Source organism: Thermobia domestica, chromosome 11 (genome assembly GCF_964235325.1).
Source record: "Thermobia domestica chromosome 11, izTheDome1.hap1.1, whole genome shotgun sequence".
NCBI lineage: Eukaryota > Metazoa > Arthropoda > Insecta > Zygentoma > Lepismatidae > Thermobia > Thermobia domestica.
Window position 1 is genome coordinate 22,662,377 of NC_137464.1, and position 288,358 is coordinate 22,950,734.

At 36.1% G+C, this 288,358-nt stretch overlaps 1 protein-coding gene across 3 annotated transcripts; it reads right to left on the reverse strand.

The window, feature by feature from the left end:
* Positions 1–6,015: 6,015 nt before the first annotated feature.
* Positions 6,016–140,413, reverse strand: LOC145663978 (AMP deaminase-like). Of its 3 annotated transcripts, none has more exons than XM_081730235.1 (14): positions 137,916–140,413; positions 123,089–123,230; positions 111,699–111,903; positions 92,582–92,708; positions 90,705–90,899; positions 90,113–90,244; positions 81,674–81,837; positions 65,974–66,100; positions 52,210–52,370; positions 39,280–39,400; positions 33,536–33,709; positions 21,929–22,039; positions 11,228–11,328; positions 6,016–6,147 (listed from the first exon to the last, which is right to left on the reverse strand). In XM_081730235.1, exons 2-13 carry the CDS (start codon positions 123,150–123,152, stop codon positions 11,230–11,232), a joined length of 1,680 nt encoding a protein of 559 aa, XP_081586361.1. In that variant the 5' UTR covers positions 123,153–123,230; positions 137,916–140,413; the 3' UTR covers positions 6,016–6,147; positions 11,228–11,229. The 3 variants fall into 3 exon arrangements, with proteins under 3 accessions (XP_081586361.1, XP_081586362.1, XP_081586363.1); XM_081730236.1 differs by lacking the exon at positions 137,916–140,413 and adding an exon at positions 134,940–135,088; XM_081730237.1 differs by lacking the exons at positions 111,699–111,903; positions 137,916–140,413 and having other exon boundaries at positions 123,089–123,225.
* Between the last annotated feature and the right edge of the window lie 147,945 nt (positions 140,414–288,358).

The following is a 288,358-nucleotide window of genomic DNA, read 5'->3' on the forward strand; positions in this document are numbered from 1 at the left end:
ATTGAATGAATGATTACAAAAGGGACTCAGATATAGAGTATTGCAGCGTACAGAGCACAACCGTGGACAATACAAAAACACGACAAATGTTGTATCTGAGTTCTCGGAAAGTTGTATGTATATGTTGAGGAAAATAAATAAAACAGCTGACTGGACGGATACAACAATAAAGGACATTTAGGATAATAGAAGTAAAATAATATAATATGAAATAGCTAAAAAGAAGTTAGGACATGGTTGGAGAAAAAAACTGTACTCTGAGTGACGTGTTAGAAGCATGATTTAAAGAAAAACAACAAAGGTAGGAAAACAGGTATAGGTAGGTATAGTTGCTAAATTAAGACGAAGTTTCGCAAGGATTATGGTACATAGAAACCGAAAACATGTAGCAAATGATCTACCAGTGATGGAAGAAATTTGTGATTAATTGTACTGGCAGAGGTAGAAACTGGATCCCACACACGTACTTTGTTCTAGTCGTCTGTCTCAATTTTCACTTGACAGAGATCCCTATGCTCATGATACCTTTTTGTATGAACAATCAACGACGTAAGCTGAGTGAATGCACGACCACACCATTTACAAACATGAGGCTTTTCTCCTGTGTGCACCCGAATATGATTTTCCAAAGTATTTCGTTGTCGAAATTTTTTTTTCACAGTACGTACAGCCATACGGCCGAGCACCACTATGAACATTCTTATGCTTAATAAGACCAGATAAGTTGAGAAATGTTTTTTCACAAGACGGGCATTTGTACAGTTTTATATTTAAATGACTCTTTAGATGAGTGATCAATGTTCTTTTGGCAATGAAAATTTCTCCACACATGTAACACGCAAATTTTTCATCTGCGTGACTTTCATGACATTTCAAATCGTCTTTGCTTTCAAAAGTTGCCTCGCAAAATTTACACTTGAAAGGAAGAGCTTTCTCGTATAGAATGATATGAAATTCACTGTTTTTGTGCATCTCAAACAATCTCAAGCATTTGATTAGAGTAAAATGTTTTCCCACATTCATGACAAAGAGGTCGTCTGTCTCAATTTTTACTTGACAGAGATCCCTATGCTCCTGATACCTTTTAGTATGAACAATCAACGACGTAAGCTGAGTGAATGCACGACCACACCATTTACAAACATGAGGCTTTTCTCCTGTGTGCACCCGAATATGATTTTCCAAAGTATTTCGTTTTTGAAATTTTTTTTCACAGTACGTACAGCCATACGACCGAGCACCACTATGAACATTCTTAAGCTTAATAAGACCAGATAAGTTGAGAAATGTTTTTTCACAAGACGGGCATTTGTACAGTTTTATATTTAAATGACTCTTTAGATGAGTGATCAATGTTCTTTTGGCAATGAAAATTTCTCCACACATGTAACACGCAAATTTTTTCTCATCTGCGTGACTTTCATGAAATTTCAAATCGTCTTTGCTTTCAAAAGTTGCCTCGCAAAATTTACACTTGAAAGGAAGAGCTTTCTCGTATAGAATGATATGAAATTCACTGTTTTAGTGCATCTCAAACAATCTCAAGCATTTGATTAGAGTAAAATGTTTTCCCACATTCATGACAAAGAGGTCGTCTGTCTCAATTTTTACTTGACAGAGATCCCTATGCTCATGATACCTTTTAGTATGAACAATCAACGACGTAAGCTGAGTGAATGCACGACCACACCATTTACAAACATGAGGCTTTTCTCCTGTGTGCACCCGAATATGATTTTCCAAAGTATTTCGTTTTTGAAATTTTTTTTCACAGTACGAACAGCCATACGGCCGAGCACCACTATGAACATTCTTATGCTTAATAAGACCAGATAAGTTGAGAAATGTTTTTTCACAAGACGGGCATTTGTACAGTTTTATATTTAAATGACTCTTTAGATGAGTGATCAATGTTCTTTTGGCAATGAATATTTCTCCACACATGTAACACGCAAATTTTTTCTCATCTGCGTGACTTTCATGACATTTCAAATCGTCTTTGCTTTCAAAAGTTGCCTCGCAAAATTTACACTTGAAAGGAAGAGCTTTCTCGTATAGAATGATATGAAATTCACTGTTTTTGTGCATCTCAAACAATCTCAAGCATTTGATTAGAGTAAAATGTTTTCCCACATTCATGACAAAGAGGTCGTCTGTATCAATTTTTACTTGACAGAGATCCCTATACTCATGATACCTTTTAGTATGAACAATCAACGACATAAGCTGAGTGAATGCACGACCACACCATTTACAAACATGAGGCTTTTCTCCTGTGTGCACCCGAATATGATTTTCCAAAGTATTTCGGTGTCGAAATTTTTTTTCACAGTACATACAGCCATACGGCCGAGCACCACTATGAACATTCTTATGCTTAATAAGACCAGATAAGTTGAGAAATGTTTTTTCACAAGACGGGCATTTGTACAGTTTTATATTTAAATGACTCTTTAGATGAGTGATCAATGTTCTTTTGGCAATGAAAATTTCTCCACACATGTAACACGCAAATTTTTTCTCATCTGCGTGACTTTCATGAAATTTCAAATCGTCTTTACTTTCAAAAGCTGCCTCGCAAAATTTACACTTGAAAGGAAGAGCTTTCTCGTATAGAATGATATGAAATTCACTGTTTTTGTGCATCTCAAACAATCTCAAGCATTTGATTAGAGTAAAATGTTTTCCCACATTCATGACAAAGAGGTCGTCTGTCTCAATTTTTACTTGACAGAGATCCCTATGCTCCTGATACCTTTTAGTATGAACAATCAACGACGTAAGCTGAGTGAATGCACGACCACACCATTTACAAACATGAGGCTTTTCTCCTGTGTGCACCCGAATATGATTTTCCAAAGTATTTCGTTTTCGAAATTTTTTTTCACAGTACGTACAGCCATACGACCGAGCACCACTATGAACATTCTTATGCTTAATAAGACCAGATAAGTTGAGAAATGTTTTTTCACAAGACGGGCATTTGTATAGTTTTATATTTAAATGACTCTTTAGATGAGTGATCAATGTTCTTTTGGCAATGAAAATTTCTCCACACATGTAACACGCAAATTTTTTCTCATCTGCGTGACTTTCATGAAATTTCAAATCGTCTTTGCTTTCAAAAGTTGCCTCGCAAAATTTACACTTGAAAGGAAGAGCTTTCTCGTATAGAATGATATGAAATTCACTGTTTTAGTGCATCTCAAACAATCTCAAGCATTTGATTAGAGTAAAATGTTTTCCCACATTCATGACAAAGAGGTCGTCTGTCTCAATTTTTACTTGACAGAGATCCCTATGCTCATGATACCTTTTAGTATGAACAATCAACGACGTAAGCTGAGTGAATGCACGACCACACCATTTACAAACATGAGGCTTTTCTCCTGTGTGCACCCGAATATGATTTTCCAAAGTATTTCGTTTTTGAAATTTTTTTTCACAGTACGAACAGCCATACGGCCGAGCACCACTATGAACATTCTTATGCTTAATAAGACCAGATAAGTTGAGAAATGTTTTTTCACAAGACGGGCATTTGTACAGTTTTATATTTAAATGACTCTTTAGATGAGTGATCAATGTTCTTTTGGCAATGAATATTTCTCCACACATGTAACACGCAAATTTTTTCTCATCTGCGTGACTTTCATGACATTTCAAATCGTCTTTGCTTTCAAAAGTTGCCTCGCAAAATTTACACTTGAAAGGAAGAGCTTTCTCGTATAGAATGATATGAAATTCACTGTTTTTGTGCATCTCAAACAATCTCAAGCATTTGATTAGAGTAAAATGTTTTCCCACATTCATGACAAAGAGGTCGTCTGTATCAATTTTTACTTGACAGAGATCCCTATGCTCATGATACCTTTTAGTATGAACAATCAACGACGTAAGCTGAGTGAATGCACGACCACACCATTTACAAACATGAGGCTTTTCTCCTGTGTGCACCCGAATATGATTTTCCAAAGTATTTCGTTGTCGAAATTTTTTTTCACAGTACGTACAGCCATACGACCGAGCACCACTATGAACATTCTTATGCTTAATAAGACCAGATAAGTTGAGAAATGTTTTTTCACAAGACGGGCATTTGTACAGTTTTATATTTAAATGACTCTTTAGATGAGTGATCAATGTTCTTTTGGCAATGAAAATTTCTCCACACATGTAACACGCAAATTTTTTCTCATCTGCGTGACTTTCATGAAATTTCAAATCGTCTTTGCTTTCAAAAGTTGCCTCGCAAAATTTACACTTGAAAGGAAGAGCTTTCTCGTATAGAATGATATGAAATTCACTGTTTTTGTGCATCTCAAACAATCTCAAGCATTTGATTAGAGTAAAATGTTTTCCCACATTCATGACAAAGAGGTCGTCTGTCTCAATTTTTACTTGACAGAGATCCCTATGCTCCTGATACCTTTTAGTATGAACAATCAACGACGTAAGCTGAGTGAATGCACGACCACACCATTTACAAACATGAGGCTTTTCTCCTGTGTGCACCCGAATATGATTTTCCAAAGTATTTCGTTGTCGAAATTTTTTTTCACAGTACGTACAGCCATACGGCCGAGCACCACTATGAACATTCTTATGCTTAATAAGACCAGATAAGTTGAGAAATGTTTTTTCACAAGACGGGCATTTGTATAGTTTTATAATTAAATGACTCTTTAGATGAGTGATCAATGTTCTTTTGGCAATGAAAATTTCTCCACACATGTAACACGCAAATTTTTTCTCATCTGCGTGACTTTCATGAAATTTCAAATCGTCTTTGCTTTCAAAAGTTGCCTCGCAAGATTTACACTTGAAAGGAAGAGCTTTCTCGTATAGAATGATATGAAATTCACTGTTTTTGTGCATCTCAAACAATCTCAAGCATTTGATTAGAGTAAAATGTTTTCCCACATTCATGACAAAGAGGTCGTCTGTCTCAATTTTTACTTGACAGAGATCCCTATACTCATGATACCTTTTAGTATGATCAACGACGTAAGCTGAGTGAATGCACGACCACACCATTTACAAACATGAGGCTTTTCTCCTGTGTGCACCCGAATATGATTTTCCAAAGTATTTCGGTGTCGAAATTTTTTTTCACAGTACGTACAGCCATACGACCGAGCACCACTATGAACATTCTTATGCTTAATAAGACCAGATAAGTTGAGAAATGTTTTTTCACAAGACGGGCATTTGTACAGTTTTATATTTAAATGACTCTTTAGATGAGTGATCAATGTTCTTTTGGCAATGAAAATTTCTCCACACATGTAACACGCAAATTTTTTCTCATCTGCGTGACTTTCATGAAATTTCAAATCGTCTTTGCTTTCAAAAGTTGCCTCGCAAAATTTACACTTGAAAGGAAGAGCTTTCTCGTATAGAATGATATGAAATTCACTGTTTTTGTGCATCTCAAACAATCTCAAGCATTTGATTAGAGTAAAATGTTTTCCCACATTCATGACAAAGAGGTCGTCTGTCTCAATTTTTACTTGACAGAGATCCCTATGCTCATGATACCTTTTAGTATGAACAATCAACGACGTAAGCTGAGTGAATGCACGACCACACCATTTACAAACATGAGGCTTTTCTCCTGTGTGCACCCGAATATGATTTTCCAAAGTATTTCGGTGTCGAAATTTTTTTTCACAGTACGTACAGCCATACGGCCGAGCACCACTATGAACATTCTTATGCTTAATAAGACCAGATAAGTTGAGAAATGTTTTTTCACAAGACGGGCATTTGTATAGTTTTATAATTAAATGACTCTTTAGATGAGTGATCAATGTTCTTTTGGCAATGAAAATTTCTCCACACATGTAACACGCAAATTCACCACATTCATGACAGAGAGGTCTGTTTCTCCCGTAACCATCCTCGTGAGATTTCTGGTATCGTTTTAAGTTCAAAAAATTTTGATAGCCTTTCCCGCAAACATCACATGTATTACGTCCACCAGTTACGTGGACGTAACTGTTCTTTCATGTATCCTATTTTTACACAAATGGAAAAACTGAGCACTTTTGGACTAAATGAGATCAACTTTTTTTTCCTTCACAACCAACTCATTACTTCGCTCGTTTATGATTTCCTTGCTTTCGCCAGTCTTCAAGTGATTTGCTGAAAAGAAACAAATACTTTCACTGGCTATGATTACATTCACAACAACAATTATTATTATTATTGAGAGTTCATGTTTAATTTTTATTTTACTGATTTTGAACCTTTTGTTCAACTTTCACCAGACATCCAGTTACTATTTTCTTTGTATACTACTGGTCCTAATTACACACTATACAGGGTGTTCCAAAACAACATCGACAACGTTTGGGAGGTGTAAAAGTCTGACCAAGAAAAGTCGAAAGGAATAGACCAACCTGGGTGCACAAACGCTTCCTTTCGAAGTTATAGGCTGCCGGAAACACGAAAATATGAACTTTAAAGGTCCATAGCCCAATACTATGGGATCTACCGTAGTCGGGTCAAGACTTCTCTTAGGTACTAATATGTGCGCTATCCAAAAATACATGTTTCAGAATCACATGTTTAAGGTAGTCACGCAACTATTTGTATAGAGGGAGTTTGGCTACGGGTATATAATTTGAAGTACTCACCAATTATCTCTATAAAAATGTTGCGGAAGCACCGCAGGATTGTGAAACTTGGATATTTGGATAGGGCACATATTAGTTCCTAAGTGAAGTTGATTTGTTTTTACGATTCCAAAGGTATTATACTTCGGGAATTCGTTAAACAGGATCAAACTGTTAATGGTGAACATTTCGGGGTGTTATGGAGCGTTTGTGGAAGCAAATCGTTCGCGTAAGGCCCGAGTATCGAGCGCTGGGCAGTCGATCGTTATTGCACGAGAATGCACCATGTCACAGGAGTATGCTCGTGCAATGACCCGTGACGAGGGTCATTGAGGCAATTCCGGAAAAGGACATTCAAAATTCTATGCTAGCATTGGTTGAACGTGCACAGCTGTATATTGATGCGGAAGGGATGTATTTTGATTTTTTTTTTGTAAAAAAAGAAAACTACAATTGTAAAATCTCTTATTTTTTTAATTTACAAAGTTCCGTTATTTTTCCGACATACTGTGTATATAGATTTTCTCAAGAGTAAGACCTTCGTTGTTCATGTTCTCTTGTTTCTTACTTGCTAGTTATTTTAAAACGTATGTGAAGAGTAGTATATCTTTACAAAGGATTTGTTAATTTACTTTGAACGTTTCTGAGAACTCGTTTATTTTTCTCACTCGTATATGACGCCCAATATCACTTACATTAATGCTTTTAGTTCAAACCTCGGGTAAAAGTATTCCTATTTTATTTAACGATTTGTTTTCTTTTGGTAGTTTAATTTCTTCTTCTAAGTATTATCTCAATTTGAATGAATAAAACACATTTTGTTTATTGTCACTTCCTTAGCTAAGTTCGAATTCGAGAGAAATGTAGTATAATTTACTTTCTTTATCCTTCATATATTGTAATAATAGCATAATTAATTAAGTTTTACTTTTGAGTCCAGTCGATTAGTGAAAACTTAGATGCTACCGAATATTATCCTGATGATTCTTGACACAATGACAAGCGTAATATACATTTTAGTTATTCTTTATCCTCCACAATATATTGCTTTCTATCGGTTAAAAATAAAGCAACAATGAGTTTGCTAAGAAGACCGTTTTTCTGTATAGAACAAAATAAGGTGCAGCAATTCACGTACTAAAATATACGTAATATTTCGAATTCATAACTTCCTATTATTACACTTTTCAATTTTGGTTGGGAAGAAATAGTTAAAATGAAAGTGCGAAGATTTACCATAAACTATTTAATATTTACCGTCATTGTAATTGTGTACATTTTATGTCTGCAAAAGTACTATGAATCAAGAATATTTTTTAGTAGATAACATGTTCTTATTTTTCGATTCGAACTTGAAAGTTACAACTTCGGTAGAGTGAATAGAAGAGTGAGGAGATTGATGCGGGTTGTAAAACCTCCCATTGAGTTTTTTACATACTATTGAAATGAAAAGTATTTTGCTTTTCTTAAATATTGGGAAAGCACCAATCTCTATGTGTGGAGAACGGTTAATTTATACTACGGTTTATCACTTCCAAATGTGTAGAAGATATGAATGGGAAGAGTATATATTTATCCAGGAAGAGCAAGAAAACGAAGGGACTTCATAAACCCTGCAACCTCCCTTCCTTCCCCGTTGGGCATACTTCCTTTTTGTAGTAGTGAATTCTCAAATCTTCATTTTCATTTTCATTATTATTATTATTATGGTTAAATTATAAAGTTCAAGACGAACCAATTCCGTGTTTATGTAAATTAAATAATAATTTATCTGCGAATATGCACTCGTCTAACATACGTACATTTGCGAGAGTTTGATTTTGGATATGAATTGTACACAGCATTGAATAGTAAAAATTTTAGTATAAAAATATATTAGTAAAAATATTGATTAATCAATTAGAGTTAAAGAAGCCTTTCCAGTCAATTTTATATAGAGGACTTACTTTAAAATACAATCAGAAAAAATATTCACGTTTTAAGTGACCGGAAATCGGTAACTTACATTATAATATTTACGTACTTAGTATTATAATTCATTATGGCTTTATTGTAATTCTCTGTAAGTTATGATTTTGCCATTTTAAAATATAGAACGAAATGTTAAGAAAACCTTTTAAACAGTGCTAATTTCGGGGGAAGACCGGAGGGGAATTTGAGATCCTTTCTAGCTATGAAATTTTTCCCTTCGGGGCCATATCTTCGATTACGCACAATGTGGACTCACAGTGTTTTTTGTAGTACTCCCTCCGCCGCATACTGACAATCCTGCCAGAGAAAAATCTTCTGAAATAAACACTGCTTATAGTTTTTCGCTACAAATAAGACGTTAGTAATGGAATAGTGAACATACTTAATATTTTGTTTTTTGGCTATGTATTTCAGATTTGCAATTCCTATAATGTTTTTATTCAAATCGAACTTAAAAGAAAAGAAATTCCCAAAGAGTTTTTCAAAGAAATATTCTCAGAAAATAGGATGAAAATAAGTTGAAAATAGGAACACACATTTAAAAAATACTTCCTACAGGTTTTGAAGAAATAAACATTTGATTGGTACATTATTGACCCAAACTCCTCGACCTCGTACGCAATCTCAAATCTTCTTTTGACTTTTGTATACAGTAGTTTTCTGCTCCACACTCGTTTTTGTTTAGTCCTATACGATTATGAGTTTGCGGTGCATATTTGGAAGTTAAAGCTCTTGCAATGTATAAAAGTATTTTCCGAATAACTTACATTCGATTTTACGTCCTAGTAACTTATATAAATGAGAGCGAGTCCGTGAAATGATTGTGGTGTCGAGTGATCGTGAGTGTTTTTAGAGTTAGGAGTCTGAATGTGCAAACCCTCTTAACGTGGGGAGTTATTTTCTTTGGATACGGTACATTATAGCGAAACAAAGAATCTATTGAATATATATCTGCTATCTATTTCATAACACTTGGTAGTTTCAAATTTACTTAGATTTGCTTTTCTTTTTAATAACCCATAACATACAATCAAAACTTTGGTAAGTATAAAAAGCGTGAAAAATTGTCCGAAAATTTTACGACTGGTGAAGATTTGTCGCTTCCTGGTACCGCGAGTTTATACTTTTGCTTCTAATACACAGGTCGTTCATGCCTATTTAAAAAATGTAATAACTGCATTATCTCGAGGAAGAAGGTAAGTTACTGGAACTGAAAACCCTCTGCAATAAGAATAAATTTACATATTTAATATAAAGTACGAGGACCATGTCGAAAGTTTTTAGCTCTGACCACAAGAAGCATCGAACTGGAACAAAACATTTACAGTTTTTCAAAGTACTCTCCACGGACACGAATACACTTTTGCATCCTTTCAAACAGCTTAGAAAACTGTTCATTCCACACACTTTCTTCTATATTGTCCACAGACTCCAAATAAGCACCAATCGCATCTTCACCCGATGAAAAATGACGTCCCTGCAAGTGTTTCTTCACTCTGGGAAACACAAAAAAATCGCACAGGGCCAAGTCTAGCGAATAGGGTGGATGTGACAGGATTCTGACTCCTTCTTGGTTCAAAAAGTCTACAGTTCTTGCAGCACTGTGGGCACTTGCATCGTCATGATGCAACAGAAGATGGCCGAGTTTTGATCATGGATATTGGGCCTTCCATTTCTTGAACACAGAGGGAAGACAAACTGTTGAGTACCACTCAGCATTCACCGTACGCTGATTGTCAAGTACAACAGTCGCAACATGTCCCTCCCGTGAGAAAAAAGACGCAACCATTTTTTTTCAACACTCCGAGGTCTCTTCACTTCGGTTGGGGGATCTTCATTCTCAAAGCACCACACTTGCGACTGCTGCTTGGTAAGCGGATCACAATGATAAATCCACGTTTCGTCACCCGTGACGATGTTGTAAACATTACGACTTGCCCCTTGGTTCAATTTATTCAACATAAATTCACACCATTCCACCCTACCCTCTTTTTCCCTTTCCGTGAGTAAATGGGGGACCCAACGAGAACACCTTTTCCTGAGACCCAAGTGTTCACGCATAATTGTCTGCGCTGCTGTTGTCCCAATATTGAGAGTAGCTTCGAACTCCAGGAAAGATACATGGGGGTCATCTTTCACCATTTGCTTCACAGCTTCGATGTTTTCGGGAGTCACTGCAGTGTTTGGCCGTTCGGAACGAGGTTCATCTTCAAGTGACGTACGTCCCTTTTAAATTCCCGAAACCAATTTCCAACACTGGTTCGCGAAGGAGCAGGTTCCCCAAAAGTATTCACCAAGGTTTCAAGGCACTGCTCCGCGGCTAAGCCCTTCTTGTAATCGTAGAAAATCAGCGTGAAAAAGTCACGTCTTGACAGCTCCATGGCTAACTAGACAATGGGTCACGCGCGCTACCTTATCTCTCTTATCTCTGACCATGCTATCACACTCATTATTGCTATTGATGGCTGAAAGTCACAAAATATCAGAGTGTCGAATGCAATAAACAAAATGTTGCTGTGATGTTAGATTATTGCGCTGCTAAGAACTTTCGGCATGGCCCTCGTATCTCGCACGTTTACAAACAGAAACCATATACAAAAGATGCATGTACTAACATAGATGCTATTGAAGATTACCTTTATTGTTGGTTGTGAAGGTCTACAATAAATTTTATCTCATCTGAGTGCACAGTCTTTCGGAAGTCTCTCCGTATTTTTGGCACATCACTTTCATCCGCCTGAAATGAAACATTGTTTCCCATTATTTGTATAATTGTGTAAATATAGGGTTCTTGTGATCAATGTAGGCATTTTTTCAGTCTTGAAACTGTAATTGTGTGTACTGTACCATTACAGCTGGTGTAATAGGATTTTTTGGGGGGACTGTACCTAGCGAATTTTTTTAAATTTTTATTTCCAATCTAATTACATTGTGTATTTATTCTTTTGTACTCAAAATTAACGTAATGAGTTGAAATATCCCATTAGGAATTATATTTTCAGGGAATAACATCTTTATTTATATTTCAATTAATTATAAATTCCATTTTTGCATATGTAAGTTGAATAGTTACAAGGTTTACCGCTCTGACGTCATACTAAAACACAGTTCCACCATTGGATATCAATTTTCAGAATTTCAGACCAATGTAAAATTTGGCAAGGTATTTCAAACCCAGCTCACCCCCTCTCTAGAGTCCATATCCACCTACAGATCCGGTTATATCTAGATTTTACTACTTTTTATTCATTTTTGGAATCCCGCGGCTGAAATGCTTTGATCCGATTGGAGGAGGCTACCTTCGTTGTCTGTTTGGGCGCAATCAGTTGTTGTTCTAGAAGCCAAGACGAAGTTTACACCACAGCAGTTTGTGTGCTCCTAAAATATTCGGATTTTCTGCAGTAATTAGCACCAGTTACCAGGTAACATAGATATAATTCAGTTACTAAATTTCTTTGGAGCCAAAAGAAGCCTCAAATCGTAAACTTGGCCGAAGAAATAGACTAAAATTAGTTAAAATAGGGAGGTCCATCCAGCGACTCCATGTTGGTGCATATAAACAGTGATGAACAGGATGCATGATAGTGGGTGATATTCCAAGTATAGATTCAGTGATTTAAACATTCAGATTATCCTGCTCACCCTTCCAAATTTTTCTGTAAATGTTAGGGTTGTTAGGACCTGTACGTATATAGATTTGTGTGTAGGTAGTAAGTGTTTATATGGCAGTATCCAGTTTTATTGTAGTTAGGATAGCTATCAACATGCACGCGTAGATTAACCAACAGGGCTCCTATTTTCTCCCGAACTGAAATATTATTCAGCAAATATGGGTAAATACATTTTAGCTGGGATCTTTCTCCCCTTCAGGGGGAAGGCCCTATAATAATAATAGTTATTAACGTGCCCCCGGGCATCGAACGTTCATAAATATGTGTTGATTATTTTTCGCCAGGGTCAGTTGGACCCGTTTCCCCTTTTTTTCTCTCCCCTCATAGTGTTACCGAGCCGGAAAAATTTGTGAAGTTTTAACATACTTTGAGTGATGTGCATGTTATCTTACTGATGCTTGTTTAGTTTTAGTATTTTAGTATATGTGTGGTGTTAAGTAGTATCTAGATAATGAGTGATTTTGCGTGAATGCGTGATTCCTCGATGTGTGGACAGTGTATTCCTTGTTCGTGAATTTATTATCACCCTATTTAGTACATAAAATTAACTGAAATTCATAGTAGTGTCGTCAACCATAGTGTAAAGGTTATATTTCAGTACACGGATAAACTGAGTTGACATCAGCGCCGTTGCGTTCATTTTCCGTATTAGCCACTTGTTTACATTACGTCACCATGCGAAATAGTGATTTAGTTTGTGTAATTTTGACTTTTTTTTTTTTTTTCAAATTATATCCAGTAGGTATAGTTTACAGTCCAAAGGAATAGACATTCATGTGAAATGACATGAGATAGTCCTTTTCTGAAAACTACAACTTTCTAGTCCATTTAGGAACCGAAATATCCAAATAAATAAAGAACGCGTTGAATTTTAACAGAAGTAAGCCTTCATGATGCTACTTCTCCCTCTCAAATTGCAACATTAAATTTTCTTTCCCGTGGTGTAAATTCCATTGTTGTTGTTGCAACATTATCAAATCGAAATCATATAGTTGTGGATAACCTAACTTTAGGTGAACATATTTATGATTTTTTTTTTTTTTTAACTGGGAAGTAAATGTAAGATGGTGTGCGTGATAAAAAGTCTTGGGTTCGAGGATTGTTTCGTGTGGTGGTCTAAGTGTAAAAAATATTGTAATGTTTATAGATTTTATAGTGTGTGACGCAAGGTGTGTATGTTTCTGGGCGTGAATATAAGTAATAGGGTGTTCACAAAATATTGCGTCGTGTAAGAAAATGAGTAAATATATAAATATAGGTAATAACATTGTGATTATACGAATATAATATGAAATGAAGGTGCTGATGGGACACCCATAAGTATGCGCATCGACCCAGTGTGTTTTAGTTGTATGTTGATAATGCGTGATTATGCTCAAAGACAAATCTTTTACGTTTCGACCCCTACACCAAGACATTTCCTCAACCAGGTTTGCTAGGATAGCAATGTGCAGTTTGAAGGTATATTCTACTTCGCAGTTAAGCATCTCATAACAATAGTAATGGTTCATAAGAATCTCATTAGATAGTGGGGAGTAGCATCATATAGAAATCAATACTAAAGGCTTACTGATAGGATTAGGAAATACAATAACTGCTAGAAAGTTGAGACCGTTGAAGATTACACTTTTGTTTAGTCGTAGCTATGATATCCATCGACTCCTCGAGATTTTTTTTTCTTTCTCTCACGTCACTTACGTTGATTACCATACGGTGTTCATCGAGTCAATGGATCGGATGGGGCCAATCAAATCAAATTAACTGTTATTGAAATAAAATCTAAGTGCTTATAGTACGGCCGCTGTATCTCTGGCTCTGACAGCCATGCGAAAAAGAAAGCGAGGGTTGAAACTACATTGACACACCCCCATAAGGCCTAATGAGTGGCCGAGCTGTCACCGCGCTGGCATGGAAACCAGACGTTGTTGCCGTTTCGTGTTCTTCCTTTTGTTTGTGCATAGTTGAGTGAAAACTGCATTGAGATTGTGTTTGGTTATTGCAACTTTTTTCTCTTCTTTTTGTGTGTTTGGGTGTGCTGTTTAGAAGTATTGTTATTAATTGGTGACAATGGCTAGTTCTTCAAAACCGAAGGCAAAGAAAATAATGTATAAAGGGCAAATTGGCAACATTGTTTTGTCCACGTGCAGAACTGTCAGAGCCAGAGACATAGCGGCCGTACTATAGCGTACCCAGATGTCGAACGTCCCTTGTCTTTCATTAAGTATTTTTTTTTCGTTTTCCTTCTTAGTCTAATTAAATATATATAAATTAATCGACATCCCAAGCCGTGGCTTGCTTGCGCATGGGGAGCTATCGGTGATGTTTGGCAATTGAAATCACCGATCCAAAATTCAGTTTATTTACATTTTTTTTTTAAATTTCAGTAACTCACTAGTTAGGGATATCTTAGCTATTACTCTTACTCTAGTTTCTTTGCTGTACTTGAACCTTCTTAGTTCTTCTGAGGGGCCGATTTTTTTTTTTTTTTTTTTTTTTTTTACTTAGAGATTTTAAAATTGGGAACGCAGTCACTGGTCCTTTTCCCCTCTCCTTTTCTCCTGCTGGTCTGGGCCGGATACGGGGCTCAGATTTCAATCTTACAAGCAAACTCTTGTGGGATTGGGATCTGATGGCACAGACTTGCATCCTTGGCAGCAGGACGCCCCCTAGGCTACGTATTTGAGTGAGCCAACCCCTTTTCGGCATATAGGAATATTTTGGCTATGAGTTGTTACATATTAAAATTCGATCACTCGTCTGTGTAGTGAATAGTACCTTAATCTTTCTCCTTTGGCGCCACTATTCTCTATCTATTCCATTTCTTGTTTCTTATCTTAAAATTTTATTTTATTGTCAACCTCCCCCCCCCCCAGTTTAAGATTCATGAATATACCATATATGCATAATACATATTTCGACTGAATTTACCAACTGAACATCAAGAATTTAGAACATCGAGAAAACTACGGGTAACTGAAGCGATGATTAAGATGATGAAAGAATGCAGAAAGGCGATACGAAAAAATACAAAAGCCTGAATAATGAACTAAGAAGAGACGGACAAAGGTAAAGAAAAGTGCATGGAGCAGATACGTTAAGAAATAACGGAACTTCAACCAATAGGCGCGGCAAATAGGATCTGATGTATCAGAAAGCACAAAAAATGGGAAGAAGAGCAAACAAAAGTATACCCACGTTCGGAATCAAAGATAAACAGGGTAATGTAGCCACTGGCCATTACAGAATCTTAACGGGATGATCTACCTTTTCTCGGCACAAAAATTTTTATATTGGACCTTATGGGGAGAACATGGCTACCGAATTTCCTCAGTTTCTAAGGAACTAGGTATCTCTAATGGGAAAGAAAAATTTTGCAGCATTCTACAGAAGTTTATTAACGGGTTGAAATACTTAAATTGTATATTTGTCTGCTAGTTTAGCAGAAATAAATTATTAAAAAATAAATAAATTAGTTTCTTTTTATACAAATTATAATATGTCTAACTTTGGAACCAATTATGGTAGAAAGATCAACTTTTTTTTTGTTTTATTCCTTGAGAAGAAACGACTCTAATAGTTTTAATCACAACCATATCTGATACGCCAATTAAAAAATAGTATTTTAATATAAGTATTAAAGTCCACCTGTCACGAAGTTTGACGAGGGTAAGGCCCGCGCCCACCGTTTTCTTCTGTTTTTGTCCCGAGAGATATGAGGGGACCGTTTTCACAGCAGGTGTCAATGCGAATGTAAACATCCTGTCCTCACGTTCAATAGCCCAAGTTCGGTCACTTTCTCTCTCTCTTCCGAAAAGGTGTTTCTACCCTGTAAGAAAATTATAGATATGTAGAGAAAATGGTGATCAATTATTTCTGATAGCCAGATGATAGACAAGCATTCTAAAATGCCTTCGAATTCCAAAAATGTATCGACCATAACTATACCATCTGGTTATTTTCAGGAGGCAAAAGTTATATTATTATTATTTGGAGTTAGAGTGCAAAGCCACGAAGATACAAATGGCTCCATAAGCTAAACATACACATAGCTGCCCCCATTCCTAACATCCTTTTGTGCGTTAGAAAACATGTTATAACAATGCGCCCCTCGCAAAAATCTAATTCAACTCTTATTGACCTCAGTAGCGCTTACTAATAACGTAAATGCTATAAATCAGGCATTTGCAAGTAGGAACAGGGATTGGCCGAATCACAGAAATCTTACTGTCGTCACGGGCTGTAAAAGGTAATATATGACATTTTCACAAGAAATAATTATCGGATAATTTAATAACGGACAATTTCGCGGGCTGTATAAAAGAACTCGGCGTGTCAGATCCGGCCCGCGAACCGACAATGTGGTATCGTGGATGAATAGTTACGCTCATCTCTTATAATCAAGGAGTCCCTTGTTTGATTCCCGATGAAGACACAAGTGGTTCGGATCCTACGTTAAGCTGTAGGTCCCACCCATAGGACGTCATCATTCTGAAAGTATGTTCTTTTCTGCGTATCCTGCTTCTTGTTTCAACTCTTTAGGATAAAGCGAGACTAACTGACAGTGCGTAGTCTTAGCGGGGTAAGCGCGGAAAACGAAAAAGTCAAAGAAAACAGGGCTTTGCTCCCTTGTCCCCACATAACAATGCACAGTATGGACACCGTTCCAAATGGGTCTTATAGGAGCTTCATGGCAACATTTTTGTAGAAGACAATTGGTGTGTGTCGTCTGCATGGTTGTCTGGGGACAAAAAAAAGGGCAAACATGTTTTTCAATAAATAAATAAATAAATAAATAAATAAAAGAAAACGTGCATTTTTCAATTCCCGTATCCTCGTCCTAAGAAGGCGCTTAGCGCAACGAGCCTAAACTTTGCTTTGAAAGTTTGTTATTTTTTGCGTATCCTGCTTCTTGTTTCAACTCCCTAGGACTGTGATGATTTCAGGGGTGATTCTCCCAAGAGCTACGAAATTCACCCTTGGGTGCTTGAGATCTTCGCAGAAATTTCTGTGGAGCACGCAATTTTTAGTCGCTTTCCCCCCTGTGCGTGGTGCCTCCGGAGGAAATGATCCGAAATTAACACTGCTATAGGATAATTGGAGACTGGCTTACAGTGGTTAGTCTTAGCGAAGTAAGCACGAGAAACCAGAAATATCACAAAAAACAGGGCTTTTGCTCCGTTGTTCCCCCGTGAAAATGCACGGTTTACACACAATACAGGTTGGATCTAACAGGGCTATTTAGAGAACGTCTTATAGAGCATTTGGTGTGCAGTGTTGTCTGCGGACAAGGAGGCAAAACCGTGTTTTTCATTAAAAAATGGAGTATTTTAAATTTCCCTCGCCCCCTCAGGAGACGCTTCTTCAATGAGACCGTATCCTGCTCTTTCTGCCATTCTCTAGGCTCTAGGCCAATTAGGACTGACAGGCATTTGAATACGTCCATTACTTGGTTGCCTAGTAATTAGCCATCATATTAGCTGCCATATTGGATATAGACAAATGTTCTCTCATTTTACCATGTAAAATATGTCTTGTCGTGATGAAAGCTACCAGAAAAAGTAGGTTTCGTTTAGTCCTAAGGAAGTACGCTACATCCTAGAGTAATGCATGCATATACGCATTTGTAACTTTGTACAGTTAATCGTTAGACAACAGTGTTGCCAGGTTGTAAGGTTTCTAAGTGGCAATAAACAATGCCATATTTAAATTCATCGGCCTCAGAAACCTATAGTTTGACACCAAAATTATCTTTCTAAGTGCCTTGGTTCACGATCTCTCTCTCTCTCTCTCTCTCTCTCTCTCTCTCTCTCTCTATATATATATATATATATATATATATATATATATATAGAGAGAGAGAGAGAGAGAGAGAGAGATTTACGTACGGCGGCGGCCATATTGGAAAATGACGGCTACCAGGAAAACACCTCAAATTTGAAATATATTCCCAAGACATTATTTTAAAAAGAACTTAGGGGACATTTTTTTACGGACACCTATATATGGGGCACCATTGTCGAAATCTTGTGGGGGCACCCCTCTGCCCCCCTTTCCTTCGCCACTACTGTATGCTATAATATTTGTCCGGAAGGGAAAAAAATTCCCAAAATAACAGCGTTTTCTGATATATACTGTTCTTCCCGCGCACTCTAGAATGCATCTTGATGAACTTCCAGAGGTAACGGGGAAAAGAGGATACTTCACACCACATCATCCAGTCTCTTAGTATGGAACCATTGAGGGAGACAAACTCTATAAAGCTAACGGTATTTGGCAGCTGACAGGTAATCCCAGAAACTGGTCGAGAACCTGTTTCATTCAGATATCCACTCCCTTCCCCCTCCATTTCACCAACCCCCGCCCTTTCCGCGGCCATGCTTAGAGTGGGGCGTGACTTACCCTCGTCAAACTTTGACAGGTGGGCTTTAATACTTATATTAAAATACTATTTTTTAATTGGCGTATCAGGTATGGTTGTGATTAAAACTATTAGAGTCGTTTCTTCTTAAGGAATAAAACAAAAAAAAGTTGATCTTTCTACCATAATTGGTTCCAAAGTTAGACATATAATTTGTATAAAAAGAAACTAATTTATTTATTTTTTAATAATTTATTTCTGCTAAACTAGCAGACAAATATACAATTTAAGTATTTCAACCCGTTAATAAACTTCTGTAGAATGCTGCAAAATTTTTCTTTCCCATTAGAGATACCTAGTTCCTTAGAAACTGAGGAAATTCGGTAGCCATGTTCTCCCCATAAGGTCCAATATAAAAATTTTTGTGCCGAGAAAAGGTAGATCATCCCGTTAAGAATCTGAGAGGAATACATAAATGATCTGTTTGACCAGATCTGTCGTTCCAAATATTGCCTTCTGAGTAAAGGAAGAGGTGGCTGATGAAGAAAAATGACCCAGTATTTTAAAAAGTGAGTACTACAAACCATTAAAAATATGCGAAGGAAGAAAAGCCATTGGAGACAACGATATACCAGCAAAGTTGCTCAAGGGTATAGGGAACAATGCTATGAAAGTATTCACTTCACTTATTAACAAGATCTACCTGAATGGAGAATGGCCAAAGGGTTTTCTTGATGTAACAGTGGTTGCATTACCTAAGGAAAAGCTTGCAAAGAAATCCAATGATTACAAAACAGTTTTATTTCCCACATTAAAATTTATGACCGACCTTTGTGGGTTTATTGCGAATAGGGCGACTTATTTTGGATTGTTGACAGACGACATTTTTTTTAACCACTTGCTTTAAACTTTGGCTTTGTGGCTTTTAGCACCTACAAAAGGTTATTATAAACCATACAAGCAGTCTTCGTCTCCACCAACCGCTGGAAAGATATCGGGGAAGAGAAGAGTGCTTGCCGTAAAGATTAATGAATAAAATAAGTTAAAACAAATAATTTATAAACCGTTATAATACCTTGTAAAGCTACGAGCGATTACGCCTAAGAATTAAATGTGAGATTATAATTGCGACTACTATATATCGTGATTAAGCAAACAATATATAATAAACAAATTATATATTTAATAACCTGAGCGCTTAAAAACAATTATTTTATTTTTAATTTTAATTTTTTAAACCTACTTACTTTAATTAGATGGTTTTTTTTGATTTATAAGAATATCTTTTTAAATTTTTACTTACAGTTTGCGCTAGCGGCAAGGAATGAGAGTAAGGGATAATTGTATAACATTTGCGTTTTGCGAAAACACTGCATTGCACAAGGAGGGTGAGGATTACGTTAGCCGCAGTTTTTTGGGGCTTTTTTTTAAATTTGGTTTTTAATTTTAATTTAGTACTTTATTTGCTATATGAAAGAAGAAAATGCATTTAACTGCTATACTGCTTACAACAGGGTTATCGTTTGGGTGTGCCTAAAACGTTGCTTATGCTGAAATTTATTAACAACTGAATAGTTTTAAAATTGAATTACTATCTTTTTTTTGGGGGGGGGCGCTACAACACGTTTAATTACGAGCGAATAAATTTAATTGCAAGGCCCGTTTTGTAATTGTAATTGTAAGTGTAAATCTTTTAGAAACGATATTTTGAAAACTAAACTTGTGTCGACGGGCTGGGTGTAAGCCCTCGTAAAAGCTACTTTACGTGCAGGACGCACGACAGGTGCGAGGCGCACCCCTGCCTAACCGAGTTTTTTTTTATATACTTTTTTTTTTTTGCTAACTTTTTATGTTGCTTTTCCAAAGGAAAATCTCGGTTTTGACTTGAAACGCAACCAACTGATGCAATGGCTAAACTTAGCGACGAGACTTTTTCCTGGAATGCTTTGTTAACCTGCTGGAAAGTAAGGTAGAAAAGATGTCGGAGGAAGATAAATTTGGATTCAGGAAAGGAAAAGGCACCACAGATGCTGTATTATCTGCATCGGGTTGCTTTATCGAATAGGGTATATTGGATTGACGAGAATAAATTCAGAACGAGTATTTGACGTAAAGGAAGAGCTGTGTTTGTGCTTCAACTAGCAAAAAGCTTTCGACCGGGTCAATTGGACCAAACTTTTGAAACTACTTAAAAATAAATCGGAGTCAACTGTAGACTCATTCAAAACCTGCACATAGAACAACGAGTGAAGTTAAGCTTGAACCAAGGAGAAACCAGTAGTGCGGATATTAGAAGAGGAGTCAGACAATGATGTAGTATGTCACCCCCATTATTCAACATTTACAGTGTATACTTAATGAAGGAAGCTAACAAGATCAGGTATGAGGATGACACAGTTATTATAGCTACACTGAGAAAAATCCGTTATCCGGACAGCAGTATATTGTACAAATATATGGAATCCTCTTGCTTACTACAGAAATCAGTACGGACCATACATTATCCATATGCTACATACGCACTGCTCTTAGATGGTGCACATGCTGTTGCAGGATGTCTGACATCTAACAGTCTTTCGTATATTACATACTTATACGTACGTTACATTCGTCAGCTACATGTTATATACGTCCATTTGTATGTGAGATCCTGACCGCCTATATTGTTTCATACGGAAAGTACGTATAGATGGAACACTTATACGGCAAGTATTATAAAACATGAGTTTTCAGTTATACGCCTGCTGTACGTTAAGTCCAAAAACTATAGGAATTACGCGTGTAATCTACCTTTTTAAGTACACCACGTACATATTTTTCTCATGTAGGACTGGACAAAATAGTTGACAGTGGGAAACCATTATGCAATGGAAATCGATATCGGAAAGTAGAAAGTCATGACAATATCCCGTGGGAACACGCCCTTACGGGGTACGTGTAGAACAAAGAAACTTGAGGACGTTGATCATTTCAAATATCTTATAAATGTTTCGACAAGAGACACTGCACCAAAGAGATCAGGTCAATAATTACCCCAGCCAAAGGAGGTATTTAACATGAATTGTTCACTCTTAAGTAGCAAACTTAATATCGGCCTCAGGAAGAAGGTGGTAAAATGCTATATACGAAGTATTGAACTGTAGGCTCGGAGACTTGGACATTACGTAAGTTAGAGAAGAAATATTTAGAAAGTTTCAAAATGTAGCCTATTGGAGGAAGATGAAGATAAAACAGACGGAGAAAACATATTTAGAGATTTTCCTCGTATTAACTACATGCTGTTACTTTCTAGTTTTTTTAGAACTTACCTCACTTCTAAAGGAGCTCATTACTAGGCTGTTATAAGCCAACTCCATTAAATCCACTAATGGCAAATTATAAATTCCTCTTACGCGCTCATATTCCTCATTCAGCGGATCCTAGAAAAAAATTGGAAAATCTATTTTCAATATAAAATATACGCTATACATTTCATTATATATGGAAGATCGATTCATTATATATCATTATTCGATATATAATGAATATGGATCATCGATGTATTATGTATATCGGAAACAAAGTGCCCAAGGTGACAGTGGCGTACAAAACTCGCGGCAATAAGTGGACGGAAACCAAGCTCAGATAAGAGGGATCAGCGAATATTGAAGAGAACAGTCACGAAAAAACCGTAGAACCAATGAGGCATAACTAACTGTAGAATTCATACATCTGAAATGATCTATACCCACAACCGCGATCGGATTGCGATTTCGAAACTTTTGACCATTGCTGCCAAATTTATAGCGCGAAAAAGATAATGTCCATAACATAAAATGTAAATCACCAATGATTAGAAAATACGTAATAAGATCCAACAGTCATTTTTCTCCTTGTTTTCCATAATAGACCAGGCTTCTATGCGGCGGATATCAAAAGAGGTGTATGCTCCTCACTGCATATTCTACCGCTAAACTTGGCGACGACTCTGTTGTGATGTGGGTCACAAATTCATGTATTTCGCAGACAGTATTATTACTCCGGGGAGCCATAAAATATTACAGTGAAACCTGTCAACTTGGCCACCTCTCTAAGTTGGCCACCTGCTTATCTTGGCCTAGTTCGTCTTGAACCTGCATTTTCCCATAAGACATTCGTTACTTACTACTCTGTAAGTTGGCTACCTGTCTATCTTGGAAGTTGGCCACACTGAAGCAATGTTTATCCTATGATGATAATGATAAATTAACCTGCGTATCTTGGCCACGCAAAATACCGTTTTGTTATTTTTCTTAACTTTTTCGTATTCCCATATGAGAGGCAGATGTTCTGTATTTGTTACTGAAGAAAAGAAGCAAGGATTCGCGCGATTTGCTCTTGGAGGTCAATGACCAGAAGACTACTCTGATAAAGGGGTAGTGAAGGAAGATGTGAATAAGAAAAAGCACTTACAGGAATTCAGGAAATGGTTGTACGTATTTGTTTACCCTTTCTCTTTTGCTTAAACCATTAGCTATATCAGCTCCTCTCATCAGTGGGGAGCTCTAGTAATGCCGGAAAATTCTCAAGGTTAAAACTAACCATCTCAATTGTCAACTATTGGCATCTGTCGGCTTGTCAAAAGATAGCGGAGTTTTTGAGATAAGAATTCCCTCAAGATTTTCTCAAAACATCTTTTGCTCCGAGGGAAACACTTCTAGCTTATTAACAAGAGGTAGTTAACTACAATATTAGAATGTGCATATCTGCCAAAAAGAATAAAGCAAATATGTCTAGAATGAACCACCATTCAGTAACAACTGAAAAGAAGTCATATAAATTGCATATGAATTTCTCAATTTATAACAGTTTTTCATGTTTTCAATTTGAATAACTCAGTGTGCTATAATATCAATTTCAATAAACTGCGTTACATACGCTTCTATTTCATGGTTGTGTGTGTTATTGTTTTCAATCCGAATAATCCAATGTACTAGACTAGTTTTCACGAAGAGAAAGGTATGCACATATATTAAACATACTATAGTAATATTTTCTAGTACTGTATATTTTTATGATTACTCTATATGCATTATTTATAAGTATCTGTAGTGCCACTGCTTATTAAAATTTTACAATCAAGTAATACTAGAAATCCTATTCTAAAAATACACAAATCGCACTTGTTTTCTGTAAGTTGACCACCTGTGTAAATTGGCCACTTTTCGATGGAACCGATGGTGGCCAACATAGACAGGTTTCACTGTACTATTGTTATTCGAATCGGTGGACTTTGATTTTCCTGTAAAGTATGTTATTTGCAATATAATAAACAGTATATGCTTTTTCCTCCTAATGAGGCTGCGCGCTAAGCCAATGCAACTTTATTATTAATAAGGAAATAATTATTTTACAAATTACTTGGTAAACTTTTGTTAATACAACACTACTAGTTTTTACAACCTTTTATTAATCTTGTTTTAGGATTGCAATAAGGAACAAGAAATAAAGCATATGATGATGATGACTGTTTATTTACATAAGCTATACACATAACAAAAGGGAATTTATTGGTTACTATTACTACTTATTTTTATATTTAGTAGTTATGCTAGACCAGGGTTAAGCATTTAATGTTAAATGAATGTCAATACCAGCGAATCTGTTTTACTTTTATAACACTTTTATGTGTGTTATAAAAGTTAATTTAACAGACTTTAATTAAACAATAAAGATTTTTGTTTGACTAACAAATAATATTACTATATTAGCAAAGTGGCTTGAAATAATACGCCAGGCATACGATAAGCCTTCGGCTATTTCGCTTTAGAACTATCTTAAGCAGCCACGGATCCAGGATATGATCAAGGGAGGGGCTAAACCATGTTTTGCCGCTTTATCCAGTGTAAAGGAAGTAGATTAAAGCCCATTTTATCCTGTGTATACCTGAACGTCATGGGAGGGGGGGATATCGCTCCTATAGCCGTTCCCTTGGATCCGTGCCTAATCTTAAGAGTGAATTTAATATGTTATGCACTAAATTCCATATACTGGGCTACTTACATGTTATGGCCTCTTCTGGTTACTTCACTAGTAATTTAGCATCCCACGCACTAATTAAATATACCGTAAGCACTGGATATATTATGTGTTCTTTTTTCAAACATTGGCTTTTGTGATAGGGAGAGTAGCGATTAGGTTACGGCCCACAGCAAACCTCTTTGCGTGGCTATGGAAGTGGGATGGAACTAAGGACCTCTGAGGATAGCATCAGTGCTGGCCCACAGCAAAGCTTCTTGCATGGCTATGGGACGGGATTGAACTCAGGACCACTGAGGAAGGCAACAATTACAGCCCAAAGCAAACCTCTTTGCGTGGCTCTATCGACTGTCTCGGACACAGGACCTCTCTTTTCCAAAATTTCGAGGCCTCGAATGAAGAATCGATTTGCGGTGCCTGTTAGGCGAGGACTCGTCGGAGAACCTGCAGCATCTTTGCTTGACCATCTAAGAACGACCCTCGTGACCTCAAAACCCGAAGTTTAAATACTGGTGATTATTAGGTCACGAGCTACTTTTTATGACTAAATTATACTTGAAAGTTTGTTTTTTAGCTTACGTTTCGCGTCTTGATACAGCCACGGAAACTTTTTCAACAGTCTATTGTTTCCCTATAGGAAAACACAGGTTTATTTTGTTGGGTAATCATTACACATTTTAGATGACCAGGTGCTCAGTTGTGCCAATGTTGTTGTTCACCAACTCTATTTTATTATTATTATTATTATAAATTTGACTCTATAAGAAATATCTATACCTTACTCCTTTCCTCCGATCCCGCGCTATAGCAGAGAGAGAGAGAGAGAGAGAGAGAGAGAGCTTTACCTGAACGACACTTGGCTTATACAGGGTGTTTCAAAGCAACACCGACAACGTTTGGGAGGTGATTCCTGACACCAAGATAAGACGAAGAGTATAGACCAACCTGGGTGCACAAATGCTTCTTTTCGGAGTTGGCTGCCGAAAACATGAAAAATTGAACTTTAAAGGTGCATAGCTCCAAAACTATGGAACCACCGCAGTCGGGTCAAGACTTCACTTAAGAAATAACATGTGTCCTATCCAAAAATCCATGGTTCAGAATCCTAAGGTACTCACGCAACAATTTTTATAGAGAGAGTTTCGCTACGGGCATATAATTTGAAGTACTCACCAATTACCTCTATAAAAATTAATGCGGAAATACCGCAGGATTTTGAAACATGGATATTTGGATAGAACACATACTAGTTCCTACGCAAAGTTCTGAACCGACTACGGTAGGTCCCATAGGTTTCGACCTATGGACCTTCAAAGTCCAACTTTTCATGTTTTCGGTAGCCTATAACTCCAAAAGGAAGCATTTGTGCACCCACGTTGTTCTATACTTTTCGTCTTATCTTGGTGTCAGGAATCACTTTCGAAACGTTGTTGTTGTTGTTTTGAAACACCCTGTATTTGTTTTAGAACAACGAGTCAGGTAAAGATTTCTTCTTTCAAAGTTGCTGATAAACTGTTTGCTTCAAAGGGTAAAGAATGATTTACTATTCCTTTGAAGCACAAATAATATGTCTGAAGATTGCGAGGAATAATAGCTATATTACAGACTAGAAGCGCTCAAACACACATTATTCAGGCAAATTGAATTTGCTAATGTGTTTCATTATTTTCAGATTTTACGAAGATTAGATTGTGAAGTGTTGACCACGATCTCGCAAACAGCTACATTAGTGAGATTTTCGAAAATAGCCTAGTCAAATTTTATGAACAATGGTATCATGAGAGCAATTCATGAATCATCGGCAAAATTATAGATGATGATACAAGACTGGTTATGGGGTGAATGTTGTATTCAACAAACGGTAAGGTTTACAAGCACGATATGCGATTCAATCGTTTATAAATTTTCTTCAATCTACGGTTAGCTTTACATGATTAGATGAACACTCAAATCGCTAGAAATGATATAGACTTTCTTCTTGCCGTCCCTGAGTAAATATACAGGGTGCGCTCACTAGTTTAACATTCGGTATTTCAATGAGCCCAGTAGTTCAACATTTTTTAGTATTTCCCTGGCGCGCAGGGCCCGCTCTATAGTTCAACAGTTTTGCACCTACCATGTTCGATAGTTCAACATTTGGCAAAATGGTCAGCAGATTGCTCTGTACTTCGACGGTTTTAAGGTTTGGCTGCCCAGTAGTTCAACGCGCTATTGACAAACAGACCTGACCGAAGGCGCTACCACATTGTACTGTAAATGTAAACAAACCCCCTCTGTTTCACGGCCAAGTCGGACGACGCGACGCAAGCGAGCAATTTAAGGCGTGCATTGTTGAATTTCTTTGTTTCAACTGTATACAGATTTTTTTCTAAGGAAGTGTGTCTTCGCATACAGCAAGTGAAGTGCATTAAATACCTAGCTTGTATACAGTACAGTTTAAAGATGAAGCTACAGTAATTGTTTAAAAGTGTAGTACGTACTGTACATGTACTGTATGTACAGTATGTGATTTTGATTGAAATATGTGACTCTAAATTTGATTTAAATTTTTACCAGTAAATTTGTTTTTCAGTACAGCACATACAGTAACATACAGCAGTGTCGTTTTATTATATATTTACATTCAACCTAACCGTCCCCACGATTTTATTTCAAATACATCCAGTAGTTCAACATTTCCGGAGTTCAACACCTTGCAGGTCCCATAAGTGTTGAACTACCGAGCGCGCCCTGTATATTCTAATTTCTAAACATTTCGAAATGAAGTATCGTCATACGTATAAATAAACCCTCCTACACACAGAAAGATTGTTGCAATTTCAAGATTTAAGGAAGCTGAAATCCCATTTTAACAGTATATGAAAGACTCAATAGGAAAGATTAGAACCCCCACCAATCCCCTTCGATACGTCAATGCTGCACTTAGCCACTAGGAACGTCATGTATAGGAATCTTCGAAGAACAGTGTCCGAATTTTCAGCATCTTTCATGGCCCTCTAACTCTTGGGTGAAGTTAGATTTAAATCGAAGTTGCACCACCCAAGCGTGACGTAATATCATGTGGTATTATCATGGGGGCAAAGCTGGAATAAAACGAGCCCTGCGGGGCTTCTAACCCCCTTCGCTCGCCGACGCTCGTTCAGCTATGTTTCGTAAGTAAGTGAATCACTTTTTTTTTTTTATCAATACGTGTAAAGTGGACTAATTACCACGTGACTAGTGATGAGCAAATTCCCGGAAAAATGTTTTTCGGGAATATTCCCCAAAATGGGCATATTCCGAGAATTTATGTATAAATACAAAGAAAATTACATTCTATTAATATATTATGATTTCAAAATAAAAATCTTTTTTTTTATCACAGTATATTTATTACTGTTGTCTCCAGAGGATTCTTTAAAATGTATATTCTAAACGGTATTATATTATTTATTATATTTAGAGACTACTCATAAATGTATATTTACTTACAGTATGTTTTATGCGAGTAAATATGTAGGAGAAACATTTGGTATAGAAAGTCCACATACTTCTACATCACTAAACAGTTTAAATTTATACCGTATGTACGTGAATTTTCTAAACTTGACTCTATTACTCATATTATAAACATATTAAAGTTTTAAATGTTATAAACAAATTAGGTTGGTAACTGAAAACATACGTAATCTGTCGAAGAATTCATTAGGTTGCCAGTGTATGGGATGGCATATATACGTACGTACAAAATGTTGATTTGAGGTACGCTGTGCTTTGTTACGTGTTCTTATTGTGTACTATTAAATCTCTAATTTAAGAAGATAAGTTATTTTGAACGATATACACGGTGTTACAAAAATTCGCCAACAGCGCTTGGTACATAAATACACAACTAAAACAAGCAAAAAAATCCTAACACAGGTCCGGAAACACCGGTACTAATGAAACATTCTGAGAAGCAATGCTTATTTTGATATGTAAACATTTCATTTTAAAAGTATATGCATTTACAACTGCAGATATTTCTTTATTCAATATCTGATTCTGTCTCAGAGAGCAAAATTCGAGTCAGAGACAGCAGACAGACCGACATCTATTACTAACAGTGGTACGGGGTATATTCATAGCACTTCACCTCTACATTATTTCTAAATTATTTTACAAACTGGTTCCTTTTCATCATTTATAAATTAGTACTTTGCTACTTTTTAGCGCAATTGTAAATGGAAATTAAAAGATCATATTACTAATTAGATATATAAAGTACAGCCAACGAATTTCAATTTTTTAAGCTCCAAATTATATAAAACCTAGAAGTAAATGGTAATAAATGTAAATAAAGTAATAGTCATATGGTTCTTATAATTTGATAAATAAACTAAAGAAATGGAAAAAAATCCTTTCCGGGAATTTATATGCCAGGGGAAAAACTGGAATATTTCCATTTTTATTTTCCTTCTCACAGGGGAATATTCCCACTGCCCATCATTACAGGTGGCATCACGTCACGACCAGATGGTGCAACTTCAATGTAAATTTTACTCCCCCTAACTCTCCTGAATCTTAACTCTGCTGAGGAACTATAGGGAGCCGCAAGACTTCACATGTCAAGATATTTTTCCACACATTTATCTCGGCATTGAAGGCCACATTACATGCCCCGTATTAGGTCATACTAGAGGACAGTTAGCAATCCGTATCCCATTACATCCTAACTAACTAACTAACTCTATGGCCTATGGAACCCGGAAGTTCAATGTCGCGTTCACAAAAGCTCTCCACTGACTACTATCCTTAGCTAACTGCATCCAGTTTCTACTTTGTATTCCAATCACTGCGAGATCCATCTTAATATTGTCCTCCCATCTGCGCCTAGGTTTTCCTAATGGTCGTTTTCCGATTGGTCTTCCAGTCAAGACTTTGAAAGCGTTTCTACTTTCTTCCATTCTAGCTACATGGAAGACCCTAACAATGTTGGGTAAACCGTATAAATTATGTAGTTCCTCGTTATGAAGTTTCCGCCATTCCCCATTCCCATTCCCATTCCTCTTGGATCCGAATATTCGTCTCAGGATCTTGTTCTCAAATACTTTCAGTCTATATTCTTCCCTCAGAGTAAGCGACCATGTTTCGCAACCATACAGAACAACAGGGATGATGATAGTTTTGTATATTTTAAGCTTCAAATTCCTCGACATAATTCGCGAAGACAAGAGATTATGAACCGAATAGTAACACGAATTCCCTGCTTTCAGTCGACATTTAATTTCTTCGTGAATATGATTTTCGTATGTTAACATTGATCCTAGATATTTGAAATTATCCACTTTATCAAAAGTATTCTTTAATATTTTAACGCATCCATAATTTGCCGTATTACGGTCCCGAGGCACTTCCACGTATTTAGTTTTCTCTGCATTTACTTCTAAACCCATGTCCCTGCAAGCGTTTAATAAGATCTCTGCATTTCTTTCTATTGTTTTCCTATCATCCCCTATTAAATTTACATCATCAGCATATGCCATTACCTGGTGAATACCGTTCAACTCTAGGCCCTGGTTGCTATCTTTAATTTTTCTTATAGCGTATTCAAGAACAAAGTTAAATAATAATGGCGACAACGCATCTCCTTGTTTCAGGCCATTTTCGACGTGAAAGCTCGTGGACAAAAATTTTCCTACCCGGACTTTACAAACATATCTTAATTAATCTAATTAGCTTTCTCGGTATTCCAAGTTCTGTAAGAACGTTGTATAATGTTTCTCTTCCAACCGAGTCGTACGCCTTTCTAAAATCAATAAATAGTTGATGTACCGGGGTATTGTATTTCCACTTTTTTTTTTCGAGTATTTGGCGATGGTAAATATTTGGTCGATAGTTGATCGATTTCGTCTAAATCCGCACTGATAATCTCCAATAATATCATCTGCGTATGGGGTCAATCTTGCTAATAGAATATTTGAAAGTATTTTATAGGATGTTGACACAAGAGAAATGCCTCGATAATTATTACAGTCAGTTTTGTCGTCTTTTTTGTGAATTGGAACAATGATTGATTCTTTCCACTCTTGTGGCAATTCTTCCTTGTTCCAGATAAGGAGAATGAGTTTGTGTATCTTGTTCCACAATTTTTCGCCTCCAGCTAAAATACTCTCAGCCGGTATTTCATCTATACCCAGAGATTTGTGTTTCTTTAATTTCTTTATAGCGGTTTCTACTTCTGTTCGGTTGGGTTCTGGAATATACGGTTCTGCGATGTGTATCTCCTTTTCTCCACGCACACTAGTTTTTGGTTGCGTGTTAAGCAAATCGTCAAAGAAATCTTTCCATCTATTTAAGATGCTATCCGTGTCAGTGAGAACTGTACCGTCAGATTTCTTTAATATATAAGCACGAGGTTGATAGCCTTTCTTAAGTTCACTGATCCCCTTATACATGTCCCGGATGTTTTTATTTTTACTATTATCTTCAAGTTCCTTAATTTTAGCTTTCAAAAAATCGCGTTTCTTTGTTCTAAAAGTTTTGGAAGTTTCCCGCGCGTGTCCCAACTTTTCTTTTGCTGAAATTTTAATGCTATCTCTAATTTCAATCCAGGTATTCTCAACACTAGTGCACTCCAATTCTTCTAAAGCCGAGAATCTATTCGAAACTTCAATCTGGTATTCCTCTCTTAGCTGGCTTTCTTCTAATTTCTTTAAATTGAATCTCTCTGTTTTCGGACATTGAATATTACCTTTACTCAACGATAATATATCTCGTATTATCGCTGCTACCAGGAAGTGATCAGTGTCACAATCAGCCCTTCTAAACGACTGGACATCAATTATGCTAGATTGCCTTCTTCTATCTACTAAAACGTGATCAATTTGATTATGTGTTTCATCGTCTGGTGATGTCCAAGTGTATTTATGAACGTCGCGATGTGCGAATTTTGTACTCTTCACGATTAGGTTTTTGGATGTTGCAAAATTTACGAGTCTAACACCGTTGTCATTACTTTCCATATGTAGACTTTCGTTCCCTATAATCGGTTTAAAAATACTCCCGTCCTACCTTCGCATTGAAATCCCCTAATAGAATTTCCATATGGTATCGCAGGAGTTGGTGAAATATCCGTTCCACTTCTTCGTAAAAACTGTCTTTTATATCATCATCCTTATCTTCAGTTGGGGCATGTACATTTAAAGCAATAATATCACACCACCGTCCCTTAAGAGTAATAAAAGGAAGTCTGTCAGTAACAAATTCAACCCGTTTAATTGCTGGTAGTAATCATTTGTGAACGAAAAACCCTGTTCCTAACTGGTGATTTTTATTTCCTTCCCCGTAAAACAACATAAAATTTCCGGAATTCACAGATCCATTTCCTTCCCACCTAACTTCCTGAACTCCTACTAGGTCCATCCTGTATTTCTCCAGCTCACTCGTTACGGATTTTAACGCGCCTTCCCTATAAAGACTTCTAATATTCCATGTTCCAAATCTCATGTCCATTTTCTTTTGCCGAGGTCGTGCCAAGTTATCAGTCCTTGTCCGAGGCTTTTGTGAATATTTCTGAACAAGTGCTTTTTTTTTTTTTTTTTTTTTAACAGGATGAGGTTGTTAACCTTACCCAAACCTCCATGCTGAAGGACCACTCCTAGTCGGCTGTCCGTGACTGCTTATTCAGTATATTCGCAGCTAACCTCTATATCTAGAGGCCTTCTCCTCGAACGCAACCTGAGGACGCGCCATGCCGTGGTGACAGGAACCCACGTTACACGGTCCCATTACATCCATGTTACGTAAAATATTTAAGGAAAGGTAACTCCTTAATTAGATACAATGATATTCTTAGATTGCACTTAACATATGAGAGCCCAATGATGCAATAAACGAACTATTGCTTCAGGCCCAATTTTGGGAAGCTCAGAAATTGATAGAAGTAATCCTTAGGTCAACTTTTGGATGGGTATACGTTTAGTAATATTTGGGAAGAAATACTGGTCCTTTTGAATTGGGAAATGGGACATGTCTTGGGTGGAGACCGTGGACCATTCCTTGTTAGGAGAGGGCCACTACAGTATATTGGTGACTTATTTGGTATGTATTTATGAAGTAAAATCTTGTTATCGATGTCATAAAAACCTTATCTTTCAACTTAATCTCGAAGTTAACAGAGGTACGATGAACACCCTTAATCCCTGTTTTGGGTAACATTCGACGGGTGGTACTTAAACATAGATAATAATCTTACCTATATGGAAAGAACCTCTCAATTACCCACTACATTTTTTGCCTAGCGGTACATAGACGCCCTCCTTCGTTCTGGGAGTTTAAGGTTAATTTTTAAGGCTTACTTTTCTTTAAGGGTATTTCTTTAATTTTAGCAGGATATGATTAGCTGACTTGACCCAAAGTGAACGCCTTGAATCAGGGAACTAAGATATGCGTCTCACTCTTCTACCAAATTAGATGTGTTTTGCCTAATGACAATTTTGTATTGAGTTGCAGAAGAAGACCTGAAAGGAGACTTTTTACCTTACTTTTAGTCACCTTATTTATCTATCTATCTAAATATTATATATATATATATATATATATATATGGATGAATACCTGAACTAACGCTTTTGAAATATAAATATAATTGGGAATTGGATGTTTAAACCTTTACTTCTCGCCTTAACTGAGGAGACAAAAACTTATATCTTTGGAGTTGAAAGCTTAAAGTGTCTAGCTATATATATATATATATAAGGGCGGATCCAAGGGGGGGCTAAGGGGCTATAGCCCCCCCCCCCCTTGACAGTTTACACGGGATAAAATGGGCTTCAATTCTGCTTTACACTGGATAAAACGGCAAATTATGGTTTAGCCCCTCCCTTGATCATATCCTGGATCCGCCACTGTATATATATATAAAGTGTGAAATTATCTATATAATCTAAATATAAATACCTTCTGGCTGTGAAATACAGCGGGATCGTCAGTTGTTATGCTTATACGCAAACCAATTTTCTGATATGTGACTATTGGATGTTTTGAAAATGGAACATAAAGAGCATTGTTGCTGGAAGGGGCCAATGCAATCCCGATCTGATGAAGGAAAAACAGATACATCAGTGGCGGACTCTGTAAAAAGAAGAAAAAGAATATAATCTGTAGAATTGGTACCCAAAGAGGGGGGTTGCGATCTAAATCGAAAAAAAAAAAAAAATACTTACCGTAAAACCGAAAAAAGACTGAGTCCTGTATACTGGAGTTACCAAAACAAAAACTATTTAACATTTGTATTTACAGAACCCCGAATAGCAATATTAAGGCACTAGCATACAATTTAGATGAGATACTGTAAAAATTAACTACTCCAAGTAATAAGGTAGTGGTAATAGGTGACCTAAAAATTAATTTTTTGTCAAACGAAATCGATAATAAAGTACAGGTTTTTATTGATTCATACAACTTAACGCCAGCAGTTAGGGAACCCACCAGAATAGCACGGACAACAAAGAGCGCAATACAGCACTTTACCAAAAAGGTCCAAAATATACAGGAATATAAATTTATAATAGCTTACCCATCGACATAAGAAACTCAAAATCTGATCACGTTTTTAAACAAAGACTAACAAAGTACCTACAAGAACACTGCTTTTATACTGTGTATCATATCCTGCTTTTATATTGTTTTTATGAACATGCTCAAGCTAGAAACTTATAGTTGTATGAATTAATAGGAAGGTATTTATTTTATTACCACATGAGTAGTTATTCTTATTTATATATTATTATATCAAATATCTTCAATACATGTTTACTAAATACTACGGTTCATTCAACGAACCTTCTGATCCTGATGTAAACATTGCAGAACTGTATTACTCCGCCAGTCATCGGATGATTGGCTATCGGTCAGCGCTTCTTTCGAGAAGCACGTGCTTGTACCCTGTCGATGTTTTACTTATTCCCCGCACGTGACCATATTGTTAACTGATTCGTGCTAAAGTTGGGTCAAAACCCCTTTCAGTGCATGCGTATTCTCTTTTATTGCATTAATTCAATTTAGTTCTTAGATAAAGTGTTGTTTCTGTTGTCTAATTCTAGGGAATTCTGGTAATGAGCCTTATAAGCAAGGACTATTTTCTTCTGCCGCATGGGTGTTCTAAGGCTCTCTAACCAATAAAATCAAACAATCACCACGTGTATTTGTTTACATGAGGTACTGAATGTTCCTTGAATAAACATTAAATGAAGATAGCATAATGTCTACAAAGAAAACTAAATTCTCACACTATGAATAAAACCAGGTAGATTAATAGATAAGGTGTGGTATATCTATGTATAAATATGTATCGTATTGTAAGACTAATATGATGTATAAGAGACTATTGCAGTAGTTTATTATATAGAGCTTAATATGATTTGACATGTTCTACACCGCATGCACAAATATACAACACTGTGGTCTCTTGAACGCAAAATAAATAAATAAGATTGACCTTTTAATTCTTAAAAAAAAGAAAGAAAAAAACGAAAGAACCATTATTTTAAGTGAGGTCATAATACATGTCAGATTAGCTTAATGAAATTTCATTATTAAGTTACCAGTTTGATCTTGTATGCTGTATGTGCTATTCTCATACACCCAAATAAAGTTTCACCTTTTTGTTTCTGAACACTTTTGCCTTTGGATTTACCTAAGTACTTTAAATATGTTGACTGATTATTCTTGACTTTGAAAAAGAATAGAAGAAGTTATTTTCTTTAATTTATAATTAACTAGCGTCAATTACCGGCTTCACTGGGTTAAAAATAAGAAAATAGTAATATGTTCCGTTAGTCAGTCACTTTTTACTATCACTAAAGCGCTTTCTGATATAGATCATTTTTATATATATATATATATATTTCCCCCATCCTCCTCCTCCAAGTTTCGGTGCTGAATTTGGATTTAAACGGCATTGGAAGTGTCATTGTTCATCTCAGCTACCCCGAAAACTATGGATTCGACACTAATATCGGTCATTATCGATATATATATATATATATATATATATATATATCCAGTGGTGCCCCCCCCTCATGTCCATGATGCACCCCCCTCAATTGCCTATCCGTAGGTATCCTTCCATGAAAAAAAAAATCTTTTCGATTAATTTTTACACCCTCTCAAACATACTTATATAGATTTTTACCCCCCCCCCATATTTTAATGACGCAGTTTGCGTCATAGCCCCCCTTGTGGGCACCCCTGATATATATATATATATACAGGGTGTAAAGAAAAGTTGTTTACAACGCTTGGGAGGTGATTCTAGAGATGAAAACAAGTAAAAATGTCTATGTAACACAAAGTCCATCTCGGCCTCCTAACCGAGTTACGGACGTCCAAAAGGGTGGGAAAATGAACTTTGAAGGCTAATTCTGGCAAAACGACAAGAGATAGAAGGGCGGTGTTAGGCGGCCCACACAGACTCTCAACATGGACTATCCAAAGATACTAAGATTAGATGTGTACAAGGCGAGCGCGGCGATAGGTGTCATCTAAATTTGTACAATTATACGAGCTCAAGATTTTTCACTTCATGATGTAGGAGCAGGGGTTACTCTTGACGCCCGTAGCTCTCTTTAGGAACAATTTCTCAGGAAAAAGAATGATGATAATAATTAATAAAGAATAATATAATAATAACCGCATGCACATGACTGGCATGGTCTCTTCGCAATTCTCCGCGACGAATCGAAGGAGCAAAATGAAATCCTCGCTGCTACGAGGTAGTAACTTCAACACCCCGACTTTAGATATCTGTTGCAACTCGACGAAACCTTGCCATTAATGGCACATAGTGGCAATCCTTCGACGCGTCGCTACATCGACGATCGACATTTACCGGCAAGTGGGCCATTAGGTATTGGCGACGTTTACGGTATGGGGTACAGAGTTCCAGGTAAGCTAAGTGGTTGTGGTTACGTTCTCTCAGTGCTCCAGGCACGAAAAAAGAGTGATTAAAGTCACAGAGCCCCAGGCAAGCTAAGTGGGCATGGAATCTCAGAGCTCCAAGCAAAGAAAGAGGGTAGTTAACAGTCCAAACTGATACCGTTGGAGGTCCTGCGGTGAATTTATACCCTCTTTGTGAGTAGTGGTAAGTGTTCCCCTTCCGTCACGTGTCTTACTTTTAATGATTATAGCTGTAGTCTACTTGATTGTAGTAGTAGTTGTAAAGAAGCATGAGGTCTTGTTTACAAATATATAGCACTCGGTATTCTTTACAAATATGAAACACATGTAAGATATAACGATATCATCCTTACAAGATACATTTGGTACAAGAGACACATGGGTATGACAGACAGAACAGAATTCTCTAAATGGTTCCAGAAGACACGAATACTGCATCCCACTTTATAGGATAATATTCTATTCAGCAATTAGGCTGCTTTCCATCTTAATGGTACAGTCAACAGACAACGCTGTATATTGGTCTATTGATAACCCCCAATTAGTTGTGGGAGCTCACTATCACTATCAAACTGATCCTCGAGTGAATGTGATGTGGGATACCGTCGAATGTTTTATAAGGCATCTTTTTCTGCCTGACAGATTAACATCAGATTAATACCTACATCATCTGGAAACCGCATTAGATTCGTATCTGTATGACATGCCCTTGTCATCGAGGTGTTTATTCCCAGCACGAAGGAGCACCTCCACATTACGACCATACAGTATGACAGTGGCTAAAGAGGTGATTCTTTTTCAATGGATTGGTCACAGGGGTCATATGGAAAGGCCACCTGACCTAACGCCACTAGATTTTTCCAAATGTCCTATTAGCAGAAGGGAAACCAATTTGGGCACCTGTCGCAGTAGTGCTCAGGAAAATTGCGCTACAAGCATGTATACCGTACGTGCATAATATATGAATGTATTCTCAGTAACATGTATAGTCTGTCCAGTAAACTTTGTAAGCAACTATATCACGTAGTTTAACTGCATTATGTATTTCACATCTTAAACGATTTTCACAACCAACTTTCAACTCGTTATGAATTTCATTACCCCTACTCTGGCCCGCCCTTGCACCTACAATGCTTATGACTGCAACCGAGATTTGTAGTATTTTTCTGTCTTTCGTTTGCTTCCCTTTCGTTCAGTTATTACGTGAACTAATGCTTCTATTGTAATACTATGACTGACAACATTGCTTTTTCAGTTATCATCAGAGCGACTCAGTGTAGAGCCAAAATTCCAGGTCCGATTTAAAAAAAAAAATCCAAAACTTCAGATTGAAAACTTACCATTTCCAGCAACTTTGCTCTCTTTACACTTTTTTCCGTGTCTGCATTGATATTAAAGTTTGTGTATGGCAAGAGGTTTTTTATTATGTCCTGTATGTTATTCGCTAGTAGTGATTTAAAAATATTTGAGTTCTTTCTAGCCTAGAAGCTGGAGCTCGCGGTTTAGATGAAGTATCACAAGTTCGATTCTCGTTAGGAAAGCATCGGACACACAACAGTGGTACAGATCCTACTTTATACTACAGGTATCTACATATTAAAATGCTACAATAGCAATAAAAATGCCCGAGTTCCAACCTTTAACTTCTGATTTCAAAGCTTTCATTTACGGTTATTTGTGATTTCCGTTTAACAAAGACAAATATTTAAAGTATTTGTACTTTAAATAAACTATTTAAATAGATCTTGTTCATAATATATCCTTTACTTTCAAAATTATCGTTCAAAGTCTCTATTTTAATAAGCCTTCTACAAAATCAATGCAAATGAATTGTGCTGCCATCTTTGGAGTTCTTTTAAAGTAAATGTTTCTGGAAGTTTATATGTTTGTGGCCAATCTTTTCGACAATGAGATCTCGGAAATTACAGGCTCTAGAAAGATGTCGTTTTCACTAGTCGATTGCAATTTTTGCGTAAATTCTCCAGTTCTAATTGAATATTTAAAAAACATGGCCACTATTTCTTTATTACATTTTTACGGGTACACTGGAAATGTTGAAATTTAAAAAAACATATCCTACGCATTATACATTCCAATATCACATTATTGTATATAGGGGTTGTATATGCATCAGACGTTTGTTTCATGGCCAAATAACAATGAAAAAGGAAGGATAATCATTTCTCCAGTCTCAGATGAATCTTTATTTTTGGAGTGTTTTGCCCAATGAACACCATATATAACTGACATTATAATTAATGTGCATGTAATGTATTTGCATATAAAATACTGCATGTAAGAAAGAAAACACTGATCATACATGAATTAGAAACTCCAACCGGAGGTAGGCTCAAATCTTGCAAACGATGCGAGATATTGAGAAAAAATAATCGAAAAATCTCCCCTCTATGATACCTCTTGTCGATTTTTTTTTTTTTAAATCAAGATGTCTTTCACTTTTGTCTGTAAAGGGACATGTATAGATGTTGTGAGGAATGACAAGGAGATTTATGCTCGTATGTGAATGATGCGCTGTGTAGAGAGCGCAGGTTCAGTTAATATTCTTATATAATCTCTCTACTGAGGCCGCGGTGGCTCAGTGGTAGTGTGTTCATCTATTGTGCATGGGGTTCCTGGTTCGACTGTTTTTCGTTGTACGTGTTTTGACTGATTAGCAAGAATAACCGAGAAATTGTAATTTGTTTAAAATTATTTACAAATAAGTACTAGTAATATTTACTTACTGATTCAAGAAGTAGCCCGTGGTTGATATTCTCACTTAACAAATAAGCGGCGTATAAGTGACTAATGCGCCCTGCCTCGCCAGCATGTGGCCTTAGAGCCCACGTTGATAAACCTACTTCTCTGAAAAGAAGGGATTTATATTATTCAATACATTAGGTGGACATAGGTAATAATAAACATAATTAATACACAAAATTTAATTACAATTTTATCTACGATTTTTTTTTTTTTTTTTTTTTTTTTTTACAAAATGCTCTTATCATTGTTACCTTTTGTACGCACACTCATGTTCTCATTACACGAACCAAGAATAGCCAGCATAGAGTACCCCCTCCTAACAATGCCCCAAGTATCTTTCTTCAACTACACGAATTGTTTGATGAAATCTTTCACCGTGTTCATCTGATACTGCACCTAAGTTCTCGGGAAAGAAGTCCAAGTAGCTGTGGAGGAAATGAAGTTTCAAAGACATGTTGCAACCTATTTCTTGAAAACTCAGTGTCAATTCTTTAACAATTAGGCATACTGTTCGGATTTTTTGTTTCCCAAAAAAGAACTTACCACATTCTTCAGCACAACCAACGCTCTCTTTTCGCTCAGGCTTTCGTTGAATTGTGGATCTTGAATCATTTTTCTTATTTCTGGTCCAGCAAATATTCCTTCCTTAAGTTTTGCATCTCTGATGCGGGGAAATAGTGTCAGGTAACGGAAGCCACCACCCTCTTTTATCTAGAGCCTTGACGAAAACCTTTATTAATCCTAACTTTATGTATAATGGTGTTAAGTACACATTCTGCGGTTCAACAAGACTTTCGTAACTAACACTTTTCTATCCGGGAGTCAACAACAACCCTTGCAGGCCGCTGTTTTACGTTGCAGTGTTGGTCTCTTTCCCTGCTGTACGATTCGCACAAAAACAACAGTATTTCGTATACACCGATTCCATCCCCAAAAGCAGACCAACAACTTTAAGATCACCACAAATGTGCCATGATTGTTCCGCGTACCCAAGTTTTTCAAGTAAAAGCTTCACATTTCGTATGCTTCTTTCATGCCTACAGTATAAGCAACCTGAATAGCAGGGTGGCTATTTCCATTGTGTAATAACACGGCTTTTAGACTGAATTTGGAAGAATCAATGAATAACTGCCAATTGTTCATACCATAATCAATATTCAATGCAGACATGAATCCGCAAACTGTACGAATACCAAATATCCGCGAGAGTCGAAAAACTTAACTACATCACATACCCGTAAGTGAAACATAGTTACTTTTGTGTTCTTTAGGAGGTTCCATTCTTGTAGTTTCAAAGCTAGTAGTTCAGCCTGGGACTTGGACAAGTGCAAATTCCTAACAAGATCATTTAATTTACTTTAAAATATTAATTGGGGCTCCGACGATTTTTCAGTATAGTCAGGATCTTCCTCTTCTTCAATTTCGGAATCACGATCTACGGAAGTAGAACATTCATCAGAATCATCAAACGACCATTTTCTCGGTGGAATAGGCACAGGTAACTGTTTGCTATGTGGAACAGGTCGAACAGCAGAAGAGAAAATTAGGGAATATTATTGACTTACAGTGGCAGTGACTAATGTTAGTGTTGCAGCGTTGCGCAACGACCAAAGATTTTCAAGAAAAAATTATTAGCTGGAAAGAAGTGAAGAATTTTACATTCTATTACTCTTTTACATACCTTAAATAACATATTTTTTTACTTCTAAAACTGTAAAATCCATTAATCCGTTTTAAAAGCAGAAAACAATCCGTCAAGAGAATCTCTAATTTATGTTGCGTTGCACCGAGCATACAACGACCAGATTTCTACAACATGAACATTGGAGCGAATGCTAAGTCGCTTTTTTCCTCAGGAGTTAAAGAACCTGATCGTTGCAGTGCTCGTGCAACGTGGGACGGTTTTCAGTGAACGAGAAGACTTTTCACGCTAAATAAGATTTTTGAATATTATTTCACTACCAATTAACAAGTGGCATTAATTTTTATTGATTTATGATTATATTTAAATTATGGAATTGTGCTGAAACCAATATAATACAAATTATTATTGAAGCAAACCAATATAATACAAATTATTATTTAAAAAAAAGTGATCGCAGAATTACAAAATAAGAAAGAAAATATGTAGTAGTGCAGAAAACAAATTAAAGAAAACACGCATTTACAATTTAATTATTAGTTTATATAGATAATGAAGACTTCTTGTACAGTAATTTGTGAGCCAAATAATAATAATAATAATAAGTCAATATAGTATCATATTTCAAGAATTATTAATATGAATCTTTCATTTCTGAAGACAGCAAAATTCGTTGAACAACAACCTGGGTGCTTTTGCTTCTGACAAGAATTGCAGAAATTCTAGTAATCCTTAGAACCTGAGTTGGTGTAATGAAAAATCACATTTCTGCTTTCCAAAATATTATCGAAACAGACGTTTATGCTAAAAATTGTACAGCATCTCCCTTTCTGTAGATAGTATTTTAGTATATACGTATATCTTCTATAAAATAAATGTATCATATACTTTTGATAGCTTTCCATATGGGAGCATGGTGGCTCAGTGGTAGTGCTGAACATTGTGCGTGTGATCCCTAGTTCGATGCCTGACCAAGTGTTTATAGTGGACAACATCGTGTCCGTGAGTTTTCTCAGGATACTCCCGTTTCCTGCCACATTCTCATTCCATCAAATATTTCTTCATCATTAACTTACCTAAATCATCTCACGTCTCCCTTAGCGTAACGCGCAAAATCGTGTGACGTTGAACTGAAAGATTTAACTTTCCATATAAAACTGTGTAATGTATTGGCCACAATGCATTTGAGACTACTTAGCAATGTTGTTTGTTTTGACGTTCTTTGACTTTTGGGTCCTATTACATGCTGAACCTACATTTGGCGGGTTCCACAGTTTGCTTTCCAGAACGTATGACATCGATAAGCGTATGTTACTGCCGTCTGAACAGAAGCCGAAGTTTGACAAAAATCTGAAAAACCGGGTTTCTATTCGAATAGGATTTCTATTTGAAACTCAAGTTATATTAAATAGCCGCTATAAGCGCATTTAATAATGAATCGTTACTCGCGTGACGGCGATTTGACCTGATTTGACATAAATTATAACTAACAAATTATTTACACCAGTAAGACTGAATTTTGTGTATAGTATGCTTTTGACCTTCAGTCTATAACTACTAAGGTAGTAGCTTACAGATATAAGTACAGTGAAACGTGCCTATGTTGGCCACCATCGGTTTCATTCAAAAGTGGCCAACTTAGGTGGCTAACAAAAAATAAATGTGATTGGTGTATTTTTAGAATAGGATTTCTGGTATTACCTGAATGTAAAATTTTAATAAGCAATGGTACGACCATTGCTACTTTTAAAAACTGTATATAATCATAACAATATACGTAGTTAGCTACCTCTTATTCATAAGCTATAAGTATCTCCCTCGGAGCAAATAATATTTCGAGAAAATCTTAAGCGAATTCACATCTCAAAACCTCTGTTACCTTTCGACAAGCCGTCAGGTGCCATAGTTGACAATTGAGACAATTAACTTTAACCTTGGAAATTTTTCGGCGATACTAATGCTCTCCACTGATGAAAGAAGCCGATATAGCTAATGGTTCTACCAAAACAGACAGGGTAAACAAATACGTACAACCATTTCCTGAATTCCTGTACGTGCTTTTTCTTATTCACCACCTTATTCTCTTCCTTCGCCACCCGTTTATCAGGGTAGTGTTCGGGCCATTGACCTCCAACAACAAATAGTGGGAATCCATGGGAATACAGAACATCTGCCTCTCATATGGGAATACGAGAGAGTTAAAAAGAATTAAAAAACGGTATTTTGCATAGCCAAGATACGCAGGTAAATTTATCATTATCGTCATAGGGTAAACATTGCTTCAATGCGGCCAACTTCCAAGATAGATACGTGGCCAACTTACAGAGTACTACGTAACGAATGTCTTATAGAAAAATGCAGGTTCAAAAGGCCAAGATGAGAAGGTGGCCAACTTAGAGGAGGCCAAATTGATAGGTTTTACTGTATATACTTGCTAAAATGCTCGTTCATGGCACGGAGAGAATGGATTTATGGGAAATATTTCAAATGTCTTCCTCCTTAAAATATTTATTTCAGTGCAAGTATAATCAGGGTGTCTACTAAAATTCCAAAATGAAATTTCCTGACTTTTTCGTGACTTTTTTTTTTTTTTTTAACCAAATCATAAAATTTCCTAATATGTTCAATGCGAATTACGCCGAATTTGCATCCATGCGATAGAAACGTACTTTGCTTGCGATTTGGTAGCGTCTAAAGCCGACGATAGATATTTTTGGTATTGAACTTTGACGTTTTATAGAACAAAATTTTTCAATCTGTACTTACATTTGTACAGTTAAAAAAAAAAAAAAAAAAAAAAAAAAGTGACTCCAAAAGCTAAATTTCGTGACTTTCATGACCGTTTTCTGATTTCGTGACTTTTTCGTGACATTCGTGACCGATAGACACCCTGAGTAATGATAAAAACACAGTGCCTCCACCAAAAACGCTTTTAATCAAATCGATATGATTTAAAAGCCCAGCTTGAAGCGAGTATTAACTATCTTCCAAAAGTTATTTCAAACGAGTACGCCGTTTACCCGACCACGAAAACTATGTACGCGACACAAATAACGGTAATTTTCAATTATTTTTACATGTCACAATTCCACCAAGGTGCTAATGGGGGCTGAATTAGAACCTTAAAGGTCATTTGGAGCGCCACTCTTTATCCAAGTAACGTCGAAAACTACGGATTCGATACTAATATCGGCCGTTTTCGATATTTTCATACGTAATCATTTCCTCCCTGACTGCTAATGAGGGTTTAGATTGGACATAAACGGTATCGGTAGTGTCATTATGTATCTAGTAAGAGACAGAAAATGAAGCTGACCTTGGACGATAAGGGCACCAGCTACCATCAATTAACTAAGGGACTTCGAAAAATGTGGATTCGACACTAATATCATCCATTTTAAATTATTTTTACGTCACCAGGAGTGGGGCTGTTTCGACTTAAATGACATCGGAAGTGTCAGTGTGTATCTCAGTGTCCCGGAAAGAGTTAATGGCATTTACAGTATCACTCTTTATCTAAGCGACCCTCTATCTGAACGCCCTGTAGTGTCACTCTTTATTCTTGAAAAACCTACCGATTTCAGGAATCAGTGATACTTCTACTAATATTTTGTCACAAATTCAATAGATTGTGCAAGAAATCCACTCTGTCATTCCAACGCTCTTCCACAACTGCACGAACATTTGGTTCGAGCCTGCCAGAATGTCGAACGTTTCTTCTGGTGCCATTCAGAATTCGACAATAATATTAGTCGTTTCTTATATTATCTCTGATACTTCTACTCCCTCTAGGAGTGCTCAGCGGTCTTGCCTTTACTAGAGACTGAACTACCGATTCAGTAACTAGTGATTTCTTAAATGTTATCAGGACTACCACCAATTAACTTAGCGACGCGTAATAATTCCCTCTCTGGGTGTTAATGGGGATTAGATTGGACACAAACGACATCTGGAATGTCACTGTTAATCTAAGCGTCATCGAATGGAGCTGACTTTGGACTTAGTGGGGACAAATTAAGTCAGAGACCGAAAATATTATGGATTCGATATTTATATCAGCCATTTTAAATATTTTTACGTTATTGCCCCCTTCCCCCGAGCTACTAATGGGACTGATTTGGATTTAAATGGCATCGGAAGTCTTATTATGTATTTCAGCAACCCCGAAAACTACAGATTTGACACTAAAATCAGTCGTTTTCTTTAATTTCTGTCAGCCCCTATCACTTACTCCGTAGGTGTGGTAAGGACATCTTACACCCCTAACTGCACAATTACATAGCAGGCATAGGGTAACCAGACGTCCTCTTTTCCCCCGGACACGTCCTCTTTCTCAGACTCTGAGAAGACGTCCGCGGGGATTTTGTAGAAAATATTTAAATGTCCTCTTTTCTCGAGTTCTTTTATGAACCATAAAATTCATACAAATTAACATGTGAAAGAAATATTTTTTTACCTGATTTTTTGACAATAGTAACAAAAATTCTAATCTTTTCTTATAAAAATAAGTTTAAGAAATTTATTCTGCCCGTTGTCATGAAAGGCCAAGCTAACCTACAGTATTTAGTAATGTAGGGAAAACGTAATATAGGTAATTTAGCAGATGGTGAATAAGCATCTAGCAATATTTTGGTTAAATACTTTTCTGAATCAAAAAATGAAGAACGTTTCTCAGTTACTGAAAATTGTTGATTTTTTTTTTTTTTTTTATTGGTTAGTCATAATGCTAGCATTCAAAGAGTGTTTTCTCTTATTAGACAAAGGAAAGGAGTAGATTATCCATAGAATCAATTAAAAGTATTGCATGTGTGCAGGATAATTTTAAGGAATATTCATTTTGCGAATTTTATGTTTTCCTTTTGAAAAATAAACAAATGTTAGTGGAGATAGGTGCATCAAAGAAATATGACACAGCTGAAAATGAAAGCAAATCTAAATAAACATGAGTAATTTGTATGAGAAAATATATCATTGGTGAATCACTGTGGCCTTTTAAGTTTATTACAGCAGTAACATAGTATACCATATTTTCTACTTAAAGTTTTGTACGCACTCTTATCGTTCAAATCATGATTTTTGTTCATAATGCCAGGTTTAAGAAAGGAATATAAAATTCATTTCTTAAAGCTCTCAGAATATGTCTACATTATATATAAATTCTTAACCCTTTCACGGCATTATATGTGATATTGCTTATTAATCTTACAATCACCTCATCAACATAAAATGATCATATGCAACGCCCAAAGTCGTCCACAATAGAGCTATTTTTAGTATACGGTAATTATTATAGGTATGCATTATTTCGGTCAACGCTATTTGAGACAAACGTCCTCTTTTTTCGAGTCTGTAATCTGGTCACTCTAAGCAAGCATATGTTTATCATGTTCCCTCAGGTGCATGTAAATGTGTACAGTATTTGTTTATGTATGTACCTCTGAGAAAGAAATCACATGGATGGCAAGTGATAGTCACAGTCTATGTTCGCCCCTAGGCACATGCCTAACATGTACCTGGGAAACATGCCTAGTATGTTCTAGGTATGTTCCCTATGCCGTAAGCGTCAATGAAACACAAAATTACTCCTCCAAAATATGTTAAATAGCATATATGTGTAGTATGTTTACATTAAGGTGAGACTAAACGCTTTAAACAAGTATATATATATATTAAAAAAACACCCTGGGGCGCGAACCACCAACCTTTGGATTACTAGCCGCCTACTCTTCCGACTTGGCCACAGAGGTGATGAAGAAAACGTCGCTTGTAGAGGGATAAATTGTTGAGGTCTTTTGCATTCGGCTAATCAGAGTGCTCTTTTAACAGCGTATATTCGACGATAATCGTTTGGGACCAGATAATATCTGCTCGCCATGTAATTTTATAACAAAATGACGAGTGTCTATTTACTTTATTTCATGGTCCTTCCATATTCACTTTTAAATGATCGGCGACAGTTGCCATCTAATAAAGTTGATGCGTTTGTTGCTTCTAGTACACAATCGCTTAGAAACAGAAGCAACAAATGCATCAAATGTGGGAGATGAATTTAGAACAACTAAATGGCGCATGCCTAGCACATCTTGTGCTGTTAGGGTATCTGAAACAGTATGTACGTAGAACATGACAGATATATATATATATATGTCCCAAGTCTTTTTAATATGGAGGTGCAGTGACTTTTAAGATACATCATTTGTTACCACACATAGTACTGAAGACTGTTTGGTGCTCTTTGAATTCAATATGAAATTGAAAAATTTACCGTTTTAGAGCTATATTATTCGTCAATATTGTATTCAGACGATTTTAATACAATTATTGTAAAAATAACTGAAGTGAAGTAAACCATTTGTTTCTTTTAAATAAGTGAAGTTATTAAGTTCGTTATGATTCAGGAGAACAGGCACTTGATGGTCTAATGATACAGGAAGACTGAGGTATTGCATTGAATAAATATTGTTATGGATACGTATTCTTATGTTTAATGTGGCGAACCTTAGAGTTAATGATTTGCTTAATTCCACAGCTACTTGTATTCATGCGATTGAGATTCAGAAATTGGTATGAATCCAACAACTCAAAATATAACAGAAATCTTGTTACATCAGTTCGTATATAATATATATATATATGAAATTTAAAACTTGAAACATTGTTAAGATTAAACAACATAGTTACAGTACTTCTTGTATTAAAGACAATTTGTTATACTATATTTGGAATACATACTATTGCTGAGGTTTACATTCAGTTTACTTCACTAAAATGTAATATTTTCTCTAGTATATAAGTTAATTGCCTTGATGTCCTTGCAAATCATGTAAATCTATTTCATTGTGTATGCCTGATAATATTTTCAACATAAATTTTTAATTCAACAGCTGCAAAAGCATAAAAATCAACACCACGTTTGATGCCGTATGCCAATTTGAACTTACTTCCCTTTGGAGCAGCCATCTTGTTCGCCATCTTTGATTTCTGGTGAGTCTAAGAAATAGACGGGTGCAAACACGATTTTCTGTTAAAACCAGTTTTAAGAATCATAAAAACAATGATTGCCATTTGTAGCAAAGAAAAGCCCTACGGGTTGCAACTTTTCATTTATTCATTCCCCTACTAGTTAAATATTATTGTAAAAAGGTGCCTACACACGTCATCATACCACACCATACACACAGGGGCGTCATTTAGGGAGGGCAGGAGGGGGCAATTGCCCCCCCCCCCAAGAGTTTGAGGAATACATGTACTTTAATCGACTGTCTACTAATATACTAGTACAAAACGTAAAAGTCTTATGTCGGTGGTGCTCTTGCCCCCCCTCAAGCGAAGTGTGAAAAGACGCCCCTGCATACACACGTTAGGAATTTCGATTTTATCGTAAAAAACGGTATCAGGCAACTCTTCCGAAACCAATATACTCATATTTTGCATCATTATTTAGTATTTAAGTATTTTATATGTTTACGTCTGTTTGTGCGTAATATTTATTTTGTTTACTGTGTTTTTACTATTATATCTGTATAAGTTTATACAACATGTTCAACGAAAAAGGTTGAGAAACCTATCGAAACGTGTATCTATGGTGAAAAACCAATATTTGAAAAAAAAAAAAAAAAAAAAAAAAACCTGCACTGGATGTATAAACATGAACACAATGATAACAGAAAACTTTATTAATGGTGGCTTAAAGGTGGCTTTACAAAATAATGGTGGCTTCAATGTCATACAAGATGAATAGCCTTACGTTTAACGCAACAATGAATGCAACGTGTTTCACTATATACAGTGTTGTCTCAATATGCCGTTAACCCATAGTGAATTTCCAGTGATTCGAATCCGTAAACACAGTGTTCCAGAATACAACGACCTTTCTAGTGATGTGCAAGTGAAGTCCATCAACTAGTCGACGGCCAGGATTCTAATCGAAAATTGAATCAATTTACTAGGAGTCATGTGGGCGCCATAAGGTTATCATCAATTTTGGAGCTCATTGATTGTTTTAATGAAAGAAGAAGGACAGACTGTGCAGTGTGAACTTCAAACTTATTAAACAAACCTCGTATAAAAGAAAATTCTTGGAACCTTCTCTCTCGCAAGCAAATGCATGGATGTTTGCCTATGTGGAATGTGTGCGTGAACGCAAATCGCCCAGAGCTCCTTATATGGCGAAAAAGAAAGGAAATCTCTTCGCATTGCATTTCTCAGGACAGTGTCAGTGCTAAGTTTAACCATTGTTTCGGTCCCGATGATATAGTGAAATCGGGAAATTTTCCTTCAGAACACAGCACAAAGGAATTGGCGGAGAAGACAATTCACTCGGGCGATAGAGTTCGAACGTGGTAGGAGTGCTACACGCACCCGCGCTCATCCACCCGGAAATTTGGTGGATTGTATACTAAATTAGCTAACTGTGTTCTAGTTCGGCGTGTGTCTAGGTACTTTTCTATGTGTGTTATTAGTAAAAGTGGTACTTTGTCAGTTAATGTACTACAGAAAGAAAGTTCCAAAGACATTGACTGGAAACGCTTGATAAGCGTGGAAAGCTGAAGTTGGAGAAATCCAGGACTTCAACCTATGGGGGATCAACCACGGACCCCCTCAACTCTGTATCATTGGATAATACAAACAGCAGTGGATCTTAAACTGGACATATTGGACAGACATTGTTGTGAGTATAACTATTACGTAAACGCAAAAGCCACCTAATAAATACATTATAGGTAATTTGCAAAAGTGTCGAGTTCGAAAGGTGATACATTATTAATTCTCTTGTAAACTGATAAATAGTGAATTGCAATTATTTGTGTTGTTCGTGTAGTCTGTCCGTGGTCTTAATCTACAGTTACAATTATATTTATCATACTTTACATAGTTGAATTTCACTTACTTGTTAGATTAATCTTTTAGTACGCAATTTGCGTTGAGTTAATTAAACATTTGTTTAACACCCATCAACGATGCTCATATTGCAAGCTATCGTCCCCAGTTAGGCCGGTTAGGCTAAAGGAGACGCTGATTATGACAAATGAATGAAATAGTGGAATGAAGAAAGTGGGAGGAAACGGGAGAACCCCGAGAAAACCCACGAGCACGTGTTTGTCCACCACAAAGTCCACACGGCGCGAACTGAAATCGAACTAGGGACCCCAAGCACCGGAGGTGAACGCTCTACCACTGAGCCACCGCGCCCCCGAGAGAGAGAGAGAGAGAGGAAACGAAGCAAGACAAATGGTGAGGAAAAGAAAGTAAGGGAATAATATAATTACTTTACGGTGCTTAAAACGTAAGTTGTGTTTCACTCACTGCTGTTGTGTTGTTTAACGAAAATTAAAACTTTTCAAGTGAGTATAATTAAAACTTTTTAAGTTATATTTTTTAAAAGTATAAAATATGAAAAAAGCAATAGCAACATTTTTTGAAACACGTCAGAGGTTTACATCAGCTCTGTAATAGAGCACAAACAACTTCTAGTGAAAGAGAGTATTTTGCCAAAACAGTATATAAAGCCTCGCTCTCGATAACAAGTCATGAATTGGATAAGCTGAATTTTGCATTGGCTTTTCTACATCGAAAACTTCTACAATAGCAGCACACTCTCCTTGCCAGTAAGTTATCCTTCCTCTCTCCTTTTGATTTGTTATGATGACTATTGTTATCTTAGATTGTTGGTTAGGTTTTCAATAGATAGGCGTTCATAATTGGATACATCATTATCATTACCGAGTAGTTAGTTTAGTTAATTAGCTTGATTTAGTTAGTTTAGTCAGATTAGTTTCATTTGTTTAGATCATTTCTAGATTATTTTGGATTCATCTATTGTAAAGGCTCCCATGAAAAGTAAAGACAAAACTTTATTTTGTGTTTGTTGATAAATGCGTGTATAGATTTCTGTATAAGCTAATAGCACTGATCTTACTGACAGGAATGAATATTCCCTTATTTTGTGCTTTAAAATAGCTGTACACAGAATCTGTTAACTGTGTTATTGTTTTAATGTCAAGCAATAAATTTGTTAGTTAACAATCCAATAACCCTTTTCATTACAAATCAATATGAAAAATTCTCATAGTAATATTTTAACTATATATAAAACTACATGAGCTAACATAAATTATTGAGCACTTCCTATACGGCTACAATGATTAAATTTAGCATGATTGTAGCATTCCGGAACTAACCCACAGCAAAATTGCCAAAAGCGAATATTTTTAATTTTTAAGGAGTCTAAAGGGGAGATGAAGAATTTCCCCAAGTTATTTAAATGGGCCTATAATCTCACGTTTTAGGTACTTAGAATTGGAATAAAAACTTGGAATTCGGTATGCTTGCACGTTTTCGTTAGCACTACCTAAGTAAATCAGTAAAAATAAAAATTCCAACTTTAGAGTGGTTTTATAGGGAACTGAAAAATCTTTCCCATGTTATTTATATGGAACGCCTTTTACATCCTCAAATTATTGAGCCCTTCCGGTAGGGTTACAATGATTAAATTTGACATGATTGTGGCTTTTCGGGACAAACCCACAGGAAAATTGCTAAAAGTGAATATTTTTATTTTTTAAGGGGTCTAAAGAGGGGGTGAAGAATTTCCCGATGTTATTTAAATGGGCCTTTTTTGGACCTATAATCTTATGTTTTAGGTACTTAGAATTGAAATAAAAACTTGAAATTCAGTATGCTTGTACGTTTTCGTTAGCTTTACCTAAGTGAATCACCAGAATTAAAAATTTCCAACCGTAGAGTAGTTTTATGGGGAACTGAAAAATATTTCCCATGTTGTTTATATGGGACGTCTTCTACACCCCAAAATGTTTAGGCGCTTCCGGCAGGATTAGATTGATGAAATTTGGCATGATTGTAGCCTTCCAGAACTAACCGACAGAGAAATTGCCAAAAGTAAATATATATATATATATTGTCTAAAGGGGGATGAAGAAATTCCCATGCTATTTAAATGGGCGTTTTTAGATAGTTGAAATAAGAAAAGCTCCCGGATGGGTAAATTCAGGAGATATGAAGAGCAAGTTCACGAAATTCACTGTTGATGCAAAGGCCGATAGATAAGAAATGCGGGTCTAAAGAGCGAGGAAACTCCGCCCCCAGCTAGCCAAAGGCTACTTCATATCTATATTCATATTTATAGTCATATTCTTAAATTTCAAATTATGTCTAATAAAGGTCAAACTTTTTTAAAAGGGACGAAACACTGTTAACAAAAATAAGCCACAACAAAAACGCTTAAAAGTTATCTTAAAATTTTACTTACTTCCTGAATTTATTGAAGATGACAAGATTCGAAAATAAATAGAAGATCCAATATTCGTAAGGCGGTTCATTCACGCTAATCCACTCTCTTGGATTTGGCAGGCTACTATGTAGTGGTTCTTCATAGATTCCCTCATTGTCCACTGAATCGATGGCTACTACCTGTAGTCAATAAGTCATATTCAAATATATAGTAAAACAGTGTTCATCACTAATCCCTGGAGTTAAAAATATCCACTTTTTATTAAGAAAATGTTAAATCTAAGAATTTTGAGTTGGAAGTATGAAAACAGTGTTTGAAGTCAACTAAAAATAGATAAATAAATTTCACTGTTTATGAAAATTTCACTCCCAAGGCTTAGTTAGGGGCATTTTATATTCTTTACTTTTTATTCAGAAAATAAATAACTTAAAGGAGCATTTGCACTCTTAACTGAAAGTAATTGAGCACGTTAGTAAATTTAACAAGGATTTACATCTGTATATTGAAAAAGCCCAGACTCGACTTTTTCGCAGGGTTGTCCCAACACATTACGAGAAATCAATATAACAGATTCCGAAGTTGACCGTATTCGATATAAATTCACTAACGTGTTGCTTTCTAAATGCGGAACTTAAAAGCAAGCGTCAGTCAAACAATACTAACATGTAAATGCATGCACAGCAGAAACAGGAAGACCCATTTTCTGACGTTTCTGATAGTCACAATGCAAATTTCTGTCAAAATGCCTCACTCGAAAGCAATGGTTCCCAATTGGGAGGAGCGCAGTCTCCTCCTGGGGAGGCGTTAAGAGCGAGTAAAGGGAGCAAGTTGCTGGCAGAAGTAAACTGTAAAATAAACAAAGTACCACTTGTAATGTCCCCTTACAATTTAGATTAATATTTTTCTAATGATGATTTACAAAAATAATACTGCACTAGGAGGCTGCGCAGACGTCTTGCCAGAAGTAAATATAAATTGGTAAAATTATTATTATTATTATTATTGAAGATTTGAGTATCCACTGCTGTATTTGAAATCGCAGAAGGGGTAAGACAAAAAGGAAGTATGAGCCATGAACGGGAAGGTAGTACTAAGTTTCTTCGTTTACTTGCCCTTCCTGATGAATATATACTATACCCATTCCATCTTCTACACTTTGGAAGTGATAAATCAAAGTATAAATTAACCATTCTCCACACACAGATTGTTGCTTATCTAAGATTTATGAAAACTGAAATACTTTTCATTTCAATAGTATATAAAACCAGGGCCGTACCCAAGGGGGCCATGCCCCCCCCCCCTCATCAGCTAATGATGTATTTTAAACGAGTAAAAAATCAAACGAAAGAACGATAAATGAAATAAGTTCTTTATTGATACTTTATTCGGTGGAAGTTTATAATAAAAACAGAAATGAAGGTCCGGTTTATTTTTTTCTCTTTCTTATTTTTCTTGACGAATTCGCTTTACACAAGTTAGATAAAAACATTGTGTTGCTAACAGTTTTTTTTTTTTTTTAAACATTTGGATTTAACCAAACATTCTGGTCAGTGTTCCAATATTCGTGCTACCTTTGCTTTTTTTTTTTTTTTAAAAAAATGGTATTTTATATGAAAGCAAACAAAAAATGGTATTAACGCTGAATGTTCTAATTATAAACCAAATACTAGTTGTTTGCCCTCTTTTTCTTGCAATATATTCGCCACAGAGCTACACCGATGAATAGCATAAGAAATTAACACATTCTATTTTTCTCTCTAACTGTCTTAGGCTAATAGAAGGCATTCCTAATTTCCCGAGAGTCTTTTCTTTTGAAATTTTAATTCTTTTATATTTTATTTTATAGGTATTTATGGACATTACCGGCATCTACGGCCTTAAGCCTGCAGGCCAGTCAGGATTATTTCATTGGGAGGGTACAGCTTTTTAATGGGAAGGCCTACTAGAACCTTATATATATTAAAACATGTTAAACAATTTATGTTGATTTGTCACTTGGGGTGCCCGGCCCCCGTGGGAGCCCCGTTGCTACGGACCTGTACGCATGAGGGATGACATCCCTCGTCATGCCCACTATTATTGGAAGGGGGAAGGATGAAGGTAATGGCGAAGGAAAGAAGCGGCCTGGGATCCAACCATGACATTTGTTTGGGGTGAGTGAGGAAAAAATAGAAAAAAATCTCAATTGGAATTTCTGGCCAGAAAAAGTTGTTACACCTTTTCGACCGAGTGGATCCCTCGGAAATGGTACCTAGGACCGCTCGCACCAAACGCGAGAGCTTATGACAGCAGGCTGACAAAATATAATTGAAATTTAAAAGCGTCCCGACTGTTTGTTAGAACAATTGTCATATTTTTTGTACTCTTTCTTCGCTAAAAAATCAATTCTGATGTATATATGTACTACACGTTATTATACATTAGTCTGTTAATGTAAACATTTGTGATTATAGAATAATAATAATTATTATTATTATTGAACATTAAAAATCACGACACTTAAGTAGCAGATCTACTGTTAAACACACACACACACACACACAAAACAAAAAAAAAAAAAAAAAAAAAAAAAATAGGAGCCCGGAAACGTCATTCATTTCTTGATTTCTGAAAATTAAATATCAACAATGGACTTTAATGTATAAATCTATGTTCTGTGGAGTAACGTTTGAAAATTAGGAAATTCTGTGATTCTGACATCTAAATACCTAGATTTCGCGCTCGGAGAATTTAATAACTTTTATTTAGTTTTATTTATTTTTAACAGACTGGTACGGGAAGTGTGGTGGTGTTTTTGAGCTTCGTACTTCGGTATTGGAGTGGCTTTTGAACTGCACAATAGAGCGGAACGTCTGTCGGTGGCTCAATATATGCGACAAAACTAGCTTGGGAGGTAGCAGCAATACATTAAGGAACAAACATGGTGCAGTCTTAAGGTCACTGACCCTGTCATTTTTCGCGCTCCGAGGGTGTCTTTCCTTCATCTCTTTTGTGAGAATGAGAAAAAAGAACTGTCCCTATCAGTGCTATGTTGGAAAGCTAGCGGAGTGCGTGTGTATCTGTGTATGTGTTCGTGTCTTTCAGTGCTGAATGCGCGTGTCCATCCCTTTCAGGGAGAAGAGTGGTATTTTTTTTTTTTTTAAACTAGTGAAGTGTTCTCTGAATTTGTTTTCGGGTTAGTGAAATGAAGCGGAAAGAGGATATACGCAACTTTTTTGTCAAAAAAGTAAAGAAGTCCCTGAAAATACAACGGTTCCTCAACATAAAATAGCAGAGTCCTCTGTTCATCGCGTGAATACAACTTTTGAAGAAACCAGCAGTGCATCGACAAACTTTTCCTCTCCGCCTTCATCTGATTCAAATGATATTGGGAACTTCGTTGGCATAAAATTGGATAATTTAGAAAAGGTGAACTTGTTAAAAAATCTTTGGAAACCACATAAACTATATAATTTTTCCTGTGAAGAAGCACAAGGCCGTAAGCGTTTTTTCCAGAGAAGATTGCTGGAAGACTTTAATTGGTTGGCCTACTCCCACAAGGAAAGAGGTCTGTTCTGTGCGATTTGTGTTCTGTTTACGGAAAAGAAGGAGGCAGGTCACCAGAGTCTAAGTGCATTCGTGACGAAACCTTTTTATAATTTAAGGAAAGCAATAGAATCCTTCAAACAGCATGAAAGTAACAAATACCATAGATATGCAGCAGCGAATAGGGTGACAGTATGTAATTTAATTGAGGGGAAAATAGTCAGCATCGATCAACAAATTGACAACCAGAAAAAAATAGAAGTACAAGAAAATAGGAAAAAGCTCGTACCTATCGTGGAAACTATTCGTTTGTGTGGTCAACAGAACCTACCCCTGCGAGGAACACAGGACTGGGGTCGGATTGAGTTGTCAACTCCAAAACATAATGATGGCAACTTCAGGAGTCTTCTGCGATACCGCGTCAAATCTGGAGACACAGTTCTTGAACAACATTTGAAAAATAGTCCGAAAAACGGTATGTACACTAGTGCTAAAGTGCAAAATGCTTTAATAGATTCGTTTAGACATTTAATACAATCTAAAATCATGGACAAAGTAAAACAAAGCAAATATTTCAGTATTCTCGCTGATGAAACAACGGATGTTTCTCAAACAGAACAATTCTCTCTGTGTGTGCGATATGTGGATTTCGATGAGTGTGTGCTTAAAGAACCTGTGTTTTGTGTCCGTATATGATGTGACCGGAAAGGGCTTATCAACAGTGATAGAAGACAATGTAAATAGTCTCGGCTTGGACATGAACAATTTAAGAGGACAAGGCTACGACGGCGCCGGAGCCATGAGTGGGGAGTTTAGAGGAGTTCAGGCACTAATCAAGAAACGTTATCCTAAGGCCTTCTACACACATTGTATGTCCCATTGCCTTAATCTGTGCCTTTCTGATGCTTCGAAGGTGCAAAATATTCGTAATGCAATGGGGGTTATATCTGAATGCTGCACATTTATTCGTGCAAGTGCGAAACGAACAAGAATTCTGGAAGATAAAATTAAAGAGCTTCTGCCGAACTGTGACAAAAGTAGGCTACAAAAAGTTTGTGAAACTCGATGGTGCGAGAGGCATGAAGCTGTGCTACTCTTTAAAGAAATGTTAAAGCCTATTATTGCTGCTCTTGAAGAAATGAAAAGTAGCCCAGGGGTAGGAGAAGCATCATTGAAGGCTTCATTACTTTTGCACAGCATCTATAGCACACCATTTTTAGTGTCTTTGCTTGTGTTGTGTAAGTTACTGAGTGTAACATTCACACTCTCAAAACGGCTGCAGAAGAATGACATTGATCTAGTGAATGCTTTCGCTGAGATCAATCTTATCAAAAAATCTTTGCAAGCTATAAGAGAAAAGTCCACATCAGAATTTCAAAATATATTTGAAAATCTTACAGACCTTGCATCCGAACTAGAACTTGAAATATCTATGCCACGAGCGAACAAATTTAAAAAAAAACCGGCCGAACATTTCCACGTCGAACCCAGAAACTTACTACCGCGCTTCAATTTTTATTCCGTTCGTTGACGATCTAATTTCTTCACTGGAAAAGCGATTCCTACATCATGGGGAAACCATTTCGTCACTGCAGTTTTTCATCCCTCGGTTCTGTGATGTTCCATTTGAAAAAGTCAGAGACTGTATTGACGTTTACAAAGATTATCTTGATAATCCACTTGAAGATTTAATGAAGGCGGAGTGGGATTTATGGAGATTGAAGTGGAGAGAGAGTGCAGACCGCCCAGCAACAGCCATTGCCGGATTAGCAGCTTGTTCTCCATCACAATTTCCAAACATTTTTACAATGCTTCACATTTTAGCTGTCTTACCAGTGAGCACAGCTACAGTGGAGAGGAGCTTCTCTACTTTGAGACTCCTGAAAACGTATTTAAGAAATACAACAAGCGAGGACAGACTCACTGGTTTAGCGCTCCTGTATATACACCGCCACGTAAACGTAACAAACGATGAAGTAATCACCTTCTTTGCTCAGTCACATTCTCGGCGTCTTCAGCTGACTTTATAGGTGAGTAGGACCTTCGTTTATTTTATTACATTTCTGCATGTTTTTATATGTTATTTCAGCCTTGTGTTTGTGTTGTATAAAGTTGAACCTAGATTTGGGATCCGAACATTTTTCGTTTAATTTACTCATGTTCATACCCCACCTCCAAATGTCACTAACGGGATAGTATTTATGGGTACACACAAACTAATGTCCCAATGACACGCTTAGTTTAATCTATTTAGCTTATTGCATAAAGTGTAGGTATGTTTTTTAAAGTATTCTGAGTGTGGTGCTGGCCCCCCCTCAAAAAAATCCTGGGTACGGCCCTGTATAAAACACTCCATGAGAAGGGTTACAACCCTATCGACCTCTTCACCCTTCGATACGCCACTGCCTAAGATGTAACTTTTAAGTTCGAATCGAAAAATAGAAACATGTTACCTACTTAAAATATTCTTGGTTCATTGTGCTTTTTCAGAAATATAATATATACGCAATTTCAGAGAAGTAAATATTAAGTAATTTATTGTAAATCTTTGTACTTTCATCTTATCTTTCTTTCCAACTGAGACTGGTAAATGTAGAGGTTAAGAATTCGAAATATTAAGTATATTTTACCACATGTATTGCAGGGTTCCTACAAGAAAGTGAACATCGATTTCCCTGACTTTCACGGACACAAATTCTTGTTTTCCCTGACATAAATTCTTGAATAAATGGGAAGATATGGGGCAAATTCTATCATACACTGTTTTAACGGCCTCCTCCACCCCCATACCTATCCAACACACTCCTTTAATTACCATTTACACGTTTATTATGTTCAATATGAGTAATTGTTATTTATACAAAATTTATGATGTAAGTATATAATAATATATGTATGATACATGTAAGGTAAAAAAAAAATTTAAAAATATATATGTTTAATATCAGTTTTCTATATCTATATATGAAATTGTAAATTTAATCGAGATTACCACTCAAACAAGCGAGTCTGCCATTTTTATCTTACAAAAAAAGAAATAAACTCAAGAAAATAAATCGTCCGCTCGCTGTCGTCTAGGTAACAGGTTCTAAATACGATTGAGTTTAATGAAAATTCAAGGAATTTATGGTGGATAAATAGTTTAATATAACTAAAATTCCTCTAATTTAGATAAAGTGAGTGCTAGTAATTTTTTAGATTCAAAGGACGTTACTTTGCCCTTGTAAAAGAACTTTAATATCTTGCTTGGCTTCCCAAAGAACTCAACGAAAGAGTTTAAGGAGCACAGACTCTAATTTCAATATCTCTAAACTTAAACAATAAAACTTCTCTAAGATTTCTTTGGGAACTGCGGTAATATGGAAACTAGTACTCTCTCTACTCTAGGTTCATATTCCTTGCTTTCAAAGACTGTGAAACTTCATTACAGTAACAGTCTGGCCTACACCTGATTTGGACTCTCAACACGCAGAGAAATCCAGATAGGAAACTTAACTAAAATCTTAAAGCATTGGTAAACTTAGGGAATTAGGAGTAGCAGCCGCCACTCATGGCCCAGCTATTATATTACGTCTATCATTTAAGACTTTAGGTTAGAAAGGTAAACCGCACATTCTAATACTTTCGTACACGAAAGTCGCAGTGTGAAAATCGAAACACCATTCAGGCTTCATTACCGCCTGACTATACGGAAATCGCGACCTGGACTCAAAAATTTCTCGGAAAAAACCTCCAGCACCTGGAGATTTCAAAAACCTAAGTGTCCTGGATTCACTCGGTTGGATTCTAGGATCACCCCAAGAGCAAATTACTTTTCACTCTTTCTAACCATTAAACTCGAGCTCATTTAAGCCATTATTCTGAGGTAGAGCTCAAAAAATCCTACTTAATTCTTTAATTCCTACTCCTATCTCGGGAATTCACCCAAGTTATGGCCAGAGACCACTTTCTCTAGAGAGACTGGAAGCCAAGGACTAACATATCCACTGGACATCCAGTAACTAAACTAAAAGGCAACTCCCTGAAAAAAAGCTTACTTGCTAATTTCCTTCGGACTGAACAGCCACTAGTATAGCCCTCTACTCTACAGGCCTCCCTAGCTGAGACAGCGAAAACCATAAAAATATCCGCCTTTTTATGTGTTTTGCCAGGGACAGAAAAAAATGAAGAAAAAATTAACTCAGCAGCGGTTCAGAAAACTTCTACAGCAATGGAAAATTACTCGAAGAGGCAAGCAACAAAGAGAAATCTTCAAAAAACTATTCTCTCTACCAGATCTATAATCAAGTGGGCGCGAGAGTAATATTCGATCTAACTAACTAAAACTTAATAAAAAAATTAATATATACATAAATATCTCTAATTGGGATAATTCTCTAATTGATATTTACATACATTTACATATTATAAATAGTAAATTTATATATTACACTACACATAGATTAAATAAATAGTGTCAGGCCTGACTTACTAATTAATATACACAACTTAATCATATATATATATATATATATATATAAAATATTAAAAAAATACCATGTATAACCAAGCAAGGTAACGAAGTGCCCCTTGCATACAGTACCGCATGGCTTGACATTGCCAATTAGACTTTTTTTTTTTTTTTTTGCTTGAAAAAACAATAAAAGGCAATATAACATGCTGTCAAGAATATATTGCCAACTCTCCCTGAGACCTAATATTATCAGTCTTAAAATGAAATGAAATGAAACGAAATTTTTAAATTTCACGTTCCACGGTTATGCCGCCTTAGCTAAAGGAAACGATAAGCATGAGAAATGAATGAAATGGTAGAATGAAGAAATTGGGGAACCCCAAGAAAACCAGTGTTGGGAAAGCTACCTGTAAAAATGTAACGCGTTACAAGTTACTTTACTTTCCCTTAAAATGTAACGCGTTACAAGTTACTTTACTTTCTCTTAAAATGTAACGCGTTAGTAACGCGTTACTTGCCCTAAAAACTGTTACTTTACTTCGAAAGTAACGCGTTACTAACGCTTTACTTTTAGGTCCGAAACTTTAAATATGTGGAAAAATTATAACTTCAATTTTCCGTACTACTATTACTACTGCTATAATAATAATAATAATAATAATAATAATAATAATAATAATAATAATAATAATAATAATAATAATAATAATAATAGGCGGTTTGTATTTGAATACTAAAAAACTAGTTGATTGCCAACCTCGGTAGTCGTGAAGTTTAGGAGTCAAGGGCATTGTTAACGAGCTTTTGAATTTAGCTTGAGGGTCTAGGTTGAGTATCCGGGCTCGAGCCAAACACTGTTAAAAGTTATAGGGCACTGGTCAAATATCTTCAAAACTGCTCTGCCCGGGTTTAGAATTGTCAACGACTCGAGCAGCTCGGCTCACAGCTCATTCACTATCGACCCGAACCGAGAAATGAGCCGAGCCAACAGCTCACCCCTACCAAGCCAGCTCGAGGCGATGTTTCACCCCAATCGAGCCATCTTCTCAGTTGAGCCGAGCCGAGCTGAGATTGTTATAAAAAATCTCTTGTGGTCTCGCTATCGAGACGAGATGAGATGCGAGCAGTGTCCCCTCTCGTGAGCAACACTAAAAGTATTCCATATTACTGTTTAGCTTACATTTCTCATGGCCTTCGCTTTCCAATGTAATCAGGCCATGATTTCAAGACGAGTTAAAACGAACGAGTCATTTATGAAACTCGACTGGACTTGAAACTCGACGCGAAAAACTGAATCAGCTTGGAACACGACTCGAGAGTATTACCTTTGACTTGACTCGAAACTCGACTTGAATTCGAGTCGAGTCGAGTTTTATCTTGACTCGTGCTCATCGCTATGCGTTAGAAAAAATGGTTGCTTATTATTATTCTGCTAAACTAATTATATAATAATAACAATGTTGTTATGTAAAATTAAAAATACAGAATATAGACAAACATTACACTACAACTAATAAAATGAGAGCACATGAACTGGGAGTGAATCAAAACTTGCCAGTAACTCTAAAATCGATTCGCTAACCATGCCATCTGGAAAAGTAATGTCATCAAAAGAGCATACAATGCAGGCAAGGAATATGTGAGCAAGAGGGAAAAGATAGTGCGTTGTAAAGAAGTGAAAACTTAAAAAAAGTCAGGCTAGTTGTACGGGAATGTAGCAAGAGAAACGGTGCTGATGAAAAATTTGACATTCACGTTTCATTCTATAATTTAAGAGATACAACAGAAAAGAGACACTTGAAAAAAAAAAAAAGAACTATAACAAAGTGACTTAAAAGAATGTGTGTTCAGGATAATGAAGAGTAATCAAGCAAAAATGGAGTCGAGACTGAAAATTCAAAAACAAAGAAACCCAAATATTGTAGGAAGTATTCTTTTCACCACCTTTTCAATGTTAATGGAGAGAAGAAGATAAAGGTGTACAAAACATTTTATTTGTAGACTCTCGACATATCCCAAAAACCTGTGTATACATAAACCTGTGACTATGAATACAAACACACCTACTGTAGATCAAAGAGAAAAAACAAGTAATAGTCGTCGGAAGCCAGAAGGTGAAGCAGATTTTGCAAGAAAACATAAAATCTTTCCCAACAGTGGAATCCCATTAGTGGCGAGCTGATACCAGTAGATTGTACCTAGGAAGTCATCTGAAATTTTTAAAACTGTATGATCTTTATACTGAAAATGCCAGAATGAGAACAAAACATCACTTAAGAAATCAATGTACTATCGAATATTTGAAACGGAGTTTATAACTTAGGTTTTCGTTTGCCAAAAAGTAACAGATACGATGTAGATGAGGCATATATGGTGGCGAAAGAGACTGAAACCTTAAGTGGTGAGCAAAAGGATAATTATGAAACTCATATTTTGCGCAAGGCCCAAATGAGAGAACACAGAAAAAGTGAAAAAGAAAACAAAGATCTTCCAGTCCTCGTCTTCGATTTGTAAAACGTTATAGCATGTCCCCACGCAGATATTGGTAGATGATTTTATAAAAGAAAATTAAATGTTTACAACTTGACCACAACAAAATACTGTATTGTGCTACCTGGAACGAAACAATGACAGAATGTGCAGGGAATGACATTGTGAGTGCTTTCAGGAGAATGTTGGACACAGAGCTCGAAGAAAATGAGACCATGGAACTGTTTCCTTGGCCCAATTCCTGTGTACCACAAAACAGTAATTCCCATATATCATATGCAGTTTTGGCAATTCTGTTTCAGTGAAATACTATCAATGAGTTTCCTGTGTTCAGGAAGTAGATCGCGTACACAGTGCAATTGAAAAATCAATTAACAAGACGTACTAGACGTACTTTTACTCTCCTTTGGATCTCGTAAGAAGTAACTTCAAAGATTTTGGGACAACAGCAAAGCTTCTACACTACAAAACCATTCCATTCACTCAAGTAGCTGACTTGATGTTTACTCATGTTTACTCAAGAATTCCTACCGTATTGTTCAAATCAAGCCATAGCAGTTACGAATCTGTTAATGCAACAAACATCAAATTTCTAGAAACCCCAAGACGACTGGCTAAAATGTCATGTTTCAGTAGAAGTTTGAGTGTTATTGGCATCAAACCAAATCAACAAAAGCATTGTGTGAGGTTTTTTTAGAATTAAAGAAAAAAGACATTAAAGAGTTCCTTCTATTCATGATCTTGGAAGATAGTGAGTATTGTACTGCACTGTTAAACTTGTAACTAGTATTGGACACATATTTCCTGTAATTAAAATATGTATACTTAATCTACTTAATTGCTGTTATACCTTATCGTCCTAAGTCTTACCTTTTTTTCGTCATTTTGGTTTGACTAGGTTCTAAGTGCAGTTAGAAACTTGTGCCTCTGAAAGTGATGTTTCAGTAATACAAGGTTCTAACTGCATTTTACTGAGTGTCCAAAACAAAAAAAAAGTAAAGCCCATTTCTAACATCAATTAGTTAAATGTAAACATTATAGGCAGTTAATCATTGTGTAAAAACATCATAATGATTAGTTTATAAGTAAAACAACTATAGCCTAATAAAACTTTAAACGTGCTTTCTCAAAATATAGTCACGTGCAGTTAGAACCTTGTCAAACTAAAGAAAGATATTATTATTATTATTATTATTATTAAACTATAAAGTTAAAAACTAGCCTACCCAGTTATTTGGGTGCACCGTAAATATGCACTCGCTGAATATACACTTGCCAGATTTTGATTTTGGAAACGAAGTGCATAAAATGTTGAATAGTAAAAATGCTACATAAAAATATATTAGGAAAATATTGATTAATTTATTGGTTAGTAATAATGCTGAATAACTGGCTTGGCATCTAGTTATTTGGCTGGTTTGCAATGGATGTGTAAATTATTTTGCCGTTTACAGCACTTCGATATCTCAAACAGTTCTGAATATATGATAAACATTGCTGAAGTTTGCAACACTGCTTAAATCATGGGAGATCTTGAAATTACAGGTACTGTAATCCTATAAAAGAGAAGAACAACAACAACCATTTTAAATATTTTCCACAAATACGCCATTTTCAGTAAGTGTTAAGAACTTTATCAATATTTAACATATCTCCGGAACGGTTTGAGTTACCTAAATGCTGTAAACAGCAAAATAATTAGTACATACATTGAAAACCATACAAGTAACTAGATATGATACTTATCTAAGCATTTTTTTTTTTCGAAATAAAGCATTTCTAAAAAATTCAAATTTTCAAGCGCTGGTAACTTAGTTCCTATTCAAAAAAAAATGAAATGAAATCTTTGAGTTTTGCGTCCCATGGTTATGTTGGTTAGGCTAAAGGAGACGGTAATGATGAGTAGTGAATGAAATGGTGGAATGAAGAAAGTGGGAGGAAACGGGAGAACCCCGAGGAAACCCATGCACACGGTGTTTGTCCACCACAAAGTTCACTTGGCGGAGGCTGGGATTGAACACGAGACCCCAAGCACCAGAGGTGAACGCTCTACCACTGAGTCACCGCGGCCCCTAGTTCCTATTCATTCGAAACAAGTCATACCATGGTGATGGTATCCAACACTAAGGCACTTTCAATGTGCATTATCCTGTCCATCTCCGTTGTGCTGTTTATGTGATACAGGGTCCTAAACTTTGGATGTCTGTGATACTATAACATTCTTAGGTTGCAACACTGAATAATAAATGTGGTATTTTATGTCTTTATTTGACACGTTGATTTGAAATATGTAATAATCTGACCTAGTGTCATTTGGAAAAATTTTAACTTTATACTGAGCCAGCAACACTGTTCATTGGATGGCGTTGCTTAATACGTAAAAAAATGTCCCCCCTACTTATAGTTGCTTCATGGAAAATTTCGCTTTTCTCCCACTTTTGGTTTCCCCGTTATTACGGATGATCAAAATAAATTGTCCACCCTATATATATATATATATATATATATATTGTTCCATAATTCGTGTAATTTTTCTACAACGGTGGAAGAAGATGAAGTTTTCACACTATTAATGTGAAATTTGGCATTCTTATTAAAAAATGTTTGAATTTTTTAAATTTCAAAAAATTAATAAGAAAAAATCACTGTTTAGCCCCTCTTTTTGGGGCGTAAACACAAGTTCGTTTTCCTTACGGAAGATTCAATGTTAAATTTTGGAAGTAGTTTTTTCCAATAATTATTGCTAAGGATTTTGGGGTAAATGAGTATTATTTGTTACAAAATGCAATGACACTAATCTTTAATTGTAGTGCAGTCATCTCAAATATAATTTTGGGTAAGGCTCCCCATTTTGGGGGGTAAGGGGCGTAAAGAAGTAGTGGGTGGAGTGTTACTAAAATCCCAAATCTTATTTTGGGAACGCCAGTGAGCATCAGATTAATCAAATATAACACAGAATTCATATTCCGGTGCTCCTTGTATGCACCAGTGACTAATATGGGGCTACAGCCCCTTTCAAAAATCATATTAAGAATTTAACATAAATATCCTTAGCAGGAAACACTAGAAGAAGCTATTCTTTTGGATGAATTAATGTTTGTTGTTATTGTGGTAAACACGTATGTGCTTTTTAATATGCGATGTTTGGTAACGCACAGCCTTTGTGGAGCACAGGGGGCGAAGCAAAAGATGATGGACAAGTGATAGATATGGAGTTACAGCCCCAAACCCGTCCAAAATATCACAAAAAATTCAACATAAATATCTTAATAAATGTATTAAAGCTTATGAATGAATAAGAAATAAAAACTTACATAATCCAATACATGGTAGAGATCTGGATCAGTATCTGGCTTTATCATGACTTGTAGAATGGGTGTAAATAAATTATCTAGAATGTCAGCAAATCTCTGAATATCCCCTGCTCTTTTCAAGTGGCGGCTAAAAGAAAACAAATGTATAACTATCAAAGCAAATTTGTAACTAAAAGGAATATTTACTCTTTCAGTGTATACATTCATATATTCATACATACATACGAGTATATATATATATATATATATATATATATATATATATATATATATATATCGGGTAGACAATTTATCTGGAACATTCGAAATAACGGAGAAACCAAAAGAAAGAGAAAAGCGAAACTTTGCATAAAGCAACTATAAGGAGGGAAACATCGTTTTACGTATTAAACGACACCATCCAGTGAACAGTGTTGCCATCCCAGTATAAGGTTATATTTTTCAAATGGCACTACGTCAGATTAGTACATATTTCAAATCAACATCTTAAACGAAAACTTAAAATACCACATTTATTATTCAGTGTTGCAAACTAAGGATGTTATAGTATCACAAACATCCAAAATTTGGAAGCCTCTATCACACATACAGCATAACAGAGATGGACAAGACAATGAACATCGGAAGTACCTTAGCGTTGGATAGTATGGTCATAGTATGACTTCTTTTGAATGAACAGCAACGAAGTTACAAGGGCTTGAAAATTTGAATGTTTTGAATAGCTTTATTTCGAAAACATATTTAGGTAAATATATCTAATTACTTGTGTGGTTTGCAATTGGCAAACAAATCATTTTGCCGTTTACAGCACTTTGAAATCTTAAACCGTTCCGGAGATATGATAAACATTGATAAAGTTCGCAACACTGCTGAAAATGGCGTATTTCTGGACAATATTTAAACTGATTGTTATTTTCCTTCTCTTTTATAACATTGCAGGAATAACTTTTAGTAGGTGTAATTACAAGTCCTCGCAATTACATGATTTAAGCAGTGTTGGAAACTTTAGAAATGTTTATCATATCTCCGGAATGGTTTGATATATCGAAGTGCTATAAACGGCAAAATAACTTACACGTCCACTGCAAACCACACAAATAACTACATATGATACTTATCTCAGTATGTTTTCGAAATAAAGCCTTTCGAAAAAAAAGCAAATTTTCAAGCCCTTGAAACTTCGTTGCTATTCATTCAAAACAAGTCATACTATGACCATACTATCCAACGCTAAGGTACTTCCGATGTGCATTGTCCTGTCGATCTCCGTTGTGCTGTATGTGTGATAGAGGCTTCCAAACTTTGGATGTTTGTGATATTATAACATCTTTAGTTGCAAGACTGAATAATAAATGTGGTATTTTAAGTTTTCGTTTAACATGTTGATTTGAAATATATAATAATCTGACGTAGTGCCATTTGGAAAAATATAACTTTATATTGGGATGGACAAACTGTTCACTGGGTGGTGTTATTTAATACGTAAAACGATATTCCCCTCTTTATGGTTCATTCATGCAAAGCTTCGCTTTTCTCCCTCTTCGAGTTTCTCCGTTACCATGTTTGTTCCAGATAAATTGTCCACCCTATATATATAACGGAGGTGATTCCTGACACAACGTTTCGGAGGTGATTCCTGACACCAAGATAAGGCAAAAAAGTATAGACCAACCTGGGTGCATAAATGCTTCCTTTCGGAGTTATAGGCTGCCGAAAACATGAACTTTAAACGTCCATAGCTCCAAAACTATGGGGCCTATCGTAATCTGGTCTAAACTTTAGTTAGGAACTAGCATGTACCCTATCCTAATATCCATGTTTCAGAATCCTGCGGCACTTCCGCAACAATTTTTACAGAGGTAGTTGGTGAGTACTTCAAATTATATGCCCGTAGCCAAACTCCCTCCATAAAAATTGTTGCGTGAGTATCTTAGGATTCTGAAACACAAATTTTTGGATAGGGAACATATTAGTTCCTAGGCGAAGTCTTGATCCGACTACGGTAGGTCCCATAGTTTAGGAGCTATGGACCATGAAATTTCAATTTTTTTTATGTTTTCGGCAGCCTATAACTGCGAAATGAAGCATTTGTGCACCCAGGTTGATCTATACTTTGTCTTATCTTATCAGGAATCAACTCCCAAACGTTGTCCAATCCGTCCAAATTTCAAAGTGCACTGCCGTACTACCGCCACCATCGTGCTCTGTTTAGCCCTACCTTTAGGTACTATCGCCCTACATCACAACAAACTACAATAGAGCCATTTTTCCCTGCAAGCTTTCCGGAGCTCAGTAGCGGAAATGGGTTATAACGTTGTAGACGTCATTTTAATGGGCCAACGAATAGAAATTCAGTAAGCTGGCGTCAGGTTTTTGAATGTCATGAAAACGAACAAGGATTCGTATTCCTTGTCATATATCGATTACCAATGGGGACACTCGGTCGAAAAGCTGTAACAGCTTTTTCAGACCAGCCATCTTGAGTGAGGTTTTCCTGAGTTTCCCTCATTCGCACAGGCGAATTCCGGGATGGGACCTAGTTTAACGGTCCCAGGCCGTTTCCTTCCTTCTCTTTCATCGGATCGTCGAGGGACGTCATCCCTCATATACATGACGGGCTAAATGGCCATAGATACCGAAAGCCCAGAAATCTAATTCCTAATCCTAATCCCTGTTATATATCTATGTATATCATAAAAATGAAAATGTTACTCTTTCTAATAGAATCACAGAAAAAAAGCTCAACCATTTGAAATAAATCTTTGAATATATTTATCGACAACTTCAGCAGGGTTTCTATCATGTTACTTTGATTAAAATACGTATCCTAAGGGAGAACTGTGGTCAAAATTTATGCGAAAAATTGAATATTTCAAGATCCTGTAAAGTTAGAAAGATGAAACTTGGTATATGGGCCATTCCACGCGAAAGTGAGCCTGAACCCAAATTTTCAAAAACTGTCAAAACCAATGCAATTTTACGTATATATGGAGTAAATAGAACGAAATTTACTTTTTCACAAAGAAAAACTTATTTATACTTAGAATTCATGTAAAATTTTAAGTCTGAGTTGTGAATTTTTAACGTGTCAGCTGCGAGGAATTTTTTTATTCTTGTTATCGGCAACATTTTACGTATATTGTGCATGTTTGGCTGAAGTAACTTCGAGCTATTCAAGATGCTTCTTTTTGCTACAAGCTGCAGTTGAAAAAGTGTTTGCAGGATAAAAATTGTTTATAATATCATTAAAGATATAAACGTCAACTTGAGTGTCCTGCCCGTGACAGCAAACTACCAAAAGTTATTGTACTGAATTACTAAATTTGTGAATGTGGTTCGTACTTAGTAGAAGTAACAATTTGCACGTGTACTTCACATTTATCAAATTTTAGACTAATGCTAACAATATATTTCGATTTATTTCAATTTGAAAACTTGTCCTGCCCGTGACAGTGGGCATGCCATTGGTGGGAAAGTTTGTGTACATGAGTATTGTTCAATTCCCCTTGAAACCATTGTTTTAGTTTAGCGTACCTTTAGCTTAACGTAGTATTCAAGCAACCATCCGGGATTGAACCATGGCCTTCCACGTTAGAGACATGCGCGAACCGCTTAGTCGCAATGAAAAAAGAATGCATGAATATTTGGTTAAAAGTTTTACGCTATTCATATTTTCTTTTGACAATTACATATGCGTAACGTTAATGTTTGATGAATCTTTTAAACTTGCAAACGCATCATTTTAAAGTTGGGGGGAAAATGCTTACGCGTACTTTGTCACATCTCAGCACTGTTGAAAGATTCATTCATTTCATGCATTCTTTTTATCATTACAGAATTGTAGGTCAGTTACATACCGATGTAATGGTCTCGAATTTGATTTCCAGTATGACAGCAATAAAATACTCATTTCAGCAACATAATTATTTAAGACATGGTGTCCGAAAAAAAAATTTGATTTCTAGTACGTGTGCTTTAATAATGGGGCAGTGAGCGCCCGCCGAGAATCAAACTCATGACCTTCACATGAATTTCTTTGTTAAGAATTTCACAAACTTTATGATTTCCTGTTTATGAGGTGATTTCTTTCTCCTTTCTTTTGTAGTAAATTAACGCTGCTCAATTCCTTTTTTTACCTTTACATATTTCTTTTTATCGTAATTGTACCTGTTTGTTTGGTTTTTCCTTTTTAACCATGGCCGAATCGGGTTCCATCGTTTGTAACGAAATCACACGTCATTATAGACGATTTAATATTGAGGGCAGAATGATGGAAATTCAATTTAACGCACCACCCGCAGGAACCGATATTATCCAATACGTACATAATAGTTTTCAAGCGATGCTGGATCGTTCATTAACCAATGTCGACGATGAGGCGATGGTTGGTTTATCGGTAATATCGCCACGCAACACCAATAAGCCATATTGGGTAAGCTTTCTCCAAGCACGAAACCTGATACTGGAGACGATGTGGGCCTCGTTCGAAAGAGTCTTCCAAAGCAACAATCCGTTTCTTCTTCACGATCCATTTACCGTTTATTTTCATCGTGTGGATATTCCAAGAGGATACGGATATGGAGATCGTTTAGCCCAAGGAATACTTCAAAATGAAGAATTGTTACGTAGCAAGCGAGGGATTGTACGCGTAAAAAATCAAGATTCAAGGTGTCTGGCGTACGCCCTTGTTATTGCAATTGGTTTGAAAAAAAAATACAAAAATGTATATGTGAAACGATATAAGCAATATCAATATCAATCAAAATGTATTGTGGACCAAGAAGTGGATGCGTTATATACAAATGCAGGTGTGAATTTGGACCATGGTGCTAGTGTAAATGAAATTCGACAATTCCAGTCTTATCTGAAAGAATATAAAATTACTGTTTATACTAGTTTCTCAGGTCGTGACATCATGTACGAGGGGCCTAACGATGAAAATCGCAGCCCCATAAATTTAATTTGTTTGGCTGGTCATTTTGATATTATCCAATCTTTAACTGCTTGTTTTGCTTCCAAGTTCTACTGTGAAGCGTGTCATAAAAAGTATAGTAAACGTAATGAACATGTGAAAAATTGTCCTGTAACGTGTTCAAAATGCTTACAAAGACCTGCATGTGACAAGAACCAAACACCGATATTGTGCAACGACTGCAATCATCAATTTTATGGTGAAGAATGTTTAATAATCATAGCAATGCTCCATATCATTAAGGAGAACCTGTAGGTAAATGGTGAAGCAATGTTCTAAATGTTACAGAGTATATTCTTTTGTGCATACTGGACAACGCACTCACGACTGCAATGAGATATTTTGTAATGTATGTAAGAAGATTGTTCCAGGATCGCATCAATGTTTCATGCTTCCTGATCGACAATGCTTGAACCTGGTGTTCCTTCACTCATGCATGGAAAGAAACCCTTATTGATTTTCTACGATATTGAATTCATGCAGAACAAGAACATTGGCGGTAACCTGTTTGTACACGTTCCGAATTTATTGGTTGCACAAGTATGTTATGCATGTATTGAAAATATTTAGCAGTCTTGCAGCATGTGTGGTCAGCGCCAGCATATTTTTCAAGGAGAGGATCCAATTTATAATTTTCTCCAGTACTTGCGGGAACGTCGTCCCAACATAAATAGAATTTTCTGCCTCATACACAACTCGAAGGGTTACGATGGACATGTTATTCTAAAGACTATGGTAGAGCAATGTCAGTGGAGACCTGACGTCATAATAAATGGGACCAAGATACTGAGTTTAACATTAAATAATCTAACGTTCATTGACTCTTTGAATTTCCTACCTATGGCATTAAGCAAATTGTCGAAAGCGTTCAATTTACCTGCAACCAAAGGCTACTTCCCTCATTTCTTCAACACCAAGGAAAATCAATCGTATATTGGACCACTTCCAGAAATGAAGTATTATGGTGCAAATGAAATGTCCGTCGAAGACAGGAACAAGTTCATACAGTGGTACAACGACCATCGTAATGACACGTTCCATTTCCAGAAGGAAATTATCAACTATTGCATTCAAGATGTCAATGTACTGCGACAAGCATGTTTCGTTTATGACGTCATTTGAAGCAGAAACTAAAGTGAATCCCTTCTTGGAGACGATAACGATTGCAAGTGCTTCCAATTTTAGTATTCCGCCGGAATTTCCTCAAGCCTAATACCATTGGAATTCTACCGGCACATGGTTATCGATGGAGAAGTACGCAATCGGTCGCTGCAATGAAATGGCTGGCCTACATTGAAAAAAACGAAGGAAAACAAATTTTACATGCGGCTCGACAGAAAGAAGTGTTTATTACGGGATTCCATGTTGATGGCTATTACCAAGATCCTGAAACATTAGAAGAGCACGTCTATGAGCATGCCGGCTGTTTTTTTTTTTTCCATGGCTGTAAAGTGTGTATTACTACAGGCCGTAATCAGCCCATTTACGGCAATCCAGAAGACACCATGGAATTTCATTATGAACGAACGCAACGAAAAAATGCAAGACTGCGTGAATTGGGGTACATTGTACATGAAATGTAGGAGTGCGAATTTAACAACATAGTTCTTGAAACAAAATCCAGCAATGGCGACATATCTAAAAAATCAACCGTACATGAATCGCAGGCCCTTAAATCTGAGATAGCTTTTTTGGAGGCAGAACCAATTGTGTGAAATTGTACCATCAAGTTGACGAGAAAGCAGGAGAAAAAATAAAATATCTTGATATTGTTTCATTGTATCCATTCATCAATAAATGCGCTAAATACCCTGTAGGACATCCTAGAATTTATCTACAGGGAGATGAACATATACAATCAATAAATAGTCAATGGTCTGATCAAAATGACGATATTGCCAAGTCGCCACCTTTATCATGGTCTCCTCCCATATCAATGCAACAAGAAACTGCTGTTTCCACTGTGCGCTGCTTGTGCCGAAGAAATGAACCCAGACCCTACAGCAACGTATACGCACAACGATCAGGAGCGATGCCTCACTGAAACATGGGTATCATACGAAATACAAAAGGCAATAGAATTAGGATATCAAACGGTGGAAATCTTTGAAATTTGGGATTATGACATTGAACAATATGACCCCATCACGAAAACAGGTGGCTATCAACATGTTTTTAAAATCGAAAATGGAAGCTTCTGGATGGCCAAGTTCATGTGTCACCGAAGAAGACAAAACAAAATTTATACAAACCGTCCTGGAGCGTGAAGGTTCGCTTTGGATCCGACCAAAATTGAAAATAATCCTGCACGAAGAAGTTTATGTAAACTTTATCTTCTCTCTCTATGGGCAAAGCTCTCGCAACGTACAAACTTTAGCCAGACCACGATTATTGATCGGCCGGAAGATTTTTTATGAAAAACTCACTTCCCCGACATTGAACTCCATCAAATTGTACCCATCAATACCATGCTGTATGCGTTCTGGGAGTACAATGAAAATGTGCCTGTTCAAAAGCGAAACACCAATGTCGTTTTAGGAGCATTTACATGTCAGGCACGTCTGGAACTGTACAAGTACCTAGAAATGTTGCAGGAACGTGTTTTATATTTCGACACTGATTCTGTGATATTTACAGAAAAACCGGGGGAGCCAACCATTGAACCTTCCAAGTATTTGGGATGTTTATCAGATGAGATGGATTCTTATGGACAACGAGCCTACATCAAGGCATTTGTTAGTGGAGGACCGAAAATTTACGGTTTAGAAATATATAATCTAGACACCAATGTCACCAGCTACATATGTAAAATTAGAGGATTTACCTTAAACTACGATGCAGGACAGCAATTAAATTTCAACACCCAAAAGAAATGATTACGAATCAATGCCGTGGACAAGTCACCATTTCCATCCCTCATAAAATATGCAGGACCAAAGACCACGCCATCGATACTCGCCAAGAAAAAAATTACAGCATCCAGTACACAAAACGTCGATTCAGAGAATTCAATTCCTATGATACGGTTCGGTTCGGGTACGTTAAAAAACGGAAGCTGGAACAAGAAAAAGAAGATGAGGAAAAACTATAAATACCCGATAAGGCCATTGTAACATAGTCTTTCTCCTTTTCCTTTTTCCCCATGATTATAAAGCAGCAACACTAAGAAAAAATGCAGTCATCTCGTACCTACAAGAGTTCATAAAGCAGTAACACCATCAGTGGAAGAAATGCAGTCATCTTGCACCCCGAGGAGAAAGAGGGAACTAAACAGAGAGTGCTACACCTCCATCTCTTACGAGTAAGTTTTATTTCTCTCTTATCAATATTTACTCCTTTTTATTTTTCAAGAAAAAAGAAATTCATAAAGTAATCTATTGCTTCTTTTTCTTTACAGAATACGTCTGCAAGATTCGAGGATGATGACACGTTTAATGTATTCATTGACCTAGATTCTACATCTTATCATGTTAATAAAAATGTATGAGAAGAGCACATACCTTTTGTTAAAATACAAGCTGAAGAAAATGTTTTATTATTTCTTGAAACCCCGAACACTCGTTTTCAAATAATGGTAATCTTAAAAAATTGGTTTGAGATTTAAGGTGGGAAATTTTTCCAAGATTTGGTTTAAATGATTAGTTTGAAAATATTTCGTTCGAAAAATTAACTTAGGATTTTTTAGTTTCAAAATTTGATTTTTAATTTTTAGTTCGAAAATTTTAGTTTAGTTCGAAACTTGTTTCTAAAAATTGATTTAGTTCGAAAAATTTTGGTTTAAAAGTTCAGTTCGAAAAAACTGTTTCAATTTTTTAGTTCGAAAAATTTTCGTTTGAAATTTTTTGTTTCAATTTTTTGGTTTCAAAATTTTTGGTTTGAAAATTTTGTTTAAAAATTTTTAGTTCGAAAATTTTTTTTAATTTTTTTAATTTGAAAATTTTTTGTTTCAAATTTTTTAGTTCGAAAAATTTTTAGTTTCTCAAAATTCTTGCACTCTGAGGAACCATTTCAAAAAGAATCGGAACAGTTTAGCGAAGAAAAATCTGACAACACTGTTTCCATCAATGAAGCGCTTACTGAGCAACAAAACGCTGAGCGTTTAAAAAATCGTTCAAACTAAAAACAATGTTTTATAAGAGTTCTACAAACGACAAGAATGGCCCCCTCTTTCACCATTGTTAGAAAATAAATGCATCCTTTCAAAGAGAGACTAATTCAAGGACAAGATTTTGTACTCAATCTCCACACCAAAACATATATAAGGTGGGCAATTTCTCCATCAAGGTAAGAAAGCTGGTAACAAGGGCGCCCATTTTGTGGTTTCCGAGGGGGGCAAGTATAAGCGACGTTTAAAATATAGTTTCAAATTTTGCTGTAACTATTGTAAAAATTCTATTGGGTTTTCCTCTTACGGCGGGCGAGCGGCCCACCTTGCCTCCCTTAATGGGCGCCCTTGGCTGGTAATCATCTTATCTATAGAAGAGAACGATAATATTTAAAGTTTGGGTCCGAGCCCGACAAGTGAACTTCACGATACCAAAAGGGGTAACCATAAAAGGAAACGGAATTCTAAAAACACGGTCAAAGGTAGATCGCCTGATCTCATGATGTCACATCACGTAACCTAAAAAATTTGAATTTTCCGCAGAATTTGAATTTACCGAATATAATCAGACAAATGACTGTATGATTGAATGATGAGCGTGTGACAAGAGTACTATTACTGTATGATCCCAAGTGACACTTGTTTTTGAGAAAGACAGGATGACAACGTAGCCAAAAAGAAATGCACTGCTGTAAGATGAAGATGAAATGAAATTGAAATCTTTTAGTTTCACGTCCCATGGATATACCGTGTAGGCTAAAGATGCCTACGATGAGAAATGAATGAAAGCGTGGAATGAAGAAAGTGGAAGGAAACAACAGAACTCCGAAAAATCAACACACATGGTATTTGCCCATCACAAAACCCGCTTGGCGCTAGCTGGTATCGACCCAGGGACCCCAGGCACCAGAGATGAACGATCTACCACTGAGCCACAGCGGCTTCAAGTATAAGACGAAGAAATTCGCAGAGGAAAAACTAAAGTGTTTTACGTCCCACGAGTTTGCCGGCTAGGCTAAAGGAAACTGTGATGATGAGAAATTAAGGAAAAGGTGGAATGAAGAAAGTGGGAGGAAACGGGAGAACCCCGAGAAAACCCACATACAAGGAGTTTGTCCAGCACAAAGCTCACTTGGCGCGAGCAGGGATCGAACTAAGAACCCCTTGCACCAGAGGAAGGCTCTACAACTGAGCCACCGCGGCCCTTACTCTTTTCATTGAATAAATGCTATTTGCAGCATTACTCGATGTTAATGTAAATTTTATCTGCGTAGAACAATATACGAGGGTTGAAACTTTAATAATGGCAACATTGCTTTAGAGACGATCCGCAACGGAATTAAATAATCTCCCTCGTACCAGATGTTGGTTACCTATATACTTCACCTCAGCGCAAATGGACTGATCCTTCCGACGTCACACGCGAGGGCAGTAGGCGAAAAGAACAGAATCTCATATACCTGGCGTTCTATGTTACACACATATACGTACGCGGACGGTGTAAAGCAAATTCATTGTTGCCATTATGTTTTCGAAACAAGAACAGCAGTTTTGAATAAAAATTTAATGTACTAGAAGCCGTACGGCACGACACTGTCAAGATTTTCAAAAGATTTGCGAGGTACCTGCAATTTCTTCCAGAACTGTGGCAAGGTGGGTACAAGCCTTCACGGAGGAACTCAAAAATGAGGAAAACATGCAAGATCTGGTATTCCCCGTGTCAGTGAAGAAGACGTGAATGCTGTTACTGCTTACAAGACACTAAGTAATCGACGACACTCTATTCGTGAGCTGGTCCAAGAGACTGGAGTTCCGCATAAAACTGTTCTGCATATTCTGAAGAGAGGCTTAGGCATAAGGAAAATTGCATCACAATAGGTTCTGCATGAGTTGACGAAAAAGCAAAAATTGCTACGATACGACTCTGCTCGTATCCACTTGGAACACTACGAGCAGGAAAAAGAAACATTCATACGCTAGATGAAACATGGCCAAATCGACGAGCCACGACTGAAACGCCAATCAAACGAATAGCTTCATTATGGGTCACAGGAAAATTCAAACTTCGCTGATTGTACACAGTTGCATTCATGCAAGACCAGCTGGAAGCAGTTCCCGATGCACGATGTTGCGAGGAGTCTACCAAACACACATGAGGACCTTCTTCTGGTGCAGTGCTGGTTTCGGCTATTTTGGAACCGGTTCATGGGATGCTAACCAATGATGACGGCGCGTGGAGCTTCGTACGGAACCCACTTCTCATTACATGTCAACACCCTGTCCAGGAACGGCTCCTTCCTCAGACGAGACAGTAAAGAAACATAGGTGTCTGCTTGCGTTGCCTTCTGGCCCGGAGTCAAATCATGTGGGACCCATCGACCCAACTTGTAGTGCTTCCCAAGTTGATGGAGGTGCTGCCGAATGGTTTCTTCACATTAAATTGTAGTCCCAGTTCCTCACATGTCTGGGCACATGTCTAGGCACTGGGCACTCAATTGCTGCCTGAAGATCTTCATTTTGTACATGTGTTGGTCTTCCGGCACATGGTGCGTATTCGAGTGTTTCGTCACCGTCCTTAAACTTGTTAAACCATCGCTGCACTGTCTGCATAGTCACGATATCCTCACCGAAGGCCTAGAAAATTTTCCGCCCTGCCGCAGTCACATTTGACCCCAGTTTGAACTCGTACAGCATACACGCCCTTATGACGCTCTATGGAGGTCCCATGTTACTCTGTCCTTACGCAAGTTCACGGTGTAACTGAACTGCTTTAGGCAGGTAGTATGTTGATATACCCACCCCAACAACTGACCGCCTTTTCCCGATTCGCATTCAACTCAGTGTGTGAGGGCCAATTGAACACAGAACTCCACAAAAAGCGACATAATTTTCTTAGTTACCTTTATAAATAGGGATGATCGCGGGGTGTTACTTTGACTTCGTATCAATACTGTGCTCAATTGACTCGCTTGTACCTATGAAACAATTATGCAAACGAAAAAAAAAAAAAAAATCCTCGATCGCATGCGTGTTTGAATTAGGAGCGTTAAAATTTTAAAAGAACAGATTTTGCAAAAAGTTTGAAGTAACTATTTTTTGAGATACATGCTTCAGGTTTGGTATTGGGGGTTTTCTTGAGTGTCAATAACAGTGGTGAGTTCAAAATGTCGTTTCGCAAAATAAGTCCACTTATGGAGGAGGTGAAGGGTAATGTAAGTGCACCTAGTCCAACTCAGCGAAAATCAAATAGAATAAGAAAGGTTCCTACAAAGTATGATGATAATAGTTTTTTAATGCAAGTCCCAATAATAATTCCAAGCACTTAGCCAATAGAGGTAACAGTGACTACAATGTAATAAATGTATATTACCAGAACGTGCAAGGTAAACCTCAACATAATGCTATACAAGGGTGCACGAAAAACAACAGAAAAATGTTTACAGAGGCATACAATGGCACAGCAAAAGAAATTGAGCAAATAGATAATAATGAAGTTGATCGAATTAAACAATCTAGCTTAACTAGACTTCTTAATGTTAGAAACATATATGATATAATTTTAGCACAAAGTAACTCTGGTCTGTTTTCAAACAAGAAAGGTGTTATAAATTGTGACTTTGAAAATATCTTGCTGTTCCACATTAACGTACAATCAATAAGAAACAAATTAATTGAAATTGAAATTTTTCTTGACTCATTTCCGTGCCATATTCTTTGCGTTAATGAACACTGGCTTAGAAATGAAGAAATACTTCTATACGTACCTAAAAATTATATCATGGCAGCAAGCTATTATAGAAGTAGAATTACCCATGGCGGAGTAGCAATTTATTTAAGAGATGGCTTCACCATTGACTATATTGTTATTAACGTAGATAATTTCTGCTATGAGGGGGAATTTGAAGTAGTTGCAATTTCATTTCCTAGCGCGAAAACAATTGTGGTATCAATTTATCGAACACCAGATACGGATGTCAATGTCTTTCTTGCACGCTGGGAAGACCTTACTAACTACTTAAGTAAGCATGATAAATATAAAATATTATATCTGGGGGATGTAAATATCAATGTTTTAGTTGATACTCCTACCAAGAATTATTTTTCTGATATACTTAGATCATATAACTTTTATTTTCTAAATGATCAGCCAACAAGAAAGGAAGCTTGTTTAGATAACATTATTACAAATGTATATAGAAATGATTTATCGTGTGGTGTAGTACAGTGCTCATTGTCAGATCACGATGGCCTATGGGTGTTATACCCCTTTTCAAACACAATAATACTAGGGTGGTGACCAAGAGTTTTCGAGTACTTAGTTTAGATAATATCTGTAGTTTAAGACATAAATTAAAAGAAATTGACTGGCAGCAAATATTCTTCAGATGTAAAAATGTAGTAGAAGCGTGTGAATTTTTTATGTATAATTTAACACGATGCCTAAACGAATGTTGTCCAAGAAAATTTAAATGCTATAACTTATCTACAAATAAATTACAGCAAAATGTTAGTAACTGGTACACTCCGCAACTAGCAGAGCTTCGTAAGGTTGTCATTGCTTGGTATAATAGGGCTAAATCGGGCTAACCTGTGGGAAAAGAAAAATACATCAGAGCTAAAAGACACTACAGAAAGGAAATATGTGCGGCAAAAATTAAGGCAAACGACAATTTTATTGTAAACCATACAAATAAATTTAAAGTAGGGTGGACAATTATAAACAGGAAAATAGGGGTACGAAAAGAAAATGATTCAATATCAATATCCCCTGACACTTTTAATGAATTCTTTGTAAGTAGTGCTAAGTATGTAAATGGTAATACAAGCAATATCTCTAAGTCCGCAGAAAACGGTGTTATAGACTTTAAAAGTATTCTAAGTTCATGTAGAAATCAAACTAGTAACTTGACATTTAAATGGACAAACGTAACACCTGAAGCAATTTTGTCAGTGGTTCGTAAGTTTAAGCCATTTAGTAGAGAGGATTATTATGGGTTTACTAATAGTACAATTAAAAACATTATAGACGTAATAGTGGAACCCCTTACACACTTAATTAATTGGATACTAGTAGAAGGAGTGTTCCCAGATTGTCTTCAGATTGCGGTTACTATTCCCATACATAAAAAAAGGGGACAAAAACTGTCCCAGCAACTATAGACCAATATCTCTCGTACCAATTGTATCAAAAATTATTGAACATCGCATGAAAGAACAACTAACTCTGTACTTTGAAAATAACAATCTCATTAACTGTGCACAATATAGGTTTCGGAAAGGTACGTCCACAATTAAAGCTGTTGAAAAAGTTGTATCTGAGATAATTGATGCCTTTGAAAACAGTTCATTCGCTTGCGCGACATTATTAGATTTAAGTAAGGCTTTTGATACTGTTTCACATGAAATATTGATTCAGAAATTACAGTATTATGGGATCAGAGGAACTGAGCTCTTATTGATCAGATGTTATCTAGAAAGTAGAAAACAAGTTGTGTGTGTACAAAATAAACAGTCAAACGTACTTGAAATATTAACAGGAGTGCCACAGGGAAGTGTCATGGGACCTTTTCTATTTCTGGTATATATTAACGATTTACCTGACTACGTATTAGAAACCACTGTTGTGCATGCCGATGACACTACATTTATAATGAAAGATAATAATATCAACGGAAGACACACGAAAAATAATAAAGCAATAGATAAATCTACTGTTTGCTGTTCCACAATAAATTACATTTGAATCATAATAAAACAGAGAAGTTATACTTTCATCTCAGCAGCTCCACAACTGATACAAAAGAATGCTCCTCAGTTAATCTATTAGGGATATACTTAGATACGAAATTAAACTGGAATGTGCATACTATGCAACTTTGTAAAAAATTATCAAGGGCAGTATATGTGTTACGTAAATTAAAAATATCTGTAAGTAAAAGTTTATTAATCACTGCATATTATGCTTTCTTTCACTCTCATCTGTCGTATGGCATACTATTATGGGGTAATTCTTCCCGGGCACAAACAGTATTTAAGTGGCAAAAAAGAGCGATAAGAAGGATAACAGGAATAGAGAGAGAATCTTGTAGACATTTTTTCAAAGATTTTGAAATAATGACCATCCTGTCCTTGTACATATTATCGTGCCTTATGTATATCAAAGAAAACCGTACAAATTATGTTACTCGAAGTAGTGTTCACTCACACAATACAAGGCGCAAAAATGAAATAAATATTCCCCATGTGCGGCTGGGTAAAACTCAAAATAGTTATAAATATATAGGGATGAAATTGTATAATCTATTGCCACTTAGAGTGAGAGAAATGAGATTAAAAATTTTAAATGTTTTTGTAAAAAGTGACTCTTAGAAAAGTGTATATATAGTATTTCAGAATTTCAGGAAGAAATTTCAGGATTAGAATAGAAAAGTAGTACTAGGTAAAATATAAAATATTGTATTGATTAATTAAAATTGTAAATATTACATGTACGCGAACTTAAATTTTGACGTTGTCTATTACAACATCATGTTGTTTAACGACAATAAATTATTCTTATTCTTATTATTCTTATTATAATGGCGTCTTACAACTTGCATGAATAGATAAATTTGAATACTTACTATGTTCTTGGCACCTGAACTACTATGCGGCACTGACGTGTTACAAGGTCGTTTTTGCGTAGAAAGTCTGCCAATTTATGCCACTCATTTTGGTTTCTTCCAGCAACAGTGTATCGAATTTCCCATCTTTCTTCAGGCATATCTTCTAACTTATTTAATGTTTCCTATTAAATGAAAAATTAGAGAAAGTAAAAGGAAAAGAGATATTATAAGTATACTTATCAGCAGTGTGCGAATTAGGTAATTTATATTGGAGGGTAGGGGGAGAAAATTAGGCCAACGGGACGTAGAATCTGAATACAATATTGCCTTACCCCACACACACAAATATGATATGACATCTGTAATAAATAAGTGATTTATTAATTCAATAAATCACGACAATAACTATGTATACGCATCTTTTTTGACATGCACACATCACACCTAATCTTTCTGAATGTGTACTCACTTTTCTACCCGTAGCTCTCTAAGGTTTGTTTACTTAATAATTCGGCAGATTGATAGCCCTGGTCATAAGCATGTTAATTTTTCCGCTCATATTGAAATCTTCCACTTTGCGTTATTACACACAGCCTTGCGAAAGAAAACCTACAGAGTGAGGCATAAGTCGGTTAACACCTCTGTAGCACACCAACGGCTTGGTGTTCACCTTGGTTCATGGTATATGTTGTTCGGGTGGGTAATGGACCATATTGCACATGGTTGCCATGGCGGACATCTTGGAAGCCGCCATCGTGGATCCAACTTAGGATTTTTAAATGTGAAGGAGGCATGTAGGGAATTATATGACACGAGCTCGATTTCAGGCAGCTATGTACTGTCCAATGTACCAATGTCCAATGACTTGTAATGACCAATTCTTATGATTTTGGTCTACTCCTCGACTTTATTTACCATTGAATATGTGTTCGTGTTTTTTTCTATGATCTACACAATAAATGTACTCAAAAACGAGGTAGAATAATTCTTTTTTTTTTTTCAATAAAAACATCGTCCTGTGTGTAACTGTGTGTGCATGTAGATGGATGGATTTTTTTATTTTTAAGTATTAGTGTTTTTTGTGATATTAAGCGCAGTAACTATATATATGTGAATGTTTATAAAATGCACAATAGTCATAGTCAATGTGATAATGTAAATTCTAGTTTGATATGGCTCTGAAAGGCATGCCAACATCGAAGAATAAGCTAAAGCCAGGTGAAACATTCTGTTTAAATTTTTTTTATTTTATATATTTTTTATTATTTAATTTGAGCAACTCAAAATACTACCAGAATTTAAGTAAATATACCGGTTTACATATAGTTTAAAGATAAACAATCGCCACTTCTTATGAACTGGGCTGGGTTTGGGCAACTTTAAATTGCATAGTTACCTGGATCCACGTCAGAGTGGTATGAGCGGTATGCAATACAAGAAGGATATGGAAAAGAAAATCCTCTAATATTTCTACCTTTCCTCCTTTTCTCTTTATCTTTTCCTCTCTCTCCCATCTTTTTCCTCTTCTTCTTCCGTTCTTACTTCCTTCTAATTTCATTATCTTCATCTTCATTCTGAAAAGGAAAAAGATGGGAGAAAGAGAGGAAAAGATAAGAGGAAAGGTAGAAATATTAGAGGATTTTCTTTTCCATATCCTTCTTGTATTGCATACCGCTCATACCACTCTGACGTGGATCCAGGTAACTATGCAATTTAAAGTTACCCAAACCCAGCCCAGTTCATAAGAAGTGGCGATTGTTTATCTTTAAACTATATGTAAACCGGTATATTTACTTAAATTCTGGTAGTATTTTGAGTTGCTCAAATTAAATAATAAAAAATATATAAAATAAAAAAAATTTAAACAGAATGTTTCACCTGGCTTTAGCTTATTCTTCGATGTTGGCATGCCTTTCAGAGCCATATCAAACTAGAATTTACATTATCACATTGACTATGACTATTGTGCATTTTATAAACATTCACATATATATAGTTACTGCGCTTAATATCACAAAAAACACTAATACTTAAAAATAAAAAAAATCCATCCATCTACATGCACACACAGTTACACACAGGACGATGTTTTTATTTAAAGAAAAAAAGAATTATTCTACCTCGTTTTTTAGTACATTTATTGTGTAGATCATAGAAAAAACAGGAACATATATTCAATGGTAAATAAAGTCGAGGAGTAGACCAAAATCATAAGAATTGGTCATTACAAAATTATAGGTTACAATATATTTGGATAAATTTTCAAACAAAATAAGGTAGAATAAAAGAATTATATATATATATGTCTGATGAAACGAAATAAAACAATAAAAAAAAGAAAAAAAGGTAAATTTGCTTGGAATGAGTTCATCTCTCATATTATCATTAACTTCACTTCTTAAAGCGCACGTTCACTGTACCATGTTAGGTGTCCTGGCACTAAAGTGCACCGACTCCTTGCACTACAAGAGTTGCGAGTATTAATTAAAAGGACAACTTATGTTCATGTAGTGTCTCTATTACACCTTTCCAAAACTTTTCTAGTGGATATTTTTATACATTATCCAGTTTTCCACTACTTAGTCCAAATCGGTTTAATTTTCTCTAAAGTTAAATCCAACAGTCACAAATTGAAATATACTATGAAGTTTATTAATTATCATAACGTTAAAATCGTTCACCGGAGTTACAGGAACATCGGAGGGAAGTAAGTTTCAAATAATTAATAGAAAACTTAAATTGGTTTTATCAATTGAAGAGATTATGATTATTTATTTATTTTTTTTTTTTCAAATTCAGTTGTTTAGTCTTGCACCTTTAGATCTTAATTTCCGTCGCCATGATTTCACTAAGGCCAAAGAGATTTGGTAGTTTCATACTGGTAAGATTCTCAAGTATGGAGGCTATGAAATTCCATTGAACATTCATCACTACTATAAACTGCCCTTTATCATGCTTCATGCTGTTACATACATATAGGGTTTAGTTAGTGACACAGGGTTTATATTTCCCAACACCAAGGATTCACATGTAATATGGCATAGTGCTACACATTCTACAACATACAAAGATTATCTAACTACGCGGAACATATTTATGAAAATTATGGCAAACACACACCGGCGGTGTAGGTAAAGACCCTTTAACACATTCACATATATTATCAATATTTACTAATATAATCATTATATTTATTCTGCTTATATTTACTCTCTTTATTTCACGTCAATTACCCCGTTTAAATAAATTTCAAGCTTCATTACTCATTGCCACACATTAAATACAGCTACGTAGTTAAAAATCACAATAAACATACAAAAAAAAAAAATAATATATTAACGAATCCTTAATCACCCTTTAAATAAAATTACCCAAAATTTACGGCAGGTATTACAGAGATTTCTAGATTCCCATGGTACTCGTGGAAACAAAAATGAAATTATGAACAGAAAAAAAAGACGAAATTTTCAATAAACAATTGATAGGCCTGTACTATGTAGGGGAAGAAGAGGAAAAAGGTATCATACCGTGCGATCGATCTCAAACACAACTGGCCAAAACTAGTAGCATAAAGCTTCGTTGGTATTCGATAAGAGCAAATAACCTTACAAGTTCTGTCTGTCAATGTCTCAATTGAATGTTCCAAGTTAACTCTGCATATGAACGATTTCAGAGTCAAATATAAGAATGTAAAATCAAAAAAAAGAATAAAATAAAATAAAAACGGGGAGGGTTGAAAAAAATAACACGTAAATAGAAAAGTGCAGGAAAAGGAAGAGAAGAAAACGAAAGAGAGAAGGGTCGTTAAGTGATAAACGAACCACAAAAAAATGTACGACAAGTGTCGATTTTAGGCCGATTTTTTTTATTTTATTTTTCGAAACGGGGCGGGCCTAAGTAACGCCACGCTGGGGTGTCTTCTGATCGGAAAGTTTCGCAAGTCCGTGCCCAGATCAATACATTTATAGGGAGTGAATAGTCCCCATAAATGTATTAATACTCACCGTATCTGGCCCAACCAATCAGAATTACGAACGGTCTAGCCGTAAGGTCGGTTAGGTCTATGTTTTTGGAAATTTCTAAAACAAAAAACTGTTCGATATCCCAACGACAAAAGTATGAGTCGAGGTAAAAGAGATTTTAAAGAGACTATATTCAGACGGGGATAGCCAGAACAGAAAAAAAAAAAAATAAACTTTGTACTAACAAGTTGTTTGCCAAATTCTTGTTAGTGGCTACCAGTACACAAGGGTGCCAATATCTAATATTAAATTAAGAAAAATTGAAGGGTATAAGGGGGGAGGGGAGAACGACACTCTGGTACGGAATTACAGATCGTACTAAAAATAGGATTTCTTCACAATATTATTCACTCTTGTCCCATCCTTTACTTCTGAATCTCAGTAAATTTTAAATTCGACAAACGACTGAGAAAGAAAGAAAAGAAATTTAAAAAAAAAAATCCTAGGGGACTAACTCACATTAATTCAGGTTTTCTAGATTAATTAGACATACTTCGGTCGTATTACTTTCATGAATTAGCTACTTTAATCCGTAGCTAAATATAAGCTATTCAAAATTATCGGTATTTGAAATTAATTTCGCTGCGAAAACCATTTCGTCGCCACCTTGAACCTTTCACAGATATTTCTATCTAGTCACGCTTCGATTTCTTAGTCTAAGTATCACTCATAAATAGAACTCGAGTCAACAAATATTATGAATTAATTAGAACAAGGCAAACTCAATAGCCTAACTTAACACAACACTTGTTTCATGTGAGTTTGCAATGTGAGAGCCAGTGGTCAAGTGTTTTCTATCTAAAGATAAATATTTAATAGGAGGTCATGTAGCACAAGTATATCTCTAGTGGCGAAAATCTCTTGGCACAAGTATGCTTTGGGGTGGCCATTTACATAAATAACAATGACTCATTTTAAAATTATATTTACTTATTATCGCGACGACTCACATTTAAAGCACACTCAATCATTAATATAGCCATTTACACCATTATCATTCAATATATTAACTACTTCTAACCTACATTCACACTACTCTTTAATAAATCCTCTACTCAAGTAAGATTCTAAAGTACGGAGGCTAGGAAGTTCTGTTAAAGTCGAACGCGAGGTTGAAATTTTACGATTACACAATTATTTCGAATTGGAAGAGGTAAAAAATGCCAATACCGATTCGTCTAAATACAACCTACTAACCTAAAACTTTAGTTATTCCGTTTCTTTTTCTTTCTTTTTCTTTTTTCTTTTTTCTTTCTTTTTTTTTTTTTTTTTTTTGTAAATATAACAAAATATCCTCTTTACCAATACCTGCCTCGTTAACGCGACGACAACAATTGACTAACGCTTGCGCGGACGCTCTTTCCCTACTAGAGGGCGCTGTGATTGCAAAATCTAACCTTGTACTGATAAAACTTAAACATCTGATCACTGAATTTCGTACTGAAGCAAGAATAAATTATTTTTTGTGGTTAAGGTTTCTGTCCAAAATGTAAGAAAACAAATAATTAATTGCATAAATATAACACTAAATCGTCCTAAATAATCCACTCACTCCCAACTATTCAACTACTGCATCAGAATGACATCAATTACATAAGGCTCACTAAATCATTGCTAGGTTCAAGAGGACCTATCAAATTGTCCTGAAGAAGATCCCCCCCTGAAGGGAGAGGAATCTTAGCGCAATTAACCTACATTGTGGAAATATCCTACATTATGGGAGCGACAAATCAAGATGGATGGAAACCCGGTTCGAATTTTAAACTCACATAATGTTGACCAACTTAGCACGCCTCAAATTACAATGCATCATGTTGGAAAAAAAATCTCTTGAACAAACTGTACAAGCTGGAGATAGGGACAGGTTATTCCTAGTCCAAAAAACAGAAAATTTTGATAAAATTAAAAAAAAAAAAAAAAAAAATGATGACAAACTCCAAAACCTCCCAATCTTGTCTGTGATAACTAACACTTTTACTCACTGCTTGCAGACTGAAGGTTGAAATATCCAAGTTTAGTCCAAATCAATTCCACTCATCCGTTATGGTGGCTGAATTCCTTCAAAATCATTATTTTCTTTGAAAATAAAATTTTGGATTCTAAATATTGTTCACTGATTACTGAAATATGTTATCTTGAACTAGTAACGTCTAGGATCACAACTGTTTCTGAACTACAAAGTATATTACCGAAGTAGGCAGACCAAATTTATAGTCACTGCGTCGGAAATCAGAAGATGTTGATCTTTCAATGGTTGATGATAGAAGACACGATCCTACCTCTCGACCAAGATGAGATGAAATTTCTCAACTAATCACAGCCACGGAAAACACCCTCGTGACTAACGCTATGATGCTGCTAACATCTGGCAAAATTTCTGATTTTTGGGAATCTCAGAAGGGCGAGGGGATTCTAATTTATTTTATTAATTTTATGATTGGAGGATTCTTTAAGAAACACTTGTGTGTCTGTTCTGACAGATGGTTTGGAAGAAAAAAAATATAAACCAGATTTTTACCCATTGTTGTTGTCTAAATAAGGAAATAGACATAGATAAAATTTAATTACTATTTAAGAACAGAGAGAAATATTACCAAAAATATAAAATTGTCTATTTCTCTTAGTTATCATTGAATTATATGAAGAAAAAGTTAATTTTTAACGTAAAATGAATAAATGTAATAAATAAATCGAAACTTTTACTAATAAGAACCATTATTATATAGGGTGTTCCATTTCTAATTTCGCCATAAAAAGGAAGTATTATACCTAACTGTAATAGGTATATTACAATGTGGTCCAATGAATCAACCTTCGCCTTGTTTCCAACAACCGGTCGTGTTTACGTATGGAGAACACCGTCGCAGGCCTATGATACAGACTGTCTAATCCCAACTGTAAAGCACGAGGGTGGTTCTGTTACAGTATAGGTAGTGATATCGTGGTTTTCTGCAGGTCCCATCATAGTCCTGCATGGAATGAGAATGCAAAGGCGTATGAGGCCATTTTGGGGGACCTGGTTCTACCCATGGCCCAAATATTGTCCCCTGATGGTGATGGCATCTACCAAGATGATTTGGCACCCTGTCACGCTGCAAAAACTGTGAAATCATGGTTTGAGGAGCATGACCAGGAGCTATCACACCTCCGCTGGGTCCCACAATCACAAGATCTGAACATCATTGAGCCATTGTGGTTTAGTTAGAAAGGCGTGTTCGGTCTCACTACCCTCCACCAGCATCCATTAAGGAACTGGAGCATGTTTTGGAGCAACAAAGGTACAAAATTCCACACACCACGATTCAGGAGCTGTATACGTCCCATGTCGGATCCAAGCTGTTTTGGACGCAAAAGGAGGCCCCACACCATACTAGGTATGATTTTCACACTTTTGCAAACGTTTTAGATGTTTTTGCCCAACCCCTATATAACCAGAGAGAGAGAGAGAGAGAGAGCAGGAGAGGGAGAAACTTTAGAACTGAGGGTAGTTCTCGCGTCAGAGCGTGATGATCGGCAAAAGTACATAGATATTTTTACGGCATGTCTGACATGATAATCTGCAATAGGTACATTTCTGAAGAAATTTTCCTATCGTAGAGACTCACATGTGCGAAATTCGGGAAAATTTACATTTTTTCCGATCACCGCCCTCTGATACATACCCCTGATTAAATATACCTGCTGCCTCGTTTTCATTGTTTCACTTCTCTAATAAATTTCACCGGAATTTTTAACACGTTTTCATTTAACATATTAAACGGGTAATACGCTCTTTTTTACCACCTCTCATGTGCTGTATGCATTATTAAAAAATAAAAAAGAAGTATATTCCTTAAAGTAGATTCGAACTGACGTCCTTCGGATTTGTAATCTAGCGCCCTAACCACTACACCAAGCTTAGTAAGCGCTTAGTTCTTGATATATTTGTTCGCATTTGTATTTTGTGTTCCCACTTCGACAATTTCTACTCTATTTTATCCGTTTACCTTGTTTCTGGATTTCTCTTTCAGTGTCGTCCTTTATATACACCATGCACTATTCGTATTCACAGCTTGTGCCCCTCTTCAATGTCTTATTCAGATTGGGCTTTTCTTCTTACCCTTCATTGCACTTTTGATTGATTTAATTCTCATATTCTCCACGGTTAGAGCGCAGGAATGTCAGACTCAAAAAAAGAGATGTACATTTACTTTCCTGACAGACGGTACTTGATTAAGATTGATTTTCAATAAATATTTTTTTTGTTCAAAAATGTACCAAAAAACCACGGCAACTTTTTATATGATCCTTTATTTCCTTTAGAGTATATTTTGCATATAATTGTGTATATCTTACTTGTTTTTAGTACATAGTTGCATGCATATTTTCCACATTTTAGTGCATATTGATCCGTATTCTACTAGTAACACAGAAAGGTAAAACGTTCAATACTCACCTTTAACAAAGCACCAAAGTACTCCCCATCAATCATATTATTTCTTGAAAGAAATACTTTTTCTAATCTAGCGCTTTTAAACGGTCGGAATTTCAGATTGAAGCGGTCGAAGCGACCGAAGGTGCTTTCATCCTGTAAGAAAAAAAAATCATCTAAATATTCGCTATATTTATTGTCCTTTATAAACACTTAACTAAGGACTATGGTATGATTGCCCCTCAGTTTGAGAGATGCTTCACTCAGAAAGGCTTAAAAAAAAAAAAAAAAAAAAAAATACAAATCACTAGACTTTTGAGGTTCTTGCACCTTATACGCATGGAAATGATTAACATTGAATGGAAATGTTTAACATTAGATTTTAAAAAAGAAATCCACAATTTGGGTGGACCTGTAAGCACCAAATCCAGTACCTATTACATTTGTGATGATATTCTAGGACTTAAAGAGCAACGAAGGCAAATATGTTGAGGAGATTTTTTTTCCTGAGTTGTTATTGTTATTGACATTAAAGGACAATCTATTTTACACCATTAAGATAGAAAAACACCAAGTGAAAGCACACTCGTAGGAAAAAATTTTCTGACGTACTTACGCAACGCATACTGATATTTTCATCGTTTGCTTTGTTCATATCAATGCCTTCCATCGCATAAATCTCTCTCAACTTAATGGTCTGGTTTTGCTCTGTCAGAACTTCTTTGTTGCCATCAACTTCCAATTTCTTCTTCATAAAGTTTATTAACATCATGCGATTTATAGAACCCCCCCCATGCAAGTGATTATCAACCTATCAAAAGAAACAATAAATGCATTTACTAAAGAGATACAAAGTGTGAACCAAAAATAAGAATACATGAAAATCAAATGAAAAAAGAAAAAGTTTAATAAAAACACTTTCAAAAGAGCTGACCCAGATATGTACCTATATTTGAAAAGATGTTAAGCGTAATTTTACAAAATTATTTCAATAATATAGCTTATGATTAAGGATTAGTGTTGAAAACGTCAAACTCAGACCGAAAACAAGCCATCTAGTGCAATGAAGAGTGGGAGGAAACGGGAGAACCCCAAGAAAATCCACGTGCATCATGTTTGTCCACCGCAAAGCTTACTTGGCGCGAGGTAGGACCGAACCAAGCACCCCATGCACCAAAGGTAAACGCTCTACCACTTTCTTTTTTTAAAAAGTTAACTGATTCACTGAACGTGCCTCATTAACTTTCTTATTACTAGTTTACACTTAATTTTACTCGCTTTTTATCATACTTGTTTTAACTCGCTTTTACCAGAAACCTAGAATGACAGGAACAGGAACACAGAAACATCGAGGACAGTTAAAATTTCAAAGGCTCTCCCGCTGGGAATCAAACCCGGGACCCCGTACACCAAAGGCGCACGTGATAGGCACTAAAGCAGCAGGCACCGCGGCCTTGTATGCTCAGATGTATACGTGGTTTCGAAATATTGTATAATTAAGTTTGCCAATAAACGTTACTTCTTCCTAAACTTAATACCATTTCAACTTATTACATTCAAGTTTTAAAAAAAAATCACATTTCATATCATTTGCGTAGGTTGGCTTGGGAGCAGGAACCTGACACCTTTGGTTTACTATTTTCAGATTCCCGAAGTTGGACTTAGAACATTTTTTTAACTCAAAACAGCCATACTAAATGTGCTAGTTCTATCTAGAATAAGGTGTACATAATCTTTCTTCTAGTCAGAGACGACACTAGGATTCAGCGAGCGGGTCTGTGACCCACTCTAAAATCTCGTTCACCAGAACTCGGTGGGAGATATCTCGGTGAGTTTCAAATTTACAAGTGTTTCCAAACTTCAGTGAGAGGCGTTGAAAAGAATGTAATTAATAGGTCAGGAGAAAACCTCGTCACGAAAGATCACTCAACTTATAAGATTTTAAGTTTGTAATTTGCCTTATCACTTCAGAAATAAAATTTATAATGCTTGTAATATCATCTATAACGTCAATGTTATCTTCCTTGACAACCTGAGGTGTGGATGAAGCTCCGCAGAAGCTCAAAGGTCACACTCTTCATTTCCTTGCACCTCGCTAACCACGGCCCTCTATATACAATGTATGACTAAAAATACGTTTACAATATCATAATAATTATAATGATTCAATATAACACAATCTATGCAGAAACTATTAGCATAGCACTACTTGACGAAAGTTACTTTGCTAATTTAATCGAGAATTAAAACAATTTACGATTGCCCTTTTGTTTTTACCATTATACTTGTGAAGGATGAAGAATGAACGTCGAAGGATGTGAAAATTTGTGTCATTCCCTTTTGTTTGTGGTGACAATATTAAATTACTGATTTTTATTTTTGCCTATCGAAATAGAGTAGCGATCTTAATTAAGTAGTCCATTATTTCAGGAATCAACTGGAGTCTTCTCGCACTCTGAAAAGTACGGCACGTATTTTAGATGTTAAACTTACCTTTTTTACTTGGTATATGTCCTTGCCAATGTCTTCAGCTTCAATTTGCACGGAGTTGGCATTCATTAGTCGTTGATAGTCATACAAGCCTTCAATAACTCCTAACCGATTTTTCGCAAACTCTCGGCTGAAAAGAGAAATAAAAGTGAAGTGCATCTTGTATATATTCATAAAATTATAGTTCATTACCTATATTCAGAGTAGCATCTTGAAATTTCAGCCCTCGGGGCGAAGTAGAATTCGGTGTCCCCCTACACTCACCTTACCAACCCCTTTTTTAAAATAAGGGAAGAAGCTTGGTTTATATATATATATATATATATATATATATATATATATATATATATATATTATACCCTATCTGGCCACCCCTCCGAGGAAGTGGATCAGGCCGGTGACGTCAAGTGGCGCGTGACTGAAAGCGAGCATCGGGAGTAGTGTGGGTGGTCAAAGTGATGCGATCGCGCTACAATGAGTAAGTCTACGGAGCTCAGTGACTTTGATCGTAGTGTGATAGTGGTATGCCACCGTAGTAAAAAATCTGTTCGTCAAATTACGGACATGCTACAGAGGCCGAAATCCACTGTGGAGGATGTAATTATGAAGTGGAAACGTCGAGGGAGGCCGAAAATACTGAACGCAGCCAAAGAACGCTTAAACGTGTAGTGAAACAAAATCGCAAGTCCTCATTGGTAGAAATCACACAGGAGTGTCAAAGTGCATCGGGCGTTAGTACTAGCAGTAGGACTGTTCGTCGCTAGTTAAAAGAACCTGGGATTCCATGATCATACAGCCGTGCACAAGCCGAACATCAGTTTCCAAAATGCGAAGCATCGATTGCAATGGTGTAAAGCTCACCGACATTGGACGTTGGACATGTGAAAATGTGGAGTGCGAATCCCCGTATACAATCTGGCAGTCTGATGGACGGATGTGGCGGATGCCCGGCAAGTGCTTCTGCAATGACTGCATTTTGCCGACTGTGATGTTTGGTGGTGGCAGCGTCATGGTCCGGGGTGTTTTTCATGGTTTGGTCTGGATCCCTTAGTTCGTGTTGCGGGAAACATGGACTCTAAGAAGTATCTGGACATTCTGGACAATGCTGCTCTCTCAACTTTATGACAATATTTCGGGAGGGCCCATTTCTCTTCCAGCAGGATAACTGCCTCAGTCACACACCGAGACTTACACAGCCACGGTTTTACGAAATTGGCAAAAACTGGACTGGCTCTCTCAGAGCCAAGATCTCAATCCCATTGAGGCCCTTTGGGACGAATTGGAACGCAAATTACGTAGCCAGACTTCCAAGACGACCATCTTCCCTGCAAGCACTCACTTCAGCTCTGATAGACGTCTGAACATCCATTCCTATTGCCACATATCAAAAACTGGTGGAAAGCCTCTCTAGCCGTGTGCAGGCTGTCATAGATGCAAAAGGGGGACCAATACCCTATCGGTATATGCTTCAGGACTCTCCGACTTCGTATCACTGGGTGTCCGGATACTTTTGGCCAGATAGGGTGAATATATACATATATATATATATATATATATATATATATATATATATTAGGGATGGCCAAAATTTTCCGGAATCCGGATTCCGGAAAATTTACTTTCCGGAATTCGGAAAAATTCCGGATTTCGGAAAAATTCCGGATTTCGGAAAAATTCCGGAATTCAGAAAAATTCCGGATTTCGGAAAAATTCCGGATTTCGGAAAAATTCCGGAATTAGGAAAAATTCCGGAATTCGGAAAAAATCCGGATTTCGGAAAAATTCCGGAATTAAGAAAAATTCCGGAATTCAGAAAAAATCCGGAATTCGGAAAAATTCCGGATTTCGGAAAAATTCCGACATTCGGAAAAAATCCGGAATTTAGAAAAAATCGGAATTTTTCCGAGATCCGGAATTTTTCCGATTTTACTTTCCGGATTCCGGAAAGTAAAAATTCTGGAATTGGCCATCCTTAGCTAGTAGCTGTTAAAAGAGAAACACAATAATGAATAGGCTATATATACTGTATTAATTTCTTGTAGTTGGATATGTCTTTATCATTTACGTAGACAATTGCTACTGCAGTTATTTACTACTTTATGAGAAAGGTCTTATTTTCACACACAAAAAAGTCGCCGGTATGTCTCAAACATTATCGCGTTCCCACCTGCAGCTGCTCCAAAGCACTGCAAACTACTTTTTAATCAGGCGAAAGGCAGTGAAGGAAAATAAATCTCAACAAATATTCTAATAACATTCGCTTATTGTCAACATACCTACAGTGAGCGCAGAAAGTGTTCGTACACCGTGCATACTTTATATTGAAAACAGCTAGCATGAGAACGGGAGGTGGAAAATATATATATAACCAGAATTAAGACTACACGTTCATACATTTTATTTCTATATACAAGAGAAAGGCCAGACAAAGACAGTCACTGTTTTGTTCAGAAGAAAAGAGAGAATTCCTTTTTTGTAAACGCAAAAAGTCACCGTACACTTATCATTGAATTAATGCTTATAAAGTATATTACGTTATTTAATATTTTGTGGGATTACCCAGTGCGTTAATGATTGTCTGTAGTCTTCGTGGCATTGATTTCACCTGTAGTAGTTCGTAGTTCTGTAGCTTCGGGACTGATTATGTCCCATTCTTCTTGAATAGCTTTTCTTAGGCCTTCTTTAGTAGACAAGCTGTGCCTTCTGATTCTTGTCTCCAGAACAGATCATAGATGTTCTATGGGGTTCATGTCTGGGGATTGGGGAGGTGTGCGAAGCTGTTTCAAGGTATTATAGAGTCAGGGGCGGATCCAGAGGGGGGCGATCGGGGCGATCGCCCCCCCACAAGAGGAAACTCTTATTTTATATATAAATAAACCCATCCATAACAAGTTTGGAGCTCTTAAAAGTAGCAGTATTACCGCCGACCGCCCCCCCCCAGAAGTCCGTCCTGGATCCGCCCCTGGCAAACCTTGCAGACAGGCCTCGTTCAACAGTACAAACAATAATTGCGATGTATAATGTTTCTATCACTGTGCGAAACCATAAAAAAATAATAAAAAAATAATAATAAAAAAAAAAAGAACTGGAAGACCAAGAGTGTTGAGTGAACAAGTTAAACGTTACATTATTAGGGAAAGAAAAAAGGTTCCAAAAAGTAGTGCTGTGCAATTGGCAACGGGTCTGGAAACACGCGGTGTTAAAGTATCAGCCAGTACAGTGCGGAATATTTACAGGGTATCATGGTCGGATAACCAGGAAAATGTTCTGGGTGAACAAGACAAATCGTATAAAGAGACTAAAGTTTGAAAAAGAGTATAAAGATAAGGGATCAGGCTTCTTTCTGGAATAGGGTCATATTTTCGGACGAAAGTAAATTTAATTTTATCGAGTCCAATGGGAGGCGTATGGTATGGCGCAAGGTGAATACAGAGATGAATCCTCAAAATCTCGTCCCTAAAGTAAGACACGGAGGAGGGTCCGTGCTCGTCTGGGGTTGTATGAGTGCCTCAGGAGTGGGTCGTCTCCACCTTATCGATGGAGTGATGATCCACAAAGTGTATATTAACATATTAAAGGAATATCTCCATACTAGTGCGCAGAAGATGGTTCTTGAAAACAATTTATTGTTCAGCAAGACAACGACTCCAAACATACAGCGGAAAATACTCGATTGTGGCTACTCTATACAGGGGCGGATCCAGGACGGACTTCTGGGGAAGGGGCGGTCGGCAGTAATACTGCTACTTTTAAGAGCTTCAAACTTGTTATGGATGGGTTTATTTATATATAAAATAAGAAAGTTTCCTCTTGTGGGGGGGGCGATGGCCCCGATCGCCCCCCTCTGGATCTGCCCCTGAGGTTTGCTATCTTTCTCAAAGACTTACCCTTCTTATGCACTTTAATAATTACTTTTCTTGTCTCCTCATTTGTTTCTGTTCGGTTGCTTCCCATTTCGACAGCCCACCGTGCAGTTTTTTCACTCTTATTCACAACTAAACTCATTCTGTTACTCGTCATGCTATACAGAGGTGTATACTCAGGTGAATACTAGTGAACCCCAGTTGTGGTATCTTTGTTTCGTATTCGTACGTCAGGTGTACGATCACTTTTTGCGTCCACTCTATACACTTTCTACGGAATTTATTTACTTTCTGACCATTAAACTTGTCTTTGTGGTTCTTTATTGATATATTCATAAAGCTTAGTTTTCATTATTCATATTGTGTGTGTTATTACACTTCTTAAATTTTCTGTTTCTTTTTCGCAGGCATTCTCGTTTCAATAGCATAGGTGTACGAACACTTTCTGCGCTCACTGTATGTACAGTAAATACAAAGTTATAATTTTTGACTTTACGAAGTATACAATGTAATTGTTCAATAATTAACATAAGCAGGCATTCATTAATTTATATTAATATAATAGTTAACAAAACTAATAAGCGGGTGATTGATGACTCAGTGGTAGAGTTTTTATCTATGGTATTCTAACCCAGGACATGTGGGTTTTCGATGGCTAATTTTGTGTTCGAAAATTTTCCCGGTGGTACTCTTGGTTCCCTTTCTTATATTTGTTCCATCATCACTCATTAACGAATTTATTTTATCAAAACTCTATACATATATTCATTCTGTCCGTCAGTGAAACAAACAGTCTCAAGAACTATCTGATGGATTACCAATCAATTTTGGCCATGATGTACAGAGTCAATAGTTAAGAATCGAGTTCCCTGATGAATGTAATATTCAAACCGGAAGCGGTACAAATCAACCATTTCCGGTTTTAACGTTAATCATTATATAGTAAATATGGTAATAGATAGCGAGAAGCGGTTTCCAGTAATCGACATATATAACATTCATGTAGATAGAATGTTACCCAGTTTGTGCATCTGCTGAAAATAATGAGCTTAGGTATTTAGAGAGCATTTTCCGCTTTAGAAAATGTGTGCTTGGTAAAGAATGTAGAGAATTAGCTGAGTCAGGCACGTAGCTAGAATATGGTAATAGGAAGGGAGGGGGTCTGTCACGAAATACTGTGGTTATTTACCAGGGGCTCAATCATTCTAAACTATTTTATTGGCAACATATATTGGTTCGTTTAGCCAAGATTTCTAATGGGGGCATGATATGAAATACTGTGGTTACACACCAGAGGCTCGATCAATCTAAATATTTTACTGACAACATACCCATATTGATTGGTTAGGACAATAAAATGAGATATTAGTAAGTATTTTAATAAGAAGCTATGAAGAAATCTCGAGTAAAAGAATATAAAAAAAGTATTGAAAAAGATATCGTCTTCCGAGGTCATTCGAACGGTGTCGAGAATTTTGCGTCTCGAAAATTTGCGCCCTACCTCAAGAACAGGGAAAATTGCGCCTGCGATGTACCTCCACCGGGAAGTTTGAGCCCTGCGAAAGAAAAGAACCTATTGGAGCTTACGCATTTCCTCGGAGGGGCTGATATTACAGCATAAACAATCCTCCCCCCACAACCATGCCATTTGTGATTTATTTTCATTGTGGCTATATAAGGGGAGAATAAACTTCAATATAAGCCAAAAGAACACAACGGATCAACGCAATCACTGCTTCTTCCAGAGATGATTTTGGGGGAACACTGGCCTCCCCAGAGCTCTCAGAGTGCCCCCTCGGAGGAGACCAAAATAATACGTCTATAATATAATAATAAATAGAATAGTACCAGCAGTGACTCCCCTCCGGAATACTAAATGTGCCCCCGGAACATTTTTTCTGAAAGAACGACTGAACGCAATGGTGTGTTTGAAGTGTAATTCCAGCAAGTAAACACACTGTACATAGTTTTCTTGATAATATTACTGAACTGATTTTACATTCACTTTACATTTTCTTTTCTATATTTTGAGTCCTGAAAAGCCAAACAACTCGCAAGGATTGTGAACAGAGATATCTGGGTAGAGCCAAACAGCCTTTTGTAGATTAAATTATACTCTTTGATTATATTAATAAATAATTATATATCAGTCATTTATACGTTTATTGTAAATTTTGTAGTATAATGAAAAATTGTATTTGTATGGATTGCCCTTTAGTGAACTAAAATTGTATTTTTTTCATTTGTTCGGAATATTATAACGGATGGAGTAACTCACTGAGACGATGAGAGGCAAGCCTAGTTCAAGTGCGAGTGGAAGTTACTTTACACAATACAATAATAAGTTGAATTGTAGGGCGCTAACATCCCAGTGCAAATATATAGCCGGCGCATTTTCCCCTCTTTTTGGGGTAGGGCGCAAACATCCCAGTGCAAATATATTACGAGCGCATTTTTTCCTATTTTTGTGGTAGGGCGCAAATTTCCCGGGCGCAAAATTCTCGCATTCAAGGAAAATATAATGTCCGTGAAGTTGACAAGCCACTTATGTCAGACTCCAATTTCGACTTTAAACGTCGCTAGTGCTACGTTAGTGTTCGATAGTGACGCAAATCGTTAGTACTCCAACTGCATGCCAACACGCCCACTTCTAAGAATCATCTCAAAAATGAGGTTAACCGTTAGAGCAAGTAAGTGCTCATTAGTGCCATTAACATTAACGTTAAAGCCTCCATCGTACGGCCCTTTGAGTAATAATAACACCACGTTTTTTGCTAGTCTTCTATGCGTCCCTATATTCTCGCGAACATTCTGACGTGCCCAAGTTAGTTACTTTTTTTTAAGACTATTGTTAATCTGTTATTGTTTATTGTTTATTGCTAGTCTGCAGAGTAGTCCTTACATTAATATGCCATTGTCCTTGATAATCATTGCGTATTTACAAGCAATTTGTTATTACTGTTAGAAGATATCAAAAAACAACAGATAAAATCTACTACTTAACGGTTCATATTTTTCTTTTACAGTACATAAAAGATTAATAATAATAATAATAATCAGGGTGCGAATTACCGGGGGGGATGAGGGGGATTTTCCCCCTCAATCACATTTTGTTCCCCCCCCCAAAGAAGTCAGCTGAAGTATCCCCACCGGGGATGCTCGCTTTCCCCCTCAAACTATGCTTAGTATAACTCCAAATTTCACTGATTTTTGTTATTTCTTGTAAATTTAATCTTCTAGCTGTATTTCGAAATGATCGATGTAAACTTTTCAGTTTTGGTCATTTCTACTTACCACCTAATTACCCACTATTTTCAACGTTGTTTAGTAGAACTATATTATTATGACTACGGTTGTTACTTGCAACTGTACTTTCGTACCCTTCAGTTCGTCATCGTTTGTGAATTTGAATGTACTAATTGCGTATAACAAAGCCACATATAGATTTATAAATGTTCTTAGCGGTTGGCCAAGAAGAAGTAAACAAATAGCTTCTTCTACCATACTTGGCGAAGTTTGGATATGTCATATTCATCCTCTATATTTGTATTGATTATCATCTTATTTTAATTTTTGTTATAACATGTTATTTCATTTTCCAGTGTACTCTTTGTTAGCACATGGTCTTCATTCCCTAGTAGGTTGTGTGTATGCAACTCAAAAGTTGCATTTAATTTGTGATAATTAGCATAGTAATCACTGCCTTTTACAGTTTACGGAAATGAACTTTTGAAACTGTACTCAAAATCTGAGATATAGGTATTCTCTCGTGAGTATATGCTAACGTACACGCTGGGGGATACGCTCCTAGTGAGCAGACATGTTAATGAAGGTGATTTTTAGGTGAATAAGCGAATAATTTAAGATTTGTTTCAGCATTTGTTAATACGACTGGTTCTCCGTGTCATTGTCCGTGTCTGTATAAGCATTTCAACTGGAGTGGTTTTTTTTTTTTTTTTTTTTTTTTTTTTAAGTTAACCCTTCATTTTTCCATCTTTTCGCTGTACAGTTTGCTGTCCACGCAATTAATGTTGTCTGAAAAACTTCAGTGTAATGTTTTACTTTATTTGAATAACGTAGCCCATAGTGAATCAATTCATCTTCAACCTAACAGTAAAGTAATTTTTAAGTGTTGACTTTCCGTGCCCATCACGGAATCGATATTTGGAGAAAAAAAGTCGTGATGAACACAGCTTTAGCGGGAAGTAGAAGCACAAGCTCGAAATTTGAATTGAGAGATTTTAAATATTTGGCCTTCGATTTGACCTTGATGTGAGAAATCGGGACCAGCAACAATCCATTTCTTATTTGATAGGCTAATATCTAGATTTTCTTAAGAAAAAAAAATGTCCGGCTTAACTGATAATTTTAGTGGTTTTCACAAGACTGAAGTAGGTTTCTTTTCGCAACCTGTATGTATTAATGCAAAGTGGAAGCTTTCAATATGAGTGGAAAAATTAACATATGCTTGTGATCATGGCTATCGCTCGAGCCAAATTATTAACTAAATAAACCTTAGAGAGCTACGGGGACAAGAGTGAGTACAACATTAAAACACGTTCAGAAAGGTTTAGTGGGGTGTGTGTATGTTAGACAATATATATGTGCATAGTTATTGTCGGTAGATTTATTAAATTAATAAATCTCTTCTTTTATTACAGATGTCACACACACACACACACACATACACACACACACACACACACACACATATATATATATATATATATATATATATATATATATGGGCTGTAAGGCATTTATTGTCTCATTTTGAAATTTGAACCTTCAGACTATGTCCTTTGGCCTAATTTTATCCCCCCCAATATAGATTATCTAATTCGCACACTGATAATAATAATAATAATAATAATAATAATAATAATAATAATAATAATAATAATAATAATAATAAGACTATTCCAGCATAAAAGTTATCAATTGCATCACACTGGCAACAAGCGACGCATATTTTAACTTCATAAAAAATCGTTTCTCACGATTTTCTGGAAAACTACGTATGATAACATCTTCATTATGTCAAGTTCTTTATCTCAGTGTGATATATGTATTACCTCTGGACAATATCACAGTAAAACAAAAATTAAATATTAGGAGTACATCGTACTTTTGGACTACATCTCATTAACCATGGGAAGATTGAGTAGTGTATACTTTAGGATGGAAGTTTCAGCTTAACTTGCATCATACATTCTTAGGATTACAAAAAGGAAATTTGTTCGTTTGCATTTGAACAAAATTCTTAGGATTACAAAAAGAAAAAATAATTTTTCGAATTCCGGAATTTTTCTGAATTCCGGAGTTTTTCCGAAATCCGGAATTTTTCCGAATTCCGGATTTTTTCCGAATTCCGGAATTTTTCCGAAATCCGGAATTTTTCCGAATTCCGGATTTTTCTGAATTCCGGAATTTTTCCGAATTCCGGAATTTTTCCGAAATCCGGAATTTTTCCGAATTCCGGATTTTTTCCGAAATCCGGAATTTTTCCGAATTCCGGAATTTTTCTGAATTCCGGATTTTTTACGAAATCCGGAATTTTTCCGAATTCCGGAATTTTTCTGAATTCCGGATTTTTTTCCGAAATCCGGAATTTTTCCGAATTCCGGAATTTTTCTGAATTCCGGATTTTTTCCGAAATCCGGAATTTTTCCGAATTCCGGAATTTTCCGATTTTACTTTCCGGATTCCGGAAAGTAAAAATTCCGGAATTGGCCATCCCTAATATATATATATATATATATATATATATAGTGAAATGTAACAGAAGTTCAGAAGAAGCCTTCTTTGTGAATTTCTTATTATTGATAGATGGAGGTGAAGAGTATGTTTAATGTTTGTACTTAAAATCTAAAATACAGGGTGTCCCAAAAGTAATGACGAAAAGTAAAACCACAGATTCCTGGCACCAAAACAAGAGAAAAAGTTTATATGACATATAGTCCGGAAGTGGACAGGAACGGAGCTAGACAGCTTCGAATGTGGGGGAAAGGTACTTCACACCTGCCAGCGGAATAAAGATAGGAGCTAGGAAGGGGGTTCATAAATAAATAAAAATCATATCGACTTGACATGTTAAACTCATGTTACATAACTGCGCCAGAGATTCTTCATACGTTATTTAGGGATTCACCGAATGTCTGTACGGCAGGGGTAATGAAACGATACAGTAAATATGAAAACCATACCAACCAACCAAAAAAAAAGTTGTTATCCGTGACACGATTACACGCACATGTTCAATGGGAGTCAAAGCAAAGACCACTTAGCATGGTTGCGTAATCACAGGGTGCAATGGAAGGTGGTATACCAGATAGAAACTTGGAGAGAGAGGGTAGAAATAAGTCTAACTAGTCGTGTAATGTAATGAAATAACAGGCAAAATACACAAAAACGTACTGTATTTGTAACGGAGTATCTTACACAGAGTAGCAATACAAACAACTAGTTCATACGTGCTAACAATAAACGTACCTACAGAAGACGTTCAAAGCGCTATCTTTCCACATCTATGCAACGTGCTAATCGTGAGTTTCGAATGCATTCCACCACTCCCGGTGTGTTGCGTAATTGTTCACATGCATCTTGAATGCAGTGTTGTAATTCGGCAAGTTCCATTCCCTAAGTGTGAAGTTCGTTTCTCCCATACCCGAAGCTGTCTAGCTCCGTCCCTGTCCACTTCCGGACTATGTCATATAAACTTTTTTCCTTGTTTTGATGCCAAGAATCAGTGGTTTCATTTTTATCATTACTTTTGGGACATCCTATATTTTTGATTTTAAGTACAAACATTAAACATACTCTTCAACTCCATCTATCAATATTAAGAAATTCACAAAGAAGGCTTCTTCTGAACTTCTGTTACATTTTACAATATATATACTACATGAATTTGAAATTATAGTAGAGGTCTAATTACCTAATTCCTTAATGAATGAAAATTCTGAATTTAAGGTTACTTAATTAACATAATTCACCCACTCACTCACACACACACACACACATATATATATATATATATAGGGTGGTAGGAAACTCCACCGACAAAATCCGGGAGGTAATTCCCGACACCGAATCAAGAAAAAAAAGTCCTTTTGAACTTTTCTCTAGGGCACATAGTTTCGGAGCTACATGATGCCGAAAACGGAGCAAAATACACTTTAGAGCGCTATATCTCCTGTTTTCGAAAGATAGAGGCAAGACGGCATGGTCACCTCAAAGGAACGAAACCTGCTCTATTCAAAGATGGGTATGTCGCAACCGTGAAATCAGTGCACAAGGTACTCCCCAAAGGAGCGTAGGGATTCCCGGATAAACTGTCAGGTAAAGATACGTCAAAATAGGTGTGAATGGATAGGTTTCCCACCTGGTAACCATAATTAGTTGTAACCATGTCGAGATCTCAAACAGAGAAGAATTGATGGACGTGTCATATTAGGTATGTGTGGTTGCATAAGGGTCTTCACCACAGCGAAAATTAAACTACCGCTAATTTTATAGTTTTTCTGTAATATGTTCAAAATAAATACAAATATTGGGAAAGCAAAAACAGTGCGCTAGATATTATGATTCTGCATATGATACCGTCATCACAACTCACTTATCTGCTTTCCATTTGCAACTGCCGAAAGATTGAGCATTTTTTGCGGGTTTTGTAAATAGCGGTACACTCAAAAAAGATAGGTGAGTTGTGATAACGGTATCACATGCAGAATATTATCTAGTGCACTATGCTTTTGTTTTTCCAATAATGTTATTTGTTTTCAAGATACTATAAAAAAGTTTAAAATTAGCGGTAGTTTCATTTCACTGTGGTGAAGATCCATAACCACCAGATACTGATGGTAACCAACAATGCAGTGGTCCAGGGATACTATGTTATTTTCATGATATAAGCCGGGGATAAGCTTTTACGTGAGAGTGATTTCCCCTGCACCCCCTCGTTTATTCGAACACTGCTGACAGCAAAACATTGACTATTTTAGGGAACATTGCACGGTCTCAAACAGAGGGCCATAGCTACCATACGGCTAAACCACACTACATACGCACTTCGTTGATTTGCCTCGAAAGGACCCCTAAGTTGCCAGTCCAGGACATTCCGATGCACAAGGAGTTAGCACTGAAGAAATCCTGAGTGCACAACCAATAAACAAGACATCACCATTGAGCAGACCTACCTTGTCTGTCAAAATCACCCGTGAAGTTGAAGTGGGCAACTACTACGTTGTGTATTGTGAATCACGTTCATAATGTAGTGTGTTGTGACAATGGCCCGTTACACCAATCAGGAACAGGCCGAGATTATTTTTGTGTATGGAAAAGCACATGGAAATGGTAGGCAGGCAGCCCGATTATACAACGATCAATATCCCAGTAGACGCCAACCGCATCATACAACATTTGCAACGCTGTTTCGTCGTTTGTGTGAGACCGGAACGTTTCACCTTGCCATGTATGACACGGGAAGACCACGTGAGGAACGCACTGTGCATGCCGAAGAACGTATTTTATGACATGTGCTCGATGACCCGAGTGTAAGTTCCAGGGAGCTTGCCCGTCAGCATAATGTCAGTCATGAGAGGGTGTTGTCGATCCATTTTGAGCATCTTCTTTAGTGTTGCCACTGTAAGACTTCTGAAACCTTTAGTGTCATTCTTTGTGATACTTATTCATCAGGGAACACCAGTACGACCTGTAGTGTATCATCCTTGAAAATACAGTCCATGTTTGCCTGTACGCACACTTACTTTTGTCCATGTCTTCCATGTCTCAGTTGCCTACTCGGTAGGGCCTACAGCGATTCTCGGCACTGCAATGTCTGCGTACTCTGCTTGTTGCGGAACCGCTGTACCAACATCCATGTCCGGCTGTGTTCCCTTGAATTGGTCCCCGACGCTGCAATGGGGAATCCCCACTTTTCCAGCTCTCACCCCACAATTCGTACGTAAGCCATACGTAACACGTGATAGTACATACGTCTGTTTCACTTTTCACTGCCCCTACCATGTCTGCTTTGCGGAATCTCCTTCTTCCTGTATGGACTCCCATTGCGCAGTTCCACCTGCTCCACTTAGTTTGCACCATCAGTTCCCTTGAGTATGATTTTCTTTCTCATTTTGTGGACCGATGTCACTATCTCAATTCGTTCGGGAGATATTCTACTTTACCCACGGTGTGTGGGCGATCTTTTGCTCGCTTCCTGCTGGAACACGCCGCCTCTTTCGACTTCTGTTCATGACTTGTTTTCTTGTTTCCAGTTGTGGAGTCACCTCCCGAAGTGTATTCGCCCACACTTCATATCCACAACTTCATTGTTGGTCACCACCAGTATCTGGTAGTTATGCAACCACACATACCTAATATGACGCGTCCATCAATTCTTCTCTGTTTGAGATCTTGACATGGTTACAACTAATTATGGTTACCAGGTGGGAAACCTATCCATTCACACCTATTTTGACGTATCTTTACCTGACAGTTTATCCGGGAGTCCCTATGCTCCTTTGGAAAATCCCTTGTGCACTGATTTCACGATTGCGACATACCCATCTTTGAATAGAGCAGGTTTCGTTCCTTTGAGGTGACCATGCCGCCTTGCCTCTATCATTCGAAATAGAGAAGATATAGCGCTCTAAATTGTATTTTGCCCCATTTTCGGCATCATGTAGCTCCAAAACTGTGTGTCCTAGAGAAAAGTACTAAAGGACTTTTTTTTCTTGTTTCGGTGTCGAGAATCACCTCCCAAATTTTGTCGGGAGAGAGAGAGAGAGAGAGAATGTGTGTATTAGATAGTAAATAAAAATAATATGTATGCACAAAAAATCCTGGAGATACATGTAGTTGATGGAGAAGATATCCAAATAAATTCCTTCAAATTGGAAGCATTTCATGTCAATGGAATAAAAAAAAAAAAAAAAAAAAAAAAAAAACCACTGGTAGTGATCAGTCTTTGAAAAAGACGAAATTAGTTAAAGTTCTGACCCCTTAAGCCCCTATTCTACAACTGCTTCACGTTCGAATATGTTATTATTCCCCTTCATTTTTAACACCCCCGGGCAAACAGAAGCTCATAATACCCCCGGGCAAACTCATAAGAACATACCTCAGGAGCACCCAACAGAGACTGACCGCTCTCGCCCTTCTCTCCATCGAAAACGACGTGGCTTCTTTTTTAGACTATTATGCTTTGATAGAAGAATTCAAGTTAACTGAAAAGTCGCAAAGCTGTTTTTTAAAGTAAGCATTCTAGTTTCCTGTGTTTTATTTTAGAGCAGTATGTGCTTCAATTCATCTTACAACAACAATTTGTTTTATGCAAAACCTTAGACAGTATAATTGCACGAGTGTCCCCAATCCAAATAGTACGTACGGCCCCACGGCGCTAACTCGCCCAGGGCCCCACAAGAACAAAGGCTGCCTCTGAAACCAATATATGGAATCACTAGAAAAAGTACAGAAAATTACACTTTTAAAGGGGCTGTATTTTGGAATGGCATAAAGTGGGGTTTTCATAACTTTTATGCTGAATACTATTGCATGTAAAGAGTCTTCAGACATATCTACACTTATGATACTACTGGCACCGTAGATTTATTGAGGTCCGAAAGTTGAAGTTTGTGATTTTGATGCCATTTTTGGGGCGTAATATCTCAAGAGGGTAAAGTGCTAAAATTGCTTAGGCCACAAAGCAATTCTGTATGTGAATAAACTATTGCAAAAGAGTGATATTACACGGGGGAGAAAAGTAAGGACATGGTAAAAGCGCGAAGAAAGCACACGTGTGACGATGGTCATAGCCCGGAAAAATTTAAATGTTTTGATATGTTTCATGCTAGATCTCTAAAACTACGCATGGTCCAGCAATTAGGTCCGCTTTTGTTTGTTCAGTTGTGCAAAAACTTACGAGTGGCGTTTGTTCCATCTTTCTAGGTCCAAGATCATTGGCCAGAAGGAGAGGGTGAGCCATTGCTGCATCAAGGAACTCGAGAAGAGACGGACCGCAAAACCAACACGGAGATCATGTAGGCCTATATTAATCTGTTAAGGGAGCCCGTTGTTATATGGAAGTTCTTTTTCTCCTATCCTGTTTCAAGCTTCAACTGTTACATCTTCAAAATATCTCGCAAATAGGAGTAAATACTCTCATATGTTAGAACCCCTTTTACGACACTATCTTCAAGGATAATACAACAGTCAGGAGATATCACAGTCAAAAGGCTGTTTGCATTTTGAACGCAAGTTAGCAAACAACAATAATAATAATAATAATAATAATAATAATAATAATAATAATAATAATAAATAAATAAATAAAAAATAAAATAAAATAAAAAAATAAGTCCTGAAAAACAGTGTATATTTTTAAACCTTAAATAAATTATTTAATAATAGGTGAGCCATTCCATATGAAATCAACAAATCAAGGTGGCTCGTGTGTTTTAGATTTTCTTCAAATTTTGTACAACTGTTGTGGTATCCAAACATAGCACACCTGTCAAATTTTACAGCTCTACCTCAAAGGGGACTGCTGTAGGAGCCATTCGAAATTTGGGGATTTTGTGCAAAAGCACCTAAGTCCGCCTTCGACTTAAAATACTGAAACCGCTAGATCTCTGGAGATATTGAAGCTATTTGAAAATGGTTTTCACTAAAATATTCTTAGAGTTTGTAGCATTTAAAACATTGTACAAATAAACTTCTCAAGTGGGGTTAAGCAAATGAATTTTGCCATCAAAGAGAAAAAAAGAAGAAAAAATAATGTCAAAATTTGGCAATTATTTCTAAAAAAAAAAAAGGCCCACCTAACACCAACCTCAAATTTTCAAAATAAGTAGCTCTGGTGTTCCTCTTTAACATATAAAAAAATTAGGAGCGTGTTTTGTGGTGTGTTCAAGAAAAACAATTATGACACAATGTAAGTTGAGGGTGGACTTAAGCAGTTTTTGCGCAAAACCTCCAAAATTCCAATTACTGTTTCCAAATTTCCGTTTTCAAAATGTTTATAATTGTCAAGACTGAGGTAATTGAATAAATGAATTGTACCAGAAATTTGAAACTTCAAGTACCATTGCTAAAGGGACTCAGATTCTTTCATTAGTTCCAAAATTATGGACGACTAAGAAAATAATTGAACCATTTCAAACAACTGAGTATCTCGTTAGTGCATTAAAAGAAATGACTCACTCAGAAGATATAAGTACAAACAATGGTTTCAAACTGATAGAATCCAAATAGAGACAATTATTTAAAAAACAGACGACTACATTGAGATTTTTGTAGGAAAAAAATGACAAATTAGCGCAGCATCACCTCATAGCCAAATCCCAGAGCGACTCAAATACACACAGTAGAGACTTTGGATGACAAATCATGTTTAATTATTGTTGATTTTGCTGAAAACTACTCCTGTATTATTCAAGATGACGTTCAAGAGTAGCACTGAACCAACATTCTACTCAACTGTGCAACATTCTAATCTTTTTAAATACAACATCCTAAGAGATCCTGTAACTTCAATTATCAAATGTTTCATTATGTTGTGTCAGTGATATGTTAAAGCACGACACAGTTGCATTTTATGCTTTCCAAGTTATTGTTTTGACGTATGTTAACTAGGTTTTTCCTCAGAATAAACGCGTTATCTACTTTGGAGATGGGTCAGAAACCCGATATAAAGACTGTAAAAAAAACTTCATAAACTTGTGCCTGCATGAGTGATTTTGGACTCACTTGTGAGTGGAACTATTTTGCCACAAGTCACGGCAAAAGTGCTTGCGATGACATAGTTGAAACGCTGAGATGTCTAGCCAGACATGTTAGTTCACAGAGTCCACTGGATGACCTAATTATTACTGTGGCCGATTTCTTCGAATTTTGTCAAACTACAACCAATGTCAAACTAAAACCAACTATAACCAAAAGCTTTTTAATGCTGAATATGTTGGAAACCTTCGTCCAATACTTCAAACGAGATTGTAAAAGCCTAACGTTTCAAGAGATTCTTGAAATTCACCATTATGAACACATCAGCCTGTTGAAACTTGAAGTCAATCGTGTATCTTCTTCAAAGTCGTGTATCTCATTCACTTTAAATACTTGATCATAATCGAAAGACATGATTCTTTTCATGTGAGAAATTTATTGCGTGCATTTCTGAAGAGAAATGATGGATTGGAAAAATTGTTGAGAAATCACAAGAACATCGTGACTAATGTGAATTTCCTTCATCCCTATTGACCCACGAAAATGTTTTTCTGGCCAAAAACACCTGACACAAGCTAGATTACATACGAAAACTGTATCATTAATATTGAAATACCCAGTATTTCAACTAGTACTCGTAAAAATTACAGTATTTCTGAAAAAGAAATATAAGCTACTGAGAAGACCTTCTCTGAAATTGGTGAAAAGAGATCTTAGGCTCAATGTTTCAAATTGCTTACAATCAACCAAACATGTAAATGTTACAGTAGGACGTCGATAATCCGGACGTCAAAAATCCGAACGCGGTCCCTAGAAGCTAGTGACAGTACACTAATTGAGTTTTCTTTGTGTGAAGTCAATGTTTTTACAAAAGCTCGTTCATATATAATTATTTGTCAAACATATTTTTATTTTCCCTTAGGCCTACAAAAGTTAAGTTTTAAGCGTGAGTTACAAGAGCAGCGTAATTTAATGTACGAGCAGGTTCTTCAGAAACATTAAATGTAAATAGTTTTACGTACGATATTGTAATTACTGTATGTACTGTATAACCACTGTATCGATAAAAGAGCATGCCGTACAGTATATTTAAGCCTAAATGGCATTTTCCTGGTCGTTTTCGAAAATCCGAACTACCTGTGGTCCTAATTAGTTCGGATTTTTGACGCCCTACTGTATTTGTGTATTATATAGCGATAGTTCACTATTGTTGAGAGCTTCTTTTGTTAAATCAAACAGCACTATATAGGTTGCGTAATAGGCACATATTGCTTTAAAATAACTTTACAAATTACATTTAAGGAAGGGTTTCTACTTTTTTTTTTTTTTTTTTTTTTTTTTTTCATAAGAGCCATCAACTATTGTAAAGGAACATACTTAGCCATGCAAGTCGTATTACTAGAAAATTAAATAATATGAGACTTGAATTTTTTTCCTTCAACATATCAAAAAACACTCTCCTAGTTTTTTAATATGATAAACAAGAATACCAGAGCTACTTATTTTGAAAATTCGAGGTTGATGTTAGGTGGGCCTTTTTCAGAAATAATTAAAAATTTTGACATTATTTTTTTGTTGTTTTCTCTTTGATGCTGAAATTTATATGCTTACTAACACTGACACTGAATCCAGCATTTCAGGGCACTTTATCACTGTGACTAAATTAAAGCTGTTTGCAAGAATATTACGTCCCTTTTTAGAACCAGGTTTGGCTAAAATACCATGCTTCTTACAGATCTTCTGAGCTTTACGAACGTGATACTCGGTTGTTTGAAATGGTTCAACATTTTTCATAGTCGTCCATGATTTTAAAACTTATGACAATCTGAGTCCTTTCACCAATGGTACTTGAAGTTTCAGATTTCTAGCACAATTCATTTATTCAGTTACCTCAGTCTTGACAATTATAAACATTTTCAACACGAAAAATTGGAAAAAAGTCATTGGAAATTTGGGGGGGTTGTGCAAAAAGTGCTTAAGTCCGCCCTCAACTTACATTGTGTCATAATTTGTTTTTCTTGAACATACCAAAAAACACCCTCCTAATTTTTTTTTTATATATGTTAAAGAGGAACACCAGAGCTACTTATTTTGAAAATTTGAGGTTGGGCTTAGGTGGGCCTTTTTCAGAAATAATTACCAAATTTTGACATTATTTTTTCTTCTTTTTTTCTCTTTGATGGTGAAATACATATACTTTTAACCCCACTTGAGAAGTTTATTTGTAGAATGTTTTAAATGCTACAAATTCTAAGAATATTTTAGTGAAAACCATTTTCAAATAGCTTCAATATCTCCAGAGATCTACAAGTTTCAGTACTTTAAGTCGAAGGCTTTTTGCACAAAATCCCCAAATTTCGAATGGCTTCTACAGCAGTCCCCTTTGAGGTAGAGCTGTAAAATATGATAGGTGTGCTATGTTGGAACACCACAACATATGTACAAAATTTGAAGAAAATTTATAACATATGAGCCACATTTTGGTTTCAAGTTTGGTGATTTCATATGGAATGACCCAGGCACTATTTACTTACAATTCTTCATTCTGCATATGTTTGGATAAGCTGATGAAAGTACTTATATACAAATCCCAATCTGGGCACTGAAATACTTTCTGTCCCGAATCGTCTTCAAGGAATAGTATCCCATCCTTAGGGTTAATGTGATACGGTGACTGATTTTGTGGAACTGCGTCTTCCCAATTTATCCTTTTACTAACATCCGTGTACACCGGACTAGCTGCGAATGAAAATTTAAACGGTGGTGAGCTTTATCAGAAGATAAGCCTTTCAAAAAACGCTATCAACTAATACTACCGTAAGACTAACTTTGCACCAGATTTACGGAATTTTCAAGAAAATCGCATGTAACTTACAAACCTAATGATTTAAAACACTGTATCTTAAACATATAGGGCCTTATGCAGAGTCGTTCCGACGCGTGATTAGTGCCATGCTAAAGAGTTAGACAAACGCATGTTTCCTGCAGTAGTCAAGCCTTTAGTATGACGCTAATCATACATCAAAAAGACTCTGCATAACGTGGATCATAGTTAAATATATAAGGAAAGTGCATTAGTAAACATTCACTATGACCGTAGTTATTGAAATATAAACTTTAGGGTGTTGGAATGTTTTGCATAACATACAAAAACGTATGTTCAACATATGAACATAATGTTTCTCTGCAATGTTTTTCCTTCAGTATTTATACATTTCATTTCCTACACAAAACTGCATGCAGCCTACAAATATTGGTACCGGTATCAGTATGCATTTTCTGCTTTCGGTACAAAAACACATTCTGATAGTTTAGCATATGACCCACAAAAATGCTCACTCAGGAACAGCAAAAAAGAATGAAAGAAAGAAAGAAAAAGAAAAATCCTCCTGATCCGATTTACCTTGGTTGCTATTTATGTCCAAGAATATCATCCCAAACATAATCAGTGGAATACTTACGGGATTTAGGGCTTACAGGCTGAAGCCCGCCCAAGTTGCATGATTTCTTTTATTTAAAAAAAAAAAAATAAAATCCAGTGTTAAGTCATTTCTATGCATATAAGCCTCAATCCTTCCCCTCACCACCACCACCACCAAAAGTCTAGTGATTTCTAAAAAAAGACTAAGCTTTTGTGAGTGAAGCCCCTCTCAAACTATTTTTCTGGATCCGCCACTGTTCGTAATTTGTTTTCCAACAAGAAATCTATTCCGACATCTACCTAAATAGGAAATTTACCTAAAATTAGAAGGTAGGAGGTACCAGCAGTAGTAATTTTCCATTTAAGGGGTTACTTTGGACTGGTGCAAAGTGTCCCCGATTAGAAGCTGAAACCGCCTTTTCCCAGTTTTATTTTATTTTATTTTTTCATTACTTTAAAACGTTTCACACTTCAATTTCAACTATTGCTTCGAAGTCCCATTATACACAGTAGTATTCTACGAAACTAACTTAACTTTCAAGGAAATTCTTTTAGGTGATATCTTTCAAATTTTATCGGCCTTTACAATGACTGCTTTCCGTATCTCCACAACAAATCCTCCGGGTAACTAGAACTGATGTTAACTGCCAACATTATAGCCAAAATATAGTTAGATGTTCTATCTTACGGTCGTAGTTGAAACTTCCTCTTTACAGTTTATGATTTTACTGACAGAGGACTATGCAACTCTTTTCATATTTTGTGCGAAGTTACCCCTGAAGTGCAAAGTAACCCCGTCTTAAGGTACCACTACTAACGTTATTATTACTATTATTATTATTAATAACTCGTCTGCGACCAGCAGGGGGCTTCTCCCCAAGACCTCTGTCAAAAAAAAAAAAAAAAGAAAGAAAAAAAAGGAGGGAGCTAGAGGTATAACAAATCGTTTTTATTCATTGTCTTAACGCTAAAGTAAATAGAATCCTGGCTGAGATAAGCACTTATAACAACACCTTTTTCCGGACATTGAAAAAAAAATTTAATGGGTACAGTCACTTATAACAAACCTATAGTCTGCATAATTACTCAAAATCAATGTATGGGTAAAAAAAAAAAAAAAAAATCAGGTTAGCTTTAGAAAAGAAAAAAAATGAAATTATTATCTATTATCAGAAGATTTTCAAATTCTTGTTGCCAACCAAGAATGAAAGAAGAATCAACATTGTTCAACTTAAATGGTACTTTACAAAAAAACGAAGAGTTAGAACTGTATAAGTTTAAGTTTATAGATTGTATTCGAAATCATAGAGTCAAATTTTCATGACTATTTTATTCGTGCCATTTGTTAACAATTACATTATAACAGATCCAACAAAAGAAGTGTCATTAAACATTTGCCTCCATCGCGGTATCTCAAAGACACTTTATCGACATTTTATGACATTATGTTATTGCAGTGGTTTAACATATCTAAATTCTCACACATATTTCGTTAAAACATATAGAAACTCATTACCACTCAAAGAATTGGCGATCCATCCTCTCTACTTATGTATTTACAAAAGAATTTTTAATTGGGCGTTCATTGCTCATAATATCCCTGTCATTCATCAAATAAAATGCGAATATAGGCCGTATCATCGCTACTACATTTTCATTTTCAATTTAAAAGTAAATAAGTAGCATCATATATTACTTCACTTTAGCCTATACATCGTTCGCATAATACGTGTAATATGACAAGCACTACTATTAATGGAAAATGATGTATTTACAAATGTCAAGCGAGAAAAAAAAAAACTACATCTACTCGACAGGGTCCAAATATTAGAACGCCTTTTTAAGAACTACTATCACTTTAACTTATTATTATTTTGTTCACAACTAATTAAACTTGAAGAGGGATGGATACGCATAAGGAATCATTCTACTTGAGAGTAGCAAGTTGAGAAATATTCCAACGTTATCGGTTTCCGATGAGGCAAATATAATATATGTTTAATAAGTAGGCACAAACACTTAATTTCGCACCGTAATCATGGCACGTTCAAAACAAACATCTACCTAAACAAACAAACAAACAAACAAACAAAAAAAAAAAAAACATAGCATGAAGTGGTATTTTAGAAATAATAATATCGAAATCCGGAGGTATGTCCAGAGTAAAGTTCTCCCGAATCGGCACAGACCGATTATTCGCACTTATATCATGATACGATATCAACATCGAAGGACACGTTATTTTCGATTTTTCCTAACCTACAAGACTAAATATATGGTGCAAAGCAATATGAAAAGACACACGGAAGAAAATTTCAAATTACTAATATATATTACGAGACACTATGAAAGGGCACATGACAAAATATTAAAAGGCACGTTCAAAGTACAATTTTACCGACTTTACACGTATTGAGCATATAGAGATGTATCACAAAATAGTATCAAAGAGCACACGACAAAATATGGAAAGCACGTATACAGAAATATATCACAAAATAATATCAAAGGGACACATGACAAAATATGGAAAAATACGTTCAAAGTACAATTTTTACCGGCTCTACACGTACGAAATGGAACTTTTCCCTAACCTACACGAATGTATTACAAATATGACCTTAAAAGGACACATTGATATATAAAGGCACTCTCAAAGAAATTTCATCATAACGTTTACAAGCGACATACATTACGGAGCAATATTAAATCAAATGAAATGGGTTACAAAGCACTTAAAATTCTAACCTAGCCATCAAACTATCTTCTGCCATAATACGCCGAATGCACAATAGAGGTCCGCTTCGAATAATATTTACCGTATCATTTAGATATGGAATATTCATAGGTGCGTTCACAGTAAAGGTTTTCCTAACAAAACAACATATATCACACTACAATATAAAAAAAGGCACGTATTAGATTTAGAAGCACGGATAAAATCAAATTTCCTAACCTAACTGACATAAATATTATGGGACACACATTTAAAATTTAGATCTAACCTAACCTACAACAAATATTTCACAAAACAAGACACCGTTATGGGACATAATTTAGCAATGTGTTTAAAATAACCCTACCTAACCTAAACATTCAAAAAATCTCAGAGTACAGTACTATTGAGAAGTGCGTTCAAAGTAAAGTTTCACCATAATATCAACATACAAATTTTCAAGTTCACGTATCAAACACATAAGATTTAATAATTCAATCATACATGCTTATGGCATGCCGTATATGTATATGAGTGGATAACGGTGATGAGTATGGAGACGCGTAACGCCCTTCGGTTTAGTTACACATACGGATTCTTAAGAATTCCATTTAGCAAACTGTTATATTGTTTATGAAAAATAAGAAATGGATGTTACCAGTTTCTTCGAAGTTCCCACAGAATTGTTCCACGGGTTCAGCTAGGCTATCCAACCTGTCTGTGTGAAGAGTCGACACCAATATCCCCGGATAGTTAGATCCACATAATACCATAGCAGGATGTCGCTCTACAAACCGACGAGATTAATTTCAACCATTTATACCTCCTGGCCCATCACTTTAGGTTCCTAATGATGGCGGAGGTAGCACTCGATGGCCTTTGTCCAAAAGAAAGGTTAATAATAAATTTTCTCTTCAGTCAGACTCCTCCGTGTCTCTTTGTTCCAAATAGTAGTTTAGGTTTATTCCAATTATCAATTTAGACTAGGTTGACTTCCGGATCTTCACTTTTGGTTACGAAATTTCTACATTTAGAGGAGCGACCTAGGCCATCGTCTTATACGTATCGAATATGGCGATTCATTGCGTCATCTTACACTCGTAACCAGGCCTTGATAAACGCGGTTTTAATATTACATAGTCGACTACGAACAAAAACAAATTTATATCCCTTCTGTTACAATACAAAACCCTAGTCAAATAAGTAGTTGTTTTATCTATTAAATGACATCTTCTGATTATTAGAAATAATCATACAATGAAATTTTTAAAACTCACCTAGTCACTTCTCGGAACTGTTGACTATTGCTATAGTAACCACCGTTCCCGCTGTGTGGCAAAAACGCCATTTGCAATTTAGCTGCACGTATAGCGAGTCAAACGCCCTCTTGCAGTAATAGCCAGAATGATTAACAAATGAACGCCAGAATGATTAACAAATGAACGACGTGTAGCAACACAACTGAATAACAACAGCAATTGTATGTTAAATCATACATTCCGAAGCTGAGGGAAAATACTTCTATCAGGTAAAGTAAAAGTATAAATTAAAATTTAAATGTATATTAAGCTCAGGGTTTCTTAAGGCCAACATACAACAGGAGTGAAATTATTACGGTAACGCGAAACAGTTGTAAATAAACACTTATCAATTATCGAAGTAAGATTATTGGTATGTTTTGCATATCTCATAAAATTAATCACATTTGTGCCATTTATTTTATTGGCAACGGAAACAAATTAACATTAGAACGAATCTCTAAAAGCACTAGGGTGCAGTATCACAATACGAGAACCAACTTTAACGCTGCATAAACAACCGGTAAACATGAAAATACGGGAGCCAACTTTAAACAGAATGTAAGCAACCGATAAACGGTCGGTTACATTTTTCCCGGCGGCTTTAAGAAAAAAAATTTTTTTTAACTACTTAAAACATTAACATTTTTTAATGACTATTTAAAGTCTTTTAATAATTCTTCTCTCTTTTCTGGAGAGCAATTGAACAATTTCACATTTGATAAACTTTGAGTCGGCACTTCTCTCCCCTCCAAATCTTTTAAAGAAACGGAGTTGTGATGTACTTTCGTCACAACAAAAGGCCCTGTGAATACAGGCATGTACTTATGTGTGACCTTCTTAAATGCGTCAGACTGAAAATGGGTTTTTACCATAACCAAATCCATTTCCTTAATTTCAATCACATTATTTTGCGACTTTCGTTTCCGTTTGGATAATAAACGGGGTTCCACTTGAATATGCCGTTTTGAATTTTCTATTGCTTTCAATTCAGAAGGCCATGGAAATTTTTCTCTAAATCTATCAGCAGCCGAGAAAGAAATGAACACCTCAGCAGGCGTACATCCAATGGTACTATTATAGGAATAGTTTAGTAGATCTTGTGCCACCTTTAGCACTGTTTTCCACTTAGTGTGGTTATGGCTGCACAATAATCGAATAATTCGATTGAGTTCTCGATGCGAACGTTCCACTATGCCATTTCCAGAAGGGTTGTACGGCGAGACCAAAATATGTTGAATTTGGTGATCATTACAGTAAGTCTTCCACGTGTTCGAAAGGAACTGTGGGCCCTGGTCGGATATGATAAAATTCCGATAAGGGAAGAGGTAAAAATATTCCTTTTCTAGCGTCCGAACAATCTCAGCAGCTGTGGCAGTCCTTAACGGTAAATAGCACAAAAATTGCGAATAGACGTCGACAATTGAAAGGATGTAGTAGAATCCATAGCTACATGGCAATTTCCCCACGAGATCGATGCATAATTTGGAATGTGGCTTATCTGCCTCAATATGCAGACCCTCACGAGCGATGATTCTATTTGAGAACTTCGTCCGGGTACACAATTCACAATTATTGATGAAATTTTGGAACGTACGTTTTTGTCCTTTCCAGAAAAACAATTCTTGAACTAATTTCAAACATTTGCTAACACCAAAATGCCCCGTTTCATGAACTTTCTTAATCGTTCTCTCAATTAATAATTCCGGGATTACTAGCAACCAATGTTTCGTTTTTAAATTTTGAATATAGATCAAATTATTCACTAGACGAATTCGAGATTCAACATTGTCTGACATTTTCGCCTTTAATTCGTTACAGTACTTATCACCCGCTTGCATTTGCATCAACTCATTTACAGTGAACCACGTACTCTCATCATAACAAATAAAATTAACATGATACTCTTCAGGTTCGGCAGGGAGTTCCGGAGTATTGCGACTCAATATGTCGGCTATTTTATTGTCCACTCCCTTAATGTGCTCGAACCGAAGATCGAACCTTTGCAACTTTAACAAAATTTTTGTGGTTCGGGGATCTAAGTTCTGCAAGGTAAAAGCGTATGTCACTGCGCTGTTGTCACAATGGACCGTAACTTTTCTACCTAAAATATAATACGAGAAATGCTCGCATAGAAACAGTACCGCTAGCAACTCCAATTGAAAAATCGAGTAAGAAACTTCATACAGTTTTAATTTTCTGCTCGCATACCCGATAACCAGAAGTTCTCCAGTATCATCATACTGAGCCAGATAGCCAGCTAGATTTTCTAATGACGCGTCTGAGAATAAGTGAAACGGTTGGTCGAAATTAGGTTGACTGAGCGCTGGAGGCTCACTCAACAATTCTCTCAATTGTTGAAATCTATTCAACAATTCCTCAGTTAGACAATATTTCTTGTCTTTCTTTAACAAATCGAAAAATGGCGCTGTTAGAGCGGCGAACTGAGGAATGAATTTTCTTCTCCAAGAAAGAATTCCTAAGAAGGACCGAAGTTTCTTCTTAGTTTTCGGTATCGGAAAGTACTTTATCGCTTCGTTTTGCTTGGGATTCGGCTTTAATTCCTTCCCATTCACAATGTGTCCCAAAAATAAAATTTCAGACTTGACGAATTGACATTTCTTAAAATTTAGTGCTAAATTTCCAAAGGTTAGAATTTCAGAGAGTTTTCCAAATGTTCAACATATTCGTCGAAATTGGGTTTGCACTAAAACATAACAGATCATAAAGAGAAGTGAACCTAAAATAGTCGGACCTTCATATTTTTAGCTATAAATACCGGTACACTGGAGGAAAACTATCTTTTCCCGCAACCGCATTTTAAATATACACTGGGCACAGGTCGATCTTAACCGAACGAAAAGAAATTTTGAACAGGTTTGCCAAATATTATAATTTAGATGGATTCTGTTCAGCTCCTGTGTTCAGGATACATTTTATTTATATTAACTCCAAAATATTGTTTTGAGGAGAGAAGTTCAGTCGAGCAACCATCGCTTTCCTTTAATGACGACTGCTCAATTTGTTTTCCCGAATTAAGACCAAAATGGCTAACAAAATGGGAAACCTTATTGTTATTATTGTTCTTGCTATCAACCGACTCCGCTGCAACAGAAGAATATGGTGGATTCAACTAAGATATGACCGTAGTCACTATCGGTACGTTTGAAGAAAACGAAAATGTGATCACTGAATTCGAAAGGAATTAACTAACAGGTAGGTTTATACCGTTAAATTATACATTTCCGGTACCACATACTATACTGGTACGTAGAAAGAGAAAACAAAATTCTGAATATTCAAAGTTAATTCTAACAATCCTTTTACTAAAAAAAAATATCCTTTTTCGCCAAACAGAAAGTTTTTTTTTTTTAAGTTGAAATTATTATGCCCACTGATCAGAGAAACTTTAGTCAACTTGCCACTCCTTTACAAAATTTCAGTTCTTAAGTTAGATAAGGCAACTAAAAGAGAAGTTTACGAATCAGGAGTCTAAGTCCCCATTTTGTTAGTGCATGTCTATTTAGAATATTTTACCTCCTACGTTATTTATAAAACATCATGAACATAACTTTAACTAATAAAAGCACAACGAAAGAAAGAGAAAACAAAATTCAGGGTTACAATTTCAATTGTAGGAGGAGCTAATACAGGCGGTGAGATCTTTGCCTGTCTTATCCTATGGAGTGCTTCTAGCCACTTCCAACAATATTTTCCAATTAACATACGTCTCCGCCCCTGGCTAGAGCAATTTCCGACTAACCACATAAACATTTTAGATCTATTTACTTTAACATCCATAAGCAATATCAAGTTAGGTTTTCCTATCTCCTTTCTCCCTTTTCGAGATCTACCTACTCTTTTGTCATCAATGCAGAAAGAAATATCAACGTCATCACGTATATAAAACTTTATAGTCTTCGCTCGACTACCATTCGCTACCCTATCATATGAATTATTTTTATAATCTGCATACATCCAAGAGCTATGCTTTACGTTATCATGCATTATCTAGGGTTCGCATAACAAATATTTATTGACACATATACTATACCTACTACTAAACACTAAATCTAAACCTACATCTACATCTACCTCATCATTAGAACAATCATCAGTCTCATCATTTAAATTATCATTATTAACATTTAAATGAGACATAAGTTCTGGCGCTCCTAATGCAGCCGTATCATCTTGCGAATTATTATCTATCTAAGACATCACAAAAATTATTTTTTGCTGATTGTAAATCTGTGCCTTCAACATTATCAGTTTCACATAACCCCATAGCTCTGATTTCTAGTTCGTGATTAGCGATTATAGTTTCAACTTCTTTTCCAGGAGTCAACGTTGATGACATTTTATACGATCCTTTATGTTCCAATTCTAGTTTGACAGTGGATAAATCTTCCTGTACATTTAAAAGGGACTCTTTAATTGTAACAATGTCTACCTTTAAGTCATTCTTGTTAGCATCCATTTTATTATTCATAACAGACATTTCAGTTCTCAAGTCCTTAATGATCCCAATCAAAGTTTTAAGTAATGATCCCCCACCAATTTCAATTTCGGGTACACCTTTCCTTTTTGGATTTCTCATCACGGGTTGCTCAATTTCTGTGACTAAAGTATTGTCTAGTTTGCAATCAAAACAAACCCATTTATTGTTAGTGGTACATAGCACTTCCTGTTCCTCATCAGGAATGTTCAAACAACGGATGTGGAACCATTGTTCACACGTTTCACAGCATATGGATACACTGTCACTAGAACTGTACTTGTTTTCGCAACACTTAAAATGTTCGGTAGAACCATCTACACTAAGAGTTTCCTCACTCATTTTTCATTAATTGGGTCACGCGTCTAATAACTCATCATCGTTATATCCACTCATTACTTTACATTTCATCTCAGTTTTGCACACAAAACAATATTTATAAAATATGTTAATACATATCCTTAGCTAAGGGTCGCCACTTATAACAAATCGTTTTTATTCATTATGTCTTAACGCTAAAGTAAATAGAATCCTGGCTGGGTCGCCACTTATAACAAATCGTTTTTATTCATTATGTCTTAACGCTAAAGTAAAAAGAATCCTGGCTGAGATAAGCCACTTATAACAACACCTTTTTCCGGGCATTGAAAAAAAAATTTAATGGGTACAGTCACTTATAACAAACCTATAGTCTGCATAATTACTCAAAATCAATGTATGGGTAAAAAAAATCAGGTTAGCTTTAGAAAAGAAAAAAAATGAAATTATTATCTATTATCAGAAGATTTCCAAATTCTTGTTTTGTGGCCAACCAAGAATGAAAGAAGAATCAACATTGTTCAACTTAAATGGTACTTTACAAAAAAACGAACAGTTAGAACTGTATAAGTTTAAGTTTATAGATTGTATTCGATTCTTAAGGCCAACATACAACAGGAGTGAAATTATTACGGTAACGCGAAACAGTTGTAAATAAACACTTTGAAATTTTCGAAGTAAGATTATTGGTATGCTTTGCATATCTCATATAAAATTAATCACATTTGTGCCATTTATTTTATTGGCAACGGAAACAAATTAACATTAGAACGAATCTCTAAAAGCACTAGGGTGCAGTATCACAATACGAGAACCAACTTTAACGCTGCATAAACAACCGGTAAACATGAAAATACGGGAGCCAACTTTAAACAGAATGTAAGCAACCGATAAACGGTCGGTTACAGAGGCTCAGGAAACTTCATGGCTCAATGAGGAGTTGAATGGAATGGAATGAAAAATACATCTGATATTGGCATCATACTAATTTTCCTATTCCAGTTTTTCTTCAAGTCGTCAAGCATGATTTCATAATTACATAATTTAATTTTTAGTACAAGACAATACACCCCACTAACTACTATTTGATTGCAAAATAAACTAAGAATAGCATGCTTGTCATATTCTTATAGTTTATCATAACTGCAAATCAATCTTTTTCTAATTATATCGGGATGTGCATATGTATACTATGAATCAACAGTTTGTTGCTTTAGAATAGAATATGTAATTGTGACAAACAGTCAAGCTGTTGTCTCGAGTATTATACTCGGAAATTTCGCAAATCTCTTAAATCGATGTAAGTTAAATTAAAACACAAATGGTGGAATTAAAATTTAACTTTGCGAGCTCTTTCAGGTTTTTACAATATCTTTAAATGATAGCTTTGAAGCTAACTTATGCTTTATGGATATGATCCTAAGATTGTTGAGTCGTTGTCCTGTTAAGTTTCTAAAGTAATTTTTTATGATCTTTTGTTTGCTAAAACTCCTTGCTTGCCTTATAGGGAAAACAAATATTTGCCAGTTTTGAGCCTCCCAAATCCGGCACCCGGGCCACAAGCCCCGTTTACCCCCTCCCCTTAGTTACGTCACTGGAGTAATTTTATGCATTGTATAAATTAGAGGAAAAAAATTACTTTTCTTGTACAAGAGTGCACGCATTATACTTACTTGCTTCTCCTTCTAAACCTTTTGTAAGGTCTTGAAAAACACTTCTGTCTATCGTGTGCGACATTTCTTGTGCAAACACTGCTCTGAACGAGCAGCACTCAATAATGATGTCCCGAATCCTTGAGGCTTCTTCCGAATCTAACTGCAATACAAATAATAATTATTGTATAATGTAAACATATTATTATTATTATTATTATTATTATTATTATTATTTGGCCCATCATCTCATAATATCTATATTCCAAATTATTCCACATGTCACTAAATACAGGAGGGTACGCAGAATTTATGATAAATAAATATAAATTGATACATAAATTGATTACCATTTAGCGCGGAATTATATTTCTACTCCAAACATCATTTCCATTATGATTAGAGATTAGTTAAAGAAACAAATATAAATTACAGTTTAATAAAATTGACTCTAATCCTTTATTATTTATTGAAATAGAACACAACAGATAACACGTCATTTTAGTAACTCTTTGTTTGAGTTATTTCTGTTAACCTAGCTCCTGGTAACACGGAAAATAAAGAAGTAAAAGGTAGGATTGGCAAAGACCAGGTTTTCTCAAAAAAAAAAAAAATTAAACCTTTATATATATATAATTTGCTCTAAGTATATTACATATGGACAGAAATACGTTTGATTCGCCTTGGTGTTATTATCCGACAGCGGGGTTATGCTGGAAGGAGTCACATAAACTTAAAGCGGAATCCAAACTGCTTCTCGGTTTACATTTGAGAGAAATTGTCCTCCATTTGGACTCGACACCGGGACTAATTGGCGACAAATACATTGAGTCTGCCGACTCACTCACGAAGCACTCCTGATAAAAATACGTTGTACTGATCTTCACATACAATAATATAATTTGTAATATCATCGTCAACAGTCATTTCAGAAGAACAAAAAGATAAACAGTTGCACAAGTGAAACCATTATATATAAACCGGGAAACTCCCGCCTTAGCCATTGGGGAAAAAAATAAGGTAAACGTATCATAATCAGTACGTTAAAACTAAGGTATTAAATTACAAATTTAGTATGTAGATATCATTCAATAAAATTAAAACTGAAAGTTCCATCCAAGCTATTGTTGGAAGCTACAGAGGAAGTCGATAAATTTTGCCAATTTCTATCAATATATTTAAATAACCTTGGTTTCTTTATAAAACAACAGGCATTCAGGCAAGAAGAAATATGCAATTTGGTGTCGTTTCGTATGTTTAGGCTTAACATCCTTATGTAATACAGAGGTTATCAAGGAGAAGATTTTCGCTTAAAGTGACACCCGAACCGCTACTTGGTATAAACTTGAAAGGAAGGTTATGGTTCCACTGAGAATTAACAATGGGACGCCTTGATTACAAGGTGAAAACGAGCTAAAACTAATGCAGATGGTTTGATATGTGGAAACGTCACCATGAAGTTCACAAGATTTAAAGCATTTTTCGTTTTTCTAACCGTTTTCTTTAACAGCTGGTTTAAACCACCTTGGTTTAAACCAGCCAACCCTGGTAAAAGCCGAGATGTTAATTTTAGCGACAAGTCGCTAAATCCAGCAAATTTGAAGAAGCGAAAGATTACAAGATTTTTACAAAAACGACTAACAACTTCTTTAGCGACTTTCGAAGTGTCTTGGCGAAAAAACTGGCGAATTCATTTAGTGCTGTTGTTCCAAGTTTTAAAAATATGATATTATTTACTGAGCAATACCCACGAGATTGGTGAATAATACGAACGCAAATCATTATGTAAGTTGCACTTAGACAATAATTCGGGAAGAACGTGTGGTTCATGACGTCGCCACGTCAATGAATAACAATAAGTAACACCATTTATCATAAATAACAAAATGAATTTGAAAAACTGGCTGAATTAATAGGTTTGAAACTGTATGTTAACGTTGCGTAGAGTTCATGAGCAAACTTTTTGCAAAATTAAAACAGTTCCCAGCCATTTCCGAGTTCTACAAAAAAGCTACATCTCTGTAAATAATTGTTTGAAGGTCGGCGAAAGTCCAATCATTGATTTAGCATAAGAGAGGGCTTATTCCCAATTTCAGATAGATAAGATAGATTAATGGCGCAAAGTGTGATAAAGTGGAAAAATAATGTGACAACAATGGAGTGTTGGGTGGAGATTTATGAGTATTAGGATTCAGTGGGGGTTAATTCATAAATAGTCAGTTCATTTCGCTATGAGAGTGCTCTCTCTCTCTCTCTCTCTCTTTATGTGGAAATTGTGTCAGCTATACCCTAAGTACGAAATTCGCTTAGAATTCTCGGAAAAAATCGTCATTCATATGAAATACCAGACTCTTTGTTATTAAAATAATTAGAATCAAAGCAGCGTTTTCACAGCAGAAGAGGTTATGGGAGAGACAGTGCTTCTTACTTTTTTTTTAAGTAAGATTTTTGCTTTTGTTGATTATATTTACGTATACATGTCTACGTTGTTTCATAAAAACTAAGAAGTAAAAAGAAAAAGTAGTTTTCAGCGTTAAATCAACAAATACCTCTTTTAGCGACTTTCGAAGTTGAATTTAGCGAGATTTTGTTAATAAGAGCAAGTGTGGTGAAAGGCTTTGATCGTGCCGTGCAAGGCCGGGGTTCTGGACTTCTTGTGGCGTTATGTTTTCATGTATAGTCAAAACAGTAGTGTAACTATATTTGTCTTAATTACAGTCCACATTTTATACATAATGACTTGTGTCATTAATAATACCAATACATGATTTCCCCTCATACGTATTCTGTCTAGCAATACAAAATTTGGTACACACATTTCTTATCCCCTATAATATTTTTCGAGATACATTTGGGTTGTATACTTTTACCCGAGGATACTCCAGAGGGGTCCAAAGTTGATAGAAGGGCTTTCTGGAGGGAATTTTCCCAACATTCTCCCAATTTTCCCTGCTCATGTACGTTATCAGCCCCAATACATAGCACCTCTGGCAAGCTTGTTTCATGCTGAAGAGAATGAGAGAACCATGACTTTCCAATGAACAGTGTTGATGCAATACCTATTTCACTGCGAGTGTACGATTTTCTTTATACTAGCAGAGTCAATGGGCCCCAGGGACTTATTCCGTTGTCCATGGCACCTAATTTTTTGAGCATGAACATATCTTTGTTATGTTTATCGAATGGACTAGGTTTGATTAGAAAGTTCCATTGACAGGTTCATGTCCTTTTCTTGTGAAAATCGACTACAACAAAATGAAATCAACTTCTATGCTCCAATAACAGAAAGTGTGAATGAAAAGTTTGATACAACCGTTAAGAATATAAAACTTACGAGATGCCTAGGTTATCGATTGTAAAGCGCTCCACGATTACAATACATTGTCAACAGGATGTAACACTTATTTTCCTCTGACTAGGGATGACTTCAAAGTTTAACCTTGAATCTGGGGATAACCTATATATTTTCTGAAACGGTATGTCGAGCAGGTTCCAAAACAGGTTTCAATTTCTTGCCAGGAAGTGACATCACCCCTTCAAGGTTGGAAATATATAGAACAACTTGACCTAAGAATATAATAAGCACTACCCAATTATATGCTATATTAAGGTAATAAACGCAAAAAAACAAAATAATTATTTCATTATAAATATTCTACATTAGTGAACCTCACTATCACGCCGTAATCATGAGAAAGTGTGAATTACGTGGCCCTGACACCTTAAAATTCCTAGCAGCACCATCTTGCCAGGACTGTGACATGTGAGTTACATGACTAAAGCCAAGCTCCAGCATACAACATTCCCTGTCATTACCCGGGACTTGCGGTGGCTAGAGGGCTTAAACCCTGAAGGGTGACCAATCGGGTTTATATAGCTACAAAGAAAGAGCTGTTCGGATCGAGTAAATGAGCTTAAATTGCCATGACTAGTTTTTTCTAATTAGTAACTTAATCTGTTGAACGTTTTTTGTACCGTGTGATCTACCAAACAACTCATCTAGATGAGCAGTTGACGAATATATAAAGAAAGTACAGAAATGTATATAGGTAAAATCGTGGAAAATACAGAAATTGAAATACGTACACAGAATGTGTCACATTTAGCCATAACAATGAATCACATTAGTTGTGATACCAAATTACTTACTGTTGACTAGATATTATGGATATGTTTTCCTCAAATTTATAAGTCCACTAATATAGGATATTTATAGTGAAATAATCATTTTCTGGTTTTATTACCTTGATATAGGATATACTCGGGTAGTGCATATTATATTCTTAATCTACTAGTCATGCGGAGTACTTTGATATATAGAACATATAGGTCAAGTTGTTTTATATATTTTCAACCCTGAAGGGATGGGGTTACTTCCGGGCAAGAAATGGAAACCTGTTTTGGAACTTGCTCGGTAAACCCTTTCAGGAAATGTATAGATTATCCCCAGATTCAAGGTTTAACTTTGGATCATTCCTGGTGAGAGGAACTTTTGGGGCTACCCTAGCTCAGTCGGTAACACGGCTAACATAAACGCAAGAGAAACGACTTCAAACCCGGGTCCAAGGTTAAGTTACTGTAATGAATATTCTCAACATGTGTAGTTAAAACATTAAGTGTGTACTTTAAACAATTTACATGATGCAAATGATTGCAAGAGGCAATGCTATTATCAGCACATTACAAAAAGAAAATACCACATTCATATAAACTAATGCGAAAAAATCTTCATAAAAGCAAATCATTTTAATGGTATTGCAGAAAAAACTTGCAAGGATTTTATTGTGATTGCCTTTGCACAAACACATTTGAAACAAATTATTATGTTTTAGAGGTTAGAAATTTTAACTTCCATCTTAATATTTTAGTTATTATTTTTTAATAATGGCAAGTGAGAAATATTTATTGTATTTTATCAAACTAAGAATCTTGTGGGTGCGGCGCAATCACAAGAATATTTGTGTGGGTGATGTAGCCCCGGAGCACCCACGTACTCGGCGTGCATGAACGAGATTGAAACTGAGACTGCTATTTGTCGATCGAAAGGAGACTTTAATGTATGCAGTCTCCTCTCGTAGTTTCGGTACCATTTCTACTTCCGGGCTTGTTCTCTCGTAACTGGTTGCATAATGCACTTACATAAGTAGTCGTATATTTAAATATGAGAACTTACCTAATTCCACATGACTGATCATTTTAACTAAAATTACCAACCGGTTCCTCTCCTTATGACAGTTATTTTCTTGCAACAGAGGATGAAAAATATAACAACTATAATATTAATTGCACATATGCTTGCGCAAATAAAAGCAAGTAGAGTGTCGGACTCCAACGTGATTTTTTCTGTCGCCATGAGTTGGTTAATGCGTTGATGTCGTTCCCTTTCCGGGCATTATGGATCCATGGTCATGTGCCCCCTTCCACAATTGATGCATTTGGAGTCTTGTGTACATGAGTTAGCGTCATGCGGTGCTCCACATCGATAACAGTTTTTGTTTCGCGCGGCACACCCTCTGGAGGTGACCTAGGCAGTAACATCCCTCCCTGCACTGTTTAACAGCGGGTACATATGTATATATAATGTGTCCTGCACGGTAAAGTGAGCAGAATTCCGGGAGACGCTGTGTGTCAAAGGTTATTACTACTGAGTGTGTAGGGCGGATGGAGGAATCTACCCATTTTTTAATACGTCGAATGTGAAGCACTTGAGTGCGACACTAGATTTTCTTGTATTTCTTCCTCGGTAAAGTCCAGATACACACCATGAATAATTCCTACTGATCGGGTTGTATAATAGGGTACAATCCGCGGCAAAAAACCTGCAACATGAGGATGTAAGTTTATTGTGAAACTACGCCTTACAGCACAGGGAATGAACATAACGTCTCAGTGGAACGAATCACGGCAGGATAAACTTCGGCCTCCTCCAGTGCACACTTATATTGGAGCAAAAGACTTCGTCCTTTCACAAAAAACTTATATGCTCATGTTGCAGGTTTTTTGCCGCGGATTGTACAAAAGCCGACCAACCATGTGTTTTAAGCAGTTCATGTTGAAGAAACTCGTTAGCCTGTCGTCCGGTATGAAATTCAATTTTGATTAGGTTCTTTCCCGTGAGGTGAAACCATTTCATGCCAGCCACTTTGGTTTGGAAGAGAATTTTAACTAGTACGTGCGAATGTTTTCACACCGTTGTTACGTTATCCGTGGTAGAAACCGGTACCATGTGTACCACATATGGTGGGGCATGGTGGGGTAAATATAAATTTGGGGCAGGGTTTGAAAAAAAACGGGTATTTTTGAAAAAACCCAACCCACCTGGGCCCATATGTGTTTTTCGGGTATTTTCGTTTTTTTTTTTTTTTTCGAAATATTTCAATGTCTTTGGGGTAAAAGTGTTAAAATGTGATTTATATTTCAAGATTGTCATTGTCACAACTTGCAACAATATTCTGTACACTACTGCTTTGAAAAAATGGCTGCCATTTTGAAATTTTACATTGGATCACCGAGAAAATCTATACAGCAAATTTAGAACGTCTCTTGCTTATTCCCTCAAAATTTAAACTTAAAAGTCCGAAAATTGCACCCTGTAGCGTGGATACCCGCTAGTTGAAAAATGGCCGCCACTTTGAAATTTTACGTTGGATCGCCGCCAAAAAATATATATACATAGCTAATTTAGAGTGTCTCGTGCTTCTACTCTGAAAATTTCTACTCAAGACCCGAAATTGAGCTTTGTAGCATGGATACCCGCTATTTTGAAAAAAAAAAAAAAGCCACCATTTGAAATTCTACGTTGGTATGCCAAAATCTATGCAGGAAATTTAGTGTGTCTCGTGCTTGTACCCTGAAAATTTAAACTTAAGACCGAAAGTTGTACCCTGCAATGTGTGTGTGGTACAGATAGACAAACGAACTAATGACCGAGTCATCCCAGGAGTCTTAGTAACGTTCGCTAAATATGAATACCAAATATATTAATTTAGAACTAAGATATCATTCATGTATTATGAAATAAATGTTCCAAAATATCTTATATGGCATGTTTTACCAGCGTAAAATGAATGGTTTTATTGTTGAAATCCACTTGCGATACTTTATGCGTTCAATTACGGGAATTTCCCTAGCACTAGCAAGATAGTTTTCCCGAAAATGTATTTAAAACAATTAACAAAGAGATAATTCATATTTTATTAAGTAAGTGTTTCAAAATGTCTTAAATGAAATTAAATATCTTTCAGGTTAAAATGAATAGTTTTATTGTTGAAGTATTCACTTCCGATGCTTTGTGCGTTCAATTGCGTGAATTTCCCGAGCACTTCTTTCACGACGGGTTTTCACCGATAATGCAGCTTTGTTTACTGTACATCGACCACTTCCACTAGTACGGAAGCTTAAATTCAGCACTTGAAACAGTAGCGTTACATAGTCTTCGGAACTCCGAGTATTAAGATTCTTAAATTTGACAAGAATTTTTACGCTACTGCTGATGACGATTCTACAGAATGCTTATTTGAAGAGTATCAACTAATGACGGAACTACACTACTGTTGTTGGAAAAGCAAGTTTTACTGAAGAATACTTGTGTTACCATCAAATTTATGAAATAATAATTATGTATTTACATATTTACTGGTGGTACAGGCGCCTATAGCATTAAACTCGTCAAATGTATAAGGGATAAGGTCCCCGGCGTCGCCGAGGCGAGCACACTATTCACGGAAAGAATTTTAAAAATATAGTGAAACCTCTCTAAAGCGGACAGCCGTGGGGAATCAAAAATTGTCCGCTATAGAGGAATATTTTCTTACGTAAATTAATAAACAAGGTAATATGCAATTAGAAAAAATATTTTTGCATGAATCACGTATTTATGAATATTACCAAAATGTTACTGTTCTTGCATTATTTTGCGTCATCCAATTCCTTATGTTCGAGGCACAACATGGGAATAAGATGTTAATAGTTCTCTGCATTTTACATTTATCGCTACTTACTACGTTTTTGGTGTGTTGCTTTAATTTGTGAGTCAATTGCAGTCTATTATTTTTTTTTTTTAAAGACAATATGCGTACCCATGGTCAAAAATACCAAACTTGTCTTCTGCTTCGTTAGAGATTCCAGCGGGACAGTAGAAAGATGCCATCCCAAACAGTGGGCAACTGTCAATCACTTTTGTTTCTGAAACAGGTTGGATGGGAGTGGAATGCAAGCAGAGGACATAAGGGTGCTGTGAAACAGGGTACCTTCCTCTGGGTTGCTGAACAGACAGTTCAGGAGACAAAATGTTGTCACACCTTCATGTTCTTCCTTGGTGATATACGTATGAATGACTAAAAGTGTATTTTTACTGTAATTTTTCAACTTGTTTCTAGAGAAAGTGTCCGTAATACGGAGGTAAATAATACCTATAAAAGACAAGAAAGACTGTCCGTGTCCGTACTAGAGTGTGTCCGCTTTAGAGAGGTTTCTCAATATTTTTTTTTCCTATTACGGTGTCTGGGGATTACAAAATATGTCCGTTATGGGAGGTGACCGCTTTATAGAGGTGTCCGTTAGTAGAAGTTTCACTGTATAAAACTGCATATTTTACTTCAAATAGGCTATAAACACAATCCATACATTAATTTATTCTATAATTATCTGAAGCTAAGGTAAGCTTTTTTGTTCGTTCAGTGCATTCAGAACTTTATATAGATCCAACGTTGAATATTGTATACTTCAACATGAAAGCATCTAATTCGCTCAAGGAAAGTCCAAGGTCTGATAAAAGTCACTTTCAATGTGATCACCTTAGTTGTACCAATAATATACTAACAAAAAGTTCAAAAACGCAGGTGGGTTTTAAAGTTTATTTTTTTTTTTTTTTCAGGTGGGTCCAACCCTGGTCAGGGGCCAATGTGTAATTGACTGTTACTTCTGTAGCAACCAGGGTTTGCCCAAGTGGGCCCAGCCCGAAAAAAACCACCGGGATTTTTCGGGTTGGAACCACCTGAAAAAAAAAAAACACTTTATAACCCACCTGGGTTTTTGAGCTTTTTGTTAGTAAAACTAAGGTGATTACATTGAAAGTGATTTTGGACATTCCTTGGGCGAATTAGATGCTTTCACGTTAAAGTATACAACAAAATTAAACATAAGACCTTTATGAAGTTCTTAATGCACTGAATGAATAATAATAATAATAATAAAAAAAAACTTACCTTAGCTTGAGATAATTATAGAACAAATTAATGTATGGATTATGCTTATAGCCTATTTGAAGTAAATATTCAATATCATATTTTATGAAAATACTTTCCGTGAATAGTGTGCTCGCCAACTCGGAAACGCCGAGGGACGCTATCCCTCATACGTTTGACAGATTTAAGGCCATAGGTGCCGGTATTACAGTTGCGGATCCAGGACGGACTTCTGGGGGGGGGGGGGAGCGGTGGGTTGTAATACTGCTACTTTTAAGAGCTCAAAACTCTGGGATGTTTTATTTATAAATAAAATAAGAAAGTTTCCTCTTCTGGGGGGCAATTGCCTCGATCGCCGCCCCCCCTCCCTGGATCCGCCACTGCGATATTACCAGTAAATATGTAGTGTATTAATAAAACTGTTAGTATTACTTATTATTACCTTTGATGGTTAACACAATTATTCGTCAATAAAATTTGGTTTTTCAACAACAACAGTTTAGCTCAGTTCTCTTCAAATGAGCACTCTGTACAATCAACACTAGCAAAGGCGTAAAAATTCTTGTCAAATTTAAGAAGCTTAATGCTCGGAGCTCCGAAAACGATGTAACGCTTACTATTTCAAGTGCTGAATTCAAACTTCCGTACTAGTGGAAGTTTCGATGTACAGTAAAGGAAGCTGCATTTTCGAAAAAAACTAAAAAAAGTCGCGAAAGAGGTGCTCGGGAAATTCCCGCAATTGAACGCACACAGCATCGGAACTGAATACTTCACAATAAAACTATTTATTTTATGTTGGAAGATATTTAATTTCATTTAAGACATTTTGAAACATTTACTTCATAAAATGTGAATTATATCTTTGTTAATTGTTTTAAATTAATTTCTGGAAAGAACCGTCTTGCAACAAGTGCTCAAGAAATTCCCGTAATTGAACGCACAGTGTCGAAAATGAACGTCATCAATAAAACCATTTATTTTACGTTGGAAAATATTTATGTCGTATAATACATTTTGAAATATTTATTTTATAAGACATGAATTATATCTTTGTTTTAAATTAACCCTAGGAACACCAAGGTATTTTGCTTACATTAAAAACTAATGTTTGTGGGCCTAAGAGCCCCCCCCCCCCTCCTTGGTGATCCTAGGGTTTAATATATTTGGTGTTCATATTTGACTAACGTCACTGAGGTTCCAGGGATGATTCGATCTACATTTGTTCGTTCATCAGCCTTACTACAGGGTACCACTTTCGATCTTTTAAGTTTAAATTTTCAGGGAACAAGCACGACACACACTAAATTTCTTGTATATATTATGGGGGCATAGGGCATACCGACGTAAAATTTCAAAATGGCGGCCACTTTTTCAAAATAGTGGGTATCCATGCTACAAGGTGCAATTTTCGGTCTTTTAAATTGAAATTTTCAGAGTAGAAGCACGAGATACACTAAATTAGCCGTATATATTTTGGCGGCAATCAAACGTAAAATTTCAAAATGGTGGTCATTTATTTCAAAACAGCAGTCAACAGAAAATTGTTGCAATAATGATAATCTTGAAATATAAATCTATTTTTAACAGTTTTACTCCAAAGACATTGAAATACTTCGAAAAAAAAAAAAAAAAAACAATTAAACCTGAAAAAACCCATATGGGCCCAGGTGGGTTGGGCTGTTTCAAAAAACCCGGGTTATTTCAAACCCTGGTAGCAACAGAAATGCTATTGTCCATATGCACTTCATTTCCACTAGCAGGGTGTCGGAACTGTGGGGGGCAAGAAACTCGGTTTGCCCCCTCACTTTCAGAATGTAAAAACGTCACACAACAGTGATTATATGAATTATTTTTTTTTTTTTTTATGGCAATGTGAAAAAGTTATTTCAGATTCATCTTCCTCTTTGAGACATGGGACAGAGCTCTTTTTCTGACCCCATGTTAGACAGAAAGATTTAGGAAAAAGATTTGAAGATTCTCTTTATTTCTATTGGTGTAAATTCTTGAAGAATTGTTGAGGTCTAAATAATGAAACGAGTCGTCGAGAGAGATTTTCAAGTTTAAAAAAGATAAGTTTAAACGTGCAACGGGACATTTAAATATATTTTGTATAAATTTAAATTAGTGTTCATACAAACAATATGCAAAGTGCAGTAAGTTTCGTAGTGAAAAGGAAAAATATATTCCTTATTGAATGTGGTACGGGAAAATCTCGAATCAGATTCCAATCCAACTACAAAGGAATTCAAATTACGTTGGAAAATATCATCAGTAATAGATGTGGCATTGGTCTAAATGACGATTGAAAAGTAGCACAGAAAAGGTATTTGAAAAGAATGAACAAATTCGAAATGATGTTTTCTCTGATAGTCAGTATACATGCTTTTGTACCTTGTGAACAACTGAAGAAAGTGCTTCAAAATTCTGAAGCTTCTGCTTCTGGAGCTAAAAGAGCAACAGCGATTCTAAAGGATACTCTGAGAAACCTATTAACAAGCAGTGCATTTGAAAACATCTATAAGAAAGCAAAGGAAAATACAGACAGAGTACACTTAAAATTGCCCACTTTATCAAGAATAAAGAGAACACCAATTAGGTTGGAACAGACTGATAATTCTTCTAAAGCAGCTTCCTAGAACCTGCATCAGTTCTTCGAATAAAGTACTTTGAAACCATTGACTACTTACTGAATGAAGTGCAGCGTCGTTTCATTCAGCCAGGCCTCCAACAATTCATAAAACACGAGAAGATAATTTGTGAAGGAGCTGCATATGATGATGAGTTTTCCTCAAGAGGTTATTTGAAGCAGGAATTGGAAGTTCATGCGTCGGATTTTAACCTGGTTAAATTATGCCCTCAGCTACCTTGATGACCACCAGCATATTAAAAATTATTAGTGCTGAAACCCCAACTGTTCGCAGCCTTCTCGACCAATACAAGTCGTTCGTCTAGGGACTCTCGTTCTCACTGTGCGAGTTTCTTTAGCATCTTACAACAGATCATTCAGCTCTTTGCGTAGTGTAAAGATATACTTGAGGACGTCCATGATGCAGACAACAATATCTTATCTGCTGTTGTTTTATGTGCATGACGACAGGCTTCAAAGTTAGATTTAAACATCATTGTAAGAGAATTTATATCAAAGATAAAGCGAAAGGAATGCCACTTTTGGTCAATTTTGAAAAGAAATAAATCTAGAATCGAGTAAGTGAAAATGTTAAGCGTTACATAACCAATTCTTTATATTACAAAATAGCACTTAAAATTCAATATAGATTTGAATTATTCCTTATCAATTGTGTCGTACTTTATTAGTGTGAAGTGAATATAATGAAATTAGGAAGAGAGGTGAATGTAATAATAAATTGGATGTACTGAAGTTAGTGTAGTAGCCAATTAGGCTAGAGTGCACTTTATGCAACAAGTGATTTTGTCACAGGTTGTGGCATTGGAAGAATGGAATCACTGTTATTTGTAACAGGTACGGAATCGGTGTTTTAGCGGTTGGTGGCACTGATGCTGCCTCCTGTGGTGTGGTTGGTTGGTTGTGTTGAAGTCGCTGATTGGTTGTTATGTAATCGTGGCTGATGTTCGAATGTTGTACGGTTGAACATAGAATAGAATAGAATAGAATAGAATAGAATATTTTATTGTCATTGAGCTTTACAAGCAATACACAACGTCCGAATGAAATATATATATATATATATATATATATATATATATATAATAATCATTACCTACAGACAATCAGTTATTGGTTAATATTATTATGAACAACCTAATAATATTTGAAATAAAGTGATACTGCAAACTAGGACACAATGTCTTGACATTCACTAAACTCTTGAATCGAGTAAAATGGATTCGTTATTAACCAATCATATAACTTTTTCTTATAAATCTTAAATGGCAGCTGTTGTATGGAGGATGTTAGTTTATTAAATAGCTTTGGTCCTATAACTAAATAACTATTTTTGATCTTCGATAACCTAGTGAAGGGTATATCCATTTTCTTACACAATCTATGTTTGTTGCATTGGTGAAGTGTGATGTTAAGTCAGTTTGGATGTCGTTTTGTTGTTCTGATATTCTCAAGTGAGTTTCGGATATTATTATTTTGTTGAAATATGTTTCTGATACTGAAGTGAATTCTTATCGTTTGAGAATAATTTTGAGAACAATGAGAATATTTAAATATATATATATATATATCCATTTCATTATCAACGAGTGTTCTGGAACTTCCTCGAAACTTAGTAGGCACACTGTTTCGGATTAGTTGTGTTTCTGTAGAGAGGTGTGTCTTGAAACAATCGTTAGAAATTCTAGTGACCTTATCGGAGATCCTGGAATAACAGTTGAGGTAGACAAGAGTTTGTTCGGTAGACGCAAATTTAATGTGGGTCGAATGCGCCGTAGTCAGACATGGGTAGTTGCTGACTGGCTGGTGAAATGTATTTAATTTTTTTTTTTTTTCATGCTGGATTGATTTATTTATAATTAGTGGTAAGTGTTACTTGGCAGTTGTTTTTTCCTTATTACCTTAGATTTATAGTAGTGGTTTTATTATTTATTGTTGTTTGGGTGTTACCTTTTGGTCCTTGAGAGGGGTTTGGGGAGCGGCAGCCCCCCATTTAGATCTCAAAATCGATTGTTACCGTTTCACCTGAATTGATTTCTCGGAATAGTTTAGGGCTAGTTATCAAGGACATCATTATTCGTAGCAATTGAAGAGTAAATTTTTGGTGAGTGTGGTAGATTATTGGTTAGCACTCGTAATCTATTGTCGTTGTTATGATATATCTTGGTTTGCTGGTGCGAAGTTAGATTACGATTGCTTATTAGGTGGTCTACACAACTTGTCCAGGATTTATTTTTCGATTGCTTCGAGTGACGGGATCATTTTTGGGAACTGATCTCCGAGCTGTTCCGAGGAATCGGTTCCAATGAATGTTCGGCATAAAGTGCACTCTTACCGCCAATTAAAAGTACAAGTAACTCTGCATAGGTGTGATTAGTGTAATTGAATTTTCTACATAAATTTTATGAAGTCCTTAGTGAAAATTCTATCTTTCCATTTCTGGCTCGAAGTCAAGTAGAAAAATAAATTTTCTTATTTTTTACTTGATTATGTACTTGTTTTATAATCTTTACGTTGCTTTTTACTACAAAGTTTGTAGTTCTAATAGTAATTCATATTACAGTGTACTGCAACATTAGAACTGGATTTTATCTTCTTATTTTCCTCGTTTCCAAGTGATTTAAGTAGCTTCAAGATTCTTGAATAGTGTCCGTATGGCCATTTCCAACACAGTTAAAAATATGTATATAAAATGTTACAAAAGTTGTACTTACAAACAGCCATTGTAAGTTCTACAATTTTTACTTTTTCATACGTTTTTAACTGTGATTTAAATGGCTGAAAATTTCTGCACCATACCAAAACACAGCATAAAACTGGCACTGGATTAATTAATCTTAATGATGTACACCTAGAAGCTTTTCGTAGATGGAAATTTTACCCTTACGAAGTTATTCCCAGTTGCATTATTATTATTATTATTATTATTATTATTATTATTATTATTATTATTATTATTACATTGTTCAACCAAATCCCATTATTGTTACATTAGGAAGATATATTTGTATTATCTTACCTACGTTATTTTCCGGCGTCTATTTCCAAGACAGCAACTGCCCCCCTCCCCCCAGCTGAAAAACACTTTTGACGCCACTGTCCACTAGTAATAATTAGCACTGTTACTTTCGGTGGTGGTGGAGATGGACCTCCTGACAGCTCCGCCATGAGGCGGGGTAACTGATCACATATTACACTAGCTTAATGTAGGTCAATCTGCACTCCACTAGTTGATCACTCACGATTTTTTTATTTTCAACCGTGACAAACATCTTGGCATTTGAAGGCGGCGCTCCAAGTTCCCTCTACAGTCTATTACAAAATAACTGAACCACCTGCTAAAATGTCAATGTTTTATTTTCCTTTAGAAAACTATTAATTAATTTTATCACTAAATGGGCTTAACGTATTATACAATTTTTAGCCATTGCATTTTGATATATTTTTGTTTATTACTGCTTATGGATTTTGTGTGCTTTTTGCTCAACAAGTGGCAGTGCACTTACTATGCAAATGGCTGCCTTACTATGTTGAAGTGAATGGTGATCTGCTGATCGTTGTTAATGAAAATTTGTTCCATACGTAACCTTTGGTACTTGTGAGTTGTTATTTATGATCTGTATATGATATTTAGTGCTTTGTGATTGTTCCTCAATAGTTAGTGTGATTACGTGCAAAAATGGTAAACTACTGAACGACACATTCCCTCGTAAACAACTGGTGTTGTACCATCGTGGCATTTCGCAACGTTAAATTGCCAAACAATTTGAATTGCATTATACAACGGTTGGTAGAGTTATTAAAAAAGCAAACAATGTATAATAAGTCCTCTTTGAGAGACAAATGTAGCCGAAGGCGAAAAACAAGCCCTCGGATAGACAGAAAAATAAAGGCCCTAGCTCTGACAAGCAGAGCATCATCTTCACGACAAATTGCTCAAACTGTGTCCGATGATACTGGTATTAGTGTAAGCTACGTGACAGTTGTTAGACAGCTAAAGGAACAAGGAATTCGGAAGAAAACACCTAGAAAGAAGCAGGGGCGGATCCAGGACGGACTTCTGGGGGTGGCGGTGAGTTGTAATACTGGTACTTGGAGCTACTTTTAAGAGCGTCAAAATTGGGGATGGGGTTTATTTATATATAAAATAAAAAAGTTTCCTCTTCTGGGGAGGGCGATCACCCCGATCGCCTCCCCCCCCTTGGATCCGCCCCTGGAAAGAAGTCGATACTTAACGCAAATCACGTAAGAGTCAAGAAACTTTCTTAGCATGTACGAAGCGTGAGGTGTTGAAGAATGGAACATGTGATTTTCTCTGATGAAAAAAGTTTAGGGTGCTTGGGAACGACAGTGGCATCCGAGCCGACTATGGATGAGAAGTCTGGAAGAACTTAATAGCGACTGTATATCACCATCAGAGAAGTTTGGTGAGAGTGTAATGGTGTGGGGCTGTTTCACGTCGAAAGGTGTCGGAAGACTAGAAATTTGCAACAGGTCAGTTAATGCACAGTATTACATGGACATTTTAAACCGTAAACTTCTTTCAACAGCATGGGACCATTTCTCACGCAAAAACTTAGATTACTTCATATTTCAAGATGGTAATGCGCCGTGTCACAGAGCTGCTGTGGTAAAGAAGTGGTTTTCAGGCACGCATATCCAAACGTTTTGATGGCCACCTAACTCTCCAGATATGAATCCTATTGAAAATTTATGGCATATAATTTCTCACAAGCTTTCAGGGAAGTGCTTCCAAACAAGGAAGGAGCTTATTGAAGCTGTGGTGCAAGTTGGTTCTATGAGTTAGAGGTATCCTTGTGCCAGTCTCTCGTACACAGCATGCCAAGTAGGTTGGCACACTGAAAGCGGCACATGGAAAACATACAAAGTACTGAATGAGGTATATATGCAGTTATGGCTGTTATACATTTAACAGTACTATTCATAATACCTGGCATCCATTTCTTGTTCAATAATGAAGTTAACAAGCGTTCATACAAAGTGCATGAAAAGGAATATGTTCATACTTTCTATAATAATGGCAATTTGTAGCTTATTATAATGTAATATTGTATTTGAATCTTTTGTCTCTCTATATTTAGTAGCTAAAACACCGAACTATGTATGAGAAATAATGTGGAACCATTGTAATTAATATTGTTGATAATATATATATCAATTCGCAAAATGTATCAATTTTTCTTAGGTTGTGCAGTTATTTTGTAACAAACTAAATGCTGCTAGCAAATGCGAGTCCAACGGTATTGACACGTTTATTTTGTACACATCCACGTCTATCCCCTGCCACCTGATCGCGCTGTATTTCCTCTGCTTAGTCATAGCCACACCCCTTAGCACTCGGCAACGTCGCGTCAGAGCTTGCGTTTTATTCGTTGAGCTGAAATGCCAAGATGTTTGTCACAGGCTTAGCACTTGTACACTGAAGACGTAAAAAGCGACATGAGATTTTATATTATCACTTCCAAATACACGCGCGAACTCTACACTCGCGTCACGCTGATTCACAGTCAGTTGTTAACTAGTATTACCAGATCCTATCAATGTCATACACTATCTCACAAGCTATTAGAATTAAGTGTATGACTTGAGTTAAAATTACTTTTTAGAATGAATGTTCTATTAACAATTTTCAAACGGATTTACGTTTAGCATACTGAACTGAAGAATTTGAATGATATAAGAAGTATAAATGAGAGTAGGTGGGAAAAATAGCATCCCCCTGGGAATTTTTTATGTCTCCCAGCCAGGGATGAAAACTTTCCAGAGTGGGATTTCCCCCTATCCCTAGCCGTTATTCGCACCCTGGATATACGACAGTATTGATATTTTCTAAACCTTAGCCAAATCAAAATATGATATCTTCACACACCTAGTGCATTCTGGGGAAAAAACATAGGCCGGCTAAACAGCTTCAGTGATTTCGTTGGAAACCCAAGCCAAGCAAGATTCAGGTGTCAAATTGCTGTGGAAGGTGTGAATGTACCCTCCTCTCAACCCGAAAGTTTCGAAGCCTAGTGTTAACATTTTTATTAGGCCATCTACTTTTTTAAACAATGATAGCGAGCAGAGTGGATGGTAGTGAAACCATCCGTCTTTTCTTTCCTTACTACTGCCCAAGCAAGTTAACATATCGAATTATTCTATTAATACAGATACAAGCGAGCCATCTGTTGAATACATAATGGAGTGCAGCTGCACGACAGAGAATGCTGTCTCCAGAAGAAGAAAAAAACTTTCTGTTCTAGCTCTCTTGCAGCTTCCATGTTCAATCGTGGAATCAGTATCAAGAATGTTATTTTCTTTTCAATTTCTAATCGAACTTGCCATTAATCTCCATATTGATGGATGTTATTAATTTCACAGTATGACTTCCATTACAATTGTTGAATATATTTAAATGCCCAGACTACATGTCACAAATTATACCAATAAATTACCATACATGTTATTTACTTCTACACATTATTATACTAATACTGTCGTATGTCACTACCAGAGGCGCACTGGGACTACAAGGGTCCACCCTGAGTATGATGCTTAATGGGGAGTTTACACTTAGTCGATTTGCGTTCGATTCAGTTGCATTGACGTCACTTTCAACTTAATCGACCGTGTAAACGGGACTTCAACTTAATCGCTTGTTGATCGAAGGCGACTAATCGATTGGCAACTGAATTGAAAGACGTTTTATTTTCTGTGGTTGAAATAATTCAACACATCCATCGATCTGATTCGGCCTAGTTGCTTCGATTTAGTGGCAAATGCAGTGAGTCGATTTAGTCGTGCGACTAAATCGACCAAGTGTAAACGCCCCATAAGGGCCTTGATGAATACCGAGTTGGTCTGGAATCTGGACTGCCCTTTTAGGAATGAACCCTTAGCTGGAGACTTCGATGGCTAAACCTACGCCCCCGTGTATGTGTATCTATAGCCAAGTATTAATTCGCTTTCTTTATTTTCTATAGTCTGAAAATCTTTGCAATGAATCATACGTGTGCGTTCAAAATAGCGACTGTTTATATTGAAAGAGATTTGAATATGATACGATTCCATCTTCAAAATTATGAGGAATTTAATTTTCATGAATGGTACATGCAAACGAGGAATAAATTATAATAAACTTAATTTTATTGCGTAAAATAGTCTATCTTTGTAGAGTTGTTTGTATGATATATAAAGCAACATTGACATTGAGTAACCATTCAATTATGGAGGTGAGAAAAAGAAAGTAGCATTTTGAAAACACAGAGGGCCTTATGCAGAGTCATTTTGATACGTGATTAGTGTCATACTAAAGCATCCGACTAACATATGTTGCCTGCAGTAGTCAGGCATTTAGTATGACGCTAATTATACGTCAAAATGACTCTGCATTAGGCCCAGAAAGTTTAGAGAAACGGTTTTAAAACATTTCTGATAAAGCGCGCTGAGTTTGATAAGAAATAATTTCTTGTTGACTTCTTAAATACTAATTAAATTGGGACATTACTATAATATATTAGCATTACAGCCTAAAATATTTTTTCTACTAACGGCACCCTCTCAAAACCAAGGAAGAAAAACGGAACGAACAGCATGAACTTTAGATGTAAAAATTCGCATACCTATTGACAACACAGTGGTGATAAAGGATTTGTCAGTCATGTTTTTGATGCGTTTTGCAATTCTTATAAAATACGTGAATAATAAAGTTCATTTATCAAACCAACTTTTACAGCAGCATTTTTCTAAAGACAGAAGATGATTTCCCAATTCCATCGATAATTTCATCATTAGAGGTTTTTTGACGAACATCCCCTTCAAATGGCCATATCTAAGCATAAATGATTTCAGTATATGATTATAACTGAATGCTTGCTCACACGATACTTGAGTAACTGAAAGAGTTATCAAATATTTGTATACAATAAACAATGTTTGGAAAGTGGAAACATGCATGTTATGTCTTACAAGGTACATTCGCGAAATGTCCTCTCGAGATTCATCTAAAATTGATTTAAATGCAAAGTTCTCCGCGGCCCAAAGTGTATTGTACTAGTTTTAGCGGCCCATACGGGTAATTTGCATATTTATGGGCCTTCATTGGAATTCATACACTACTATAACGCTTGATCACAAAATTGCTTTTAGTTTCTTTAGATGTAACTGAATATGAATATGGGCAAAACAAATTGGATCAAGTACTACTTCTCTAACATGTGTCATCCACACCGGCCGCCATCTTGAATCCGCCATATTGGACTCAACTTTCGGTTTTTCAAATGGGAATAGGAGCATGTGATACATGAAATTCATATAAAATTTTCTCGGAAATTCATTGGTGTAGTGTGTTTTACGGTAGCTTGTACCATTTGCAAGATATTGTATGTTAAATGTGAGGCACTTCGCAAATTCAACCATTAAAAAGTTGTGCCGGGCCCGTATGTGATCTTTTACGTGATTTATTGTTGACGAAATGTTTTCTGAACGTACATACATACAGACACACAGATGTAAATAGGATATGATAGATCTTCACCAAAATCTGGTCGTAACTAGATTTACATTAGGCAGTTTGTTCGTAATACAATACTTCCTTGTTTTAGTATAAAATTGAAGTAATAACAATCACTCACAGAAATGTTGTAAGATTATGACACCAATGCTGTAGAGAGTTTGTACCTACAGTCTTTTCCAGTTAGAAATTATTTTGATTTGGAATCATCAAAAACGTAAGCGTAACTGATATTACTCTGCAATGTCTATATCGCGAAGTGCCTAGAGGGATTCAACATGTAATATCTCGCAAATGGTACAAGCTACAGTAAAACTCACTACACCAATGAATTTCCGAGAAAATTTTATATGAATTTGATGTATCACATGCACGTATTCCCATTTGAAAAACCGAAAGTCGAATCCAATATGACGGATCCAAGATAGTGGCTGGTGTGAATAACACATGTGAGAGAAGCAGTACTTAATCCAATTTGTTTTGAATATGCCCACATTCATGTTCAGTTACATCTAAAGAAACTAAAAGCAATTTTGTGACCGAGCGTTATAGTAGTGTATGATTGAATTCCGGGTATATGAAGACTCATAAATATGCAAATTACCCGTATGGGCCGCTAAAATTAGTACGATACACATTGAACCATGGAGAAATTTGCATTTAAATCAGTTTTACATGAATCCCGAGGGGACACTTCACGAATGTACCTTGTTAGTATCAACGTGTAGCAACACGAGAAATACTGCTTACACGGATGATTGTCTTTGCACATCTTGTAAGACTGGGCTTCTGAAAAAGAGGCAATGTATTCCTCAAGTTCAATTTCGCCCTTCAAAGCACTACACTCAGTAGAACTGTCGCATTCTGCAACATCTGCGTCGGGTTGTATGTCAGTACAGCCTATTATTTGCTTTATCACAGTAGTCTGGTAGAGTTTTCTGAAAATTTTCAAAACTTTTAGCAAAATTCAACAATTCACATTTCAAATTTTCAAAATTTAGATGGTAGTGAAAACAATCAGTGTGATTTTATCATTGTAAAATTTATTTTCTAGGGATTGGAAAGGGTGAGAGGCTTTATTGCTAATCGCTCTGAAATGAAGTATTAAGAAAATACCAGAAAGCTCATCGTTAATCGGGTTTCAAGTTATGACAATAATTAATTGTAATACCTTTCCGTGACCTGTTTGCTTCGGGGATCCTTTCGTAGTAAAGACCCATATGACCTGTGTAATACATACATTTCCCAAGGATGAATTATTCCACGTAACACACGCATAAATACAATTCAAATTATATTATTTTTAATGTTACTATTAGTAGCGTAACTAAGATCACGTGCCCCCATCCGCCCGCAATATTCCTAAATGGGACCCTCTCAATATTCGTCCACTATTATTAGGTATACCGAATTAGAAACCCCATCTTGCTATCTCCTTCCTCTTTATCGACTCGAACTTTAAAAAATAAAAACTGATTGCATCAGCGGAGACCTCCTTCTACCCAAGTTTTGAAAACAAGTAAAAGAATAAAAAAAATCATAAGTTAAAAGATAAAGATTTGCAGGAAAGGAGTGGTGCATTTCCATTGGGGTTCATTAAGAAATTGTTCCAATCTCCAGTTAATTCCCACAGCTTTCTAAGTCTTTGTTACTCTTGAATAAGAATATTGAGAATATTCTATGAAAATCCTTCTATAGTTAGGGAACCGTGTTAGACATGAAGTTGGAAACGCGAGTCATGGCATTGGAAAGAACCAGGCTTCCTGAATACAGCGGTGATGTTAGAAATCGGTCCCTTGGCCCAAAACCCAAGAATTCGGGCCCCACATGTTTGGGCTCAGATCCCTTCTATTCGATATCAAATATATTGTCCTTTCCCTTACTGACATGCAGCATTACAGTCAAGGGCGCCCATCAAGGAGAGCAAGGTGGGGCGCTTGCCCCCTTGAAGAAATTGTACTTTAGAATATCGAAAACCCAATAGAATTTTTACATCAGTTACAGCAAAATTTGAAACTATATTTGAAACGTCGCTTATACTTGCCTCCCCTTGGAAACTACAACATGGGCGCCCTTGATCATAGTATTGTCTTGTAATATTCGGTTGGTAACATTCAGCCAGGATAATAAAGAAACTTACTTCTGTGAGCAAACAGCATGAAAAATATGGCATGAACATACTTTGGAACCCGATTTTTTCGGCTTCGGGCCCCAGGGCAGATTTACGACATCATCGGTGTGCTGAGGGAAAACCGACTCTTTCCAATGCAACCACCTACGTCCAAAAACTCCATGCTTCATTAGTAAATAGAAGGGAGCCGTCCCTATACTTTCGGGGCCTGATATCCCTTCACCACTGTACTCAGGGAACCACGATCTTTCCATTGCCACCTCCCATGCCCAAGAACTACACATTTCATTGGTGAATAGCTCGAAACTTCAAGGCCCGATTCCTGGGACTTCGGGCACATTTTCTGACATCACCGCTGTGCTCAGCGGACCATTATTTATCGTCACCACTCGCGTCCAACAACTCCATGTCTAACACCATTTCCTTACCCTAGGAGAATAAGCTCCATTTTTTTTTATATGTTATCGATTGCACATCACATTATTGAATACATAGATAAATTATGGACGAGATATAATTTTCGAGCTAATAACTTACATGTAGTTTTGAGACTTTTTTCTGTTGTTTTATTGATTTTTCGACAAACAATGCAACGGGTTGGGCAGGGACCCCCTTTCCCTAGTGCCCCCTTACACTGCGGGCCCGTTAGTTACGCCACTTGTTACTATGAACGACAACGGAGTTTTGAATTAGTTATAACTAGAGACCGGATGTTTAGGCATTAAAAACCTGGAAAATAGGCAGTAGGCACTTAAAATTTAAGAAATAGCCAGTAAAATAGCCACTAAAATGTAACTCGAAATAATGAAAATAAATAATCAATACAATTAAAAAAATAAGTCATATATAATATTTAAAGAATGTAGAAATGTACCGGTTTGTTAATATCTTTTCTTGCATATATAAAAACGAAGCGTGACATGTATTCCATGTATATTTCGTAAATACATTCTCTATGTCAGTTTATCACTACACATAAGTCCAAATTTTATACACTTTATCAGTACATATAGCAGTACATCATCTTCCATTACATCATCTACAAATAGCATTTACATTTCTCGGAAGAGGCAAAACCCTTTCTTAAAATGCTAAATTATATATTATCCCCAATAAAGTCTTATTTTGAAGAAAATGAATAGAATAGGCACTAAAGCCATTATTTAGGCAGGAAGGGGCGAAAAAGGTAAAATAGGCAAAATAAAATTGGCTTACATTGAAACTATAGCCCTCACATAAACTTTAAAACGTCATTTTTGATCATAACTTTAATATTAAAGAATAGGCATTTTGCCTAACATTCGGTCTCTAGTTATAACTAATAGAGTAATGTCTTAAGTGATTTTGCAGAGCTCACTCGGAAATTTCCGAGAATCCGGGCGGCCCAGTCCGCCTCTGGTCACTGCGTGGTATGTAACTAATCCCTAAATTATTTAATATAATATATCAATTCATAAAATCAAATAGTTTACTGAATCAAATTTGCATTTTGAGGTACACTCATCTGCATATCAATATGTAGAGGAACAACAAAGATAATTCTGCTGTTCATACAAGGCATTCAACTATTTACACACATTGTATATATATATATATATATATATATATATATATATATATATACAGTGGCGGATCCAGGATATGATCAAGGGAGGGGCTAAACCATAATTTGCCGTTTTATCCAGTGTAAAGCAGAATTGAAGCCCATTTTATCTAGTGTAAACCTGAGCGTCAAGGGGGGGCTATAGCCCCGTAGCCCCCCCTTAGATCCGCCCTTGTATATATATATATATATATATATATATATATATATATATATATATATATATATATGGCCTATGGAAACCGGAGGTTCAATTCCGCGTTCACAAAAGCTCTCCACTGACTTCTATCCTTAGCTAACTGCATCCAGTTTCTACTTTGTATTCTAATCTCTGCGAGATCCATCTTAATATTATCCTCCCATCTGCGCCTAGGTCTTCCTAATGGTCGTTTTCCAAATGGTCTTCCAGTCAAGACTTTTAAAGCGTTTCTACTTTCTTCCATTCTAGCTACATGACCTGCCCACCTAAGCCTCCTAGACTTGACGACCCTAACAATGTTGGGTAAATCGTATAAATTATGTAGTTCCTCGTTATGAAGTTTCCGCCATTCCCCATTCCCGTTCCTCTTGGGTCCGAATATTCGTCATAGGATCTTGTTCTCAAATACTTTCAGTCTATGTTTTTCCCTCAGAGTAAGCGACCATGTTTCGCAGCCATACAGAACAACAGGCATGATTATCGTTTTGTATATTTTAAGCTTCAGATTTCTCGACAGAATTCGCGAAGACAAGAGATTTTGAACCGAATAGTAACACGAATTCCCTGCTTTTAGTCGATATTTAATTTCCTCGTGAATATGATTTTCCTCTGTTAATACCTAGATATTTGAAACTATCCACTTTATCAAAAGTATTATTTAATATTTTAACGCATCCATAATTTGCCGTATTACGGTCCCGACGCACTTCCATGTATTTAGTTTTCTCTGCATTTACTTCTAAACCCATGTCCCTGCAAGCGTTTAATAAGATCTCTGCATTTCTTTCTATTGTTCTCCTAGTACTCGCTTGTATGAACACCATATTTTCAATGTTTATAGTTTGTCAGTTGTCATGTTCCAGGTTTTACGAACACTGTTGTCTACGGGCTGCGATGTCTCTGGTAGTAGGATTTTCTACCAATATTATGTTTTACTTTGTGTTTCCTCTTATTTCCACTGTTTACGTTCTAAACGAGCTAAGGTCATGCAAGACATCTCGCCAGTGCCGGATCTACGAAATATTGCGTCTGGGGCAAGGACTTTTATCTGCCTCCTTCCTCCAAATCTGCCTCTACATACTCAACCAGCTGCGCACCTAAGAAATGCTCCGAATTGACCCCCGTAGATCCGGACCTGCATCTTGTTTAATGGAGGATTCTAACTATTACTATGTTACAGAACGTTCCAAGGAAAAATTGAAAACATATTACTTACGTTTATTTGTGGACCATCAAAAATTATAGATGTTGATTTTGGATTCCTACCAGGCACCCTGAAAATAATTTTAGTATGTTAGTAGACAGATAATTTGAAATGACGTGGGGGAATCAAAGTTAAATACATGTGACCAGTGGCTTAGGGAAGGGGGGCCCGGAGGGGTCGCTTCCCCCCCAAAGAGGTCCGACAATGTACTTTGGTACTTTGATGTTTGTAATTTTTTATATATATTTTTGTTTATACATATTTTTTGTTTGTAATTTTTTTATATGTACCTATAACAGCACTTGACCCCCCCCTTCAAACACACATCTTGGCTACGCTACTGCATGTGACATACTTAATGATACAACTACAATATCTACAATATTACAATATTTACAATATTTTTTATTGTAGATCTCTTATCATCTACAATATATTTTATTCCGAACACTATATCATTAACCCTAGGAACAGCAAGGGGGCTGGCTCGGTTGGCCCACAAATTATTTTTGTTATATTTTGTAACATTTCTAGTTTCATAAAAAATTGGGAAAAAATGATATTGTCAAGCTCGACCCCATTAATCAATAAGTACTTGCTTAGTTTTTAGTGTTTTGTTTTTTCTATTTATAAACAAAGTAAGTGTTGTGGGCCTCAGAGGACCCCCCTTGGTAGTATTAAGGGGCTATTCACTGCATACACTAACTGTTATATTCCAGTGTTTTGGCTTTTTATTTTACTTTCCTTTGAAACAATTTTGGTATTACAACATGCAGGGTCACTCTGAGCTAGTATTATAGTACAGTGTTGCCAACTGCACGTTGTAAAAAATTAGTATATTTATTTTTTGGCACTCCTTCAACCCTGCTACACACATACACACACACACACACACACACACATATATATATATATATATATATATATATATATATATATATATATATATATAAGAAAGAGAGAGAATGAAGAATGAAGTTTCAATAGAAATGGAAACAGATGCGGCGTTAGGTTTCGCGAGGCCCCCTAAAAAACAACCCCTTGCTTGCATAAGTTCCAGGCGTAAGTTGTACTGGTTACATACAGATGGTGATCGAAAAATGGAAACACCTGAACGAGATTGCAAGTTACCAGATTAATATGGTGTCGGGCCACCTTTCGCCTTCAGAACAGCCTTGACGCGACGTGGGATGGAGGCATAGAGGTCGTGAATGGTAGCAAGTGGAATTTTACACAATTCCTCGTGCAGGGCATCGGCCAGTTCTGTGAGAGAGGATGGAGGTGGAAATCGTCGCCGGAGTCGTGTCCGTTTCCAAGACGGACCACAGATGTTCAATTATGCTGAGATCTGGGGATTGGGCGGGCCAGGGGAGGTGTTGAACTTCAAACCACGCTACAACAACGCCAGCTGTGTGAATGGGTGCATTATCATCCTGGAAGATGGCGTCATTGTCCGGGAACAACATCCGGACCATAGGATGCAAGTGGTCTCCTAAACTTAAAACATAATCGTTGGCAGTGATTCGTCCGCTAAGTGTGACCACAGGGCCCAATGAAAACCATGATGTGGGGGGCCTACAGCATCACCGAGCCGCTGCCATGTTTCACAGTTGGGCGGAGACACTGCAGATCATAAGCTTCTTTGGGCGTTCTCCACACATAAACACGGCCCGTGGTTGGGAATAGGGTGCGACCATATCACACGTTTTCAGTCCTCAACGGTCCAAGTTGCATGGTCGCGGCACCATTTGCGGCGTGCGAAAGCGTTATGGTCCCTGATGAGCGGTTTGGCCCGTGCAACACGACCCCGTAAGTTCATGTCATGTAATTCGCGGCAGACTGTGGTTGTCGAAACAGGGTGGGGGAGGTGCTCATTGAGTTCCTCCGTCACTTGCTCCGCAGTGGCACGACGGTTCTGCGTGACAATGCGCTTTAATACCCGGCGTAACCTGTCACTCATGGTTTTCTTCCGCCCACTGTTCCGCTTCCCCGATGTGGTTTTCCCGTGTGTTGTGTAGGCCGTCATCACCTTCGACACTGTCCCACGCGACACACCTAACACAGTAGCCACTGCCGTCACACTCACTCCACATAACCGCGCACCACCAATTTGCTCTCTTTGAATATCTGAGAGGTCTCCCATTTTACACTACCTCCGTCTGCTGCAGCCACTGGACACTGCTGTTCCACTGCGCCTGACGTAGTATGGAGACCGACCTAACACACCACCACCAGCGGTCCGGCGCTGCGGACGCCACGACACCACTGCCAACCCATGCATCTGACGTGTTGCCAACTACAGGTGAAAAATGAAATGAAATCTTTGAGTTTTACGTCCCACACCAACTACAGGTGTTTCCATTTTTCTGATCACCATCTGTAACTTCCAGGTAATGGAGAACGTGTGTTTAACAACAGTTGCGTACCCACAAGTTTTGGTTTCGGAAGGATCTGTTCGGGTTCTACAAGTTCTAGGCGAAACCCAACATGTTCTTAATAATAACACGCAATATTTAAATAAAGCCACTAACATGTGTTTACACATACAAATACACTTAAGTTGAAACTTACCTTTATTCTATTTAATCATCCATCTTGTTGTCTCCCTTCCTACTGTTCTAGGGAAACGTTTTCAGCCAAGATCTTCCTAGTCCTTTTATACGAATAAGATTTATACAAAGCAGATTTTTTCTTAAAAGTCTTTCATTTCTTGTTGTATTCCAAAATATCCTATTCACTTGCATATCAACTTTTTTTTTTTAAAAAAAAGGAAGATTTTTTTATATTATTTTAATAAGATTGCAAAATCACTTTCGAATATGCACTTTAGGGTTAACATGTATGAAGTTGTGTTTTTCCACTTATATATTCAAAAGTAAATAATTTTACAGACACTAATCCAGAATAAAAAAATATATATACACAGTAGGTCCAAAGAAATATTTACATCGGTTTTTTTTTTTTTTTTTTTTTTTTTTTTTTTTTTTTTTTTACAAAATTAGATCAGTTTCCATTTATTCAAGCATCATCATTTGTTAGCTTCACCTCATAGAGCTCGTTATCATAATCGTTCGATTTTTCTTGTTTGACTTTTCTATTGTGGAGAATTTCTTCTTCAGTTTTTGAGTATACTTTGAATTATAACGACAATATGTTAAAAAAAAAAGGTGGAAGAACTCCTTTGATTCTGTCTACAGAGAGATTCTTCAAATTAGATTCATAAAGGATATTTAAAAATTTCTAAACTTATCTAAATGGGAACTTTACGAAATTTCCTGCTGCTGAACACCTGGATCGCTTGTGTCATTTCAATACTGCTAGATATGTTGTTTTCAATAGATAATATAGCTAATGAAGAAAGTCTGTCCTGACTCATTGTCTACCTCAAGTATGTTTTTATCAGTTTCAAACGCAAAACTCTTCTTTCTGCTGATGCTACCGACACAGGTATAGTCAGAATAACACGCAAAGCCACCTCTAAATTAGGATACACTTTTCCTAACTTATTTTTCGCTATAAAGAGAGCGGCATCTTAAAAAGAGCTTTAACACATCTTCCTTTAAAATTAAGAATAAGAGTATTTTTTTCTTACAAGTGTCGATGCGGAGCCCATTAAAGTGCAGGGCCCTAGGCGGTTATCTACTTCGCCTATGCCTAACGCCGCTTCTGAATGGAAAGGAACTATGCCTTGCAGTGACTCCCTTGTAATATTCATGATGCTGTAGTGGTGTTAGTTTACAAAATTGACAGACAAGCCGTAGCTTGTTTGCTTACGTTTTACATGTTCATTCCATAGGTGCAAAAACCGGACGTTGTCCTACTAGAAAAATTGGAACTTTTGGTTGAGTTGGCAACACTGCTTCTCTGGTGACATCCCCTAAAGTGTCTAATGAACTTCCCTCACACTCTATCTTTTCGTGGAGACAAAATTTGAAAGAATTTCGGCATTCCAAGGATAACTGGGATGGAATTACACAAGATCAATCCTGCATTCATTGGAATACTGAAGTATACCTCACTCGTCCACATTCTACCCCATTTTACTGTACCACCACCAAAATGCTTTTAGAAGCCTCCTTTATATACATACTACACTGTACTAAGTTGCTATTGATCTGTTTGATAGTTTTTCTACACAAACAAATAAATAGATCATAGTTATTGACATAAATAAAAAATGATAACTTAAACAATTACGCATATATAGTTGGCAACACTGTACTTAGAAACCTAGTAATAATAGAGAATAAAAACATATAATGTCTTAGACATCAAAAGTTCATATCAGACCGGATAAATTATTTTCCGTGAGAAATAATGACCTTTAAGCTGTGGGCCTCAGAGGCCCCCCCGTTGATGTTCCATGTAACCCAAAAATACCTTGGTGTTCCTAGGGTTAATAAAGATCTCACTGTCAGTTACTATACCTTTATTAGCAACAACTTTAGTAAAACTTATCACTCACTTAATCAAATGTCTATACTGAGGAAAAGGACAACGTTCTCTAAAAAGTTGTGGAAGAGGTTCTGGAGCTGTTTCAATCTCAAACTTCTTTATATATTTTAATCTTATGCCATCTGTAACAGTCTTCCACCAAAACAGAGATACACCATCTGGTTTCTTCGTAGGAATGTTTGGGTATTTCTCTTTCTTCGCTAGAATATATGTTTCAAATGCTCTAAACTCAAAATCACCATCTACTTCTTCAATCTCACTATTGTTATATTGTAGAAAAATATTTTACTTTTTCTTTTTATTATGACATACCGGTACTTTACACTCATTGCGTCTTGTGTTACCATTTCTAGAGAACTCTTGGTATTGTTTTTAATTCTTTACAAGTAATGCACTTCTTCATTTATTAAATATAAAATAGATACAGTGAAACCTCTACTAACGGACACCTCTATAAAGCGGACACCTCCCGTAACGGACATATTTTGTAATCCCCAAACACTGTAATAGGAAAAATCATATTGGCAAACCTCTCTAAAACGGACTCTCTCTAGTACGGACACGGACAGTATTTTCTGTCTTTTATAGGTATTATTTACCTCTGTATTACGGACACTTTCTCTAGAAACAAGTTGAAAAACACAGTAAAAATACATTTTTAGTGAATCATACATGTCACCAAGGAAGCATTGTGACAACATTTTGCTTCCTCAACTGTCTACTCAGCAATCCAGACGAAGTATTATCTCTTTAACAACACCCTCATGTCCTTTGCTTGCATTTCACTCCCACTCAACTCATTTTAGACACAAAAGTGATTGACAGTTGCCTGCGGTTTGAGATGGCACGTTATTCTACTGTCCGTCTGGAATCTCTGACCAAGCAGAAGACAAATTTAGTATCTTATGCCCTCGGGTACGCATACTGTCTAAAAAAAAAAACACTACTGGACTGCAATTAACCCACAAATTAAAGAACATACTGTAAACGTAATAAGTAGTGATAAGTGTAAAGTGCAGAAAACTGTAACATCTTATTTCCATGTTGTGTCTAGAACATAGAGTATGGAATGGCAGAGGATAATGCAGGTTTAGTATCATTTTGGTAATATTCGTAAATACATGATCCAAGCATTATTTTTTCTAATTGGATATTACATTGTTTACTAATTTACGTAAGGAAATATTGACACCTCTCTAAGGTGGACACCTCTCTAAAGCGGACAGTTTTTAATTCCCCACGGCTGTCCGCTTTAGAGAGGTTTCACTGCACTTGTTGTTAACTTATGCGCATAGCTCAGCTTCATTCATTATTATGTGTAAACAATCTGGTCATCCAAAAAAAAAAAAAAAAAAAAGTCGAAAGTGCGCTCATTGTGAGCTACCTGTTACTTTCAAACTAAAAATTGTAAAACTAAACTTTTTAAGGAATAAAATTAAAACCAAAATTTTTCAAACTATATTTATGAACAAAAATCTTTCAAACTAAAGATTTTACACCGAAATTTTCGAACTAAAAAATTTCAAACCAAGATATTTTAAATTACACATTTTCAAATAAAAATTTAAACAGTAATCGAAAAATGTTAAACAAAACTTTTAAAAATGTGTATGCAGCAAAGTTTTAAAAGGGATCAACCAATCATATTGCACCAATTAGATATGCTTGAAGAATAATTTTTTAGTTATTAACCAAACAGATTACACCAAGAATAATGACCTTAGACAGTAAGTTGTGACGGTGTTGCATATCAATCGATTTATCGGGTATCATGTGTTAGAATTTTGATCTTAGACTATTAATCATGATTACAATTGTAAGATTCAAAGTGTGAAATTGTTAAGAGTCTTCCTCCCGGCGAAATTAAAATACCGCTAATTTTACAGTAATTATGTGATATCTTCAAATAGATAAAAGATAATTGAAATATGGAACAATATTATTTTGCGTCAGGTACCGTTATCACAAGTCACCTAGTGGCTTTATGTTTTCAGCTGTTTAGAAACGCGAAAATAAATGCCGATTTTCAAAATGGCTCGAAATCGAAAGCAGATAAGTGAGTCGTGATAACGGTTTCTCATATAAAATGATATTATCTAAGGCGCTCTTGTTCCACATTTCGATTATCTTTTATCTATTTGAAGATATCACATAATTAATGTAAAATTAGCGGTATTTTAATTTCGCCGGGATGAAGACTCTTAAGTGTATAGCAATATGTTACCTATCAGATTTCAAGTCCAAAATTTAAAACTCAGGTAGAAATCAACCAATCAGATTTTAGTAAAGATAACTTTCCACCAATAATTTTAGACTATGAGTTGTGACTTAAGTTCAAACTATTGTTTCATATTAATTGTTGCCTATTAGGATCCAAGTTCTAAAGTTTTATACCAATAACCTTAGACAATGAGTTGTCATTAAGTTTCAACATGTTAAGATGATATGTCATTATACACAAATTTCGATTATGTTACAATTTATCTTATTGAACGTTAAGCACAACATTCAAACTTCGCGCCTCATACTAGAACACAAGTGTACCTATGTTTTATGAAAAAGAGTGGACCCCTGCACACACATATATAAGGTAATACGACCCTATCGAAGGGGATAAATTGGGTCAAAAATCTCCGAAATTTGAATTTTTGGCAATTCGTCACTGCAAGCCTTCAAAAACCTTCTCCTGCTGACCCTGCTATGTATATTAAGCGCATACTGTAATACATTTAACAGCGTGGTTGTATATTTCATGAATTTTAAGTGCATAAAATTCCGATGTCTACTTATCACCAAGTCAAATGATACACATTTTTAAAAAGTTTTGCTTAGCATTTTTCGATTACAGTTCAAATTTTTATTTGAAAATGTGTAATTTAAAATATCTTGGTTTGAAATTTTTAGTTCAAAAATTTCGGTTTAAATTTTTAGTTTAAAAGTTTTTTTGTTCATAAATTTAGTTTGAAAAATTTTGGTTTTAATTTTATTCCTTAAAAATGTTTAGTTTTAGAACTTTTAGTTTGAACATTTTCATTCAACGTCTTTTGTACTCACTGGTAAGTGTGATCAAAGAATTGAAACCCGTTCATTTGTTAATCTAATAGTTAAAGTTTGATCTAGATAAAGTTTGATCTAAATCGAATGAACACGAAAAGTGATAAAATGTTACGTTACCTTCCACCATCACTTGGTCCACCACTGGGGCCTCCGGGGCCTCCGGGATCACTGGGTCCCCCGGGGCCTCCTGGACCCCCGGGGCCGCTAGGACCTCCTGGACCCCCGGGGCCGCTAGGACCTCCTGAACCGCTGGGACCTGGATCTGAGGGACTACCTTCTCCACTTTCATCAATTTTAGGAATTTTTATATTACTTCCACCTCTGGACTGCAAAAAATCATGTATGCTAAGTAGTTTCACTTCATTTCATTTCATTTTATTTTCATCCATAAGTCATATATGAAGGTCGAAGGCAGACGAGCGCATGAATCGGACACGTCAATAAATAAGATACAAAGAAATAGTTATTACATACTAAAAAACAATATGGTGTTAAATGAGACAAAATTACACTATACAGTCTACAAGCTGCATTTAGCAGACAGGTATTCATCCACTGAATAAAAACAATTGTCCAATAGATACTTCTTTGTAACTGATTTAAATATATTCATTGACTCAACGTTACGAATATCTTTAGGGAGGTTATTATATAATGTTGGCCATAAGTATATGAGACCGTTTTGAAGCAAGGCTGTACAGTAATTTTGAATGTGGAGATTTTCCCTATATCTAGTTTTATGACAGTGAAAGTTTCCTTTATTGGCAAAGAATGTATTAAGACTCTGGCGCGTGAAAATTAATAACTGTAATACATAAAGACATGGCAGTGGTAATATTTGTAGTCTTATAAAATGTTTTTACATGGTTCGTTTACTCTCGCATTGGCTAATACTTAACAACTTTTTTTTTTTTTTTTTTTTTTTTTAATACGGAAGATTAATTTACCTCTTGAATAATTTCCCCAAAAGATGATGCCGTACATTAACAGATTAAAAGATACCAAAATAAATGCTTCTACAGTTATTTATCTTCAAAATATTTTTAATAACTTTCAAGGCATAGAAAACATTATTAAGTTTATGTGCTAACGACATGATGTGGGTATCCCAAGTAAGGGCATTACTTATATGAAGACCTAAGAAATTTGTTGAAGTTACATGCTTTAAGTCAGAATTCATGATTGATACATTTATGTCATTAGTATGTTTGTTTCGTAAGTTCAAAGCCACCGATTTTTCTGTATTTACTTTTAAACCGTGTAAAGTAAACCATTTTTGTAATTGATTGTTTGTGTTTTTTTATTTCCGGTTTCAGTGTGTCCTAATTTTCACCTGTATTGAGAATACGTGTATAATAATAAGGTTGACTCCACTGAGTGAATGCAGTTAGGAAGATCATTAACGTATAGCAGAAAAAAGGACAGGTCCCAAAACCGAGCTATGTGGAACACCGCTTAAAACTGGTTGGAATATGACAAGAAATGACTACGAGATTACTTTTCTTTATCCGTGTATATTATTTAGCGATTGAGTCCGGTTTTCCAGATAGGATTTTAACCAGTCATTTAGTATTCCGCGTAGGCTATAGGCTTTTATTTTCTAGGTAGCATATTATGGGATACTAAATCAAAAGTTAGGAAGATGAAACCCAGTATTTGAGTCTTTCATTAGAAATAAACTCACCCGGTCCCTGTGCTTTTAAAAAATACCTTTCGGATACAACAGAGTCATAAGCTATGCGAAAATTTAAGTGGTTGCATGTAAAAAATAATCCAAAACAAGCAATATTAGTATTTAATCCATAGTTTTTGGGATGACTGAGTGAAAAAATGACTCCCAATGAAGTTTAGGTCCAAATTCATCCCCCATCATTATGTGGAGTGAGAGGTAAGAGTGGATGCAGTGACATGTAAAAGTAATCGAAAACTACCGATATTGATGTCCAATGAATAGTTCTTTTGGACTCTGAGATGAATATAGACACTCCCAATGAAGTGTAAGTCCAAATTCATCCTCAATCGGTGTTAATGACTAAGATGACATTAAGGATTGCATTTTCATTGTGATGCATATCCTAAGGGGTGGAAAGGGGTTTAAATACTTTCCATCACCGATTCTACCCGTTCGAAGAATGGACGTTTCAGCTGTTCCTTCCTTCTCCGAACTTCCAAGAAGGTACATTTTTACACTTCGTATATATGTATGTACCAAAAGAGTAAATCCACTGAATCACTCCTGCTTCACTCATCAACAGATCTCCGAAACTATTAGGCATAGAACCTTGAAATTTTGTATAAATATTTTCGTTCCTTCGTAGGCTGCAGATAAAATGGGGTTTTGCTAAAGACGACTCCTACAGGGAATACGAAGCTTGAATGAATTCTTCTTGTTAACCACAGAACTACGACCCCTGAAGGGGGTCATAAGGAAGTTTCAATTATTTTTGGACCGCTTTTGAGATATCGGAAACTGTTAGGTATAGAACCTTAAAATTTGGTGTAAATATTCTCCTTGCACCCTAGGCTGCAGATAAGACGGCATTTAAGAAATACGACTCCTAATGAGGTATAGTATGCCTTGAATATTTTTTTGCCAATCGCCAGATCTACCAAACTGTCAGATGTAAAATCTTTGAAAATTTGTATGTGTTCAACTTGAATTATAGGCTCCAGATTAGATGGGATTTTGTCAATGGAACTCTAAGATCGAACTGAATGTTTTTGCCAGATCGTCGAAACTATTGAGCTCAGTACCATGAAATTGCATTTGTGTTTTTCAGTTGCATTCAGTATCGGAGACGAAAGAAGTAAAACAGGGAGAGGAAGAGATGAAAAGTATTGCCCGTGTTAAGTGGCTCGTATGACGATATGCTTGATATACTGGGACAGGAACAAAGTCATTTAATCCATCCAAGTGTGAATTCAAACCAAAATAAAAGTGTAAACAAAACGGAAGATGAGGAAATATTATCAGGCAATGAACAAGAATTAGCAATAGAAAAGAACAAATATCAGGAGGAAGGATCAGTGGGAGATATATATTACAAGCATATGAATCTGCTTTGGAATTTGTGAACAACACAGTAAAAAAGAGCAACGCTAGTGGTGCTATTGCAAAAAGCATAAAGAAGGAGCTAACAAAATGACTCGTTCAACAATCAAAAACTCTAAGCAAAAACGAACATCTCAAAATGGAAAATGAAAAATTGAAGCAGGAATATAAGACTTAAAACCGAAATTGCAAACTTAAAACCAGAAAGCGGAAAACAAGTAAACACAAACCAACATATTCCTCAGTTCTTACGGGAGCACAAATATAAGACTAGCTAGCAAAAGAGCGATGATGGTGCAACAAGTGATAACAAAGCAGAAGCCCATAATATTTCTGAAAGGAAAAAACTATGATAATGTAACAGAAGTACACCGAAAATTCTATTCAACTGTAAACCCGGCAAAAGAGAAAATAAAATTAAGAAAAATGAAGAAAACAGTAATTGTAGAAACTGATACTGGAGAAGACATGAAAAAAATAACACCGAAAAAGAAGCTTCAGGAAATGGTAATAATAGAACAACCCCAAAAGAAAAAAAAAAAACTCATTATATACAGTGTCCTACCTGATTTCAAAGATGAAGAAATAATAGACTCATAGAACAAAACTTTGAAAGAAAAGACATAGGAGAAGCACAAAGCGAAATAAAACTAAGATTTCGAACTGGACCCAAAAATCGAACAAAATGTAATCTAGTCATAATAGTCACCCTTAGAATTAGAAGGAGGTTAATGGCAGGGTCAGCAGCGTAGCTAGATTTTTTTTCAGGAGGGGCCAATGAAGAGCCCAAGAAAATTTTGAGGGGGCCATCTCCAATGAATGAAAGATTTTATTCACACACACACACACATCATCTTGTACGACCCTGTCTGCTAATATCAACAGTCGTAACAACCAGAAAAACCCTTGTCTCAAAACTTGGTCTTACTCCATCAAGCTGAATGCAGGATACCTACTGATCTGGAGAAATCTTTTCCCTGACTACTCCGTGACTTTCCTTGACCTTTGGCAGGAAATTCTCTGACTTTCATGACAGATGTCGGATGACGTTGATATATAAATAAGGATTAAATAACGGTGAATATTTATATATGAGAACACTTTATTCTATAGGAACATAGCCTCAAACAAAAAGAAAGCATTTCGAGTAGAAGATAAATAGCAATAAAAACAAAATTGCGTGAAGAAAAAACAGCACTGAAAACCAAATAGGAATTATGATGGTTGGTTAAGCTGAAACTGGTGTACAATTAATATTAGAAAAAATACATATTATAAAATTTTCCTGGCTTTAGCTGATTTTCTGTCTTTTTCTCTGAGCTCCCCTGACCTGCACCATTTTTCCTGAGTTTTCCCTGACTTTCCTGACCAGTAGAAATCCTGGAATGGCACTCAAGTTAAGGTGTGTCAAAAACCTTACTCACTATTTTTCAGCTATCTGTTGAAAGGCTGTTCATGTTATTCAGTCAAAGTCCTTAAGTGGAGTCGAGTTTCAGGAGCAGAGAGGTACTCACGATAATCGTTCACATAAGTTACATGTTGATGTTTTAGATATAATGAAGGCGCATTTACAACTAACACCTACTGATTTTAGTCATTATTGTGCGCATGAAGCAAATATTAAGTATTCGGAAAATCCAGAACTCATTGTTAGAAGCCTTTTTGATATGTTTAAGATCTATTATTATGAAACGACCAACAGGTCTCTGCAACTTTCATACGAACACTATCGTAAGCTTTTTAAAAGCCATTTTAACTACGGGTTTACACGTCCTGAGACAGACATGTGTGATTTTTGTATTCTTTTCCTCCCACATACTTATTTTTGCTAAGTAAGTTAGTTTTGTAGTCATACAACCAAGATAATTTATACTTTTTGAGTGTACAATACATGAATATTTTAAATCTTAGAGTACACATTATTGTAAACCTAACCCTTGGTTGGAAAAAGGGCACATAACACACTTATTTTACTTAACTGTGTGTTTAAAACTACATTTTTTTAAAGATCAAACACACAGTACAGATAAAAAGTAAGTAGTTATCAAAAACACTTATGATAAAACATGAAATCAATCATTTATATATTACGAGCTATCAGTGTTTAAAAACTTGAAGGATCAATATCTCAAAAGCAACTTTTGACTTGTTTGCCCTTTTTCCGGATGCCACCTCAATTATTCACATATGAAGAACCATCTCCAAATATTAAGAAAATGTATCAAACCTGCAACCAAGATAAAGAAATGACAGAAGATAGTAGAAATCACAGGAGAAATGCCAAGATTGGATGAAGATATTGAACGAGAGCAAAATGGGAAGAAGAATGGATAAATTCCAGAAAAGGTGTCAGGACTAGAAATATCATGCCAAATTTAAAAACAAGAGAAAGGATGGGAAATATAAGTAAATGTAATAGAATATATATATATATATATATATATATATATCATTACATGGACCATTTAAAATGCATTTTAAAATATTAAACTTAATAAACGATGATAAATGCTTTTGTGGTGATCTTTATTCCCCGGAGCATTTCTTCTGGTCTTGTGACAGATATGTTACAAATGATACAATAAAAGAAATAAGGAATGAATTGGAACAAGACGGCATAGTAGAAGAAGAACAAAAACTAGAAAAATTTAGTATTTTGGCTAGACATGTTTTACAAAATCTTGTCTTGGAGAGAAAGACAAGAAAGAATCAGATAAATTTTATGTGATACACTAAAAACTCGACAAACAAAAGATAAAATTAAAGAAATTTGATATTGAATAAAGAAATTAGCTCAGAGGAAGCGAAGCGCTAAAAACTTTATATGTTTAGTGTTTTAGTGTTAGTGTAGTGTTGTAGTGTAGAAGTGCAGTGTTTGTGTTCTGTCTTTGAATGCTGTCAAGAGACAAAATCCAAGTTTAGATAAAAAGTAAATAAACAATAAAGGATAAGTAAATATCAGAAAATTATTTTGGGAAATCTGGAGTACCGATTTTCTAACAAACAAGAAGGAAAATTTTCAGTTTTTACTAAAATTTTCAGTTTTTACTAAAACTGAAAGAAGAAAAAGAAACATCAAACCACTTTTATATATTATATTAATCATTCTTTTTATTTTTAGTCTCTTTTCAACTTTGTTTTATTTTCAGGTATTACGTCTATGATCGTCTGTATGTGTACCTTCGTAATAATAATAATAATAATAATAATAATAATAATAATAATAATAATAATAATAATAATAATAATAATAATAATAATAATAATAATAATAATAATAATAATACCGTGTTTACTCGCCTAATAGTCACACTTTTTTACCATTTTTAATGTGAAAATCCAACTGCGACTTTACGCGAGGAAAGCTGCCATTCAATTATCGCTACGATCAAAAATGTTTTAATTTTGATTCATACAGCATTTTGTCAACATAAAAAGTAAAATATAGCCTGCATACCGTAAAATACGATAAAATATATACGTATGCCAGACCATTGTGGAACACAAATCTTGTTAACCACCCTCAACTTGCTCTGAATTGTGTGTGTATGGAATATCATTCGTTCTTGCGATTTAGCGTGCTTTTATTTGAAGCATTTTACATGAAATTGCGCACCCATTATTTCGCACGTCACGCATATAAGAAAGAAGTTTCTCTTCCACCACTGGAAAAATTCCACTCTTTGGTCTTCTGAATGCACGCCTGCTTACACTAGTGTCTTGTAGCCGGTGTTCGGTTTTCCTCCAGTCTCTGACTAAATTTCATTCATACCCCATTCTCTTTCTGCAGCTCTTACCATTCTTTTCTGCATATTCAATCATTTTCAGTCTATAACCCACCGTATAGCTGTTGCTGTTTCTGAACTTCATCATTTTTGTCCGAACTAAAATAGCAAGAAAGATTTTTTCAAAACCGAAGTTTCCGCTCCAGTAAGTCACACTCGAGCACGTACAGGGCTTACAAAATTACTTTTATCATTTTCCCTGATTTCCAGGTGCAAGACCAACCATTTTCCCTTAACCGCGACATTTAATAAGGTAATGGTGTACTGATGATGAATGCCTGTAAAAGCTAAATAAAGACTTGGACCAGTGATTCTCAACCCGTATGCTGCAAAACATCAGTAACTTTCCGTTCGCAACACTAAACAGTAGACACAGAGCCATACAAAAGGCTAGTAATAGTAGACAAACAACCCAGTGTAAGCTAACCAAAGAATTGCTATTTGAGCTAGTGAAGAAACTTTATAAAAAAGAAATTGGCCACTCTTCTCCCCAATGAGCAGCTGTAACTTAAGAATTCTTTTAAAAAATGTAAACGAATTGCTTCTATTAATTTCGAAGAAAATAAGACGTGCTCCTAAAAATTTAGTAAATAAACGAAAAACCAATACTTTAGTGGAATTTCTCAATATTTCTTCGAATTCAATAAAATGAGGAAATGAAACAATGAGTTAAACTTTTCAAAATAATGTGTAAATGTATATGCAACTGTGAGAATGCAAATTGGGATTTTTTTTCCCTCAAACGCAAAAATTTCCATACACTTGCATTTCCATATGAAATAATCCAAGACAGGGGGAAGTGTAGGCTTGCTTTTTTTTTTTTTTTTTTTTTTTAAGTATCTCCCAGAACCACTCACCATGCAGCTGTAAGTTGATTGAATTTCCATTCGATTCTCTTGACTGATGCTTCTCTCTATATTTCATTCCAGTCCAACTCCTTAAGCAAATTACTCACACCTACGAAGTTTGTCCTATTGTCAATAAAAGAAGTTTTCGGATATCCTCACCAACCAATGAATCTTCTAAATTCAAGCAGGAAGCTATTAATAGACAAAGACGTGGTGAGCTCAAAGTGGATGGCTCGAAATACAGCACATGTAAACAGAATAATCCAAGCCATTGTAGAAGCCTTTGTACCATCTTTCAAAATAAGACGGTCAATTAAATCAACACTGGCCGCTTCAAATGGGAAAGTTTCTCGTACTCGCTCTTCAGGTAGCGGAGAGGATATGCACTGAATTCCTTTTGTTTCATGTCGTTTACATCTAACACACTGAGCAAGAATCTTTAGTTCTTCTTCCTTTGAGAGTTCAAAATATTTTTCTGAGAGGTCAATACAACACTTATACCAGAATGACTCACACTTACATGCTGCTCAAAAATCAGCAGATCCACCAATTTGCGTTTACTACGTAGAATCATGAGGAGCTTAAAAAATCTTCCTCATCATCGCGTTCTATTATCTTCAGTTTTTTTTTTTTTTTTTTTTTTTTTTTTTTTTTTTTTTTTTTTTTAATATAATTCTTCCTCCTTTTCCGGTTCATTGGTATCCTTGTGTTTGAACATTAACTTTTGATTTACACGCCTTTGAAAAATGACAAACTTTTAAGCAAACAAAACACGCTTTTTTTTTTTTTTTTTTTCACGAGTTCTTACTTCTTGTCTAAAGAAAGCTTTGAAGCATGAAAGCATTCCTTACCGTCATGAGACTTGTCACAAAATATACAACTAACATAATTTTTATTTCTTTCACTCACAAACAATTTATTGCTTTCATTTATTGCATTTATTGCCTCCACTTTCCCCTGCCTTGGCCGATTTCTTACGGTTTTACTATAGGGCAGTCGCAACTTGCCTGTCTTTTTTCTCTCTCCTATACTCTTTATATTTCATTTTTCCTTTATCGTCTTTCATCCTCAGCAGATTTAAGGTGAGGCTTTGTCTTATGGCATGGTGCCTAATTATTTAAACCATGCCTTATTTTTCTTCTTTTTTAAAATCTACAATTTATATTTATTACAATTATTATTATTATTACCGTGTTACTCGCTTAATAGTCGCCCTCGCATAATAGTTCCACCTTAAGTTTGAAGTAGAGATTCGCCAAAAATATTTCCCCTCATAAAAGTCGCAGTCTACGGGATTTTTTCTTTGTGAACGAGACTTTTTTTCGAAATTGCTTATCTTGCACGAGTCCGAATAAAAGAACTTTTCGTGTTTACTGACACGTAACATCGTGCCCCATCTGTCAACAGAGATAAAGCAACCTACTTCCACCCTCCATTCTGTGTGTCCTCTTCAAGTATGACTCATCCTAGTATGCCATCTATTTACAACCACCTCGTCTGTTCTGGCATTTCATCGTATCGCCTCAACGGTCTCAAACGCCTAGTTGTGATTCGAAAATTCACTTCCTAGCTGGCAGACAGCTTCTGGCACTAAAGAAACACAAACTACCTTCGTTGCTACTCGACTTTTAGTTCATTGACATTCTCATTACGGTAGTTGGCCATTACGTGCAGGGTTCTTACAAATCTGGAAAACAGGGAAAAGTCAGGGAAAATGAAACGAAGGTCAAACGACAGGGAAAATGCTGCTTAATCTGGAAATCAGAGAAAATTGGGGATTTTTCTCAGGAAATGAAACTATTGTCCATCTTACCTATTTGTTAAGATAAGCCAATAAATCAGCCATTATTTGTTCAAAGAAGCGAAATAAATTATTTTCGTCAAGTTTTAGTTGTTTGTAAACTTGTTAAGTAAAGTTGTTACTACTTACTTCATGTACATTTGTACACAACATTATTTCTAATATTAAGTATGTAATTTATGAAGATATTTTGATTTTTTACACTTCACGTTATAAATGGTATATCTTTCTGTTGGGAACATTATAGTGTAGAAATACTGTTAAGTAAATGAGCGTAATTTGCTACTATTCAATGCTTTTCCACACCGTAATAGACTGTAAACATTTTTTTAAAAAAATATATGATTAAATTTAAATGCCGATGTCCAATGAAGAAGACTGAGGACGAGCTCTAGAAGTTAAAAGTAATCTGAAAGTCCCCAAGAATGTAGATATAGGATTCGGAGCAGAAAAAAATACATTGGGAAACTTAAAGATGTCAAAGAAGTAGACAAGTGCAGTTTCTGCAGTGATTGTCAAAACTTTTTGATAGGCACTACTGAAAAACTACTCGAAAAATGTCCTCTTAGATATCCTCTTACTCGTACCATTTCATGCCTTCATCTTGAGGTTTCTTTGCATAAACCTAAAATTGCCCGGATAAGGATGATGAAATGCTTGGAAATACTCCATTAGTATGAAGTCATGATATTTGTAAACGAGCAAGTTGGCATTGACAAGGTAACGGAACTGAATCTTGCTGACGCCAGTGGAATGCGCTTACGTTTAAACAATGCGGAAGGTTGTAATATAATAGCTATATATCGCACTCCAAGTGGTGATAAGAAAGCATTTCTACAATCACTAAATGATGCGCTTAAAAATTCATCAATTTGCTCTTTGCTTTTAAGAGATGTCAATCTAGATATATTAAGTAAGAAATACTGTGAAAATATAGATATGTTTTTAAACTTACTATACAGTCATGGTTATGTTTCATGCATAAATAAACACACTAGAGTTACAGAATATAGTAAGACTTGTATAGATCATATTTTTTTAAAACACCAAAGTCCACTGAATGTAACATCAGCTGTTGCAAACAAGTATAACTGACCATGGTCTCACTAGTATAAATCTTCCCATTATAATGCAAAAGAGGAGAAAAAGTGTCATATGAAACACCAGTTATAGATTATACTTTATTAAATGAAGAATTAAAAAAAAAATGTAACTGGAATCAGGTAATACAGAGTAATTGTGTTAAAACTGCAACTTCGAATTTCATCCAAATGATGAAACGTTTTATAAGTAATTCATGTATTAACATTAAAAATAAAAAAGTAAGTAGTAAATATCGCAAAATAAAACCATGGATAACAAAAGGATTAGTCAACTCTATAAGAGAAAGAGATAGATTAAGTCGTTTAGTAATAAACAACCAAAACGATTCAGAATTCAAGGAATATTACAGAAGGTATAGAAATAAACTTTCACAATTAATAAAAGAAGTTAAAAATGACTATTATAGAAAACAAATTACATTATGTAATAACAATGTTAGTAAATTATGGAAGGTGATAACAGATATTATAGATAAAAATGACTAAAAATATGTAGAAATAAATGAACTAAACACTAAAAATGGTCTAGTAACGTTTGAACGTGATCCAATGTTAATAGTCGAAAGTTTTAATGAGCACTTTTCCAGTGTTGGCAGAAAAAAAAAGTTAACAAAGAGATTGATGATAAAATAAATATTAATTTGAATTCCCAAACTAAAGTAGTAAACTCTATATTTTTTACTCCAATCACTGAACAAGAAATTGAACGCTTCATAAATGAATTATCACTAAAAATAACATCTGGTATGATGGATTATCAGCAAGTGTATTGAAACAGACGAAATCAAATATATTAAAACCTTTGCAGTATATCTTTAACCTAAGCTTAGAAACAGGTGTATTTCCTGATGATTTCAAGACTGCTGTAATAAAACCTATATATAAAAAAGACTCAAAGGCTGATCCTAATAACTATAGACCTATCTCAATCTTGAATAACTGTGCTAAACTATTAGAAAAATATATAAAGAGAAATTAAACACTATGGATTTCTAGCCTAATTCTTACCTCTGCACTTTGTGGTCTCTTTGGAGGTTTAGGTGGCATCATTTGTTTTCCATTCATTCTATCTGCAAAACAATAGTTTTCATTGTAAGTAGTTATACTGAAGTCTTCATATGTTTTGAAAAATTTACATCTTCAACATTGGAAGAGGGGGGGGGGGGGGTGAAGCCGTTCCTTTTTTTAAGCGATGTTCAAAATTACGACCTCCCTGACTTAAGAGATATCGATGAAATATATTATTCTGATTTCTGTTCATATGCAGACAATTTATTTGTTGGTAACTTTCAATGATAAATGTTTACTTTATTTTCTGTTTTAGCTATTTAACGCCCATAATGTTGTTATTATTCGAAATGCATGAATATGCTGAGTTTTATACACATGTTGCTGGGCAAATGGGATTTGTGTTCGTTCAGTTCTTTTAAAAAAATGCTGTAATGATGCATTTCCGATGTAGGAGAAGGGAGATCTGTTAAGATTCGTTTGAGACGCTAAAACAACCTTTCAACATCTACAGATGTGATAGGAGCATATTTAAAGCACGCGACAAAAATTAGAGACAAACCCACATCAACCGTGCTCTCACCTTCCAAAACTTTAGAAATATTTCTAATTTTCTGAAAGTCGCGGTTTTCACTAACAAGACAGCCACCTTTTTCTTTAAAACTTTTTTACCGGGAATACTGGACATCACTACATCATCAAACACACTCACAGAAGCCTCAAGTTCCAAATTTTGTTTTTCCAGGGAAATTACTAACGTTGGTATCTGCGAGAAATTTTGAAAAGATGAATGTGAGATAATTCTTTACATATGTCTGTACGAGTAACTCCTGAGCAATTTTAATGGAAGAAGCATCCTCTTCATCAAATGCATTGACAGTCTCGTTGATTTTGTTTAAATGCTTGGCATAGTAAAAAGATGTTTCCAACCATGTCCCCCACCTCGTCAAAACTGGGATTGGAAGCAGTGGTATATATCTGGTGCAATCTCTTTGAAGACTCTAACTCTAAAAGATGCTTTAATAGATCTTCTTTACATTTGAAATAAGTTTGTCAATGTTCGGGAACAATGAACGAACTGTTTCTGCAACTCTATGCAAGCGTGTGCCAAGCATCTCAAATGTAACATTTACGCGAACTAATTATGGCGTGAATTGGCTGTACAAAACACTGGCAATAGTTGAGAAGTTTTATCTGCACTGCACTTCTTGTTAGTTGCTGTCTTGTGCTTTGTGGTACTTAAAATGCTGTGTCACAATATAACGTTTCTCAGCACAAACAGATTTTTCACGAATTTTGCAAAATAACACTGCCCCATCTGTTGAAAACACATCCAGATTAAATTCTTTTACAAAGTTAGTAGTTTTGCCTTTCAGCGAAAATCCAACCTTTGTCATAGTGAAAAAGGAACAGTAACTCACACAACAGCATCAAGAAACAGAACAAGACTGAATTCCCTTAACTGAAGAAATCATTTGTCATCGCAGCATCCTTTTATTTGCTACCTCTTATTTTTTCCAGGAATCTGTGGGACTCAGTTGGTCAATAATACGGTGATTCCACCCCTGGAGCGAACCAGCTAGAAATCTTAAATTCCTTATCTCACTGAGTGACAATGCGTTCTGCTCTATCAGCTAGCAACGGACATGCATTTCCCGTTGCAAGAAAAAATTGAAAAGAAGAAACAGTCAGGAAATGGCAAATATGGCAATTAATTTAGGAAATGGCATTTATCAGTTTTTTTTTTAAAAAATGGCAAAATATGGTATTTATGGCACCTTGCCATAGCTTCCACTCTATAACAATCACTTACCAAACTATGTAAATTACATCGAGAACACAAAGAAGTTCAAGAATGAGACATGGATCTTTTTGTACAAACAGCTGTCTTCTACCTTTCATTCATTCATTCATTCATTCATTCTTTTATTCATCCATGTCGTACATTATTGGTCAGAGACCAGTACATAGGACTTGTCAAATAATAAGAAGACATTTCAATATAATTGATATTACATTATTTTACAAACTATCACCCAAGTATTCGTTAATATCATAATACATTTTGTTACACACAAAAATTAAATAATTCATTTTTGAAATTCCGTATGTTTTTGATATCCTTTAAATAACTTGGGAGCTTACTAAACAACTTTGCGGACATAGGAAGAACACTTCTTTTGGTGCACGCATAGTTTTGGTATACTGTGAATATGTTATTCTTTCGTTGTGTGTTGTATGAATGTACATCGTCAACATGAAGAAAACTACTTTCATTTCTCTTTACATATATGACACTTTTGTATATGTACAGACAAGGCACAGTTAAAATTTTATTTGACTGAAAGACCCTTTTGCATGAGAACCTTGATGATAAATTAAAAATAGATCTTACTGCCTTTTTCTGTAGACGAAAAGTAGTAACACTGAAATAGGAGGCTCCCCAGAAAATTATTCCATAATATAACAAGGATTGAAACTTACCATAATACAATAACAGCAGTTTTTTTTTTTGTTGTTGTTGTTGTTCTTGTTGTTGTTTTTGCTTTTGACACTGAACCACGTAGTCTATAAATGACAAAACAGATACGGTTTAATTTGCTGTTTAGCTCACTAATATGTGCACCCCATGTAAGCCTATTGCTTATTGATACACCTAAAAATTTAGTGGATTTTGAATAGTCTACATCAGTTGAATTTATCACAATGGGAGGTACTGTTCGAGGTGTACATGAGTAATGAAAATTTAGTGCTTTTGTTTTCTTTGCATTTATCAGCAGTTGATTCTGACAAGGAAGGGTCACGCAGTGGCTCCGCTGAGATCCGAACGAGACAATTGTGTTTGCATTTGAAATGTTATAACTAGATGAATCCCAAAGTTATACGTGCCACCGGGAGGAATATCGTGAGTTACAACATATTCTGTAATGTAAGAACTACAAAAAAATTACATGGCAGAATAGTTTGAACCGAGTCATTTGTTCGGAAACGGTTGGGTAAGTGGAAAACTCGACCAACACGTATCCCATCATTTTCAACGACAAACTTTTTGGGGTAAAAAACTTTGTCCCAGGGTCCCCCGCAGGGTCCCAGACGGGGTCCAACTCAAAATTTTCAAATGGCAAGGGGAGTTAAGTGGCACATCATTTGAACGCTGTTGTAAAATGAAAGAAAATGCAGCAAGTCTCAACTCTCTACAACAACCCTGTGCAAAATGACGGAGGGTCAAAATGTAAACAAAAACTTAATTGAAAAGTCCATGGTCACCCCTATAAATCGGAAAAGGTGAGATTTGAAAATAGGAAGGGAGTCTGGCATTATGTTCAAAGTACAACAATTTAAGTGAAAACGTCTTGTCCCAGGGTACCCACAGGGTTCCAGGTGGGGTTCAACTAAAAAGTTTCAAATGGCAAGAGAGGTTAAGAAGCTCATCGTTTGCAAGATCTTGTTAAATGAAAGTAGATGGAGCAAGTCTTGACTTTCTACGATAACCCTGTCCAAAATTGTGGCGGGTCAAAATGTAAATAAAAGCTTAATTGAAAAATATGGCCACCTTGAATCCAAGGTGCTTAAAACCTGTTATTCATAACAGTGCAAATCTAAATCTCTATTTTTCTCTATTATGTATTTAGAAATACTAGGAAGACTAAACAACAATTGAATTTCGATTCACTTCAACTATTATTTCATTCGGTAACAACATATATATGGTTTCTTCTTAATGCACGTTCGTCACGGTTCTCTCGGCATTATTTACTTGAATATAACGAATATGCGATGAACACACAACTATCACTTCCTACTCATAGTAATAATAATAATAAAAAAAAAAGTTGAATACCTTCGGGTATTTTTCTAATTTTGTCATACGTAGTTCATACAGAAAGAACTTGCTGCATCAGTAGGTTGGGGGCTCTATTGTAACGTATTCGTGATGGTTACATTTGTATGTCATTCGTTGGTTTGATCTCAATACTTCAAACAATACCAAATAAAAAAAAATCATTTGCAAGATTGGCAAGTAGTACCAAACATATGTAAGTCATTTCAGTACATCGAACTGCGTCAAACTTTGTTGGCTTGGTCACAGATTTCCAAGAAATAACATGTTTATATACAAACTCATTTTTCACGCTTGCAGCCATATTGGATTACAGATTATACTCTTTGATATTTTGTGGACTGTTAACCATAAACGTTCACTTCTCCAACACCAGTGGTGTGAGCTGGATATGCGTTCGATACATAGTGCGGCATTTTGAACTCAAGATGTCGCGTTTTTGAACATTTTGCGTATTTTAGTCACTTACTAATCAACATTAATGCCAAATTTGTTTTCCTAGCTTCAGCAGTTTGGTATGCTTATCCTTTCGATATAGGTTTTAAGCGGCTATTTTGGATTGTTTTACAATTTGTTTACATTTTGACCCACCGCAATTTTGGACAGGGTTGTCGTAGAAAGTCGAGATGTGCTCCATCTTCTTTCACTTAACAAGAGCTTTCAAACGATGTCCTACCTCTCTTGCCATTTGAAATTTTTTAGTTGGACCCCACCTGGGACCATGTGAGGACCCTGGGACAAGACGTTTTCACTTAAATCGTTATACTTTGAAAATAATACCACACATCCTTTTCTGTTTTCATATTTGTCTCACCATTTCCGATTTATAGGGGTGACCATGGACTTTTCAATTAAGTTTTTGTTTATAATACATTTTGACCCGTCGCCATTTTGCACAGGGTTGTTGTAAAGAGTCGAGACCTGCTGCATTTTCTTTCATTTTACAACAGCATTCAAATGATGTGCCACTTAACCCCCCTTGTTATTTGAAAATTTTGAGTTGGACTTCGTCTGGGACCCTGCGTGGGACCCTGGGACAAAGTTTTTTTACCCCAAAAAGGTGTCGTTGAAAATGATGGGATACGTGTTGGCCGAGTTTTCCACTTACCCAACCGTTTCCGAACAAATGACTCGGTTCAAACTATTCTGCCATGTAATTTTTTTTTGTAGTTCTTACATTACAAAATATGTTGTAACTCACGAATCCCGGTGGCACGTATAACTTTGGGATTCATCTAGTTATAGCATTTCAAATGCAAACACAATTGTCTCGTTCGGATCTCAGCGGAGCCACTGCGTGACCCTTCCTTGTGAGATGTCCATTTTATCAAACGCTCCACAGTTTGTTTTAATTTCCTTTCTAGTTCAATTGTATTGTCCGCTGTTACAAGGACATTTACATCATCAGCATACAGTACAATATATTGGGGATACATATATTGAACAAGATCATTTATGTAAAATAAAAAAAGAATTGGCCCAAGAATTGAGCCTTGAGGAACACCAGCAGAGATAGTAGCAGTTTTGGATGAAAATGTGACTTGCTTATTGTTAATTACTTTTTTTTTGTATTTTTACTACTTGTTTTCTGTTTGTTAGGTACGAGCGAAACCATTCATGTACTACACCCCTAATACCATATTTCTGGAGTTTTGCCAGTAGAAGAGAATGTTGAACACTGTCGAATGCCTTGGAGAAATCAACAAATAAACCTACTGCATATTTTCCCTTATCAAGTTCTGTAGAAACCTCTTTAATAAAGCTAAACAACGCTGTATCAATTGATTAATTTTTTTCGAATCCATGTTGCGAAGACGAGATTATGTTATGGCAGGATATAAAATTTCTCAAGCGCGATAAGATTAGTGATTCAAAAGTCTTCGAGAAAACAGACAAAATAGAAACAGGTCTATAGTTTTGAACATCATAAGTATTTCCTTTTTTGTGCAAAGGTATAACTTTTGCAGTCTTCAATCTGTCGGTGAAAACGCCTGATTTAAATGATAAATTTACAAGAAAGCATAGTTGTTTCACTATTAAATGCGCACTCCTTTTTATAATTAGGGATGGGACTTCATCTATACCTGCAGAACGGGTACTAGAAAGCCTTTTGATACAGTCCAACAACTCTTCTTCAGTTACTGGAGTTACATATATACTATGCTTGTAGCATGGAATGTTTGGCTCTACGGCGAGATTCGACTTTCCAGGTGGTAAATTCGTATTAAGAAAATACTGATTAAAGACTTCAGTAATGGCAGCAGAATCAGCGAAAGAATTATTTTTATAATTAACTTGTGATATTTCGCGCATTGGAACAGTCTTTGATGAATTGTCTATTACGTTCCTCTTCCTATTACATCCTCTTCCCTATAATATCTGTATGGGATTAAATAATTTCTTCAATATATCGTCCAAAAATCACTTGATCGTAAAAGTAGGATGAGACTGTATGAAGATTTTGATAGGACTGGGCAATGACAATTTTAAAATGGGACTAAAATTGTTTTACTCTAGATAAGTGCTATTTTACATTGGCGGTGTTAAATACAAAAGAAACGAATATTCTATATGTTTATTTTTTCTTACTCGGATTCCTTTTTTATCTAATATAAATTGATTCCTCTAATTCGATTAACCACTATATTCTAATATTTCCCTAACAGATCAGTAACTAAATCAACCTCTCGAAATACACAGTAATATCCATGAACTAATAAAATTAACTAACAATTTTTCAAATATTTAGACGAATTAAATGGCGATGACAGTTGCTAAGACGACTGCATAATGTCTATACTGTTTCGAATGAAGTTTTCTTGCTCAATAGAGTACAGAAGTAAGCTGGACGATAGTAGTTTGAAAATCATATTTCTGGGTATTACCGGCATATACGGCCGTAAACCCGTCGTGTTAGAGGGATGACGTCCGTCGCCGAGCATGCTATTCTGAAAAGGGAGAAGGAAAGAAGCGACCTGGGACCTGTATGTTAGATACCATCTCGGCATTTGCTGTTATGAATGAGAAAAACTCAGGAAAATCCTCACTCAGAATGGCTGGCCTCAAAAAAAACTGTTACACCTTTTCGACAGAGGTGTAAGAAATCGAACCTGGAAACGCTCGCACTAAAGAAGAGAGCGAGTACACTATGCCGGGCCACTACAGGTGGTTAGATATTCAGAGTTTCCAACTATTATGCAAATTGTAGTTAATCTAACAAAACTATTTATATTTTTATATTAGTTTCCTTGGTCATAGTTTGACTTTCGGTTTTAATGATAATTATTTAAAAATTTCATTCCTTTATATATGTACACTGTGTGTGGGTTTTCTCGGGGTTCTACAGTTCCCTCCCACTTTCGTTATTCTACCATTATCGCTCATTTTATCATCGTCGTCTCCTTTAGCTTCGGTGCGTAATGGTGGGACTTCTTCTTACATCTTTTTTTCGTTGCTGTCCCAGCAAGTGGATCAATATGGTTCTTTAATTGTTAATTAATTAAGAACAAATTAATTAAGCTGATCACAGGAAGAAAAGCACACTCGGAACATAAAAAACAGGAAAAAAGATTACGTAAAATGAAGCGCTTCTCTTCCAAAAATTATTCGTTCACATCATTAAGTGTATTCAATTACCTGTCCCAAAACCCTCAAAAAGAAACAGCTCTCCCCCATTTTCACACTTAACTGAAGACAGAAAAGCGAGAAAATTGGAGAAATTAAGTAATGTAAATTTAGCGCATTTTTATCAACGGCAAAATATTTTCCTTGCAAATAATTGGGGTATTTACTATCACGGGGCATATTCAATCGATAGATAAACTTCGAATAGAACTTGGATCTAAAGGAATAACTGCTGGACCAGTGTTTTTAAAAATGTGATCCTCTTAGATTGAACATAAATCCAAAACAGAATATTATTAATAACAAAAAAATTTAAAAAATAAAAAATAAAAAATAAAAAAATAAATTAAAAAAATAAAACGTGAATTGTGCATCACATACTTTAACTGAAAATTTCAAATATGTAATAGATTATATCAGGTTATCTAAAAAATATTGAGCCTTTGGAGATAAAACTTGAGAATACATTTACCGTTATTTCAAACTAACATTATGAAACCATGTATGCACCCTTTTGTTCGATAACCTTCTGCTATTTTTCTGATAATGTCAGAATCTGTTGCTATATAACTTCTGTTGATTCTGGTCAAAAAACCTGGTTTTCATAGGCTACTTCTGAAACCGACGTAACACCATTCAGAGAGTTCTGCAGAAACCAAAACAAACGATAATCTGACAGTGCCAGGTTCGGGCTATATGCTGGATCCAGTAAAACCTCCCAGTCACGTTCTCTCGGTTTCTAACGGGTCGTTAAGGACGTATGCAAGCTGGGATTGTCAGCGTAGTATAATGGCACCCTTTCTGTTGACCAGTGTTGGCCATTTCTTTTGATTTGCTAGGTGCTCTCGCGCCTAGTTATTGGTCTCACCGGCAGCAGAAGCACTTAAAGCATGACGCACTTTCAATCTCACAAATGCACAGCACAACCTTCCTGAGCGTCAGAGTGGGCTTTGACATGGAGTTTATACATTTGATCTTTCTTTTTTCTTTCTTTTTTTTTTTAATTGTTGCCGTAGGTTATCTACTTTCATACTCGTGATCAACCGCTTCAGAAATAGTTCGAGTTCGTTATATTTCAGTAGAGATTTGCCGATAGAAATTCAAGCGAGTTTTTTTTTAGTTAGTTAGTTAGTTAGTTAGATCATTCAGCACCAAGTGTTGAGTTTTTTGTAGTCAGTTTTCTCCAAATATTTAACACTGTTTGGTGATGGATGTTTAGGTCATTGGCTACTTCTTTCTATCTGAGTTTCACGTCCGTGCAGGCTAAAGAAGATAGTGATGATCAAAGTGAATGAAACTATGGAATAAAGAAAGTGGGAGAAAACTGGAGAAGCCCGACAAAACCCACGTGGTGCGACCTGGGATCAAACCAAGGATCCACTCATCAGAAATGAACGCTCTACCACTGAGTCACCGCGGTCATTTAGTTATTGGCAATGCCATGACTGTTTACACGCCGATCTTACTAGACTTTTGCTGTGATTGGTCACTCATGCAAGAGACATCTTGGACATTGAAATTTCTAGCATGAAACTAACTGAATCATCTTTCGGCTGTTACTTTCGATAACTTATCTTGCCCATAAACAGCACAGAGGCCTGCGCAAAGTTCACTCATCTTCACGGCGCAATATTTTACATCTGATTGCAAGAATTCTAACATTTTTTGTAGATCTACCAGCTTTAACTGACAGCTGTCGAATGACGTTCGACCTGACTCGCTGCAATTCATATACTCTGAGATTTGGGACACTAACGTTATCTCGTGTGCAAAAGGATCACTACTTTTTAGATGATCTAATACAAATAATAGATTGTACGATTTAATAAGATAAAAAAAATATATAAATTCTAATAACTTATATAGATGTATTATTATACAATATTACTGATGGTTTTCAATTATGAAAAAAGTATTATGGATTTGCTTCTATTACTACCAATATAAAATTAAGGGAAATTTAATCATTACTATTTTAAAACTGAATATAGTACTGGTATACTCGAAATAATAACAGCAATAATTATTATCTATATATTAAAATGCTAGGTTTATATACTTGTGACCAATTCTTCTGACAACGATTTCTTGGAAACCACAAGCTCTAGAAAGATGTCATTTTCACTGATCGACTGCAAATTTTGTGTGTAGATTGTCCAGTTCTAGCCGATTTTTTTTAAAGGCTGTTATTTCTTTATTACATTTTTAGGGGTACACTGGAAGTACTGAAATTTTAAAAAGTAAAGCGACACATTCTACGAGTTATACACTCCAACACCACACATTTGCATACGGGGTTAGTATATCTCTTTGGAGTTTGTTTCATGGCCAAATGATAATGAAAAACGAAGGATAACCATTTCTCCAGTCTAAGATGAATCTTTATTGTTTGGAGTGTTTTGCCCAATGAACACCATATATATCACTGACATTATAATTAATTGTGTGTGTAATGTATCTGATTATTACATACTGTATGCAAGAAGAAAGAAAACCTGATCACACATGAATTAGGAATTTCAACCGGAAGTAGTCTCAAGTCTTGCAAACGATGCGAGATATTGAAAATAATAATCGAAAAAGTCTCCCCTTTATGATACCCCTTGCCGATTTTTATGAAGACGTCTTTCACTTATGTCTGTAAAGAGACATGTACAGATATTGTGAGGAATGACAAGGAGATTCGTGATCATATGTAAATGATGTACTGTGTAAAGAGCGCACGTTCAGCTAGTCATTAATTTACTTTCTATGGGGACAACAATAGGAAGGACCGTACAACATTCTGACTGATGAAAGTGGTCTCCACTTGAAAAAACGGTTTAATTTGTAAAAGATTTTTTTTTTTTTTTTTTTTTGCGAGGGAGGGGGAATCGAGAAACGTTGTGTTCATTTCGATTACATTTCTCATTTCTTGCAAGTCACAACTCTAAAATATGAAATTTAACTACATTAATTTTGTAACAAATAAATTTCGTGCCCTTACATTAAATATCTTACATAATTTGAATCACCTTTTAAATTCTCCGGTCTTGAAGAAAAATTACATTTAAAATAAAGAGATGTAGTGATATCTTACCCTCTTGGAGATCACTGTTCTCTGGCGTTGTGGGTGCTGTATTATCTATAACAGGAGCTGCCTCGTTTGACTCCTTCTTGGAATTGGCAGACGACGCCACTGTTGCAAAAGGAACATTGGGAACTTGAACATCACTGGAACTGCTGCAATTACTACTGGGAATGTTTACAAATGGCATTTCTAGCACCTTGGGATTTTCGTTATCATACACTTGATTTTCACTGGGAAACACAGGGCTTCCTGGAATTGTTTCTTCATACAACAACAGTCTAATATTATTTTCTGTACCTTCTTCTGTCTCCTGGCTCCTCTGAGATACATTGTCTTTCTCTTTAGAGTCTTCTTTATCCTTTAAAGTCACTGGGGCGTCGGTTTCGTTCACCAACGTCACATCCTCCACCTTGTTGACCTCATACTCTTCTTTATGTCTGCTCCTGTCGACCTCTTCGTCATTCACGTGTTTCTTCTCTTCCTTCCCACTAAACTCATCGTTTTTATCACTACTCACACGAAGCTGCGAGTCACTGTCATTATCACTGCTTTCAGGTACAAAGTCATCGTCCGGATTATCTATCACTAACCTTCTGTCCTGACTATTGTCAGAATCACTGCCCATGTCGTCGTCAACAAAGTCTTTGTTAAATGACTTCACAAATTCTTCCGTTGGTTTATTGCTTTCCATTACCTTCGCTTCCACTGTCTTCTCACTTTCTCTGCTTTCCTTTTTCTGATCGTAATCACTTTCAGCTTGTACTTTGATTCCAAAGTCATCATCTCCAGCTTCGTACTCATCGTCTGTCATGGGTTGTGCGATGACTCTTTGAATAGCTACATTAATCGAGTCTTCATCCTCCTCTTCATCATCATCATCTTTCAGAAGCAACTTGATCACATCTTCGTGTTGACACAGCTTCTCTGTAGCTTCGGACGTTTCCGCAGGCACTTTGCTCTCTTCCTTCGTATCCAATTCCTTTTTACTCGAGCCAAACGCAAAGAACGAAGAAGTTAACGACGACGACATCAAACAGGAAGAGTCGGAGGGTTTAGAAGACAATGGGGTTATGGAAGAGGCACCTGATGAAGCTACCAGGGATTCAATTATCTCCTCTTGGCGATGCGAGAACGAGAACACTGCTGTCTCGGAGTCGGGCACAATGAAAGCACCCGATTTTACCTCGTTCACATCGTCGTCGTCTTTTCTTCCCACCACCTCTTCTGGCAAGTCTTGGAACAGGCACATTTGCTCCATATCAAACGAACACACGGGCGACGGAGACTTTACTTGGTCAGACTGGGAAACTGCAAGCAACGGGGAGTTGGGTTTTTGACTTGACAGCGAGACTGGAATGAAATGGGGAATTTTATTCATGGAAATGTCAGTCGCTTCTTTCTTTGTGGCACATACAAGGGACTCTCCACGCTGTAGAAATGATGATACTGGAGTTTTCACTCCGGCTTCCAGGCACTTCATATCCCCACCTAGTTTATTATTACCTTTCCTCAAATCGTTATATTTTCCTTCTTTCGGCGAAGCTTTGATGTCTTTCTTGAATCGTTTACGTTCAGGCTTCTCAATTTTGGAGCTGAAATCATCATATATTCTTCCCAACGTTCTCCGAGTACCTTTTCCTAACCTATCGTCGGATAAAGTATCACGTTTTGGTCTAACTTCAAACTCGAAAGGTTCTGGCTCCTTAAATTCATAGACATCATCTTCTGCTTCCTGTTCAACAACTTTCTCTACAACGGTTGCTTTACTAGTTTTCACCATCTCGACCTCATCAGAAGAAATGTGCTGTTCAGCCCCAACCGAACTGTGGCCTACATCCAGAGGAAGCTTCACTGCTTTCTCGAATCCTTTCAGCTCAGACCTTATTTGATTCAAATCAAAATCTCTTCCTTTTGGCTGCTCCTCTTCATGATCTTCATCCTCTCGTTTTCTAGGCGTTTCCTCTTCTTCGCTTTCAGTTCTGGAGCTTAATTTCCTAAACCTTTTACTCTTTCTCTTGTCTACTGTATCAGGACCTGAATCTTCAGCTTTACTTCCACTGCTGTCGTTTGCAGGTGTCGCACTCCCTGAACTTGATTTACTTTGCTCCAATTCTTTTTCCTGAGTAACGGTTCTTCTCCTCCCGAACTTCTTCCTCGTAATTCCAGCGTCTAAAGGCTCTTCCTTGACCACTCTTTTTTCTTCTTCACTCTCCTCTACAACCTCGATCTTCACGTCAGAATCACCTTCCATGCTGGAGGATACACTGTGGCTTTTCTCTGTGTCCAGTCTGGTTCTCCCGAACTGTATTTGCTCATCACTGGTGGCGGAACTATCTAATTTCGAAGACTCCTCAAGGCTTCTATCGGTGAAATTCTCAGATTCACAATCTTCAGGTTCCTGTTTAATTTCTATTTTATCCTGATTATCAAATTCTTTTTCACTGATTGAAAATTCCCTTTCTTTATCAGTCTTAATGCATATTTGAGTATTTTCACTATCCGACTCATATGTTTCACTTTCGGAGTCCGAAGCATTGTCTAGAAAATATGAAAAGAATAAATAACAAGTAAATATAGTGCAATATATATATATATATATATATATATATATATATTACTATATTTACAAATACATAGGTAAATATTATATTACAAGAAAGACAATTTATTAAAAGATTCTGATTATAGTATTTCATTCTATTAATTTCATTCAAAAATTTTACAGCGAATAAAATATTATAGTTTAACATTAGTTTTTTTTTCTTTACTTCTGAGATGTTTCTCACTTAATAGTTTTTATAAATACTCCATTTTTATAAAGTCGATAAAGGTTGGGAACTCACTAGAAGCATGAAATTAACTAATTTTCGCCTGTCTTGTTAAATTACACAGGCTGGATTAAAAGTAGTGGCAACACTCTTCTCACGTCAGAGGACTGTGTCTGAGCATTACACGAATTCCGTAGCTGTTAAGAGAATATAAGTTGATTAACCCCTTGCGTTCCAATGACATCCATGTGTATGTCATAAAATACTCAGTTGCAAAATACCAGTGACATCCCTGGAGATGTTATGAAAACGTATTCTTTATTAAGGTCGTATTAATCCTGGAGATGATGAAATTTTTAATGGATGTAAGGCACGAGTTAGTTCTACTATTTCTCCTTAGGTGACAGCACCTTACTGACAGAAAAGAAATGTTTTGTCTCAGTAAATGACATGCCTAAGGAAGCCATGTGTTTGTTTTGACGATAAACAATTGGTACCTTCGATATCGTATTTCGAGATTGGAAAAAGGAAAAAGGCTTTGTCTTTGATCTCCGGTCAGTGCTGCCAACCTGAAGCAGCATAAAATCCCTTCAGAGCATCAAACTTTCCTATTTTCAGTCCAAATGTTCCAACGCAAATACTATTGTTTTTAACAGTAATGTGAATGCTATCCTCGCCTTGCACAATAATTATGCCCTATATAACGGTGTAGACAGTCTTTTAACAGTAAATGAAAACATGATATTACAGTACGCACATAGGAAAATGACACCAGAACGCAAGGCGTTAAGAGTGACGTGAGTGGTAACGTCTGTGAGTTATTCAGTGGTGCAGTAACACTGCAGCAGTGCAGTAACGTAGGGCACGAAAGTGGAAGCGCCATGACAATGTTTCCGAAAGATGAACGACGTGCGAGGATGAAGATTGAAGTGGCATGTGGGCGTACTAAACAACAATGTTTTCAGGGACTTCGTGACGACCATTTTGTCAAAATGAAGGAACCATTTCGCGGGAAGCACTACGGTACACGGGAAGTCATCATCCGTGTCATATGGTAGTCCCTGCGAGACATCGACAAAGATTGCCGCGCTCACGGTGTACAATGCCTTCCACACGTGTGAAGGAAGGTGATAATGGAAGGCGATTATACTGAAAGAATGTAACAATTGTTGTACTGTGCATAAAGCCAACGTTGGCATTACTTTTTATCCAGCACTTGTATTTTAAGACTATTTCTCAAGAATAAACACGTAAAAATGACTGCAATTATTAGAAACTTAGGTTAGGTTAGGTTAGTTGTGAAATTTTAACTAGCCATTCTATGTCGAATCAACGCAATTTCCATAAAACTCTACCTTACTTTGCCAGAATTTAAAGAAATTTGGTACAGTTTTTGGTATTACTGGGAAATGACAAACATAGATCCACAACTTCTCAATAGTTATAAATAATTGCTTGCGTGACATTAGTTCGGTTAGCATTTGCGGCTGACCTTAAAGTCCTAAGACGTTCGTTACGAGGCCATTTTAAAGCTTACGTAAAGAGCTTTCAGATGATATATCTCTCTAGATTTTTTTCTTTTTTGTCTTAACCGACTCATTGCCGCTTTTGAATCGCTCATAAAACTTGTAAAAAGTCTTCAATGTCACCGCTTCATCGCACACTAAATTTAACATTTCATGAGCTTCTTTGGCTTTTTTTCTTTCTTTTCTTTTCTTTTTTTTCCCAGCTTAAAACAAAACTTAATATTGAGGTGTTGCTCGAAATCCATGATGCGTGACAGACACTCTTAACATATCCTTACTGTTCTGCTTCTGACAGCCTACTAACATGTCACAACATTCCAATTCGACACACTGTCCCAAAGTTTCAGGATACCGGGCTTACTAGTTAAAATGGATAAAACGTCGATAGGTGGCACTGTGCAACTACATTCACTACTTTCTGATTACACTTTATACAATGGTTACTATATTCAACTTGTTATCTAAATCTTCGTTATTAACAGTTCGTTAACTGAACTAACCCAACACAGGATTCTTCATATACTCAAGTAGGTAACTTTCCTAATACCTATACTTAAATTATTAAAAACAAACTACGAACTTCTAAAATGAAGTGTTAATAAACAAATTCGAACTCCACACAATTTCGTGCTTGATTCCTAATTTTTTTTTCTTTCCTTGCTTGCTAACCTTCTTTTTGACTAAATCATAAATTTACACAATGCTCAGAATTCTTATTTCCTAGTTATATCATAAGTACTGTCCAAGGATTGAAGTTGAAACAGACACGGTGTTGACTATACACTGATATTCTTTTGCAAGATGATACACGGAAGTTGAAGATTACCAATCAATTTTCAAAATGTCCAACCTTGAACCTGGATGTAGACCCGGAGTCAATGAAATTAAGAACAATGTCGATGGGAAAGTGGTAGCTGCCTTGATTAGGGTGCGCTTCAGGAAGTCTATATTAGGGTGTTTCTTCTTGCAGGCCAATTTATTAAAGCTATGACTACAGTTTGTAGTCGAGCTGGTTCAGATCCGGTCTGCTAGAGGCTCAGTCTGATGTGGAGATAAAATCTGAGACATTGTCTCGTAGCTTCTCGTAGCTACTCCTGTATTGACCATGTCTTGTGCGCGGAAGCAGAATGCTGTTAGGTGGTCCACTGTTGGTTGGGGAACCTGGTGGTACTCAGCAGTTTCACAATGGGCTCCAACGCTGTTATTTTATACACGGTAGCCGATGTCTTTGCCCCCCCCCCCTTGCCCACGTTCACGAAAATGGAGCCGTGTTGTACCGTTGAAGCTCACAACCTCACTACACCATGACTGATGCTGGGTGATGGGGCCTCTGCACCCTGGAAACATGTTCAGCAGCTTGCACTAATGATGATGAATATACATGTTCATTTTAGGCATTAAATCATTGCTTAATTGTGAACACCTCATCGCCATAAAAGAGAATTGTTCTTGTGACCATTTCCTGCCTACGACTTGAGGATACGTTTGGCTTACACCACTCTCTGCTGGCACAACACATCAGTCAGTACGTTGTTTGTAAGCTCTGAGTCCCAGGTCCTGACTGAGCATTCGTGACATAGATAGTTTTGAAATTGACATATCTTGAGACATCACTGATTGAGTCTTGATGGGATTTCGTCGAATATTTGCAGCTACGGCCTTAACTTCCTGAGGGATCGTCCTCTCTGTGCGCGGTTTGTCACTAGGTTGCCGATCATTGACACTTCTTGTTTTATTGTAACGCTGGCTGGATGGTGCAGTACACAAATCGTTCAATGATCTACAGAGGTTTCAGGGTGGCGAAGATCTGTGGTGGTGGTGGTATGCCCACCTCGTGTAACGCTATTACTGCCACAAGATTCTCGTAGTCGCCTTACTCTATTGTTACACGTTACTATTGTCACAAGTATCACCATAAGGTGAATGGTTCCGAGATCCACATTGCCCACAATATCCAGATGGAAGCACTTACTCATACTCAGCATGATCAAATAGCTATCAAGATCTCTTGACAACATTTATGAAATAACTAACTAGGTATAATAATTCAACTAAATTATGTATAGAGATAATCGCTCGTAAGTTTAATTCGACCAGTGCTGCATATTTCTTCCGAGGTTTATAGTGTTTGATACTACGCCATTATTTGGCTGCATCACTCTGAAGAAGCTACTAACAATACTAAATACAATCATTAACAACTCTGGGTATACACTTAAAATTTTTAAAAAAAAGGAAAAGAAAAAAAGTTGATTCTTGGTAGTGATTGCTGCACATACTAACCGGTTTGACCAGACGTCCTTCTCGTCCTTTTACTTAATTCAAGACCAGGAGACGATTCCATGCCTGAACGTGTGGTACGCCCTGGAAGCCTGGTGGATGATCCGGGAGACTTCGTTCGAGTAGTGACGTTCATAGAGGAGGATGGAGTGGAAGATCGCAACATTTGACTGCCATCTTGAAGACGACCCGAGCCAGGTGGCCGTCCCCGTTTGCCAAATGATGGTTTTGACATCTGAAAATAAATAAATAAATAATCACAAGGAATTCTTCCTTACGAGGTACATTAATAGGTTCAGCCTTGCTCCTTTGATATAAACAAAATACATCTATAACAGATATTATCTGGGAAGCTACATCATCATAGAATATGATGAAATTAATTTCCTGCATATCAAAATACAATATGAAAAAGCTAAACAGTGTTCAAATGAGCGATAATAATAATAATAATAATAATAATAATAATAATAATAATAATAATAATAATAATAATAATAATAATAATAATAATAATAATAACATTTTTTCATTGTTTCTTGCACGTACTGTTCTTGAAAGTTTTAGTAAGAAAAAAGCAAATCTTCGGACATATTTGTTATGAAGACAAAAGTTACGAAATTGAACACAATTTAATCTACAAAACATTTTTTTCAACCAATTTCGGTCTGCTCTACTACTTTTCTTTTTGGAATGGGGTGAAGGCAAAAGATAAATCTGGGAGAACTGAGACCAAGCACTTAATAAGGATAGTCACCACTACGTATGGATGTTTCTCGTAAAGATGGAAATTACGAACGTTAATTTCATGACACAATTTGACACTTTATACGATATGCTGAAGGACATTAGATGCATTACTGTCACTTCCCTTAGAAATTCAACCAGTTGCACAAAACCTCCCCTGGTGCACCTGATCCCCAGACCTCAAGATTACGAAATGCCTATCGTCAATTATTAAGCTCACATTGTGGGGAAGATACCATCCTCTATCCTTGCTGACGGAACTGAATGCTGGCCTGCGTGAAGAATGGTATTGTTAAGGAAGTATTAATTTCAACACTTCTCCCGTATGTGGATGAGCAAGCACCCTCGTTTAAGGTCAATACCTTGTAACTTAAAACCGACCTTTGCACGATTTGAATTGATTGTTATTTCGAAATTATCTAAGTTTAACAAAAAGTATTTTATACTCCAAGACGCCAAAAATTACTGTGGGATATTTATGGCAGTAGCAATATAATGGATATGGTAATGGGGGGAGGGAGGTAAAGCCTCATGTTCAATTTTCATTAATTCCTTTCAAAACTCATGAAACTAAAATAAACCTGTAGATTCCTGAACTACACAATTACAATATTGACCACATATTAACAAATATAATAATGAAACTGCACATTTCACATTTAATACATTTCAACAATATTTGGTTTATCCTATGGAAATCGCAGGAAAGCTAATAGTACTCTCTAATTCTGTGACTGGAAATTTACTACTTTAAATGTGACTTAGCTAAGCCGTTGCTTCTGAGTGGAGGAAAACCAGGATGAAGTGGATCTGCTCTCGAAGATTTATTCCAGAGCTCAGTTGGGCCTATGAAAACATAAGCTAATTCGACATTATTATAATCAGACGAAAAATTACCTTTTCCATTTTTTTCTTATCTTGTTTCGGCGTATTTATAGCGTTTCGATCTCGTTTTGAGCTCCGAGCAGCACAATAACGAGAACAGCTCCCCCGAGGGTGATTCATCACTGTGCAACCTATTTTGCATAATCTTCGAAGCTATGGAAACATCTATAAGAGAATATAAATAAAAAATTATTAATGCAATTGTATAATTTATCCATGATAGCTAAAACAATTTTTCACATATTTTTCCGATATTTTACTTAGCTTTATCACATTTAGCTATAACATTCTAATAAATGATCTATAACCATAATATTAAGTGATTCTCTGTGGTTAACACGTGTCTCCATATTCGATTCCCAGTGAGGATGACTGCCTCGATTACAAACTAAATAGTGGTCCGGACCCCACTTTAAGCACATGTTCTGTTTCACATGATCTTACAACTGAAAGATGACGTTAATCAGTTAAACGTTAATCAATAAACCAACATAATCTTGAACACGTACTTACAATTTTAATAAATAACTTAGTTAATAGTTACAAACTACACCCACAATAGGAACTTTCATAGTTCCTATGAAGTTTTCCTATATATATATACACATTAATATATTTAATGATCTTTAATGATTTGCTTCGTGAATTCAATAACTTACAAGAAAAGTTGAAAATTCATGTGAAAGAAGAGACCACGTGTAATAATAATCTTCACATTTAGAAGTTAAATAGCAATTTTTAGACAAGTTTACAGAAAACAAATGACAAGCGAGTATTTTTTTAAATCCACTTTGTTATCCTCTCTCGTCTTCTGGTGTTTACGAAATTAATATAGATGCAACCAATGTTACATTGACATGATAACCAAAAATATATCAACTAGGATGAAGGAACGTGTAACAAACATTAAAAATGAGGATCAAGTGGCATCTGTATTATCAAAGCATCTACAGAGCACAAGCCATGGCGTGAAAGAGGTTCAAGATCTACACAAGAATTCATATAGGTCTTAGGAGCTTTCTTCATTAGAAACAAGTTTCCAACCCTAAACTTAGATAGAGATAGTATTGATAAGAATTGGGACGGACTCTTCTACCGCACTAATCATAATCTTAATTACATTGATTAACAGATTAACTTAAAATTGAAATACAAATTGTTACATACATTTGTAATTTAAATTAATTTCGGATTTCATCATGTTTGGAGAGAAGACCACAGTGAAGAACACTCCAATGTTTTAAAAAGTTGCACAAAAAAAAAAAAAAAAAAAAACTTGGGAAGAGAAGAAATTCTTTAAGATCATAGGAGAAGAAGAAGCTATTTTAAATTCATTAGTCACTTAAAACCTTATTTCTGCTGGAAGGGATTGCAAAAACGTTTTAATTTCTTCCAAAGGACGCAGAATTAAAATAGTGAGTTTCTTATAAATGAGTTAGTTAACACAAGACTAAAAGGGAAGAACGATTGTGCGACATGAGGTTTCAGCAATCCTGCAAGTGATTATTGGAGTATTCATTTTAGATGTCTTTTGCTGTTAACGGAGTTTAATGAAATTTTTTTTTCTACCATTATGTCAGACCATTATGTGATTCCAGGAATCACATAAGTACTCCGTAGTTATCACTAGACTTCGGATCGATATATACAGTGGTGTCTCGTTAATTCGAACTTGGATAATTCGAAATATTGGATAATTCGAACAGAAGTCCATTCCCCTTGAAAACTGTATTGAAAACAATAGTAAAAAATCGTGGATAAATCGAACTTTTGAACCTGTGTTTTGGATAATTCGAAGTAAATACAGTTGAAAAATTTTAATGTTGGACAGATATAAACAGAGAAATACAGTTTTAACGTGTTTTCAGTTATCCAGATGCAGCCATAGGGAAGAGTAATACAAAAGATAAATAGAAAATCTATGTAATAATAAAGATGAAGGTGAGTTGCGGAAGAAGTAAAGATAGAGAACGTGTGCCAATCTTATCTTGTTTCAAAATTGGTTGAAAATTTAAGATGAATTATTGATAAAGTCAACCAAATGTTATTAATATCGTATTCCACACAATACATGAAATTCAGGATTTATTGACCGTTCAAAAACAATCAAATTTAAGCAAATGAGGTTTACGACTTCTTAAAAGTGAGAACAGAATATTCAAATTGTTATTGGTGTTTAAATGTTTGGGCTATTCAATGTATGTTGTAGTGTTGTACGTAAATATATTTTCCATTGTACACGTAGTTTGAATTATGTGGAATCAATGTCGTTTGTTAGTTTGCGGTATTCAATCACGCAAATAATAAGCTGCTTTAAAGGTAAAGTCTACTGTTTTTGATGCACAATACTTTGGTTTGTTTGTTGTTATATATGTGAAAATGAATGTTGTTGGATAATTCGAATTTTGGATAATTCCAAGTTTTTTCTTGTCCCCTTGGACTTCGAATTAAAAAGAGTCCACTGTACTAAAAACATCAAAATATCAATGCAATTATACACTAAAAATTGCGAATGTATGAGCTAAATTGTGAAGTACAAAGGTAAGTGACCAATAATCCTATTCTACTCTATTGAACAAGTTTTACATCTGCTAATATAAGCTGGTGATTTGGTCTATACTTTTATTTGTTGTGAAGACAGGTTGTACGGCATTCACCACGTGCTAGTTGTAACATACTGTGTGATAAGCAATATCTTTTGCACGAGGGTCTCCTGCATCTGTACAGTAACTAAGACGATTTTGGGGGGCGCGGTGACTCAGTGGTAGAGCGTTCACCTCTGGTGCTTGGGGTTCTGGGTTCGATCCCAGCCCCCTCCAAGTGAACTTTGTGGTGGACAAACATCGTGCTCGTGGGTTTTCTCGGAGTTCTCCCGTTTCCTCCCACTTTCTTCATTCCACCATTTCACTCGTCTCTCATCATCACCGTCTCCTTTAGCCTAACCGGCATAACCGTGGGACGTAAAACTCACAGATTTCATTTCATTTCATTTTAAGACGATTTTTTAACATTTCATTACCGACACTGTTCAACCGCGCTCTTCAAGCAGATCTGAATAAGCTGCTGAATAAGTTGCTACCAAGTGTAACTGACCAAGATAATTTCTTTTATTCCCCTCTTTATCGCAAAATAAACAGTTTTTTCCTATCGTAGTTTGGAATTAAGTATCTTATATTGTAGCTCCGCTCTATACCTTTCTCTTCCTGACTTCAAGTAGAGGGCTTTGGGTTACGTAAACTTTCTTCGTAAAGCCTTTTACTTCTATCCATGTAGGTCTTATGGGTACATTTCTTGTAAGTCAAAATACTATGATACTTTTTTTTTTTTTTTAATTTTCAATCTCTTCGAACGATATATCACCTAAGACATTATAATATTTACATATTCATTGTCATTCTATTTTGCTCTCTTCTTAATACATTCTAAAACATTTTCATAGCATTTAGTAGTAACCAAGGGAGATTCTTTTACCTTCATGGCAGAATGAAATCGAAAAGTCTTCTTCTTCATTTCATACTTCACAATTTAGCTCAATTCTTCAAAACTTTCATTTCATTTGTGTTGATGATGGTGGAAGTTTTACTTTGAAACAAGTTTCAATATCCGGATACATCGACATTTTTTGTATCTGATTTCTACTTCGCTAAGTTAAATTTCCAGTTTTGGTTTCCTTCAAACTGTGTAACTGATACGTATTGCAATTTCAGAGTCCGAAACAAACAAAAAACCAGAAAACAACAGAAATTTAATTTGAATAAAAAGACAGATAAAAAATTATAATGAAGTCTTCTCTGCCTTTTTCATTCCGAACAAAATATGCTATTTACAAAACTTTCATAGAATTAACTATAAACGAGTTACAGACGAAAAAAGATGTTAGCATCTATTTTGGCGGTCATCTTGAAATTATGACGTCACACAGCCCGTCTGCAATGGAATCAGGCAAAACACCTGGTAGCACATGATTATATCTTTAGTAAAAATACATCGCGTATAGTCATAATATTTCTTCATTCAAAATCCCACAGGATTATATATGCCCCTGGACTAAATGGCTACAGTGATACAAACATAAGAAGGAGCCTAAAAAGGACCGCCAGGAATCCAAACGAAGATGAACGAAGAGGAACTGAGAGGCCGTGTCTTCCATACACGGACCAACTTTCAGGAAAACTTAGCAGAATCCCACGAAAACACGAGATAGAAATTATCCATAAACCTTCTGCCAAACTCAGGGTGTTGCTACGTCCAGTGATAGATGATACTTAACACCGAGATTGTGCCGTATTCTGTGTGAATTGTGAGAAAGCCTATATTGGATAGACTTGACGTACAACTGAAATTCGCCGAAAGGAAAATTCCGATTACATCAAACGACAGCAAGCAGAAAAATCAGAATTAGTAGAGTATAACATAACTGAGGGAAATATCATCTCTTTCTCTGAAACAACTTCGATAGCGAAGTGCTCAAGCTACTGAAAAATTAAAGTGAAGGAAGCAATATCAATACTAGAAGAAGGCAGTAACCACAATAGGGATACCACTCTTCAGCTCAGCCAAATATGGCTTTCTCTTATTGGAAGAAAATGTATCCAAAACAACCAAACAGGGCTTGCTAACCAACCTAGCCAACCAGTCAATCACAATCGAGGCCACAGACTGATGCAGATTGGAAGTCGCCATTAACCAAACTCGTCCCCCTTCCTGCCAGCACCTATATAATCCATGTTTCTGTGTTTGACCTCTCATGCGAAATTAACACCAAGCCTGACAAGATTTACTGACAGCAGGCCTGTTAAAATATCATCCATCAACCCACACCTATTATGGTCTCCATTCTGACCACATTCCACTACTTGTAACTCCGCGTAATCTAAAACAACTAATACAATATACAACTATTGAGGATTTTAAAAACGCAGATTGGGAAGGCTACAGCATTGCAAGAAGACTTAAACAAAATCTCAACAGCACTAACACTACTCTCTATTGAAAATACTCCCAATGTGATCTCCCACTGTATTAAGCACACCAACCAGAATACACACCCACTATCAGAATAATTCCTGACACGGAACGGCTCCCACGGAACATCATCAATAATATCCGACAAAAGAATTACCTTACAACTATACAACAAACATCGCTCACCTACTACTAAATTTGAGTTACATCAACTAAACTGAAACTGAACCATCAAAATAATGATCAAGAACTCCAAAGAAGATAAATTCAACGCATTCTGCACCAAGGGGAATGAATCGCCAAAACGCAATATCACCAAGTTTTGGCAAGAAATAAGGAAACAATATAAAACCTTTGCGGGAGCAAAACTCTTCAATATCATCGATGGTGTACACCTTCCTACCGACGCAGATAAATTACAACATCTGGCCACTCTACTAACAAACGAGTTCCAGGAAACTCCATTCACAACAAGAACACAACACAATGTTGAAAGCTTAGCTCAAACCATCAAAAACATCATATCTCATCTCAAGGACCTGTAAGCAGCTGACCTCAGAGATCAGCACCATCCAAAAGTCATTAACTTACTTGAACCCATTCATCCGTTCGAAGTTTAGTTGAGTTGATTTTAGTTTAGCGTCCCTTTCAGCAGCGAGGCTATATGAGACGTGGACTTACTGATTAACGTGGAATCCGAACCACATGAGCTCCCGCCGAGAATCGAACCCGGGTCTCTCACGCCAAAGGCGAGTATCCTTCGAAGTTGAAGACGCCATACAACGACAGGACCTGACACCTAAAGACTGCACCGCCACACACACCAAATTGGCAGAGCTCTATACAGCCAGTCTGTACACTGGATATGCTCCCGTAACATGGAACACTTCAAGCGTAATTCTACTCCCAAAACGGGGGGCGCGGTGACTCAGTGGTAGAGCATTCACCTCCGGAGCTTGGGGTCCCTGGTTCGATCCCAGCTCGCGCCGTGTGGACTTTGTGGCGGACAAACACCGTGCTCGCGGACTTCCTCGGGGTTCTCCCGTTTCCTCCCACTTTCTTCATTCCACCATTTCACTCATCTCTCATCATCACCGTCTCCTTTGTTCTAACCGGCGTAAACGTGGGACGTAAAACTCAAAGATTTCGTTTTTTCTACTCCCAAAACCAGGCAAATTAGTAAGCAACACGAACAAGCTACAACCAACAGCCCTCATAAAGATATTTTCCAAGCTCATGGAAAAGATCTTAGTAAACTGCCTCCACATTTACTCCATACACATTAAACTTCTTATTATATCACAACAGGTTGGATTCAGGCCCAACCACAGCACCATTGACCAACTAGTACAAATATGTCTCGACTTCCAGAAAGCTTTTGCTATAGGACACAACAGAGGTGTAGTTTATATGGTTCTTACCAGTGCCTTTGACTCCGTCTTGAAAGCTTTGTCCATTGAAAGATTTATTCCAAATGAAAGTCGAGGGTTTTGTCCATTTTCACAATTGGAGTATTTGTCCTAGACTCAATATTTAGATAGAAATAGCATATATGCAGCCAAACCTGCACTGAGGATTTTCTGGTTGCATAAGCGGTTGATATACCAGAAATCATTTATCACAAAACAGTTTCCTTTCTTTTTCTAATGTTTAGAAATCTAGATAACTCTCACTAGCAACTCGATCTACCATTTTCTTTAGCTAGGGAAAAATTCCCCAGGGAGATTAAAAAAAAAAAAAAAAAAAGACTTGCTTTCGCTCGTATTGAATCATATTTTATGTAACTTTTACCCCTTATAGTTATATATAGAAATAACTAGTAATTTTGTCCGGTCTCATCCCTAGACAATATTTCAAGAATATTTTCTAGTGTAAGGAAGAAGAAACTACAAAAAATTCGTTTTCATTCAAAAATACCTAAAACTTAATTTTGAGGAAGGTCAACTATCAAGATTTTTCGGGGAAAGGGCCCCAGGAACAGCGGTGCAAATCTGTCCTCAACGTTGGGAGGACGGGTAAGACCGTTCCCATAATCCTTTTCTTTTTTCAAGCGATGTTCAAAATACTTATGAAGTTGAAAAACAATGCTGTGAAGGATCAGGGGAGCAGAGTTGTCTTCAACATTGGGAGGCGGAATCACGTTTCTCCACTCCCCCAAAAAAACACATTTAAAATCGGATTATTGGGGGGACAATACCGCCAGTTAGAAATTGGAGGGGACAGGTCCCCTCAGCAGCCCGGGATTTGCGCCAGTGCCCAGGAACACTCCGTTGTGCCTGCGGGCATTCCATACGCTCAGACCCTCGGTTCTGGACTGTTAATTAGTGTACACGGCCTATGTTTAGCAGAAGCGTTCCAGCCCTTTTCTCTAAAAAATGTTACAATTTCGGTAATTTCTGTTCACATTCGGTTAGTTTAGGGTAGGTTAGGTAAGTTTAGGTTAGCTTAGGTTAGGTTAGGTTGGATTTGATTACGTTATGTTACATCTAAGTACTTACATCATTCATTTCTCCTGTAAAATTTGTTTTTACGTGCTTCTGGACACCTTCTGCTAAGCATACTCCAAGTACCCCCACTCAGTGTTTCTTTCAGAGCTGTTTTTTGGGAGGCACTGCCCCCCTCCGGAGCTCTGAGAGTGCCCCCGGAGTAGACCAAAATAATACATCTATATTATAGTAATAAATAGAATAGTATCAGTAGTGCCCCGGAATACTAAGTGTGCCCCCCGGAACATTGTTTCTGAAAGAAACACTGCCCCCACTGATTTTCAAAAGCTGGCGATGCAAGATGTGTAACATTTTGTAGGTAGTGTCGTAACATGTTGAAATGACATTTAAATCATAGGATACGAATGACAAATTTATATATTTACTACATGTAATATTATAATATTGCTGAAAATAATTTTTAATATGTTTGATTCGGTTTGTAGGTTCGGCGCTTAAAATCTTAAAAGACTATTTACAGAGTTATAAACTGCACATCCGAAAAAATTAACATGGGGAAATTTTAAAAAAAATTCCCAACTATGATTATTCAATAAATATTGGAAATATACTTATTTTAGAATTACGTACCCCCAGAAACATCTTCGCATTTCCCCGGTTGAATAGCACTGCATTAGGCTAAAAGAGACGAGTGATTAATGAAAGCAACCTTAAGAAAACCAACAGACACGACGCTACGACGCTGTCCACCACAAACTTTCGTAGCCAGTGATCGTATCATGCATTTACAGCTTAACGTGAAATCAGGACCACATGAGTTCTCGCCGGTAACCGAACCCGTGGTTACGTACGCTAACCATATAACCAAGAGCCAGTTATAATGTGTGATTTATAAAATACAAACTGATAGTTAATAAATACACCACGATATCATCGGAGGAGGCAAAGAGTCAACTTGAATATTTAATGTGGACTTTGGCAACTTTTCAAGGGTTCTAATTATGAAAAATTAAAGTATCCGTAAAATAAACGTTTTTATTTGACGCAGATTGCATTACTGTTTAGTGGCTAAATGTAGATCCACTTACGGATATAGAAGGTCTTAAAATTACACGATAGTTCTTTTGGGGATTTTTTATTGCTATTGATTTAAAACTGTAATAACTAGGCAAATTAAAAATAAGGAATTTTTCCTTTTACCTATTCTACTTTGATCCATTTTAATTGAAAAGCTATTATATATATATACGACACATCAAACATTGCACTTACAAAATCAAGAAGCCTATAACCCTAAAACTACATTGTTAAACTAACTAATCCTTTATATGAGAGAAAACCAACGAACTCACAAAATTAAGAAGCCTATAACCCTAAAACTACATTATTAAACTAACGCCTTTAACATTTAAAATGATAGCTTTAGATATTTTTAATTATATCAATGTAACACTTTCCTCTGACAGATCAAGACATTGTGGTTGCCTTTCTCAATACTGCAATATTAATTTACGTGATCACATCAAAAGAAGTTACTACTTTTTGGATCTAATCCTTTATCTTACAGAAAAGTAACAGTAACTACACATAGATATATTTTTTTTTCGTATGAACACCCGTGCTTTTTTTTTTTTTTTCAGTTACCTCCCTTACGGGAAATTTATAAAGTCCCAGCCATTAGGGCCTTGTGGACTACATCACTATATTTGTTTTAATCTTATTTATTGAATTATAAATCTATACATCTTTGAAGCATATTAGTTGAACAATTTGTAAACAAAATTATGTAATATTTAAAACAAAAGTTTCAAGATAGAAGAAAAATATATTTCATTTCTAAGTGTTAGATTCAAGATCCTGCAGAATGTTTACCTTCTTACAGCGTAACAATTTCACTATATTTGTTTTAATCACTATATTTGTTTTAATTATAAATTGTTTGAAATAAGTAAATGTACTTAAATGACACGAGCCAAGATGGCCGAATTTGCCGGTTTTAAATAAAATTCTTTATCACACTATTAATGTAATATACAGAAGATAAGCGGCGCATAAACATATTGAAAATTAAATTTTGTATATGAAAATTGTAACAAATAATAAAATTGTCCAAACTAATGACTTGTAAATAGTAAAAATTAAATAAAAAATTAGAGCAAAGCTCACCTATACTTAGTGCTTTCAGCGCCCAAAGATTAGTGTGGGGTTTTCAAATAGTGTTGCCAACACGTTAGCACGTTTAGCACAGTTCAAAGGCTTAAAACCACCAAAAAATGTAATAATTACCGACAAAGCAGGGAAATGTAAAGCAGAAACGGTAAATTTCTCGTACGCAGGGGCGGACTGGCAACCATAGGGCCCACCCTGCTAAACTGAAATGAGGGCCCACTGTATAAAAATGTAAAAAATGTACTTGGCATTCTTCATATGTATTACATATAAAAGTCCATCTTCGAACCCATAAATAGTATCCCATATATTCATACAAAAGCAAAACATTAATAACAAAAAATCTGAAATAGGAACATTTTAATAGTAACTCATACAATGTGTAATTGGCATTATCATTTTTTATTGTAAACACACACAATACCGGAATTGGTGCTTTCAGTTATTTATATAGTGCTATTGTTTTTTTATGTAATTAATTTAAACCATTTATTTAAACAAATGAGTGTTATGTTTTAGAAAACCCAAAATACATACATGTGCAATAAGTAAAAACTAATCTCAAGTCAACTTTGAAACACTAAATAATTAAAGCACTGACAGAAATAATGTAAGTTTCTTTCCTCATAAATCAGTTCTAATATCAAATTGGTTGAAATTTTCTACTGAATTGCATACTGTAACCTAATATAATATAATATTAATATGAATGCCAGAAATGTATCCTAATATTAATATTTTCATTATGCCCCAGTTACACTTGGGTCACAGGTCGGGTCAGGGCTGCTCTAGCCACGGGTCGGCTCGGGTCAACTTTCTTATGCGTCATTTCGGCTAAAACCTATTCGGGTCATGAGTCGGGTCGGGTCGACGTTCAACTCGACCCGACCCTCTCGACCCGAGAAGGATTTAGCCGAAACGGCGCATAAGAAAGTTGACTCGAGCCGACCCGTGGCTAGAACAGCCCTGACCCTAGCGTAGGTGACCTGACCCGACCCGTGTCTCAAGCAGGCTTGACTCGACCCCTGACCCATGAAAGTCTGATCTGACCCGTTTGAAAGCACTACGCGGCAGCAAACAATTCAGTTAATTTCATGTTCGCCTGTTAAAGTTGTGTAATTTCAAGTAAAAATAGCCATAAAAGATAAGCTACAATTGACTGAAAGGCTGCAATGAGATTGCGCACACTTTTCCAGTTTTATCAGTTTTATCTGATAAGTCATTGACAAGCTGTCATTATGTACAGGATTGCGCACAGAAAAATTAAGCAATGTTGTCAGATGGAAAATATTTTCTCCTCTGTTATGTAAATCTGTAAAGAGCAGCGGAATACCCGAACCAAGGGCCGAATAAAATTACTAGGACTGAGCTAATTTAGAAAATACAGAGGAATTAACACATAAGGATAGAGAAGCTATATATTGCATTGAAAAAAAAAATCTCACACCAGTTCGTCCGAGAAATATTACAGAGGCTGCTTCAGTAAGTGATTGAAAGAGAAGTTGAGTTCAGTTATGATGGAGAAAAATTACTATTTATAAATGAAGAAGCTAAGATTATCGTCCTAACTTGTGCGAGTAACATTAGGTACGAGCAATGATAGCATTTACTGTACATAGTCGTAGTGTATGTAATAAAACTAGCAGGTAGCTACATCATACTGTTTCTAATTATATATTCTAACTAGATTTAGGAAGGTTATTTAAGATATATATTGACAGATTCCATATTATTAATAAGTAAATCGTGTAATTTTGCAAGGATTATATTGGAATGCTGTGTAATTAGTATGAGGAAGTAGTTTACTCACATCGTTGTATTATACTAATAATATTGTAATTTAAGTTTATTGTATCGCACATATTATTGTAACAAGTATCCTATTATATGACCAGACGTTAACGACAGACCTCAATAAATTTACCAAAGCAAAACTTTACGACAATGGAGAAAATTATTCACTTTTTCAATTTTCAATTTTTCCATAAAACTTGGCTAGTAGTGGGAAGTATGTATACTATATTACTATTATTATTATTATTATTATTATTATTATTATTATTATTATTATTAACATTAACATTAACATTAACATTAACATTAACATTAACATTAACATTAAGAATGACATCGTAAATGTTTGCTTTGTTTTATTTAGGTTCCCACCTATAATATGGGCTTCAGAACCCTCAGTAGCTCCTCGAACGAAAATAGGGCGCAAACATTTCACAAACATTACAATTAATAATTCTATTCACTTGGTCCAGATATTTATCAGGTGATCTCTTCTTTGTTGAAGATACAATCAGAAACAAAATTGAAATTAAGATCAATTGCGAAAGGATATACCAATACACACACACAAAAAGGAAGATTTAAAGAAACATAACATTATATTGAAGAAGTATGAAATGCTTAACCCTTATAGATTCCGGCTTTTTAAGGTAAATTAGAGACTTTCAGTCAAGCGGCTACAGCATCATCCCTATTTATCATAGGATCATGGTTCATACCTCGTTTTCTTTTTACAATAGAGCAACCTTTCAAATGGTACCATTCTCATCTCCTTATCATGTCCCTGAGTCGGGAAATTTTGAGAGAAATCGGGATTTTTCTTTGAAAATATTTCTTTTTTTTAAAAAAAAATTGAGCCCCTCTGGACCCCTACTGTGTTAATGCAGAGACCTAAAACTCAACTGGAAAACACTAAGGGGTGTACTAAATGCCTGTACAAAATTTCAAGCTTTTATCTTGAACAGTCAGGGCGGGAAAAATATCAATAATCCCCACAATGCTTCAGATTACTGTAAAATACCTTGATCTCAGGCAGAACATTACCTGAGACATCCCTATATATATCTTAGAATCATAGTTCGCCCTTTATTATCTTCAGAATAAAACTGCCTTTCAAACGGACCCTTCACATGTCTCCATCATGCATCTCAGGCGGGAAAATCGCGAAAAAAAGGGATTTTTTAAAACACAAAATCCCTTTTATTTACCTTTTTGCCCTTCTGGATCCACCTTGTGCTAACGCAGAGATCCGAAAAAATCTAATAAATAAGTACTCGGTGGACTGAATGTTTTTACAAAATTTCAATCTTCTAGGTGCGAAAGTAAGCCCGCCAAAAATAATGAAAATAGGCCTAACAAAAATATTTTTTTTAAGTTATGATGTAATCACCTCCTATGTCCCGACGCAGGAAGGCGTGAAACCATACGTAACGTGTTTTACAGTGCCTCTAGACTTGAAAAAAAGTAAAAAGCGTTATTGGTTATTTTTTAATCGAATAATGAAGACACTACTTTAGTACCTAAAAATAGGTACTAGAACTCCAAAGGGATTCAAATTATGAGACAAGAAAATTTTAACATTTGGATCGTAAATTTGGAGGTATCATGACTTCTTGTATCTACTGACCAAATTATATTTAATTAATCCTCAGTATAATATGAATTTTATTTCTAATTTCTGTTTCTATCCTAGTCTGAAGGAAAACCTTCTTTGCGCACAGATTTTAAATCTACCATTGTGGCAACATTGGGCAAAAATCTGTGTTCAGAAAGACCAACAGAGATTTGTGCGCAATTCGGGATCTACAGTGTGCGCAATCCTGTTGCTCCCGACTGAAATCATCCAAAGACGTGGTGTATACATTATAATTTATAAACACCTTAGACAGAAAAAAAAAACTGGCAACTGTCCTGCAGTACTCGAATGAGTCACATCACGCTCATTTGTTTCTTGGGGCTTCACAGATTCAAATAGCCTACGTTGTTTTGGGTCAGATGCAGCTTTTTGTAAATCACATCTTCGTTTGTGTTCTCGCTTTTTAGCACCACTTTTATATTTTTTCTTTACAGTAATCTTACAATCACTTCTACCATCCATACTGACACAACCACATGTGTCTTCCACGACAAACGATACGTAACTGGTGTTCCAATAATTGAATTGCTGCTATCGGATTTGCTCTTCGATGTAATATACAAATAAAACACTAGCCGACGGCAGCAACTTCATAGTAATTGTTTGAGGTTTGTATAAAACAATCGTTGATAGGGCGACTAATTTCTTTTCGCTTTACCGCACTGAAAAAAAAAAAAGAAAAACAACGAAGCCTGATCCAATTTCTTTCTTCGAAGATTGGTCTGAGGAAAATGCAGTTCAAGAGCGTTCCAGCTCCACCTCCACTTTCCACAATAACAATATCTACGAAACTATTGTTTCTTTAAAACATCGCCACTCGCCTGCTTGTAAAAGGACCGGAGTAGGCAATGATATCCAAATCCAATAACAGCCTGAAATCAACTGTGTTTTTTATATTTAAAAAAGTAGTAGTTAACGTGCTCGTTTTTAACATCTGCTGTATCACAAACCCCGCAATGTTTTAGGACCTGATTGTCTCATAGACGGAACCTTTTCAAGTCGAAAAACGTGAAGAAGAATAAGGTCTGTTCATGAAAGTTTAACTTTACGTCTTTTTTTTTATGCATAACACAAGTTTGCGAGTTACCTTGCCATATTTTTGATGCTGGTAGGTTTAATTGAGCACATCTTTTTAAAATTGGTGGAGGGGGCCCACCTGTTTGGGGGGCCCACCCTGCATTTGCAGGGTAGCAGGGTGGGCCAGTCCGCCCCTGCTCGTACGCAATAAACTTTTTGGTTTATTGGGATTCTTATTGCGTGATTTAAATGGTGTGGCCGTACCTAAAAGTCAAGAAAGAGACAGAATAATGCTACAAAACATCTTTGGGATCAAGTTCATAGTTGCACGCAGCGCCATTTTTTCTAGAGGGGCAACCATTAATGTTTCGGCCCACCCACAAAGTTCGAAAATAGGCCCTTCTTTCCATCTCTCTCTTACTCGTTGTGGGCCCCTGGAGCCTGTAGGCTCTTCCGCACGCCCCTGGGCCCGTTCCATTAATTAAGGGGACAATATTGACAAATCTCAAAGCCATACGAATAAATATTATTTCCAGGGCAACTAATAGTACACATTTCTTATTGAAATGGGCCCACGATTAATTTTTTTCTTTATACCTTTTGTGTGTTGTTTTGTTTATGTAATGTAATAAATCTGTTCGATGCTTCATTTATAATTTCATGTTCGTAACGTATATGGAGTAAGAAAATTTTGTCTTAACGTCGGCCCCCTTGAACGGCGGGGATCTTCCCTGAGAGGGCAGTTGCCCCTCTTTCCCCCCCACAAGTTATGGCACTGAGTTACAGCAGTCAAAGATGTACCGAAGGGTGGTCCCGACTCCTCTCCCACTAAATTTCTGACTTTGGCAAAGTTTTATGTGTTATATTTTATATGTATATGGTTGTAATATGCCTGCATTTATAGGCATATTTGAGAGTAAAAATTTTCGTCTGCATATATTTACCGAAATTCCATGATTTTTCCGCATTTTATAGCTTCGACTATATTGTCAATTCAATTTCAGATATTTCACATGTAAATATACAGGGTGGCACACAGAAGAGGACCTAGAAGGTAAAACCTGGGAAGCGAGCAACTAGAATCCAGATTATGATTTTACTATAAACTTTCAAAAATATGTAAATAATAGCTTAAATTATTTTTGTCACTCAAAAAACTCGGGATCTAGGCCCCCCGAGCTAGATCCGCTACTGGTGGCACACGAAATGACATATCATTTGTCTTGTTCATTACACATGTATTTATCATCAAAATATTACAAAATTAGTGCAAAATTAATTATATGGGCATGGAAATTTAGTTCAATGTAGTATGTGTTTAATGTGTCCACTATTTTGTTTCACAACCTCTTGCAAGCGAACCTTTACATTTGTCACAACCTTCCAGCGCAACTTTTCCGAAATTAGATGGCACAACTGCATGATGAGAGCCTTGAATTGAGTTGCACTTGCAGGCTTCCTTACGAAGACATTATCTTTCATGTAGTCCCACAAGAAGAAATCACATGGATTGATATCAGCAGGCCAGAACTGGCCAAGATGGCTAGATGGCGACCGCCATCCAGGCAGGGGCCAAATCAAATGGGGGCCAAATGAAAATTTTAATAAAGAGAGAATGTCAGAAGGAAGAAAAAATTTGGAAAACGTGTGCAACAACTAATATTGTGAACAGTCACGGCGGCAATCTGCATATATCAAGCTCTTTGAGAGTTTCATTAAAATTTTGTTGTGACTCACGTCTCCTATAAAGTAAGAATGGCCCATGCCCTCTCCAGAATCATGCCGGTGCAAGAAAAAAACAATAGTAAAATCCAACACGCTTTCTATCGCGGAATATAAAAGGGAGCCGAAAGCATATTGACCTGACAATACAATTTTTGAGAGTTTAGTTTCTTGGCTCAGGAAAATTAATAATTCGAAACCCAACAGAAAGAGATCTGAGATCACTTTCGTGATTTATAATATCACGGTGTCGGGCCGTCGCCTTTGTATCAAATTCCGTGGTTTTGGCATTGTTGAGTCAGTCATGGAATGTTTTCTTTCATCTTTCAGTACGGTAGTTGCCAATTTTATCAGCCCAGAAGTCGAACCGTCTTATTCAACCGTCAGTTATTCAAAGTCTGTGCTACTGTCTTTATCGTGTCGTTTTTAAAATTACCCAGAGAACGGATGTTAGTGCTATTGTAACGAGTGGATTATACTTTCGGACTTCTACAGCATTTGTAAGTGAAAAATTATTAAATTCTTTGTACGTAAGTGTTTCTTTTAAATAAAACCGTGGATGCTGTTGATTCCGGCTTCACTGTTGTCGTTGTGTGCTATTACAGTATACAGTATACAATATACGATTGCTATTACAGTAAGAACTAGATATGCACATAAATTTGGAATAAAATTACGTACATCGAAATGAAAATTCATTACGCTACTTTCTGGTAGCAATACTGAGATTTACTATTGATAATTTCTTTCCTGATCTTGTATCACGTTGCAACCATGGTAGGCAATTTCATTATGACCACCCTGTAGGCCTATATGTGCACACGATTTGCATAAATCCGCCCAATCTGGGTACTTGACATAGTTCATGGACCACAAGTGCTTACTTATATTCATGTCCTTACGAGAAGATTTTGTCGTGCTTGTTCCTGAGGATATATCCCCCTAGGAAAATATTTCTGGCTACGTTGCAGGGGCGCTGTTTTACAGGTTATCGTACTTCTTGTTCACGAATACTGAAAAGGCAAGTGCAGACTTTAAATTAATTTGTCCGTAGTTCTTTAGCAACAAATTATAAATTTCAGCCACCCCAAGCCATCAGATGAATAATATATATATATATATATGCTAATGCAGGGGCGGATCCAGGGGGGGGGGCGATCGGGGCGACGCCCCCCCAGAAAAGGAAACTTTCTTACTTTATATATATATATAAATAAAATCCATCCCAGAGTTTGGAGCCCTTAAAAGTTGCATTATGACAACCCACCGCCCCCCCCCCAGAAGTCGGTCCTGGATCCGCCCCTGTGCTAATGATTACTAATTTACTTATTTAAAATGTTTGGGTTAATAAACTGGACAGTTTTGCACACGATTACGTAACAAAAAAAATCATACATTAATTTAGCTATAATATTTAGATAAGATATTTCTATAATTCTATTTATATAAAAAAGTTTTTCATTTTGTTTTGTCTTATTTAGAAAGAGATTATTTCATTTTCATTTCGATTATGACAAGCCAATAGATGATGATGCGCAAGCCCGAGTGAGTGCGAGCTCAGTTAGAGAAGTAAGCATGAGCCCGAGCAAACGCGAGCTCAATTGAGTGCGAATCCCGGGACTCATTTGCTTCAGAGACAAAGAGATAAGAAACGCCTTCCATGTGCAGAATTGAAAAAGAAGATTGAAACAACTTTACAAAAAGAAGAAAAAGCACATTCTTGATTACGGTATTATTAGGTCTGAGCTTTCATTTTATTGTTCAAAGGACCTCAAACACCCTTCCATAGAAAACCGACTTTTTCATAATTATTATGAAGGGATGGTATTTGTTAGAGGCTGGTATTTGCTTTATTGTTTAGTAACAACTTTCGTGATCCAATTTTTTTTTTATTTTTTTTTTTAAGGTTATTATTTTCAAAAATATTACATGTAACAACTTGACTCAAAGTGATGTTATGACGTAAATTTCATATTCACAAACATCTTATTTGACCTTACAGTCCAGTCATTTTAGACAAAATTTGGGTCAAACTGCAAAAAATAGTCTAAAGCTGAAAATTAGCAGATTTGTTCTGTTGGATGACCTGAACAACATGTCGAAAGTCCCCTAATCTCCCGTGGTCGCTGCCTGGAATTCCAGGCGGTTAAAATCTGGTGTGCAAGAAAAGCAGAATTTATCACTGGAATGGCTGTTAGATACAAACGGCTAAACTCACAAAGCTAAAATAGTGTGCCGGTGCTGTGCCATAAGTCGTAGCTCAAAATACTTATTAAATGAACGCAACAAAATAAGGATGAACACAACATGGTACTTAACTGTAAAATTATGTTTGAATTTAAATGAAATTCAAATGTTTTAATTTTGAAAATGACTAGTTTGGGAAATAGGTGCAGAGAGATAGGTTATAATTAAAAGATAAAGGATGAGCACTAGCCTGAAAAATCCAATTAGATTGGTGTCGTCCTGGTCATCTGGATGATGAATGGTTTTCCCTGGAGGAGCCTGGATGTACTGGAGTCAGTCAACAACTGGATCTTAATCCAGCTGGACTACCAGGGGCGTCAAGTTCTCTCTTGACGATGCGCCTTTTACGATGATATTCTTCTAAACCTTCATGCCACTACTCAGATGTCAAACTCAAAATGTGTCTGCGGCGATGAACCGGCAGAATGGTATTCTCGGGACATGGAGTCGGTCGTCCTCCAATGGTGGGATCTGCTTGCCTCCGATGATCCTGCACCTTCCTAAACTTTGTGGCGAATATCCCTTGTCGATGTGTCCTCCGTGGTTTTGTCTGGCCGTAAAGTGATGATTCTGACGTTCAGTGAACTTGGATATGTCAAGCTGGGCAGAAAGGAACGCAGAAAGGTGAAGGAAACTAGTCGAGTTTATTGACAATTTCGAAAGTGACAATTAACAAATACATGCTTATTCAAACTGTCTGGCAATGTACAACATTAATAAAAGTTTTGTTCCGTTGGATTTTAAAGAGTTCCTGATTCTGTAGTTGATAAATGTAATTTAATAAAATAATTGAATTTAGCGAATTAAGTTAGGAGTTTACGCAATTATTACATGGTCACTTCACATCTAATACACAGCTACTTCACACCCCCTCTTCGAAATCGGAAATACACGAAGATTTCAATTTTCCGTAGTACAATAAAAAATAAAAAAAAAATATCGAAGAAATTCCAAAAAGAAAAAAAATGTTTGTAGAAGATAAAGAGTTCTTTATATAACATATTGTTTGTTTTGAATGAAGCTTCCATTACAAACTGCTGAGTGTGTATTTCAAAGACGTTCATGTAGTGCACTGGGTAATCTTGAACATAGGTCGACAGCGTCTCTGGAAAGATGGAAAGTAAGAAAAAAAATATGCATTAGTACTTGCATAATATCACTGTGAGTGACATGAGTTTTAAGGTGTTAGTGTGGAGTATCATTGGTGCTCATTTTAGGATAGGTCGGGAAAGATAGGAATAATAATTTAACTATTACCAATGCAAATAATATAAACTTAGATAGGCCTACAAATTATAATAAAAATCAAATAAATAAATATTTCATAAGTGTAGTAAAATCGGAATCCAAATCTCAGATCCGGATCTCGGATCTGGATCCGAAATTCGGATCTCGGACCTGGATCCGGATCTCAGATCTGGATCCGAAATTCGAATCTCAGATCTTGATTCGTATCCAAACCTACATCTGAAATTGTGATGATAAAATTGAATATCTAAAATTCGTTAAAACTTTTTTTAAGGATTCACTGATATAGTAGGTTGCTGTGCTTTTAACCCTTAAACGCATGACATGAATTTACCTTAGTTTCCATAACATGGGTCTTTATGATGGGTCCATGGGTCCATAACATGGTCCATAAGATTAGTCTGTTCAGAGTATATATTTCTAAAAAAATCCAATTCAAAGTACAAGACTAGTAGTAATAATACTACTACAAATATAATAACATTTTAGTAAAACAAATACTAATTTGTTATAGTAAAGAACTAATCTAATACTACTATAAAGATTAGTATTAGTATTATATACTAATACTAATATATAATAGTAATCTAATACTAAAATATACCGCGGGTCAGAAATGACCCATGTTATGTATACTACGTATAGAAATATATATAATAAAATGTAAAAAATAAATACAAAACCAAAAACTTAAATACATTATTTTTATGTAGTAAACAAACCAATAGAAGATGTCACGGAGAAAAACTACTGTGCAACAAATATTGCAGACAAAAATCTATACATAAATTACTGCTGGGTCATTTTGACCCATGTTCTGCGTTCTAGGGTTAAATGTTTCCATAACACGTTTGTGTTACCTTTGTTCTTTATTTTATTTTAACCTTTCAATATTTACATGTTGCACTTTCTGTCGAAGTCTCTTTAGTAAAATGTTCCCCAGTTCGATTTCTTCCCATTTCAGAGTATAGTGAACTGTCTGAAAACTGATATAAATGGTAACAAATTCTTGTGTTTAGCTCCTCTTCGAAACTTAATGTTAGCTTAACATTGAAAATATTTATTTTATTCTTAGAAAATAAACTTTCTTCTTTTCTCATATACAGATGAAATATCTGTTAGATAAGGCCTTTCTAATCGCAGGGATAGTAGACAAAACAAATTCTTTATTAATAGTAGTTTCTGACTCACGAGTCCAACCACCAATATTTAACATATTCGCATTTGTTCATGTGATCTCAGGTTCAATTCTCGGTGGGAACATACATGAAAAAATTGAAAGCTGAAACAATATGAAAATAGTATATAAAAGTCAGGAAATTGATATTAAAACTTTAGCTATCTATTGGGACTGTAAGGCTGTAGTTAAATTAATTCGTGAAGATATATTACGTCGTTATTGTTTATTTACTATAAGCTACCAGATACATCCTCAGAGGCCATTTTACACTGTAGTAATCAACAGATGAAAACATTGGAAAAGGAATGAAAGGAAGGTCTCCAGCAGGGCCGCCCACAGGGGGGATGTATGGCGCAAGCTGCGCCATTGAGAAAAATTTTGGGGGGGATTTTACTCTACTTTCGAACTAGCAATTTTACTGTCGGAATAGCATTAAAACACGATGTTGAGAAGCTAATGTTCAAAAATTTTCCGGGGTGAACCCCCGTACCCCCTGCTTCGATACTCGATGAATGAAGTACCGCGCAAGTAGCCGTATGAAAGGAAAGGTTGGTTCCTTTTTTGAGAGAAGGGCCGCCCACAGGAGGGATTAATGGCGCAAGTTGTGCCATCGAGAAAAAAAAATTGGGGGAATAAAAAAATTGGGGAAGAATTTTACTCTAATAAATAATTTTGCTGTCGTCAGAATAACATTGGAACACGATGCGATTTTTTTTTTAAATCTCGAGAATGAATCCCCCTACCCCCTGCTTAGAAACTCTATGAATGAAGTACCGCGCAAGTTGCTATATGAAAGGATGGCGCCAAGTTCTGGTGAACAACAGTTACAAACACTCAAGGAATCACTTTCAAATTTAGATTTGAAACTTTCCTATGTTGTCTGTTGAAAATTATAAAGTAGTTTGACATAATTGTGAGCTAGTGGTAACCATACAGACAACAGCCAAGTTTCAAATCTAAATTTGAAGTGAGCCAGTGAGTGTTTGTAACTGTTGTCCACCAGAACTTGGCGCCTATTTTTGTGATTTCAATTCTTTTTAAGGCCACTCGTACTTGGCTCTTTTACAGGAATGTTTTTTGTTGGATATCACTTCTTTTTGTAGGCTAATTTCGAGGATAACATTTTCTTTTGGTATCAAACTCAATAACTTGTAACTTGCGTCTTACTTTTCATGTACAAGGGAATTATATCAATATTTTGTAAAGAAAAAAATAATATTACTAATTGTAAAAAAAGAATACCTGTGCCATACACAGTGTGTAGAAGTTTTTATACCCTTCAATATCCTTATAGAACATATTTAGTATTGTACACTACCAAGACTACTAATAAAAGTAGGCCTAAAGCCATTTTTATAATTACTACTGCCCCTACTACTACTACAAGCATTCTATAATACTATTACAGGAAATAAAAACAACAACAAAAATAACAATTACTAGTACTATAAAAACTACTGCTACACTGGGCAATTGTTTTTAGAGGACTTGAGTTTTGAGGAGGAAAGAGATTATTAGTTTTTGGGGGGAGTGCGCCATCAGCTTTGGGGGGATGGGCACCCCTGGTCTCCAGAGCCTTAGATCAAGGTACTAACCTAGCATTTGCCCAGTATAACTGAGGAACAACCCTGGAAAATCTTGTCAGGATGGCTGGTCTCCGAATTCGAACTCGGTATTATCCAGTTGCGAAGCAAGAATCCTAACAAGTAGCCTGACCTCGCTCCGTATTATTATTATTATTATTATTATTATTATTATTATTTAATTAACGTAATGTTTTAAAATTAGTGCAAATTAAACCGTTCTTTCTTTATTGCTGATGTTATAGTTAATAAGACTACATGAGACATCAGTCCCCCATTAAGAAAGAATACTAGAACTGGAATTCAGGAAGCGAGGGTGAAGAGATTAATAAGGATGAGGAAACTATGTATGATGCAAAAACTGAGTAATTATGACTTCGTTACAGATAAATTCACTTACATACGTCATTTAATATTTCTCTGGTACAGTGCACTCTTACTTTCTATAGTGGCAAGAAAATGGCCCGCTTTTGTAAACGAACATACTAAGCACGTGCGTATAGGCGCAATGTCCGTGCAAAGAAACATAGGTAAAACTAGAAAAAAGAATAGGGTAAGCGAGGGGAAAATGATAAACCGCCCTTCAACTTGAAAAAAAAGCTAAAAACAACTAAACTTAGAGCTACGAAAGACGCGAGGCGAATTTTATTGAAAAGATTGTTTTTCCTTAGTGATTAGTTGTGCTAACTATGAACATGAATTAAAAAGAAAACAAGTAGCTAGCTCTGAGTTTCCCAAACTAGTTGAAAAGAAAATTTTGGATAAAATTTAATAATAAAGAAGCCATTTATGATAATTAAAACAAACTAAATTCTTGGCACGACAGTCCTTTGGTTCCTACCAGCGGGCTTACGTTGAAAGTGGGGATGGGTAGTCAACGCATCGACACCCGAAGTCCCTAATGCCGGCTTTCTAGACTGCAGTCCGCTACCTCTTACTTAAGATAACTCCCCAATTGTCCTCACGATGCTGGGTCAACATCGAAATTGTTGAGTGCCTCTCCGGGAATTGAACCCATGACTACGGGCACCTAAGGCACGCTCTCTGTCTTCTATAGACGAAAAACTATAGTTACCCACATTGTCTAATACAGAAATAAGTTCTGATTCTCTAATAGCTGCTGATGGTGATAGTCAAGGTTCACCGAAGCATGATCCCAAACCCAAATTGAGATATTGATGTCACTGGAATGCCTGAAAAGTCATTGTGGGTAAGTAAATTGCCCACTTGTCAGGATGAAGGGCGGTGGTGATGCGAAATGCGGGGCTGTCAGAGGTACTACTTATGATAATTGGATTTATATTATTCTATGTTGCCATAAACCCTCTTCAGAAGGATTATTTTTTAGTAAGGCAAGCATTTGACCTTTAGTGTAGAATGAAGGAGACAAATAGACTTGTCAATATCTGTCTTAATTTTCTGTTTTCTTCTTCACTGTCAGGACTTCGTGAAATTACTTTCGGTGAATTTTTTATATTCAAGTTTATCACAATTTGGGTGGGATGAGGGTTTGGATAAGAATCAAGATCTGAGATCCGGATTTCGGATGCAGATCCCAATTTCGAACCCAGATCCGAGATTTGAGATCCGGATCCAGATCCGAAATCCAAGATCCGGATCCGAAATCCAAGATCCGGATCCGAAATCCAAGATCCGGATCCGAAATCCAAGATCCGGATCCGAAATCCGAGATCCGGACCCTGATCCGAAATCCGAGATCCGGACCCTGATCCGAAATCCGAATTCAGATCCAAGATTCGAGATCCGGATCCAGATCCGAAATCCAAGATCCGGATCCAGATCCGAAATCCGAGATCCGGATCCAGAAGATCTGGACCCAATCAGATCCGGATCTTCGGATCCGGCCAGATCCGGATCCGGCCATCCCTAATATAGACCTCTCTCTCTATATATATATATATTACTATCTAGCTAACCAAAGATAGTAAAGTTAGACTGCACAATAAGGGTACTGATTTCAGTTCGAGAAAAATGAGCTTTAAGTTATTTAGGCTTAAAGCGTCCGTAGACTGGAAAAGAATTCCAAAATATGGTTATACCTCCATATACTGGCTGTAATCAAACAATATGAAATCAGCACGATAGAACTATTCACCACATATAACCTACAACCCTAACTAACATATAAATTCTTCTTGTCTTCATCTTCTTTCTTAAGTCTTGTTCCTCTTCGGGCATCGGATCCTAGACATCAATCATGGCATCAAATCCTGGACATCTAAAGGAATGGAGCATGGTTCTTGAAGTTTTGACATCAATTTTCTTGCATCTTCTTGATGTATCATCGAAACATCTATTCATATACATGGCGCTAATTTTCTTCATTCTTCACATACTCACATTTCAAAAGAATAAAAACAAGAAAGTTTTGTAGTCATACGTTGTCCAAACAAAAGAAATATTACAAGTCTTGAAGATACCAACGTGTTTCAAGTTTTCGAAGTGTTCCACTGGTGGATTTGGATGTACAATTCAAAACCAAGATGAACTAACTTCTAAGCGTGGCCAGTGCTAAAAGAAAGTTCATCATCCATTTATAACGTGTTCCTATCCACAATCCAATCTTCAAGATAAGTAATCTGCAGACGGACTAACAGGTTCTTCATCAATGGAAAAATATATTGGGAGTAATCGCTGATAAATGTCCCAATTTTCTCTGTCATAAACACAAAATACGACACGGTCTACGTCATCTAGGTGTTCCTCTAAATACAGTATATTCTTCTTGTAGACAAAGAAATTTTGGCAGCTTCTAACTTCGGAAATTTAAATGCTCTAGTCGAAATGTTAGGCAGTACAATTGTAGAAAGATAATTCTCCAACATTACTTTAAAACAATTTTTATACGTCTCTCCTAAAATCTTCTTGTCTGAATTCCATGGTCTACATGTCATAATTACATAATTAGCTGGTAAACAATAACCATTGGAAATCTTCGCTTCTCCTGGCTTCAATGATGATATGGTCAAACATTCTTCTAAAAATTCAGTTCCAGCTGCGTCTTGAATATCTTCATCTGTACCACCTAAAGGAGTTAAGGTTTCATTCGTTGGATTTACTAAGGCATCTGCTTTTATTTCTACTATATTACCTTTATAAATACTAATCTTCTGGTTGATGGCAATATTAAAAATTTCGGTTTTTCTTCTGTGGAATTCTTCCCTATAGTTGCCCACGTTGGTAGATTTTCAGTAATTACAACATTCTTGATATGAAGAGAAGGGATGAAAACTTCTTCTTCCAAACATTGTTTCCTGGATTTGAAAATCTCTTCAGTTGGTGGTCCTTGATGATCTTCGCGTCTCGTCTTCTTCTTTTTCATCGTATTGTCTTCCCTGCAGACGTTGATAGGCATCTCTTCGTCAGAGTCTTCAAGGTGGTCTTTCCCTTACGGGTTTTCTTTCTCATAAAACTTCTTCGATCTCTGGACTGCTATGCTGTCTATCTTGTAAGATCCTCGGGCGGTCTTATACTTAACAAAATACGAATTTGGATTTTCCACTCGTTCAATTATGCCTGGACCAATGAACTTTCCGCCGAATGCTTTCCACCTGCATCCTCTCTCACAGAAATGGCCGATGCCCTGCACGAGGAATGGTGTAAAATTCCACTTGCTACCATTCACGACCTCTATGCCTCCATCCCACGTCGCATCAAGGCTGTTCTGAAGGCGAAAGGTGGCCCGACACCATATTAATCTGGTAAGTTGCAATTTCGTTCAGGCGTTTCCATTTTTCTGATCACCATCTATATCTATCTATCTATATATATATGGTGTTAATGAACTATACGACAAACTTTGAGGTGATTCCTTACATCAAAATAAGAGAAAAAGTTCATATGGACTTATGGCGAAAAGTGCATAGTTTCAAAGCTAGGGCTGTCCAAAATCGCGAAAAAGTAAAATTTCAAGAGGTCCTATTTCGATGGTCCCATTTCCTGTGGATGGTGGTCGTTATCAGCGTAAAGGAAGTCATACATACGCAGTCCGAAACTGCACATTTCATTAATGTTCCGGGTATACAGATTATTTCCGCAGGTTGAAATTCCCAGACATGCCATCAACCGAATTTTGAGATATGCTCTGACTTTAGGATTGGTCCAAAGCAGGCAAACGATAAGCCCTGATAGCAATGAACACGGAATCCTATGGCGCGATGTCGGAAGTGTTAAGGATCGTTAGTAGCACGGTCTCTTGTACTCGGGAAAACGTATGCTGCGATGTTATCTTTCATGCTTAAAAGTGAAGAAAACGTGAAATATACCGTGACGAAATACATATCATCACACGTTGTTCCAAACACAAAAAAACATGGAGCTGCTTGTTCCTAACACTTTCGCCTTCCCTCCGAAGCATTGGATGTTCATTGTTGTCAAGGTTTACCTCCTGCTTACTTTGGACCCTTCTTGAAGTCAGAGTAAATCTGAAAACCTATTGAAAACATCTCTGAGAACTACACCCTGTAGGGAGTACCCTCTAAACCTATTGACAATTGATAAAATATGCATTTTTGGATTGTGTATACGTGACTTCCTTTACGCTGATAAGAACCACCATCCACAATTTCTAGAATTCTAAATAGGGCCCATTGAAATGTAGCTTTTTCTCGATTTTGGACAACTCTAGCTCTGAAACTATACATTTTTCGCCATAGGTCGATATAACTTTTTCTCTTATCTTGATCTGAGGATTCATCTCTTACAATTTGTCGGTATATTTCATTAACACCCTATATATATATTTATACTTGCATTTTTCATTAAAAAATTAGTGTAATTCATAATTTAAATTTTTATAAAGCAATTTAAAACAGTCATATAGTAAATATCTACTGCTTAAAATCAAATTAATCTGTAATACCTTAATTTTCTTATTTATTTACATTGAATGATTACTTTACACACACACACACACACACACACACACACATATATATATATATATATATATATATATATATATATATATATATATATATACTCAAGGGGGCAAGGTGGGGCGCTCGTCCCCCCTTGAAGAAATTGTACTTCAGAATATCGAAAACAATAGAATTTTTACATTAGTTAGAGCAAAATTTGAAACTATATTTGAAACGTCGCTTATACCTGCCCCCAGTCTTGGGTAAGTTACTTGTAAAAATGTAACACGTTACAAGTTACTTTACTTTCTCTTAAAATGTAACGCGTTAGTAACGTGTTACTTGCCCCCAAAAAGTAACTGTTACTTTACTTCGAAAGTAACGTGTTACTAACGCGTTACTTTTAGGTCCGAAACTTTAAAAATGTGAAAAAAATTATGACTTCAATTTTCCGTACTACTATTACTACCGCTATTATTATTATTATTATTATTATTATTATTATTATTATTATTATTATTATTATTATTATTATTATTATTATTATTATTGCACGTTCTGAATCGCTTTATGAAAATGCAAGGACAAATTTTTACTTGATATATGAACATTTTCATATAATGTAACATTGATAAAATGCCATACTGCGTTACTCGTAGGGATGAGCACGAGCGAGTTCGAGCGGGTTTTCTTTCACACTCGACTCGACTAGAAACAGACATCTTTGAGCTCGACCCGAGAACCCGACTCGAAAAATTTCCACCAACTCGACTCGCATTGGGGTCGAGTTCCGAGTCGATTCGAGCCAAATCCGGTGTGTAGTTTCGAGGACATTCTTCAAGTATATTACATAGACAGTATAATTGTTATCAATGACACTACTTCTCCTACAACTTGTATTATTATTATTATTATTATTATTATTATTATTATTATTATTATTATTATTATTATTATTATTATTATTATTATTATAACAACACTGTATATAAAAAGAAAGATACGCGGTTTGTATTTGAATACTGAAAAACTAGTTGATTGTCAACCTCGGTAGTCGTGAAGTCTAGGAGTCAAGGACATTGTTCACGAGCTTCTGAATTTGGGTTGAGGGTCTAGGTTGAATATTCGGGCTCGAGCCAAACACTGTTAAAAGTTATAGGGCACTGGCCAAATGTCTTCAAAACTGCTCGGCCCGGGTTTAGAATTGTCAACGACTCGAGCAGCTCGGCTCACAGCTCATTCACTATCGACCCGAACCGAGAAGTGAGCCGAGCCAACAGCTCACCCAACCGACTTGGCTAGAGCCCTCGGCTCAGTTGAGCCGAACCGAGCAAATGGCTCATCCCTAACAAACCAACTCGAGCCGATGGTTCACCCCAAGTGAGCCGGCTCAAACCATCTTCTCAGTTGAGCCAAGCCGAGCTAAGCTTGTTATAATAAATCTCTTGTGTTCTCGTTATCGAGACGAGACGAGATGCGAGCAATGTTCCCTCTCGTGAGCAACACTAGAAGTATTGCATGGCTTTCGTTTTCCAGTGTAATCAGGCCATGATTTCAAGACGACTTAAAACGAACGAGCCATTTATCAAACTCGACTGAACTCGAATCGAAACTCGATGCGAAAAACTGAATCGGCTCGGAACTCGACTCGAGGATATTACCCTTGACTTGACTCGAAACTAGACTTGAATTCGAGTCGAGTCGAGTTTTAGCTTGACTCGTGTTCATCCCTATGCGTTAGAAAAAATGGTTGCTTATTATTATTCTGCTAAACTAATTATATAATAATAACAATGTTATGTAAAATAAAAAATAAAGAATATAGAGAAACATTACACTCCAATATTACATACCATCAGCAAACTATTTTCTAGTAATAAAGTAGGCCTGCTCATCAAAACACAGTTTATTCATATTAGCCCCTTACTGTATATCGTTAATTATGGCACCCTAGTTGTTGATAAATATTTTCCGCGGGGCACTTCAGACACTTTACTTTTAAATTCTGTCTACCATCATCCTCAGCTCTTAAGAATAAAGTATTCTTTCAAATGTTCGAACGGTAAAATATTTTCGTTCTTCATCTTTATAAAAACAACACCAATCAAAGTAAAATAGACTACCGGTATCATTGCACTGAATGTAGGCTATTGATTTGGAGCTATCAAAATCTACGACAAAATCTTCCAGGTGCTTGCAATCAGTACACGTGATTTCCTTAAGGCTGTCCTCATCTTCAAAAAACAGCAAATGGCACTACGAACTTATCTGTTTCTCTGTATGTTGTGACTGTCAGTCACTGACATACGTAGTTCATGCTCGATTGTTTCATTCTGAGAAATTCACTTACAGGAAAGAAACGTTTTAGAAAAAAAAAATACATATATTGTAGTTACTCATCCGAAATGTAACGCGAAAAAAGTAACGCAAACTAGGTACGTTACTTAAAAATTTGTAACGCGTTACCGTTACAGTTACTTTGGAAAAAATGTAACGCGTTACTAGGAAACGTTACTTAAAAAGTAACGCGTTACTTGCGTTACGTTACTGCCCAACACTGCCTGCCCCCCTTGTAAACTACAACATGGGCGCCCTTGAATATACTTTATAACATGAGTATTATCTGCTTTGTAAGGCACAATTATCTGTACTGTAAATTTAAATTAATTAGGAAATCGATATAGTTGCTATAAGAACAGGTTTGTGAAAATGAAGTGTGTAATAATGGTTGTATCTGAAAAGAGATTTTGAGTAACTCTGTAATTATTTACCGCGTCAGCCTTGGAATACTAGGCATTTCAAACAGTGAATCCTATCATTTTACTTACTTCGCTTCAATGTTTGTGGAATTCAGTGTAAAATCATGAAACATTCGAAACCTGATCTAGCTGTGATGAGAAGTGAAATTTAACATATATAATTACACCAGGGATGCAAATAAGCAAGTAAATTTTACTAGCCCAAGGAAAAAAAAACTACTGGCCCACATCCCACAATAGAAATAATTTCCTTACCTTCGGTATGATATTAAATACTCGCCCGCACCGATGAATCACTCGTCCCGGGCGAGTGGTTATTTGCATCCCTGCATTACACACTAGATTCCACCTCGCTTCCTGATGAAACAGCTTTGAATGCATTTCGAAAGGCTTGAAACCCTCTTTAAATGTAAGCCCACCTCTCATATAATGTTAATGTTCAGCGACGTTAAACTCTAAAGTAACTATTAGCTCAGCCAAGTGATTAGCAATTTGATTTTGGAATTGAACGTTGCAATTTCGATTCACGACTTCCTCGTTGAAACTGTTAATTTTTGTGAAACTTAATATTTTAGTAAACTCATGTAATAAAACTCAACGGATAATTTATTGTTTAATTTAATTTAGTTTAATTGTCTCTTCATATCAAATAATGCTCGATAAAATCAGTTTTAGGGTGCGAATATTCAATTTTTTCATAATAATTGCAATCTACGATACAGGTAATAATATTGGCTTGAACTCCTTTATTACCATTTAAAGTTTCTATGCTGCAATTATATCTATTTTTGACTAAAATGTTTATTATAATTAGAACGTGAAAGCTCACTATCACCCCTTTTATGGGTAACAAAATTATCAAAAATTCAAAATTTGGAGGTTTTTGACCTATTATATTCTCTTTGACAAGGTTTTATATATATTATATGTATATATAGATAAATGCAGGGTCAACTTTCTTTCATAGAACAAGGATATATTGATGTTTCCCTTTTAACTTTAAGTGGTGTACATTGCATCACCTTTTAAATATGAGAATTATTTAAAAATAAATTGATAAATGTTTTCTAGGACTTCAATATATACTTTTTTTTTTAATGATTAGTCCTGCGTATTCCCATTTTATGGGAATACAATTGTCAGAGAAATATTGTCAAAAATAACGCTTCATATTTAGTGAGAAATTTATATTATCATGGAAAAATTGAATTACTACGAGGTGCAAATCATACGAAAATTTTCCATTTTGAAAAATATCTTTCTCTCTACTAAAGTCATTTTGATTGTAGTAAAGATAACCTATAACCACGGCCAACAAGAGATGGTCTTTGACGTTTCTTACCACATGCGGTGGGACTTTGTAGTTCCTACTTTGATACCAGTGTTACCAACTACGATCTCTCTGTCTTATAAAATTAATTAAATTGCCACTACAGTTGCACCGAAAAAAACCTTGACACACGAGTAGTGGCAATGTCACTGGGAGCTGTCAGAGACGTTCTCTTACTGGACACACTATAGAACTATTTCAATTGTGTGAAATTAAACATATGAATTTCCGAAAAATAAAATTAATACACAAAATCGCAATAATAATAATAATAATAATAATAATAATAATAATAATAATAATAATAATAATAATAATAATAATAATAATAATAATAATAATAATAATAATAATAGAAATTAATTAATTAATTAATAAGAGAAAATTTTAAACTGTTCTATACTATTAGTTGTTTGGTTGATTAGTAATGGATACAACATAATTCTTTTGCATGAATAACATGTGATGTTTAAAAATTTCTGAAAATTTTAATGTAGAAAATTAACATTTTTACGTTATTTATTTTTTTTTTATTTTTTTTTTTCAAAAAAAGTACCATATTAATCAAAGAAAAGTTTCCCTGCTCTTCATGTACGTAGATTGTTTGGAAAGTTTTCAGAATCAGATAGAAGGAAACACAATATCAGAGTGATCGACGTTTTATTTTTTAACAATCTCCTCGAAGATTAATACCAGTAAATTTCTGCCAACTGCTTTCCAATGCTTTGACACCACCAGAATAGGTCGACTAGTCAGGATTGCACATTGCCTACTAATGTGGAGACAACTTCTTCATTAGACGGAAATTTCTGACCATCAAGAATTTCTTAAGGGTTGGGAACACATAGAAGTTACTGGGGCAAAATCAGGCGAGTAGGGGGTGAGGTTCCACTTGAAAGCGAAGTTCGTCCAGTTTCCACTCGGAAGCGAAGCCTGTGACCAATGCAGAACTTAGCGGTGTAAGCAGGCACGATACCCATCGCACCGAAAGTTTTCTCATACTCAATTCTTGAGTGAGAATGTGGTGTGTTCGGTCCCCTGAGATCTCACGCATTTGCAATCGTCAGTCAGCCAGCACTCATATCACGAACATATCCTATTGTTTCTGGTGTGATGGAGGTTGACGGACGTCCACTGTGGGGTCATCTTTAATACTGTTCCGTCCAAAGCTTAATCTAGCTGACAGTGGTAAACAGTGGTCGAAGTGAGACGGTATGCGGCAGGATGCCATACGGCCGCCTCTGGTTTTACAGTAATGAAGACATACCGTCTCTGGGTTTTCAGTAATCAACACATGCCGTCACTGGAAAGTGGATGATAAGAAATTTTAATTTTATCCACAGTAATTAACGAATAGCTTTGCACGTAAAACGATTGTATTTCTTATATAACAAAGAATTTCGAATAAAAATAATAAAATAATATATATGTTCTACCTTTTGTTTTTAAAATCAGGTGTCTACAAAGAAGTTCACCTAGTTCATATTGTGTTCTGGCATATTCAATTGTTTCTTTCTTACGTATGTGTGTGTCTTCTTGGCATAATACATACAAATATCGTACTTTAAGCATGCGCGGACTTAGGGATTATCTGCTGTGGGAGACGGACCTTCCGGGAGTTTGCAATACTCCTCAGTCTAGTGGGGGATCCGGGATCTCTCCATGCCCTCTCATCGTAACTACGGAAAAGCTCTCTCATGGTTTTCAGTCATTATGTAGATAGAAATGCAATCATTTAGTCAAAATACCCTCAATGTATTTCAACTTTAAATAACTGGTATGTCGAGTCAAAATCGTAATAAAACATACTGCCTCTGCTTTTTTTTTTTTTTTTTTTTTTCATTTTGAACCCTGGTGGTAAATGATGGTGGCGAATCCCTGTATTCAATTCGACTTTGATGACTATCACAGCTTTAGTCCCTTATGCACCAGAAACTTGGTGACCACACGAACATTTTTTTTTTGTCCCATATTGTCACGTCACTAGTATTTTTGGTCTTTCCTGTGCTTCTGCAAACCAGATCATTAGACGAGTGGTAATGCATGTTTTCCTGTACGTTTAGAATAGACGTGGGCTTGTAACGCTGATGTTTTTATTCCGATTGCAACGATAGTAAACTCTAGTCCAGTGGTACTCAACCGCAATGTCGCGACACATCAATGTGTCGCTCAGTTCCATAGGGTGTATCGCGATATTTTGGAATTTAGAAATCATGATGCATTCAATAATTACTTAAAATTAATTTTGAGCTAGACTATACTTGTCAACCTCCCCCCCCCCCAGGGCTGCAGCAATCCTCAGTACTGCACAGACTCACTACTTTATAGAAATTGTTAAGTTTACACTGTTATAATTTATATTATTAATAATAATAAATCAAGCATGTCGCGAATTCGTCGACGTTCATTAACGTGTGTCGTCAGTCAAAAAGGTTGAAAACCACTGAATTAGTCCCAGAAGCGACAGTCCTATTAGCGACAGGAACTGTTATCTGTCCTACGAGCGACCGATTCATTTACATTGAAATGATGGAAGATGATATGATTCCCTCTCGTACAATATGTTTGCCTGTGGCGTTATTAGCACCCGAACAACCTTGGTATGAAATATGTACGTGCCAGTGATACTGTTCGTCAAATATATTTTTCCTCTACTGTGGGTGCAAATAAATCTTATTTTAATTTTGAGTTAGATTTGACATAAAACATATCAAATAACTTAACAAAACAACAGGGATATTTCCATGAAAAGTATATTCCTATGTAATTATTGAAAATCCAGTTGTAATATCCCCTTTCTTCAAAAGCTCTGTTTTCTGTACTTAATTTGATTCAAATCTAATTACTAAACACAGTAATATATTTTATTTCGAAAAAGTTAAACGTGTGACAGTTTCGCCAATTACCTACTTTTTAGACTTCCTAAGACTCCAAGAATAAAATGAATCAATGATAATATATCAATGATAAAAGACAGCTTTTGAGATCCCTTACATCTGATTGGCTATTATCAACCAATCCCACCAATTACAATGCAGTTCACTCTAAACAATCCAAAAGGTTAACAAACTCTTTAAACTACCTTCCCCCTATTGTAAGGTACTAAAACGTAAACTAATTGCTTAATTTGCCTTCCTTCCTTGTTTTGACTTATACATAAAAGCTTGTCGTGTAGCAATCTGAAATAATCCCTTATAACTAGACGGACTGTTAAGTCCTGCGAGAGATTTGTAATTTGTGTAATAATTTCTTCGAATAGACCGTGTTTTTTTAGATTTCTTTGATATCCTCAAATGGTGAACACCTTTTATCCATGGGCGCCCGATGGGAAGGCAGAGGTCGCCCCCCCTGGCTCACAAAAATGTATACGTAATATAGCAAACCACATATATTAAATACCAAATATACCAGACGTGATACAATAACCATGGAGATGACCCTCCCTAGAAAATTTTCTTCGGGCGCCCCCTACCTCCTTCTGATTTCTTTCTTATGCCATAAACATATTCAATCTAAACTTACGCTTCGTATCATTTTAACACGAAATTTTTAATTATATTAAAATCATAGACAAAGGCTACTCTAAGTATTTAGTTAGTTTTCCCCTTGATAGAATCATAAAAATTCATAGAAATTAATTCAAAAATATAATATTAGGAAAAACGTATAAAAGATTGTTAATGTAACGAAAGCATTCTCAGGTATTAAATTCATGTAGAGGAAAATTTTTCATAATACATTTTGTTAGGTTCTAAATCACATTAGCATGAAACAAGTTAAAGAAGAGAGAACCTTATCTTCTTCCATTATCTTAGTATGAACGAATCGGTGACTCATAGGGCAGTTAACAGATCGAATCGGTCGCTCATAGGACAGTTAACAGTTCCTGTCGCTAATAGGACTGTCGCAAGTGGGAAGACACCATCAATTTATTTCATTATCTTTGTGAGTGGTCTTCATCTTCTTTATCTCTTCTACCGTGGCTTCTTGTATTTACTTCTATGGTGCGTTCCATCATTTCTTCAGTTGTTCCGTCATTTCGTATTTGCTCTGTTTCATCTACTGGTTCTTTAAAGGTTTCTTCGTAAAATTTTGCCCACCAATTTAATATTTCCTTCTTGTTGCTGATAGTCGTACCGTTCATGTCCCTTATGTGATTGCAGTATGATTTGTATCCAGATTTTATGTCTGATTTTTTGTAGAATATCCTTGTCTGACAATTGAAATTCTCTATTTCTTTGAGTCTACCTTCCATTTGACGCTTCTTGTCTCTGAAAAGTTTCTATGCGTTCTGTCATCCCATTTTGTATTCTTGCTCCTTTTCCCGTGTTCTGTGTAGAGATCTGCATGGGCCGGAATTTTTAGCCCAGCCCGTGAATTTATAATCTGAGGCCCGACGGAGTCCGAAATATGCTTTATCCTTTAAACCCGAACTTGTGTGATAATCAAATGAGCCCGAAATAACATTGAATTACAGAAACTTAATAATAACGCAAAATTGCATTTTTATTTACAGCAATTGAAGGTTTAATTTTGCAGTTTAAAAGCTTACGTGATTCAGAGAGAATAACGAAATAAAGGATACCGTTTACACTTACTAACTATATGAATTCTCTAAAGAAAATGACCATTTATATAAATTCCGTCTCCCTTAGCCTCGGTGCATAGTCAGGGAACGTTAAATATTTCATTTCATTTTTATAAATTCTCATGAAATGCCCAACGTGAAATGAATACTCCAAATATTTAAAACAAAATGTCAATCTGTGCAAATTCTTACGCAAATGGGTGTGCACTGAATTCGCTCAGATAGTCCTCAAAGCAGTCAATTCGATTGTTGTGAAGAAAAAGAATGAAATCTACAGCTGGCTGCTCAAACTTTCACTCACTGATAAGCTAAACATGTTTATTTCTGTTACCTTTAGGTTTTCTCTCCACTGCACAATTAGCTTTACTCTCAATTGCACAATTATAATCAGAATTTTAGTGTGGACGTCTCAAGTTAAATATTTAGATATGTTTTAGAAGTTCTCCCAGGAAGAATGGTCCCATAAATAGCGTTTGTACAGTATATTTACAAAGTTAGGCCCGTAAAGGCCCGAGAAATATGATTGTATATATAAAAATTTATGGCCCGAGCCCGAAGTGATCTATATGACCCTCCGAACAAGATACTACTGTGGTGCTCTCTCAGTTGATAGGTTGCTAGTTGTATTTCTGTTGAAGATTTTCTACGTTTTCTTTGTTTTTAACATTTACTTAATTTGTTATACGCTGTTGTGTATGACATTTTCCATGCGTAAATATTATTGTATATTTTGTACTGTATATATTAAATAGAACTCATCTGTGTTTGTTACATTGACTTTGAAAACTTTAACAATGCCCTCATGCGCTGTGTACGGCTGTAAAATGAACACACGAAATAGAAAAGTTGGTGTCAAGTTCTATTCATTTCGAAAGCAGGAGGATTTAAGCAATTGTTATACAATAAGGTCGTAATTTTGTCATCTGCAGTTGGACCCAAAAGGTCCGTAGGTCCACACCCTGCTTAAGCCAGCCATAGTTTTATGAATTTTACCAAACAGTAACACAACATATCGTTACAAACTGTCGTATCTCAGTTTTCTTAACTTTTCAGGAGAGCGATTTTTAGGTTTTCATACAACTTTGAACAGCCATAACTCAAAATCTATTTTACCGAAAGGAGAGAAAATTTACCAAGTTATAACTTAAATCATAAGATATCAGTGTAGAAAGTTTTATGGAATTTGCCTGTAAAAGCTTGTGGAAAATTTGGCGGGAAAAAGATACGACAGTTTGTAACGATGGTAATCCTCTCTTGTATGAAAGATACGACGATATTTTTTATACCGAGAACTACATTAATAGATGAACAATCGAAATATATTGTACTTTTATTGAAAAACTTCGTGTTTATTACATAAAATATTTTAACAAATGCTTCCTGAGATTCTTGAGGTTAAAACGAAATTCCTGAGAACACACAAGTAATACAATATTAAGAGCATACTAACAATAACATAAAATAATGCTATCAAGTTGTCATTGCCAGAATATAAAATCTTGCAAAGTAATTTGCAAATTGCATGCTTTGATATTGCACTTGAAAAGGATGGCTAATGTAGTAAGTTTCTGTAGAATTGAACATGTCCAGGGTTTCGAATGATTGGAGTTGGGCCCGGACACAATAATAAATAGTCCTCATAAGCGTGGGAGACCCGGGTTCGATTCCCGGGGGGGAGCTTATGTGGTTCGGATTCCTCGTTAATCTGTAGGTCTACGTCTCATATAGCCTCGCTGCTGAAAGGGACGTTAAAATCAATCAATCAAAACGAGTCCTCGTACTTCTCTGGAGCGATAATTTTTGACAAGTCTGCAAAGTAGGAACTTCTATCTGGTGGATTCAATCTGCGTTCTTTTCAGGGAAATAGTTATGTAAGTGTCCTCAAAATGACTTGTCTTAAACTGAATGCAGTTTGGATAGTCTTTGTTCACTTTTACTTCTCGCATTTCCGTCCAATTGATTGGATCTCCATTTTCGTCACGTCTAAATGACAGAATACAAAGATATTGGGACAAAGATCTAGTCTCATACATTGCTTCTGTCAACACAATGAGCGGTATATGGGTTCTTTTTCCTTGCCAGTTTAACAATCGGTTCAAGTTGCGAGGGTACAAAATTACTGTCAGTGCTTAATAGATGTGCTTATAGCACTGTGGACTGAATCTCCCTCCTTTTGTCCATACCTAGATTCAAAGAATCGGAGAGAAATTTCTCTGATGTTCATACGTGTTTGCACCGCATACCCCATCATAGCAACCAACCTGAACTCCTACTAGGTCCATCCTGTATTTCTCTAACTCATTCGTTACGGATTTTAATGCGCCTCCCTATAAAGAAATTCTAATATTCCATGTTCCAAATCTCATGTCCATTTTCTTTTGCTGATGTCGTGCCAAGTTATCGGTCTTGGTCCGAGGCTTCTGTGATTGTTTCTGAAAAAGTGTTTTATTATTATTATTATTATTATTATTATTATTATTATTATTATTATTATTATTATTATTATTATTATTATTATTATTATTACAGGATGAGTTTGTTAGGCTCACCCAAACCCCCAAGCTGGAGGGCCACTCCTTGTCTGCCCGCAACTGCTTATTCAGTATCTTCGCAGCTAACCTCTATATCTAAAGGCCTTCTCCTCCATCCGCAACCTGGGGCCACGGTGGGTCAGTGGTAGAGCGTTCACCTCTGGTTCATGGGGTCGCAGGTTCCAACCCTGCTCCCGCCAAGTGAACTTTGTGGTGGATTTCCTCGGGGTTCTCCTGGACGCCCCATGCCGGGTAAATATATATTTATATAGCCCCGCATTGATCAAGTATAACATTCTAGCTTATAAGTTTATTTGCTTCGGCTGTTCCGAGCTTAAGATATAAGTAAAATACATTAGGAACAAATTATAAAGAAACTAAGTCTGTAAGAAATGATATAAAAAGCAATGAGTTTATCAGTACGGGACTGTATACCTACTTTTGGGCCACTTTGTATATATAAACAAATTGCTTTGAATATAGGCGTATCTGTCCAGTTGCGAAAGATCTGTTGCTCACAAACTGTCATAACTCAAGATACGACTGTTTGTGAAAATGGTTTATATGCTTCATCTTAAGATACGACACAGTGACGTCATCACCACCGTCAAAACAACGCACATTACAGATGTGTCGTTTTGGGAAATTGTAGAAGTCAGTGTATGCAACTACATAGTAAAATATCTCAATTTTCGATTTTTTTGAGATACGACACTTTGTGACGCTGTCGACGATATGTGTTCTTTACCACTGCTACTTTAAATACTGCTTTCGTAATAAAACTGTTGGCATTAATTTGCTTATTATGTATCTCTCTATATAAAAGAACAAGTCCTGACTGACTGACTGATCAACGCTCAGGCCAGACCGCCAAAGTTAGAAACTTAGATTTTGGACAGGGCATAGGTCCCAATAAAAAAAAGAAGAAGAAGAAGAATAATTTTTGGAAATCCGAAGGGGAAGGGGGAAAAGAGGAGTGGAAATTATTATCTTAAAATGTCCATATCTTGGAGTCTTTGGATGTTAAAGACATGAAGTTTGGTATATGGACTTCTCAATTAAAATAATTAGATACATATTTTTAGCGTTTTGTGATATTTGGCCTAGGCGGAAAGAAGATAAGTTAGAATAGAAAGGGGTGCGAATTACAATTATTAGAGGAACTGTACCAAAAGTGGGCCCCCATTTTGTTTTCTCCATATATCTAAGAAAATATCGATCAGAAAAAAATGCTATTCAGACTGAAAATAATATGATATGTAATTGCTTTGCTTGTTTCTTCCCATAACAATCAAGGAAAAAATAGGTTGAGAAAAAATGGATTTTCATATGGACTGCATTTTCGGCATTCGAAAAAACTGTTCCAAAACCGGGCCCCTTTAAATTTAGATAAATTATACAAAACGAAAACCTGTATTACTTAAATGAATTACGCATTTAAGCTAAAAACAAGATCCTAAACACTGGGGATTGAAATAAAATGAAATATGAATGTTTAAAAGACTTTATTAGAAGAAATTGAAACAAATTCCGAAAAATAAAGAACACACTAAAATTGAACTTAAATATTCTACATTCTAGTGGCCGAAATGCAATCTGAGAGTGTTTTTCTTAACTCCAGCACAACCTTTCAAATAGATTAAACTTGTAAACTGAAAATGTCTAAAGTTAAATATTCCACATTTTACTGGCGGAAATAGCAGATCAAAAAGTCTTTTTTTTTTTTTTTTTTAAGCTCCAGAACAATCTTTCAAATAGACTAAACTTGAAGACTGAAACTTTCAAAACTGAAATATTCAATATTCTACTGGTAGAAATAAGAAATCTAAACATCTCTCTTTCTCCAACCTACTTATTTGGCATTAAAAAAAAATTCCAAAAATTTCAGAACCAAAACTTCCAAATTAAACGTGATAAATGAAATGTTTCACAAAGTTAAGATTTCTACTGGCAAAAGTCACAAATATAAACGACTTTGGCAGTCTCTTCACAATCTACATGGGCCCACTAAGAGCGCATGACACCATGGACCCAGACTTCAACTCTCGTATCACTCAAAAAAGTTTCAGTGCAGAACATGCAGGTGGCATCGTCATCCGTGGACGATGTTTTCTCCGGTGGAACGTTTAAAGTTGAGAATATTGTTGATGCTTCCTTATATCAGAGATTGAGCCACAATTAGAATCGTCTTCCTTAGCTCTTCCTTTCACCTTCAGCGGTATCTTTTATTTTCCTGGATCATAGGATCTTGATAATGACTTGACACTACCATGTCCTCGACCACGATATTGAGTTATTAGTTTCGGCTTTGTTTTGGGTATTTTGGTCCTCTTGAAAATTGTAAATAAACTGCACGAATCATGAGAATTTGGTGTGAAACATATCTTTTAATTTTGCACAACATAGCAGGGGCTCGCTTTACGATTGACAAGGGGGCCCACTTTACGACCATACATGTTTCTACTTTCGCTGCAAATAATTTGTCACTCCTACGTCTAAATTACTAGCTAATTACATGGAACATACTTCTTACCATTAAGATTAAATAAATAAATAGTTGGTTCAATTATCTCTTTACTAACTATGGAAAACAATGCTTGATCGTCGGAGCTTCAAAACTTTCCACTGCATGAAAACTCATCAGATGTTCATTGCAGAACAAAGGATTAACTGATTAACACAGGAACTAGTGCTGCATGCAACAGTAACGGTAAACTACAATTCAGCTTATTTCTAGCATTCTACGTCAATACCCGGAGCAGCAATTGAGGGGGCCCGCTTTATGGACCCGGGCCCGGGTTTGGTACAGTTCCTCTATAATAAGATGTCCATATCTTGGAATCTCTTAAGCTTTGAGACATGAAATTCGGTATTTTGACTTTCTCATTCAGAATAATTAGATATGTACGTAAGCGTTTTCTTGATATTTACCCTAAAAGGGAAGAAACCAGTCGAAAGCCATATCTTGAAACTCCTTAGTTATTGGCATGAAAATTTGTGTTTAGGTTTTTAATTTAAAATAATTAAATTTAATACAATTAAAGACATGTTTCTGCCTTTTTAATCTTTCCTTACAAACAAAGAAAAAAAAAAGGGGTTTGAGTTGTAATTGGTAAAATAAAATGGCCATATCCCGGAATCCCTTCAGAGTAGAAACATCCTAATTATGTATTTCAGCGTTTTTTGATATTACTGTTAAAAGGAGAAAAGACGGGAAAATAAAAGTTACCGTACTGGTTGCAATTTTTATAATAAGATAGCCATATATCAAACTCCCTTAAGATTAGAGATCTTAGGAATTTGAGAAGAGGCCGTGAGAAAAACAAATGCAGGGATCTGAGGGCGAAGTCTACGGCTAACCGAAGGCTAGTTATTCAATAAAAAATCTGCATGAGCTAGACTTTACATGCCGGTTTCTGGGTATTGGTTTTTGAAATTAATCACGTAACTTTAATTCATATGTGCTTACTAATATTCAGTAGTGGTTTATAAAAGAGTATTTTGGAATGAAAATTTATATTTAAATTTATACCAGGATAATAGAAGATAATTTATTCGAATATTTTCATAGCTGTGGCTTTTGTTAGGCTATAATTTCAATCTTAAGAAACTCCCTTTAATATGTTATATGCTTCATCCTTTTTAATAATCTTATTATTTCTAAAATTATTTGTTTAGATCAATCAAGGAAAAAGAAAGAAGTAAAGTCCATTCTTTTCCGTTTATATTTAAGCTGTTATTTGTTCCTTTCATTTTGATGAAAAATCAAAGTACAAAAGTATGCAGGAAAAATATCTCTTGACAAGGAAATTAAGTCAAGATAGTTTAGAAAACTTTTTTTTCCTTATATCAGAAGCAAGGGTTCAAACAACGACCATACAGAGTCTCTAGGATTTAAGTATAGACTAAAAGTGTATGTAATGGGAAAGCATTCTGCTATTTTATTTACCCACGGTAAAGATGTCAAAGTTATTGAAATATCTTTTACGCAGCAGGAAACAGTAACATCTGCATTAATTGAAAATATATACTTGAAAAACTCCGTACTGCATGATAAATTATGTACCTAGGTATAGCAGTACAACTGTTGATGCATATTTTACCAGAAGATGAAAATGAAAATGATCAAATATGTTCATTAAATACGCATGATCCGGAAGAAAAAAGTATTGAACTTATAGCGGGGCGGGAAGGTTTCAAATTTAAAATCAAATATTCACAGTCAAAGAACCTCTTCGAGGACTGCAGTACAATTGGACAAAATTAATCTCAAAAGGAGGACTAACATTTCCATCAAAGGAACGTCTAGACACAAAGTAGGTAACAAATGCCAGCGGGAGCTCAAGTGGTTCGGATTCCACGTTAATCAGTAGGTCTAAGTCTCATATAGCCTCGCTGCTGAACGGAACGTTAAACTCAAAATCAACTCATATGTTTTGAATATCATGGAGAATTTATCCGCAAAGGAAAGAGCATCATTAGAAAATTAACAGGCATCATGAAAAATGAATTTGATAATAAGTGTGAACCGAAAGTTTTAACATTTTTTATCCGGCTTAAAACATACATAAGAATAAATGAACTAAACAAGCAACTGAAAAACTCTTCCTCCGAAAGAATATTTTACCAGAAAATGAAGAAAGTGGGGAAGTGAGAGAATTAGAAGGTCAGTAAAAAAATTTTTGATTGGCAAATGCAACTGGATTAGGCTTACTGGGGATACCATTTAAGAAGAAGAAGAAAAAAAACACCACGGACAATACTTCTAAAGTTGTGGCGAAACTTTTCTATATAGAGAGGTGAAAGTTTGATTCTTTTGGATGTAATAAGAGTAAGTGAAATACTTGATTTATCCTACTTTCATTTTTATGTACATTTTTTAAATAAAATATATTCCCATGCCGGAATAAAATTCGAGTAATATAATAGACATCTAAATTACAAATAGCAAATAGACATTTTAAAGTCACGGCAGCAAGCAGACGACAACGAGATTCCTGTTCCGAGTGTGTGTCGAAGGTGACGTCATCGCGCGAGTAGGACGCAAATGCATTCGCTGATGAACTTATCTTGTCTTATTTCTACCGTGTTTTTTCCTATTGTTCTGTTTGTTGTTTCAATTATGTTGGATTTCAGCTCTGTCCAGATTTAATTTGCGTTTCTGTTGTCCACTTTTATTGTTTCCAAATGTCAGGTCAGCGTTGTTTGGTATTCTTTTCTGGTTCCTTTATCTTTTAACCTGTCCAGTAGCGTAGCTAGAATATTTTTCAGGGGGGGCCAACGAAGGGCCCAAGAAAATTTTGAGAGGGCCATCTCCAATGAATGAAAAACTTGATTCACATAAATTTTATATATATATATATATATATATATATATATATATATATATATATATATATATATATATATATATATATATATATATATATATATATATATATATATATATATATATATATATGTGTGTGTGTGTGTGTGTGTGTGTGTGTGTGTGTGTTCAAGATGAATGTTTCCATCTTTGTTGTTCATGAGTTTACTGTTTTCAAAACAGCGAAAATATAAGAATTTAATACCTCAAACAACTAGGGCACATTTTTACAATTGATTTCCATTCTAATATAAGTAGTTACTTAATCACGGCGTTTAAAATATGTGTGGCTGATTGATTTAGGTGGAACGTAGAAGCAGAGAAATATATACTGACACACTCAAAATCAAAAGGGAACAAAGTGTCTCGTTGGAATGTGCACTTATATCATGATGCTATTTTTTTTAGGAATTTGCTTATTATATACGAAGGCAGAGCTACCAGAACTTTAGCTGTACTTTCCAATGAAGCTGATATGCATACTGCTGTGTTAGGTTCACAGACTACTGGAAACTCCATTAAAAGTAAACTGAACTTATTCTATTTATTGTAATGATTTTCCTCACTCTCACAACAAAGAAAAATATTAAATATAACACTTCAAACACTTGTATAAACTATACACTTTCATTACCTTTCTAAAACTTTTAATAAACAAGTATTATTACGTGACAAGGCAAATTATTTTATGTTGTGTTAAACGATAGAACACACAGTATTATTTCAGAAAAGGTGGAAGATTATAAATTTCAAAAACAGCGCTTCGTCTATATTGTCTTGTTAAAATAGCTAATTTCACTTGTGTGCTTGACAGCTGTAACACATAGAAGCATTGATCAATACCAGTTTGTAACAGTTTACATTACAAGAAAAGTATGTAGTTTACTTAGGTAGTTAATAAAATTGCATATGAATACAAAAACAAAAGTATGATCAACCATGTGCATTTGAGCTTAGCGGTATTACAATGACTTCAGACTCGGAAGATGATGTGATCGATCCCTCGTGGGCAAATATTTCGACTTAGGAGTTTACCAAGATTCTTCCTTAGTTCACTAGCGAAATGTTTATGGCTCAATTGACTCATTTCCCTCATTTCTATTCTCTGAGCCTCGGATGTTTCAAAGCCTTAAAATAAATTCAAATGTAGTTGAAGTAACTTAACGCTACTATCCTGTAGTCGGTGTTAAATTAATATTGTTAGTTTTGAGATTGGATATGAAGGCACAGCATTAACTAGTAGGCTTATATCCTGTTCAAAATTCACGTTACCACTGATTTACTGTTCTGCATAATTCCTACAATGTAATTTTCTCGGAAATGGTTATGCATATTTTGACGAAGAATAAATATAAATCTGCGATAAAATTTGGTATTCAGTGACTGAACTCACTGAATGGAGTCTTTATAGACTAGTTCCATAAACTCCTGATATCTCTCTGATTACTAAATATCAGATAAGATAACGGGATGACACAACCTGGTCACGGGAGTAACTATAGCTTTTACACAAAATAACATTACTGCCGCGACTAACTTGTATCATCTCGGTATCTTACCTGATGATTAGTAATCAGGGGATTGTAACACTGGCTCTGTGATAAATTTTGGAATTTCTATATGAAGTAGCATTTTAGGGATTAAACTACAGTTGAAATTTTTAAAGGAAAATACTTCTGAACGATTTATTTACAAAGAATCACTGAATTTTATTACATTTCTCCAGGCTTTAGTTAGTAGTATCGGTCCATCAAGCGTTGACTCCGTTTTCCTGAAGGCTGCTAGTATCGTTTGTTAATATTGTGCCAGAAGGATTCTACAGAATTGCTTATGGCCAAGAACATTAGGAAACTAGACGTACTAAAGACAAGACCAGAAGGTAATCAAGCGGGAGAACCAGTATCGGTAACAAATAGTACTTGCTCGTAGTATTCAGCATCTAATTTTTCTCAAATGATCAGGATGCGAACAACAGAGGAAATGATTATTTCACAAGTAATAAAAACTTCTGCTCTTTTCTTTTATTGTTAATTAAACAAGACGGCTCGATATTAAGATGCTTTGAAAATAATAATAAAGCCAAATTATTTAATGGATGCTATGCACTTGTTCTATGTCGTCATAATCAATGGGAATTAATTACTTGGTGTACAAATTATAATAAGTAATGTACGAAAACTTCTTTCTGTAGTGTTTTTCTGTAGTGTGTGTTATTTGTAACTAAGCATCTCATATTTTAGTATGACTTTCAACATTGAAGCGAATGAGAATGCCGACTGATTTGATTTTTCTTTCTGGTTCTTTGTCCAAAACAAAGGAGATAACTAGATAAGGGACAAAGGTTAAAAGGAATGTTCAGGTGGTGAGGTCAATGCATATGCATCCCACAGATTTCGGTGAATTAGATCTTGCTGAACTACAAGCAAAAACGAGGAAAGATATTTTATTCGGAACGCAGACTATTGCAACATACGGTATTCTGCAGTTGGTAATTCTGTTGTCGAGAGACGTTTTGGTAGTAGTTTCACTTGTAGCAACGACCCACTCACCGTTTGTCGACCTATAGCAATATCACTGTGTAAGGGGGCCACTAGGGGAACCAAGAATTTGAGCAAGGGGGCCTGCCCCCCCTTGACCCTCCCTTAGCTTCGCCACTGAACTTGTCTGTATTCCATCTGATTAGGCTGTTAAGTTTTGGCTTCTGTTGTCTGTTGATTTTGTTCCTGAGCCTTGTTGTGACCAGAAAATGATCTGAGTCACTGTTGGCTCCTCGTTTGCGTTTTGCATCTAGAATATTACAGACATATCTACTACCTACTATTACATAATCACTTTGATTTTCGCTCTGGCCGTCCGATGATTTCCAAGTTACTGTGTATGTGCTTTTATGTGGGAACCATGTGCTTAAAATTGTCATATTTCTTGAATCTGCAAACATTATGGACTTTACACCGTTATCACTTAAAGTGTCGTGTGCACTATACTTTCCTATTGTCGGTTAGAAGCAGTCTTATTTACCGATTTTTGCATTTATGTCCCATATTACCATTTTCATGTCATATTTGAGATTGATCATATGCTCTCTCTAACTGACTGTAAAATTCCTCCTTTATGTTGTTTTCTTTTCTTCAGTTGCTACCTGTACTCAGGGCCGCCCACAGGGGGGATGTATGACGCAAGCTGCGCCATTGAGAAAAATTTTGGGGGGGGGGGGATTTTACTCTACTTTCGAACTAGCAATTTTACTGTCGGAGTAGCATTAAAACACGATTTTGAGAAGCTAATTTTCAAAAATTTTCCGGGGTGAACCCCCGTACCCCCTGCTTCGATACTCGATGAATGAAGTACCGTGCAAGTAGCCGTATGAAAGGAAAGGTTGGTTCGTTTTAAGAGAGAAGGGCCGCCCACAGGAGGGATGAATGGCGCAAGTTGTGCCATCAAGATAAAATTGGGGGGGGGGATAAAAAAATTGGGGAAGAATTTTACTCTAATGTCGAATAAGTAATTTTGCTGTCGTCAGAATAACATTGGAACACGATGCGATTTTTTTTTTAAATCTCGAGAATGAATCCCCCTACCACCTGCTTAGAAACTCTATGAATGAAGTACCGCGCAATTTGCTATATGAAAGGATGGGCTGGTCGGTTTATCGCTTTGTGTAGGTAATTTACCCATTTTCTGCTGGGAGCATTTATTTATTTCTTATTTATACCATATACTACACTTAATAAGTAATGCTGTTCAATTGCTACATGATGTATAATAAATGAATTAATGATAATATTTTGTATAGTTTTCTGTTTGTGCGATTACATTTTCCACTTAATTAAAAAGAAGTGAAGTCACAAAAATGAGCGCCAAGTTCTGGTGAACAACAGTTACAAACACTAAAGGAATCACTTTCAAATTTAGATTTGAAACTTGCCTATGTTGTCTGTTGAAAATTATAAAGTAGTTTGACATAATTGTGAGCTAGTGGTAACCATACAGACAACAGCCAAGTTTCAAATCTAAATTTGAAGTGAGCCAGTGAGTGTTTGTAACTGTTGTCCACCAGAACTTGGCGCCTATTTTTGTGATTTCAATTCTTTTTAAGGCCACTCGTACTTGGCTCTTTTACAGGAATGTTTTTTGTTGGATATCACTTCTTTTTGTAGGCTAATTTCGAGGATAACATTTTCTTTTGGTATCAAACTCAATAACTTGTAACTTGCGTCTTACTTTTCATGTACAAGGGAATTATATCAATATTTTGTAAAGAAAAAAATAATACTACTAATTGTAAAAAAAAAAAAAGAATACCTTGCCATGCACAGTGTGTAGAAGTTTTTATACCCTTCAATATCCTTATAGAACATATTTAGTATTGTACACTACCAAGACTACTAATAAAAGTAGGCCTAAAGCCATTTTTATAATTACTACTGTCCCTACTACTACTACAAGCATTCTATAATACTACTACAGAAAATAAAAGCAACAAAAATAACAATTACTAGTTCTATAAAAACTACTGCTACACTGGGCAATTGTTTTTAGAGGACTTGAGTTTTGAGGAGGGAAGAGATTATTAGTTTTGGGGGGGAGTGCGCCATCAGCTTTGGCGGGGATGGACACCCCTGCCTGTACTGTTGTTATTGTGATATTGTATTTCTGTCCCTTTACCCTGATTTTGCACATTTTTTCGTTAAGCGGTACAAAATCTATAATACGCTCTTGCATACGTCAGCTTACGTAGAATTCTGTGCCAAACTCTGTTCTCCTGGTGTTGTTTTCACTGTAGTATATTGTCTCTTGTTGCTTCTGAATAATGGCGTTTTCTTTCCATCTGATCTCTTCGAGTCCACATATATCGATTTTGTATTTTTTTGAGTTCCTGTATTGTTTCTTTCATTGCTCCGGGACCGTTCCAGCTTCTAATATTTCACGAAACGATTTCCATCTCGTTGTTTTTGCCGAGGTTTCTTCCTGTTAGACTGAATGTTCCGAGTTATCCCAGACTGTTCCGAATATATCCTTTGGTTTGCTTACAATTGTTAGTTTTTTTTTCTTTATTGTGTTGTCAGTCCAATGCTTAACTCCCTCTGCGTGAACCAGATAGTGATGAGCGCAAGAGTCTTGGTCTTGCACTTTTTGCAAGAGTCTTGCGTGCAAGACCAAGACCAAGGGGGTGCAAGACCAAAACCAAGACCAAGACCATACCTGCAAGACCAAGACCGAGACCACGACTCTTGCACAAATACCGGCACTACTTGGAATTTTTTTATATAATGTAAAAGAGGAGATGGATTTCTTGGCTTCAGTAAAAATGCTGCTGGAGTGAATGTTCCCAGTAGTTTATGCAATCCGTGTGAATCGATCTGCCCCTGTAGCATATAGCAACAGTATGTCGTTTTCTGAATTGGTTGTTCGCGTTTTCTGTAGGTATTACTCGTTTTCAAGCCACACAGGTGTCATCTTGCGCCATGTGAGCTTTCTTGGTGGACAAACACCGTGCCCGTGTGTTTTCTCGTTTCCTCCTCCTTTCTTCATTCCATCATTTCAGTTATTTCTCATCATCGCCGTCTCCCTTAGCCTTGGTGCATAATTGTGGGATGTTAAACTAGATACTTCATTTCATTTCAAAGCATATTAGTGGTGTCCTTCTTCCAAAACTAAAGAGAAATGTAGTATTGAACATCGGTAATTCCGTATACCATAGATGAGACTACATGGGTATGGCCTTGGCTCCGAGACTCAAGCATCTGTTGTAAATTTTTAATGTGTGCTCATAAAATTAATATCGAAAATAACATTTTCATGACATTGCCAAAAACTTAGTGCATGTGACCACAAGTTTGATTTCATGCGGATGCTTATACGTGGAATAATTGTTTATCAATATAACTTTTAGTCTCCTTGGGTATACGGCATGTCGAAGATTGAGCGATATAACATTATACTACAAGAATAAATCTATATTATAAAACTGAAAGTGGTTATGTTTGTGACTCCCAATCTCTTGAACCACCCGACCGATCTCGATCACATTTTGAACATAGATGAGGTTCGAACCTAAGATGGTTTCTGTCATATCACTTTGACGGTGCAGCTTAGGGGAAGATGAGGGTAGAGATATATCAAAATGATCGAAAATGACGAATATTAATGTCGAATCCTTAGTTTTCGAGGTCGCTGAATGTAATACTGACACTTTCGATACCGTTTAATTCCGCCCAATAACTAAGGGGAGGGGGAGACACATAAAAATGATTTAAAAAAATGACCAAATATTAGTGCCAAATCCATAGTTTTCGGGGTCGGTAAGGTGAACAGTAATACTTCCGATCCCGTTTAAATGCAAATTCAGCACCGCAACTTGGGGGAGGTGTTGGAAGAAGATACATAAAAGTTATCGAAAATGATCATTATCAATGTCGAATCCATGGTTTCCGAGGTCATTGAGATGAACAGTGACACTTCCGATGCCGTGCCTCGCAACATGGGGGAGGAGGAGATATATAAATTTATTGAAAATGATCTATATTTACCAGTGCCGAATCCATAGTTTTCGGAGTCTCTAAGATGAACAGTGACACTTCTGATATCTTTTAAATTCAACTTGAGGAGGAGGAGGGGAGAGAAATATACAAATAATCGAAAATGACCGATATCAGAGAGCGCTTTAGTAATATTAAAAAGTGACTGACTAACGAAACATTTTTTTTAATTTAACCTAATGAAGTAGGTAATTGATGCTTGTAATCCATAAGAGAAAATTATATGTAGCAATTTTCTCTTTTAATACCTTCCTTCAACTGCAGTTTCTTTCACTCCCTCCCTCTTTTTCCTTCCATCATATCCTCCAGCACGTCCCTCATAATACAGTTCCTCCTCAGCCAATATCCCAACCAGTTTCTCTTCCTCCTCTTTTCAATGTCTAAAATTCTTTTTCCCCTACTGCTAATATTTTTAACACCTTCTCATTCATTTTCCATTCAACACAGCTAATTCTCTCCTTTTTTCTCCATGCCCACATTTCGAAAGCCTGTAATTTTTTTCACCGCTTTTGCGTAATGTCCATGTTTATGCCCCATAGAGTACACATTGGAATCAGTAAAACAACATCTCAATATTTAATTGGAAGTTTGTTCAACACAAGCATTAGCTAATCGTAGTTGAAAAAAATCTGACGCCTTTAGAGTATAAAAATAATTTTGCAATTCATGATATTTCAATAATCTGTGCCCTCTTGATTTTCTTTCATGCGTCTCAGGGATAACCTCTCAAGTCCGGGAACCAATGGAGTGTTGGATCTGTTAAAAAATATAAAAAAGATTGCGAAACGTTGTGATTTATCTTATAAGTAGTGAAGCTTAGACACACGTTAAAAAAATAAAGGTCATTGCCTATGTTGTACACTATCATCATACGTACACGAAGGTAAACTATATTACATTTAGAAACACACATTGCACTTCCGTTACTATTGGCGCATTGTAGAATTTATTATCTCTTACATAAAGAGTAAAATTTACCTGTGGAAAGCATATGATTTCTTAAACGCAAGACTTGCAAAATTCTTGCAAGCAAGACCAAGACCAAGACTGGGTGTGCAAGACCAAGACAAATTCTACCCGTGTCTTGATCTTGGTCTTGCATTTGCTCATTAGAAGCAGATACCTTCTCCGTTTGTCGCAGTGGTTTCCCATAGAGGTTCCATACCAAGGATGTTATAAAATAGAGGATCCGCCCATAGAACAAAATCGTGAAGCCATACGTCACAGTTTTGCTACACCTACTCTGTCCGCTGCCCGTCACTAAGATCGCAATGTTTCGAGCCAACAACCTTGGCGGAAGAGAGAGTAGCCAATCAGACATGCCGGTTCAGACGATGCTCGTTTTTTTTTTTTTTTTTTTTTTTTTTTGGCTTCATTGAGTTCATAGGAAGAAGATAACTATGGGCAGATCCTCTATTTTACAATATCCTTGTTCCATACATTATTTTCCGCCACGCTTAACAGGTTTCCCCAAGGCCTGAGGCCAATGGGTGAAGGTCGTTATTGAGGGTGAGAGGCTGGAGGCTTCACTTCCATGAGTATCTGTCATGTGAGAAGCGTAACCCTCCTTCGAGTCTCACTCTTGGCATTATACAATTGCTAACCTAACTAGGACCAATTCAATGGTATTAGAACAAATAATAATCTGCGTTCCAAACGAAGTTTATTAGCCTACATTGTATGACTCATAATTCATATGTGATTTACAAGATATTTCATTTCTTCATAACTAGTTAATTGAACAGATACTTCTGAATTAAGAATATAGACAAACAAATTGTAATTTAATTTTCCGTATAATATGCACAATCCAAGGAGTTTTACTCTATGGAGATCAACTTCTAAAGTAAAAATAGTAGTAAATTTATATCACTTCAGGCTTTTAGTAGAGAGATCGAGAGAAAGATTAGATCCCTTCTTAAGATGCTCAATATATTGTAACAAACGATTTCTCGCTGTCTGTTGTCGTTTTTGTCTTATTACGATCAACGTGGAAACGGAGGTTGATTATTTTTATAATTCCAGTTTGAGTTAAGTTTAACGTCCCTTTCAGCAGCGGGGCTATATGAGACGGGACCTACTGATTAACGTGGAATCCGAACCACATGAGCTCCCACCGGGAATCGAATCTGGGTCTTCCACGCCAAAGGCGCGTACGCTAACCGCTTAGCCACAAAGGAGCTCTTCTTCTGGTTTGAATAGAGGATTAAAAGTGAAGATGGTTTAACCTATTCTTTGGACGAAACTTATTACGTAAAAACGTTACTTAATAACTATTACCGTTTCCGCTCTTTGGAAATCAATAATGAAATCGGAAATTGTAGTAAACTTGACTACTTCCGTTTTAGTAGAGTAATATGGGGGAAGATTGTATACTTTCTTAAGATATTGAATCGATTTCAAAAAACAACGTGACTCTACTGTTACTGCTTTTGTTCTACGGCATTGAAAGCTAAAAGCGGATCAATTGAACTACCGGCTTGACCTGAAAGTTAAAGGAGGGTATGTGGAACCTCCTCTTGGAACACTGAATAAATTCTAATATTACTGGTTCTTCTCTATGGAGATCAATTATGAAACCGTAAGTAGGATACATTTTTATCACATCCTGCTTTAGTCGAGTAATACGGACGAAGGTACTGTAGTATATTTTCTCAAATCACTGAATTAATTCCAAAAAAATCGCTCTTTACTATTTATTAGCTTCTTTATTGTATGGCGTTCAATGTTAGAAGCGGAAATAGTTGATTTCTACCACTTTCGGTTTGAATAGTGAGTTATCTGAGGAGATAAGACAAATTCTTGGGATACTGAATTAAAAAAAAAAAATCGCGTTAATATCTCTTAGCATCTTTCTCTATGGAAATTAATGTTGAAATCGGAAGTACTGGTAAATTTCTGTAACCCCCGGTTTTAATAGAGTTGAATGAATAAATAGAATCTATTTCTCGAATGATACTGAATAGATTTAAGAACAACTGCTACTCGAAACGTCTTGCCATTTTTGCTCTATAGAGATCAGTATTGAAACCCGAAGTAGCATCTTTTTTCTTTTTTTCTTTTATTTTCTTTTCTTTTCTTTTCTTTTCTTTTCTTATCTTATCTTTTCTTTTCTTTTCTTTTCTTTTCTTTTCTTTTCTTTTCTTTTCTTTTCTTTTCCACCACTTCTGGTTTTAGTAGAGTTTAACGATTATAGGCGGTATTTTTTTCTTAAGAAGCTCAATCGATACCAGAAAACGCTTACCGCTTTTTATTTATTTATTTTGCCAGCCCTTGCGCTAGCTTCCCTATAGAGGTCTATACCCTCTTTTAGGGAAGGGTTGCAATGGAAATGAAGGAATATAAGGTTATAGGCTTTGGCTATGAGATATTTCTTTATTTATTACTTTATATATTCTAGGTCATTATAGTCTTTGCGACTAAAATCATTTTATAGGTAGTAGAATAATTATTATATAGTAATGATAATACAAAACAATAGACGCTTCCTGTAATGCATTATCGCTTTTGTTTTTTGGCGTAGCAGTAGCAGTATATTCTTTTACCGTTTCGAATTTCAGCATATTAATACGGATGAAAGATATACAGGGTGGCCCAAAAATAAGTATACAGTCCCGTACTGTTCAGCACACTGTATTTCATATAATTTCTTATCATTATCCATCAGGTAGACTTAGTTTCTTTATTTATTTGTTCTTAAAGCCTTTTTAACTTACACCTTAAGCTCGGAACAGCAGAAACAAATAAACCCATAAACTAGAATGTTGTACTTGATCAATGCACGGGTGTATCCTACTTTTGGGCCACCTTGTATATTTTCTTGAGACATCTGAATCAATTTTTAAAAAAATCACTCTTTGTTATTTAGTGCTTTGTTTACTATATGGCAATGAACGTTGAAACCAGAAACGATTTCTTTCTACCACATTTGATTTCTCGACTGGGTTATCTAACGAGATAAGCCATATTCTTCGGATGCTGAATCAACTAGAATCAACTGATCCTCAATATCTCTTAGCGTTTTGTTCTATGGAATTTAATGTGTAAGCCGGAAGTACTAGTAAATTTCAGCGTTCTGGTTTCAGTAGAGAGGCACGGTGGCTCAGTAGTGGAGAACTTACCTCTGGTACATGGGATTCCTGGTTCGAACATCGGCCAAGTAAGTTTCTAGTGGACAACATCGTGTCCGTAGGTTTTCTCGGGATACTCTCATTTCCTCCCATATTATCATTCCAACACTTTTTTCATCATCATTCACTTGTCTTAATCATCCGTCTCCCTTAGCCCAAAAGGCATAATTCAGGGATAAAGAAGCAAAAGCTGCTAAATCCATTTTTCAATTTTGTCAGAAAAGGAAGAAAATGTGACGCCCTTATGTTTCAGAATTATTGAACTTTTTTTTTTTTTTTTTTTTGTTCAGTGGTCATTACTTAATGAATATGAGTGAAATCTATGTACCACTAAACAAAACAACAACAAAAAAAAAGTTGTTCAAAAATTCTGAAACATAAGGGCGTCGCTTTTCCTTCGTTCTCTGATAAAATTGAAAAATGGATTTAGTAGGTTTTGCTTCTATACCCCTGAATTGTGGAAGTTAAACTGATATATTTCATTTTTCTTCCTCTTTTCTTTTCTTTCTTTCTTTTTCTTTTCTTTCTTTTTTTTACTAGTTTTAGGTTAGAGATTAATCCACGGATGCAAATATGTAAGAAAAGTTTACTCACCCAAGAAAAAAGATACTAGCCCACATCCCACAATAGAAATCATTTACTTACCGCACTGATGAACCACTTGCCCCGGACAAGTGGGTGAGTGGTTATTTGCATCCCTGGATTAATCTATTCTTGAGGGTGAATCGATGAAAAAAAAAAAAAAACTACTCAATATATATTGCCTTTATGTGGAATGGTAGTCAATCTTGAAACCGGAAGAAGTAGTATATTTTTACCACATCAAGTTTTACTTGAGTATTGGGGGTCAAGATAGTATAATTTCTTAACACACTGAATCGATTAAAAAAAGCACTTGTCGCTAAATATGAAATAGGGTTATTTGCTCAACTGTCTATTTCCTCAACTTTCCGAAATGGTGTCATTTCCTCAAGTGCTTATCTTTCTTCTTAATCTGTTTACAATGAATTCATTGAACTGTTGTTTAGAAACAAATCTCAAGGGAGAATCACTACACGGATTTATCCTTTAAATCTCTTAAATCTAAAAGTGCTGGGTAAAGTATTGTGATATGGAACAAGTCACACGGACAATGAGAATTTACATTAATCAATTACCGAGTTGCTGTTGACACTATTGGAAACATGTTCCTCCAATATTTGTTGAATAAATTATATATTATTATTACTTTTGAAGGAAATGATCTATTTTAATTCAAACTTTAGTTCATTGGTCAAACTTTTTGTTGACACGTAAGCTTACTAGTAGTTCTGTATAAGACCAAGTTAAAAGAGTGTGAGGTGAACAGTTTGCGCAGCTCTTTTCAATCGTGAGATCTTGGATTCAAATTTTGAAGTCTGTATATCCTGATTAGGCGGGCTAATTTTCTGTCTTAACACGATGTTACTTTCCTGGCCGGCTTTTTCCCAAAGTTTCTTTTGCTTGTTAATCTTTCAAAATGAAAAGACTTTCCGGTTGTATCTGAAACTGGAAGTAAAAAAGTTTCCTTGAGCGCTTAAATCCTTGCACTCAGAAGAAACATTATTTCTATTATTAAAATCGCTTATGTCTTTGGTGATTTGAAGCTGTAACTGTCGGGAACATACAGTTGTGTCGTACCCCAAAAGTTCCATAATACCTATTTATTTATTTAAATTTTATTTTCATCATTTGAAAACATAACAAATTCTAATGAGATTAACAGTTTTCTTTTAAAAGCCATTCGACGTAGAATTGACGTTATTCTACATTTTTAAATCTAAATGTAGAATAACATTTAAATAAATCTAAAATACGCAAAAAGCATTATTATGCTTTGTAGAACATAGTGATCCAAAACGGTGCTATTCAACCTTTTTTCTCGGGTACTCCTAGACACAATTCGCCATTCAATTGTGTACTTCTGAAGCTGTTTAAAAGAAATTAAATTGAAATTAACTTGTTAAACTTAATACACATGTTTTGTTGATTAAAAAGGGGGATAAATAGAGACCCAACAAAAGGACAATCTGTAGGCCAATCAAAAGACTATTTACAGGGGGATAAAGAGCACATCCGAAACAAGTATTAACATGGGAACATGAGAAATTTCAAAACATATGGGAGACATCCAATTCTACTGAGGAGGATTTTCCCCTCATCCTCCCTGATAATTCTCATACTGAATGTTAAAAATTCAAAAACTAAAAGTAACTTTAGAACTAACCTGTTAATGAGATGACTGAGCTTGCTTCCCGGATGCCAACTCCTCGATTCTTGTTTGAATCTTCGAGAGTGCGAGAATCAGAGCTGATTCTGGGTACAAGCATTTTCTATGTTTCGTTTTTATTGATGTTAATGCAAAGAAACGCTGTTCCCACAAATATGTTGATGGAAATGGAAGAAGTTGTGAAATAGCACTGTTACTAATTTCATTGTACTCTTTTCGAGCATAAATACAAAAGTCACAAATTGACAAGTTATCGAATTTCGTTTGCAGTGAACTGTCAACGGAGATTTGCAATAGACCCCCAGAAGCAGCATTACGTACCCCCAGAAACATCTTCGCGTACCCCCAGGGGTACGCGTACCCCCGTCTAAATAGCACTGATCTAGAACATGGGAACCACTAAGAAATACAATAGTAACAGTTTTGATATGGTATATTTAGGTGCTAAGCATAACACGATAAATTTATGAAGTCATAACATTATTATTAAACATATAATAATAATAAATAATTTATGGGTAGGAATCCTAGGGTTTTATTTACAGGAAAACTATATTGTATCTCATTCTGTCAACTAGACCAAAAGATCTTTTGATGCATGTACATTATTTGGTCAAAACAATGATAAATGTTTTTAAAAATAATAGTGTGACTCAGTTTTATCGAGATCTGTATTACCAGTGTTCGAAGTGGAAAAAAGCAGAGGCGGTATGTTTTATTGTGATTTTGACTCAGCGTACCTGTTATTTAAATATTGTCTTGATCACTGAAAAACCAGAGACGGTATGACCTCCTTACTAAAAAACCAGTGGCGGTATGGCATACCACCGCATACCGTCTCACTTCGACCACTGTGTATTACTATATTGTTTTGTTTTCAATACTGGAGAATTTACTACAATTTTCTTCAATACAGCTGATTCGAATTATATTATACACAATCCAAGAAAGTAATGTGATTTACTGAGGCAATCGTGCGTATAGGACAATTTATTTTAAATAATATTGCCTGTAATTATTTATTAAGTATTTAAAGAAACCTTTTGTTTTGAATGGTTCAGATGCAGGGTTTTGCCTTAGTAATTCGAATGGGATACTGAAAACGTGGCAACTGCTATGATTAAATTCTAAATTGAAAGCTTGTGTAGTCTATATAGTTGCGGAATATTCAGATGTTTTTTGATATAAAAGACCTTCATTCTTAAAACTTAATAGTAAAATTTTATCTAACCAGTGGCAATATTGTATTTATTTTATCACGTATAGAAATCATATCCCCCATTCTGGCTGTTGGCCAAGATTTGTATCTCTGTCTTGGATTTCTAGTTCATGATCAATATCAAGATAAGGCACTTGAGGAACTGTCCCACATTTTCTGGGCTTGAGGAAAACGTACTTGGGGAAATAACCCGATACCCTAAATATTACAGTTCTTATTTATGGCGATCAACGTTTAAATCGGAAACAGATTATTTCCAAAACTTTCAATTTGATTACAGAATTAATGGAGTAAATTTAACCTATTCTTGGGACGCTGAATCAATTCCAAGAAAACCGCTTCTCGATAATCTTTTACAGTTTTCTCTTTGGAGATCAATATTGAACCCGGAAATATTAGTAGATTTGTAGCACTTCAGGTTTTTAGTAGTGTTATGGGTGGATATGATAAGTTTTCTTCAGACATTAAATCTATTACAAAATCATCTTGTCGTTACCTAGTACAGTTATAGTTCTATGGCGGTCAATATTTAAACCGAAAACAGTTGATTTCTGCCAATTCCGGTTCTAGTAGCTTTACAGGTGGGTATGGTGCGTTTCCTTGAGATGCTGAATCTAGCTATTCCAGAAAACTCCATGTCGCTATCTATTATCATTTTTGTTCTATGGCGATTAACGTTAAAACCGGAAGCGGTTTTTTTTCTACTATTTCAGGTTTGAATAGAGTGGGGAATAGAGGAGATTGAACGTATTCTTAAAGCTCCTTCGTGTAGGGTTGCCATATTTCAAAAATGAAAATCCAGGACGCTATTAAATTACGAGAGTTTTTGAACAGTTTAAAATGGAACTCTCTTAAATTAGATAGAGTTGTTTAAGTATTACGTAATCAATCACACTTTTAGTCATTTTAGTAGACCTTTTCCTCCCTAGTTAAGCAAGCAGATGATTTATCCTCTCGCCCCTGGTAGGCAAATTTTTTTTTCCCTATTTCTCAGGATCTGTTATATTTCGTGGCTTTCAGAGTCTGTTTTAACTAGGGATGGGCAAAACCGGTTTTTATAAAAACCGAAAACCGGTTTCTATAAAAACCGAAACCCGAAAAACCGACATTTCGGTTTTCTTCAAAACCGGTTCGGTTTTTTCACCGAAACCGGTTTCGGTTTTCTCCAAAACCGGTTTCGGTGAAAACTTTTCGAAAACACATAAAGCTATTTCTGTGGAAATGGATTCGGTTTCCGGAGAACAACGAAACACCATTCTGGTCAGAAATAGAACAAATTTTGAAAAAAAACCGGAATCGGTTTTGAAGAAAACCGAAACCGGACCAGGTAAAAAACCGAATCGGTTTTGGAGAAAACCGATAACCGGTTTCGGTGAAAAACAGAACCGGTTTTGAAGAAAACCGAAACCGGTTTCGGTGAAAACCAAAAACCGAAAAACCGGTTTTTGTGCCCACCACTAGTTTTAACTCATTTAAAGTGTGATGTTTCCTTTCACACGTTTTGTCCGTTCGTATTGTATTTTTTTTAACGGTTAATTCATTGGCAAATGTTGTGGCGGCGTGTGTTATCTTCCAAGAACTTCTTTCGTTGAATTTTTTAGTTTATTTCTGTTATTTTGAATAAACTAACATTCAATAACTCGCATATATGCTTACGTCCAAAGTTAAAGAGAATAATTATATACCTAATCCTGTAAAAAAACATACTTTAATATTCGCTTCCTTTCTTCTTCGCTGAATCCGGGACATTTAAGCGTTCCGAGAAACACTTTCGGGACGGCGGGACGCAGATCTCTATTCCGTGACTGTCCTGGATTTTCCGGTACGAATGGCAACCCTATCTTCGTGGCTAAGCGGTTAGCATACGCGCCTTTGGCATGGGAGATTTGAGTTCGATTCCCGGCGAGAGCTCATGTGGTTCGAATTCTACGTTAATCAGTAGATCGCGTCTCATATAGCCTTGTTGCTGAAAGGGCGTTAAACACAAAATCAACTCAATCAACGAACCTATTCTTGGGAATCGGAATCAATTCCGCTTTTCGATATCTCTTACCGTTTTTTCTCTAATACCTGGGAACAGATGGAGGGACGGACATAACCGTTTTACACATACGTAACATATAGCATAGTCTGAAACTCTAATTTTGATATTTATATAGTTTGGAAGTCTAAAAGATATGATTAATATAATTCAAAGAAAATAGCTATTTCCACTATTAAACTCGCTCAACTCAGTAATTTATTATATCATATAACGGGGCAGATTTTATTATACAGCCATCGTGTTCTTAATTCATTGTCAGTGATTCAAAATACAACTTTTTTGATAATACACTGTGACACGTATTTGTGGGCCAAATTTTGTTTTATTGTTGAGAACATTTTTTTAAAAGTAAGATTTACTTTCTATCGTGATAATTCTATCGAAAACTTGGTTGCTACAATATCTAAATTTTTAGCATCAAAATGTTCATCCGCGTGTTCAGGGGCGCATCCAGGATATGATCAAGGGAGGGGCTAAACAATATTTTACCGTTTTATCCTGTGTAAAGCAGGATTGAAGCCCATTTTATCCAGTGTATACCTGAGCGTCATGGGGGGGCTATAGCCCCTATAGCCCTCCCCTTGGATCCACCACTGCGCGTGTTTTAAGTATGTAGTTCCGATTCTACATAATACTATACATTTATATACCGTAAGAAATTTAACCCGCGATCGGTCCCGCCGTTAGAAAAATCTAACAATAATACATTTGTAGCTATAACTTTTTTGTTCTCTTTGTTTTCACTGAAGTTATTTTTAAAATACCTCTCCTACTCGTACATTGTTGTTTTGGTGCAATTGGTAGGGATAGGGTGCAGTGGCGGATCTAGGCCGGGGAGGCCTAGGTCCCCCCAGTTTTTTGAGTGACAAAAATAATTTAAGCTATTATTTAAATATTTTTGAAAGTTTATAGTAAACCTGATATACATATGCTAGCCTGGTTCTGATTGCCCCCCCGTTTTTATCTTCTAGATCCGCCTCTGATAGGGTAGCCAAACATGAATGGATTTCTTGTTTACAAATAAGGTCTCCCAGTTTCTTAGATTGCTTCAACTTTTTACTGTCCTTCACCCGAGCCATATTCTCTTGTCACTCACTGAACATGGAAAATATAAAATCCGAGGCGTAACCGGAAAGTAAGTACCGTTTTGCATTCCCGCTGCTGCTGCGTTGGGATCGGCGTTCCGCGCATGTGCGCTAGTCGTCCTTGTTCGTCTGCTCTCAACTGACGCCATTTTGGTTGCTCTGTATAGTGTTATCTGTTTACAGGGCAAGTTTAAAATGTCTAAGACAATTGACGATCCCGCCGACTGTGAAATTTGTTCAGTAATTCGATTTTCAAACGCAAAGAATGTGAAACCGGCAGAAATTCATCGTCAAATTAAAGATGTTTATGGTGAAAACGCAATGACTGATGTAATGATGAAAAAGTGGGTAAGGATGTTTAATAAGGGTGGAACTGATGTCCACGATGAGCCCCGGAGTGGTTGGCCTTCTGTTGTCAACTATGTCTTGGTGAGGAAAATCGATGAAAAAATCCGTGAGAACAGACGTTTCACTATGACAACGCTTTCAGGCGAATTCCCGACGAAGTAAAACTCGGTATGCAGCAATGTTTCTCATCACTGGCGGCATCGTTCTATGAGGAAGGACTAGATAAGTTGATCCACCGCTACGACAAGTGCCTCAACAACGGTGGAAACTATGTTGAAAAGTAGCGTAAGATATGCTCTTTCTTGTGACAATATATTTTTTTTAAATATATGTTTACTATATTTTTATTTCCAAAACGGTACTTACTTTCCGGATACGCCTCGTAAAATACAGATACAAAAAATGATAATAGCAGTCCGTATCAGCTTCATTTTTAGATACTACCTAAAAAAAATAGAATTTGAGATTATCCAAAAAAAATGTACATAGAAAAGTGCATATCAAAAAAGTACCTTACATACACTTCATTACTTATTTTCTTACTAAACGCTAAAAAAAGAGAGCTCTGGCGGAAAACAACAAGGCATCTCTGCAATATTTCAGAAATACTGAAAACGTGCGTGCCTAGAATTAGTAAGTATCTTGGTATAATAAAGATTATAGATTAAATAGTGCATTAGAAAAAATCTATACATGCGACCAATGGCATTACTCCATAAGGCGCGACTAATGGCGGGTTAACAACGTTGAAAAGCAATGTAAAATTCCAACAACGCAACCAAATGAACAATGCCCATTATAATTAAGCTTGAAACGAGCAGCTCGGACAAACGTAATCGTAAGTGCCACTACCAGTGAAGTGAAATGGAATTATTAAGTGGATGAGAATGAGGACAAAACATATTTTTTTTTTCTCTTCCGTCACTATTCCTTCTATACGCCCATCACAGTTTCTACGACTGCAAAGTGCTTTCTCCACTATCGACAAAACACACACATATTTTTACACAATAATGATAATAATGAAATGGTGGGATGAAGAAAGCGGGAGGAAACGGAAGAATCTTGAGAAAGTACATGCAAACGATATTTGTCTACCATGACGTCCTCTTGGTGCGAACTCTGATCGAACCTGGGACGCCACATTATTAGCAGAGGGAGCTGTACCACTGAGCCAGCGTGGCCCCAAAAATATCTTCTTTTATACCATTCTAACTTAGTAATTGTTTAAAATAAATCACCAAATCGTTTTAATTCTTTATATTTATTTGTTTTAAATTTTAGAATTGGTTTAGTGAATTAAATTAAGAAATCGTCTTTAGTGGTACGCTATTAATCTTCTTTAAGTGTTTCCTCCCAAATTAATCCAAAATTTCAATGAATTATGCTTTTAAAGTATATTTTATATTTACGCTTTCCTTTCATTTGTAGAAAAAAAATACTTTTTTGTAGCATATCTACTTAAAAAGTCTACAGCAGAAACTTTGTTAATTATTATTTAACCACTTTAATGTCCTCTTCTGTGCCTTCTCGACCAGGCCTGCAACTAGAGGGGGGCCTGCCCCCAATCTTTCCGCGGGCCCCCAGGCCTCAATACAAATTTCTATTATTAATTCAAAAAACACAATTTAGATATTTTAAAGATAATTTCTGGCGACTTGGCCCTCCTAACATATTCATGCTCCCTCCAAACCTCTGTGGCTGGTTGCGGGCCTGCTCTTGACGACTTACATAAATCAAATATGAAATTAATATATTCTCTGAAACTGTACAAGAAATTATTTTAACTTCAAATTTGGCAAAACTGTCTAAGGTATAACTTAAAAACTCAAACAGTTTTGTTATGCTATTAAAAACATATAACGCCTGAGGCTAAAAGTTGTAAAATTAGGAAAACAATTTCTTAAATTATTCTACATTTTAAGGTACTGTTTTTATGGAAGAAAAATATATGGACGCTTTCTTATTAAGTTCCCTAAATTGACCTTGATATGGTTTACTTACTTATCAAACTTACGAAAGTTAAGAGGATTTCTAATACTTAATAAAACCTATTATTAAGCTTTAGTTTTGTAAGAGTGTTCAGCTTTTGTACAAATTCATGATACACATTTTATGAATGCTATGGACTTCAACTACTAGGACATACATAAAAAAGGTTGTTTATATTGCTGTTCGTAAAACACGTTCAACATATGTGCAATGTATTTATTGGTATTTTATGTTATTGGAATAGATTGTTACATAGTCGGATATGTGGTAGAATGACTCCTGATGTTATCGATCAAATATAACAGTAATCATGTCACCATTAGTAGTATTCAATAAATGCTGTTCGATATTGTTTCTATTTATAGACATATTGGTGCATTAATAATAATAATAATAATAATAATAATAATAATAATAATAATAATAATAATAATAATAATAATAATAATAATAATAATAAACACAATGTAATTGATACCATATGTATATTTTCAAATACTAAATATACCTGTATCATGTACTTGAGTATTAACTTTTCTTTTTCAAAAACAGGTTTAAAATATTAAAATCGCTGTAATAAGATGTAAGATACAGGGTGGCCAAAAAGTAGGTATATACCTCTGCATTGATCATGTATAACATTCTAGTTTCTGGGTTTATTTGCTTCAGGTCTTTCGAGCTTAAGATGTAAGTAAAAACATATTAAGAACAAATAATAAAGAAACTATGGATAACAATAAGAAATGATATAAAATACAATGAGCTGATCAGTACGGTACTGTTTACCTACTTTTGGGCCACCCTGTATAGGGTAGAACTAAGGGGGCCGCCAAAAAGTCACTTTGTCCAGGTGAAATTTTTGCCTTGGTCCGCCCCTCAAAATACCACTAAAATTCAGCAAATACTAAGGTTTAGGGAAATCTTTGATAGAAATATCTTTCATCCAATTCGGCGAAATACTTAATTTCTTAACTGTTTCTCTAAATGAGTGGGAAAATGTCTTAATTGAATATAGTGATTCTATATTGTTTCAGAAATAAGTCTTAATAAATTGTGTACTTCAATTAACGAAGTAATTTTTCTAAAATTGTTAATTTCCTTTAAACGACAGAAGTTTGAACATCCGTCCATGTACAAACCATCATACCCCTCCATTTCATTAAAGACCGACTCAATATTCAGAGAGCTGTCTGACTTAAAGCCCTGAACATCAGACACACCATTAAAAGGATTAGCTAACTAATATTGCAAATGAAGGATAGGTTAGGTAAGGTTAGAAGAATTTTTTCAATTAGGAAACACAACACCTTCTTTAAAGGTTTGGCAATAAGGTAAAGAGAAGTTACAAAGCTTTGAATTCTCGTAGGCTAGAAATGCAGCTGAAATCTATAACATAACTGGCCGTACATAGCCTGACTGCGAGAAAAAAAAAAGTTAAATGAGCCTTCGTTTCTATGGCGACGAGCCTTACTAACAACAAATTTAAAAGTATTAACAAATGGAGAGAAATTTGCGCAAACTGGGTGTGACTACCAAACACATGATTATCCATATAAGAGTTTCATTATTCCAGAAAGAAACCTAACTTCCATATCAAGGGAACTGTCTCATCTAACCTTAGTTCAGTACTAAATAGGAAACCATGGTCATGTAGTTTGTTACGTTTCTGCTTGAAGTTTCATGTCGTCGAAAAGAGGACAGCTGATACAAAGGAATATGAATTTAATTTCTTCAATAATTTGTCAGGAATCCCTCCAGACAATTGTAGCAGCTGAGGGAAGTCGAAACACTATTCACGGCCATATAGATTTCCACTTTTCTGAATTTATGTCGTAAGTTCAATAAACAATACAGTAAAAGAAAGAAAATACTGCTCAAAACAAGTTAGTTTCTAGGACGATTGACCACGGCTGGTGACATGCTGAGATCAAACCTCTGGCGTAGATTAAAGTCCTTCAAGCTATGTGACTGCTGCTCGCCTCGAACCAATAGCTCGCAATGAAGTTTGTTCCAAGTTCTGGACGATCATGTGTGAATGTAAAATCGTCGAGAGCCTCTACACACATATAAAACCTGGCAAGCTACTCTCCAATTTCCTTGGTCAAAAATGAACACCTGAATAAAACAACAATCAAGATTCTGAGTCCAAAATTGAGACAAAAGAGTGGGCCGCTGTGGCTCAGTAGTAGAGCTTTCACCTTTGGTGTTTGGGGTCCTCAGTTCGGTCCCAGTTCGCCAAGTAAATTTTGTGGTGGACAAACACCGTGTAGATGTTTTTTCTCGGGGTTTTCCCGTTTCCTCCCACTTTCTTCATTCCACCATTTCATTCATTTCCCATCACCGTATCCTTTAGCCTAGCCGGCATAATCGTGGGACATAAAACTTAAAGATTTCATTTCATTTCACCTGAGACAATAAGCATAAATAAGGCAAGTACAAGTGCTGATATCAATGGGAATCTTATGACAGAATCAGGAAAGAAAATGAAAATGAAATCTTTAAGTTTTACGTCCCACGCTTGTGCCGGTTAGGCTAAAGGAGACGTTGATGATGAGAGATGAGTGAAATAGAGCAATAAAGAAAGAGGGAAGAAACGGGAGAACCCCGAGAAAACCCACGAGCACGGTGTTTGTCCACCACAAAGTCCACACGGCGCGAGCTGGGATCGAACCAGAGACCCAAGTACCGGAGGTGAACGCTCTACCATTGAACCACCGCGCCCCCCAGAATCAGGAAAGAATCCAGTAATTAATTACGAGGAAGTTGGCCGGGATACGAACTCGGGACCAGTTAATTTAAATCTGTGATGTCTGTACTACATTTTAACTAAATTAGTGGGATAAGTATTGCTCGGGTTAGTGGTTTGTCCAGGACAGAGCGATAAGTATTACTCTTTTTTTATGTTTTGATGTTCCTGTCTGTTGCATAAGATCTTTCCACGAGACGAATTATGTCGTAATCTATCGCGCATCTATACCCATCTTTAACCATTGGCTCTTAGCCAGGTGCTTAAATCCCCGTTTGTCGTCAACAGCTGGAAGAGCAGTAAGATGCTTTTCCTGCCCCCCGCAAGCAGTTGAGTCTTTAGATACAGGACGCTCTCGACTTCCCCTCCCTGCGACAGGTACGAAATTACCATGTAAATCTTAGTTACGTTCGGTCTTCGTGGCTATGTGCATCTTCGGAATTTGAAGATAGAATTATTTTCCTGTCATCGGATCGGCAAGCTGAACTTATTTTCTGGCGGCGTGTAATAACTTTCAAACTATGGAATTAAGTTGTGCTATGGAATGAATTCAATTTTTCTCCTGTTTTTCGCAAATGAGTCTCTGGGGACCGACATACAATTTCACCGAGCTTCCGCGAGTCAACCTTCTAGCCCAGAACCGCCTCTATTCCCGATCCCGTATTTTCCTTTACTTGTAATAAATTGTTATTACAGTTTGAGTCACCATGTATAATTGAAGTTATGATATCCGCGAATAATAATAAAAGCAAATTGAGTTTCCGAGGACAAATGGCTTTTCCACTAAATATTTTCTCTTCATTTTGCTAATAATTTCGCTGAATTTCAAACTGATTCCAGAATTGAACCGTTTTCTCACACTTAGTTGATTTCACATGCCATTTGTGATTTTTATGAAATAATCGGACTTCGTCAGATTTTCACACAGAATGACACTTACGAAATTCTATCTCCTTTGAGGAATTATTTCAAATTAATGCAATTTTAAGAAATTATAGAAATTTTATAGTTACCTTGCCATATCCAGCAGAAACATGACGACTTTTACCTTTATGAATGTTCACTAGTTTTGACGAATACCAGTGATTGAAATCTAACAAACGGAAAGGTATTATTTAAATCAGTAGATAGTGGAGACAAAATAATTAAATATTTGTTCTCATTATCATTTTTCGTTATTTTCTACATTCCCCCTCTCTCTTTCTCTCTCACACACACACACTCTTCGCGAAGTCCTGACACTTTAATAAGCACCTTAAACGGACCTTGTACTACAGTAGTCTCGATTATTCGAGCTAATATGGACCAGATCTAACTCGGATAAGCAAAAATTCAGTTAACGCTGATGTATTCGCAAAAATATTGTACAGTAGTTATTATTATTGTTCAGTGATTATTTATCTTTATTATTACTGTATTTATTTACTTTTATTGTACACACAGTACAGTACCTACATACGTACATAAGCAATTAGCCATTTTCTCCAGTCACCAACGGTCACTTTACCAATCACTTGTCACCTTTTTGATGGTTACACCACGATCCAATCGTTTAATAGTTGTAAGCTTATTTTGTAATGGTAAAACAACATGTTTTCTTTTTCCAACCATTCCTACAAATAGTCACAAGAACTAGAAGAAACACCCACCCCCGCTCACACTGCTCTGTTGTTAGACAAAATACATCTTTTATGACTTTGGCGCAAAAAGTGGTACTCAAGTCACGCAACAATTAAAGCTCCCTGGCTTAAATGTGGCAATGTCGGGGGAGGGGGGAGGGAGAATTATCTTTACGCTAGCTTTATTTTCGTTTTGTTGCTGAAACAAAAGCCTGCAGACTACTTATTGTTATAACCAGACTAGTTTTTAAAAGTTTTTTTTTGTTAGCTCGGATAATACGGAAACTCGGTTAATCGAAACTCGGATAATCGTGACTACTGTACTTTCCGTCTATTGAATTATTATACCCATTGGCGTCAGCAGCATATAAACTTTGGGGGAACAGACTACCATGGGGACTGGTGTGTACGGAATACTCCCAGCAATGTGGGAGTCCGGGGGTCCTTCCCCGGAAAAAAATTTAAAAGTAATCTTCGTGCATTGCATTTTAAAGCATTTTTGACTTAAGAAGCAAACAAAAACTTAAAAACTTTGGTGTTTTATTTTTACCTTTGATAGTCTAGTTTTTTTGCAAAATGTGGTGCTAAAAAAACACACATACCTTACAGTTTGTTTATTCAAACAATAAAATGCAACCTTGTTTCACAATTTTAGTTAAACTTAGAAACAATAAAGTCTTGAAAACAGGTTTTAGGTCTACTAGCCTACAACTAATGTAAATGAGGTTTAACATTGTATAGTTTAAAAATTAGTTGAAAATTATGTTTGTTTTAGCTAAACTAAACTCGCGTTGCTGATCGCTATCTAAACAAAAGCAATTTATAAATTCACAGTTAACTCCACCTTCATCTTCATACGGCCAAAAACTGACTGTCTTTTTTCCATAATTGGAAACAAACTTTGGTACTACTTTTTTTCATATTCACTTTCTCTACCATTGTATTGTGAACGTTGCTAACTGCTACATGGTTCAGGCTCTTTTGGATCATATTTAACGTAAACTACTTGAAATATTGAGAGGGACGAAAATTATTTTACAAATATTGAAGGGGACACGTCCCTAATCCCCGGTAGGATTGACGCCCGTGTTTATACCATGTTGGAACACTTCGGGACTTTGCATATTAGACATCTAATTTTAGTGACTATTAGGTAACTTCAATGAGTATCAATCAGTTCATACATGAGAGCATGCTTTGTATAATATTAGTATCATTTACGAACATGTAGTTCGCGTTATACAATTACACTTGTACTATTAAATGTATTTTCCTTTGCTTTTATTATATAACAAATTGTTACTGAAGCTTGAGTTGCCATGTATAATTGAAGTTACGATATCCAAGAATAATAAAATAAGCAATTTGAGTTCGGAATTCCAAAACGATGCTTGAGATAGGCTTGAAACACCGTGGATACGATTCTGAAGCATTTGCCTCGTGTTACACTTTACCTATTTTCGCTCTACCACTTTATACAGGACGGCACAGTTAGTAGATATTTCGAGTTCGATTCTCTCTGACATTGGTTTTCCCATACGTACGTTAATAATTTAACGGTTGGTACCTTAGAGTCAGATGTGTTATTCAGCCGGTTCGCTAGAACCGGTTGTTAAAATATTTCGAGTTTGCAGAACCGTTTGTTATTCCCAAACATAACAGTAAATTGTATCCAATTATACCCAGAAACATTAAATTTTAGTTTAACTGTCTTTGTTTTTAGAAATTCTTACAGCTACAAGGTTAAACATGTGATCTCTAAGAACAAGGTACAAGCGATTATGTCTTAATCTCAAATGTTCGGATATCAAGAATGACAACTGGGATCACATGAGTGTAGTGGTGAGGGTTATTTATATTTGAAACGCATACATACCATTATCAACAATTGTCAATCCATTGATGGATTAAGATCTTTCCAATATTATTTGACAACCATATATCTTGGATAATTCGTTTTCGAGATATTGCAAAGCTACCTAATTTCATCACACTACCTTGTATTAGGATGTTGTGTAGGTCTGTACTTGTCACTTGTCACTTGTTGTACTCAGTAAAAAAATGCTTTTGTCACTCTTGTATGGTTTGTTTCATAAGACAGTTATATCTATCAATCTACTCTCTCTCTCTCTCTCTCTCTAATATATATATATATATATATATATATATATATATATATATATATATATATATATATATATATATATATATATATATATGGTCAAAAGTTTCCGGACATGCGCTTCAACTTACATTTTTATGAGCTAATCAGCATATATTCGATAGGGAACAGGGGCGGACTGGCAACCATAGGGCCCACCCTGCTAAACTGAAATGAGGGCTCACTGTATAAAAATGTAAAAAATGTACTTGGCATTCTTCATATGTATTACATATAAAAGTCCATCTTCGAACCCATAAATAGTATCCCATATATTCATACAAAAGCAAAACATTAATAACAAAAAATCTGAAATAGGAACATTTTAATAGTAACTCATACAATGTGTAATTGGCATTATCATTTTTTATTGTAAACACACACAATACCGGAATTGGTGCTTTCAGTTATTTATATAGTGCTATTGTTTTTTTTATGTAATGAATTTAAACCATTTATTTAAACAAATGAGTGTTATGTTTTAGAAAACCCAAAATACATACATGTGCAATAAATAAAAACTAATCTCAAGTCAACTTTGAAACACTAAATAATTAAAGCACTGACAGAAATAATGTAAGTTTCTTTCCTCATAAATCAGTTCTAATATCAAATTGGTTGAAATTTTCTACTGAATTGCATACTGTAACCTAATATAATATAATATTAATATGAATGCCAGAAATGTATCCTAATATTAATATTTTCATTATGCCCCAGTTACACTTGGGTCACAGGTCGGGTCAGGGCTGCTCTAGCCACGGGTCGGCTCGGGTCAACTTTCTTATGCGTCATTTCGGCTAAAACCTATTCGGGTCATGAGTCGGGTCGGGTCGACTTTCAACTCGACCCGACCCTCTCGACCCGAGGAGGATTTAGCCGAAACGGCGCATAAGAAAGTTGACTCGAGCCGACCCGTGGCTAGAACAGCCCTGACCCTAGCGTAGGTGACCTGACCCGACCCGTGTCTCAAGCAGGCTTGACTCGACCCCTGACCCATGAAAGTCTGATCTGACCCGTTTGAAAGCACTACGCGGCAGCAAACAATTCAGTTAATTTCATGTTCGCCTGTTAAAGTTGTGTAATTTCAAGTAAAAATAGCCATAAAAGATAAGCTACAATTGACTGAAAGGCTGCAATGAGATTGCGCACACTTTTCCAGTTTTATCAGTTTTATCTGATAAGTCATTGACAAGCTGTCATTATGTACAGGATTGCGCACAGAAAAATTAAGCAATGTTGTCAGATGGAAAATATTTTCTCCTCTGTTATGTAAATCTGTAAAGAGCAGCGGAATACCCGAACCAAGGGCCGAATAAAATTACTAGGACTGAGCTAATTTAGAAAATACAGAGGAATTAACACATAAGGATAGAGAAGCTATATATTGCATTGAAAAAAAAAATCTCACACCAGTTCGTCCGAGAAATATTACAGAGGCTGCTTCAGTAAGTGATTGAAAGAGAAGTTGAGTTCAGTTATGATGGAGAAAAATTACTATTTATAAATGAAGAAGCTAAGATTATCGTCCTAACTTGTGCGAGTAACATTAGGTACGAGCAATGATAGCATTTACTGTACATAGTCGTAGTGTATGTAATAAAACTAGCAGGTAGCTACATCATACTGTTTCTAATTATATATTCTAACTAGATTTAGGAAGGTTATTTAAGATATATATTGACAGATTCCATATTATTAATAAGTAAATCGTGTAATTTTGCAAGGATTATATTGGAATGCCGTGTAATTAGTATGAGGAAGTAGTTTACTCACATCGTTGTATTATACTAATAATATTGTAATTTAAGTTTATTGTATCGCACATATTATTGTAACAAGTATTCTATTATATGACCAGACGTTAACGACAGACCTCAATAAATTTACCAAAGCAAAACTTTACGACAATGGAGAAAATTATTCACTTTTTCAATTTTCAATTTTTCCATAAAACTTGGCTAGTAGTGGGAAGTATGTATACTATATTATTATTATTATTATTATTATTATTATTATTATTATTATTATTATTATTATTATTATTATTATTATTATTATTATTATTATTATTATTATTATTAACATTAACATTAAGAATGACATCATAAATGTTTGCTTTGTTTTATTTAGATTCCCACCTATAATATGGGCTTCAGAACCCTCAGTAGCTCCTCGAACGAAAATAGGGCGCAAACATTTCACAAACATTACAATTAATAATTCTATTCACTTGGTCCAGATATTTATCAGGTGATCTCTTCTTTGTTGAAGATACAATCAGGAACAAAATTGAAATTAAGATCAATTGCGAAAGGATATACCAATACACACACACAAAAAGGAAGATTTAAAGAAACATAACATTATATTGAAGAAGTATGAAATGCTTAACCCTTATAGATTCCGGCTTTTTAAGGTAAATTAGAGACTTTCAGTCAAGCGGCTACAGCATCATCCCTATTTATCATAGGATCATGGTTCATACCTCGTTTTCTTTTTACAATAGAGCAACCTTTCAAATGGTACCATTCTCATCTCCTTATCATGTCCCTGAGTCGGGAAATTTTGAGAGAAATCGGGATTTTTCTTTGAAAATATTTCTTTTTTTTTTTTAAAAAAAAATGAGCCCCTCTGGACCCCTACTGTGCTAATGCAGAGACCTAAAACTCAACTGGAAAACACTAAGGGGTGTACTAAATGTCTGTACAAAATTTCAAGCTTTTATCTTGAACAGTCAGGGCGGGAAAAATATCAATAATCCCCACAATGCTTCAGATTACTGTAAAATACCTTGATCTCAGGCAGAACATTACCTGAGACATCCCTATATATATCCTAGAATCATAGTTCGCCCTTTATTATCTTCAGAATAAAACTGCCTTTCAAACGGACCCTTCACATGTCTCCATCATGCATCTCAGGCGGAAAAATCGCGAAAAAAGGGATTTTTTAAAACACAAAATCCCTTTTATTTACCTTTTTGCCCTTCTGGATCCACCTTGTGCTAACGCAGAGATCCGAAAAAATCTAATAAATAAGTACTCGGTGGACTGAATGTTTTTACAAAATTTCAATCTTCTAGGTGCGAAAGTAAGCCCGCCAAAAATAATGAAAATATGCCTAACAAAAATATATTTTTTTTTTAAAGTTATGATGTAATCACCTCCTATGTCTCGACGCAGGAAGGCGTGAAACCATACGTAACGTGTTTTACAGTGCCTCTAGACTTGAAAAAAAGTAAAAAGCGTTATTGGTTATTTTTTAATCGAATAATGAAGACGCTACTTTAGTACCTAAAAATAGGTACTAGAACTCCAAAGGGATTCAAATTATGAGACAAGAAAATTTTAACATTTGGATCGTAAATTTGGAGGTATCATGACTTCTTGTATCTACTGACCAAATTATATTTAATTAATCCTCAGTATAATATGAATTTTATTTCTAATTTCTGTTTCTATCCTAGTCTGAAGGAAAACCTTCTTTGCGCACAGATTTTAAATCTACCATTGTGGCAACATTGGGCAAAAATCTGTGTTCAGAAAGACCAACAGAGATTTGTTCGCAATTCGGGATCTACAGTGTGTGCAATCCTGTTGCTCCCGACTGAAATCATCCAAAGACGTGGTGTATACATTATAATTTATAAACACCTTAGACAGAAAAAAAAACTGGCAACTGTCCTGCAGTACTCGAATGAGTCACATCACGCTCATTTGTTTCTTGGGGCTTCACAGATTCAAATAGCCTACGTTGTTTTGGGTCAGATGCAGCTTTTTGTAAATCACATCTTCGTTTGTGTTCTCGCTTTTTAGCACCACTTTTATATTTTTTCTTTACAGTAATCTTACAATCACTTCTACCATCCATACTGACACAACCACATGTGTCTTCCACGACAAACGATACGTAACTGGTGTTCCAATAATTGAATTGCTGCTATCGGATTTGCTCTTCGATGTAATATACAAATAAAACACTAGCCGACGGCAGCAACTTCATAGTAATTGTTTGAGGTTTGTATAAAACAATCGTTGATAGGGCGACTAATTTCTTTTCGCTTTACCGCACTGAAAAAAAAAGAAAAACAACGAAGCCTGATCCGATTTCTTTCTTCGAAGCTTGGTCTGAGGACAATGCAGTTCAAGAGCGTTCCGGCTCCACCTCCACTTTCCACAATAACAATATCTACGAAACTATTGTTTCTTTAAAACATCGCCACTCGCCGGCTTGTAAAAGGACCGGAGTAGGCAATGATATCCAAATCCAATAACAGCCTGAAATCAACTGTGTTTTTTATATTTAAAAAAGTAGTAGTTAACGTGCTCGTTTTTAACATCTGCTGTATCACAAACCCCGCAATGTTTTAGGACCTGATTGTCTCATAGACGGAACCTTTTCAAGTCGAAAAACGTGAAGAAGAATAAGGTCTGTTCATGAAAGTTTAACTTTACGTCTTTTTTTTATGCATAACACAAGTTTGCGAGTTACCTTGCCATATTTTTGATGCTGGTAGGTTTAATTGAGCACATCTTTTTAAAATTGGTGGAGGGGGCCCACCTGTTTGGGGGGCCCACCCTGCATTTGCAGGGTAGCAGGGTGGGCCAGTCCGCCCCTGATAGGGAAAGCTACTAAATAGAAATATTTTCTTTGTGTAAGTCTCTATACTGTCTCAGGAGGATAATAGATGTTTTTCGTTTTCGTAACATGTTTACATGTATTAAAAAAAGAAAGATTATTGAATTATTGTAGAGTCGGCGATTATTTTAATTAAAAATAACGTGATCAGGATCATGAAACAACTTTGCCTGATCGAAGTACGGTTAAACGTTAGCAGTTCATTCCTTTTTATAGTTACTCCTCGAATATAATTACTTATTATACAGGGCATATCAGACATAAATAATGTCAGGAGTTTACATTATTAGTGGACAATATTAGTGAATCGCAGGTTCAGTGGAAACAAGTAACAGAGGCTCTAATGAACCCAGAAGAACAAAAAACGGATAACAAAGCAGTAGAAATGAATATTATGGACTGATGAGTCAAAATTTCAAGTTTTTGGACAACGACATCGAGTTTATGTTCGAAGATCTGTTACAGAAAAGATGTGTCCTAACTGTGTAACCCAAATTATTAAAAATGGACGAGGTTCTGTGATACTGTCGAGGTATTTCGGAAATTCTGTAGTTGGTTGGATCCACAGAATACAGGGAAATCTGGACAAAAATGGTTATCATTCCACTTTAAGCAGCTATACTATTTCCCCAGAATTTGATTTGCTTGGTCTCAGAATCACTTTTCTGCAAAATACTAATCCGAAGGACACGTCCAAACTTTGTTCTAATTATTTTAAGAAGAAACAAGCCAAAGGAGATGGAATGGTCTCCCCAGTCTCCAGAATCTAACCCCGTCGAACTTCTCTGGTAAGAGCTTAGCAGAAGTGTACGAAAAGACTGTCCAACATCTGCTGATGATATGTTTGATATTCTGCAGAACGCCTGGAATAATAATTCAGATGAAAATCTTCAAAAACTTGTAAGCCACATGCCCCGATTGGTGAAACGAGTGAAAGTGACGAAGGGCGGTTTCTTTGACGAGAAGAACATTTAAAGAATTTGCCAATTTTCTTTGGTGGATAACGTTATTATGCTATTATGATGTTAAAACTATCACTGTGTTCCTAAACTACCAAGTATCTTGTCCAAAATTGCACCGTATTAGAAGCCTAACTTAATATTTCCCTGTTTTTGATCTGTCCGGAAACTTTTGACAGAGAGAGAGAGAGAGAGAGAGAGAGAGGATGTTTCAAAACAACACCGACAACGTTTGGGAGTTCATTCCTGACAACAAGATAAGACGAAAAGTATAGACCAACATGGGTGCACAAATGCTTTCTTTCGGAGTTATAGGCTGCCGAAAAGATGAAGTTTAAAGGTCCACAGCTTCAAAACTCTGGTACTTACCGCAGTCGGGTTAAGACTTCAATTAGGAACTAATATGCGCTTTCACAAAATACATGTTTCAGAATCTTAAGGTACTCACGCACCAACTTTTATGGAGGGAGTTTGGCTACGGGCATGTAATTTGAAGTACTCACCTACTACCTCTATAAAAATTGATCTGGAAGTACCGCAGGATTATGAGACATCGATATTTGGATAGAGCGCATACTAGTTCCTAAATAAAGCCTCGATCCGACTACGGTAGGCCACATAGTATTGGAGGTATGGACCTATAAATTTATTTTTTTTAAATGTTTTTAGCAGCCTATAATTCCAAAAGGAAGCATTTGCCCATCCATGTTGGTCTATACTTTTCGTCTTATCTTGGTGTCAGGAATCACTTCCCAAACGTTGTTGGTGTTCTTTTGAAATACCCTGTATAAGGTGTTGCTGGTTGAGAATATACTCATATCAGCTACAGCAGTCAATATGGACAGGCGACCCGAATTCAGCGAGGCGGAAAGACGGATGATCATTGGAGTCCATTGGTTTGGACATTTGACCCGTGAGATTTCCAACAAATTTGAGATACTGGTCGACAGTAAGTGATTTATCATGATGTGAAAGCGAGAGAGGGCAATGACATGCCGGCCCAGGTCCATTAAAACGAAAACATTAACAGCCGCGACCATCGATGCTTGAAACGTGTGGAAAATGTCATTAGAGATGGTGGCACAGGAGTTTCGATTGGCTTCCAATAGTTCTGCAAGTAATCGTACCGTCCTCCAGGAGACCTCCTTCGTGGCTAAGCTGTTAGCGTACGCGCCTTTCTCGTGGAAGACCTGGGTTCGATTCCCGGCGGAAGCTTATGTGGTTCGGATTCCACATCTCATATAGTCTCGCTGCTAAACGGGACGTTAAACTCAAATCAACGTCCGTCAAGAGATCACCGGACTTTGTTTTCATGGTCGAGCAGCAGTTCACAAGCCACATATCACAGCCCGCAATGAGAGCCGTCGTTTATAGTGGTACAAGGAACGTCACCATTGGACTCTAGGACAATGTCATATGGAGTGATGAATCGCACTACCATATTTGGCGATCCGACGGACGTGCGTGACTATGTCGTATGCCCGAAGAAAGCTGTTTACAGAACTGTATCGTACCCACCGTGAAATTTGGCGGAGATTGCATCATGCTGTGATCCTGTTTTTCGTGGTGTGGTCTTGGTTATCTTCTCTTGGTTCGGGTAAACACGAATGCCGAATCATACCAAACAATTCTAGACAATTCTTTTCTACTGACATTATGGGTACAATCCAGAATTGGTCCATACTTGTTTCAGCACAACAATGCTCTATGTCATACAGAAGGCATTATACACACGTAGTTCGAGGACATGAGTGAAGGAAAACTTGATTGGTCAGTTCAAAGTCCAGATCTCAACATCATTGAACACCTTTGGGACGAATTAAGGCGCCGCTTCAGAGTTAGGCTATGCCACCCAAAAGAAACTACTGAGCTGTTTGCCACTTTGCAGGAAGAATGGGCCAAGTTTCCCGTCGACACGTATCACAAATTGGTGGACAGTCTTCTTCGAAGGGCTGCAGATGTCATCCTGGCAAAAGGTGCCCCTACAAGGTACTGATATAGTGCTGAGAGATTGGATTACCATATTGATATGGATGTCCGGTGACGAATGGTTACATAGTGTACATTGTAATCTTGTCTAATGTTACTACATTTGGATAGAAACCAAGTCTTCGTCCGTGTTCCTCTGTAAAAGAAATAAGCACAATACGTAACATAAGAGCTATGAGACATAAGGCATCAGCCATTTTATATATATTTACACTATTCTGTCTAAACAAATAGCTACCCAAAATGAGTTTGTGTCCATTGCTACGTGCCAGTGGATAGGAGAAACTATTATTGATGTTGCTGAAGTTAATATTTGATGGAGCCATGTCTGCAAGTATGTAAAACTCCGACCTTACATGGTATGGTACTCAGTGTCATCGATGGCCTCCTATCACATGTGATAGCATCTGTCAGAGTACTTCAAACATTATTATTTTAAAAAAATATTTTTTACGAGTCTGTGTGGCAGTTCGTGTAATTTTTGTTGTAGTCATATATTTTATATAGGATCCTTGTCCAGGTCACAGCAGAATTTGAACCATAACTTACCCTTTCCATAGCAAGTCCTGGCATTTGAAGGTGAGATTGCCAAAATTCTCGGGCGCCATGCCTGCAAAGCATTAAAGGACCTGACTCGCTAGCAGGACCGCTTCGACCAATAGGTTTACTATGTTCACTTTAGTATTTTGTTTCGGACTGTCCCCCATTGAGCAATCATTATGTCGTGACAAGAACAAATAGCCTTGGTCCTGATCATTCAATCACATTCATTCATTCATTCATTGTAAATGGATATTTGTGGTCCATAGGTTATTGAGAAAAAGGTTGCCAGAAATGCTTATATGGTTAGAAATAAATGGTCAAGACGTGTTGTAAGAAGCAATACTGATATGATGAAACTTTACTACAAAATACTGAAATTCACAAAGCATGTAGTTTAGCTACACTCAGACTAATTGAAACAAATTTCCTCTGGTGAGATTAAAAAGCAGGCAGAGGGAAGAGTGAAGTGATATTTTTACTTTATAATTTGAGATTCGTTTACTCGACATTTTCTTAATCTTTTCTTAAACAACCAATACTTACTAGTTAGAGTTAAAATATTTCCATGTACTGCACAAGCTTGTTTAGTTTCAATTTCCCCCGATTATAGTTCACTCTTCGGGACCAGACTACAACGGTCGTCCTGTGAGTCATCACCACTGCAATATTTAAAAACGAATCATGGCTTGCGAATTTAAGAGCCCTGAGTCAATTAAGTCTCTATATGTAGACATTAGATCGAATCCAAGGAATCCTTTTGAATTGCAAATATTATGTTACGCAAATGTGCCTAGGAACAAAATAAGGAGACAAAGACTTTTGCAAAGTGGGAAGGGATTAGTGTTACGAGATTCAAACTTTAATCTGCAGACATAACTCTGCAGGGTATCTGTCTTACAATCTGAAGTATGTAGATAGTAGGAAGTGATTCTGGGCTGTCAAGCTTTCAGGTGGACGAAGATGTAGGATAAGTATTCCTAATTTCGCAGTACCACATAACGTGAAGAATTACGAACTTGGAAAAGGTTATGAAAGTAGTTCTCCGTATGAATAATATATGGCAGGTACTCCTTTATGAGAAGAAATGCTGTTCTGCTCTTCTACCTGCAGGATCCCTCAGAAACTAGATGAAATAGAAAAAGCAGTGAATTTTTTTGCGCTCGCTGGGACGTGAAGTACAGCTGGTTATTCACCAGGTATTTGTAACATAGATGTTAGAGCAAAGCATATCATGTGTATGTAAATGTCTGGAGGAGATTATGGGGAATGTAATGATTATGCAAAATATTCCTAGCCATCGTATAAAGCTCAGTACAGGCTTGAGTTCGGTAAGGTTGTTTGTAGCCCTGATACACGAGAAAGCAAAGGCAAGGAGACTTTGTTGTAACAAGTTTTCTAGGAGGCAACATTGTCAAGGGCTTTGTCAAGGTCCATATATTTTGTCAAGGCTACACGCCTGATTTAATGTGCCTTGATTGCAGGGAGGAAGATGATTAACTTTCCTATGCTTTAAACATTTGATTCTCTTTCATTTGATCTATCATGTTTACCTAAGCCTGGTTCGTTTATAGCCTTACTGGAGCACTCAATGCTCTTGGTGTTTTATTGTTTCATATTGTAACTATTTCATCAAATTTATTATTTTTGAATTGGTTTCGGTAGTAGCTGTTATTTAGTTAAGCTAATTTGATTTCTTGTTTTGACCATTTGATTTTCTAACACTTGCTCTGTCATGTGAGTAAGATAATGTTTAGCTACATAAGCCTGTTTTGTTTCTAGTTTTCTATCGCACTCAATTTTCTTCATGTTCTACTGTTTAATATTGCATCTAGGCTCTATTACATCGTGTGTAATGTTTTTCAATTGGCTTCAGTAGTAGTTTCTTTTTTTTTTAATGAAATAATGAACGTTGTGTTTACATACTTATAATAATGATCCATAAAATGTAGTTATGGTGAAAAAGTACCGGTGTGTGCACATATGTAATTCATATCCTATCAGTTTGTAATACTTTAGTCAAACAGGCATATAGGATAGTGAAATTAGTAACGAATAGGCACCACTGCAAAATTAAGCACACCTATTGCGAAATTAGGACATATAACTGCGAAATTGAAACCAATTTTATTATGTACTTCGACGGAACATTACTAAATTTCTAAACGCAGCAAGAAAGCAACAATATACAGTATGTATGTTTCCAGTGAGGTTAATATATACCTCCAAAACAATCAAGTCTGCTGTTGCCAGTTATATATTTTGATATACAGGGTGTTAATGAACTATACCGACAAACTGTAGGATATAATTCCTCACATCAAAATAAGAGAAAAAGTTAATATGGACCTATGGCGAAAAGTGCATAGTTTCAGAGCTAGGGCTGTCCAAAATCGCGAAAAAGCCAAATTTTCAGAAGCCCTAGTTCGAATTCCATAAGCTGTGGACGGTGGTCCTTAGCGTAAAAAAAAAGTCATGCATACACAATTCAAGAGTGTATATTTCATCCATTTTCAACAGGGGTACAGGGTAATTCCCACAGGGTGTAATTCTCAGATATGCTCTCAATAGAATTTTCAGATACAACTTGTTTTCAAAGAGGGTCCAAAGTAGGTAGGAGGTAAGCCTTAACAACAATGGACACCTAATGCTTCGGAGGGTAGTCGGAAGTGTTAGGAACCGGCAGCTCCATGTATTTTTGTGTTCGGAATAACGTGTGCACGATGTATTTCGTCACGGCATATTTCACGTTTTCTTCACTAATAAGCGTGAAAGAAAACACTGCAGCATGTGTTTTCCCGAGTACGAGAGACCTAGCTGCTGACGATCCTTAACACTTCCGACATTCCGCCAAATGATTCCGTGTTCATTGCTGTCAAAACTTATCCTTTGCCTAATTTGGACCAATCATAAAGCCAGAGCATATCTCAAAATTCAGTTGATGGCATGTCTGGGAATTTCAACCTGCAGGAAATACTCTGTACACCCATTGAACATTAATGAAATATGTATTTTTGGATTGCGTATGCGTGACTTCCTTTACGCTGATAAGGACCACCATCCACAGTTTCTCAAATTTGAACTAGGGCCTCTTGGAATTTGGCTTTTCGAGATTTTGGACAGCCCTAACTCCGAAACTATGTACTTTTCCTCACAGGTCGATATGAACTTTTTATTTTATTTTGATGTAATGAATCATCTCTTACAGTTTGTCGGTATAGTTCATTAACACCCTGTATATATGCAAATATGCAATTTATTGCGAAATTAGGCATACTTGCCCTACTTGATATTCTCACAGATGGTGAAAATCTTGATTTAGAATTGGTTTCCAGAACACTTGGAAAGGACAGTGAAATCTTTACAAAGGAGGATCGATCACGACTCAAGAGGAAACTGAAACTGTAAGCAGAAGTGAAATGGTGTGGTGGATTGGTTTGGTGAATTTCTTTTCTTTTTTTCTTTGTAGAGCTGCAAGATAATTCTGTTTATTTATTTATTTATTTATGATTTCTAAAGCTGATTTTAATTTTGAGTGAACTTTTCTCTTAATGTGTTCGGAGGAAAAGTGTTGTATCGAGACTCTAATCTTTGCGCAGCCATAAGTCTCAAATACCAGTATAATTATTCTTTTCTTTTTTAATCTTTCAGTGTCTAAAAAGCGATGTGTTAGTATTTTGTATTACGTGAATTTTTCCCTGAATGTGGTTAAAAAAAAAAAAAAAAAAAAAAGACATGAAAAAGACGATAGATTGGGAAAAGTTCAAATAGCTCAAGAATCGTTATATCTTTATTTCAAAAGTCTTGGAAACATTTTTTCAAGGACATTATATAGGGTGTTCATTTATTATGTAGCCAAAATCCACTGGTGAAATCATCACATCTAAACAATAAAAAAAAGTCCATATGAACATAGGGCGGAAAACGCGTTGTTTCAAAGTTACGAGGTGCCGAAAACGAGAAAATCGTAACTTTGAGGCTGCCTAGCTCGAAAACTATGAGAGATAGCAAAGGCGGTTAAAGAAATATTAGAGAAACTAGTACACTCTTTATCTAAATAACTAATTTTCAGAGTTGAGACGAATCGGCGCAACGGATTTCATAGAGCGAGCTGCGGTATAGGTTCCGCTCTTCCACCTCTAAAATCATGTGCGCTGGTACAACCCAACTTTGAAACACAGGTATTTAGATAGTGTACTAGTTCCTCTAAGAGTTCTTTAACCGCATTTGATATCTCTCGTAGTTTTAGAGCTGGGCAGCCTCAAAGTTAGGATTTTCTCGATTTCGGCACCTTGTGACTTGAAACAACGTGTTTTTTGCCCTATGTTCACATGGACTTCTTTTATTGTTTAGGTGTGAGGATTTTACCAGTGGATTTTAGCTACATAATAAATGAACACCCTGTATATTCAACGACACTTTGTGGCTCTTACTATTAGATATATACGAGGAGTGTTCACCAATTATTGTCCCTGACAAAAAAGATCTGTCATTTTTCCACATAGTCCTCCTTCACTGTAATACACTTCTCCCACCTATGTTTTAGAGTACGAATACATTTAAAAAAAAAAAAAATCTTGATGGCTGTGCTAGAAGCCATTCTTCGACAGCCTGCATAACATGCTCATCGTTGGCAAACTTTGTCCTTCGCAGGTGCTACTTAAGCTTGGAGAACATATGAAAGTCACTTGGGACGAGATCTGGAGAGTAGGGAGGGTGCTCAAGGCATCAGCAATAGCAGCGGCGGTAAGGTGACTTCTGTGAACATGAACATTGGCCTACAGCAGCAGCAGCACTTTCATGTGTAGCCCTCTGCGTTTCTCCTTGATTGCCTCCCTAACTTTTGGAATCAATTGCGAATATTATAACGACTCTATAGAAAAGCGTCGTCAACCTGGTCCGTCTGGTAAAATATAAGTTACGAAGCGATAATAACTTTTCTTTATGCAAGAATCAACTCAGATATTCAAAGATCATTAGCCTCACCTTTATTACTTGATATGTCTTAAATATTCCTTTTTAAAACCGTGAAATACATAAATTCACTTGACTAAGTCAACACATAACATGTACATAGCCACAACTATCCCATAATAATCTCTTACATATATTAAAAACATTCTTCTTTTTTTTGTTAATTTAAAATGAACATTCTACTAAGTATATTACATATTTATGAGCACTTTTTGCCCACGGTACAGGTAAATATTATACAAACTAAAGTATTTCGTTATAGTAAATGTCGCCCGACAGAGGGACTGAATATAAAAGTCATGAGTAGGCTTGGCTTTTATATTCAAGAACCACTGGTCTGATTAGATTCATGTTCGTACATTACATATGTTCTTTATATTTTGATCACACCTCGTATATATCTTCATTATTTTTTTGTTAACCCTCATATATATATAAAATATTAGTTATTATCATTCACATAAATACATTTACAATAAATCTTTGATTTCATTAATATTTCTCTTTTATTACATTATTATTTATTCTTTATCATTAAAAACATCGTCGCTTAGAAATATAATTAACGAGGGTGAAACACAAATTATCAAGATTACTAGTTTCGATCATTATTATAAACGATGATGTGACAAATAATATTTATTCTTTTCGGGCGCATTGTATAACAAATAAGTTAGATGTTACAATTGTAATGTATACATAGTAGCACTAAGATGTCATAAATAATGAAGAATTTCATTCAAGGTAGTTATTGAATAATGGATTTTATAGAATGGATCTTATTCTTAACATAATCTTTGACAATTAAACACAAATCAATCTGATATAAAGTAATTTTTTTTTTGCCTTTAACTAATTATAAATTGAATTATGATTCTTCACATTAATAAGAAAGAATAAAAATTAGACATAACCTACGTTTGAATAATCAAATGGAAGTAAATAAATTTATTTTACAGAAACAAAAGACACCTTTTTGTTATTAAATAAACACATTTTTCATTATTATTATTATTTTTCATTCTTATTTATTTGATCAAGAATGTTGGGTGCTACTAACTCTTTAACTAGATGCATCTCAAATATTTATGATCATCGTTTTCATTATTAATATTAACACAAACTTTAAAACGAAAATTCACAAGAATCTATAACCAACATGGGTTTAACCTAATTTCGTTAACAGTAATCATGTTACATTCGCACTGGCATATGAATCTAATAAAGTGCATTGTACCGCACAATCGTGGTTAGGTTCTACATTAGGTTGTACCTGTCTTTCATCGTGATTTGAATTTGGATACGAAGTACCATCTCGTGAACAATGATTATGTCTATACATAGGATTGATAGCATCTCTAGGATTTCGACATGTATTTCTATTATTTTTGTGTCTACTTCGGTTGATTAGGTTAGGCGGATTCCTTACATAGCCTTGTCTATTTTGTTCATTTTGATTGCTAGAGTATACTCGTCTTAGGTTCGGTTCATTATTATTCACACTTCGGATATTCAAATTCCGAACAGGGACCAAATGATCTGAATTATTCTTATTTTTACCCATTCCTGATTGTGTTAGATTCATAGCATGGTATTGAGTTTCGTAGCATTGTACAAGCATTAATAAATGACTGAAACTCATACACTGTGTGGAAAATAAGATCTGCTGTAATTTAAATGGAAGCAAATTGCGAATCGATGCAATTATTCTTGATTCCGATTGCAAGGGATTAACAACCTTTAATTCATTATAGACATTTATAACAAACTCTACAATAGATTTGTGCAATCGAGGATTGAAATGTTGATTTCTAAGAGTGGCATCTCTGTTTGCCAGCAAAAAGTCATTTTCGTAATTCGCGATCAATGCCGCTTTAAATTCCTCATATGTACTAATGTGATCACGTATTGCCTTAAACCATAAGGAACAAGGTGGGAGTAATACATGGGGTATTAATTTCATGTATTGTGATCGGTCGATAGACATTATACTGCATTCGTCTTGGAACTTCTCTAAGAAAGAACTAGCATTTTCATTGCACTTACCACTAAATTTACTCATGGCTTTGATTTCGCTCATCTTGACACTTAGCTTTACCTTTCTTTTCTCACTCCTTGTTCTTGTGGTGTGATTGTTCCGGTCCGTAGCGTGCTGTGTCATGATACCATTTATATTTCGTTCATCAGTGATCTTCGGACAATTTTCCTCTAATATAATATCCTCCTCAGATTCCGGCGAAGGCGTATTTATATCCGGTGATTGGGGAAACTCGAAGCGATCACTGCCCAGATTATTGCGATAAATGGTGTCTCTAGCCTGTAACGTTTTAATTTCTTCCTGCATAGTAGCCAACTGGATCTTTTGATGTTTAACGGAAGATTCTATTAACGTTAAATCCTTTTTTACAGCACAGATTTCATGATTTTGATGATCGTGCTTTTCTTGACACTCATCGGCTAACCTTTTTAACTTCTCTTCAAACTGCGAGGATATGTCGTTCATCACCTGGACGATTGTTTGTTTCGTATCGTCTGATTTCAGTTCTATCCGTTCTATTCGTTTACTTAATTCTTCATACTGCTTGCTAGCTTCATTAAATTTCAGTTCTATCTTCTTTTCCATGGTCTGGTTAGCTTCATAGAACTTCAGTTCTATCTTCTGTTCCATGGTCTGGTTAGCTTCATAGAACTTCTGTTCCATGGTCTTGTTAGATTCATTGAGCTTCTGTTCCATGGTTTGTTTTATCTCAGTCGTCATTTGCATAATTTGTCGCTGCACAGCTAACAAAAGTCGATCCTCAGATGACAAACTTGGTGTTGCACTAATTTCACCTGGATTACTGGTATTAGATTCCTGTTGCACTATTTCACTATCCATTTTTCTTTTGATGACCTTACCGCTTCGTAATACGGTTAAGTTCGTATTCATAAATGGTAATATCCAAGTAAATTCAGCCCTACTTTCCTTCTTCGGGAACTGAATTTTCAAAAGATCCCGGGTTTGGTAAACCAAATTTTTATAACGACTCTATAGAAAAGCGTCGTCAACCTGGTCCGTCTGGTAAAATATAAGTTACGAAGCGATAATAACTTTTCTTTATGCAAGAATCAACTCAGATATTCAAAGATCATTAGCCTCACCTTTATTACTTGATATGTCTTAAATATTCCTTTTTAAAACCGTGAAATACATAAATTCACTTGACTAAGTCAACACATAACATGTACATAGCCACAACTATCCCATAATAATCTCTTACATATATTAAAAACATTCTTCTTTTTTTTGTTAATTTAAAATGAACATTCTACTAAGTATATTACATATTTATGAGCACTTTTTGCCCACGGTACAGGTAAATATTATACAAACTAAAGTATTTCGTTATAATATTTGTCATGTGAAATTTTCTTTTGGGCCTGGAGATAACCAGCGAACAGTACGCCCTTATTATCCCAAAAGCTTGCCAGCTGATAGCCTTGTCTTGAATTACTTAGGGGACGAAGAATCATGATGTCGACACTGCATACAATGTTGCTTAAACTCTGGATCGTAATGATGTACCTAGATTTTATCTACGGTCACACATCTAGCAAGAAAGTTACCCGAATGTTTTTAAACAGGCTAAATTTTTCTGTGAACAACGAACTCGTTCACACTTTTGGTCAATGGTTAACATTTGTAGTACCAAACAGGCTGATACCGTCTGCTACCGGCTGATACCTCCAAGTGTTAGTGTAAAATTGTGCTTATTGAACCGAGTGACAAGCTAGTTACCTCAGCTAACCTCTGCACAGTAAGTAGTCTGTCAGCCATTATCAGGTCGTGAACCATGTTAATGTTTTCTGGTGTGCACACTGTTACAGGCGGTCCTGTACCTAATGCATGTTCACAGCTCTCCCTGCCACATCAGAAGTAAAGTGACCAGTTGTTGATGATTTGATATGCAGAGCCAACATCACCCAATAAATTCACTATGTCTTCATAAATCTCCTTGGGTGTTTATCTCTTCCTTTGGAGGTAGGCTACTAAATGACAGTTCTCTGTTCAGATTTGTCCATTTTCTCAATTGTCGCTCAACTTGACCTGAAAAAACAAAGCAGAACATTAAATATCCAACATATATATAGGTGTAATTTTACGTAAACAAACATAATTATTATGCCTTTTTAAAATCAGTGCATACCAGCGCTGGAAATCGATTCAATTTTTGGTAATTAATTAACTCTGGTATTATTTATTCATGGTATTCATTATTAATTTCGCATGTATATACGTTTATGTTGTTCTGTATCATAAACTTATATTTAATTAGAGCTAGCATTTACTTATATGGATTAAAAAAATATCTAATTATGCGAATACTTTCTTTTTTTTAGTTTCTTAAGCTAGCATAATTTGGAACACTGACATGTAAACGTCACCGTTGGGTGAATCGAGTTGCTGCCCGAGACATATGTGATAGAATAGTACTAAATGTGCTCAATATGTCAGGGAAGTTTTAGGTGAAAAGCTCTAAAGGTATAGGAGATACGTCCACTAAAATGTCACATAGAAGTATATGTTATAGTCATAATACATAGTCCAAAACATAAGGGAGAAGTCATATATTTTATTTCCTCTACACTAAAAAATTCTAAACTACATTATTTCCTCTAAACTACTACTAAACTACATTTTTTAACGACCAGTTCTACATATATACTATGAGACCTATCGTAGTCGGGTCAAGACTTTATTTAGGAACTTGTACGTGCACTATTCACATATCCATGATTCAGAATCCTGCGGTACTTCTGCAACAATTTTCATAGAGGTAGTTGTTGAGTATTTCAAATTATATGTCCATAGCCAAACTTCCTCTATAAAAATTGTTGTGTGAATACCTTAGGATTCTGAAACATATATTTTGGATAGAGCACATATTAGTTCCTAGATCCGACAACGGTAGGTCACATAGTTTTGGAGCTATGGAAGTTTAAACTTCATTTTTTCATGTTTTTGGCAGCCTATAGCTCCGAAAGGAAGCATTTGTGCACCTGGGTTGGTCTATAATTTTTGTCTTATCTTGGTGTCAAAAATCACTTCCCAAATGTTGTCGGTTTTGTTTTGAAATACCCTGTATAGGTTGTATGAAGTATGCAGACGATCCCAAACACTTTTTCAGGGAAGTCCGATGACGAATGACGACAGTGTATATGTTAGAGTAACATTTAGTTTCAAGTTATTGATTTTAGATTAGTACAATAAAGAAATAAGTCTAGGAAAGACCTTTTCGATTTTCCTTACTTTCTTTTTTTCAAATTGGTTAGCTGTTTTTAACTCGTTTAGATTTGCTTTCCTCACCTACTAAATAGTTTTAGTAGTGTAAATTCAATACATATAACACGAAGTTATGAGAATCTCAAGTAAATGTTATCTCTTGTTTAATTTGAAATGATAAAACTTACTCTTTTAAAGTGTAGTATTTATATAAATGGCTAAATTTAGACAACAGGTCACTTGTGTCACCCAAGTACTTATATTTAAGTTATAGTTCTCCTTCAAATATTGCTACATAATTCCAGAGATAGAATAAGATTAATTACACTCAGTGATCTTGAACGAGGAGGACGTTTCTGTACAAATTTATGGGAGGGCAAACAATGGTCTTTGCTCCTCCATCAGAATGGATAATGGGACAACTGTACCTATGCCCCTTGGTTCCTATGCCCCTAGCAGTTTGTTAATCAAGACCTTTTATACAGGGTTGACAACAACAACAAATAAAATGCGATTTTTGTTTCGAAGAGTGACAAAGTTTGATACTGTCCACTGAGAAATGAGAATGATAACTTATCTGTTGATTACTGCCGTTTGGTCTTTCGGTAAATTAATTGAGTTTTTCTATTTATTATTTTCAAATGAATAACATTTTATAAGGTAAAACAGCCAAATCTGCAAAATAGTCGTAGGTCTTATAGTCTAGTAGAAATTGGCCAAATTCGGGACATACCTTGCGTGGAGGTATGCTCAATGTTTTTTTTTTTTTTCTGTTTCTGATATTTCAAAGTCCACAGAATTTAAATTCGGAAGGTGCCGGCTCGGCATTGTTGGGCATTTTGACTTACGCCACCTTTTTCAATATGGCGACGTGCGCATCATTTTTGTTATGAAAAAATCATATTTGCTATCGTAATTCGCTTACTACTCATTCAATTGCAGTAATTTTTTGTACGTAAGTTAAGATTGACTAAATACAATTTTATACCACATTATTGTCATCCTGATATAATAAATAAACAGTGTTTCCAATCTAAAATCTCGTAAAAAATCGAGTTTTGTAGAGTTGAAGCATAATTCAATGTACTTGCTAAATAGGATATTATCAAAATTGTCTAGTTCACTTGGTTTATTTCTGACACAAAAATTAAAATATGTAGAGTATTATTCAGTCCAGTTAAGTTTTGCGGCTGCTCTGCCCTTTTTAAGTAACATTTACTTATTAATTATTACCTATAAGCTGAACTCAATATTAATTTTGAGTATAAATTAAGAGCTACTTTACCAATAAGAAAGATCTATCCTTTTTCATAAAATCGGTTGATTTTTCGTCAATTAAGTATATTTAGTCTATACAGTAGCTTTCGTCAGATAGAGTGAGTAACAGTTAGCAACACTGCTACTTCCTAATCTTATCTTAAATAGGAAAGAAACTGGAGAAAAGTTAAACTAATTTATAAAAAAAAGACAATGAATTCTCATTGATTATGCAGTCCTTAAGTTACATTCAATAATAATATCAATATAAAATTTATTTGTAGAAGTACTAGAATTTAGTGCTATTTTCTTAATACTTATCTTACATCATAATGAAAAACAGTGCTATCATTGTTGTTTTTGAAGAAATACAGAAACTTCTGCATACAGTAATACTCCACTTTATTAGATTTTGAGTAGAACAAAGATAAGAAAATGATGTCTATAAAATGAGTTATTTTCCAGTCAACTCTGCTCCAGCCGCGTTGAAATTTTTCAAACTGGTAAGTGGATTGCTTTCATATTGGGCATTTAATCATTCATCGTCAGGATCTTCGTCGGTGAAATCTTCGTCTGGTTCTTTAGCTGTTAAGTTCTGGAGCCACGTTGCAGGAGTCTAACAGTTTGCTTCACCAAGACAGCCACAAAAACAGTACAACTTAGGTTAGAAGATGCGCAGTTACACTTGTATGAGCACACAGGGGTTTTCCACACTCGCACTTAATCATTTGTAGAACCTGTGGCGGAGCAACTTCTGTTCCTTTAGGCATCTTTGTTGCTACGAGAGCCTTTGTTGAGCTATCGTAACAGTAAAAGATCAAGAATAGGGCCAGTTGGTTCCATTGCAGATCTCCATAAAGTACATTGAAGATGTACTCGTTTCCCATGTTCTGCAAAGGCGGCTTCAGTTGTTGGTTACAATGTTTTAAGAGGTGGAGCAAGTAATGCTTTATGCTTTCCGGCAACAGCACTCCAAAAGTGAAACCTTACGTCTGTCACTGTATGAGAAGATTCTTTTACATAGCATGATCCTATAAACCGTGTTGCCTCACTGATAATAGAATCCATATTGACATCTAGAAGTCCTAAAAGGAGTAACTCTTTTGCCTTCTTGAAGCTTCTTGACCGTTTTACCTTTACCTCTACACTATCACATCTTGAGAGAGCTTGAGCAGCTAACAGTTGGTCAACTATGTCCTCATGTTTCATAACTGTTGCTCCTATGTATATTACCATTCTGTTTAATCTTGTCGATTCCATAACATCATTTGCTTTCAAGCTATAAAGATTATAGAAGTGAAGTAGTGAAAGAAATGCATGTGTATAATCACAAATCACTTTTCAGTTATCGTAGTTACAATCTAGTACTTTCTTCACAACACTCTGAACAAATAGTACATCAGCTTCTTCATGTTCTGTTCGAAGGTCAATTCGTTCCATCACAACACTGTTCTTAATTTCGAGAGGTACAGTATGTTGAGCAATTATGGTGAGTGTTTGCAAGTTCTTCTCAGAGAATAGCTACTGTGCTACATATTATGTCAATGAGTTGAACCTTATTTTCGTAGGGGCCGCGGTGGCTCGGTGGTAGAGCGTTCACCTCTGGTGCTAGGGGTCCCGGGTTCGATCCCAGCCCCCGCCAAGTGAACTTTGTGGTGGACAAACACCGTGTGCGTGGGTTTTCTCGGGGTTCTCCCGTTTCCTCCCACTTTCTTCATTCCACCATTTCATTCATTATTCATCATCGCCGTCTCCTTTAGCCTAACCGGCATAACCGTGGGACGTAAAACTCAAAGATTTCATTTCATTTTTTCTTATTTTCGTACGCTTGCAAAACATGTTGTGGAGGAGTTGTGCCATCAAATTGAGGCAATACTTTCTGGACCTTTTCTCTGACGCTCTATTGAACCTCGTCATACTTTTAATGTTGCCTTCAACATATCGATTAAATATGAGACAAACTCTTGAGTGCATAAGATGCTTCTCCAGATACTCAGAAAGTTTAACAACATAATCTCTAACTGTTCCATTTGCTGGCCATGCAACTATCCACAATATAGCACAACCATCAAGGAATATTTCATCCACTGCAGAGTAAAACCTTTGTGAATGTTCTACAGCCAAAAGGATTTTCATTTTGGACTTGCTGGTACTTCTCATCTCTCCAATGTCTTTAAATAAAGTGGTTGAGACAGGTGAAAGCTCATGCTGAAAATAAACTTCTGATATCGAAGTCTCGACAACATGCCGAGTACTGATTTATCTGATGACCTCAAACAGAGCTTCTTGCTCCTCATTTTAGCTTTCAACATTAGTAATAATTGCCTTTATATTGCGCTGACTCATAAATAATTTTCTACATTTATCGTGATACCTCGCGTCTGCTTGATGAAGATCACTTACTGCACTGGAAACACGGACGCGAATTTCATCAACCCATTTATCTTTTCTTTGATTACAAACACTCAAAATAGCTTCCTTAAATGTTGGCTTTTCTACACCATGGTTAGCTGTTCTGCAAACTTTTGATGTTCTTCACCTGTTTAGATGTTTTTTTTATCTCTTTCAATGACACAGTCTTCACCACAAAACAAGCAATGCTGCGTAACGTCAAATGTAGAGAGTTGCTATCTAGGCATACGGTTCTCATAAATGTTTACGCCTAAACTACACTTATATTTATTTTTTCGTAAACTGTCTTAAAATGTTCTTTTGAAGTATATGAAGATACACATGACTTATGACCTTTTAACTCTTGATCTGAATTTTCACTTAATATTTCTTGCAGTTTTACATGAAAATTATCATGTCTTTGCTCAGTAGCCAGAATAATAGACTGCACTCTCTTTGGCCCAATTGATCCAGCCCTTTCAGGTTTATTTGTTAATCCATATTAGAGTCTTACCTGAGAAAGAAAGAAAAATAATGTTTCAAACTTATTAAAGTACTTAGAGTAGTTTGCTAGATATTTGGACGTAAAATTGCAACATTTGTTTTCGTTCCTCAGTTGATGTCAGAAGGGTGTATGTCAACGTACAATAATCCAAGGCATAAATCTGATTTTGTTCCATACCTAAAGGACTGCAAAAAAACGGTCAAAAATATTTATTACACCTTCATGATAGTTGTTCTTTCATATGAAAAAAAAATGTTTACACTAGTAACAAATTTGAGTTGGCAACACTGTTAGACAACGTGAACATGAAGTTTGTTCTATAGTACAAAATTTTCATTGACAAAGGTTATTTAATCTGCAAAATCTCAAATCAATAACTGAAGGTCTTGGTGATTTAAGAAGCAAATTTATATGTCCAGAAAAGAAACCGTTAATACGCAGGGCGCCATATCGAAAAGGTCTCCTATATCAAAATGCTCACCAATGCCGAACTGGCACCCTTAGGATTTCTATTCTATGTATTTAGTCTTTCAAATTCCGTTAAAAAAAACTTTGGGCATACCTCCACGCAAGGTACACCTTAGATTCTGCTAGACTATTAAGAGATTGTATTTGAAGGAACAAACGTATTATTATTAAGTATTCTGCCTTTTGGCAGATTTTAGGACTAATGAGGCTTCTTCTTTCTTAATTTTCAGTTTGGGCCTGGAAATGTTTCTTTCATGTTTCTCGATTTTCAGCTTCCTCTTTTAACTCCCAATATTTTCTTCTATTTCTCAAATCATTGATCGCTTGTGTTCTTCTTCTTCTTATCCTCGCTTTCCTTTCATCTTCCCTTCTATGGCGATATGAAGAAAACAATTTCTTCGCAAGATATGTCCAATCCAATTGCTTTTCTAGGAAGGATGATGGCTAGAAGCGTCCTCTTCTCTCCTATCCGTTTTAAAACACCTTCGGTTCTTACTCTTTCTGTCCATTTGATCTTCTCCATCTTCCTCCAACACCTCATTTCGAAGCTCTCTAAATATTTCTTCTCTAACTTCCGTAATGTCCAAGTCGGAACAATAAAAGTCCAATACTCCATACATAACACTTGACTAATTTCTTCCTTAATCCAATATTAAGGCTGCTAGTTAAAAGTGACCTTTTCTTGTTGAATGCTTCTTTGGATAAGGTAATTCTTGACCTGATCTCTTTGGTGCAGTACGCGTCTTTCGTTAAACTAGTTCCCAGTTGAAGGTAGTTCTTTTTGTTCTACTCTGACCCCTAAGGCCGTATTTCCACGGGATATTCTCATGATTATCGATTTTTCGATGTTGACTTCCATTCCTGTAGTTTCCCAGTGTCAACTATTTTGTCAATCATCTCCCGTAGTCTTTCTTCGGTTCTAGCTATATTAACTGTATCATCTGCATACCTGCTCTTGTTAATAATCTCCCCTCAAATCTTGAAATCTCCAATGCTGGGACAAATGTATATGATCTTATTTCGGGGAGGAGATCATATTTTTTTCATAGCATATCGTTTTCTTAGAGTATTATTTCTTTCTCATATTATAATCTAATATTTTGTATATCTTTTGTGTATACCGGGGGAAAGGAAAATATGTATATCTCCCAATCTCTTATGAGTGCTTATGAATATTTTTTCTTCACTACGTGAGTTACGATAAATCATTAGATTTCTTCTATCAAATTAAACCAAACTAAACCACTATTTGCGGTTAAAAAGTAAGTTGCGTGTGTGGAATGTAGCATGTACTCCCAATCTTTGAAAGCTAACGATGCAAGTTCTTTGTCTGTATAAGTCAATCCGAATAAGCTCCAACGCGTGTAGTGCATTCAAACAGCTTCTAATGCAGACGAAATCGTTTTCGTTTTTCTCAGAAAGTCGAGATTGACTTGCTCTAATATCTGCATGATGCCTTCCTTTCTCAATCCAAGACCGAACAAATTCCTGGCGTTTGAAGTCTCCCAGTGATAGTCTATTGGTTTTAAAAAAATTACGGGATGTGTTCAAAATTAAAGAGTTTCTTGTTGGTGTCAAAATATTGTAATGTTCTACACGTGCTCCCACGTGCTAGCTGTAAGCAACTTCAGACGACAACCACGAAGAAGACGTCGTTAAACATCGTCAACAAACGTCAAGTAACGAAGATCAATGAAGTCAGCAACATTTCCGGACAAAAGGAGCCACCACAGAAGGCATCGATCTTCATCTATTGATTGTCACTCCCACTCTCTAGGACGTCTGTTCATTGAGTTTTATCCTACTCTTCAGGGTGCTCGGTCTCTGACAGATATCTGCATACACTCCTTGGAAACACAAGCCTAAGATCATGTCACTCTAGGACGTTCGGTCTCTGGGTTCCTATAATCTCATCAACAAACCACCAAATATCTAAGAATAACCACGTATTTGAGACTGTAATTATTATTACTGTACTAAGAGGAATTTTTATATCAAAAGGTGATTGGGAAAGTCCAAAATTCCCGTATACAATTTTTAAGCGCTACCCTAAAAGGAGAAATTTTACAGTATCGTTCATACAATTGAAAATTCTTTTGCAATCTGCTGTAGGTAAAATTAATGTGTTTACAACAACAAGTAGTGGTTACAAATCTCAATTGTTTTTCAAACAGTATCAACACTTCTCTAAATTGACGAATGCATTGTTGAGTTGTGTACTTTGTGATAGAAAAACAAACACAAATGTACACAAATATCTTAATTGCACTGACACTGAAACACACGTCTGGGTCATGAGGTTACTTTGTGTTATCTAGAAATCGCTCTCTTTTTTAAAGCATTCGGTGTATTTGTTATCGTTTATGGTGTCTTTACTAATGGAACAACACGAAGCTTGTGTTGTAGAAACATCCTCGCTTTCATATAAAGAGCAAGGCTTCGAAAAAAATTGACTTTGTTTCCAGTGGTGGATCTAGAAGGTACAAACTAGGGGGGCCAACCAGAACCTAGACTATGATAGGTGTATCATGAGTTTAGTATAAAGTTTCAAAAATATATAAATAAAGTATTAAATTGTATTTGCCACTCAAAAACTAGGGGCCTGGGTCTCTCGGCCCCAGGCTAGATTCGCCACTGTTTGTTTCATTCGATTGACTTTTCCGGAATGTAAAGTAACGATTTGAAAACATCTTTCTTCGAATACTTTTAAGACAATTCGATAATATTCCTCAAGGTAAGAATCAGAACGCATAGATTCCAACATTCTGTACTTTTTTCTTTAAGACCTTATGGGTAGGTAAAAGTGTAGGAGAACGTTTTGAGTTTCTAGCGAGAGGACCTTCAGTTGTATTAATACATCACTTAAAAGACCCATATTTCACACGAAAGTATTATATGATATAGTCGTACATCTTTTTAAACCACTGTAGGAAGTTCTTTCTTTCCTCTCTCTCTTTTTGGGTCCTTATTGGATAGATGAATATGATCCACTAATGCCTTGTAGTCTTGTCACACAGCACGTACAGATCTAATACTTGATGCTACTCATCCAACTCTAAACACACGACCAGTTGATTTTAAAATCACATTTCGGATTGGATTGGGCGTGAGTTTACCGTTTCGTTCAGTAGTGTGAGACGTAGACCTACGGCTTAACGTGGAATGTGAACCACGAGAGCCCCCACCGAGAATCGAACTCGGATCTTCCATCTAAAAGACGCATACGTCCATACAGCCACGAAGGAGCTGATCTCACATTTCGGGAATATAACAGGTTATCAACTCTCGTTGCATTTCTGATGATAAATACAATGACCAAAGTTTATTTTAAAAATGCCTCATGTGATTAATTTTAGTAATTTCCTTAGTTACATCAGTTAACTAACAGACCCGCAGTGCGGGTACCCATGACATAAGGTTAGCCATTTAAGTTTCGAAAATTAACTTTATAATGTTATGATGTTAAAATCCATTATTCAGGTTTCATGTTATAATATTTCACACTTTTTCCTCAATGTTGTTTTGTAATCTTCTAATATTTTCAACTTACAAGGCAGGGTACTAAAGTGTAACACGCCGATTGTGAGAACATGTAAGTTTATTGTGAAATGACGAAGTCTTTTGCTCTAAAATAAGTTTGCAGGGGAGGACGCCGAGGTTTCTCCTGCGTGATTCGTGCCACTTACTGTTAGACGTTATGTTGATTCCCTGGGCTGTTAGGTGTAGTTTCACAATAAACTTACATGCTCATGTTGCAGGTTTTTTGCTGCGGACTGTACAACATTGTCGCAATGTGCTACGGAAATGAGTGAAGAAGTGGCAAGGAGTAGGAAGAAAGAAGAAACGAAAACAGAAAATACGTGTTTTTGTTTTGGGTGCATGCGTCGCCCATATGCGAAAGAGACGCATATTCATCTATATGCACGAAAATAGAACAGTAGGAAGAAAGCAAACGTCGTGCGTACAGGCAGCCAGCAATACACTGTTGCACAGTGGGTTGTATATATCGTGTTATGGGAACAACGATGAGGTGTATGTTGGAAACGAAAATGTGTTAGCACTATGAACACTTGATGATGGATGGGTTCTGGCACTTTCCTTTGCAGACCAATGACGTCAACTGATGAAAACAAAACTTCTCTGGATTTTGAAAGTAATCCGATCGTGTTGAAAGGTATCCAGAACGTAACCACACGTATTGGAATCGACGTATGTACTGTGGAGACGAAAGTCGATTATGCACAAGGGATTGAAGTGTCAGGATATTATCTGTACTGTGCAGATTGATGTTGAGTTGCTGAAGGCGTACCACATCAGATACTTTGAGTACGAAGTTCTTCCAAGTCATACATATTCAGAGGTTGTATTAACCCAGTTGTGTGCGTAGGTATCGTCATAATGTTGCACTGACTGTCCAGTGGCATTATTGTTGCCAAGTCGGCTCGATCATAACCCGTCCACGACTCGACTAACAGTGCCTCTTGCTCACTGACTTGTGGAAGGAACACCGATTGGGATCACGTCTTAATGATCTGTTTTATCACTTTCCCAGATTATGATGCACAAATGTACAGGGTGATTTAAAAATAACTCATTGATTTCATTTTTTTAAAACTCATTGCTGGAATATCTAACTGAAGTCTGATTTTCATGCGATTTGTCGCAAATGATCAAGGAAGGATAGGAAATGTATGGAACTACGTTTACTTGTTTAAATTTATCCGGGGTAATAACGACCACGCCTCAAGAAGAACAGCAAATATTCACCAGTGTACCTTACAATTGGAATAAGGTTTTGGATTTTTGAAGCGAAATTGCAGAATAGAAATTAAGTGTTAATGAGAATATAAATTAAATGTTCAGTGGTGACACCCACAAACATGTTCAATAGCTATATCAGGTTTCTTGTGAAAAACAACGGAGTGATTTCTTGGACGACCTAAGTAAGGAGTCGATAACTGTCATCTTCCACAACACCCGCCTGCGAGGTCCGATGCTTCGCTGTCTCACTCAGTAGTGATCCTGTTTCTTCCCATTTATTCACTAGTGACAATATTATGTTCCTGTCTGGGGTAGAACTTGAGGCAAATTTGTTTCTAAATACCCTTTGCGTAGCAACGACAGATTCCGTTCTCAAAAAATTTTAATGATGAACAGATGTTGCTCCAGAAAATACATTATTCTCACTGTATCCTGATTATACTCACACAGTAGCACAAAACCGTACAGCACAATTCCCAATACAACGTCCCAGATTCCTGTTTCTTATCGACCTTGGAGAGGTTGTCATCTAACGAAGTAAAACTCAAAATAACTAAACATCAACACACCGCACCGCACCTCATTCCAATTGTAAGGTACTCGGCGAATATTTTATGTTTATCTTGAAGCGTGGCCGATATTACCCCAGATAAATTTAAACCAGTAAACGTACTCCCATAAATCTCTCATCATTTCTTGTTCACTTGCGATAAATCGCATTAATATCGGACTTCAGTTAGAAATTCTAGACCCAAATGAAATTCGTGAGTTTTTTTTAAATCACCCTGTGTAAGTTTTGTGGGTGGAACATTGTTTGTTGAATCCGTGGTCCAAACGTACTATGAAGCTCTTTCAAGACTATGAAATGGATGACAGCAACTTTCGTCTAGCAAAGCCAAACCGTGCCCAGAGTAAAATTCCAAAGTCAAAGCACTCTGATCTGTGTTATATAAGTTATCTTACGTTAGTCATGTACAGTAATGAGCGAACATACACTTTGGGCGAAGGTGTTAATGCTTTCGTGCACTTGCGTGATCTTCGCTGTAATGCCATGTGTTACAAATTTTGTAACTTTGCATGATACCGTGATGTGCTTTAAAGCGGCATAACCATTTCTTCGAAGCTTTGAAATTAGCAATAGCTGCTGTTTGGTTTGCTTCTAACACCCAACGTTGCAAGTCTGTCTCGTGGACAATTAGATACCGCTGTTTTCTGTCGTAAATTTCTCATACACAGTTCGGTCTACCGCGGCTAGCTTTCTACCTTATGTGCCCAGTTTCTTCCTTCTATAATGATCTGTTCTGCATTTGACAGGCTTGAAGTATTTCCATACAGATTTCCAACACATCTTTCTCTTCTTTCCACGTTTCTTACTACCTTCCGCTTATATTCCACGTTCACAGTGTCAGTGTCAGTGCTTTTTACCCAGATTGTCTGCACGTTGGAGGTCGTTGGGCCACCCCACTTATCCATCTTATCTTCACTGTACATACTTAGGATGTCTGATCTATTGCACCATAATAGGTCGTCTTCAATGTCAACGTATATGTGACTATTAGTCTTGTAACATTCCAGGATGTCAAAAATGTAGTTCTTGAGCTCGATTTCCGTTACCATTCCTGGTGTCCGGATACACGCCTCCACCAGCATATCCACCACATTCAGCGGATTCACATAGACTATCTTGCGACCGCAAACGTTATACGTCCACTTGCACCTCACCCCAATTTGTTACATACCAGTGGCGGTGCTACAGGGGCGAGGAGGGACGACCGCTACCCCAATATTTTTTCTCGCCCCCCTTCGCTCCCCCATTTTTCTACCTACAACCGGTGAACTCATGATCACGAATTGCTGCTGTAGAGTTTGCCACTGAAGCCTATATGACATTGAAGTCTTTGTTGTTCATTGACATCTTTACAGATATAGAAGCTACCTTTGTTCATTAACGCATTCTTTAATGCTGGTTCTGATCCCTAATTAATTAAGCTCTTCTGTGTTTGGCTAATCGCTGAGTATTTCCATGTTTCAGGTTGAACATTTTACAATCCTTTTGTACTTCCGTGTATTGATAACTATTAACAAACTGCAGCCACACAGTGTTATAAAGTTAAATAACATAAAAACAACACCCTTTACATTTCTGCAGATTTTCATAATTGGTTTTATGAATAGCAAAAAGAATCATGAAAATATTCGTTATATTAAAAAAGTTACAGCCCAAAATCTTATATAAAAACTGAAAAACTTTCATAATAATAAACATTAATGTTTCTTTACCTGTAATTGGTTTCATAATACTGTTACATGCCTTTATAAAATTCATGTTACTTCTTGTATCAAGTACACTCATGTCCAAAATGATTGTCGCCTATCTATAACTGTCTTGTTGTGGGAATATGATTTGATTATGATTTTGCAGGGTACTTTTAATACTGTTACTATGTATATAATCGGGAAATGTATATTTGTGGTAAATTTCATAGGAAAAGAATCATAAATACGAAAATTAGAATGAGTAAAACAAAATGTTGGTAAATAGATAAGAAAGACTCTTCCGTTATATTTGTCTTATTTTCTGCTCTTTTGACATGAAATTTATCATATACACGTCTTTGACGATTATACACGTACTAACATTATAAGAAATACCGAGACAAAATCGTTATCAAATTATATTCCTACAAAGGGGGGCCGCGGTGGCTCAGTGGTAGAGCGTTCACCTCTGGTGCGTGGGGTCCCGGGTTCGATCCTAGCTCCCGCCAAGTGAACATTGTGGTGGACAAACACCTGTGCGTGGGTTTTCTCGGGGTTCTTCCGTTTCCTCCCACTTTCTTCATTCCACCATTTCATTCATTTCTCATAATCACTTTCTCCTTTAGCTTAGCCGGCATAATCGTGGGATGTAAAACTTGAGATTACATTTCATTTTTTATATTCCTACAACATATTTAGACATGCAAAAATATTTTGTACATGACTGTGCATCTTTATAGCATGTAGGCTGTAGGCGTACATGCTTCTAACATTTACAACTCACTTTACCGTATTTGTATCATATGCTCATTTCAACATTTGTTGTAAGTTTATGTTCTTCTGTTGTGCTTATATTATAGTGTGTCCAGAAACATGCCGATGTTCATTTGCTACCCACAAGCATAAAGTTGTGCAGTCAGAAATAAATTGGATTGGTAGAAGCTCAGAATTAAATAATAATAATAATAATAATAATAATAATAATAATAATAATAATAATAATAATAATAATAATAATAATAATAATAATAATAATAATAATCAAAGCAAGTGTGGTTGCCTCGCCTCCTCAAAATTTTTCTTGCCTCTCCTCTTGCCCCCTACTAGTCTTGCGCCGCCACTGTTACGCACAGACACACACCACCAATTGCACAACAAACAAATATCACTCCAGCTACCACACCGACCAATATTCACCTCTAGGTCTCACAAGCAGTTGAACGTCACCTTGCTTGCTTTGTTCAAGATAGTAGCTACCTGTGAAACACGCAAATGCATAGACAGACTTTACTGGCTATACACCTTGGATTTGAAACTTTGCATGCCCAATCCAGCTCGTATCGCATACGCTGCGTGAGATACACTCATTCTTCACAACTGATTTTGTGTTCAACGTCAACGTGCTCTATCTTTCCTTACAGTACCTGCACGTGTCACTTGATCTCTACCACTTGAGGTTCTTATATGTATGCAACCCATTCTGCAGTACTGTCTCGCTGGCTGCCTATACGCACGACGTTTGCATCCTTCCTGCGTGTTCTCCCATCTCCGTGCACTGAGATGAATCTGCATCTCTTTCATATACGGCCGGCGACATATACATCCAAAGCAAAAATGCGTATTTTCCGTTTTCATTTCTTCTTTTCTCCTGCTCCTTGACACCCTCTTTGCCCTCCGTGACCATTGTGACAATGTTTACAGTACATGTAATTGGCCCATTTCTGGATGTTTTGCTTTCCTCGCATGAGTACGTTTTATCCCATCGCCTTGCGTCGACTATGGGTAGTATTCCTACATTTAACCTTCTCCGATATCTCTTCTCGTTCTCGCCATATTCCACATAATCTCATTTTGACCCCATTTTTATGTCTCTATTTGACCCTTTCAATGCGCTAGTTGGCCGATATATATATAAAAAATGTGTTGCTTCTTTTTCGATGTTCTCTGTCTGTGCAACCTTATTACAATCGAAGTATTATACCGGGGAACTCTGCGTTGTTAGTGGCTAAAATGCCACTAAATTTATCATGGAAACTCTGTATAGACTGGAACAATAAACAAAAAGAATTTGATAACATTCAATGATTTTCATCTGAGAATGAATTAAATTTTACTTTCTTGATTGGTAGCAATAAGAACAAAATAAAGCTCGGAATAATAATAATAATAATAATAATAATAATAATAATAATAATAATAATAATAAACTTTCTTGGAAAACTATATCGCACATATATCTCCTGTTGGAAGTCAATACAAATATAATGTCAGTTTGTCGCCAGCATACACCGTTTTCACTCAATCAGAATACCTTATTTCCACTGAGTTAGTACCATGCCGTGAAGGGGGCGAGCGGGACGA

Coding starts and splice junctions, on each gene's coding strand:
- LOC145663978 (XM_081730235.1), bottom strand. CDS start 123,152: ATGTCGCACACGATAGACAGAAGTGTTTTTCAAGACCTTACAAAAGGT. Junction 90,245..90,704: donor AAAATATCAGTATGCGTTGC/GTAAGTACGTCA, acceptor TTTTTCTTACAG/GATGAAAGCACCTTCGGTCG. Junction 33,710..39,279: donor ACGGGCTACTTCTTGAATCA/GTAAGTAAATAT, acceptor TTCTTTTTACAG/AGTCCGCCACTGATGTATCT.